The sequence below is a fragment of the Bos indicus x Bos taurus genome, chromosome 14 (assembly GCF_003369695.1).
Source record: "Bos indicus x Bos taurus breed Angus x Brahman F1 hybrid chromosome 14, Bos_hybrid_MaternalHap_v2.0, whole genome shotgun sequence".
Taxonomy (NCBI): domain Eukaryota; kingdom Metazoa; phylum Chordata; class Mammalia; order Artiodactyla; family Bovidae; genus Bos; species Bos indicus x Bos taurus.
In genome coordinates, this window is record NC_040089.1 from 16,146,500 (window position 1) to 16,397,162 (window position 250,663).

Consider the following 250,663-nt stretch of genomic DNA (forward strand, 5'->3'; position numbering starts at 1 on the left):
AACTTCAACTTAGATCTTAGTTTTTTATGGGTATAAGGAAATGTCTTTGTGGTCATTGATTTAGCCTAATTTCATTGTAACAGTGCTGTGAACACTGTGCGGGAACACTAAGTTCCTGAGAACAAACACTCCGTTGCTTTTTGCCATCAACAAGTAACTGCTATTAATGTCAAGTAGACGTTCGGTAGCAAAAATATTCAGGGACTTTTCTGTTGTATGCATTTTAAAAAAAGTTTTTTAGATGAAGATCATTTTTAAAGTCTTATTGAATTTGTTACAATATTGCTTCTGTTTAATGCTTTGGTTTTTTGGCACTGAGATATACGGGTCCCTGACCAGGGATCGAATTCTCGCCCTCTGCTTTGCAAAGCCAAGTCTTGACCACTGGATCGAAAAGGAAGTCCCAGCATGCATCTTTTGCAAGATTATTCAATCAGCATTCACTGAGTTGATGCCTTTGTCACACCTTATATTTTGTTTGTAATGGACACTTTCTAATAAGAGGAATGAGCACGGTGTTCAATTTCATTTCATTTCACTCTATTTTATTTGACCTAGTCATGTGGCTTATAGGATCTTAGTTCCCCGACTAGTGATTGAACCCAGGCCCTTGGCAGTGAAAGCTAGGAGTCTTAAACACTGGAACACCAGGGAATTCCAAGTGTTCCATTTTAGAGATGAGAACATTGAAGTTCAATGAAGACCTGAATATTCTCACCTGTAAGGGTCCTTTACTGTGTAATAAGCCCTGGAAATCAAACTGGGGGTATCCCAGCCCAGTCAGTCCAAGACCACTGAGACAACCCTATTGTCTGACAGTCAGTGTTAACTGGCCCATTGGGATGAGGCAGGTCACGCACCACAGGGCCCATGGCGTTTCTTGCCAAACAAAGAAAGGATAGAGATATTGTAGAATTGGAGGAAGTGTAGAGTGTAGGTAAAACTTACAGTTGACCCTTGAACAAAATGGGTTTAAACTTTGAGGGTTCACTTAAATGTGAGTTTCTTAAATAAACACACAACAGTTCTACAAGATCAAGTGGTTGACTGAATCCATGAATGTGGAACTGTGAATACAGAGGAGTGACTAAGGTTAGACCTACGTAGTCTTGACTGTGTGGGGTTGGCATCCTTAGCTCTGATGTGGTTCAAGGGTCAACTGTATGTGAAACAGAGCTCAAAGCAAACCAGCTCTGTGGATGTAGGGTCAACATCAGTTCTGGATGCAAAGTGGATGAGGACACCTTCACAACAAAGTGAGACTAGGCATGGACTGGTGTCTAGAAAACCTCATCAGATACTCTGTACCTGGGCTGGAAATGAAGTCTCTTTCTTGGGGTCAAAGTGATTTAGATTCTCCAGGCAAGGGTGGGGCATTTCATTCTTGCTAATATAACTTCAAACAACCAAGTTTCTGATAGTCAGTGATTTTGTAGTTCAGGGTAAGAAAGTAAGCCATCACACAGAAGGGGGATGTTATGACACTTTGAGGGTTATCTCAGCAGCAGCCTGTTCTGAGCAGAAATATTGTCACCTGGTCACTCAGCATGCATGTGTGTGTGCTAAGTCGCTTCAGTCATGTCTGACTCTTTGTGACCCCATGGACTGAAGCCTGCCAGGCTCCTCTCTCCATGGGATTCTCCAGGCAAGTAGAGTGGGTTGCCATTTCCTCCTCCAAGGGATATTCCTGACCCAGGGATCGAACCCACGCCTCTTCATCTGCACTGGCAGGCAGGTTCTTTACCACTAGCCCCACTGGTAAGCACAGTTACTCAGCAGTTGATTTCATCTGTGTCTGTTATCTTATTATCTGATCTGTATGATCTGCAGCTAGAGTTATTATCTGTCTTTTTTTTATCTTATTTGTGTCTAGTCTGATGAACAGCCAGGCAGATTTTTTACTTTCTTATTCTGGGCTAATTTTTATTTTCTCAGGGTTTGTGAGTGTATTAGCTTCCTGTGGCTGCTATAACAAGCACCACAGATTGGGTAGCTTAAAACAATAGATTTTTTTTCCTCTCACATTTCCAGAGGCTAGAAGTCCAGTATCAGGACTTTGGCAGGACTGGTTCCTTCTGAGGGTTCTGAGGGAGAACCTGTCCCCTACCTCTCTTGTGGCTGCTGGCAATCCTTAGCCTTCCTTGGCTTGTAGTTGCAATTACTGCAGTCTCTGCCCCCATCTTCACCCGGCCTCCTCCCTGTGTATCTGTCTTCACAGGGCTGTTTTCTGTGAAGGACACCGGTCATATTACATTAAGGGCCCAACCTGTTCCAGTGTGATTTCATCTCAGCTCATTCTGAGGTATTGTAGTTTTCGGATGTCAGTGTATCTTTTTTTTTTTTGGAAGACACAATTCAACTCATAACAAAGAACATAACACACTTGTTCTGAGTCAGGGCCTAATGAGAATTCGTGCTTAACCATGACTCAAGTGTGGCACGCATATCAGCAATTTCAGCATCACCTGGAGCTTGCTAGAAACGCAGAGTCTGGGACACCACTCTGGACAGAAGCACCAGAATCTGTTTCAACACTATCCCCACGTGATTGGTCTGCACATTAAAGTCTGAGAAGCAATGCAGCCAGAGATGGCACCTGAGAAATCCCGCAGACGTGCACAGTCATGTCAACATGGCCGGATCTGAATCTGCTTGTTGTTAGGAATTAAGATCCTCAACAGTAGCTCTCTCCCAAAGAAACTGCTCTAAACCAGCAACTCGAATGGTGGCAAGGAACTGAAGATGGGGAATGGAATGAGGGGAAGGCTTTCTGGGGTCTTAGAGCAGGCTGATGAAGAAAGAAGGGGAGGGAGCAGTATGGGGGCTGCCAGCACCACAGTTGCTTCCAAATAGTGTGCTGGGCTTCGTTGTGCTAAGTCGCTCAGTCGTGTCTGACTTTTTGTGATCCCATGGACTCCTGCCATGCTCCTTTGTCCGTGGGATTCTCCAGGCCGGCATACTGGAGTGGGTTGCCGTTCACTTCTTCAGGGGATCTTCCCGACCCAGGGATCAAACCCACCACGCATGGGCAGGCGTGTTCTTTACCACTAGCGCCACCTGGGAAGCCCCCAAACCACATGACCACCACCTAAACTTTACTCTAACTTTACTGTTCACAGGTGTAAAGTGGAGTGAATACCTCTTATCTAATGATTGGTGTGAGAATTAAGAGCAAAAATACACCTAGAGGGTCCAATACAGCATCTGCGGGGGAAAATGCAAAATGAAGAGTGACTGTGTCCACCTTTGGAGAAGAGGAAGCTTGAGAGGTGGGGCAAAGCTTGTTCAGTCATTTCTTCATTCATTCAGCATTTGGACACTATGATGTGCTGGGCCCTAGCCTAGGCACTGGGCATACAAATAGGAGTACATCCTCCAGTGCTTCCAGGTCAAAGGGAGGAGAAGATGAGGTAGCTGCTGAGGCATCAGCAATGCAGGCTGGATCAGGAACTTCTCCTGGTGTGGCCCACGAGGAGCAGGAGGGGCCCTCCCAACCCCAGCTTGCAGCAGGCAGGCTGCTCCAAACCCCCCACCCCTGACTTCCTGTGCTGTGTTGTTTCATGCTTCCCTACCTAATTCTTTCTCACCAGTTGGGTTCCAAAAATTGTTGGTCACGAGCCTTTAGCTGCCAGATCTTAGAGTCTAATTGATGAACAACAGCAACGAGAAGGCAGCTTTCTTAGAATGGAATAGGACTTAACCATTTACCAGATGTTACCATAAGCACAATGCATGGATTATCTCATTCAAAATTTGGGGCAGACTTTGGAGGGGTATACCAACTTCTGGCGTCAATAAACTTAGGTCTGAACTCTGGGTAACTTGGATAAGTTAACCTCTCTGAGTCTCCTCCTCGTTTTTAAGTGGGATAAAAATGGTACTGCCTGCAGTGCCTGGAACATGTCAATAAAAGTATTTCGTTGAACTGGACTGAACATTGTGAGTGTCAGTGGCAAGGGGACTCCCAGCCCCTTTCTCTTTGGAAGACACTGGTGATACTCTCCAGTTCTCAGCTGTCAGCTAGGTTTTCAGGAGCCCTCATGATGCTTTAGTTTTACTAGGTTACAGGAAAGAAAGTAGAAATTAAACTTTCTATTTGATTAACGAGCAAATTGACATTTCTCAGAATTATGTCTAAGCCATTATGAAGAACCCAAATGACCCGTACTGATGAAGAGACGTGAATATCACCTGAATGACTTTGGGCCTGAGCTTAAAACTCTTTCTAAATTTGGACCCTTGGAGTAATCCAACTGCCTGACAAAATTTGTCTCATTTTTTCTCTCTCTTCCACATACCTTTCAGTGGGAGGGCTAAGAAAGTCTGAAAAGGGACGAAGGAGAAGGCTAAAGTTGAGATAAACACAATTGAAAGACTTTCCATCATCCTGCTCTAGTTTTGTCCTGAAACTTCTCACTTTCTGATAATTACAGTTTTTCTGCTTTCCCTCCACACTGCAATCTAAGCTGCATGAGAGTAGTGACTGGCTCATGACTATCTCCAGTACCAAGCACATCTGGCATATAAAAGTCCAAGCTCAGGCACTTCCCCAGTGGTCTAGTGGTTAGTACTTTATGCTTCCACTGCAGACGGCATGGGTTTGATCCCTGGATGAGGAATCAAGGTCCCACATGCCAAACAGCACAACCAAAGGAAAAAGAAAAAAGCCCAACTCAATAAATATATGTTGAATGGATGAAGGAATGAATGATGAATGAATGAGTGACGTAGTAATGTATTTTTTTTAACCCCTGACTATAATTCAACGGTACTATGGGCTTTAAAATAAAATCCAAGTTTGTAGATTCTCAATCCTGGAAATTGTGCTACAGAAGGTCTAGGTGTGAGGTCCCAGAAAGAACACATCTTAAAAATCTACCCATATCTCTGGAAAGACCCAAGAGAAATTGATGACATTGTTTGCTTCCAGGAAAGAGAATTGGCTGGTCCAGGGCCACAGAAGGAGATTTTAAACTGAATATCCTTTTCCATTTTTTTTTTCTCCTTTTTGTGTGTGTGTCATTTATTTTCTACTCAGAAAGAAAGATTTAAATTAAAGATTAAAAAACTGCCCAGGTGATTCTGATGTGCAGCCAGCATTGAAAATAACCAACTGAAGACAAGTTGTTATGCCTACCCAGGAGCTGGTATTGGGCAGACGGTTGAAATATGGGTCTTACATGCTGTGTGAGTAATGGGCTGTCACTGAAGCAGGCTAGGAGGAGAATTTACTCCACTGACATATGAGGTCAGTTAATCAACTGGGAAAAAGAAGTGAGGGCTGTTGTCTGTTATGCCAGGTGCTCAGGGGCCTTGCAAGCCTGTGTTTGAGTAAAATAGGAAAGAAGTTTCCTGTGCTAAGTGATAGCCAAGCATTCAACAAGAAGCCACCATGTCCATCCTTATCAAAAGCTCACCAAAACATCAGATACATTTTCTTTTCTGGCTTATCAGGTTGGCAGAGATTAAAAGACTAATTTCTAGTATCAGAAGGCTAGAGAAACAGAGACTTATACGCTGCTTGTGGGAGAAGACAGTGCTACTGGCTTCTTGAAAAGTGATTTTGCTGTTAAAGACAAAACCTTAAAGGTATTTCATGGTGTTTTGACTCAGTAATCCTGAATGGTCCATCCTGTGGAAGTCTTCAGGCAAGTAAAAAAATTTGTATATGTAAAGTTGTTTCTATAGGGAGTTCCCAGGTGGTGCTAGTAGTAAAGCACCACTTTACCTGCCTGCCAATGAGATGTAAGAGACAGGGGTTCAGTTCCTGGGTTGGGAAGATTCCCTGGAGGAGGAAATGGCACCCCACTTCAGTATTCTTGCCTGGAAAATTCTATGGACAGAGGACCTTCACAGGCTATGGTCTATAGGGCCACAAAAAGTCGAACACGACTGAGCACAAAGTTGTTTATCATAGTATTTATAATAGTCATTATGTTGGTTAAAAGTTATAAATAATAGAAAAATCTACCAATGTAAGATCATTTTAATTATGTGTGGGGACATCCCTCGTGGTCCAGTGGTTGGGGTTCCACATGGATTCAGTCCCTGGTTCGGGAACTAGAATCCTGCATGTTGTACAGTGTGGCCAAAAAAGAAAAAATAGTTTAAAAGTAAAAGAGAAAATTGTAAAACACTCAGTAATTACCCTGGATAACAGCTATAAACTGGGACTGTCACAGACATGCCAGGACCTATGGTCTCCCAATTAAAACCAGAAGCTGTGAGACTGAGCAGATCACTCAACCTTTTGGAGCCCCACTGAATCATTTATAAGATGTGACTAATGGTATCAACCTCTTAGGAGTGTAATGAGGGTAAAAGAGATACCATATGTAATGTTCTTACCTAGCACGAGGCTGTTAATTTCTCCCAGACCCAACACTAGCATATTAGACTAAAATGATTACACAAAGGCAACTTTCCTCCCATGTCATCATTTCTGGTCTGTATGGATATAAACAACCATGAGACAATTTCATTCAAATTTTTAAAAAGTGTATATCAACTTAATTACCTTCAGAAATGAGCTGTATTACTGGCAGACCAAGGGGGTGTGTTTCAAATTTGCTTTGTTCTTTCAATTTAATTAATTTTTACTTTCTAAATAGCTTCTTTGCATTAGCTCGTGACTATAGTCTGGAGAAGACTCTTGAGAGTCCCTTGGACTGCAAGGAGATCAAACCATTCAATCCTAAAGGAAGTCAACCCTGACTATTCATTAGAAGGACTGATACTGAAGCTGAACCTCCAATACTTTGGCCACCTGATGCGAAGGGCTGAGTCATTGGGAAAGATCCTGATTCTGGGAAAGATTGAAGACAAAAGGAGAAGGGGGTGGGAGATGATGAGATGGTTAGATGGACATGAGTTTGAGCAAACTCCGGGAGATAGTGAAGAACAGAGGAGACTATCATGCTACAGTCCGTGAGGTCATGAAGAGTCACAACTTTAGCGACTGAACAACAGCAATAGTTTTGAAGACTCTGTTCTTAGGTGTTTGGAATAGTTGTTTCATGGAACTTTGTAGCTTTTTTTTTTTTTTTAAAGCTATGACTCTAAGTAATTGACAGAACCGTGCATCAACTCAGGAACTTTCAAATCATGTGACCACCCTGGGTGAGCAAAGGGGCGGATTGTGAAGCAGGTCAGTGTAAGTCACTTCTATCTTCCCCTATGAAAGGGTGTTGGAATCCTTTAAGTCTGGAGTCAAATCAGTCTTACCACTTTGGATCAACCACAAAACCTCTCTGACGCTTAGATTCTTAACCTGAGAAATAGAAAGCATAATAGTGCTAATCTCACAGGATGATAATGAAAGCCAAATAAGACAATGCATTTATTCTTTCTTAAGACTGGTCCCAGAATGTTGATGCTTCCAAAATAATGCAAGCACATCTTTCTAATCGCTTTTCAAATATCACCATTCCCAAAGTCCCACCCACGATGGTACCTCTCTCTTTGTAAAATTTTCGTTGGGGTTATAGTTTCTTTCCAATGCTGTGTTAGTTTCTGCCGTACAGCAAAGTGAATCAGCTATACACATACATATATCCCCTCTTTTTTTGTATTTCCTTCCCATTCAGGTCACCACAGAGTACTGAGTAGGGTTCCCTGAGCTATACAGTAGGTTCTCATTAGTTATCTATTTTATACATGCTGCTGCTGCTGCGTCGCTTCAGTCGTGTCCGACTCTGTACGACCCCAGAGACGGCAGCCCACCAGGCTTCCTGTCCCTGGGATTCTCCAGGCAAGAACACTGGAGTGGGTTGCCATTTCCTTCTCCAATGCATGAAAGTGAAAAGTGAAAGTGAAGTCGCTCAGTCATGTCCGACTCCTAGCAACCCCATGGACTGCAGCCTACCAGGCCGCTCCGTCCATGGGATTTTCACATAGTAGTGTATATATGTCCATCCCAATCTCCCAATTCATCCCATCCGCCTCCTTCCTGCCTTTATGTCCAATCGCTTGTTCTCTATCTCTGTGTCTCTATTTTTGCTTTGGAAATAGGTTTGTCTGTATCATTTTTCAGGGCTTCCCTTGTGATTCAGCTGGTAAAGAATCCACCTGCAATGTGGGAGACCTGGGTTCGATCCCTGGATTGGGAAGATCCCCTGGAGAAGGGAAAGGTTACCCACTCCAGTATTCTGGCCTGGAGAATTCCATGGACTGTATAGTCCAAGGGGTCTTAAAGAGTTGGACACAACTGAGCAATTCACACTTTCACTTTCAGGTACCATTTTTCTAGATTCCCACTAGAAAAATGCTTTATCCCATTCCTAGGCATATACCTGGAGAAAAACATAATTCCGAACTGTACCTCTCTCTTCCTGCCCCCCACTCTGCCATACTGACTGCCTGTAATCCCCTTTTCCCACTTCCATGTCTTTCTTCTCTGCATAAATCTGAGACATTCCTTTTGCTTATTCATTAATCTTATTCCCACATAAAGAAATCAGAAGCTAGCAAACTCAAAGAACCCTCCTTAGAAAGTAGGGAGATAAGAAATGCTGATAATACCTATCACAGGTACATTTTTGTTGCTGTGACTGCTGTGGTTTATAATGTGTCCGGGTACAAATTTATTGCTTGGTAAATGTGTATTCTCTTTTTCTTCTGGATTCTCTTTTAATCTCCTCCTCTCCTTCTTTCCCCTAGTAAGATCTTGTGCCTTCAATTTTCCTCTCTGTCACCCCACCCAGAGTCCAAAGTTCTTTTCACGGATGTTTCATATTCAGTTTCTTCTCTGGAGAAAGGAAGAGAGTCAATAAGGTGCCAGTTTAGAGCTAATACCTGACTGCGGGCCAAGGAAAAGTGCTCTGAGTTTGGGAATCAGAAATTCTGGGTTCCAGTTAACCATGGTCAGGTTTTCTGTTGCAAATAACAAAATAAACTGTTGCTATTTCAACCAAGAAAATAATCTATTTAAAGGTATTAGGTACCACAGTCTGGGAGGGTAGGGAAGATTTCCTGGAGAAGGGAATGGCAACCCACTCCAGTATTCTTACCTAGAGAATCCCGTGGACAGAGGAGCCTGGCAGGCTACAGTCCCTGGGGTCACAAAGGTCAGACACGACTAAGTGACTAACACACACACATACACAATTTGGGAAGACTCGGAGATCTCTGAAGCTACATGACCAGTTTCATCATCACAGGAACTGCTGTGGATCCGCACCCTCTCTGGACCCCAGCTGGGCTCAGGACTAGCCCCCAGCACATCTACCTTGCATCGCCCTTGACAGCAGACATCTCCATCAGCACATTTGCTTCCTCAGCAGGTGGACTCCTCCCTGGAATGTTCACGTTGGAACCCAGGCTTCGTGTGCATCTAATGGGTGGGACCCAAGTCACATGTGGACAATCAGCTGCAAAGGAATGTGAATGTGAGATGTTTCGGAATGGCAGGGCTCATGATGTGAGTAATTGCCAACAGGGAGACAAGGGTTCAGAGAGTTGGGGAGACACAGTGACAGGTGCCTACACCTGTCTCTCTTCCCTGACATTCATTGCTGATGCTACATGAGACAGATTCCTCTGAATTTCAGTTACATATCTGAAATATCTGTCAAATGATCAAAACCTGGTGAAGATGGAGGTCATAGGATGAATAACCCATTTCCCCTAATTCTGGGTTCTAACCATAAACACGCAGTCCAAGGAGCTGAGTAGGATCCAGTGCCAACTCTGGAAATAACAGCTGACCATTTCCCAGGTGGTGCGTGCTAGTAGTAAAGGACCTGCCTGCTGATGCAGGAGATGTAAGAGATGCAAGTTCGGTCCCTGAGTCCGGAAGATCCTCTGAAGAAGGAAATGGCAACTCACTCCAGTATTCTTGCCTGGAAAATCCCATGGACAAAGGAGCCTGGTAGGCTATGGTCCATGGGGTCGCAAAGAGTCGGACAGGACTGAAGTGACTTAGCAGTGATGGATAGCTTCCTTGGTGGCTCAGATGGTAAAGAATCTGCCTGCAATGCAGGAGACCTAGATTTGATCCCTGGGTCAGGTAGATCCTCTAGAGAACGGCATGGCTACCCCCTCCAAGATTCTTGCCTGGGAAATCCCACAGATGGAGAAGCCTGGCAGGCTACGGTCCATGGGGTTGCAAAGAGTCAGACACGACTGAGTGACTAACACACCCACACAGTGATGGATAACCCTCAGTGCAAAGCTCTCAGTGCAAAGTGTAATTCCTAGGTTGGAGAATGTGACAGGACTGCATGTCTCTCTTGCAGAAATGGATCTGCCAGGTCCCAGGGATGGACAATTTCAAGATGGTTTGGTCACAGATGGAACCTTGCTCAGGCAGGAATCAGGAAATGTGAGCTCCCGGTGCACCTGGGCACCAGATCTGAAGAGCAGGTTGTAATGCCCTTGGGAATCCTTCAGTCATCCACTGTGCCAGCTCCGAGGCAGTGACGCAGAGAGGAGGAGCTAAAGGTTGCAGGAACATGCCTTTCTGCGCTGGGCACTGGGAGGATGTGAGTGGTGGAGGAGAAACAAGGTTTGAAACAGAGCCAGAAGCTACCAGAAGCTACTCCGTCTGCAGTTATTTCAGTCGTCAAACGTACAAAATTGTACACGGCATGTTCAGTTTCCATTCATGCTGGGTCAAGATGAAAGTACTCTCCTGTCAGTCAGTGCAATGCTTGCAATTATAAACACATCTTTCCCTTTTATTGATGAGAATTGAAAAAAATTTATGAGTTTTGTGTTTGTAGGATCCACATCTATAGAGTGCAGTCTTTACATGACATTTCATGTATATGTACCTCAAGGTATCAGATTGCCCCTTCACGCATCTGATACTACATGTTCTGATGAAATCTAATGACTCCAGGTGAAAGAGCCTGAAAGAGCCCCTGTATTTTTTATTCCATATTTTAAACTTTTTAGTTTTGTATTGGGATATAGCCGATTAACAATGTTGTGGTAGTTTCAGGTGAACAGCAAGGGGATCCCAGAGTTCCCTGTTCTATACAGAAAGTCTTTGCTGATTATCCATTGTAAATAGAGCAGTGTGTATAGGTAGCCAGAAGTTTGTTCTTAAGTCTGTGAGTCTCTTTCTGTTCTGCAAGTTCACTTGTATCACTTCTTTTTACATTCCACCATATGAAGGATGTCATAGGCTATCTCACCTTCTCTGTCTGACTTCACTCAGTATGAAACTCTCTAGGTGCATCCATGTTGCTGCAAGTGGCATTATTTCATTCTTTTTAATGGCTGAGTAATATTGCATTGTATAAATACATCTTTATCCAGTCCTCTGCTGATGGACATATAGGTTGTGAAGAAGCCCACACATTTTCAAGGTATTGAGTACTAGTTATCTTGGGATTGGAGAAGGCAATGGCACCCCACTCCAGTATTTTTGCCTAGAAAATCCCATGGACAGAGGAGCCTGGTAGGCTGCAGTCCATGGAGTCGCTAGAGTCGGACACGACTGAGCGACTTCACTTTCACTTTTCACTTTCATGCATTGGAGAAGAAAATGGCAACCCACTCCAGTGTTCTTGCCTGGAGAATCCCAGGGACGGGAAGCCTGGTGGGCTGCTGTCTATGGGTCGCACAGAGTTGGACACGACTGAAGCGACTTAGCAGCAGTAGCAGTATCTTGGGATGCCCACCCCTTATTCCAAAGTTTAGACAAGCGACTTAATTCCATATAATTACTATAATGAATTCATTATAGTAATCCATGCTGAATGGATTCCAATTCAGCAAATTGAAATGGAGTAATTAGCAATTATATGAGGTGGCCACTAGCTCAGATTTGGGGAGTGGGGCAGCTGGAGAGTCCCAGCCTTAAAGGACTTGCGGGTTAAACATTTTTGGGGAACAAATGCAGCTTATTATTGTTAATTTTTGAGCAGCAGTATGGTCAGTGGAGAAATCTAAGAAGGAGCTGAGAACTGCTGGGAGGAAAGCCTCTCTTTCAGCCCCTATCATCTTACACTCACCCTACGTGACTGTCCCTGCTGGAACATAAGCTAATTATAGTCTGATAGAGAGTGACAGTGGCATGGAACAGAGACCAGGGTTAGAACAGGCCTGGGCTCCCCGTGTGAGTGTGTGTGTGTGTGTGTGTGTGTGTGTGCGCGCACACTTGTATTCATGTATGCTTCCCTGGTGGCTAAGATGATAAAGAATCTGCCTGCAATGCAGGAGACCGGGGTTCAATCACTGGGTCAGGAAATCCTCCAGAGAAGGGAATGGCAAGCCACTCCAGTATTCTTTCCTGAAGAATTCCATGGACAGAGGAGGCTGGCGGGCCACTGTCCATGGGATCGCAAAGAGTCAGACATGACTGAATGACTAACAGGCACACACATAAGGCCAGGAGTTACAGAACAAAATTAAATCATGCTTTCAATCCTTTCACTGTGATGACAGCTACTCATTTCTAATGGATAGCAGCTGCTTCTTGAGGAAACAGGCCCAAGAATTCCAGAGAAATTAAATGACCTTTGGAATGACAGAGGACACCTGGTGTCGCATAAGATGGGAGCTGTCCTCCCACTTTTCTGTCCCTGCCTCTCAGTCTGGCCTGGTACCCCAGGTCCCGCCCACCAGCTGCTGCCCTTCCATGGTAAGCTACAGCCTGCCACGTGGCTAGTCTACCTGGGGGACCCTGTCAAGCTACCGATCTCAGTTTCCCATCTCCCCTCTTACTGCCTAGAAATTCGGTAGCAATTGATTACCTAGATTTGCTTTCCAAGTGATGAGTCTCACAAATAACTAAGTAAAGGTAATCTTTGAAAAGAGACATGCCATTTTTAGCTTACTGGATTGTCAACTAAAAAAAATAACACTCAGTGATGTTGAAGGTACAGAGGCTGATGATGGTTGCATAATTTGCTACAATTTTTCTGGTCTCTGGAGAGCAACTGGCTACCTGTTTTAGAAGCCTTCACATGTGTGTATCTTTTAGGTTAGCTGTGCTATGTCCAGAAATTTAGGCCAAGAAAATAATCAAGAATATGACTAATATTTAGCTACTTATATGTTCACTCCAGTGTTATTCCTAGTAGAAGAAATTTGTTGGGGAGAAAAAACCTTGTCTGTCCAAACTACAGACAATTGATTTAATCAATTATAGCAATGTAAATCAATGAAGTGGAATAATATGCAGCCATTAAAATGATAATATGAGATAGATTTATTTGTATGAGGAGATGATCCATTGAAAGAAGGTTATAAAACAATAGAGCAGAGCTCTGCTTCTGGGAAGATGGAATAGACACACTTTTCTTATTTCTCTCACTAAGTACAATTACAACCCCTGAATGTGATGTATGGGCTTCTCTGATGGCTCAGTGGTAAACAATCTGCCTGTAATGCAGGAAACCTGGGTTCGATCCCTCGGTGGAGAAGATCCCCTGGAGGAGGAGATGGCAACCCACTCCAGTATTCTTGCCTGGAGAATCCTATGGACAGAGGCGCTTGACAGGCTGTAGTCCATAGGGTTGCAAAGAGTCAGACACGACTGAAGCAACTGACATATATATGATGTATAAACCCAGCAGATGAAGACTCTGAAAAGGGGATAGAAAAAGGCAGACTTGCAGGGACCTCAGGATCCAGCAGCGAATCTCCTGGGCTTTTATTTTGCCTCATATATCCTGGGCTTGAGCTGATGAAACCGGCAACCTGGGAACGTAATTGGGCACAAACATCAAAAGCCCTAAGAAAGACTCATATTCTCTAGTCACCAAAGCAGAGGCAGCCTAGCAAGACAGAAAACTTTTAAACAATAACTTGTCTACTCCAGCTAAACAGCATAGAGAAAACTGCTCACCCACCCCATCAGCAAGGCTTAGTGGGAGCTGTGACTTCCTCACTCACCCAGCTGTACTGAGGTACCCCGATACCCCCCAGGCTACCCAAACTCAGAAGCATCAAGGTTTGCCTGAGTCTCACAGCTGTTACAATCCCGTGCTGCTAAAACCACCCTTCTCTGTGTCCTATAGGAAAACCTATACTGTTTTACTGACCTTGGCTGGTTTAGCTCAGGGAGATAAGTGTGAATTCTTAAGAGAAGGCAGCAGGTAGGACTGGGGGATGCATGCGTGCTCAGTCATCCGACTCTTTGCGACCTCATGGAATGTAGGCCACCAGGCTCCTATGTCCATGGGATTTCCCAGGCAAGAATACTGGAATGGGTTGCCATTTCCTTCTCCAGAGGATCTTCCCAACCCAGGGACTGAACCCTCATCTCCTGCATTGTAGACAAATTCTTTACTGCTGAACCACAGACCTTTATTTCACCTGGGGGAGTTGCTTTTATTAGATTCCAGGCTCCTGTGCCTTCCTATTTCATTCACGCTGATGGTGGGTGGGGGGAGGGGAAGGAAGACTAAGAAACAGCTCAAGGACAATGCAATCACAGGATTCCACTATAGCAGGGTGGTACCGCTGAAAGAGATGCATGGGTGATTGAAGTTGAGCCCACAAAGGAAGGTGGACTTCCAGAACCAAATAACTTAAGGGGATTACCCAAGTCCTCAGTGGGTATGCAAAAGGGTCTTGCTCAGATGTTGCTATTCAGTCACTCAGTTGTGTCCGAATCTTTGTGACCCAGAAGACAATGGCACCCCACTCCAGTACTCTTGCCTGGAAAACCCCATGGACAGAGGAGCCTGGTGGGCTGCAGTCCATGGAGTCGCTAAGAGTCAGACACGACTGAGCGACTTCACTTTCACTTTTCACTTTCATGCATTGGAGAAGGAAATGGCAACCCACTCCAGTGTTCTTGCCTGGAGAATCCCAGGGATGGGGGACCCTGGTGGGCTGCCGCCTATGGGGTCGCACAGAGTCGGACATAACTGAAGCGACTTAGCAGCAGTAGCAGCAGAAGACTATAGCCCACCCGTTTCCTCTGTCCATGGGACTTCCCAGGCAAGAATACTTGCTCAGATGAGAAGAAGGTATTTGCATCTCTGTTCCCTCTGGCTTCGGAAGCTATCTCCAGATTCAGAAGAGGTGCTGTTTCTGTGGGAATCAGACACATTACGGGGAGATAGGGGGTGGTGAGAGCTGTTGCAATTCCATGAGGTTGCTGGGAGAAAAACAAACATTCAGCTTTCTCAGCAGGGGAACCTCAACGCCCACAGTGTCACAAAGGAGCAGGATGCAAATACAGCAGATTGAAGCACATATATGCGCAAGCCCAGGCTCTGGAAAATTAGTAGTCTTGGGTTTCCTGGAAGGTTCAAGCGTTCTGATTGAGTTGGTTGGCTGGAAAATAGTCCAACTCTTTCTTGGCCAAGCTCAGAGGTGGTAGAACCAGAATTAGCATGCTTCCTATACTTTCCAAAGAGCTGATCGAAGCAGATTTTCAGTGGGACTTCTGAACTATTATTTAAATTTGTATTTTAGCCTTTCATGTGGACCTTCAGAATAAATATGTTCACTCTTGAGAAAATGACACATTTTAAAAGGAACCTCAAACCCACATGGAGCCTTTTATTTTAATTCTTTTCTGAAACATTACCAACAACCACTGGATGTGCCAACTTTAGGATGTTTTTGAATAGTTTTTAACTCTAAACCATGTGGTTTTACTGGTGGCATGTCTTAACATGTAGAACAATTTAACAAGAAATTGACTTTGGGAAAGCTAAATGTGTTGACTAGAGAACAATTTTTAGAAAAGGATTCTGATGCATTTAAATAGCATCTGTGGGGATTTTCTCACAAAGTCCTCTCTCATCTGCCAGCTGGAAGAAGCAATTGATTAGTAAGGATTATACCATGTCAGTAATTTATCGAGCACCTACCATAAGCCAGCCACTTGAGATATATTCTTTCCAATCTTTATGTGACAAGCAGACTCTTTTGACCTGGTTTTCACGAACATATCAGGATGCTGGTTATGAGGATAGCCAATGTGTGCCAAACCTACTGTGTCTACCTACGCCCTCACCTGGTTGGAAATCATGATGAAAGACTGAGAGATTAATAAACAGAGTGGAGGCACCACCTTCTAGCCTCAAGCCCAGTGAAATGTGGAGTGTGTTCTCTGACACCCTACCCACATTCCTGGTCAGATTGTGCAGAATCACTTGCTTCATGAACCATCTTCTTCTCTCACCTTGGTCCCAGCTCCCCTCTGCATTCCTGGCCTGGGTGATCTGAAGGAGCAGGAGCAGATGTATGGGAAAGAGCGGAAAGTCAGCTTCCCCTTCCCCACTGTTCCCTGAAGCCATATAGTTACTTACAATATTATATTAAAGTACACAGCATAGTGACTTGGTATTTTTATAGATTATAGGGCTTCCCTGGTGGCTCAGATGGTAAAGAGTCTGCCTGCAGTGTGGGAGACCAGGGTTCAGTCCCTGGGTTGGGATGATCCCCTGGAAAAGGGAATGGCAACCCACTCCAGTATTCTTGCCTGGAAAATGGAGGATTCTGGCAAGCTACAGTCCATAGGGTCACACAGAGTTGGACATAACTGAGCGACTTCACTACTACTTACAAAGTCATTCTAAAATATTGGTTATATTCCCTGTGCTGTGCATTACACCCTTGTATCTTATTAATATTTTTTAAAATTTTATTTATTCAGCTATTTATTTATTTTTGCCTGTGCTGGCTCTTCACTGCTGCATGGGCTTTTCTCTAGTTTCGGAGAATGGGGGCTACTCTCTCATGGTGCTTGGGTTTTGCAAGTTGTGGAGCACGGGCTCTGAAGCCCAGGCTTAATAGTTGTGGCTTAGCTGCTCTGCGGCTTATGGGATATTCCTGGATCAGGGATTAACCCGGTGCCGGCAGGCAGATTCTCTACCACTGAGTCACCAGGGAAGCCCCTTGTATCCTACTTTAGACCTAGTGTTTTGTACCTCGTAATCCTCTTCCCGTATCTTGCCCCTCCCTCCACCCTTATTCCCACTGGTGACCACGAGTTCGTTCTGACAGTCTGTTTCTGTTTTATTATGTTCATTTTTGTTTTTTAGATTCCACCTCTAAGTGAAAACATGCAGTATCTTTCTCTGACTTACTTTGCTTAGCATAATACCTTCGGGTCCATCCATGTTGTTGCAAATTTCATTCTTTTTTATGTCTGAGTGGTAATATTCCATGTATATATGCCATATCTTCTTCAAGCTAAGTCACACATGTAGAGTTTAGGGTCATTACAAAGGGCTGGACTTTGTAATTGCTGAATTGCGGCTCTAAATGCAGCCTTTAGACTGTCAACTGACCAAATGTGAGTGGAACAGGCAGAAGCCTGCAGGATTTGTCATTCACAGGCGAGGGGAGACCATCCCCCCACCTCCAATGAAGTTTAAAGGTAAAAACACCAGCGGAAGTGTGTTTTGATTGCAGTGCACCATCTCGTTTATGTGGCACACCAGTTACACTCAGCACCACCAACCATGTGGGATTGTGTCCTTATAATAAAGGGAAAATAAAGGCCAGAGAGGTTAAATGACAGCTGGGAATCAGATTCTGATTTCTCTGTCTTTCAAGTCTTATGCCTTACTATTTTTGGTTATTGTGCCAAAAGGGGAAAAAGTTAACTAAAGATTAGAAATAAGGAAGAAATAGATTTCTAAGGAGAAAACGTGAGTTTCCTCTAATACCTGATTTTAGATATTGCTTATATTTTTAAAGCACTTTGACAAAGTCCACTATTAAAAAAGTAGAGGTGATTTTTTTTCTTTTTTAAAAAGCTAGGGGTATTTTGTTTCATTCCAATCTGCATGAACCACTGCTGCTGCTGCTGCTGCTGCTAAGTCACTTCAGTCGTGTCTGACTCTGTGCGACCCCATAGACGGCAGCCCACCAGGCTCCCCCGTCCCTGGGATTCTCCAGGCAAGAACACTGGAGTGGGTTGCCATTTCCTTCTCTAATGCATGAGAGTGAAAAGTGAAAGTGAAGTCACTCAGTTGTGTCCAACCCTTTGCGACCCTATGGTCTGCAGCCTACCAGGATTCTCCATCCATGGGATTTTCCAGGCAAGAGTACTGGAGTGGGGTGCCATCGCCTTCTCCGAACCACAGAAGGATATATTTTTTCCTCTGCTTCCATAGTCTCCCAGGACAGCATAGAACCCTGAGTCCCCTTTCCATCTTGAGGGTATATTGTTCTGTGTGAAAACTTGTGCTTATAAATCAGATTTGAAAAGCTGAGTCTTTGCTCTGTAAAATTATTCACTGTGGGTTTTATCTATTTACAAATAGCAAGGGTACCAATTGCATTTTGAATTTCATTTGATTTACAGAATTTATTTACAGGAAATAAGAAAGAATTCAGGAACATATCAACTTCAGGGTGTCCCTGTAATCTATTTCATACAACTTCCCATTGATGATAATCTCTGGATGGATGGATAATAGGGGTGATGAATGAGGCTCAGACACATTAACAGTAATAATTACCTGTGTAGGGAGGAACCTACAGTTATTCCTCCTGTGGATCCTTCTTTGTTACTAACACAAAACATTTCTGATGCTTCTGGTCACCAAATGGGTGAAGCTTCTTCCCCACATCAAGCAGTTCTCCTCAATGCCAGCTGGGTGTCCTACAATTTAACTCAATTTGGGCGTGGTTTACCCAGAGAAAGTGTCAGATCCCACAAGTTGAGGGCTGGGTCGCAGGAGACTACTGCACCTGACTTCAGATGCCAATGGCAAGTAGTAGATCCCCGAGTTACCCATGTCTTCTGTTCCACTTGGATAAAAATCAGAAGTTCCCACAACCTCCCCCTCTCTCAGATTCCATCTCTGTTGAGTTGATGTCTATCACCTTTCAGGTACGTGGATGTGTTCACCAACCTGGAAGGTCTTGAAATTTTTGTGATATTTATATATATATATATATAGAGAGAGAGAGAGAGACTTCATCACATAGACACAATCGATCATTAACTCCACTTTTCAGTCCTTTTCCCTTCTCAAGGGAATGGGGACAGGGCTAAAATTCCAAGTCTCTAATCATGGCTTGGTCTTTCTGGTGAGCAGCCCTCATCCAGGAGCCATAAGGGCCCACTCAGAGTCACCTCATTAGAACAAAAGATGCTCTTATTACCCAGGAAATTCCAAGGGTTTCAGAAGCTCTGTGCCAGCAACTGGGGACAGAGACCAGCATCTATTTTCTTTTATCTCATGTTTAATCGTATCCTGACTCATTGAAAAAGACCCTGATGCTGGGAATGATTGAAGGAAAAAGGAGAAGGGGGCAGCACAGGATGAGATGGTTAGATAGCATCACTGACTCAATGGACATGAATTTGCACTATCCAGGAGATAGTGGAGGACGGAGGAAGCCTGGTGTGCTGCAGTCCATGGGGTCACAAAGAGTCGAACACAACTTATCGACTGAACAACAACATGGTATCCTTCTTGAAAGTCAATTGTGTCAGGCACCTGGAATAGTTCTCATTCCACAGAAAAAAATCAGGAAGAAAGAGGCTGTGACTTGTCCCAGACAAGGAACTCACCTTCACTCTGTCTACCTGATCATGCTGCCTCTTGTGAGTCCTCAGTGCATTCAACTCAAAGGTTGGCTGGCCCAGGGAGGAGCAGATGACAATGAGGGATGAAGGTCAGGGGCAGGGAATGTCCTCTGTCTGCAAGCTGTGTGACCAAAGCCCATACCATCACACCCAATGTCAGCATCTGCAAGCCCAGCTCTGTCCTGCCTCCTTTTTTTTTTAATTTAATTTTATTTTTTTGGTAACACGGTCCAATCTATTATTTTTTGTCTTCACAGAACTTTTTTTTGCATACTATTTAAGAATCTTTGTTAGTGGCAAGATCATGAAGGTATCTACCAATGTCTTCTTTTTATACTTGTATTGCTTTACCTTTCACATTTAGAGCCACAGTCTATCTGGAGTTGATTTTCATGTCTGGTTAGCATTTTGTCTCTTACGGATATTTTGATGATGAAGCACCATTTGTTGAAAAGACCATTCTTCTGCTCATCACGCACGCAGTGCCACCACCTTCTTTTAAGATGTGTAATTGGGTCAGCCGATCTCCTCCCCCTCGGCACTCCAAATTGAAGTTGTTAATGCACTAGAAATGCAATTGAGCTAAAATTAGTCTAGATTCATTCTCCAAAGGCCATCTTTCCCCCTTCTTGCAGAGAAAGGATTTGCATAATTTTATCCTGAGAGGAAATCATCACTCAGCCTTTTAAAAAATGAACCTCTTTAAATATATAGTTTTGCCCTCTTCAGTTACCTTTCACAAGCTGCCTGGCAGTTCTGCTTTATGATCTTTGTTCTCATTTCAACATTGGTAATAATCCCAACAAAATGGGGAGGCAGGCAAAGCAGGAAAGGCAGGGAAGCTGAGAATGTAAGAGCAAAAGAAAAGCAATGGGAAGTTCGCTGGTGGTCCAGTGGCTAAGACTCCATCCTCCCAATGCAGGGAACCTGAGTTCCTTCAGGGAACTAGATGCCACACGCTGCAGCCAAGAATTCACATGCTGCAACTAAGATCCAGCTCAGCCAAATCAATCAATAAATATTAGAAAAAAGAAATGCAAGGGCCTCTCCCCGAAAGGCTGTACTCCACTGCTTCATCATCCAACTGAAATCCACAGGGGCCCCAAATTATCTTTTAAAGTGATAAAGCTATGCAGGCAGGACTCATGCAACATAAGATACCCCAGACCACTGTCAGATGGGGCAGGCCCCTTTGTTTCTTTCAATTGTGAACTTTTCCATGTGGAAAATGGGGGTTATAATTCAGAATCTGCTTGAGAGATTCCAGTGGATCATTGTTTTTGTTTTGGGGGGAGTTTGTTTTAGAAGCGCATGAGCTTAGGGAGTGGTTATGCAAACATGATGGTGGTTCCAAACACAGGTTCTCCTATCTTGGCGTGTACTCCCTGGCTTACTTGCTGGTTGAGTTTCTCAGTGTGTTACTAGATCATCATTTTCCCATCTGTTGTACCTTAAACCTCTCTTTAACTGGGACTGGATTTCCATGTGAGCCAGAGGACAGATTTCCATGTGGTCCTAGAATGAGAAGACCCCTGGAGAAGTTCCTCTGCCTGGAGTAGGAATGCAGATACAGTCTATATGTAGGGAGTTTGTATTCTAGTTTTTTGCCCCAGCCTGTGTGTGTCCAGTTGTAGGAGCTGAGTGTTTCTCAGGCCAGTAGGCCTCTCAGGTACTCTGGGGGTGATTGCCTGGGGTGAACCCCTCTTGTCCAGGCGCTTGCCCTGTGCTTAGGCTCCAGTCCCTGTGTCCTGGTCAGTACTATGTAACTGCTCGTGCACCTGACTGGCTATGGATGATTTAATTTTTCTAGAGGTGAACACCTGACCCTGCTGAGCTAATTAAATCTCTTCCCTAAAATTTGGAAGAAAGGGACCGAGACTGGGGTTCATGGTCTGGAAGCAAGGATGGTGAAGGCCAGGGACCTGCTGCTGAATCCTCAACCATATGATTCACACAACTGTTGTTCCTTCCTTAAATATTTGATGGGTTTTTACCAGTGACACCATCTGGTTGTGTGGGGACATTCTGTACTATGAATGCAATTTCTTTGATAGACATTACAGTATTTGAGTCATTCATTTTTCTCTTGTTAGTTTTGGTAAATTGTTTTTCAAAGAACTGGTTCAGGTACTGACATTATCAGCATAAAGATGTTAGTAATATTGCCTTAGTGGGTACATGCTCAGTCCTGTCCCACTCTTTGCAACTCCATGTTCTGTAGTCTGCCGGGTTCCTCCGTCCATGGAATTCTCCAGCCAAGAATACTGGAGTGGGTTGCCATTTCCTTCTCCAGGGGATCTTCCTGACCCAGGGATTGAAACTGCCTCTCCTGCACTGGCAGACGAATTCTTTACCACTTGTGCCATCTCAGAAGGGGATAATATTGTCTTATTGTCCTCCTAACATCTGGGGTTATATCTCCTCTTTAATTCCTAATATTAGCAATTTTGTTTTCTCTGTTTTTTCCTTATTATTTTGGGCTTTGTTAACATTTCTCGTGTTTGTTTTCCATTGTCTTTATTTCACAGATTTCTGATCTTTATTATTTTCCTTCCTTGATTGCTTTTCTTTTTCTGATTTTTTAAGATAATTTAAATCATTAAGAAACTGGTCTATTTTAAACTCTTCTCCTTTTACTTATTGAGATATAATTGTCACATAACATTATGGAAGTTGATTTGATGCCCTTTATATATTGCAATATAATTAGTGCTGTAGCATTAACTAAGCCTTCTATCACACCACATAATTATTATTTCTTTTCCTGGTGTGAACAATTAAGATCTAGTCTCTTAGCAACTTCAAAGTTTATAATAACTTTTGTTAGCTACAATAACTATGGCGTGCATTAGATCTCCATGACTTATTTATCCACTAATTGCAAGTTTGTGCTCTTGAACATCTCCCCAGTTTTCACCGCCCCACCCACCTGCAACCAGCCCCTGGTAACCATCATTCTACTCTGTTTTTACATGTTTAGCTTTTTATGTTTCACTTATAAACTATATCATACAGTGTTTGTCTTGTTCTGTCTGACATTTCACTCAGCATAATGCCCTCCAGGTCCATGCACGTCATCTCAAGTGGTAGGATTTTCTTCCTTCTCATGATTGCATAATATCCCATTGCATATATATATATATGTATATAAATACACACATACATCACATTTTCTTTATCCATTTATCTGTTGACAGACATGTCACTTGCATATCTTAGCTATTATATATAATTGCATATAATATTATATTATATTGCATGTAATAGTGCAGATGTCTTTCCAATACCCTGTTCTCGTTTTCTTTGGATATATACTAGAAGCCAGATTGCTGGATCCTATGGTTGATCTATTGTTAATTTTTTGAAGAACTTTCATGCTGTTCATTGATTCACTTTCATTAGTTCACAATGTCTGAACCAATGTACATCCCCACCAACAGTGGATTGGAGTTCCCTTTTCTCCACATCTTTGCCAACACTTGTCTCTTGTCTTTTATTTTAATGTTTTTTTTTTTTAATAAATGGGAACGTGCATTTTATTTATTTGTTGGCTGCACCATGTTGCATGTGGGATCTCAGTTCCCTGATCAGGGGTAGCACCTGTGCCCCCTGCATTGGGAGTGCAGATTCTTAAGCCCTGGCCACCAGGGGGCAGGTGTGAGGTGACACCTCATTGCGGTTTTGATTTGCATCTTCCTGGTGATTAGTGATGTCAATATGTTTTCATGTACCTGTTGCTCATTTGGATATCTACTTTGGGAAAATGTCTATGTAGGGCCATTTTAAAATCAGATTTTTAAAAATTAAATTTTATTTTGAGATAGCTGTCGATTCACCTACAGTTTTTATTGTTGTTGTTATTGAGTTGTATGAGATGTTTGTATATTTGGATATTAACCCTTATTAGATATTTTCAAATATTTTCTCCCATTCCATAGTTTGCCTTTTCACTTTGTTGATTTTTTTTTTTTTTTTGCTCTGCAAAAGTTTTTTAATTTGATGTAGTCCCACTTATTGATTTTTTATTTTGTTGCTTGTGCTTTTGTGTCATATCCAAAAACCACTGCCAAGACCAATGTCAAGGAACGTCTCTTGTTTTCTTCTAAGAGCTTTATGATATCAGGTCTTATGTTTAAGCCTTTAATTCATCTTGAGTCAATTTTCTTCTTTTTTCTACTATTAGTATCTAATATTGTGTATTTCTGTCTATATACTGTTTTAGCTACAGGTCACGTGTTTTGATGTATTATATTTTTATCATTCAGTTAAAAATAATTCCTAATTTTGCTATTGACAGGTGATTGTTTAGCAGTGTTTTTTTGTTTTGTTTTTGGCTGCACTGTTGAGCGTGTGGAACTTCTCTGACCAGAGACTGAACTCGTGACCCTGCAGTGGAAGCAAGGAGTCTTAACCACTGGGCCACCAGGGAAGTCCTAGCAGTGGGTTCTCATTGCCAAGTACTTGGATGAGTTTTTAGAAGACTTTTTAGTATTTTGTATTTAGTATTTTGTATTTAGTATTTAGTATTTTGACTTTTTCGATTTTGATTCCACTTTGGCCAAGAATATACCCTGTAAGATTTTAAACTTTCATGTACATTAAGACTTATTTTGTGGACATACATATGGTCTATCTTGGTAAATGTTCCTGGTACATTTGAAAAGAGTGTGTATTCTGCTGTCATCAGCAGGTTTTAAATTCTGTAACTGTTAGTTCAAGATGGTTGATAGAGCTAATAGTAGTTCATAGGTCTATCAACTATTGAAAGTTTAAAAAAAACATTAAAATTGTGTTAAAATATCCAACTATGATCATGGATTTCTCCCTTATTTTCTTTTAGTTGTGATCAGTTTTTAATTCAAGTATTTTAAACCTTCATGATTAGGTACATACTCATTCAGGATTGTCATGTCTTAATGAATTGATACTTTCATTATCTAGCAGTGTCCCCAGTCGGACACGACTGAGCGACTTCACTTTCCTTTTATCTCCGGCAATAATTCTTTATCTTGACATCTGTTTTGTTATCAGTATATCCACACCAGCTCTCTCATGCTTAGTTTTTTCATGGTGTATCTTTCTCTATCCTTTTGTTTTCAAATTACCAGTGCTCTTGTACTTAAAATACATATCTTATAAGATGGTATATAATTGGATCTTGCTTTTTAAATCCAGTTTGACAATTTTTGTTCGATTGCTCAGTTGTATCAACTCTTTGCAACCCCATGGACTGCAGCGCCCCAGGCTTCCCTGTCCTTCACCATCTCCTGGAGCTTGCTCAAACTCATGTCCTTTAAGTCGGTGATGTTATCCAAACATCTCATTCTCTGTCATCGTTCCCTTCTATTTCTGCCTTCAATCTTTCCCAGAATCAGGGTCTTTTCCAATGAGTCAGCTCTTCATATCAGGTGGCCAAAGTATTGGAGTTTCAGCTTCAGCATCAGTCCTTCCAATGTATTTTCAGGGTTGATTTCCTTTAGGATTGGCTGGTTGGATCTCCTTGTAGCCCAAGGGACTCTCAAGAGTTTTCACCAACACCATAGTTCAAAAGCATCAATTTTTTGATTCTCAGCCCTCTTTATGGTGCAACTCTCACACCTGTACATGACTACTGGAAAAACCATAGCTTAGACTATACAGACCTTTGTCAGCAAAGCAATGTCTCTGCTTTTTAATACTCTCTAGATTTGTCATAGCTTTTCTTCCAAGGAGCAAGCGTCTTTTAATTTCATGGCTGCAGTCGTCATCTGCAGTAATTTTGAAGTCCAAGAAAATAAAGTCTGTCACTTTTTCCATTGTTTCCCCATCTTTTTGCCATGAAGTGATGGGACTGGATACCATGATCTTAGCTTTTTGAATGTTGAATTTTAAGCCAGCTTTTTCATTCTCATCTTTCACCTTCATCAAGAGGCTCTTTAGTTCCTCTTCAGTTTCTGCCATAAGGGTGTTGCATGCATATCTGATGTTATTGATATTTCTGCATATCTGAGGTTATTTATATTTCTCTCAGAAATCTTGATTCCAGCTTGTGCTTAATCCAGCCTAGCATTTGTCATGAGGTACTGTGCATATAAGTTAAATAAGCAGAATGACAATATACAGCCTTGACATATATCAAAATATACAGTTTGACAATACCTGCCTTTTAATTGGAGTGTTGAACCCAGTTTAACTTATTTATATGACTGGACTTCAGTCTGACATTTTGCTATTTGCTTTTTCTTTCTTGTATTTGCTTTTGTCCCTCTGTTGGAACTATACTAAATTAAGGGCAGAAAGACAGTGAAAGTGTTAGTCGCTCCGTTGTGTCTGACTCTTTGAGACCCCATAGACTACAGCCCATCAGGCTCTTCTGACCCTGGAATTCTCCAGGCAAGAATACTGGAGTGGGTTGCCATTCCCTTCTCCAGGGGATCTTCCTGATCCAGGGATCAAACCCGGGTCTTCTACATTACAAGAGCCATTCAGGAAGATCACCTTATCAAATCAGGGATTGAAATTGTTGGAAGCCTCTGTCCTTGGGAGGGCTATTTCATTTCCCATTTACTGTTGCTTCTAGGATGCCTTCCTGTTTCCCAACCAAAATCTCTGCATAATTTTCAAAGCTCCTCCTCTCTGAAGGATGGTAAACCCATTATATTTCCCTCTAGTCCTATGAGAATTCCAAGAAGTTCTACTCTCATGCTCAGCTTTGTTGTTGCATTGTGCTTAGTCACTCAGTTGCGTCTGACTTTTTGTGATCCCATGGACTGTAGCCCACCAGGCTCCTCTGTCCATGGGGATTCGCCAGGCAAGAACACTGGAGTGGGTTGCCATGCCCTCCTCCAAGGGATCTTCCCAACCCAGAGACTGAGCCCAGATCTCCCTAATTGCAAGCATACTCTTTACCACGTGAGCCACCAGGGAAGCCCAAGAATACTGGAGAGGGTAGCTTATCTCTTTTCCAGGGTATCTTCCCAACCCAGGAACTGAACCAGGGTCTCCTGCATTGGAGGCAGATTCCTAACCAGCTGAGTCACCAGGGAAGCCTTGGAATCAACAGTTGAACTTAGTAGTAAAGGAGTTCCAGTGTCTGGTGTCACTTCCCCTGGTTTTGCTGGATCTTAATCTTGTAAATTATCTTTACCTTGGTAGCTCTTTGATTCCTTCAAATAACCACTGTTTTGTGTAGGTTTTCTTGTGGTCCTCAGTGGGATGGTTGGTCCTAGTCACTGATGATAGCAAAACTCACCATTAATATTTGTAGAAAAGCCAACTCAGAAATATCAAGGCCTTATCTGGAAATCTAAGCTATACAACTTACTGCTATAAGATTTGGGTGAGTCATTGCCCTGCCCTGAGATCTGGGTTCCACTACTGGCCAAACACTCAGAAACCTCTGTCCTTCATGTGTTTTGGGCGCCTGGCAGGAGTTCACCTTGAAAAGGAATTGTTGTTGTTTAATAATTTTTTCCTTTCTATGGAATGAAACTGCTTCATCAGTCATCATGTAATTAAGTTTCTGAGGCAATTAACAATTTTTATTATCTGGAAGGGTCAGTTCATTTGATTTAATCAAAGTGTGGAGGGACAGCAAAACTTAATTCTGTTCTGTACCTACATTGCTCCACAAATATTATTAGTTTCAATTTATTTTTGCATAATAAAGATTTACCCAAACCTCTAGTGACATTTTCAGGACATAATTTTAAGTGTCATCTGTTATCTTATCAATTTGTTATGTTTTTGTTGTTTTCTCATAGTTGATTGATTGATTTATAAGAGTTTGCTTTAAGGATACTTACACTGGAAATATACAAGTAATTAAGTAATTTTTGGTTTCAGTCATCCCACTTGAACTATTTATCACTTTATGGACGGAAACTTAGGTTCCTTTTTAATTGAAAGGGGGGAGGGATGCATTACATAAGAAATCAGTCAGTGAAAATGGAGCTCAGAAACAGAATGGGAGGGGAGCAGCTGGCTGGGAGGGTGAAGGAAGAGATTTTAAGAGACTTTGAGGTTCCCAACAGAATAAATCTTAAGAGGTCTCATCACAAGGAAAAAATATTCTGTACTTGTGTGAGGTGATGGATGTTAGCTAGATTTATTGTGTGATCACTCTGCAATATAATCAAGTATCAAATCATTATGTTGCATACCTGAAACTAACATACCTCAATTTTAATAAAAGAGAAAAAGAAAAAGGCAAAACAGGGCTTCTCTGGTAGTCCAGTGAGTGAAGAATTCACCTGCGAATGCAGGGAACACAAGTTTGATCCTTTGTCTGGGAAGATCCCACGTGCCCCAGGAAAACTAAGTCCGTGTGCTGGAACTACTGAAGCCCCCTGACGTAGAACGTGTGCTCTACAAGAGGAGTCGCCGCGATGCGAAGTCAGTGCGCTGAATGAAGAGAAACTCCGGCTCAACACAACTGGGGAAAGCCTGCATGCAGCAACAAAGACCCAGCGCAGCCAAAAAAAAAAAAAAAAAAACCAAACAAAGCAAAACAAAAAAGAGACTTTGGGGACAAAACCTGTCATGGAAAATGCAATGGGCTGGGGGTTAGGAGACCTGAGTTCTAGTCTCTGGGCTTCTCTTGAACATCTGTGAAGATTTGGGCAGGTCATTTCTGCCAATAGGAAGCTCAGGAGGGTGAGACTTGGGAGGAGAACGGTCTTATAAGGTGGAGTGTCTCTTTCCTCAGCTAACTCTGAGGAGGATGCCCAAACAGCTGGTATCCCATGCCTTCTGTGTGCGCACCCTAAAATCAATCTGCCAGTAACTCCCTATTCTCTGGTCTTTGGTTTCATATTTGTAGAAATAGGGAAATTGAAACCAGTCATCTTTAAAGCCCTTTCTAGACCCTAAAACTTAAAGATATTAGAAGAGGTTTTTCAGGTTTAACTCAGTTTTAGGAGCTCTGGGCACCTGATGCAACTGATGCACAATTTCATGAGCTTGTGTGCATTTGTATAGATGTGCATTTTTCTGGGGAGAGGGTTCTTTTTTTTTTTTTTAATTGTTATTTATTTTCATGAGAGGGGGAAAAAAGAACCTTTTATGATAGTGAAAATATATTTTATTTTTTAATACAATAGCTGCCAGCAATATACTGGTTCCAGAGAGAGAAAAGAAAATACAAGCATTCTACAATAAGCTTTCATTTTCCTTTTCAAGTAATTTAAAAAAATGCTTCAATTCTGTTCAAGTTTATGATTTGGGGGAGTTGAAATTTTTTTCCATAATAAAAGTATAATTTTGAAAGCCCCAACCTTGGTAATTTGTAAAGGATGGGATAAAAATGATGATACAGTATAATAATGAATGTTTCTCTCTCTCTGAATCAAATACTGATTATAACCAGTGTAAGAAATTGGTTAATCAATAAATTTGATGAAATGTGTATCAAAATGTTCATGAAAAAATACATTTCTATTTCTTCTCATTTTTACCATGTAGATATTTTCTAAATGGATTATTTTAAATGCACAGAAATAAAAGCTATCTACACGCAGCTCTAAAGAGATTCAAAACAACAGAAGTAAATGTGCCTAAATTCTAAAGTCAAACAAATAACTTCTCCCTTTAAAAAAAAATATAGATGTGGATTTTCTGTATAGTTCTGTTATTTCCTTTTACCAAGATTGTTGACTTTTGTGATAAAATTCATACAAGATTTTATTTCTTGGTAACTTTGGCTTATACAACTGTCTTTAAACCCTTGAGCAATCTGTATACAATGAAGAGGGAGAGGGTTCTTAATGCTGTTATTCAATTCTGAGATATTCCATGAGTGTGAAATATCAAGAAACAAATGGATAATAATTAATCATACTAATTCATTTAATTACAATAATCTAACAAGTTACTTACTATCTCTTATGTATTCACATGAATATGTATATGAATAATACAATTTAGTTACTAAATCATCAACAACACTGTATTGTTCCTCCTGGAATGTGTTGAATTGGGTCAATGTTAGAAATTCTGGCATCTAGTCCTGTCTGTGGTGCTTGGCTGTGACTCTGACCCTCAGTTTCCTCAAATGGGAAATAGACTTAAATATGCCTCACTTACTCCTTAGGGATGACAACTCAGTTGATATACAGGTTATATTAATACATAACACTATACATTAGGCACCTTGCTAAGTACAAGTGATATAGCCATGACACTGACAACCTGTTCCCATGGAACATAAAGACCATTTGAGCTATGGATTTGATTTTCCTGGGGTAAATATGCTACCATGTGGGACTGAGAAGTGGGAAATATCAATAATCCTGTCATCCACCTCAGATTAGAACCTGAACAGATGTCTTCATTTCTCCTCCTTTTCTTCTCTCTGTATTAAATTGAACCAAGAAAATAAAGAAGCATTTAGACAAACCATGGATATACCATGGGACTTCCCTTTTGTGGCTCAGCTAGTAAAGAATCTGCCTGCAATGCGGGAGACCTGGGTTCGATCCTTGAGTTGGGAAGATCCCCTGGAGAAGGGAAAGGCTACCCACTCCAGTATTCTGGCCTGGAGAATTCCACGGACTGCTTCCTGAATAAAGAAAGGTAACAGAAATGGTAACTGTGGGATTTCTCTAAAAGACAGCAAAGGGAGTTCTGCAAATTGATCTCTGGGCTTTTTGGAGATGGACTTCCTGGAGTCTTCTGGCAATAGAAAAGGGTTGAGAGCAAATGGTCGTACTTCTCACTCTAGATGATAGAATGAGCATTGGGAGAAAATGCCCTCATTTCAAAAACACATAGAAATAATAAAACTATTTTAAAATATTTACATATAATTAATGAAAATTAAAAAGTATAATTATATATATAATTGAATCAATTTACTGTACACCAGAAACTAACACATTGTAAATCAGCTGTACTTTGATTTTTAAAAACATAAATTTTTTAAAATGTGAAAAGGTAAAATTTTTAAAAAGAGTAAAACTATGTAATAGCATACTAAAATAAGGTAGAGAAATATTATACACATCAGATACCAGGAAACAATGGAGGATCAGCCTCTGAGTTTTGAGCATATGTACTTGGGTGTTTTTTTAATGATAAAATGATGTTATGACTTATATTATACAAATATGAAAACTAACAGGCTATTTCTTACATCAGATAATTGTGTAACAAGGATGATATATCATAAGAGTGTTAAGGTACATGACTTCAGAATATTCTTGGGAAATTTCCAAAATACCTTGGCTGTCTAACATAAAACCAAGCTCTTTATTGAAGACCTGTTGATATACTTGGTTGGCAGTGCCAAGGAATTCAGTGTATATTAAAAAGAAAGTAGTTAGAGGATCTGTACCTTTGAACCTGAAATTCTTTATCAGCAAGGGTGGAAGAGCACTGGATTTCCACAAGCCTTTCAGGTGATTCTCAGGCACATGAAATTTGAGAACCACCAGGCTTGAGCATTCTCCTGATAGACATCCTGGGAGGCCTTCTGATTTCCGACAACTCACTATTAACTTCTTCCTTCCTGCAAATACTTGGAATTTGACTCACCTAATTTTGCCCACTTTCTCCAGCACCTGAAGTGGGTTATATATCAGGGAAAATATTTTTTTAAGTAAATACATTTATTCTAGACTTTCTTGGAGTATGGGGACCATGAACTAGAATTCCATGTGTGTTTTTTTTTTTTTTTACAAAATCATACCCAAAATTCATGATCTGCACTCTCCAATTCTGTTTTGTTGTTTGTTTTTAATTTCCCTATTCTAAACTCTTTATTTGTACTACTTTTAAAATTTTTAACTGGAGGATAATTGCTTGACACTGTTGTGTTGGTTTGCGCCATAAAACAATATGAATCAGTCACCTCCCTCCTACCCACCCCCATCCCACCCCTCTAGGTCATCACAGAGCACCAAGCTGAGCTCCCCAGGAACAATGTCTTAATCTAGAAGAATGAAATTACAATGATACTGAGTTTCAGGCAGGTGTGAGTGGGACAGGAGGGGCTGAGTTAAGATGTGATGTCTGGGGAGCTAGGTGACTTCCAGCAGTCACCTTGTTCCATGAGAGTGTTCCCTGCTTGTGAAGCAGATCTGGTCCATGGGAACATGAGTCACCCTTGTCTTCCCTCAGCCTCCGTCCTCAAGGAGTGGAGGTTCCTCCGTCTGAGTGTGTCTTCCTATGTGTGTTAAACTATTTCTTTGCTCCAAGACAAGGCTTTAGAGGAAATATGTCATAAACGTACATGGAGGGAATGAGATCCATCTGCTCTGTTCTTAAGAGGGTTTATTTTCAGCCTCTTTAGTGCATGCCCCGCAGAAGCTCTTTAGAGAAGATCTTTTCTCCCTGCTAGCTTGAGTGTTTACTGTCTGGTTTTTCTAAGTCTGAGTCCAGTTTCCTGGCTGAAGGACTTTTGTCAGTTTTTAAGTGTTTATTTTTCTCTTTGGTAAAAGGAGAAAAAAATGTGAATTTCTCTCAGTCAGTAGTGGAGAAGTAGCTGGAAGCTTTGCTTTTCAATCCTAGCAGCCTTGTCTCATTACAGTCCCAGTTGTTCAGTTGCTAAGTCGTGTCTGACTCTTTGTGACCCCATGGACTGTGGCGCGCCAGGCTCCCCTGTCCTTCACATCAGGTGGCTTGAGTGTTGGAGCTTCAGCATCAGTCCTTCCAATGTATATTCAGGGTTGATTTCCTTAAGGATTGACTGGTTTGGTCTCCTTGCTGTCCAAGGAACTCTTGAGAGTCTTCTCCAGCACCACAATTTGAAAGCATCAGTTCTTTGGTGCTCAGCCTTCTCTATGGTCTCACATCTGTACATGACTACTGGAAAGACCTTGTGTGTGTGCGTTGTGTGTGTGCTGTGTCTCACTCTGAGACCCCATGGACTGTAGTGCACCAGGCTCTGCTGTCCATGGGATTTTCTAGGCAAGAACACTGGAGTGGGTTGCCATTCCCTTCTCCAGGGGATCTTCCTGACCCAGGAATTGAACCTGCGTCTCTTGCATCTCCATCATTAGCAAGCAAATTCTTTACCACTAGCGCCACCTGGGAAGCCCCATTTGACTATATGGACCTTTGGCTCAGTTCCAGAGCCCAGACCTAATAGGGGTGGGTAGAAGGTGGTCTGGGAGCCTGTAGCATCACTGCATACTCTACCTCTCAGACTCAGTCTCAGATTGTAAACTACCTTATTCATCAGGATCCAGCTCCAAGAACTGAGATGATGGTGGTGACCAGGAAATGCCTTTTGGATACTTGAATGGATAAATGAATGAACAAACACATTTTTAATTTTCTAGTTGAATTGGTTTCTATGTTTCCCGGCACCTGAGGCAAAAAGTCAATCCCGTGGTCACTAGTTGCAAATATGTAAACAGTGTCCTACAGTATATAGAGCTGTTCCGCATCCATCGTTTGTGATTGATGTCCCAGGGGGCACTCTGAAGCTTGGGGGAAATGTGCTTTCCAACTCCACTCATTGGATGAAAAGCCTGAGTCCTGGGAACATTTAAGAACATGCATTCAGATTGTACCTGAATTGAGACCAAAGATCCATCTCTTTAGAATCTTCCCCTCAGTTAGGTGGGCAATAGAGTAATTGTGTCTTCAGCCATACTTGCTCAAAAGGTGAGAAATGCTGCTGAAATGGAGAGGGTGACTTTGAATCCCGGTTTCGCCAGTGAATGTATTTGGTAACAGGACAGGGAAGGAATAAAATAATGTAGTCTGTGTTTTGGGAGAATCCAGATAAATACTTAGGTTGATTATCATTGAGAAGGGGAAAGTCACGGAACAGAAGCTCCTTGAAAATGGCAGCACCACCACTGGATAATCCAAAGGTCATCCAGGGTAAATTTGGAACATATTTTTCATTTTCCTTACTCATTGTTCTGTGTCAGTTGATAAATACAACTTTGCCTCCCAGAATATACACCCCATCTAGAGTACATGAGAAAATGAGCACATTTTAAATCATTTTAAAAATAGGTTTTATTATTTAAATTACTGGTCTTTTCTTATTCCTTTTGTTTAACTATAATTTAGGTTTTGTTTTTGTTTTTTTCCTGATTCCCATGTTACAGATGTTTATTGTAGAAAGTTGGGGAAAAAAACAGAAGCAGAAAGAACATACAAATCACCAGCAGTCCCAACACTGAGAGCAGTACTTTGAAACAGATGGTAAGCATCAGTTAGATCCATCAAACTTGTAACCTGTCCCACGGCCACCCTAGTCTCTGCCTTTGTCCACATATCTGTTCCTGCCCCCACAGCTGGAGATGAAATGAGGATGGGTGAACTGTCTTAGGTCTGGTTTAAAGTTTTATTTAAAAGCTTCTGGGGCTGAGTAAGTGAATATGACTTTTTTAGGAGACTGAGTTCCTATAAATCAAACTGGGTTAAAAGAGTCCTGACCTTGGGGTTGTTACTGTTACTGTCATTACATTTCTACACATCAGGGTGATAGGACCTGAAGAAACTCAGTGCACAGAGGCGCATAAGGCACATGACAAGTACTTATTGACCCCAGAGCCAGATAAAGTGTGTCTGGATCATAGGAGAGGTCCAAGCCAAGTGCACCGGGGCTTGGCAGAAGGAGAGGCAGCAGGACAAGAATGAGCAGAGCATGACGTACTTTGGAGGCCGCTTATTTTAAGAACTGGCATCAATGCAAATTGACTTCTTCGTGGCCTCTGTGGCTGCCTCTACACGCCTGGATCCTAACTGCTAAGACTGCAGCTGAGCTGCCTGAGTCAAAGGAAGTAAAGTGCCACTGGGCTGTTTCCTAAGAGCCCCAGGCGGACTCTTAGGAGCTGTAAGTAGTTCTGGTGAAGGAGCTCAGGAAAGCCGTAAAAATGATTCACCACCATCTGAATCATGGTGTTTTATTGAAAATCACTTGGCTTACACTTAGCAAGACATTTCATTAAATCATCATAAACATCACAAAGACTGATACAGGCAGAAAATTAGACAATTCTTTAGGGAGAACTTAGTCTATATCCAGTATACTAAAATGTAATTATGTCACCAGCAGAAATTCTCTTTACTATATATTAGAAGGTGTGAAAACAATGTCAAAAACGCCACCACATTCGTTGACCTTCTAATAGCTACTCGTGACACCGTCCACATTGTAGCTCTACTACTGTGGAAATCTGCTGAATTTCTAGACCATGGTTAGGATTTCCCTGATAAACTCCAGGTTTGGAATAAAATAGCACCAGACTCCCCAGCAAAGTCCCTATGTTCTACGTGTGTGGTGACACCTCTAATTGTAGGTTTAAAGAAGTGGGAATAAGGAGAGAAGATGCTTTAGAACCAAACAGAACTTCATTATAATTGACTTTGGAGCCTTAATTTTTTGACGTGTAAACTGGAAGTGATCATACCCCAATGCATAAAACATTGCTATTGTTCACCAACATCTAGTTCTCCTCTATTTCTGAGCACAGGATCCGTGTTGTTCAGTTGCTAAGTCACATCCGACTCTTTGCAACCCCATGGACTGCAGCACGCCAGACTCCTCTCTCCAATACCATCTGCTGGAGTTTGCTCAAATCCAGGTGCGTAAAGAACCAGCCTGCCAATGCAGGAGACATAAGACACCTGGGTTCAATCCCTGGATCAGGAAGATCCCCTGAAATTCCATGTTCAGGGAAGCCTGGTGGGCTACAGTCCCTGGATCGCCAAGGGTTGGATAAGACTCAATGATTGAGCCACACTGTACTGTCAGTGTTGACATGGAGAAGAAAGTATTTTATTTTATTTACCTTTTGGTCATGCCACGTGGCATGTGAGATCTTAGTTCCCAGACCAGGGATCAAACTCACATCCCCTGCATTGGAAGTGCCGTGCCTTAACCACTGAACCACCAGTGAAGTCCCAGTATACAGTATTTTAGACCCTTTATTATCCCCTTTATAAACCCATAGAGTCAGACACAACTTAGCAACTGAACAGCATAATCTTCTACTTCTGTCCCTGAAGAGGACCACTCCCCAAATGCCCAAACACAGACAATCCTATAAGATCTTACATATCGGAAAGATAAGATTCAGAGTTGCTGAATAACTCATTCAAGGTTGCACAGCTCCTGTCTATGCCCAAGTTTCATGTGCTCTTATCTGAGTCTCCAAAACCCATTTTTCTTTTCACTAGTAAAACAATTCAGTGAAAAATAGAGTGCTTTTTTCTCAGATTGCCCTTTATGAACTACAGAGAGCCAAGACACAGGTTTTCTCCAGATTTGGAAGAAACTACTGCTGTGTTAAAGGAAAGCTGAACGTAAGAGGCTTATTTGAAAACTCCTGAGGCAGAAATGTAAGAGGAAATGCAGAGTCCTTTCATAGCCAGCTGCAAACACACCTCATCTACTGTGCTTGAAAGGACTTTAATGAGTCAGGGAAGGATGGAATGGATCTTACCTTTTTCCCTGAGACAATTGTTGCTTGAGAGTCTGAACAACAAATGGAAACATCTTGTTCCAGAAAGATGTGGAGCCTCCTTCTTTCCATACACCCATGTAATCACCCCATCAGCTTTCAAATCTCTGTTGAAATGGTTTTCAAATTGAGCTGAATTAAAATACCAGGGTAATGCTCAGTGTGGCAGACAGAATAGTGCTTCTGTCTGCAAAAAAAAAAAAAAAGAAAGGAAGTCCAGTCATAATCCCTAGAACCCATGAATATGTTACTTTACTTGGCAGTAGGGTATTTCAATGGAGACGAACTTGGGCAAACTCCCAGAATAGTAGGAGATGGGGAGGCATGGCATGCTGCAGTCCATGGGGTCCCAAAGAGTATCAACAACAACAGGGTCTTTGCTGATGTGATTAACTGAAGGACCTTGGGGTAGGGAGATTATCTAGGATTATCTGGGTGGGTCCGATGTAGTTACACAGGTCCTTGAAAGCAAGACAATTTCTTTCTACCAAAGAAATGCACAGAGGGATGTAAACTTGCTGGCTTTGACGATGGAAGAAGGGGCCACAAATCAAGGAATGCAGGTAGCCTCTAGAACAGCAGTCCCCAACCTTTTTGACACTAAGGACCAGTTTCAGGAAAGACAGTTCTTCCACGGATGGGGTGGAGGGGGATGGCTCAGGTGGTAACACCAGCGATGGGGAGTGATGGGGAACAGCAGATGAAGCTTCCCTCCCTCGATCGCTATTGCTCATCTGCTGCTGTGCGACCTGGTTCCTAACAGTCACCTGACCCATACAGGTCCACAGCTTGGGGATTTGAAAACCCTTACTCTAGAAGGTGTAAAAGGCAAAAACCCAGATTCTTCCCTAGGCCCCCAGGAGGGAAAATGAGCACAATAAAGGACAGAAATGGTATGGATCTAACAGAAGCAGAAGATAATAAAAAGAGGTGGCAAGAATACACAGAAAACCCATACAAAAAATATCTTTATGACCCAGATAACCACGGTGGAGTGATCACTCACCTAGAGCCAGACATACTGGAATGCGAAGTCAACTGGGACTTAGGAAGCATCGCTACAAACAAAGCTAGTGGAGGTGACGGAATTCCAGTTAAGCTATTTCAAATCCTAAAAGATGATGCTGTGAAAGTGCTGCACTCAATGTGCCAGCAAGTTTGGAAAACTCAGCAGTGGCCACAGGACTGGAAAAGGTCAGTTTTCATTCCAATCCCAAAGAAAGGCAATGCCAAAGAATGTTCAAAGTACCGTAAAATTGCCATCATTACACACACGAGCAAAGTAATGCTTAAAATTCTCCAAGCCAGGCTTCAACAGTACGTGAACTGTGAGCTTCCAGATATTCAACTGGATTTAGAAAAGACAGAGAAACCAGAGATCAAATTGCCAACATCCATTGGATCATCAAAAAAACAGACAGTTCCAGAAAAAAACATCTATTTCTGCTTTATTGACTATGCCAAAGCCTTCGATTGTGTGGATCACAACACACTGTGAAAAATTCTGAAAGAGATGGAAATACAAGACCACCTGACCTGCCTCTTGAGAAATCTGTATGCAGGTAAAGAAGGAACAGTTAGAACTGGACATGGAACAAAAGACTGGTTCCAAATTGGGAAAGGAGTACATCAAGGCTGTATATTGTCACTCTACTTATTTAACTTGCAAGCAGAGTACATCATGTGAAATGCCGGGCTGGAGGAAGCACAAGCTGGAATCAAGACTGCTGGGAGAAATATCAATAACCTCAGATATGCACATGACGCCATCCTTATGGCAGAAAGTAAAGAAGAACTAAAAAGCCTCTTGATGAAAGTGAAAGAGGAGAGTGAAAAAGTTGGCTTAAAACTCAACATTCAGAAAGCTAAGATCATGGCATCCAGTCCCATCACTTCATGGCAAATAGATGTGGAAACAATGGAAACAGCGACAGATTTTATTTGAGGGGGGCTCCAAAATCACTGCAGATGGTGACTGCAGCCATGAAATTAAAAGACACTTTCTTCTTTTGTAGAAAAACTACGACCAATCTAGATAGCATGTTGAAAAGCAGAGACATTACTTTGCCAACAAAGGTCCATCTAGTCAAAGCTGTGGTTTTTCCAGTGGTCATTTATGGATGTGAGAGTTGGACTATAAAAAAAGCTGAGTGTCAGAGTTGATGCTTTTGAACTGTGGTGTTGGAGAAGACTCTTGAGAGTCCCTTGGACTGCAAGGAGATCCAACTAGTCCATCCTAAAGGAAATCAGTTCTGAATATTCATTGGAAGGACTGATGCTGAAACAAACTCCAATACTTTGGCCACCTGATGCAAAAAACAGACTCATTGGAAAAGACCCTGATGCTGGGAAAGATTGAAGGCGGGAGGAGAAGGGGATGACAGAGGATGAGATGGTTGGATGGCATCACCAACTCAATGGACATGAGTTTGAACAAGTTCCGGGAGTTGGTGATGGATAGGGAAGCCTGGCATGCTGCAGTCCATGGGTTCACAAAGAGTCGAACACGACTGAGTGACTGAACTGACCCCCTAGGCCTCCAAGAGGGAAGGTAGCTCTACTGACATCTTGATTTTAGCTCAGTGGGCTAAATCTGATGGACTTCTGACCTATAAAACTGTATGATAAATTTGTGCTGTTGTAATCCACTGGGTTTGTTGTAATTTATTACAGAATCAATACAAAAGAAATACACTTGGGAATATTATGGGCTGAAAGTTTTTCAGTCCATGTGCCAGAACATTTCTAAAACATAGGTCTGATCATCTTTCCTCACTTCCAGGTCCAGTTAGACCCCACATCCTGCTGGTTCCACCTGTAGAGATAATATTTATGACACTAGCTCCTATCCTTCAAGAACTGGCTTCATGCCAGGCATGTGCTAGACATGTGACATACCTTTTCTCCGATTTTCACAACTCTTGTCAAGTAGGTAGTCATTCCTTTATATCAGATGAGAGAACTCAATGAGACTCAGAGATCAAATGACCTGCCCAGATAGGATACAGTCAGGATTCAAACCTTCCTGTCCTCCTTTGCACTTATCTTGGGTGCCAGAGATAGGGGTGGTGGTTGGGGAACCTCACCAATGTTCCAGAATCTGGGTCCTCCTGTCCATCCCATGGCCATGGCCCTGACACTGGTCCTCTCACCAGGGTTTTGGCTCATGTCATGTGGCATGTGTCATGTGTTCAGGCATGTCTGACTCTTTGCTGCGACCCCACACACTGTAGCCTGCCAGCCTCCTCTGTCAATGTGATTTTCCAGGCAAGAATACTGGAATGAGTTGCCATTTCCTCCTCCAGGGGATCTTCCCCACCCAGGGCTCGAATCCGTGTGTGTCTCCTGCATCGCAGGCAAATTCCTTTCCCACTGAGCCATCAAGAAAGCCCAGAGTTTTGGTTACTGCTTCCTGAAAGGTCCCCTGGCCTCTGGATCTCATCTTCATCAGTCCATCATGCACTGCAGGGAGAGCAACTTCTCTAATACATTGACTGATTCTTGTCACTTTGTTTAAACTCTTCCAGGGGTCCCCACTTTCTGCTGCAAAAAGTCCAACCTTCTTGCTTGGCATTCAAAGCTTTTCACAGTCAGATTCTGAGTTCAATCTATCCTGCTCCATGATACAGACCCATCAACACCTGTTTTTCACCGAAATATGCCATGGTCTTTTCATCACCATATATGTGAACCTCCTTATAACACAGACAAGGAAAGTATAGATCAGAGATGTGAAGTTAGATGCCTTAGGTCACAAAGCCTGAGTGAAGCAGAGTTAATACCAGACCCCAACTCCCCATTAGACCACCCTGGAGCCATTGAGTGATCATCTCAGATCCCTTCTCTTTCCTTCTTGGCCACAACTGCTGAGTGAAAATAACCATTCTCTCTTGTGGGAAGGATGATCTCCAATCTGTTCTCCACATGAAATAAAAATCTAGTTATTCTTTTCCACTTCCTAAAAATGCTCAATTTCCACTGCCTTTAAAGTGAAGACTGAAGCCTTTAAGGATGTGGCCCCTACATAACTTTTCAGCTCCATCTCAGGACCCTCTGCTTCTCACTTGGTACCCACTGTCTTTTGCTTCCTCCTACCTCAGGGCCTTTGCACATGCTACTTTCCTCTGCTAGCATGTTCTTCCTCTCCATCTTTCTTCCTGACTGCCAGACTGGCTATGAGTCCTTGTTGAGATGCTCTTTCTGATCCCAGTACTTTGCTCCTATTAAATCTATCAGTCTGTATTTATCTGGTTTTATGTAATTATTTGATTAATATCTTCTCTCTAGCAAACCCTATGCTCCTTTAGAGCAAAGATTTACTTTATCTAGAAGATTGTGTACTTTTGACCCAGAGTTGATCATAGCAATTGGAATGAGGATGGAACTCAATAGTTATCTGTTGAATTGAATAAACACCAACTGGCCCCAGCTGTGACAAAGACAGTTTAGTTTTCCAATTTCTATTCATGTGTCTTTTGAGGGAAAAGAGCAAGAAAGGCACAGGCCATTTCTATTACTGGAGAATTGGACATCACATCCAGTGAGTTGTTTCATGATGTTGTTGCTGGTATTCCATTTTGCTTAGTTAGTTTGAGGGGAAAGATTTAAATGTTGTTTTGAAAAAAAAACATAAGCAAAACCACTCTGAACCAGATTTAAGCAGTAAGAACAACTCTAATCCATCAAATGAATACATTTAAATTAATTGACTCTGAGGGATGGGATGGGGAGGGAGGTGGGATGGGGGTTAAGGATGGGAAACACATGTACACCCATGGCTGATTCATGTCAATGTATGGCAGAAACCACTACAATATTGTAAATTAGCCTTCAATTAAAATAAATAATTTTTTTTAAATTAAAAAAAAATTAATCCCATTGAAGAATACAAGTAGGGACTCATGACAGTTTTTTGGGAAATGGGTATTCTGCTTTAATTTTTAAAATTGTTTTATTTTTTGGTTGTGCTGGGTCTTCATTGCTGTTTGTGGGCTTTCTCTAGTTGCGGTGATCAGGGGCTGCTCTTCACTGTGGTGTGTGGGCTTCTCGTTGCAGTGGCCTCTCTTGTTGCGGAGCACAGGCTCTAAGTGCATGGGCTTCAGTAGTTGTGGCTCGAGGGCTCCAAAGTGCAGGCTCAGAAGTGGTGCAGGGCTTTAACTGTTACCTGGCATCTAGCGTCTTCTCGGACTAGGGATCAAGCCCTTGTCTCCTGCGTTGGTGGGCAAATTCTTAACCAGTGTACCACCAGGGAAGTCCTAAATTTTTAAAATTCTTAAGCTGTAGTTCCTTTAAGGCTAGCTGTGCACAGTTGGCCTAGAACATTATTTTACTTATTTTCTACACAGGATAGGCCATGAATGATAATCTATGTGTAAGACACCAGACAGAGCTGATTCCAAAATTATCTTCATTTACCATCACTCCTCACACATTTCTTATAGCACCATCTGATCTGAAAGTGTTTCAAATACTTTTGCTTTTCAGCATTCAATATGACATCAAAGAAAATTTGAGCTGTATTTAACTTAGAAGAATTTTCCATTTTTATTGTTTTTATTGTGGATTGAACAATGTATATTGTTTTGTCAAGTGTTGACTTGGCATTTCACTGTCCAGAATCCAGCAGAAAGCATAATACCTTCCTCCCAAATCTGTGCTAAAAATAAAGTTGTTCTTTTGCTTTTCAACGTCACCGCAAACGTGTGTTGTGCTATTCCCTAAACTTCATCCATGAAAAACACATTCCTTACTTAGTGCTCTTCTTAGACAAACCATAATCTAGAGATAAACAATGTCTTGAGGAAGTTCTGGATGCAAAATCCATGGCGACAAGAGGCTGCGTTTATCTTACCTCTGCTGTATCCCACTGCTCAGCACATAAGGGACACTCAATAAATAGTTTTAAATGAAAACCTTTAAATTTATAATTGCTTATTAAACATTTGATATTAAAAATAATGCATATTTATTTTAGAAGTCTTAGGAAAAATAGAGAAACAAAAAGGGAAAGAAAAGATACTGCTACTTAAAGTGAAAGTGAAGTCACTCAGTCATGTCCAACTCTTTGCGACCCCATGGACTGTAGCCTACCAGGCTCCTCCGTCCATGGGATTTTCCAGGCAAGAGTACTGGAGTGGGTTGCCATTGCCTTCTCCAACTGCTATTTAAAGATGACCACTATTAACACTTTGGCATATTCCTCCAGACATTTAATTTATGCATATGTACATATTTTTCCTTTTAAATCACGCTATACATAGTTTTTTTTTTTTAATTTACAATGTACTCAGTGTATATATTCCATGACATCAAGTAATTTGAGCTGTATCATTACTGATGTCTGTTATTTCACAATAAGAATGATCCATAGTTTATGTAACTAATTACACTAGGAAACATCGTCAATGCTTTAAATGCTCTAGTTTTTAGCACTTCAGAAAAATAGGACTTATGTTTACTAAAGAGTGAGTGTCTAGGGCTAGAATTCAGGGTACAACACTAATACTTCAATCTTTGATGAATCAGGAACATTCTAAATGACTTCTCATGTGGAAGTAACATGCTTCATTTTACAGAACATATGTGTGAAGTGAAGTGAAAGTCGCTCAGTCGTGTCTGACTCTTTGCGATCCCAAGGACTATAGAGTCCATAGCATTCTCCAGGCCAGAATACTGGAGTGGGTAGCCTTTCCCTTCTCCAGGGGATCTTCCCAATCCAGGGATCAAAGCCAGGTCTCCTGCATTTCAGGCAGATCCTTTACCAGCTGAGCCATGTGTAACACTATCTAAAGGAAACAGTAGCCCCAGTGCTTCTGGTGTCGAGAGGGGAACCCCAATCCAGCTTCCTCCATACCACCAAATGGCCCCTCAAGAAATAAAGAAAAAAACAGTTGCCATACTTACTTGTGTTTAAGGCCAAACATTCCAATTCCTTTGTTTCCTATTTCGCCTGAGAACACTAGTCCCTCACTTCCGCTCCCTGCTTCAGATGGGATGGCAGATCTACACTGTGTTACTTTGAAGATCAAAGAGTTAATTTAAGAAAAACTGACCCCATCTGACAAGTGCATTGGGTATTGTTTCTAAGACTGCTTTTGAAATTAATCTGTGCTTAAGAGTCATGACAGAACCTACCATATATGGTGGTAAGATTGAATAACGCGGATGATGGTTATTCACATCATGGTGTAGGGCTAGGGGGGCACCATATTTGGTGGGGATTATATATCTGACTAAAGAGAATTCCTACTGGTCTCATGGAGCTTCCCGTCCTATTCACACATACCCAGAATCACATTTTAATTCCCACTTGGAAATTGCCATATGCTAAATAAATATGCATAAATACAAATGGATTTCTCCAGAACTCACTACTACTACTGAGCATGTTCAACAAGCATTTAATGGAAAACCAGCAACATCTTTTTAGATGGGACTTTCAACGATGAAGTATTTTAAGTAGTGTATATAAAGTTTATTCCAAGCCAGCTTCTCAGCCTGAATAAGTGAATGTGTCCTGTAAATTGTAAGGATTAAAACAAAGTTAAGATATATGGGACAGGTTAAACATCCAGTAATTTGCTAAAATGCTTTTAGTTTAATTTGCAGTAAAAAAATTTACTTAATACTTAAAAAGAAGTGTTTCCAATAATATCTGAGACCTAGAATTAAACTTCTCAGAATAAAACCAATTATGGAAAGAAAATATTCACCTAAGTCAATTTAAGGTCACCAGTGACTACAATAGGGTAAAGGAGCCATTATCTCATGCTGCCCGTGGGCAAAACCATGCCTTAAGGTTTTTCCGTTGGAAAGAGGGCTAGCAGGGGTTGGAGCAGGGAGGGACAGTTTCACTCCCATTTCCTCCAAGAAGAGCTGATGTGTCCTTAGTTATAGGGAGTGGCTCTTAGGTCTTTGGGTTTACCCAGTATGGTGCCTGCACAGAGCACACACTCCTATCTATTTACAGAGGAGGAAGAAGAGGGGATCAGCAGAAAGGGAGGGTCTGGATTCTCCATGACCCTCTACGAGCCCCCAACAATCCTTTGGCTGATGGCTCCCGGCAAGGTATAGATGAAGAGGACCAGGAAGATGATGAGGATGATCAGAATGAAACCGATGATGATGTACTTCTTGTAGTTCCTCCAGATGAGGTGGTACAGGCACTTGAAGGGGCTCACGAACCAAGAGAAGGAGGTGTTCGGGCGGCTGAGAAGGAAGCAAGAGAAGATCAGGGAAGGTGCCAGGTTGTCAACACATACGAATCTCAAGATCTCAGGAAGGATTTCTGACTCTCAGTTTTGTGAGGACCCACAACGAAAGGCCTGAAAATGGGAGAAGACCATGTTGTCTTCAAGCAGGAGCACGCTAACTTTTTATGTGATAATGATTCCTCATCATTTTAAAGAGTGGTCCTGAGGGGGGCAAGAGCCTAGTTAGAACCTAGCCAGAGAACTGAGAGCCCTCTGTCTGTCCTACCCTGACCAGTTCAAGCCTCACCTCTTCCATGAAGCCCTCCCTGACCACCCCAGTCCACAGTAATTCCTCTGGTTCTGAATTCCTGCCTCACTCATTGCTTGACCTACCCCCTTTTTGAACCTAACGTGTTTTCCACACTGATAACTATTTTATGAATCTGTGTGCTCTCCCTAAACAGACTGAAAGCTTCCAGAAGGCAGAGTTTATATCTTACATTTCTCTGGTGTTCTTCAAAGTGTTTCCAACCATTATGTTCCCAACACTATGACAGATTAAATATAGGTGCAAAGAAAGGAACACCTACTCATCAGGAGACACTTGGGGTCCAGGGAGGAACAAGACAGCTGTAATTTGAGAGAGTATTTTGTGTACATATTTCATATCTATTGATACATATGTTTACTTTTTTAACTTTTTTTTTTAGTTTTTCTGATTTGGACCATTTTTAAAGCCTTTATTGACTTTGCTTCAATATTGCTTTTATGTTCTGATTTTTTTACTACAAGCCATGTAGGGTCTTAGCTCCCCAACCAGGGATTAAACTCACACCCTCAACATTGGAAGGTGAAGTCTTAACCACTGGACCACCAGGGAAGCTCTGTATATTTACTTTTTAATTGATATATAACCATGGTTTAAATGGAATATGGTAATCCTTGCTTCTAGTAATTCTACTTCTGGAAATTTATTTTAAGTGATAATTTATAAAGGGGAAACATTTTTATCATATTACAATAATGGAAAAAGGTAGAAGTAAATTAAACATCCAACTATGGAATGGCAACCAACTTAAATATGGGTATTGAGTCTGTGAACAATTTCACAGGCATTAAAAAAAATTCCTCTGACAATTATGGCAACAAGGTAAAATTTTTAAGCCAAGGATAAGTGAAATATGAAGATAATTTTGTATGCATGATTAGAGAAACACAAGGAAAAAAATTCATGTGAAACTCACATTCCCATACAAAATTACTGAAAACATATATGAAATTATTCTGGAATTGCTTATTTGGTAGTATTATGAAAAAGTGTCCTTTCCATTTGCTGGATACTGTGTAAGATTTTTGGAATATTTTTCAGTTATAAAACCATGCCAATAAAGAATCAGCCTGCAATGCAGGGGACACAGGAGACCTGAGTTCGATCCCTGGGTTGGGAAGATCTCCTGGAAGAGAAAAATGGTAACCCACTCTAGTATTCTTGCCTGGAGAATCTCACAGACTGTAGCCTGGTGGGCTACAGTCCATGGGGCTGCAAAGAGTTTGACACAACTAAGTGACTAAGCACAAACAAAACACAAAGAACCAAACACTACACGAATCGGATAGTAGCTATTGACTCCTCCTCACTTCTCGCTTCTCCCAGAGGGATGTTTTGGAGAAATGCTTGCATCCTCTGATACGGGGCCCACAGAGGGCCCTTCCCATGTCTGATCCCCTCATCCCCGTGACTTCACTCACTTGGGCTTGTCCAAGGGCTCTGGCTCCTTTCGGGCTTTTCCAACAGGATTTTTCTCAGCTTCCTCTGCCGTCACGAGGTGGAACTCGGCTTCAACCTTGCCCTGCACAAAGACAAAATTCTCAGTTTCTAGTCACAAAGAACTGCGGGGTGTGGGTTGGTGGGGAGGGCAAGGCCAACTTTGGAGAAGAAGTGTTATCATGTGGGATAATGCCAGGAAGGATTTTGCCTATCCGCTGCTTTATTATCGAGGAAATATCTTTCTGGTCCTGGGAGAAGCCATTTTTACGATGGACAATAAAAGTCCTGAAATAATGTTACTCAAGTTTTGTGAGGCGAGGGGGTCCCACGTGTACACATAGAAACACAAATTTCACTTGTAATCATTTAATATCTGTAGAAGCAATGTGAATTACAGAAAACAGAAAGGGGACTAATTACTTGAGTAGCAAACCCTTTTGAATCTACTACCATCTTTCTTCTCTGTTGATGGCTCTCAAAAGGAAGGACTATTTCACTTGTAATCATTTAATATCTGCAGAAGTAATACGAATTATAGAAAACAGAAAAGGGGACTAATTACTTGAGTAGCAAACCCTTTTGAATCTGCTACCATCTTTCTTCCCTGTCGATGGCTCTCAAGCGGAGCTGGGTGTGTATGGACCTACATTTGCCAAATGGCTTTTTTGTCATCTTTATTTTTGCTGTGCCCTCTAAGTATTTTAGAATTATCCTTTTATTCTAGCACTCTCTTCCCTTCTCTCCCCTCAGTGAGAAACAGTCTCTTTGGTTTGAAAATTGTGAATCATATGCTTCTTCAGAGCACCGTGCCAAAGTTATTGGCAGGGATATAAGTCGGATTATCAAAGGATGAGACAGGACTTCTGTACAAGGTGAGAGTCATTCTTTCTTGTTCATTCACTACTTTTGGAGGCTCCCTGTATACCAGGCATTGTTCTAGGCCCTGGGGACTTAATGATTAAGAAAAATAGGAGAAAAATAGGATCACTGATCTAGTAGAGCTCCTGTTTTTGGTGGACGAGACCCTCTCTCTTGCTCCTTTGGTTTTGTGGATCAAGATTCAAGGTGAGGAACTTCCCTTGTGGTCTAGTGGTTAAGACTCCATGCTTTCAATGCAGGGGACACAGGTTTAATCCCTGGCCAGGGAATTAAAGTCCCACATGTTGTGTGGTGTGGCCAAAAAAACAAAATTAGAAAAGATTCAAGATGATAGGAGGGACACAGAAGTGGCAGGAGACTGGAGCAACATCAAAGAATTTCAGCACCTATGTTTGCTGTTAAGTTTGCCTTTCTGAATCTCGTGTGGATGGGGCATTACCTGACTTCTGAGGTTGATTTCCTACCCAGTAAAAAGGTCTAAGGTTCTAATGAACCAATGATCTAGTGTTAACTTATTTATTCTTACTGAAAAAGCCAGGATTTCTTCATATATATATCTATATATTTCATTTTTATTTGTTTATTATCTTTTTTGTCTGTGCTGGGTCTTCACTGTTGCACGGGCTTTTTCTCCAGGTGCAGTGAGTGGGGCTACTCTCCAGTGGTGGTAGGCAGGGGTCTCATTGCAGTGGCTTCTCTTGTTGTCAAGCCCCAGCTCTAGCTCACGTGGGCTTCAGTAGGTGTGGCACATGGGCTCTAGAGTGAACATGGGTTGTGGCTCCCAGGCTCTAGCGTGCAGGCTCCACAGCTGTGGCCCATGGGCTTCGTTGCTCCGCGGCACGTGGGCTCTTCCCAGATCTGGGATCAAACCTGTGTCTCCTACTTTGGCAGGTGGATTCTTTACCACTGAGCCACCAGGGAAGCCCAAGCCAGGGCTTCTTAACAAACAGATTTAGTTGCTGGTAGCCACGAAAATGTAATCATCGGAGAAATTAGAGAGAAGTAGAGTATTTGGGATGAGTTTGGATCCCTAGGTTGGGAAGAGCCCCTGGAGAAAAGAAAGGCTACCCACTTCAGTATTCTGGCCTGGAGAATTCCATGGACTGTATAGTCCATGGGGTCACAAAGACTCAGACACAACTGAGTGACTTTCACTTTTTTTTTTCCACTTTTTTGGAGCAGACTCAGAGAGGTAGTGTCATGGCTGTCTGAATTAGTAAAGAAGCACAGTGGGCTTTTATTACAAGTGAAGTCATGAGTTCAAATCTAGGTAATCTCATCCATTCTTTAGACTAGTACTGTGACCCAACTCAGAAGGGATTAAATTCATATGACCCAGAAATATTCCTTAAAAATATGTGTATATATACTCATTCCTATTGAGAAATTTTGGCTCCATCAGCAATGCCTTGCACATAAAGGGACTGAGGAAATGCTTGGAAAGAAAGAATATAAAGCTTTTATCCATTCTTGTCACTCCTCTACACATCTATCAACAGTACAATAATAGTAATATAACTCTAACTGTAATTGCAACACTTTATTGAATGCTTGTTTCGTCCCAGATTTGTTTTTTTTTTTTTTTTGTCTATAATCTATCATAGTGACTAGCAAAGTAGGTCTCCTTTATATTGATAGAGAAATAAAGCCATAAAAGTCAAATAACTTTCCCAAGGTCCCATAGGCAATTAGCTAACCAACTGCAATTTGAACCAAACTCTGTAAGATTCCAAAGTTCATGCTCTTTCCTTTATAGCAGGCTGCCTTCCGATTGCCAGATAATTGGACTAAAATTTTTACGGGACCCTTCCCAGCTCTAACACGAGATGATTCTGTGATTGTCTTCATCATTGCCACCTAAAGGCATTTGTCTTCTCGGGCCTTAGTTTCCTCTTCTATCAGATGGCCAGAGGCTCTTTAAAGCAACTTGGCTCTAACTGCTAGGTTTCATGAAAGGCGGAGTTAGAGCTTAGGATAACCGTGTAAGATTTCATGGCTGGAATAAACCCAAGAAGCCAGCTCCCCATGCATGGCAGAGAGGGCTTCCAATCTGCAAGATAAGACCCTCTGTCTGATTTCCAGAGGTTTTCCAGCAATGATCTGGGTTCCACTGTGCAATACTTTTATATGCTAGGAGCCTCATTCAACTCCTCTATACTTGACAGAGTTTAAGAGTCACTAACCAACCGCTGGGCTCCAGAATGTTTGGAAGAGAGGACAAAATCCAATGGAGAACAAGTGAGTATGAGAGTGAAGGGATCATAGGTGCCTTTTTTTCTTCATTGCTTAACAATAAGCTTAGCTAGAGTGCTGTATAACATGTATGGTGGTATATTATTCCATTTAAACCACTTGACAGCTTGGCAAGATAGATGACATTTTTATTCCCAGTTTATAGCCCAGGAAACGAAGGCTTGATGATGTTTGCTAACTTATGCCACAAAACTAGGATTTGTACCCAGGTCCTCTGACACCAAATCCCATCCTCCGCTATTTTGGAAGAAAAGCTACGGCAAACCTAGAGTATTAAAAGCAGAGACATCACTTTGCCAACAAAGGTGCATATAGTCAGGGCTGTGATTTTTCTAGTAGTCAAGTATGGATGTGAAAGTTGGGCCATAAAGAAGGCAGAGCCCCAGAGAATTGATGCTTTTGAACTGTGGCACTGGAGAAGACTCTTGAGAGTCCCTTGGACAGCAAGGAGCTCAAACCAGTCAATCCTAAAGGAAAGAAACCATGAAAATTCATGGGAAGAACTGATGCTGAAGCTCCAATACTTTGGTCACCTGATGTGAAGAGCCGACTCATTGGAAAAGATACTGATGCTGGAAAAGATTGAAGGCAAAAGAAGGGGGCAACAGAGGGTGAGATGGTTGGATGGCATCATTGACTCAATGGACATGAGTTTGAGCAAACTCCAAGAGACAGTGATGAATAGGGAAGCCTCGTGTGCTGCAGTCCATGGGGTTGCAAAGAGTTGGACACGACTGAGAAAACAACATCTGCTATTTTATGTGTCTAAGTGGTTTCATTCTGTGGAAGAAGTGAATCAGCCTATTTATTTAACAATCAATCAATATGCCTTTTCTGAAATGTTCAAGAAGAATCTCACAATCACTGCCATTCCCCAGCATTTTAATATATTTTTGATGTTAAATGTTGAAAACACATACTTGCTATAGAGAGAAAAAAATGTTGCACAGATGAGGCCAAATACAAAATAATACACTGTGTGATTTCATTTAGCTAAAGAAGGCAACGGATCAATTAATGAGGTTAGAGGTCAGGATAGCGGTCAGGACAGTGACATGAGGGGTCTGGGTCACTGGAGAGGTTCTGCTTCTTTGTCTAGGTACCGATGGGAGTGTTCAGTGTGTGAAAATTCATGGTTGGTACACTTTTCTAGAATGTATATTACTCTTTTCTGTATGTAAATATATTATGTATTAATAAAATTGGCTTTAAAAAGAAAAGAAAAACTTGTTTTTTACTTCCATCTAATGGCTGGCCTTCAGTAACAGGGAATAGTAGAGCAAGGCATAGCATAACACAGCACAGGAATTGAGTGAGTAGGATTTGGTGCAGACAAATTTATATCTGAAATCAGATTCTGCCACTTACTAGCTGTGTGACTTTGGGTGAATTACCTGCCCGTCTGAGTCTCACTCATCTGGGGATGTTAATAGCATGTACCCCATAAAGTTGCTTTGAAAAATAAATAACACTTATACAGTGCTCACTCCAGTGCTTGGTGAATATCAAACTTTTAAAAAATCATAGTTCTTACCTTCAACACTACCTTATGGACAGAAATGCATAATTTAATGAGAAATATATTCTGCTTATTCAAAAAACTCTCAAAGAAGTCCCAAGGACCCATATTCTCACCAATGAGCCACCAGGGAAGCCCACATACACATACATATGTACGTGCACACATATGCATGTGTGTGTGACTGTGTGCATTATAGTACATGATCACACCTCTGGACCTAGGAACTCCATTTCTCAATAGCTAATTTAAGGAAATAATTCAAAACTCAGAAAAAGCTTTAACACAAAACACATAGTCATATTCTTTTGGATATTCAAATTGTCCTATATGTTATAATAAGATGTCTCAGGGCCACATTGCATTTATCTGCCCCTGACCTGGAGTCAGCCATTTCCCCAAAGATATATGGATTCTTTTAGTAGGAATTGATATTTAGAAACAAGTGTCAGGGTGCTAGGAATCTTGTTTGCTACTGGGTTAGAAAAAAATATTTTTAAATTCATGAGTCAATGATGATACAAAAAAATAAAGTAAGAGAAAAAAATCTCACTTACCACCACTAAGTATGAGTCTTACACTAATTCTTGATTCAAAAACTTGGTAGTGAGTGGAGAGAATTAAACATTTATCTGATTTTTTTTTAGGGGATGTGGTGACTATAATATATATCCATTTGATGAGAGAAAGCTCTTCTTAACACATAAATGCCAACTAATAAATGAAAAACAATGATATAATTAGATAATATATAGATGGATAGATAGATGATAGATAAAAATGGCTGGGGGCCTATTTGAAAATAAAATAGATCAAAAAGATAAGTAATAGCAACATATCAACTATAACTGAATCTTATTTTTTTTTAAAAAAAAGCTATAAAATACATTTGAGGACAATAGGGTATCCTTTTTTACAGAAGGAGAAATGAATATGATATGGATTTCAAGTTATATATGGCAATATTATTAATTTATATGTGATGATGGCATTGTAGTTATGTAAGAGGATGTCCGTATTCTCAGCAGATGCACGTGGAAGTATTTAGGGGTAAAGTGTTAGAATGTCTAGAACTTACTCCTAAATGGTTCAGCCAATGTATGTGTGTGTGTATCTATACCTATACATATACACACACATATATATATTCACATATACAGGCAAAATAAATATGGCAAAATATCAACAAATGCTGAGTCTAGATGGTGAGTATGTGGCTGATCCTTGTCCTAGTCAACTTTTCTGCATGCTTAAATTTTTTTAAATGAACATATGTTGAGGAAAAACACATGATTTAACTGTGGCATTTCTATTTTGAGAATATAAAGAGTTAATCATATTCCTAATACTATGTAGAGGAATGCTTATTATAACACTGAATAAGCCAAAATGAACAAGGCATTATTTTTAACATAGAATGATCACGATTATATAAAATTAACCAAAATCTGTATATATCGGGAATAACAATATGTATTAGCAATTGTTTTTTTTGAGCAATTTGCATATGGGCACTATTTCTTCCTTTCTGCATTTTGGTGTCTTTTGAATTTTCTATAAATTTTCTAAAAATTTTCTATAAATTTTCTATAATATAGTTTGTCTTAAAAACGATCTTCAGGTGAAAAATATCTCCCCTCTCTGCTCCTGTGGAATCTGAATTTGCCACGTACTCTTCAGACAGTTTGTCTGTCTACAGGTCTCCTCAGCTAAACTGTGAATTTCTGGATGGCAGGAACGTGTCTTATTGATTGCTGAGCCTTTAGTGCCTAGCGTATGAGTATGGAGCCATCGTAAATGCTGACAACGGTTTTTTCATACTAAACTGAGAGCAAAGAAATGTCTCTTTTAATTTTAGTTATTATGCTCTTGGGACTTACCTGGGCTACCTACCTGTAGACTCACAATATTAAGCTATAAAAGAAACTTCCTGATCTTCATCTCCTGAAAGAGTGATTTCTTTGAAGGTTGCTTTTAGCAGGATAATAAGATGCATAATGTAATGTGTTTAACGAAAAGCATGTTCTATACATAGTCCTGTTCCTTCACCAAAGGATGCCTGTGCTTTTGCAATTCCATTTGGAGCTGTTTTTCACTCACTATCCTATATTCCACACTAGGAGCTGTGTGATCCAAGTCTCTCAATTACACAACTTGGGTGTACAGATAAGTGGCTTTAAAAATAAGCCTGGCAGGTGGCATAGCCCATAAACAAACCCCTCCTGGCTGCTGGTAATTGGAATAAGAGGACAGTGATGTTCTGACTGCTGGCTGCAAGGCACAGGAGGGGAGTTCACGCAGAGTTGGAAATAGAGTATGTCTTTGCTAGAAACACATCTTGGAGGCACCCAGTCTGAACTATTCATTTTACAGGCATGGAAACTGTAAAAATGAGTAGACAGAAATCTCAATTAAAATAGAGTGGAGATATCAGCAAAGGGGGCTCTCATGCCCTATGCAGACAGCAGAACCTAACAGGAAGAAAGACTTCCTCTTCTAGCCTGGCCACAGCTCATCCAATGAGAGACAGTCACGACTCAGCCAATAAAAAGCCATGGATTCTTTGTTAACTATAGCACTCCCAGCTTCCTTTTTCCCTCCATAAAAGAGTTCTGTCCATTTTTTTGCTGGGGACTTGCACATGGCTAGGACGGGGGAGCCTGGTGGGCTGCCGTCTAAGGGGTCGCACAGAGTTGGACACGACTGAAGCGACTTAGCAGCAGCAGCAGCAGCCATGGTTGCAGATCTCAAACTGCAATTCTTTGTTAATCCCAAATAACCTGTTTCTGCTGGAGAAATAGCTAGCAGTCTACTGTTGGAACATGTGTCAACACTTTATACTTTCTTGTGGTTAAATTTTATTCCATTGTATGGATATACCTGATGGTGACATATGTAAAGCCACTTAAAACTCAAAATGGAGTAACTATGGTTCATGCATCCAAAATGGAGCCAGGTGGTTTTGCAGATCCAAGTTCCTAAATCATTGAGAACTTCAATCTTCTGAACTGTATCAAATTCTAAGACACCACTGCTGCTGCTGCCGCTAAGTCACTTCAGTCATGTCCGACTCTGTGTGACCACATAGACGGCAGCCCACCAGGCTCCCCCGTCTCTGTGATTCTCCAGGCAAGAACACCAGAGTGGGTTGCCATTTCCATCTGCAATGCATGCAAGTGAAAAGTGAAAGTGAAGTCGCTCAGTCCTATCGGACTCTTAGCGACCCCATGGACTGCAGCCTACCAGGCTCCTCCGTCCATGGGATTTTCCAGGCAAGAGTACTGGAGTGGGGTGCCATTGCCTTCTCCAAAGACACCACTAGCCATCTTCAAAACAGTATCTGCCATCACCTGCTCCCTGCAACCTTGCAGTTTCAAAGATCCCCCCTCCTTTTGCAACAATGTAATCATTTCAAACCCCAACCAACCCTTGCTTAAAAAGCACCCTTCTTGCCAAACTGGATTTCTGATTGGTAACCAAAAAAATCTGCTTAACTTTGTGGTGTTTTGCCTTTACCAGGCTCCCTCATTTTGTAGTGGAACAGAACAGAACTCAAGTGCTTCTTGAATCTGCCTCTCTCTAGCTATAGTCCTAACAAACCTCAAATAAATGCCTCTTTACTTCAATCAGGTCTGTGTTTCTGAAATTTTTATTAACATATCAAATTTGTTTATCCATTCATCAGTTGATAGACATTTGGATGGCTCCAATTTGGGGTATTATGAATAACATTGCTATGAACCTTCATTTCTGAACTCATCCATTCATCAATCAGTTCACTAACTGAGCATCTATTATGTGCTAAGCCATGAAGCTTGGAAAGGAGTGCAGAGGCTGCCACATAGTAAAACCTCAGTGAAACCTCAGTGCATACTTGAGGGGACAGGAAAGAAGGCGTCTGCTTGAATTCTCATTCTTCCGATCCCATCTCACAGAGGGGACTGAACTTGAGAATGGAAGGAAGAGAAAGCCTCCAAGAAAACACGCTAGAACTAGACCCCATGGAGTCAGGTCAGCAGCTGCCATTTACCCAGTTAGGCTCAAAGAAATCCATGTCTTGCCCCCACTGAGTCCACAGAACAGAGAGAGACTGAGAACTCGGTCTATACCCAGACCTGTGACCTGAAGGGTCCTGACTTGGGTTTGCTCTGACTTCTGGGCACTAGGAGCAGAAGGGAGAACACGCTCCCCCGAAGACAAGCATAGAAGCGAAAGGGGGCCATCCATGCGGTCCTGGTCCCTTTTCTCAACTTCACTGAGCACTGGAGTCCTCCGTCCTCCCTTACACAGGTGATGAGGGAGCTCAAAGAAAGGGTAAGGGAAACTTTCTTCCCACTACTCATGAAATGTCTGAACTCCTACAGTATGTGTCACACAGGATGGAGCAAGTTGGCAAGTTGGGAAAGGGGTGAATGGCTCTCCTTTCTGCCAGCATCCTCTGGAGCAAGTTTTAAAAGGATAGATCACTTTTTAAACTGAGTTTTTCGTTTGAAGGTGAAGGGATGAAGCATTTGCATTAAAATTGCACATTCGTCAGGAATGTATGCATAATTTCAAGAGATGTTGAAAAAAAATTAATGCCAGGGGCATATGTTCAAGCCAAGAGGATGGAAATCCACCCTGACATAGATTGCTATTAAATCAAGCATGCTGAAATACGGAGGGCTTAATGCATTTATAAATTTTTCAGAATTCTTGCTTCTCAGAAGAATCTTTGCCCTAAAGGGCTCTCTGTCATTTCAAGTCATTTTTCTTTAAGTTTACAAAATGACTCATTTAAAGAGCATGGGTCCTCTGCCTGCCCCATCCCCACCCCATCTTCTACGGCTCTGACTTACCGTGAGTTCTTTGCTTTTAGCAAAAGGCCACCAGCCCCGCACACGCTTTTGCTGGAATATGGAAATCATGTTCTCCTCACTTGCATTTTCAAATTTGGTGAGATCACAGGCTTTGGCAGACTTCGCTGCTCGGGGGAAACTATTGAGGTTCATTTCCAGGGAGCCTGTGAAGAGATGCCCTTAACAGGTTAGGGAAGGGCTTTAAAATCCGTCATTATCCTCATTCACACACCCATTCATCTATCCTCTCACTGGTCATTCAATCAGGACCACAAGGGATCAATAGCTTGTGCTAGGTATCCAGGACACAAATATGACCAAGACATGTGTGTTGCGTTTAAGGCATTAATAATGTGGCAGCACACCAGGACTTCCCCGGCAGTCCAGTGGTTGGGACTTTGTCTTCCAGTGCAGAGGGTGTGGGTTCGATCCCTGGTCGGGGATCTTAAGATCCCACATGCCTCGCGGCCCAAAAGCCAAAACATAAAACAGAAGCAATATCATAGCAAATTCTATAAGGACTTTAAAAAGTGGTCCACGTTAAAAAAAAAAAAAAAAAAGTATTAAATAAAAGAAAGTGCTGTGGCAGCAGGTAGAAGACCAGGGCAGAGCTACCGTATGTAACTTTCAAGCCTCGGTTTCTGATATCATCTGCTGGGCCTCTTCTCTGTTCCCCGAGTATGATCTAGATTCTGTGTCTATCCTCTGAGCTTTTCCCTGCCTTAGCACTGATCAGCCTAGAAGAAGCTCCTCCCCCCATCACCCCTCCCTTTCTGAGCCCATTAAACTCCTCCAGGCTGGGGACTAAGTCTTACTGTCCTGGTAGCAACTCTTCCAGTACCTTCGTGGATTCTCAACAATGAATTTTCTCTTTCAAGAAAATTTGTGTACAATCTTTAAGGGGTTAGTTTTCACTCACAGTTGTTATAAAATACTCGCATATTTCCCTATGTTGTATAATCCACCCCGGAGCCTGTCTCACACTCAGTGGTTTTGCCTCCCACACCCCCACCCCTGGGTTGCCCCTCCTCCCTTCTCTCCCCATCGGTAACCACTAGTTTATTCTCTGTATCTGTGAGTCTGCTTCTTTTTGGTTGCCATTCACTAGTTTTCAACAAGTAAGTATAAGTCATAATAAGAGAATGCCATGAGAATACTATATTTCTCTCTTTAATAAACTTTCCTATTAAGTAGTATTTGTTAACTGTGGACACTTAAAATATATACATGAGTTAAAAAAAAATTTACATAATCCTACCTCCCAAAAGTTGACCACTGCCTTACTTATTAGTTCATATTCTCATGTCAGTCTTTCTGTCTCTTTGGCTGTCTCTGACTCTTTCTGCTACACAAATAAACACACTTTTTACCAAAAGGGGATTTTTTTTTACATACTTTTTTCATTTAATGCACCTTGCCTAACTATCCAACTGATTAAATATTCTAATATTTTAATGGCTGCAGGGTTATTACTTATTGAGCACTACTTTGTATGAAACTCTGTACTTCGCTTTTAGATTATCAAATATATACCTCCCAATGCCCTCTGAAGTATATAATTTTATTATTCCCATTTTACAACTGAGGAAAACTGAGGTACAAAAAAGACCAGTGATTAGCTCAAAATTTAACAGCTTCTTGGCATTGGAGCAAAGACCAATTTAAGGTTACTTGAATATGTATCTTCTACCATAGGGATGTACCATAACTTACTGAGTCAATTACCTTATATTAAGGGCTATTTGGAATGTTCCAATATTTTGCTATCAAAATTATTAAACAGCATCGAAATGATTATTTGTGGAGCAAAGTCAGACTAAACTCTTCAGAAGTTGAGATAAAACCCTCAACATTAATATGACTTTGATGAAGTCTCTACCTTACCCAGAAAATCATCTGAGGACAGTCTTTCAAAATCCCAAACCTGGAGCACCAACACAGCTGGTGTCTTACACTCCATCTTCTCTAATGAAAATATATGCTCCCTCTTGGAAATGACCATTTGCTTCTCTGCTGGGAGATACTGAAATGGAAATAGGAAGCGCCAGTTGAAGTTCCCCTCTCCGGTCAGGGAGTTGTAATGCACGTCTGTCTCCTGCTTGTCGTCTTCCAAACCCTTTAACCACCTGAATGAAGACAGAGAAAGAATTAAACCCTCTGAGCACATTATTCATGCATCAGCATCACCAAGAGTGATTGAAGTAGTTTCATTGTGGTCACGGATCATAGTTTTAAAATTATGACATAGTTAGATTCAGATGGAAATTTCCGTTGGATCTGAAAGCTATAAATAGGGATCAAAGGGTCTGAAGCAGAAAGAATACTCTCATTCTAAGTCAGTTTGGGGAATTGTCTTCAGTAGTTCTTGGGTAGATTTGAAGCCCCATGCAATAAAGAGGGAAAACTCAGGAACTGTGGAATGAAAGTTTAATATGAGTTTCTTCTCACCCTGGAAGACTTTTTTAGGGGGGAGGGGGCATTTCCGCACCCACTATATTACACTACATTTTATTACATTACTCCATTCAATAGACAAGTTGTCTAAACTCTCTGTGCCTTTGTTGCATCTGGAACATGGAAACAATCACAGAATCTAGTTCATGGGAATTCTGAGGAATTACATGAGATAGTATATGTCCAGAGCTTTGTGTATTCCAAATGATCTATTATGTTATTTCCTCTTTGTATTATCTGGTCTTTCTCCTCTGTGCTGAGTATAAAGTAAGCTATAATGAATACATTTGCCTCTAGTACTTTATCCATGGCTAATTAACTCTTGAGAAAATAGGTACTTTTAATTCAAACTAATTGATAATGCCATACCACTTACTTTCTGAAAGCAAATATCCCTTCCTCTACCTCAAACTACCCCAGAGCAGATAAAGATCCTTCTCTTCTGAGAAGAGTGGTACCACTCAAGGTAAAGGTACAATTATTTAGGTAAGGGTACCTTTATTTAGCTAAAGATGGTGCTTGGCCAGTCAAGGTACGTGTGGTATCTGTTATGAGGCAAGGGCTGAGCCAGATGCTAGGGGGTGATGGGGAGCAAGCAGAGGTGATCCTTGTCTTTGTGGAGCCACAGTCGTGGAGGGGAGAGGATAGAGGGAAATGGGTGGGGTGGAAGAAGTCACCAGTGAGGGATATGCAAAGGCCCTATGGAAGAAGTTAGGATACATCCTAAGACAGGAGAGAAGCTCAGTGTGACTAGAGAAGGCAAGGGGGGAACTGATCCAGTGAGATGATAGGTAGCAGCTCATTATATGTGATATTTTAGGACTTACGAGAGACTTTAGATCCTTGTCCAGAGAAAATAGGATGTCATTAAAAGATTTTGAGTACAGGACTGATGTGATCAGATTGAGTTTTTAAAAGGTCACTCATTTTTCAACGTGAAGAACAGATTATTGGAAGTGAGACTGAATATGGAGAGACCAATTCAGATAGTATTGACCCCCGCAAGAAATGATGGAGGGAAAGATGATGATGGTGGAGCTTTCCTGGTGGCTCAGTGGTAAAGAATCTGCCTGCCAAAGCAGGAGGTTTGGGTTTGATTCCTGGTCCAGGAAGATCTCACATGCCTTGGAGCAACCAAGCCTGTGCTCCAGAGCCCGGGAACTACATTTACTGCAGCCCACATGTCCTAGAGCCTGTGCTGTGCAACAAGAGAAGCCACAGCAATGAGAAGCCCACGCACTGCAACAAAGTAGCCCTGGCTTCCCTGGCTTGCCGCAACTAGAGAAAAACCCACACAGGGATGAAGACCCAGCACAGCCAAAAATAAATAAATATATAAAATTATTTTAAAAAAAAGATGATGATGACATGGTGATGATAAGGAGAATGGATACTGCTGACAGCTATTTGGGACCTAAAATGAATAAGACTTAGTGGCATACCAGAAATGAGAGTGTCCATGAAGAAGACGGGTTCTTGCTGGGGGAAGACAAAGAGACAAAACTGAAAAGAATTTACTGTTTCTGAGATGAGTTTTATCTGAGGACACATTTTGTTGTTGTTGTTAAAACATTGGTACACTTTATTACAATAATATTTATGCTTTATTGCTTGTATTTGAGAGTATACTGAATATTTTGTTTGAAAACAAGTAGTTTATTGAGAAGATTTTGGATAAGAAGCTATCTATAGTTATTATTATAGATAACTTCTATATGTTATTATGATTATTCTATTTTTATTTTTTAAATCATAGACTACCTTAGGTTATGCAATATTTATTTTGAAAACCTCTAAGTAATTTAACTTCCTCAGAGTTTGTGGAGAGAAAAATTATTGTTTCTTTGAAATTTTCCTGCTAAAAGAACTACAATTCTTTTATTTTTTAAATTGAAGTGTAATTGCTTTACAATGTTGTATTAGTTTCTGCTGTACAACAAAGTGAATCAGCTATATGTACACATATATCCCCTCCCTCTTGATTAGGGTACATGTTTAAGTCATATTGTTTCTGGTTCTCTACCACCTCCTCTCCCTCCCTGACTAGGGGCTAAAGGAAACCTACAAAGGCATTTGTGTCATAGCCAAGATGTAGCAGAGAGATACAAATTATTTAGTTTCCTAGGTCCTAGGCTGATAAATTTTTTTTATCAAAGTAGCAAATGAAAAGGTATAAATTTCAACTTTTGTGTTAGGCTGTGGCTCAGCTGGTGAAGAATCCACCTGCAATGTGGGAGACCTGGATTTGATCCCTGGGTTGGGAAGATCCTCTGGAGAAGGAAACAGCTACCACTCCAGCATCTGGCCTGGAGTATTTCTTGGACTGTGTAGCCCATGGGCGTTGCAAAGAATCAGACACAACTGAGCAATCTTCATGTCACCGTGGGCTTCCCAGCTGGTGCTAGTGGTAAAGAACCTGCCTGCCAGTGCAGGAGACATAAGAGACTCAGGTTCGATCCCTGAATTGGGAAAATCTCTGGAGGAGAGAATGGCAACCCATTCCAGTATTCTTGCCTAGAGAATCCCACAGAAAGAGGAGCCTGGTGGACCACAGTCCATAGGGTGCAAAGAGTCAGACATGCCTGATGCAATTTAGCATGCATGCTTATAATCTTAACACTTAATTTTTCATCAATAGCACTATAGTTCACTACTTTCTGCTGGTGTAAATATATTTTGAATGTCATTCAAAAAGTTTAGGCATTCAACATTTAACAGGAAGAGACATTCATATAAACAAACTTTTCTCACAAAAATATTTCATGAGATAATCATTCTTAGTAAAATGACCAAATATTTGGCAAAGAAAGTGACCTCTCTAACAAGGTGAGTAAGAAAGCCTCCTTTTGTGAGGTGTGGGTGGAATGCCTTCCATGAAGCATAGTTTGGTTGAGGGTTAAAGGGTGAACAGGAGAAGGAAAGGGTGGATGGAGTTTGCTGATGATCTTACCCTTTAACATAAATATCACTCGATTTTTGTCCTGTGAAGATATTCTCATCCTCCAAAATGACATCTTCTGTGTTCCAGATGGTTACTCTCAGTTCATACCTGGGATAAGGGAAGGGAGACGTAGGTTGAAGACCCTGGAGGTTGAGTCGATTGGTGTCTATGTGATTCTGGTATTGCTTTGAGTCTATAAGCTTCCTCGACTTTACCAAGTTCAAAATATTAAGACTTAAGGTCTTCGTTCCATCAAAACCAAGTGTCCCAGCTGGAATCATCATGAACATGAATTTCTCTGAGCAGATCCTCCTTCCATCAACCAACATTTTTTGGATGTGGAAGAATGTTGACACTCAGGGCTCTTACCATAAAACAGGGGCCACTATTTCCATCCCCATTGCTACTATTATTACCACCACTCCTGATGTAACTGACCAGGTAGAAAGTCAGGCATGATTGTCAGGTGTCAGCTGATTGGTGTAATGTGTCAGACACCAGGTCTTTTAGTCTGCACCATGGTTTCTTTCCTTGAAGATGAGGCTGCAACTACTTACCCTTTGGGTTTCCTTGGAGAAATGTCAACAGGAGGTCCAGGCTGAGGCATATCTTCAGGAAACATATCCACCCACATCTGCAGACGGCCCTTGTGAAGAAAAGAAGACTCTAGCTTTTTTGGGGAAAGTGTGGTTACCACATGGACACTGACCATTCACAGTTTTAACAGATGCCTTTACTAGGGTTGAGTCTCTGGTGGCTCAGACGGTAAAGAGTCCGCCTGCGATGCAGGAAACGTAAGAGACTCTGGTTCGATCCCTGGATGAGGAAGATCCCCTGGAGAAGGGAATGGCAGCCCACTCCAGTATCTGTGTCTGGAGAATTACATGAACAGAGGATCTTGGTGTGCTACAGTCCGTGGGGTCGCAAAGAGTCAGACATGACTGAGACACTAACACTTTCACTTTACTAGGAACAGTTATTAGGTAAATATAATATAATATAATAATATTATCCATACTGTATTTAGAATATTTGTTGACAAAGACAGAACTTACATTTTTATTAAAAATTGGAGCATATATCAAGAGAAGGGCAAACCTTATTGAGCACCTACTATGTGGTAGATGCAGCCCTGTGCAATTGAAAGCATTGTCTCATTAATTCCTCCAATATCTCCACTAGGTAGAAATTCCTACTTGGCAGATGAGAAATGTCTTGCATGTATTTACACAGGCAATATATAGCAGGGCCTGGATTCAAATCTTATCTGCTGACTCTATAGAGACCTGGCTTTTCTTACCAACCCCTAAGGATAACAGAGATTCTACTATCTGTCAGAAGTACCATGCTTTATTGCCTCCAAAGTATCTTCACACCCACTAGGTCCACCAATGCTTACCCCTAGCCATAAGAAAGTAAGGTTCAGAGAAACCAAAGAAATTATCCAAAGTCCTGTGGCTAATTAGTGATAGAACAGGACCTTCCATCCATTGCTCTGGACTCCATACACCAAAATTTACCCTGTTTCAAGGGATCTGAAAGTCCAGGTGGGAAGAAGGGCCAGTGGATTCTACGTTCAGCTCTGTTGTATGTACTCTAAGTGCTCTGTCAGCTCAGGCAAGAAGGTGAGTGATCAGCAAAGGCTGGGATGGTCAGGGAAGGTTTTATATGAAGTAAGTGGGGCTGTCAACAGAGGGGGGAGGATTCGTAGGATTTGGGTGAAGGAGGAGCTTTGGCTAGGGGGACAAAAGGAGGATTTCCAGAGGAAGGGACAATGTAAGCAAAGAGCTAGCATTTGGGAAGTGATGAACCAATTCTGGGCTTCCCTGATAGCTCGGTTGGTAAAGAATCCACCTGCAATGCTGGAGACCCCAGTTCGATTCCTGGGTCGGGAAGATACTCTGGAGAAGGGATAGGCTACCCACTCCAATTCAATGAAGGATTATATTCCTAGGGTCCCAAAAGAGACATTATGTGCTCAGTCGCTCAGTTGTGTCTGACTCTTCACAGCCCCTTGGACTGTAGCCCACCAGGCTCCTCTGTCCATGGACTTTTCCAGGCAACAGACATTAATGTTCATCTTTAACCAAGAAGCCACATCTGACAGGCAAAATGAGGGCTGCTGCTGCTGCTGCTCAGTCGCTTCAGTCGTGTCCAACTCTGTGCGACCCCAGAGACAGCAGCCCACCAGGCTCCCCCGTCCCTAGGATTCTCCAGGCAAGAACACTGGAGTGGGTTGCCATTTCCTTCTCCAATGCATGAAAGTGAAAAGTGAAAGTGAAGTCACTCAGTCATGTCCAACTCCTAGCAACCCCATGGACTGCAGCCCACCAGGCTCCTCTGTCCATGGGATTTTCCAGGCAAGAGTACTGGAGTGGGGTGCCATTGCCTTCTCTGAAAATGAGGGATACCAGTAACCAAAAGATTTCAAAGATCTTGGAGTAAATCTTAAGAAATAACCATAAGCTTCTACATTTGATAAAAGTGTATTCTTTTCAGACACCCATACACATGCAATCCCTAGGTTTATATTCCACCATGCCTGAGATAACAGTGTGGGTCTTCCTGCCCCATTATAGTCAAGCTCACTTGCTTTGCCCAGACTACACAGTGAGTGAATTCAGAGCTGGGACAGAACTAGGGACTCAAGCTGTCTGGGTTAAATCCCAGCTCTGTGTTGTGCTGTTCTTAGTTGCTCAGTCATGACCAACTCTTTGGAACTCCATGGACTGTAGCCCGCCAAGCTCCTCTGTCCAATGGGATTCTCCAAGCAAGAATACTGGAGTGGGTTGCCATGCCCTCCTCAAGGGGATCTTCCCAACCCAGGGATTGAACCTAGGTCTCATGCACTGTAGGTGGATTCCTTACCATCTGATCCGCCAGGGAAGCCCAAGAACACTGGAGTGGTAGCTTATCCCTTCTCCAGGGGATCTTCCCAACCCAGGAATTAAACGGGGGTCTCCTGCATTGCAGGCAGATTGTTTACCAGCTGAGTAACTTTGTGCAAGTTACTTAAACTCTCCTAACCACAATTTCTTAAAAGTAAGGATCATAATAATTTCATCATGAGGCAATATTAAGAAATAAGGCTTAGGTGACCCCTACACCTCTGTTTGTCTAGGAAAACCTTGGCGTGGGCCCTTTGTAGCAGCTTAATTGTTAATAATGACCTCTTTTACTCTCAAAATGGCCATAATATGGATAAATATATCCTTGGTTATCCTAAATGAGTGATATTATTTCCATAAGGAGTCTAGGACATTAAAAGTTTCTTAATAAAGTTTTCTTTTCCCTTCCAACTCATAACCCAGATCTCTAGTCATCTTCCACACAGCTTGTTTTTGCTAATTCTTCACGGTAAGCTTCCATCTATTGCCCCTCTGGGAAAACTACTGGGATGTGTGGTTACTGATAGATTTTGGACAAGTTCTTGGGTACATCAAATGGGTTTTGAACTTTCTTAAATGTCAATATTCTTCTGAAAGAATTTGATTACTCAAATCATAAAAAGGAAAGAGCAATAAATCCAACTCTGATTTTAGGGCAGAGTTTCTCAATCTTAACATTCACTTGGGGCTGAATAATTCTTTGTTGTGAGGGGCTGCCCAGTACAAAATAGGATGTTCAGCAGCATCTCTGGCCTCTTCCCACTAGAAGCCAGTAGCACCCTCACCCACTTGAGACAACCCAAAATACTGATATTTCAGACACTGCTAAATGTCCAGGCTAGGAGGGAGAAAAACTGTCCCTAGTTGGGAGCCATTACTATATGGCACAAACAAGATTAACTTTTAGGGCAAAAGTCTCATTTGTTGGGGATGAACATTTCTTGGCCACTACCTGCTCCATTCCGGGCTTATCCTTGTGGTACAGTGGCCGTGTTTCTATGTGCTCAGGAACCAGCCTACACCCAACCTCTGGAATATTCTCCCAAGAGTGTAAAACCCTGAGGGCCAAGTGCTCATACGACTCCACCGTCTCATCTGCATGGAAGAGAGAAAAATACAGAGACTTGTCAGATGCGTGTTCCTGTAAGGGGACATTGATGAACTGTCAGATACATTTTCAAACACTCCCTGAAAGTGTTTGAAAGGTTTATTTAAACATACAAGTAGAGAGAAAATATACAGGTAGAGAGAAGAGATAGCAAAAAAGAAATAGGACAAATAAAATGGAAAGAGGTGGGAGTAGAGTGGTGGGAGGGGAAGGAGAGTGGAAGTTGAGAGAGTGAATCTATCTATGAAACAGAAATAGACTCACAGACGTAAAGATCAGACTTGTGATCTTGCCAAGTGATCTTCCCCCTTGCCAAGGGGGAGGGGGCTAAGGGGGATGGACTGGGAGTTTGGGTTTGGTAGATGCAAGCCATTATGTTTAGAATAGGTCCTACTGTATAGCACAAGGGACTATAGCCAATCTTCCAGGATAAATTATAATGAAAAAGAATTTTTAAAATATATATATACGTGTATAACTGAGGAAAGACTTTGCTGTATAGCAGAGACCTGGCTTTTCTTACCAACTTTGCTATATAGCAGAGACTGGCACAATGCTGTAAATCGACTATACATCAATTTAAAAAATTAATTAAGAAAAAAAGTTAAGAGATTGGGAAATGAGACGGGTTGACCAGAGGACTCAGCACAGTCAGGGTCTTGGGAGTACAGGACTCCCTTCACCCCTTGAATCAGACTCCTTCAGTCTATGACTTACAAACTTGGCTTCAAGGGATAAGAGAGGGTACTTTTTCTGGAGACATAAAGCTATTTGCTAACACTATAGTGGGAGAGGGCCCGGGGGATCAGAGTGGTCCTAAACAAGGTGGTGAAATAGACATAACATGTGCTTATTGACGTCTTATGACTCTTCTCATTATTGCTTGAGATCTCTCACTCCTACCAGCACCTACTCAGGGAAAACATTCTCTGATCTATCACTTTATTTTTAAAAAAGGTAATTCATGATAAAAACTATTGGTAGAAAAAATACTTGCCAAATAAGACAAAAATTGTTGAAAGAATAAAATCTTCTTGACAAACCTTAGAATGGCCAAATTTGACATAGGAAAAGTTGAACCTGGTTTAACCAAAGAAATAAAAGGCTACCAAGAGAATCTTCCAACAACAATAATTATAGTCAGTAAAAGTCGATAGGGATGAACAAGTAATCGATGAATTAAATCTTTGTCATAAAGTTTAATCAGTCAAGAACTTATCTTGATGAACATAATTTCAGGTTTTTGGTGGGCAAATAAATTGTTTAATCATGAAATGTAGAACAGTGACCAAGGGACTAAATTGGCTTAATAGAGTCTATTGTGAAAAAGTATTTTTCTCACTGAAATTCATCTATATCGTTAATATACTAGACATCAATAACTCTGCATGAGGAAAACCTCTTAGAATTTCTTGGGACCAAAACAACAAGATAAAAAGAAATCTTGGCATTAAAGTGGTGGGATCGACAGAGTGTCGGAACACCCTGTAGCGTGTACGTAATTGGGCTTTTGCATCAGAAGCACTGCACCATATATGGGTAATCTTTAAGCATCAAATGGATAGGTGTGATAGTACAGGAATTGTTTTTTATCCTTAAAGGGGATTTTTTTTCTCATCCTAAATTTATGAAAGGCTTTCTGGAGTCCTCCTGATATGTTCTATGTTGCTCATATGGAAAAATCTATTTCTTGGTGTTGGAAAAGGAGAGTTGTTGGTGTAACACTTATGGGGATAATTTGAGTTGTGTCCAAGTATTTATTCTATATAATATTCATTTTAAGGTATTGTCTATCTTCTGACACAACAATTCTGCTTCTATGATATGTACTGTAGACTCATCAGAAATATGCAAAAATATGTGTAAGGAGGTTCATGGAAGCATTAAGTGACACCATAAAAATGGACACAATGGAAATGTCACAGCCATAAAATAGAAGATTATCGAAGATAGTTTCAAAGAACAGAGGAGAATTGTCATAATCTATTGGAAGTAGAAAAGGCAGAGTACAAAACTATATATATATATATGGCATATTAATGTACCATATATATAGCATATTTAAAATTATGTAAAAATGTGGCATATTGCATGCGCACACACACACCCACACACACTGTGAAGAAATATACCACCATGCACCATCATTATCTCTGAATTTGGGGATTACAAGTGATCTTCATCCTCCTCAGTACTTTTCCATGCATTAACTTTATAGTAGATGACCATTGCCTTCAGTCATCAACACCACTGAAAGCAGGCTTTTCAAAAGAAGAACCACTTCAGCAGGATACACTGTGGGGAGTTACCCGTGTCCTCCTTGGTAAAGGTTGTTTTTCCAGAAAAGACCTGGTTTCCTATCTGTATTTCCCCAGGGCGGAAGTAGGGGCCATCCAGCTTGTTGTCTTTGCAGAGCTTGGTGAGGATTTCGGTAGGTTTGGATGTGTCTCGCCAGGCATTGTATCCTTCTCTGAAAAGTGGACAAAGGACATAGGGTGAGGTCCGGGCTGCCTCAGGAGCCGCCCCCCAGGATGTCTGTGAAAGGACCACCTCAGTATGACCTGTGTGGTGTCCTTTAGCTTTAACTTGACATGCCACATGCTTGGGGCTAGCGGTTTTGTTTTTGTTTGTTTTCTCTCTTTTCTAGTCAATACCTCTGCATATGTGTGCTTGTATGAAAGGCAGAACTTCGGAATAGCTTGACAGAACATTTCTTTTAAGGTAGTTTCATATACATTTTTTTAAAACAAATGCATCCTTTAAAAAGCTGAAGTGAAGTTCACATAACAAAATTGGCTATTTTAAAGTTGACCAATTTGGTGGGATTTAGTATAATGGCAACCCACTCCAGTGTTCTTGCCTGGAGAATCCCAAGGGACGGGGGAGCCTGGTGGGCTGCCACCCATGGGGTTGCACAGAGTTGGACACGACTGAAGCGACTTAGCAGCAGCAGCAGTGTATTCATAATGTTGTGCAACCAGTACCTCTATCCAGTGCCAAAAAAAATTTTTTTTCATCACCACAAAAGAAAACTCGCTACCCCTTAAGCAGCTACTCCTCATTCCCTGTGCCCAGGCTAGCCTCTGGTAATCAGCAGTGTGCTCTATGTCTCTATGGATTTCTCTGCAGGTAGTTTTGGTTAGTTTGTCCTGTCACTAGCAGGATAGCTATTTGGCTGCTACTTCCAAGAAGAAAGCCAAGCTCATTCTTCTAGTTTCTCTGCATCTTTCCTCTCTTCTTCTCCTTTTCCAAAATCATACTGTAGACTCACATCCCAGGCAGGAAGTCTTGAGGTGCCATTTCTCTAATCAGTCATTTCTTAGTGGTGAGTTTACAGATCTTTCCAACCCCTTCCTTCCTTAAAAACAAGCTATTTGGTTAAAAAAAAAATCATTAACTTGTAATGAGACGCTCCCTAGGAACCATGACTGAGATAAGCTTGGATTTCTCTGCTCCCTGGGATGCGGGATTCATCAGAATTTAATCCATTTAAACACTGAAAGAAACAAAACACGGCTGTAAAACAGCTTTCCTACCTTGGTTCAGAAATATGAAGATCCTGAAGAAGATTCCAAGCCAGGCCCATACATAGACCTTCCCAGAAATAGGTGTTCTTGTCTATTTTTAAGACCTCAGTGAACAACTTACCTAACTAAACTATTTTGATACCTGGTAATTCCACTGTCAGGAAATTCTTTTGAACAAAAGATACACCACGTTTACATGTGGTCTCCTTTACTGACTTCACAGTGCACACAGCTAATCATTCTCTGAATGCTACCCTCTCAGGTACTTGAGAATGATATAAATACCCCAGAAGGCTTCTCCATTCACTGAAGTCCCCAGACTGAAATGGCATGCTCGGTTCAGAGAAGAACAGGCCAGCAGTAGAGACTTGTCTGAAAATCATTCCATGGAGGAAATAGATGTTTTGGACTATGTTAATGAGAGTGTAAATTGGTCCACCCCTTCTGGAGAGACATCTGGATGTTACTATTAAAAGTTTTTAAAGTGTGCATTCCTTTCAATGGAATAAATCCATGTCGATGGATGAACACTGAATGAATTATCAGAAAGGTTTGCAATGGCTTTTGTATGGTAATGCTCAAAGCAGCAATATTTCTAATAGAATAAGGAAGAAAAATGTAAATGCCCTGAAATTCAAGAAGGGAAACTGGTTATATAATTGTACAATAAATTTATATAAGGGAATACCAGAGAGCTGTTAAAATAATGATTTTGAAGAATATTTAATATCATAGAATGCTTATGATATAACGTATAAATGCAACAAGAAGCTTAGGAAATTGTATGGTTAGTATGAGTCCAATTCTGGGAGGAAATAACGTAGAAAAAGAGCTTCCTTGATGTCTCAACAGGTAAAGAACCTGCTCTCAAGGCAGGAGACAGGATACACAGGTTCGATCTCTGGGTTGGGAAGATACCCTGGAGGAGGAGGGCATGGCAACCCACTCCAGTATTCTTGCCTGGAGAATCCCATGGACTCAGGAGCCTGGTGGGCTACAGCCCAAAGGGTCGGAAAGAGTCAGACACAACTGAGCAACTATACATACATGCAGCATAGAAAAAATACTGAAAGGAAATACATACACACTCTTTAATGTAAGTTTTATCTATGAGTGAAATAATTTGAGCATAATTTTGTACTTCCTGTATTTCCTAAATTTTCTACAAGGAATATATATTACTTTATATTCAAAAATATTTCTAAAATTACACCATGGAAGCCTAATGGATGTTTTTATATTTTCCTTTTTTTAATATATTCTCATAGCTGATATTTATAAGAATTTTCTCTTAAGATATCAAATAAGCCATACTTAAAAAAGAGTAAATTCTGGGAGTTGGTGATGGACAGGGAGGCCGGGTGTGCTGCGGTTCATGGGGTCACAAAGAGTCGGACATGACCAAGCAACTGAACTGAACTGAACTGAAAAAAGAAATCTAGTATACATTCTAAAATTAAGCAGAGCTCAAAAACCTTTTTAAAGAGAGACTTGGACCCACTTCTCCCTCATGTGTAAGATGGGAATAACATCTCAATGGGTTTTGAGGAGAACTGAATTAGATATACCATATGAAGTACATGGTATATTTTAAGTACTTGTGAGTGTTGGTTGTAATTAACTAGGATATTGGCATTTGTATTATGTTAGTCATTCTTCTAGCATCATTCCCCACTGAGAACTCAGTCCACCAGGACCAGCTAATCAACTGAACAAATACAACTCTTGACTTGAAGAATCTGCCCTGGGTTCCAAATCAATATTGCCTCCCCAGCCCCAAATAGCTTCAGGTGCAATGAGCAGTTTCCATGTCAGCAGTGAGCCCTGCTGACATGGAGCCCATCTGAGATATTAAAACTGAGTCTTAGGTGGTCTTCCCAGTGCCTGGGCTGCAGCCTCAGGGCACCAACAGTGACTCCACAGGAAGAGGAACTTACATCTCATACTGACTCTGCAAGCCACAGATGGCTCGGTGCTTGCTGTAGAAGCGGTTCTCCAGGTCAATCCTGGTCTCACCAATGAGGTCATCCGTCCCAATCAAGTCATGGTCGTAGATCAGCACAGAGAGCAAGGACTCCTTTGGGAACGTAGCCTGGATCTCAAATGACCTGCCGTCCAAGCAGAGGCTTTAGGAATCAACAGCATTTGGTGCTGCAGAGAACTTTTTCCTGTTTCACTTTTAGCTCACCTACAGTCCATTGTTGCTGTTCACTCACTAAGTCATGTCCAGCTCTTTGTGACTCCATGGACTGCAGCACGCCAGGTTCCCCTGTCCCTCACTATCTCCTGGAGCCTGCTCAAACTCATATCCATTGAGTGGGTGATGCTATCCAACCATCTCATCCTCTGCTGCCCCCTTCTCCTCCTGCCTTCAATCTTTCCCAGCATCAGGGTCTTTTCCAATGCGTTGGCTCTTTGCACCAAGTGGTTAAGTATAGGCCTACGGTCCGTAGGAACTCACTAAACACTGAGAAACCCAATTACTACTTAACGGATATTTATGTAGTTTAATTTTTCATTGAGATGCAAACAATTTCCAATCCTTTTGTCAATTTCCAGTAGCCAATCATCTACTCTCTCATGGGTCACATCTTATAGTCTCAACTAGGGTGACAGCAAGAGGAAGAGCAAAGTCCTTAGATTTTGGTCTCAAACAGGACTGATTTCTAATCTTGATTTTGAATCAGCTACTTCCTGGTTGTAAAACATTGGGAAAGTTATTTCAACTCTTTTGGGCTCTTTACATGTACACGAGGATAAATAATACGTCTTCTTTATAATATAGCATAGTGGTTAAATGGGATCTTGTTTATACAAAACACAGATTTTACTTCCAGGCATTCAACTGGTGCCCAATAAACTGCCATTTCCTCTCCCCTCCATTGTGGATTCATCAGGGAATATCAGCTGCGTTTATTTGAGATGAAAATCCTATTGCCAATGGAAAACCATTAAAACATAGACGTGCAGGACTGGGATGTGTCTATACAAGATTCTGAGCCCCTTGTGAACAGAGAGACTTGCCCTCCTCATCTCTGCATTGTTGGAGCCTGTACTTCAGCTGCAGAAAGCAGACACAATAAATGTTTCTTTGAATTGTGCAGGATCTCAGAAATCATCATATCCAATCTCTTCCTTTTACAGCTATGGAAACTGAAGTCCAGAGAACACAGGGGACTGGCCTAAGATCACAGATCATGTCAAACTAAGATAAGTATCAGTTTCCTTCTAATTCCATGCTCCTTCCACAATCCCACCCCAATGCAGTGTTGAGAGGAATAGGCATGATGTCGGATTTCCTGTAACAATGTGTTATCTGTTCTACTGAGCATTAGAGAAGGTGATTAAGAATTAAACTGGGAATGTAGGCCTGCATTTTAGGCAAATGTGTTCTTAAAACACCAATGTTTCTCCAGCTGTTCCTGACTCTGCTCTGGGGCAACATGGGGAGGGCTGGTCTGGGAGCAAGGGACAGAGAGGAGGCAGGGAGGAGAGGAGACTAGAGGGCCCATTATTTCCCCAGTTGTCCTCAGGCCTGTCTGGGCTGTGGCCTTCAAGGTCAGGCCCACTTAACCCGACTCTCACTCTCCAGAGTGGTAGGGAGAGCAATCACAGCATAGCCCAGAGCCAATTAACCCTCCCCAGAGAGAAAAATGCAGAGATGCTGGACAGCTCCTTGCCTGTAACTGACTGAGGCAGCCCTAGCAGGCCAGGAATACAGCTGTGCAGAAAATGAGTTCATTTCCTCCACCTGAAGTCATAGTATTACCTCCCTGGGTTTCCAAGATTTGTATTTAAAGCTGTAATGGATATTCTAGAGGCATCTCACCAGAAAGCCCCCAGCCACCTCTGAGCTTGGCCATCACCAAGCTGCTGCCACCAAGGAAAGACTTATTAAGTGTTTAACTGCCCCTGGCAACCATGACAGAGGACAGAGGGCTCAAATGCTCTGATCCGTCTTTCAGGATGGTGTGCTGTGTGCTTACTGGTTCACCTCTCCTGAATTTTCATTAGTGCTGTCCTTAGGAAAACCACCAAAAGCAGCTTGCCATGACTGGATCTCCAGTCACTCAGGGGGAAAATTAGACTTATACGAACTTGGGTGTCAATGTGATATGACCTCTGGATACAACGTTGGTGTGAGAAAAGAGAATGCATCACGAAATGGGTAAAACCTGAGTCTTATAGAAACATTCAGTACTGTGAACCTTTGGAGAAAAGATGTCCCATTGTTTCTTTGTCCAATTATTACTTCTTTTTTGATTCATTTGTTCATTTGACATTTATGAGACATCATAATATGTGTCATGTGTATCAGGCACTGTGGTTACTAAGAAAATGAGGAACCTCCAACTCTTCAGATGTGTACACCCTCAGGATAATGGGGTTCCCTGAAATCCCACTGAAAAATTACCGAAGGATTGTTTCCCCATTGTACATTCATTCGTTTATTCTATAATTCTGCAGATACTCAAAGAGCATCTGCTCTGTGCTATGCCCTGTCTGAGGCACTAGGGTTACAGCAAGGTACAGGGTACAGGGCACTTGATCAAGTCCCCATTGGAATGGAGCTCACATTCTAGTGGGGAGATGGGAAACAACCATAAACACGAGAAACACACCAATTCATGCTAGAGGTTATGAAGAAAACTAAGGCAGGTCTGGGCCAGGGCATCAGGGGAGAAGCCTGTGACATCCTCTTATAAAGGTCTCAAAGAGGGGTTCCCCAGACCCCAGTCCAGGCACAAGAGCCCTCCATGGCCCCTGCTAGAATTTTTCAAGACTGAGCCAGCAGTATCTTTCCCTGAGTAACAATTAAATACACATCCACAAAGCATCCACACCTGGAAGGCTTCTGGAAGAGGCTCTGAAGTGCCAGAGGCAGGAAGGAATATCCCAGCAGCCTCTCTTTTGTTTACCATGGTCATAAGTGGAGGTTATAAAACCAGTCTAATTCATGGCATTATGGAGAGAGCAGCTCATAAAAAGTGACTACAAAGCGCTTGGCAAAAAGAAGTGCTGGTTACATAAACGGCAGGTAATGATAAAAGTCATCTCCGGATCAGGGAAGCAAGGGTACATTTCCCTAGAACATCCTTTTAATCATTCTCTTTAATCGGAACAAGCAAGATTGTTTATTGTCTTATTTCTTGGGGAGCAATAACATGTACAGGAGGCCTGGCATGCTGTAGTTCATGGGGTCGCAGAGTCAGACACAACTGAGTGACTGAACTGAACTGAATTAAATCACATGTAAGAGGCTGGTTCTGATCAAATGTCAGAAGTTCCAAAGCGACCACAATTCTGTAAATGAATTTAAATGAGGTGGATAGAGATTTCATTCCATGGTCCTTGGGACTCCGGGAAAAAAGCAATTAGATATACTTAAGATATGTACACTGCTAAAATGATTATCAAGGTGGAGAGGAAGGAAGCTAATGCGTTTTGAGTAGCTACTATGCAACGTCATAGACAAAGCTGGGTGCTTGTCATACTTAATCTTCTGAAGGCGTATGAGGGTCAAGTGTCACTGTTATTGCTACAGATCAGAGAGGTTAAGCCATCTGCATGATGTGGCAAAGTGAAACCCGGGTGTGCTTGACTCCAGAGTTAATGGCAGTCAGGCTCACAAACACAACCCTTTTAGAAGATAAATGGGGTGATAAGGTTGCTGAAGGGCTTCCCTGGTGGCTAAGCCAGTAAAGAATCCACCTGCAATGTGGGAGACCTGGGTTCGATCCATGGGTTGGGAAGATCCCCTGGAGAAAGCAAAGGCTACTCACTCCAGTATTCTGGGGGAGGGTTGCTGAGAACTGGAGAATCCCTGGCTCACCTAAAATATGCAAATGCAATGTCTTGTAAACACTTTGCAGGAACACTGGGGGTGCAATTCAACTTTTTGCCTGCAGTGTGCTACATGCTACATCACTTCAGTCCTGTCCGACTCTTTGCAACCCTATGGACCATAGCCCACCAGGCTCCTCTGTCCATGGGATTCTCCAGGCAAGAATACTGGGGCAGGTTGCCTTGCCCTCCTCCAGAGGATCTTCCCAACCTAGGGATTGAACCCACGTTTCTGACATGTATCTCATTTGCAGGCAGGTTCTTTACCACTAGTGCCACCTGGGAAGCCCTAATGAACTGCAAAATGATACGATGCAAAAATCCCTTTGGTAAAGACTAAACATCTGGCTCCTTCTCTTCTACTTATGAGTGGTGTGAACTAGAACAAATTTCTAAACCTCTCTGGGCCTCGATTATCTGGTCTGTAAAAATGGACTCTCTCTAAGGCAGGAGGGGGAACCTTATGACTGTTCAAGGGGCTTCTTACATTTGAGATCTGGGAAAATCATTATTGGAAAACCATGGGCATGAAGATCATGCACAACCAAACCGCTAAAGAGACCAAGGAAAGAATCCGGCCCTTCCCCATGAATATTGACTTGATTGGCTGTTATCATGAGCAGGAGCCAGCATTTAATCTGCACTGTGTACTCAGACCCACACAGCTCTACACACCAACCCCCTCCTCAAAGAAACACCACAGGAGCAAACACAGAGAGGACAGTGCAGTGAGACTCAGATGGCCACTGACCTTCCAAATACTGGGTTCAGCTGTTTAGGGATGTATTTGTCCCGGTCTTTGATTTCAGTTTTGCCAAGCTTGATCACAATGTAGGGATCCGATTTGCCATCTGGATCAGCTGGACTAAGATTAAATGCCTGGAGAAGAGGGAGAAAAAAAAAAATCCTTCAGTCCAGTGGTTCTCAACACTGGGCACAGGGACCATCTGGTAATTTCAAAGAATACTGATGTCTGAATTCTATCCTAAAGAATTGATGCTTTTGAACTGTGGTGTTGGAGAAGACTCTTGAGAGTCCCTTGGACTGCAAGGAGATCCAACCAGTTCATCCTAAAGGAAATCAGTCCTGAATATTCATTGGAAGGACTGATGCTGAAGCTGAAACTCCAATACTTTGGCCACCTGATGTGAAGAACTGACTCATTTGAAAAGACTCTGATGCTGGAAAAGATTGAGGGCAGGAGGAGAAGGGGACAACAGAGGATGAGATGATTGGATGGCATCACCGACTCAATGGACACGAATTTGAGTAAACTCCAGGAGTTGGTGATGGACAGGGAGGCCTGGCGTGCTGCAGTCCATGGGGTCGCAAAGAGTCGGACATGACTAAGTGACTGAACTGAACTGAACTGAGTTCTATCCCCAGGTATTTAATTGTTCCTGGACTTTGTGATTTTTTTAGATGCTTCCTAGATGATTCAGCCAAGTTTAAAAACCACTGTTTCAGCCTTTCCACTCGGCTGTTAAAAGTTACCAGCTTTGCTCAAGTCCTGCTTTCTCTGGAGTTGTCTCCCCAGTGGGAAGCACTGGTTGGGACAGAGTAAAGAGGAACCTGCTGGACGAGGAGGCAAAAGGCATGAATCTGAGTTCCAGTTCTAAGTAGTCATGTGATCTTGGACAAAACAAGTCATCTCTTTGAGATTCATCTGTAATATTATGGGCTACACATAAAAGCTTCTCCTAAAACCAGTTGGCTTTGAAATGCATGAGCCCATCAGTCTTGCATTGAGTGCTGGTCAGCTAAGTAACAACCCATTTCCATCAGGGAAGACCAGGGTAGGGAGATGGTGAGGAAAGATATGGAAAAGATGGAGAAAAGTGCCGAGTTGAGAGCTGGATAAGAAACAGTCTTATTTTTAGAACTCTATCCTACAGACACAAAGCTATATTTTCAAGGTTGTTCATTAGAATATCGTTTAATAACTAAAAATTGTGAACAACTTACATGTCAATTATTTTGGAAGAAACAATTCAAAATTGGCCCTTTCCCATTTACTCTCATCACATCGCCAAATTAATTTTTGTTGAAGTATAGTTGATTACATCACCAATTTTAATTCTTTATGTGGCAGTTATCTCTAACATTTATCTTGCTTATTTATCTGTCTGTGGTTATTTTTATACCCTCCTAATCCTCATATCATCTCCAACTAGTTATTATCTCCATGAGAGCAAGAGAGTACTATCTGTCTTGTTCATTACATTATCTCCAGGACTTAAGATAGGGTCTTCCCAATTTTGATGAGTGAATAAATGAATGGATACTATGTTAATTCAGTAAAACACTAGGTGGTTACTAAGAGGAATGAAAAAGACCTGTATGAAGCGATCTAGAAAAATGTCCAAGGTACATTACTAACAAAAGAAAGAAAATAGAAGATCAACATGTAATGCATGAAGTGGGACTCCATTAAATATATATCTGGATGTAGTTGTAGACAAGTGTAAATAGAGATGTGTTTGCATAAAAAGAGTATATATACATAAGAAGGGTAAGCTATTTCTGGGGATGGAATTGCAGAATTGAGGGGATTTGATTTCTTTCTCCATGCAACTTTTAAGTAGTATAATTTTTTACTTCTTTGGTATTTTTATCAAATTAAGAGATTTCAAGATTTCCATTATTTAGTTAATTAAATCAGTGTGAGAAAGCAAACCACACATAATCACTGTTACTAGAAATGTCAAGGAAAAACATTGGCTGTCCACAGTCTATCCTAAACCCTAAAACTCAGGGCTGATACTCTCTGACTCTTCATTTGTTCAAGACCTGCCTGTGTTCAAGTTTCAGTCCCAGTCCTCCTTCCTTCATGCTGTTTCCTGAGCAGGAACCTGATCTGCATTCTAGAGGGTGCTGCTGCTGCTGCTAAGTCGCTTCAGTCGTGTCCGACTCTGTGGGACCCCATAGACGGCAGCCCACCAGGCTCCCCTGTCCCTGGGATTCTCCAGGCAAGAACACTGGAGTGGGTTGCCATTTCCTTCTCCAATGCATGAAAGTGAAAAGTGAAAGGGAAGTCGCTCAGTCGTGTCCGACTCTAGCAACCCCATGGACTGCAGCCTACCAGGCTCCTCTGTCCATGGGATTTTCCAGGCAAAAGTACTGGAGTGGGGTGCCATTGCCTATTCTAGAGGATACCTGTATATAAATATAGATATATGCATACACATATACACATACGTATGTATAAATATAAAAGTGTGCTGCAGGTATTTGCTAAATGAATACACAAATCATAATCCTTCTCTAGTCTCTCCTTCCTCCTATACAGATCCTATGTTCTATTTGATTCATGAAAAAGATGGCAGGGTTTTCTGTAGGGAGGAAAAATAGGTGTGGTTTGAAAATGCTGTTAAAGAATCAAGCTGTTAAATCAGTTTCTTTGCTTCTGGAATTCTCAGAGCATTCAGCATGCTAATGAGCTTTATGTATCTCAGGGGTTGGACAAGGGAAAGAATTATTATACGCACAACATTTCCTCAAATTTATTTGAACACATGGTCTATTTCCTGAGGAATGCACATTAATTATCTGTCCCAAGACATGAGTGATCTCTTGAACAAAATTTTGAGATTTATCTAAATTCTCCTGTGGTTGAGTGTTTAATATAGACCACTGGCATTGCCAGTAACACTTTACAAGTACTTCTCATCTTTCCAACTAGATTGTGACTTCCTTGAAGGCAAGGACTGTTTTGGGTTTTTTTCCCATCACAACATCCTTAGTGATTAGAACATGCCTTGCACGTGGTGGTCATGGTGATGATGGCATTGCTACTAATAATGAGGGGAGCATGAGAACTGCATGCTGGAAAGGGGACATTTCATTCTACCTTAGCATTAAAGAATAATTCATCTTTGTTTTATGTTTCATTTCAGTTTCTTAAAAATATTTTATGCAATGTAATCAAAAAGTTAATACCCAATAATATGGCTATAAATCAACTTCAAGGTCAAAATACAAATACATGAACCATGAAAGTCGAGCACACGGTCACTTTGATCAAGCAGCAAATTTGGCCCCAAGCTTCCTGGCAATCGGGCTAAGAAGTTTCACAATGAAAGATCAGTGCCCTCACTGTCAGAAAGGAAGCCTAGGGCAGATAATAGTTTTCTTGGGAATATACTGGAAATGAAATGTCTGCCTGCAGCAGAGCAGAGGCATAGCTGGGTGGGAGCGGGAGGCTTGAGCAGTGGCGGCTACCCTGTTCTGCCTTGGCTCTTTTCACTGGCTGGCTTCTCTGGGAGCTGCCTGCTTCAGTGCTGCTTGGTTCTCTGCTCAGCTAGCAGCCAACCACAGAGAGCAAACAGAGCTACACACAGTGGTCCTGGCAGCTTGGGAATATTTTTGCTGAGTGAAAAGCCAGCAAATGTCCGTGTTACCAAGCAAACTCTATTGTTCTTTAGTCGCTAAGTCACATCCAACTCTAAGTCACATCCATGGACTGCAACCCACCAGGCTCCTCTGTCCGTGGGATTTCCCAGGCAAGAATACTGGAGTAGGTCGCCATTTCCTTCTCCAGGGGATTTTCCCAAACCATGGATTGAACCCGCGTCATCTGCATTGCAGGTAGATCCTTTACGTGTTGAGCTGTTAGGGAAGCCCAACCAAACTTTATACCCCTTATTAAGAACTGCGTTATGTTTTCTCAAAATTCCTGTGTCAAAGCTGTCACCCCCGATGTGGTTGTATTTGGAGACAGGGCTTTTAGGGAGCTAATTAAGGTTAAATGAGGTCCCAAGCCAGGCTTCAGCAATATGTGAACTGTGAACTTCCAGATGTTCAAGCCGGTTTTAAAAAAGGCAGAGGAACCAAAGATCAAATTGCCAACATCCGCTGGATCATCAAAAAAGCAAGAGAGTTCCAGAAAAACATCTATTTCTGCTTTATTGACTATGCCAAAGCTTTTGACTGTGTGGATCACAATAAACTGTGGAAAATTCTGAAAGAGATGGGAATACCAGACCACCTGACCTGCCTCTTGAGAAACTGGTATGCAGGTCAGGAAGCAACAGTTAGAGCTGGACATGGAACAACAGACTGGTTCCAAATAGGAACAGGAGTACGTCAAGGCTGTATATTGTCGCCCTGCTTATTTAACTTATATGCAGAGTACATCATGAGAAACGCTGGACTGGAAGAAGAACAAGCTGGAATCAAGATTGCTGGGAGAAATATCAATACCCTCAGATATGCAGATGACACCACCCTAATGGCAGAAAGTGAAGAGGAACTAAAAAGCCTCTTGATGAAAGTGAAAGTGGGGAGTGAAAAAGTTGGCTTAGAGCTCAACATTCAGAAAACGAAGATCATGGCATCCGGTCCCATCACTTCATGGGAAATAGATGGGGAAACAGTGGAAACAGTGTTAGACTTTATTTTGGGGGGCTCCAAAATCACTGCAGATGGTGATTGCAGCCATGAAATTAAAAGACGCTTACTCCTTGGAAGAAAAGTTATGACCAACCTAGACAGCATAATAAAAAGCAGAGACATTACTTTGCCAACAAAGGTTTGTCTAGTCAAGGCTATGGTTTTTCCCGTGGTCATGTATGGATGTGAGAGTTGGACTGTGAAGAAAGCTGAGTGCCGAAGAATTGATGCTTTTGAACTGTGGTGTTGGAGAAGACTCTTGAGAGTCCCTTGGACTGCAAGGAGATCCAACCAGTCCATTCTGAAGATCAGCCCTGGGATTTCTTTGGAGGGAATTATGCTAAAGCTGAAACTCCAGTACTTTGGCCACCTCATGCGAAGAGTTGACTCATTGGAAAAGACTCTGATGCTGGAAGGGATTGAGGGCAGGAGGAAAAGGGGATGACAGAGGATGAGATGGCTGGATGGCATCACTGACTCGATGGATGTGAGTCTGAGTGAACTCTGGGAGTTTGTGATGGACAGGGAGGCCTGGTGTGCTGCGGTTCATGGGGTCACAAAGAGTCAGACATAACTGAGCGACTGAACTGAACTGAACTAAGGGTGATGTCCTAAACTGATAGAACCAGTGACCTTACAAGAAGAGGAAGACAACATATCTCCTCTCCTCTCTCTGTCTCTCTCCTTCTGTGTGTGTGTGTGTCTCTTTCTCCCTCACAAACACATACACACACACACACACACACACACACAAAGGAAAGGCTTGTGAGGACACAGCCAGAGGGTAGCCATCTACAAGCCAGGAAGATGCATCTCACCAGAAACCAGCTCTGGTGGCACCTTGATCATGGACCTCCAGCTTCCAGAACTGGAGAAAAGGAACGCTGTTTATGTCACCCAGTCTATAATACTTTGTTGTGGCAGCTCTTGGTGATTCCGACAACCCCTCAGGGTAAACTAGGATGGCTCACCGCAACAATGTACACCCTGATCAGGACTTTGACGGGGTGGTTCGGTGGAATCCCTTGCTGGATTCTCAGCTGCCCACTGTCCTCGATGCTGGAATCCTCCAGGCTTTTGTAGATGCAGAAGGAGCCCTGGAACCACAAAGCACCACCCGTTGAAACAAGATGATGATATGCTCCACTGAAAACCGTATAGGGCATAGCTCTGGGAAGCAACCACAGCTTGGGACCCAACAGGACCTGAGGCAGCCCTACCCTTGCCCCTGGGTGTCCTTGGGCAGTTCATATAATCTGCCTGCAATCTGTACTTCTTCATGGTACCTCAGTGAATCAGTGTTGGTACGGCAACACCCTCCTCAGTGGGCTGTTACATGAGAAACATGAATAGGAGCATCAGATGGGATCCCGAGTGCCTTGTACATGTGAGGTGCTGAGCTAGCATTTTCTCCCATTATCTCATTCCATTCTGACTGCAGTATTTCTATTTTTAGATGCTGCAATCAAGGCTCAGGAAGGTCAAGTACTGCTCAAGATCATGAAGCTGGATGGTATCACAATGAGGATTTAAAATTCAGATTGGCAAGCTGCAATGCCCATGTGATATCCAACACGTCTCTTTCATATAAAGGGCCCAGGCGTGCAGTAGGTTCATAGCAACTGTCACCTATTACTTTGTGAGGCTGACACCATAAGTCTGCCAGATGAAGGGCTTGTGTTGTTTGATCAGTTTAATCATTCAGCTGGTAGGTTTGTGTCAATCAAATGTTTGGGAGGCCAGGGGTGGGGAAAGAAGAGTAAAACTCAGTGATCTTTTTAGGTAATGACTCTGGTTCCTCATGTTCCACAGATTGAGCTCCAATCTACTTTACTGGCCACAAATCAAATACTTTAAAAGACGAGGGCTTGGTCTTGTGGAATTCTAGAAAGGGAGGGTCTTGCATAGAGATCAAGGATTTTCCTTACCCACATTGCACACCACAGTCCCACAGAATTAAGTCATATCTGATATTTATAGACAGGAGAGCCAAATAAAAGAGTTAACTTTGGAACCTGCCTTAAACTTTCCTACGACTCGGTCTCCATCGAGGCCTTGGTCATCTTCCATAGACTTGCCTCTGAGCAGGTCAAAGGTTTTCACCCAGTCTTCAAAATTGTTGAATTCACTCTCGAGATCCCCATCGTATATCTTTAGGAAGAAGGGAGGAGAGAGTGCTTAGAGGAAGGAAAGCCCAGGATTGATTTAATGAAAAAATGCCAAGATTCCCCAAAACCAGTCTTCCTATACAACTCTTGGGAAAGTATAAGAGGGAGTATTAATTTATCTTTAGCAAAATAAGAAATATGGTTGACTTGACATTCCTAGAACTAGCTACCACTTTGAAATGTATAAAACATTTCTGATAAACTTTCAAATTCTAAGAAGCATAGCTAAACCAAAGTTTTTAAAAAATGTAATATATAAGTATAAATGTGGCTAACCTTTTTATAGCTAATTGATGTCACTGATTGTCAGATACAGACTGACATACTTTGAGGATATTCAAATTAAAAACTGTTCATTAAACATTAAATTCTTAATGTATATAAAGTGATGGAATATTTGCTTTTATTATAATGCATATAGCTGTGAATTTTCCAAGTAGAAAAGTACACGTATATTTTAGAAATGGAAAACTGAGTTTTTGGTTTAGTAATAGAATTAGATCACTTCTTCAAATTTCCCATCAAAATAACTTAGCTAAATTCAGTATCTAGGGACATAATTTTCATACTCCCAATTTTCGTATCCGTCAATTTGCCTCTAGCTAACAACCTCTGGCTAATGTTAGGATTGGTCTATGGAGCTGACTTTAGTAAGAGCTAAAACTCTTGCTATTTCGAGTCTGTGCACATCTGCATGATGATGTCAAGCCCCAAGAAGTGATCCCAGGGGAACTCACACACTAAATTACGTTGCTGCATCCAGGCTAGCCAATAGAAAGTATGCCCCTTCTCAATATGGGCATGCAGAAAATGGAAAAAGAACAAGCTCTACTGTCTTGGCTTGCATTCTTGTCAGTTTGTTGCTTTGAATCAGTGATGATAACAAAGACAAAGCAAGTTAGTTCAGACAAAGGCATTCTGAAGTTGACTGAAGGACTAAAAGAACCCCCTTCTGAGTTTCCCGCCCTAACCATGGCCAAGATGGCTGTGTCCACACACCTGCAAGACGGCCAGGTTGGGAATTTCATCTTCTTTGGGTTTCTTCTTCAGTATTTTGTCTTTCTTCTTCTTCGGGCTGTCTATATTTACCACTACCTCATCTGGTTTTGCCTCTGTGGATATTTAGTGGAAATGATTAGACTTCTTATGGCTGTTTAGATGAGAAGAGACAAGGTCAAGCTCCCTCTTTTCCTTTGCTCTGGCATGTGTCATGACCCTTCTTTTAAAAAAGGAGTAGAGAGACTCCCCTGGTGGCCCAGTGGTTAAGCAGGGGGCACAGGTTCCATCCCTGGTTGGGGAACTAAGATTTCCCCATGTTCTAAGGCATAGCAAAAAAAGAAGAAGAAATTGTAACATTTCATAGTAGGATTTCTGCCCTGAGTCCTACAGACCATGCACTGCAAGAGCGGAGGAGATTCCACTCAAGTAGCAGGGCAATGTCAGCAGATGCCTGGGGCTAGCAACGTGCAGGCCTTCCTGCGATATGCGAGAACTCATTATATATACTAGGCACAGAGAGAGTGAGTAATTTGCCCAGTCACCCAGCTGGTAAAGAACAGACCCAGGATAAAGTGACACTAAAGCTTGAGATCCATTCCCCCTCAGATCTCTTTAGGACCTTGAGAACTGTCTAGTTCAACAACCTCAGTCTTGGGACTTCTCTGGTGTACAGTGTCTAAGACTGCTCTCCAGTGCGGGCGGCTTGGGTTTGATCCCTGGTTGGGGAACTAGATCCTGAACGCTACAACTTAAAAAAATAGCCCACATGCCAGAACGAAGCCCAGAGATCCTGCATGCTGCAACTAAGACCTGGTGCAGCCTAATAAATAAATAAAAATCATAAATATTAAAAAAATATTTTCAAACTCAAATAGGTTAATAGTCTTAAAGTCACAAATGTACTTTGAGAGATTATTTGGTAATTTTTTAGGAGCAAGTTCTGGAGAAAAACCACCTGAGACAGACTTCTAGCTCTGATATTTTCTAGCCAGATAAACTTCCGCAAGTTACACAACCTCTTTGTACTTCCGTTTTACTATCTGCAAACCAAGATACTACTGTTTATGTCCTGGGGTTGGTCTTAGAATTAAATATGCTAATAGGAGTGGCCTGAGGAACTGAACTTGACTCTGGTCTTCTTTCTTTTGTGTTACCTGAAACAGCACTTGGTGTTCCCCTTGTTTTAAGCCAAGACCTACTGCTGGCTTACATCAAGTTTGCGGTCATTTCAAATCCCAGGGCTCTTTCGTTTGAGCTTCTGCCAAACCGGCTCTTTCCAATTCTTGTCAGCTGAGTTTTGGAACCTAAATCCAGGTCACCTGTATTAAAGTTTACCATGTTGGTTTCAGCCTGCCATCCCAGATTGTTCCTATTTTTACTCTGCTATTTCTACATTAAGACTTTAGGGTAGAGATGTGAGCCAATGGGTCGACTTCAGTACTGAACTGAGCTCAGGAGACCTGGGCTCCTGGGATCTGGTTCCTGTCCAGCTCAAATCAGCTACACAATCTCTTTAAGGTGCTGTCATCTTCCTAGGATTATTTCCTCACTTGGGAAATGAGGGCGTTGGGCTCCAAGGTTGCTCTCGTGGCTCCTGTTTTATCATTTTCTCACTCAAATGGCTTTATGCTGCATTTACAAGTCTCCAGAACAGCCACTTACCTGTGTTGCCTTTTTGTTCCTTGGAATTGCTCTCCTTTTCCTTTGAGAAAAGAGGGAAACAAGATGATGACACTCACATCTCATTTATTAACTCAGATTGCTAACAGTTCTCATTGAATTATCTCAGCCCTCAGCATTTTAAAAGAATATGCAAACAGTCCTTGCTGCTGCTGCTGCTAAATCGCTTCAGTCGTGCCCGACTCTGTGGGACCCCATAGATGGCAGCCCACCAGGCTCCCCCATCCCTGGGATTCTCCAGGCAAGAACACTGGAATGGGTTGCCATTTCCTTCTCCAATGCATGAAAGTGAAAAGTCAAAGTGAAGTCGCTCAGTCGTGTCCTACTCTAGCAACCCCATGGACTGCAGCCTACCAGGCTTCTCCGTCCATGGGATTTTCCAGGCAAGAGCACTGGAGTGGGGTGCCATTGCCTTCTCTGAAACAGTCCTTAGTAGCTCCCAAAGGAAGCCTTGCTGTAAAGTAGGACTTAAGTGGAGGGAGATGCCCTGCCTTAGAGAAGAGGTGCTCACACATCCAGGACCAGGGCCACCAAGCTTGTCGACGTCCTTGTCCTCTAGGTGCAGTCTCCTCTCAGCCGCTGGAAAAGCAACCCCTCTCCCTGCTGTTCCTCCACATCCCTAGAGCATCATCCCAATCTGCATCTGTGAGTTTCCCCGCTGACTTTTTGGGCTGCTGGGTTTGTGCTGGAATTGTGGAGCTTAACAGAGAAAGAGGAAGGGGCTGCACACTCACCCAAAGTGCTAGTGTCCACTCCAGCAGAGGAGGGAGCTTAGAGGCAGGGACTAACACTTGGTTGTTTATTTATTTAACTGTATATCAATATTCATGGATAGTCCTAGATGGAGAAACTATGGTCCATGTGTCTTTTTGACTTAAGTTGTTCTTAGAATATATGCCCCATAGTGGGACTTCTATGCAGTTTGCAGCTCTGGACCCTGATCATATGGTAGTTGTAGGCTTAGTTTTTTTAAGGACCCTCCATACCATTGCAGCTCTATTTACAATAGCCAGGACATGGCTAACTGTCCATCGACAGATGAATGGATAGAGAAGACGTGGTACATATATACAATGGGATATTACTCAGTCATAAAAAGGAATGAAATTGAGTCAGTTGAAGTGATGTGGATGAACCTAGAATCTGTCATACAGACTGAAGTAAGTCAGAAAGAGGAAAAAAAATCATATATTAACGTATATATATGGGCTTCCCTGGTGGCTCAGATGGGAAAGAATCCACCTGCAATGCAGGAGATCTGGGTTCCACCGCTGGATTAGGAAGATCCCCTGGAGAAGGGAATAACTACCGACTCCAGTGTTCTGGCCTAGAGATTTCCATGGGCTGTATAATCCAAGGGGTTGCAAAGAGTTAAACACGACTATATATATATATATATATATATATATATAAGTCTTCCCTGGTGTCTCAGATGGTAGTGTCTGCCTGCAATGCGGGAGACCCGGGTTTGATCCCTGGGTTGGGAAGATCTCCTGGAGAAGCAAACAGCAACCCACTCCAGTACTCTTGCCTGGAGAATCCCATGGATGGAGGAGCCTGGTAGGCTACAGTCCATGGGGTCGCAAAGAGTCGGACATGACTGGGGGACTTCACTTCACTTCACTTCACTTCATATATATATATAAGACTTCTCTGCAGGCTCAGCGGTAAAGAGCCCGCCTGCCAATGCAGGACATGCAGCTTTGGTCCCTGGGTCAGGAAGATCCCCTGAAGAAGGAAATGGCAACCCACTCCAGTATTCTTGCCTGGGAAAGCCCATGGACAGAGGTGTCTGGTGGGCTACAGTCCATAAAGTCGCAAGAGTCGGACATAACTTAGTGACAAAACAACATCAACCCACACAAATGGAATCTAGAAAAATGGTACTGATGAACCTATTTGGAGGGCAGGGATACAGGCTCAGACACAGAAAATGGACTTGTAGACACAGTGCAGGAAGTTGTGGGGGGACAAACTGAGAGAGTAGCATTAACATATGTACACTAGCAGGAAGCTGCTGCGTTACACAGGGAGCTCAGCTGGCTGCTTTGTGATAAACTACACACAAAGGGGGAGGGTGGCAGGAAGGTTCAGGAGGGAGGGAATATATGTATACATATAGCTGATTAAGCAAGTTTGAGCAAGCTCCAGGAGATGGTGAAGGACAGGGAAGGCTGGTGTGCTGCAGTCCATGGGGCTGCAAAGAGCTGGATGTGACTGAGCACTGAATGACAACAACATAGCTGATTGACGTTGTTGTATAGCAGAAACTAATACGAAGTTTAAAGCAATTATACTCTAATAAAAAAAAGTGGGAAAAAAAGAAATACAGTCTTTCCAAATAAAGAACAGAAGAGTTCCTATTCAATAGAATATGATAATAACATCAGAATTTCCTTTCCATTTTTACTCAAGGATGAGAAGTCTTACCGAACTCAGCCACTGAGCTTTTCCCTAAATCTCCAGACCCACTCCCCACTGGTTTTCTGACTTTATAACTCAATTCCTTTCTTGTTCCAGGAGCATGAGGATCTGCTGATTATTGCCATTTGCTAAGGCCAAGACCCCAGCCTTTAGTTTGATAGTTTCCCCTTTGAACTTAGAATCCAGCTGGAGAACACTTGAACTTGGGTGTCTCCAGGTGAACCTGAAGCCCCCTTCACTGATGCCCACCTGTCTAGAGACCCCATTTCTCCTGGCTGGACCTCCCTGAGGTGGGCAGATTCTCTGGATGCCGAGATAGACATCACATCCTGCCAGCATTTACAGCAGAGCCTGTGTCCTAGGGCCAGCTCCAGCCAGACAGTAAGGAGATTGCAGTTCTGGACCCTGGTCCTTCCAGGCTTGTAGCCTTCAGCAGTTAATGGAACCACACCCAGGTAGAGCCTACCTAGAGTGGAACCATAAAGAGGGACTAATGCAGCATTTTAGAGGGGGTGGTAAAGGGTGTTGTGTGTTTATCAAGGCACGTGACTGTCACAGCCAAGAAAGAACCTACCTTCTGTGCTTTCTTCAGGGAGGCATAATATTTTGACCACCAGTCAATGACGTTTTCAGCCGATTCATCAGCTATGGTCCTCTTTCTCCTTTTAGTAGACCTCCGGGAAGGTTTCCTGGAGTCCTGTCAAGGAATGAGGGATGGATTATTAGTTTGGCGGCAACAATCTGCGTGCTGGTGGCTGAGCAGTTTACTAAGGAAGAGGATACATGGGTACCCTCAGGAGATGGGTGGAGGCGTTGGCAGGTTTTGTTATTACAGCTCCCCATTCTCCTTAATAAATAAAGTTTAATAATGTGTCATCCATTCATTTGGCATTTATTGAGTAGTTATGACATATATATCATGGTTGATATGGGAATCTAAGGGTTAGACACAATCCCCACCTTTGAGAAGTTTTGACTTGAGTGGAAGAGACAAGCAATCTATATGATACAACGTGGTATAGTAGAAAGTGAATGAACTTCTAAACACAATATAAACAAAAATAGAAATTTTGTGATTCTCGGTCTCCTCAGCTAGGAACAATGATACCTGCTTGCCAGGGTCCAGCCCTGCTGATCCAGGGAGTTTGAAGAGGGCACAGCGTCGGCGAGGATCAGGATACAATAGCTTCAATTAGATATTAATTAGAGGTATAAAGAGTAATGGAATGAGGATAGCTCAGTAGGAAAATTCAGTGGAGAAAAGGGGCTGAGTAGCTTGGTTTACGCGGGAGACCAATAAAACTTCAAGACAAGAAGTTTGCACCACTTACGGAGGCCGCAGGCGTCCTTCCGTTCTCCCGAAGGAGAGGAAACACAGGCCTCCCCGGTCGGATCTTAGAAGCCCAGGCATAATTAGTAAGCATGGCGGGTTCCGTGCTCCAGAAGGAGACTCAGCCAGAATTTGAGAGAGAGAAAGACATGGGGAGACCAGTCTTTCGAGGAACTGATCCCAATTCTTTATTTCCCGTGGTCTACTTTTATACACTGAGATGTTATGCAAAAGTCACGCGGGGTCAGCAGTCCTGACTTTTATCAAAGTCAGGTGCTTCATACAAATGTATACAGAGGTCTTAGGGGTGTTACATCATCTTCTGGCCAGGGGGCCTGCTGACAATTTATGACCCTCTCCTTGTGACAGCGGTTGTCAACCAGGACCGCTTATTTCTCCAGGGGTGATTATTCTTAAAACAGACGCCGCCCAAATAAAGTTACATTCCTATAGGGTGAGGGTGTAGTGGGTTTTAGATAAGGAAAGAATTTACTTAGCCTAAGGTCTAATGTGATTAATATCAAAGGTTAATACTTATTTCTTCTTTATGTTAATTAATGTGTGTAAGGGCAGGGGATGTGGAGACTTAGCAACAAACACAGGCTCAACAAATGAAAAACCCTTCACCAATACAATTTCTAATCAGCCCATTATACTTATACTAATAGTTTTCTAACTTTTCTAAGGAACCTGTTTTTAGAAGGTTTAAAGCATCTCATGCCTCTCACGGTTGGGAGGCTGTGAGCAATCACATGTGGCCGGACAAGCCTGTCAGGCAGGCTAGAGGACCTTCAGAGAAGTTTGTAGGTTAAAACACTCTTGTCACGCCCAGGAATTATTATTAACTGGAGCTCTAAGTTAACTCATTCTCCAAAAGAGGTGGTGGGGGACAGCTCCCCGTAAAGTCAGAGGTGTAGGTGAGAGCACAAAGTAGCAAAGTAGGCAGGCTCTGGTTATGGGGGTAGACGCTCGAGGATTTCCAGGGGGACTCCTGAGGCTCGATCTCGCCTTTGCGTATGTCGAGCCTCCTTCCTCATGACCTTTGCCACGGGCGGAGTGCCTCACGCTGGCCCCCAACACCTGCTCACTTCACTGTCATGAGGATTAAGTGGCATAATGTAGAAAATCCCCCTTTAGCATCATATCTGATTGGAACTGGTGCAAATAAATGAGACTGACAACACCAAGTGACTGGGAGATGGGGAGGCAGTGTGATGTATATACGGCAGAAAGCAGGCATTTAGGGAGAAGACAGTTAGCTGTGTCCTGACAGATTCCTCATGACCTTGTGTGCATCATTTGTTTGTTCTCATCTCCTGGCTACCTACGATGTGGCAGGCATTCTATCTGGTACAGCGGATCCAAAGATATATATTTTTTTTAATTTATTTTTCATTGCAAGATAATTGCTTTAAAGAATTTTGTTGTTTTCTGTCAAACCTCAACATGATAGAGATCTTTTTTTAAATCATCTTTGAACTGGTGAAACCCACAGTTTTATGGTAGCAAAAACACTTCAACTGAGATTTGTAACACCAAGCCGCAGTTACATTGCTGGTGGGACAGAGAGAAACCTGTGGGTTGTCAGAGAGTCACAGTGAGCCTGGATGAGATGGGAAGAGCCCGAGAAAACATTTATTCATCTATCTCACTCTGCCTCTTATTTCAGCTTTTACCATTTGCTGGGCAGGTCCTCTCTTAGGACTTTCTCAAAACTGCTTTCTTCTTTGAGTCAATTGGTAGGTACACAAGGATTTTGCATTCAAAATTATGACTTAAAAGATTACTCCTGCCCCCGTTTTATGATCTTGTATACTTATCCATCTCCCCTTACAGAATCTCAGCCAAATCTTTTTGGTCCCACAAGATGTTATACAAAGTAGGTTGTAGGTTCAAAATATTTGTGGAATAAGCCTAGATGAGGAAATCATTTTTCCAAGCCAATGAGTAGAGAAGTATTTCTGTTCCATTAAATATGATGTCACATTTGACTAACACTTTAATTCCATTTACACTGACATCTGATTCTACGGCAATGCTGTGAAGTGGGTATCAGTGTCCCCATTTTACATATGAAGAAACCAGTGCTCAGAAATGTGAAGTTTCTTGCTGTGCTCACACAACTAATGGGAGGATTAGTATCAGAACCTTGTTGGCAAACTCTAATGTGCCTTGTAAATATGAAGATGGATGACATTCTAACCTTAGCTTTTCCATCTTTTGGTGGCTCCTGGGCTGCAGGTTTGTGTTCTGGCTCCAGCATCGGGGACGAGTCAGGGATGTCAATCAGGTTGGCTGCCTGAGCCTGGGCTGAGTCAGGTACCACTGTGGGAGGAGGCTCAATATCCACAAAGACATGATCTTTCGGTTCCTCCTGAACGGAGCTGAGGGTCTCAGAGGGCTCAGTGGCAACCGATGAATCTGAAATATCTGAAATGAAAGGACATTGGATCAGGCAACTGGGCTACAATCAATACAGGGCGATCATTTCGAGGACCCAGTACTGGAGATCAGACAGATCAGAATTCAAATATGACAAGTTCCTAACAACGCTGAGCCTCACTTTCCATATTTATAAAAGGACAGTAAAAATATCCATGTCTTTGGGAAATAAATGAGATCATGATGTAAGGTGTCTGGGGCATAACTGGTCATCAACAAATGATTGTACTTATTGATCCCTCAGAGTAATTTTAAATAACTGTGGTTGTAGGAGTCATGTTTATCAAGATTTAGTGAACAGATCCTCTGTGTTGATTGCCCTCCCTCACTGTGTTTACCAGGGGAAACCTTAGAAACTCCAGAGGTCTGTGAACTCCCAAAGTGTTGGCAGAACTCCGGCCACATGAGTCCATGTGCATAATAGGGAGCCTGAAATAGACTGCTGTATACTTGAATAGGTTGGCACAGACTAGTGTAGACTGATGTAAACCAGTACTGCTCTCTGCAGCACACTCTGGAAGTACTTAATAAAATTACATGTATTCATCTCCTGGGAGCCAGTAATCTCACCACTACCCAGGATTCTCCCTCAGTGAACACACACAGGATGTTCATCACAACATTGCAGAAGTGGGGAGCTGGAGGCACCCCAGTGGTCCAGTATGAGGGGATAATGAAACCAAGGTAGGGTAGATGCACCAGATCGGGGGAACGAGTGAAAGTAACCATAGCAACATGGACAGATCTTAAAACATAGCTTTGAGTGAGGAAAGTGGAAAACCAAGTGAATATTATAGTATCATATATGTTAATCAAATAGATTTAGATTTTACAAGCATCAGCAGTGGGAGGCATGCGGTGGGGAAACTAGGACTAAAGCATGGAGAGGCCGGTGAATATAATGAGACCGCAGTCTTGCAGAGACAAGTGATGACTGTGCAGCAAGAGCCACGTCACCCAATGAACTCGACCCTGCACCTGGATCCCAAGCAGAGAAATTCCAGTAACATCAAGCAAGGAGAATGTCAGGGGGTAGGGGCAGGAGGGGAGGAGGGCATGGCAATGCACTCTAGTCTTCCTGCCTGGAAAACCCCATGGACAGAGGAGCCTGGTGGGCTACAGTCCATGGGGTTGCAAAGAGTTGGACACTACTGAAGTGACTTAGCATTCACGCAAGCAGGGGCAGAATGGAGCTCCAGTCACAAAGAACCCTTCTTAGAAGAGTTGACCCTGATGTCAGGCTTCAGGTCAGAACCTGGCAGCTAAGAAGCAAAGGGGACCGCAGGAGCAAATTCTTCAGAAAGATCCATTTGACCTTGGGGCATTTGTTTTGTGCTGGGTCCCGAGTGGACACCTGCAGGTACCACAACTTCATAGCCCACAGCTCCAAGATCTAGAATCTTCCTACCTTTCCCAACTTGGGCTCCGCCCACCTGTGAGGTGAGGCTGAGGGGCTCCCTGGATTTACACAAAAACTGTTTCAAGCAGTTGATGGTGTAAGTGCCCACCAGGGTGCTCCTCCCGAAGGCTCTCCAGTCCACCACACAGATGCTCAGGGGTGGGTGCAGAAGCTCGTTCTCAGGCAGTTCCTGCAGGGAGAGATGAGGATGGAGTGGGGTATGACCTGAGCTGACCTGTCTGCGAGCAGGACCGAAGCCAACCAAGCATCCATCCTTCCTCTGAGCCTGCCTTGCCCTATCCCTCTGGGTCATGCCTGCAGCTGGCCAGAGTCTGGAGCACTGTCTTCTCAAGTCAGGGAGTCATCATGCAACATATGAGGGATGGCACTAACAATTCAACCCATAAATAAACTGCAAAAATCACACACTCCCCAAGTCGTCTTCAATCTTCTTATTTTGTCATTATCTATCCAAACCCTCATCTCAGAGAAACACAGATCCAGGATATAAAACAGATGAGAGTTGAGCCACTTAAGATGGAACTGAGGGCCAGCACCCCATCCATTTCTTTACCCTGGTGACCTCCCCCACCCAAAGCTCAACAAAGCCTGGTGTGGAAGCTTTGCAAACACAGTACATATTCTTTAATTCTAGTCGTGACTCAGACAGTAAAGAATCTGCCTGTAATGCAGGAGACCTGGGTTCGATCCCTGGGTCAGGAAGATCCCCAGGAGAAGGGGACAGCTACCTACTCCAGTATTCTTTCCTGGAGAATTCCATGGACAGAGGAGCCTGGGGGGTTACAGTCCATGGGGTTGCAAAGAGTTATATATGACTGAGAGACTAACACTTTGCTGATAGAAAATCTGTGTCTGTTGGAGCTGACTGGGTTGGACAAAGCACACTTTGATTTCACAGTTAGTTCCAAATCAGAGCATAAAACAGTACTGAAATAAAGAAAAAGCACAGGTATCAAACATCACTTTAGAAGCATAAGTTCAAATGCAAACTGCTGAGATGCTATGTACAAATAATTTTTAAAACATCTGACCATTAGTTTTTTGACAGTATCTTCCAGGCCAGTGGTTCTCAAATGTCAGTGTGTATCAGAGTCTCCTACAGAGCTTGTTAAACCAGAGGTGTCTGGGCCCCAGCTCACCCCTAACAGACTGATTCAGTAGTCCTGGGGCAGGACCTGAGAATCTGCATTTATAATAAGTTCCTGGGTGATGGTGATGAATTGGGGGCCACACTTCAGGAACCACTGTCAACCTGCTTTGATTTACTAAATGATCTTCACCTGGAAGCTTCAAAAACAAAACAAAAGTCTGTCTCATTCTGACATTCTGGCTCTTCACTGAATTAGACTGCTCTTTCTTGTGAGTAGTGGACACCTGAAACTCTAAAACATCCCCCCAAATTCATGAAGGAGTGAGTTACATCTTAGGGAATGAAGGGAATGAGCATGTAGGGCCTGAGGGTAGGAGGGGGGGACCCGCACCACTTCAAAAGCATCTGCCTGGACGTTGAAGTTTGGGTTGTTCTTGTAGCTCTGGATCACACAGGACTTGACGCCCCGTCCCGCACACTCGATGAGGACCTGGGGACGATCCACCGAGAGGAGCTGCACCTTCTTCATTTCTCGGACACCCCAGAAGAGAACCTGAAGAGAGAACAGGTAGGGCTATCGCTCAAAGGCCCTGGGGAGGAGGCAGCAGGTGTGGCTCAGGGGTGGGAACATCAGGTGCCCCAGCCTGGGAACTACGGTATGTTCTTCCAGGAAGGGATGGTGCGCTCCTCGAGGGCTACCTCTGAGCAACTGTGTCTCCCCCAGGACCCCACCAGTCCCCTCACACAACCCAGCTGCGATCGCAATGCACCAGTGCCCTTAGTCCGAAAGAACAGCCCAATCCTTCCCGGCCCCCTACCTCCACGCGGTATTTACTCAGCACTGGCCGGATGCTGGCAGGAACAGGGTAGATCTGGGTGACATCAGGTGGGTCGAAGGGAGGGAGCCCTTGCAGCCCAGACGCAGGGACCTACCACACAGATTGAAGCTGGTTAGAAATCAGAAGAGGCAAGGAAAATGAAGGCTGCCACACAATCTCACCTCATGGGAAAGACTGCCACTGTTTTAACCACAGGAATGTTTCCAGCTTAAAATGTAAATCAAGATGATGCATTTTTATCACAGTTTCTTAATCAACAAACACATTCATTCATGAGGGTAATCCAACATTAGTGAGCGCTTACAATGTGTCAGGAGTTAATAGGTTCATAAGCTTTCAGTGAGCTCACAGTAGAGAGGGGAGGGAAAAAAGACAAGTAGATGGAGCTTCACAACCTCATCAAATGGCATGGCAACTCCAGCTGTGGAATGGCAGAGGGACTCTGATAGGATTCCAACCTCTGAGACTTCACTATTCCCCTAGTATGCGCTACAGGAGATTCAGTCAACCACACAGACACTACATCATAATCAGTGAAACAGAAAATGAAGTCTTTTGAAGGCAGACCTCTGGGATGAAAGGTGTCATTTCCTGTGCCTTTGGAGTGAATGACACTGCAGGAAGGCAATCACTGTGCTTTACTGAACTCTCACACAAAGGAATTAGAAAGTCCCCTATGGAAAGGGCCTTCTCCCTGGGTGAACCACCGTGCATTACCTTCAAGACCCAGCTCAGCACGCACATCTTTTACGAAGCCGCCGCTGCCACGGGGACTTCCCAGGTGGCATTAGTGGTAAAGAACCTGCCTGCCAACGCAGGGGACCTAAGAGACGTGGGTTTGATCCCTGGGTCAGGGAGATCCCCTGGAGTAGGAAATGGCAACCCACTCCAGTATCCTTGCCTGGAGAATCCGATGGACAGAGGAGCCTGGTGGGCTACAGTCCATGGGGTCACCAAGAATCGGACACGACTGAAGGGACTTAGCACACGGCATACACACTGAGCCATTCTACTCTTCAGTCCTTGGCACAGTGTGTCTTCTCAGCAGGCTCAGTGCAGACTTTAGTAGACTGAGCCCAGAAACCAGGCTGTGCTGTGTGGCCCTGCATGAGTCCTTTTCCTTCTCTGGGCCTCAGATGTTGGACCAGCTGACCCTCGCTTTGGAGCTGGAAGTTTTCCTCATGGGGGAGTTTGTCAGACTTGGCCAAGAGGAAGCCTTTGTTTACTGCATTTCCTTCTCAGACCCTCAAGTGATGCTCCATCTCCAATGGATTCTTGATAAATGTTTATTGGCTGACTGACACATTAGCTCCGTATGCTCGAAAAAGTCTAATTGCTCATCAAAACCTGCAAAGTACAAACATATCATCGTTTCTTTTTTGCAGACATATTCTAGCTGGCAACAGCAGATGCGGTTCAGTTAATTAGAAAGAAGCCCGGAAAAAGAAGACAGCAGGCACTGGGAATGCCAAATAGACTCAAGATAATGAAGCTGCAGAATGAGCCAGACCAGAAAAAGAAGCTTGGAAAAGATGAGGTGAACACTGCCTGGTGATGAGCTATCCAGGCTGCAAAACATCACCTCTCTGAGAAAGCTAATTGCTCCTGTGGTTCCAAAGATAAAGCCACAGAACAGCTGTGATGGTGGCATAGGATGGTGCTGCTACATGCGCTTTAAAAAGTACCACGTGTCTGCTCATCTTGGGGCTGCTGAGATGTCAGCCTGGGAAAAGCCCTAAACAAGCTCATTCCAGAAGCGCCTCAAAGATGCCCTTAAGAGTTTAAGCTGCCCTGCTGGCTCAGATAGTAAAAAAACCGCCTGCAATGCAGGAGACACAGTTTCGATGCCTGGGTCGGGAAGATCCCCTGGAAAAGGGAATGGCAACCCACTCCAGTATTTTTGCCTGGAGAATCCCATGGACATAGGAGCCTGGTGGGCTACAGTCCATGGGGTCACAAAGAGTCAGACATGATTGAGCAACTAAAACTTTGAAGGATCCCACGGCATGGTGGAGGTTGAGTGATTTTGCTCCCAGCTTTTTCAGAGTGAAATGGGTTGGCTGCAGGCCTATAAAACCACATAGTGTATGGTTACTCAGTAGGGTATGATATGGAATTGTTATGAAGGCAAAGTGTGAAGGATCAGGATAAGTTGGTCCAAAAGCCTGACTGCTTTAATATCCCAGGACATATCTAACCTAACAGGACCTTGAAGGAGTTCCAGCGGCAGGACAGGACAGGGGACCCAGGCACAGACTTTAAGGGGGTGCCACACTTGGAGTCGTGTAGGACCCTAGTCTCAGTTCCTGCCCATCTGAAAAATCACTGATGCTCAGAAGCCTTGTTCCTTTCTCTGTCTCCCCCAGCCCATCATCCACACCTCCATTATCCCTCATTCAGTATAATAGGTGGATACCAGTTTTGCGCTTCATCACTTAGTAGCTGTGGAATTTGAAATAGTCACACAGTGTCACTGAGTCTCAGTTCTGTTATATGTAAAGATAATGATATCTGATTCATGAATTGCTGTGAAGAATGGATGAGGCAGCATGCAAAGCACTTGGCAACACTTCTTGGCACATAGTAAGTTCCCTAGGAATAAGAGTAAACTGGAAATTGACAGACCTGTGCAACGATTAAGGCTCAACTTTCACTCATCTTAGTCTCCAATGGGACACAGGTGCTCAAGGACTGCTAGTTCCTGAAACTATCCCAGAAGCATATTTAAATCCCCTTTCAGGTCTTGACTTAAATGCCACTTCCTCAGGGAGCCTTCCCTGGATGCCTAAAGTGTTAAGTCTGCCCCCTCCCACAACACCCACACCTGCTTCATATTTCACTTGCTTTCCCTTTCTCTTCAGCATTTACCACACTGCTGCTATGTTACAATTTACATAGTGCTGTCCATTATCTTCCCTTCCCTAGAATACAAGTCCCATGAGGTCAGGGAGTTTGTTTTATCACTGATGAATTCTTAGGAATATTCTGGGACAAAATAGACACGGGATAATATTTACTTAAGTGCATGAATGAGTGGGTGAAGTAGATCTTGCCTTCAAAAAACTACAGATTAAGGGAGACAAGCCTGCAAACAATGGACTTTATCAAAGCCTGGATTAAACCGAAAAAGAGGCAAAGTGACATCACCTGGAAGAGGAGAAAACATTTGATTGAGGTGGGGGAGGGGGAAAGCTTCCTGGAGGAGGCCGCTCTGGTCCTGAATGGTGGTGATGATCAGTTTCCTAAAGAGTAAGTAGAGTGCAGGGGTCGGGATGGGCAGAGTAGGGAAACATTTTGGAACAGGATGACAGTGCAGCTAGAAACAGAGGAGGATGTTTATGTGGTGAGGTCTGAGAATCCAGAATATCTGCTGTAAAGAGGCCACAGTATGTGCAGAGTGACTGTACTGACATGTGAGACTTAAAAAGCAGTCTGAAGATAAATGAATTTGGGGAGAGGTTAAATGCCAAGCTATGGACACCTGACGTTCTCCTAGGGGCTGCATTTTCTTTTCATGAAATACTAAGAGTTGTCATGCAAAAAAAAAAAAAATTGTACTCAAAAACATTGGGGAAATGTTGAATTTCAAAAAAGAATTTCAAAAGTTTCTTTGTAGTTGACTTCTCAGAATCTTTACTATGGTAACGGGCATTTCAAGGCTCCAAGAGGGATATATAAAACAATGAAGAATTTCTCAAACTTTATTTTAACCGTAGATCCCCTGGAGGAGGTTATGGCAACCCACTGCAGTATTCTTGCCTGGAGAATCCCATGGATAGAGGAGCCTGGCGGGCTAGGGTCCATAGGATCACAAAGAGTCAGACATGACTTAGCAGCAGCAGCAGAGGAACTCATGTTCCAAAAGTACAGTCTTCAGGAAAGTTTCTTGGAGGTGAGACGCAGACAGACACTGATCATTTCTCAAGAGGAGAGTAGTATAGAGAATTGTCTTCTGGGAGGAACTCGGAGAATTGAGTGAACAAGAAAAGAGGAGTAGGTTAGAGTAGGTTAGACCAGAAAAGAGGCAGGTGGAACAATCCTGATGAAACGAGGGTCTATGGGAACAAGGGACGATCATCTGGCTAGAACAATTGGCCTAGCCATGGATATAGACCCAGAGTGAAGAACTACATTTGAGTCTGAATTCTCAAGGCAGAGAGTGGGAGAATGGGGTGGGAGGCGGGAGTGGGCCAGGACTGGAAGGACAGGGGGCAGCTAGCTGGGTAGAGGAGGAAAATGGAGATAAGGAATTCAGCCTGGAGCATCGAAGAACCCAGGTACCAAACCCTTCTTCTGAGACAGGGCAGCATTTCAGTAATGGAGAAGGAGAGGTCGAAGGTAAACCACTCACAGACAGAAGCTTTGAGCCACAGGTGACAATGAAGGAATTTTCCAGCTCCTGCCTGCTCGACTTGTATGAGATCCACCCGCTGAGACAGTTGTGTTGATGATCAAATTACTTTTTGGACAAGGAATCAGCTGAGAGGAAGTCCTAATGAAACCCTAATGAATTGTGTCGCTTAGGTTGCTTGCCTCTGACAAGGCTGCCTCCATCCACCCTGCTGTTAGGAAGCAGGAGGATCTTGCGTTAGTCCACCCGGCTCATCGCAGAGGGATGGAAGGAGGATCAGAGGTGGGACCATGGCATTGGGAGAAAGCCCAGCCTTCAGAGAGCCTGTCGGGATCTGCTGGTCCAGCCCTCACTGATGGATTAGGGCAGCGGTCCCCAACATTTTTGGCACAAGGGACAATTTTACCATGGGTGGGGGGGGGGTGGTTTGGGGATGATTCAAGTGCATTACTTTCATTGTGCACTTTATTTCTAATCTAATGCCACCGCTGATCTGACAGGAGGTACTAGTCTATGGTCTGGAAGATTGGGGCCCCCTAGATTGGCAAAAGCCACTGGCCATCAATGGAAAGTAACTTGAAAAAGAAAACCAATGAAAAAAAAAACAATGTTATTAGAATAGGTCATGTGTAGCATTTCTTAAACTTTCTTTTCACTCTGTCTGGAGGGGCTGGTGTTCAAAAAAGTAGACTCAGAGAAATGTTCCTGTAGCTAATATTGATCTTTTTTTTTTTTTTTTTGAGGCATTGAAACTGAAGCCTGTGCTTCCTTAAAAAGGAAGGTTGCAAGTTGAAAGAGGGATTATACACAGATGGGCATGAGACTTTCTTCTAAAAGTAGCTAGAAGGATCAAAACAGGCAAAATTCCATTTGCAACAACATGGACAGACCCTGAGAGCACAATGGTAAGTGAGGTAAGTCAAAGACAAAGGCAGATACTGTACGACATCACTTATATGTGGAATCTGAAAAGTGAAAAGCCATATAAACAGAGAGTAGATTGGTACATTGACAGGGGTGGGGAGGTGGGGAAAGTGAGCAAGGGTGGCCTAAGGGCACAAACTTGCAGTTGGAAGATGAGTAATTTCTGGGGATCTAATGCACAGCATGGTGACTACGGTTACAATACTGTGCTGTACACTTGAAAATTGCTATGAGAGTAGATCTTAAAAGTTCTCTCTCTCTCGCTATCTCTTTCACACACACACAAGTTAAATGTGTGAAGTGATGGCTGTGTTCATTAACTTTATTGTGGTAATCATTTTGTAATACATACATATATCAAATTACCATATTGTCTACCTTAAAGCTCAACATTCAGAAAACTAAGATCATGGCATCCGGTCCCATCACTTCATGGCAAATAGATGGGGAAACAGTGGAAGAAGCACAAGCTGGAATCAAGATTGCCGGGAGAAATATCAATAACCTCAGATATGCAGATGACACCACCCTTATGGCAGAAAGTGAAGAGGAACTAAAAAGCCTCTTGATGAAAGTGAAAGTGGAGAGTGAAAAAGTTGGCTTAAAGCTCATCATTCAGAAAACGAAGATCATGGCATCCAGTCCCATCACTTCATGGGAAATAGATGGGGAAACAGTGGAAACAGTGTCAGACTTTATTTTTCTGGGCTCCAAAATCACTGCAGATGGTGCCTGCAGCCATGAAATTAAAAGACGCTTACTCCTTGGAAGGAAAGTTATGACCAACCTAGATAGCATATTCAAAAGCAGAGACATTACTTTGCCAACAAAGGTTTGTCTAGTCAAGGCTATGGTTTTTCCTGTGGTCATGTATGGATGTGAGAGTTGGACTGTGAAGAAAGCTGAGAGCTGAAGAATTGATGCTTTTGAACTGTGGTGTTGGGGAAGACCATTGAAAGTCCCTTGGACTGCAAGAAGATCCAACCAGTCTATCCTAAATGAGATCAGTCCTGGGTGTTCATTGGTAGGACTGATTTTAAAGCTGCAACTCCAGTACTTTGGCCACCTGATGCAAAGAGCTGACTCATTTGAAAAGACCCTGATGCTAGGAAAGATTGCAGGCAGGAGGAGAAGGGGACGACAGAGGATGAGATGGTTGGATGGCATCACTGACTCAATGGACATGGGTTTGGGTGGACTCCGAGAGTTGGTGATAGACAGGGAGGCCTGGCGTGCTGCAGTTCATGGGGTCACAAAGAGTTGGACATGACTGAGTGACTGAACTGAACTGAACTACCTTAAACTTACACAAAGTTATATGTCAATTATATCTTAAAAGACCTGGGTGGGCGGTGGGGAGGGGAAGCAAAACTCCACCAATATCAATTCAATATTACTTAATACTTTACCCAATTTTGACCTAAAATCACTCATGGACAGCCTAAAATCACCTGGACCCTCACTTGAGGAAAGACTGGACCAGCTGGTTTTGAAGGTCACTCTTTCAGTGCTAAGAGTTCACGTTTCTATGCAGCACACATCTATCTGCTGAGAGCTGGTTCTATTTAACTTTCACCTGATTGGGCATCCTGGAATCCTAGACCTTAAGATTTGTAAGACAAAGATTTCACCAGTTCTCTTCTCCCCTCCTAGACTACAGTCGCCACAGAACTGAAGCCGATGCCTGGGTTTCTGCTACTCTGACCCTTTAAGAGCTCATCCTGCTTCAGTTCCCCTGACAGATAGATTGTTCTTTCTCTAAGGCAGCCATTCCAGCATTAAAAAGTTCATCCTTAAATGGAGCAAAAACCAGACCACAATCAAAGTCTGATTAGCTGTACTTCAGAGCTCATCTCTCGGAGAAGGCAATGGCACCCCACTCCAGTACTCTTGCCTGGAAAATCCCATGGACAGAGGAGCCTGGTGGGCTGCCATCTACAGGGTCGCACAGAGTCAGACACGACTGAAGCGACTTAGCAGCAGCAGCAGCAGCAGCAGCAGAGCTCATCTCTAATAGTCTTAAGCAACTCCCAAGCTACACATGTGGGCAGTTTGGATTTGAGTACAAGTGTATCTAACTCAGTAGCTGTTCCCTTCCTCTTATACTCTCCAGTCTCTCCAGCTCTTGGGCGAATTGGTATACATGAATTCTAGGCTCCAAGCTGCCATATCAAGTAAGCCATTGCCTTTCTATCCAGCTCAGTTTCTTCACCTGAAATAGATGGGACTAGACTAGGTCCGTCTAGTCAAAGCTATGGTTTTTCCAGTGGTCATGTATGGATGTGAGAGTTGGACTATAAGGAAAGCTGAGCGCCGAAGAATTGATGCTTTTGAACTGTGGTGTTGGAGAAGACTCTTGAGAGTCCCTTGGACTGCAAGGAGATCCAACCAGTCCATCCTAAAGGAAATCAGTCCTGAATATTCATTGAAAGGACTGATACTGAAGCTGAATGTCTAATACTCGGCCACCTGTGATATGAAGAACTGACCCTTGGAAAAGACTCTGATGCTGGGAAGGATTGAAGGCGGGAGGATAAGGGGATGACAGAGGATAAGATGATTGGATGGCATCACTGACTCAATGAACATGAGTTTGAGTAAACTCTGGGAGCTGATGATGGGCAGGGGGGCCTGGTCTGCTGCAGTCCATGGGGCCGAAAAGAGTCGGACATGACTGAGTGACTGAACTGACTGAGATATCCTGCTTTAGTATTTCATGGTATAATACTACTAATAATAATAAGTAGCATTTGTTGCATGTTGATTTCATGCCAGGAACTTTAGGGAGATTAATTATCATCTCCAGTTTTGCAGGTTAAACAGAGAGAGACTAAGTGGCTAACCCAAGGTCGCACACTAGTAAGTGATGGGAACAAGATCCATACCCATGGGATCCACCTCTAACACCCTCCCTCTTACTCGCTTGCTGTGTCTTAGGATTGCTTGCTTCCTAGTTTCTGTACCAGGTGAGATTTTTCTAAAACTGGGATTTTTGGAAAACAGGCTTTCCTAGAGAGGATTGATCTGACCCAAAGGGCAGGTGCCCTCTGCCCCCAGTGAATGGGATGGTCAGGGAGAGAAACCTCTCTGATGCAGGCCCACCAGGTCATTTCTTCCCTCTGTCCCATTTGGTCCTTGATGATTCAACCAGACTCAGCTTCCCTCCTCAAGTATCCTGCCTTTGCTTTCTGAGAAGTTCTTCCTAGACGTATGTTCCTAAATTCCCCAAAGTCTTAGTAGGACAGATTAGGAACTCAAGGTCTTTGGGAAACTTTGTGATACAGTGTAAGGAGCAGAAGGTTTAAAGGTCTTAAGTTCAGCTCTCAGTTCAACCACCGACTAGCAGCCTGATGAGGGAAGTCAATCAATTACATTAATCCTCAGTTTACCATCCATAAAATGGGAATCATAATCCGTACCTCATCAGGATTGAGGGAGATTTCAGTGTGATGAGAGGGGATGTGAGGCAGCAACCACAACACGGGGCATGTGGGAGTGTCCACAAACGTTTTCTCCCTTCCCCTTTCATATCCTCTAATGGTTTGTATGGAGCATGCTATGCTAGGCTATGCTAAGTCGCTTCAGTCGTGTCCAACTCTGTGTGACCCCATAGACGGCAGCCCATCAGGCTCCTCTGTCCCTGGGATTCTCCAGGCAAGAATACTGGAGTGGGTTGTCATTTCCTTCTCCAATGCATGAAAGAGAAAAGTGAAAGTGAAGTTGCTCAGTCGTGTCCACTCTTAGCGACCCCATGGACTGCAGCCTACCAGGCTCCTCCATCCATGGGATTTTCCAGGCAAGAGTACTGGAGTGGGGTGCCATTGCCTTCTCCGTGTATGGAGCATAGCGCTGCTCAAGCTTTGCTGGCCAAATCCATAAGGACCTTTCATCCTGGGACTGTGACTTGCAGCACAGGGGCTCTGGGAATAGCTGGTCACCTGAGTTCTTAAATGGTATCTCCCAGGTCCCCAGAAGGAGCCATCTCCAGACACAGGACAGCGGTGAGGGACCAGGCACAGAGTGATGGATGTGCACCTCCTGTGAGGCTGCTTCTCTGGCCGGGTAGACTAGATGGACGGCTAGTGCAGCTATTGCTTCCAGTCCACTTACCTGCAGGAGTTCAAATACAGCAAGGAGGTCCCCTCCAGAGAGGTTCCCACAAAAGATGGGGTGATAGCACAGCCTGGGGGGCTCATAGTCCTGGTCAGCTAGTTTCACCACAGGAGCAGCCACAGTGGCACCCAAATATTCTGGCTTTCCCTAGGGCAGAAAAGATAAGAATTTTTGTTCCTTGTGGTCACCTACCTCGTGTCTCAGTGTGATTTTGTAATTAACCTTCACAAAACCATCAGCCTCATGTCTCCCTCCTATTACTGTCTACATGCCTCACTGTCTTCTTCTGCTAAGCCCCTCTAGTCCTTTTCCATAGGCTCGGGGAGCAATAGAATCTATCTGGGCTCCCAGGGAAAACTCTAAGGTCATCTCAGGGGCTTCCTGGCTGAAGACCACCTTAGGGGTTATCTCTTTTTTTCAGTGTATTGAGCTCAGTGGAATGAAGATAATCACCCCGGGTAGACTTGAAAGGGAAAAGGAAAATAAAGTGATAGCACACATTCTGAACGATCTCCAGGGCAGGGCACCACTGTGGCTGAGACACAAGTTTGGAGTCCAGGCAAGCATGAGTTGGAGACGCCAAATCTACTACTTTCTAGATCTCTGGTCTTGGACCATTTACTCAACCATTTTGATCCTCATGCTTAAAAAGGGGTTAAAAGTACATTGTTTTGAGAGCAAAAGTAGGGTACTGCGCATGTCCCCTGCACACAACATCACCTAAGGCGGGGCAAACCACCTAAGGACAGTGTTACCCTCTCCCCATATAAGGAACAAGTTTGCTCCTCCTTCTCAGGGAGCAAGTCAGCAAGGGAACCTGTCGATTCTCATTCCCCCACTGCTGCAGCAGGGGCCCCAGTAAAGCCTTGGGTGAATTTCTTTTTTAAAAAAAGGTACATTGTTTACAGGGCCATGATGATTAACGTAATAATGTATGTGCTTTGCACAACAGCTGGTAAACAGTAAGTGCTCAGTGGCAATCCACTCCAGTATTCTTGTCTGGAGAATCCCCATGGACAGAGGAGCCTGGTGGGGTACAGTCCATGGGGTCACAAAGAGCTGGACACGACTGAGTGACTAAGCACAGCACACGCATAGTAATATGATGGTGATTAAGATCAGCATGTTTAAGTAATAGAGCAATTTTGCCCAACTGTTCTTGGCAGTAAAAGAGTATTAGAATGGCTTTGTTTGTAAGTTTCTTGAAGAACTACTTGATGGTATATCTTCTGCCTTTTCCTAGTGCCTGCTCCCAGTTCTGGTTCCACCCCAAGCAGCCTGGGGCTGGAGCCTGGGGCTGCTTTGCTGTTTATCTCAAGAACAGCTGTGATGTAAGTCCCAGGCAGGCAGGCAGGATTACCTATTTTATTCACTGTTACGTCCTCTTGGCACAGGGCAGGCACTCATCCAAGCTCTTGTTGATCCAAGAGTAAAAGAGCTTTCACTTATCTGGATAAGTGACCTCCAAGTCCAAGGACAGGGCCCATACTCTCTTTGGCTGAGGCTGGGTTTTAACACCTGTGCTGCTTCATTGCCTTTGGACTCATGAACCAGCATTTGCATTCCCGGCTGTAAAAGGAAGCTTGGCGAGGGGGAAAACAAACAAACGAAGCTGCCTGCTGATATCCAGTGGCACCATCAGACCTGTTCTGGGGATGAGTGGAGTTAGGGCAGCTGGATATGAAATGAATGATCTGCTGCATAATTATTTTGTCCATAATCCTAGCTCAGAAAAATTAACTTAAAACGAGCCCTGGAAACAAAAGAGTAAACATAAACTGAAGCAACCTGCGTGCCAAATGTAAACTAATTTCTTACAGAGCCGGCAGACTTGAATGAGGGCACAGGCACCGTGTAACGAGAGAAAGCTAGAGACTGGAAGCTGGGTCCTGCAGAGTCAGAATCTAAAATTTGATCATCACCATGGGATTGTGATGGCGGCAGCCCACGGGTGTGAACAGAATCTTTTGCACATCAACACGTATCTCAAGGAAGAAAGTGCAAAAAAAAGTTCATATTTTCTTTCTCTCCTACATTTTCTTTTCCTTTAGATGTGAGAATGTAGGCTTTCTTTTCTGGACAGAGTTTGGCTTGGGGAGGGGCCCAGGAAGGCAATCAATGAATGGAGATCTAGAAGAGGGTCTGAAAAGCAAACAGACAAAGGGAAATCCACTGTAGTCCAGTGGGTGGGTCTCAGTTTTTAATGATGACTGATTGCTGTTGTGTATATTTGTGTGTGTGTGTGTGTGTGTGTGCGCGTGCGTGTGCGCGTGCTAAGTTGTGGCCAACTCTTTGCAACCCCATGGGCTGTAACCCGCCAGACTCCTCTCTTTGCCCACGGAAATTTTCCAGGCAAGAATACTGGAGTGGGTTGCCGTTTCCTCCTCCAGGGGAGCCTCCCGCCCCAGGGATTGAACCTGCACTTCCTGTGTCTCCTGCACTGCAGGCAGACTCTTCACTGATGAGCTACCTGGGCAGCCCTTGATTGTTGTTATTGGTTGTCAAATAAAAATACTTAAGATTGAAATCATATTGTTACGGACTCTATTAAAAAGGTGTTTATTTTGTGACCTTCTTTACAGAAAGTCTATATTCTAGGCACAGCAGTAGAACACACATCTACTGGAGTAGGTTGCCATACCCTCCTCCAGGGGATCTTCCTGACCTAGGGATTGAACCCACGTCTCCTGAGGCTCCTGAATTGTAGGAGGATTCTTTACCACTGACCCACTGGGGAAGCCCATAAATATACCACTTAGCCCAAATGGAGTCCAGAGAGTGACAAGGAGAAGCTGAATATGTATGTCTAAAGGGAGACAGTCACAATGGCCACTCCACTTGTGCAGGAAAAAGTGGACACAGGAGGCTAAATTCAAGTTCTGGCTGTGCCTCCAGCCAGCTGTGACCTTGAACAAGGCATTTGACCTTTCTGGGCTTCTGTTTCCTCTTCTCCAAAGCCAGAAGGGGCTTCATGCTCTCCAGTTCTCCCATCCAAATTTCCTCCTGACCTTGGCTGACGGTCAGAGCTGCCAGGCTGCTCTGAGGAGGTGAGGAGGCTTTAGGAAGTTTTCTTGCAACAACTCTTGTACTTAGTATTATTTGTGCTTCTACAATCTCCAAAGGAGGTAAAGACATTAAAGAAAACATTAAAACAAGCCTTTGCCTTTCCCTTTAGACTTCTTAGTTTAAAAAAGAAAAAGATTTGTTTCAGTGATTAAAAAAAAAAATCCTCCAGTAAGCTTTAGAATTGGCCCAGCATTTCAGAACACAGACATCTTTGGAGAGGAAGCAGTCTGGCTAACATCATAACAGAAATGAGATGGAGATAAATGCATTGTTTCAGGGCTTGGAAGCAACAACCAAAATAAGAAGATCCAGTTACAAGACTGAATCGGTGACAATACATCCATTTGCTTCCAGCCAGGGAGATCAGTAAAGACCTTCTGTTTACAAAAGGCATGGACTTTTTTTACTAGCAGCAATAGAATATAGAGCCCGCTGGGGACTGGGGACAACTATGGGTGGCCTTAATAATTATATTCCTAAAGAAGTGAATGTTGATTGAACTTTTGTGAATCAGATCCTATTTTAATTGCAATCTAAAGGGTAATCTAAGCAAAAAAAAAAAAACCAACCCATTAGTAAAACAAATGATCGTCACTGATTTCCCTAGTTCTGTAAAATCAGCATTTTTCCCAGGTGAGAACTGCGTCCAGGCACCGTCCCAGGCTGGATAAAGAAAGGAAGGTGGCTGAAAACAGAGTGTTTTTGGTGAAGCCCGGTCAGCGCAGCCCTGAGACACTCACCACCGCGTCACTGTCGTACAGCTCCACCACCACTAAGGGTGGGGATTCTGCCAGCTCCTTCTGGTCTCCGTGCAGCACCAGGTCATTGAACAGGAGCATCTGGTTCCAGGTGGGGGAGAGGGTCTCAGGAATGACCTGTAAGGTGGGGCCAAGAGAAAAGCCAACACTCACTCGATCAAGTTGGAGGGGGCTCTGGGAAGGGTAAAGAGGACACATCCTTAACATCATTGCTCACTTGATCAACATTCAAGCAACAAAGGAAATTAATATACTACTAAGTACCAGATGCTAGGCATGCAGACTCCCTGCCCTGGAGGAGCTTACCTAAGTTTCATGAGTAGTACCCCACCTGATTGCCACCCTATTTGCAAACACGAGTGTAAAAGTGAAAGTCACTCAGTTGTGTCTGACTCTTTTGTGACCCCATGGACTGGAGCCCGCCAGGCTCCTCTGTCCTTGGAATTCTCCAGGCAAGAATACTGGAGTGGGTTGCCATTTCCTTCTCCAGGGCATCTTCTCTACCCAGGGATTGAACCTGGGTCCCTGCTTTGCAGGAGGACTCTTTACCATCTGAGCCACCAGGGAAGGCATTTGCAAGCATAATTCCAGCTTAATCCTCGCAGTGGTGCTTCCATCATGACACCAGCTACCCTTCACTGAGCACGTACTGTGTGTTGGCTGCGGTGCGTCACATACACTGTCTCGCTCAAACTTCCCAACAATTCTGGGAGGTGGAAGCATAAGCCAATGCTCACTTGTCCAGAGTGAGCACGTGGCAGAACCAGGATTTAACCTGGATCCTTTGGCCCAAACTGCTAACTTCATCCATCCTCACCAAGTAGATGCTAATATTATCTCCATTTGGTTGTTCTTGTTGTGCTGTCATGTCCAACTCTTTGTAACCCCATGTCCGCCAGGCTCCTCTGTCCATGGAATTTTCCAAGCAATACAGAAGTGGGTTGCCATTTCCTCCTGCAGGGCATCTTCCCAACTCAGGGATCTCTTGCATCTCCTGCATTGGCAGGCAGATACTTTTACCTGGGAAGCCCAGTGAAAGGCTAAACTGAGGATGAGGGAGATTTAGTGATTCTTCATTTGTTAACAAATAAAATTGTGTCATCAAATACTCAAAAGCAGATTCTCAAGTTAATATTCCTGTGGAATTCTACTGCTGTTGGCTACTTAATCTGACTGTATTGAACTGACTAGGGTCTTCAAAATAATCCTTACCATTTTGCATGACATCATTCTTTCCTCCATAGCAAATTGTGACAGTGGAAATTAGCTGCACCCATTATGCAGATGGGAAACCAAAGGACAACCAAACTACATAATTTGTCCAGAACCATGAATGTCTCACCAGAAGTGGCTCAGCGCTCCCTGCCAGGCCATTCAAGCAGTACCTTTAGAAGCTAGGGTGTGATGGACTTGCATCCTCTATTTTACTGGATGTTTGGAAGCATGCCATTTTCACAGAGCTAGAAGCTAGGCCTGCTTGCAGGATGGGTGGACTTTGCAATTAGGCAAAAACTGTTGCATTCATACGTGAGTACTGGAAACAGGCCACAGTCACAGCCTCCCAGACAGTGCAGGCAAATGGACGATTTCACAGCATAATGCAGACCACACAGCAGCTGCTGGATCCTGAGGAAATTTCCACTGCACACCACTCTCTCTAGGAGGGATTAGAGAGAGCCTCTGGCCTGAACTAACTGCTTAGGCTCCAAGGTCCAAATAAAACTGTCATCTCAGAGTTTTACATCAAGAGCCATTTCAAGTCACGGCCTTAAATCATTTGCACTGTGATCACGAAATAATATTTTTATTGCTTTTTATGTGAGCCATAAAAATATCGCACATTCCACAACTTCCTTCCTTGCTTTTTTGCCTTTGGAGTATTTTATGCCTCTCACACAGTGAGGTTTTGAACATTACGTTCCAGGGAAAATCTTAATTCTTTGGACAGGAAAAGAATGGCTTCCACCAACTCACGAACAGAAGTTACAGCGTTGCAATGCTAAGTTCCCCTGTGAAGGTGACTGACATCACAATAAACATGTGTTTTCAGGTTGCTTTTGAAAATAAAAATGTGATCATTTTTGCAGGCTGCCCCCAAGAGTGTAATACCAAAGCAATTTATAATTCTCACAGCATCTTTCCTACAGAAATGTTCTGATGGCTTCCTTGGCACTTGGGGCTATAATTGCTGCTTGGTAAGATTCCAGAGGCTAGCATTCAATCTTTCGTTCATTATATATCTATTCCTTCAAAGTGCTGGCACAGTGTCCAGTATCGCATGGCATCCTGTGCTGAGTGGGTGTTCGATAGCTACTTGCATGAAGTAATGAGTGGGTATTGGCTTGTCCCAGGAGTGAAAGGACATGTGGCCACCTTTGAGAGGTACTGAAAGGCTCACCCGAGCAAAAGTACATTCTCCCACTTTGTAACCGGGAAGGGTTAAATTTAAATTTACACTGGATCTGCTTCTTTGACTTTAACCCTTTTTTGTTATTATAAACATACATAATGGCTTGCTTCAGGGACATAATCTGAGCCCTGCACCTGGCAAGGACTCTAAGGTAATGAAACTAACACATCCCCCTATCTGAGACTTGCCATTCTAGGGGATATTTGCAAGGACTGAATAGTCTTTTTACTTTGTTTCCTCGCCTCTCCCCATCTCTGATCCATAAAAGCACCTGGCAACCAGGCCCTGACAAGATGGTTATTTTGAGGTGATAGCTGCCATCTTCTCATCAGCTGGCTCATCGATTAAAGTCTCTTCCATTCCTCAACCCCTCGTCTCTAGGATTCACTGGCCTGTCATGCAGCGAGCAGAGCCAGCTTGGATTCCATAACAACTTCTTTGCCAAGGTGAGCACAACTCACCTCACTTTCTCAGAGCTTCCTTCAGAGGTTATGCTTGTAAAAACTGGTTCGATGACATTGCTGGAGAGATTCTAGTAACACTGAAGTTTAACGCAGAAGGAGAAGGGGACAACAGAGGATGAGATGGTTGGATGGCATCACTGACTCGATGGACATGAGTCTGAGCAAGCTCTGGGAGCTGGCGATGGACAGGGAAGCCTGGCGTGCTGCAGTCCACGGGGTCGCAAAGAGTCGGACATGACTGAGCGACTGAACTGAACTGAAGTTTAACTCTTTGAAGAAGGAGTGAGATGGCATGGATGGCGTGTGGCTTTAGTCTCAGAGACACCCCTGGAATAGAGCCCTGGTTTCACCATCCCCCTATGTCCTACTTGACCAGGTGATTCAGCCCCTCTGAACCTCAGTCTTACTCACTTCAATGGAGTTACTACCTACCTTGTAGAATCGTTATGACCGTGGTTTAAGACAAAGCACATTAAGTGTCTGGCATACAGTAGGTACTCAATAAGTGCTTACTGCCCACCCTAATCAACTGGCATACAGTAGGTACTCAATAAGTGCTTACTGCCCACCCTAATCAACCCCAGCCACACACATTTATAAATGAGTGAACATTTATTGACTACCTACTGCATGCCAGTCTTGGTCACTGGGTAACTCGTGTCTTAATAAGAGAACACCTGTTCCTCAGGACTCAGCATCCACCTGTTTGAAATCTCAGCTTCCACGCTCCCCACCTGCTAAGATCCCTGTCCTTCTCCTCGAAGCTCCATCTTAGCCACACAGTCTCCCTCCCCTTCTATCCCCAAAGTCTTTCTCTTCGGGAGCTGTCTCTCATTCCCTTTACTCTATCACCACAAGATTTCCAAGTTCCACGTCCTTGGTGGTGTCTGGAATAGCTGGATTTCCAGTCTGAATTATTTTGTACCATTAAGTCACATATAAGGGGCTTCCCATGTGGCGCAGTGGTAAAAAATCAGCCTCCCAATGCAGGAGATGTAAGAGATGTGAGTTTGATCCCTGGGTTGGGAAGGTCACTTATAAAGGACTTGCTGCAGAACCCACCCTTCAGAGTCAGTTTTCCTTGAGCAACACATTCAGACACGTGCTTACAGGTGAATGGTGGACCAGCTCAGCTATGACTGTAGAGCCCCCAGCTCAGCCTTCTCCACCTTGAAGAATGCATGAGCTGGGCATGTCACACAAAGACTAGTCCCACGGAGGCAGCACACACTGCAACAGGAGAGGGAATCTAGAACCCTTTCTTTTTTTTTTTTTTAGTTTTCTTTTTTAAAAATATGAATTTATTTATTTTAATTGGAGGCTAATTACTTTACAATATTGGATTGGTTTTGCCATACATTGACATGAATCCGCCACAGGTGTACAGATGTTCCCCATCCTGAACCTGCCTCCCACCTCCCTCCCCGTACCCGTACCCCACATCATCCCTCTGGGTCATCCCAGTGCACCAGCCCCAGGCATCTTGTCTCATGCATCGAACCTGGACTGGCGATTCATTTCACATATGATATTATATATGTTTCAATGCCATTCTCCCAAATCATCCCACCCTTGCCCTCTCCCACAGAGTCCAAAAGAGTGTTCTACACATCTCTGTCTCTTTTGCTGTCTCTCATACAGGGTTATCATTATCATCTTTTTAAATTCCATATATATGTTATTATACTGTATTGGTCCAAAATGGAAGCAGAGTGGTTAAGCAAAATGACTTTGGAATTAGACCAACATGGGTATCCATCCTAGCTCCACAGGTGTTAGTCACTCAGTCGTGTCCAACTCTGCAATCCCATGGACTGTAGCCCACCAGGCTCCTTTGTCCATGGGATTCTCCAGGTAAGAATACTGGAGTGGGTTGCCATGCCCTTCTCCAGGAGATCTTACCAACCCAGGGATCGAACCCAGGTCTACCGCATTTCGGGCACACACTTTACTGTCTGAACCACCTGGGAAGGCAACGTGAAAGCTGCTCAGTTGTGTCCGACTCTTTGTGACCCCATGGACTACCTTGACCCAGGGATCAAACCCAGGTCTCCCGCATTGCAGGCAAATTCTTTACCAGTTGAGTTCCCAGCATAATTTGGCTCTACCACCTTCTATTAATAATTAAAGCGTCTCCAAGCCTTACCTTCCCCATCTGCAGACTGAGGACACTAGTTCAGTTAGTCAGTCAGTTCAGTCGCTCAGTTGTGTCCGACTCTTTGCAACCCCATGAATTGCAGCACGCCAGGCCTCCCTGTCCATCACCAACTCCCAGAGTCCACTCAAACGTCCATCGAGTCTGTGATGCCATCCGGCCATCTCATCCTCTGTTGTCCCCTTTTCCTCCTGCCCCCAATCCTTCTCAGCATCAGAGTCTTTTCCAATGAGTCAACTCTTCGCATGAGATGGCCAAAGTACTGGAGTTTCAGCTTTAGCATCATTCCTTCCAAAGAACACCCAGGACTGATCTCCTTTAGAATGTACTGGTTGGATCTCCTTGCAGTCCAAGGGACTCTCAAGAGTCTTCTCCAACACCACAGTTCAAAAGCATCAAATCTCTGGTGCTCAGATTTCTTCACAGTCCAACTCTCACATCCATACATGACCACAGGAAAAACCATAGTCTTGACTAGACAGACCTTTGTTGGCAAAGTAATGTCTCTGCTTTTGAATATGCTATCTAGGTTGGTCATAACTTTCCTTCTAAGGAGTAAGCATCTTTTAATTTCATGGCTGCAATCACCATTTGCAGTGATTTTGGAGCCCAGAAAAATAAAGTCTGACACTGTTTCCACTGTTTCCCCATCTATTTCCCATGAAGTGATGGGACCAGATGCCATGATCTTCGTTTTCTTTCGTTTTCTGAATGTTGAGCTTTAAGTCAACTTTTCCACTCTCCTCCTTTACTCTCATCAAGAGGCTTTTTAGTTCCTCTTTACTTTCTGCCATAAGGGTGGTGTCATCTACATATCTGAGGCTATTGATATTTCTCCCAGCAATCTTGATTCCAGCTTGTGCTTCTTCCAGCCCAGTGTTTCTCATGATGTACTCTGCATAGAAGTTAAATAAACAGGGTAACAATATACAGCCTTGACATACTCCTTTTCCTATTCGGAACCAGTCTGTTATTCCATGTCCAGTTCTAACTGTTGCTTCCTGACCTGCATAACAGTTTCTCAAGAGGCAGGTCAGGTGGTCTGGTATTCCCATCTCTTTCAGAATTTTCCACAGTTTATTGTGATCCACACAGTCAAAGGCTTTGACATAGTCAATAAAGCAGAAATAGATGTTTTTCTGGAACTCTCTTGCTTTTTCCATGATCCAGCGGATGTTGGCAATTTGATATCTGGTTCCTCTGCCTTTTCTAAAACCAGCTTGAACATCTGGAAGTTCATGGTTCACATATTGCTGAAGCCTGGCTTAGAGAATTTTGAGCATTACTTTACTAGCATGTGAGATGAGTGCAATTGTGTGGTAGTTTGAGCATTCTTTGGCATTGCCTTTCTTTGGGATTGGAATGAAAACTGACCTTTTCCAGTCCTGTGGCCACTGCTGAGTTTTCCAAATTTGCTGGCATATTGAGTGCAGCATGTTCACAGCATCATCTTTCAGGATTTGAAATAGCTCCACTGGAATTCCATCACCTCCGCTAGCTTTGTTCGTAGTGATGCTTTCTAAGACCCACTTGACTTCACATTCCTGGATGTCTGGCTCTAGGTGAGTGATCATACCATCGTGATTATCTGGGTCATGAAGATCTTTTTTGTACAGTTCTTCTGTGTATTCTTGCCACCTCTTCTTAACATCTTCTGCTTCTGTTAGGTCCATACCATTTCTGTCCTTTATCGAGCCCATCTTTGCATGAAATGTTCCCTTGGTATCTCTAATTTTCTTGAAGAGATCTCTAGTCTTTCCCATTCTGTTGTTTTCCTCTATTTCTTTGCATTGATCGCTGAGGAAGGCTTTCTTATCTCTTCTTGCTATTCTTTGGAACTCTGCATTCAGATGCTTATATCTTTCCTTTTCTCCTTTGCTTTTCGCTTCTCTTCTTTTCACAGCTGTTTGTAAGACCTCCCCAGACAGCCATTTTGCTTTTTTGCATTTCTTTTCCATGGAGATGGTCTTGATCCCTGTTTCCTGTACAATGTCACGAACCTCCATTCATAGTTCATCAGGCACTCTATCAGATCTAGTCCCTTAAATCTATTTCTCACTTCCACTGTATAATCATAAGGGATTTGATTTAGGTCATACCTGAATGGTCTAGTGGTTTTCCCTACTTTCTTCAATTTAAGTCTGAATTTGGCAATAAGGAGTTCATGGTCTGAGCCACAGTCAACTCCTGGTCTTGTTTTTGCTGACTGTATAGAGCTTCTCCATCTTTGGCTGCAAAGAATATAATCAATCTGATTTCGGTGTTGACCATCTGGTGAGGTCCACGTATAGAGTCTTCTCTTGTGTTGTTGGAAGAGGGTGTTTGCTATGACCAGTGCGTTCTCTTGGCAAAACTCTATTAGCCTTTGCCCTGCTTCATTCCGTATTCTAAGGCCAAATGTGCCTGTTACTCCAGGTGTTTCTTGACTTCCTACTTTTGCATTCCAGTCCCCTGTAATGAAAAGGACATCTTTTTGGGGTGTTAGTTCTAAACGGTCTTCATAGAATCGTTCTACTTCAGCTTCTTCAGCGTTACTGCTGGGGCATAGGCTTGGATTACTGTGATATTGAATGGTTTGCCTTGGAAACGAACAGAGATCATTCTGTTTATCCTAAACCTTTGGGCTGCAGTTAGATATAGACAAAAATGCATATAAAAAGCTTAGCATTGTGCTTGGCACAGATGTAGTTTTCAATAAATGACAGCTAATATTATTATTAATAAAAATTGGGTACTTGGTTCAAAAGTATGAAGTATCCAGGATTCAACAGAACTTGTTTCCCTTTCAAATGATTATTTGATAAATAAATGTCATCTGTCCCTTTGGGAAAAGAAGTGAAAGTGTTAGTGACTCAGTCATATCCAACTCTTTGTGACCCCATGGACTGTAGCCTGCCAGGCTCCTCTGTCCGTGGGGATTCTCAGGCAAGAATACTGGAGTGGGTAGACACTTCCTACCCCAGGGGATCTTCCTGACCCAGGATTTGAACCTGTGTCTCCTGCATTGCAGGCAGATTCTTTACTATCTGAGCCACCAGGGAAGCTTTTTGAGATGTGAGTCTAAATCAAATGAAGAAACCATACAGAGATGAAAGATAGAAGGAGAATTACACATCAGCTGAGGGAACTCACTCAAACTCCCTGTCCCTCCTCCACCCTCCAGCCCTGAGATCACCTCTGAGGACCTGGAACTCCAAGCTGTGCAGGCAGAGAAGGCTTCCAGGGGTCCCCCTTTTGAGAATCTCCCTTGCTTCTGGTGGCAAGCCTCAATGGCAATATTAACAATCAGTTACCCAGGAGCTGTTATAAACAAGACACTGTCCTGGGTGATGCATCCTCTTGGAGGCAGATACAATACCACCATCCCTATTTTACAGAAGCAAATACGGAAATTAATAAACTGAGGACAAAGAGGATTTTGCTTAAGGTCACACAGCTCACAAATGGAAGGGCTCAGGCTTGAACCCAGGCACTAGGGCTCTCAGTTCAGTCGCTTGGTCGTGTCTGACTCTGTGACCCCATGGACTGCAGTATGTATGTCAGGCTTCCGCGTCCATCACCAACTCCTGGAGCTTGCTCAAACTCATGTCCATTGAGTCAGTGATGCCATCCAACCATCTCATCCTCTGTTGTCCCCTTCTCCTGCTTTTAATCAAGGGCTCTAGATTCTATACTCCTAATTGCTATACTATGTAATGCCTCTCAAAACACAGGGAAGAGAAAGGAGTCTGAAATCTTCAGGTTTTCATGATTATTCGCTAAATGAGGATGAAGTCACCTTCCTTCTGAGGTCTCTCCTGACTTTCCTCCCAGGCAGAGCCAACCCTTCTCTCCATGTGGCTCTTGGGGTCCAGTACCATGGGGTTTAGCATAGTGCAGCCAGCTCATCTGCCAAAGAACTGCCCAGCCCCACCCAGATCCTACACTGTGCAAGCTCAGAGTCTGGTGCCCCAGCTCCTCTGAGCCCAGCCTAGGAGCTGGCACAGAGCAAGCACTCCTCACTCCTCCTGAGCTGGTGAAATGGACAAGATGCTAGTTCAGAGGATGATCTCAATCTGTGTTGTAAATCAAAACACAGTCTCCCAGGTTATGGCCTCAATTTGGAGAGAAATGTCAGCCCTCTTAATATAAGCCAAGGGAATGGCCACTACTTATCAATCTCTTTGTACACTTAACTTTTTGATTCTTCTCAACAGTCCTATTTTAAGAGGATAAATGGAGGTTTAGTGAATAAAGGCAGCTGGAGAGTAGATGAAATAGAATGTAAGCTCAGGGCTCTCTGTGTCCTAATTCTGTCTTAACTCCCAGAGTTAGGCAAAGCCTTTACTGAGCTCCCCTCCCTCAAAACACTGAATCCTCAGAGAACAGAGTAAACCCTTACAGAACACGATTTCACAAGAAAGGCAGCCTGTTGGGCATGTGCTGATTAGGGCCTCTTTTCACATGTCAGCGCTCAGCGCACAGGAAAGGAGGAAACCAGAGGAAACAGGCATAGATCCATCTCCTTGAATCCTCATAGCATCCATCAGCAAGCAGTATGTTCTAGAGACACTGAATTGCAGAGGGGTTAAAAGTGTGCTAAGACCCCCAGCTGGAAATACAGAGTCTAGGGCTTCCTGACAACAAAGCAGGAAAGCTTTCCTCCCCACCGAGACCCCTCAGTAGAAACTACAGCACAAGCCTCCTGCCGATTGTGCTGTTTTCTTGTTCATTCGTTTTCCCACTGTGTGCCCATCACTGAAGGAGGAGCTGAGGATGCCAGCTTCCTTGCCTCCTCATCCCTCCTTCCTTCCGCAGTCTGCCTTTGCTTCGGGTACTTGACCTCTTGGCTTCAGGACAGCAGACCATATAGGATCAGTAGGCCTTCTCCACATCTGTCCTTCCTTGCATCCATGTTTTTGGGTCTAAAATACCTACACATCCAGAGACACAAGTATTTGCAATGTGCCCTGGTTTTTTTTTTTTTTTTTCTCCCTTTTCTTTCCTGGGGCCTGCTGTGGCTCAGCAGTGGGCTGCAAGGAGAAAGCAGGTGGGCTTCCCTGGTTACCTTTGTGGTCTGGCAGTGGGAAAGGAACGTGACCTTAGCAAAAGGGTCTGAGAGTCCATTGCTATCGGCTGCGATGAGGCCCCGGGCTTGGTACACGTGAGCTCTCAGCTGAAAGACGTGACGATCTGTGGACAAATAATGGGAAGGGGTGTGTATTAGAGGGCTTCTTAGGAATGGTGAGTGTGAGTGGGTGGGTGCCTGTGTGTGCTGTGTGTCTGTGGGTGCATCCAGAGACAGATGAGGGAGACCACGAGCACCGACAGCCGCTGAGACCAAAATGGTCACAGGGCAGATGGGGGAAGAGGTCGTGGTCATGGGTACTTTGGCGACGGGCATTCTCCTTGCTGCTTTCACCACATTTTGGGTTTTAATCTTCATAACAACTCGTGAAATATACATCAGTATCTTCATTTTCTACATGAGGGAAATGGCTCACAAAGAGGCTAAGATACATTTCCAAGATTGCACAGCTAATGCCAGAGCCCGGATTTCATTTCTCTCAGGTTACAAAGTCCAAATCTCTTTCTGAAATATCATGGTGTTTTGAATCTATATGCAAAATGGAAACAGATTCACAGATATATTAATAGAAAACAAACTTGTGGTTACCAAAGAGGAGAGGGACAGAGGGAGGGACAAATAAGGGCCATGGGATGAACCAATACAAGGTACTATGTATAAAATAGATAAGCAACAGGATATATTGTGCAGCACAAAGAATTATAGCCATGTTATTTTATAATAACATAATGGAATATAATTCCGCAAAAATACTGAATCATTATTCTGTACACCTAATGAGATAATATTGTAAATCAACTATACTTCAACTAAAAAATAAAGTACCATATTTTATCTCTTAGTAATTCTCCTGTTTCTGGTGTGTGTGTGTGTGTATGTGTGTGTGTATATAAGAAAGGGATGGTTCCACAAATTATCTTTGCTTCCATAAACTCAATAAGGGAGGGGAATTCGGGGGAGAATGGATACATATGTGTGGCTGAATCCCTTTGCTGTCCACCTGAAACTATCACAGCATTGTTAACTGGCTGTGTGTGAATGGCTGCTAAGCTGCCTTAGTCGTGTCCGACTCCTTGTGAACCTATAGACTGTAGCTCACCAGGCTCCTGTGTGCATGGGATTCTCCAGGTAAGAATACTGGAGTGGGTTGCCATGCCCTCTTCCAGGGCATCTTCCCGACCCAAGGACCGAACCCATGTCTCTTATGTCTCCCGCCACTGGCAGGCAGGTTCCTTACCACTAGTGCCACCTGGGAAGCCCAATAGTCCAATATAAAATAAAAAGCTGTTAAAAAATAAACTCAATGAAGTCTTGAGCCATCCATCCCCCATTCAGCCAGCCAACAGCATCTGGAGTGTCCACAGTGTACCAGGTGCAGCTCTGGCCTCTGAGGATTCTGAAGCAGCTAAAAGGGCCCCCACCCTTAAGGAGCTCCAGGGAGGAGACAGATGATAAGCCAAGCACATCAGTTCATGACAGGAGCTGGGGCTGAGTGTCCTGCAGGAGATATAGGCAGAGGACATGGGAGGTGAAAGGCAGGAGTGAGCACAGCTGCTCGATGGGCTGGGCAGCAGAGAGAGGGCTGTGGGCAGCAGCGGGCGGAGCAGGGGATGGTGGGGACCCTAAGGAGGAGGTGACTTAATTATATTCCTTGGTCCATGGACTTAGTGATCCTTGGCGCATGGCCTCTCTCGTTTTTTATATTCATTTGTTGCCTTTAACTCTCTTACACAACAGAACTCCTTAAAAGGGACGGTAAACAAAGAAATGTTCAGCGGATGGTTTAGGAATTTCCTGATTGGGGTATGTCAAGAGAGAGCCCATGTGTTCCTTAATAGGCTACATCAGTGGCACATCTCTCAGCTGGGAGGGAACTTGAGAATGGCTCATCCCCTGAGAACGCCCACCAGCTCCCCCCGAAGTGCCTAAACCCCAGAATGTTAGCAGAGCCCCCAGTGCAGCCATGTAGACAGGACCCTGCACAACTTCAGGAGGCGACATGGATTTAGGCTAGGTTTTTGTTTTCCTGAAACCTTGAGTCTTACCAGCTCTGTTCTTTGACTAGTAAAGTGGCTTCCTCTTAGCTTTCATGCTTAGTCCACCTCTGGGCTATGGCTCATTTTCCACGTGTGGTTATTAAAGACACGTCTGATGGCCCCCTCAGAGGGCCAGGATCAGCTCTCACTAGGCTCTACAAGCCCTCACTAGTTTTCCCGCCGTGCCTTCCATATGCAGGGGCAAACTAATTATTGGTATTATTGGTTGAATGGATATGTTCTGAAGCATTAAATGAATGAAGAGACCAAATTCTCCAGGAGGTGTGGAAGGTGGCCAAAGCCATCAATGTCAAGGCACAGCAGAAAGAGTTTATTAGGTCACCCTGTGAAAAGAACATGCTTCAGAGGATCAGAAAGCTTTGGGGAAAATCTCTCCTCTCCTCTGAATTTTGAATAGCTGGGACAGCAAATATGTCCAGGTACTTTGGGTCTCTAGAGATAGTGTCTATAAAAATAAAAAGATAACTTGATGTGGATGTTTTCACCCAAAGATGAAAACTCTCTAAAGACAAGATGGGAAGCAATGGAAAGAAAGAAGAGTTTGGAGATAGTTTACTAGCTGGGTAAAGTGAAAATGTTACTCACTCAGTCATGTCCAACTCTTTGCAACCCCATGAACTACAGCCCGCCATGCTCCTCTGTCCACGGGATTTTCCAGGCAAGAATACTGGAGTGGGTTGCTATTTCCTCCTCCAGGGGATCTTACCAACCCACGGGTTGAACCCCTGTCTCCTGTGTCTCCTACGTTGGTGGCAGATTCCTTACTCCTGAGCTACCTGGGAAGCCCTTGCCACTGAACTGTACAGTTAAATATGATAAAAAGAGTGTGTTTTATATTATGTGACTTTCACCACAATAAAAAAATAGAAGAATTATGTGAAAATGTAAACATGATGGCACTCATTGAAAATATCTGTATAGAAAAAGGGGTTACATAGACCATGCTGAATTTCTAAAAGTAGCCAAGTAAAGAATCAAAGAAACACGAGTGACCCCAGTGATATCAGTTCCTATTGGGTCATTACTGGAAAACATAAACGCCTGCTCTTTTTGGGTCAAAACCCCAATGCCATGTAAAAGAAAATCTGCTTCAATTCCACAGATCCTATGAGCACAAGAACTTACTGATGTTTCTTTAAAAGACATCTTTTGCTTAAAATACAAACTCAATCTATATCATCCACCTACAAAGAGACTCATTACACTCTATTAACAGAAAAGTGTGTACTCTAGATATGCTTAATGACTTCATTCTTTTTAAATGGACATCGGAAGGTCAGAAGGAAAATTTAGATATTGTATTAAGAGAGGCAAATAAGTTGATCCTGTGCAAGTAACTCACGCATTTTACCTCTCCTTACTGTCTTCTCAGAAGCCCACCAGAGACAGCTCATGACCCTCTTGGCCCAGTGGGCATCATACCTTGGTAGAGCAGGTTGGCTGGTGGGTGATGGGTGCCAGCCGCTTTGGAGGACATTTCTGCTTCATAGCCTGCTGGCAAGTTGCTCAAAATGGTGCTAGAGTGTTTGGTGGAGCCCAGCCACAGGTACACGTCGATTTTTGCTTGTACTGACCAACCAGCCGGCCGTTTTCCAGGAAGCTGGGGAAAGGTTACAAGGAAGATTGTCTCATTAGTAGGAACCATATGGGCCTCACTCTGAGCTCCTTACCTGGGGCTTGTATAAAAATGAGACCAATGACCCTAGTTGGCACAACACATGATTTTAGAGAAGGACCCAGGTTTAATGGGCCCTGAAGCTTAAACAGGCCTTGCATGAAGCACTTCCAAGCCCTAGATCATTTAAACCTAACAGGCAATGGCACCCCCCTCCAGTACTCTTGCCTGGAAAATCCCATGGATGGAGGAGCCTGGTAGGCTGCAGTCCATGGGGTCGCTAAGAGTCAGACACGACTGAGTGACTTCACTTTCACTTTTCACTTTCATGCATTGGAGAAGGAAATGGCAACCCACTCCAGTGTTCTTGCCTGGAGAATCCCAGGGACGGGGGAGCCTGGTGAGATGCCGTCTATGGCGTCGCACCGAGTCGGACACGACTGAAGCGACTTAGCAGCAGCAGCAGCAGCAACAAGTAAGTGTGGTTATTGCCTTTATTTTAGAGAGAAGAAAACTCGGGCTCAGAAAGGCTAACTATAATAAGTTCCTAAGATAATATAGCTCTTTTTTTTTTTAACTGAAAGTGTTCATTTTACTGAAAATCTTCAATGTCTTATACACCAAATATCAACAGGCTTAGCAAAGCTTTTTTTATCCATCATTGGCTTATGCATCATTCATGAAGAAAGTGTCCTGGATCCAATTAACTGACTAGCTGATCCGAATCTTTTGGGTTACTCAGGTAAGCCATTTCTAGTGGCTGAGATCACTCAACTTTTCAGGGACAGAGCCAGGACTTGAATCAGGCAAGATGAAATCAGATCTGGGCTCTGGACCGTGAACCCACACAGCCTGCCTCTCCCCACACTGAGCTGAAATCTCCCTTCCCAGAGCTTCCAATAGCCTAGAGTTTCAGCCATAGCCTCTGCCTCTTGCTTCAATCAGAAAAACTCAGACGCTCCTCCCATAGGTCAGGCCCCTGTGGGCTTGTAGGAACCTACCTTATCACATCCTTTCTACCTGGCTGGACACCTCTCCTTCCTTCATCCTTTCTTCACACAGTGTGATTTCAAATTCCCTCACTGCCCTGTTTTCCCTCTTTGAATGCACTCAGATTTGAATTTGTATGTTTATGTGTGTGCCAGTTTGAGTGCTGTGTATACACAACATACATGTTGTGCATGGGTGCATGCGTGCTCAACATGTGAAGGACACAGCTCAATGTAGAGTGGCTCCTTTATTTCCACCAGGATTGGGGGATTCCTTGGGTCAGGGACCCCCTTGAGAAAGAAATGGCAACCCCCCTCTAGCATTCCTGCCTGTAGAATCCCATGGACAGAGGAGCCTGGTGGGCTACAGTCCATGAGGCGGCAAAGAGTCAGCCAAGGCTGACTAAACCATCACCAACATACCATCTAGGGAGTCCCAGGCCCCAGACTCGGCCATCTTCAGTACTTCCAGCCAGGCTTGCATTCTGAAAGTGGCCACCTCTCCAGGCTGTTGACTCTTCTAAAGTGCCTCTTCTGTTTCTCAGGCGTTCCCATCAATACACAATTCCCCTTTCTTCTGCACCACTTCTTTCCCCTCAAGAGTCACAAAATCCCGCTAGGAGAGGCTACCACTTGCTCTGACAATTTCGCAGGCACTTGTGGAAAGCCCCAGAACCCAAATCGCACCTGGTTGTTTGCCTGCCTTCCTATCTTTCTCTGTGAGTTCCCCAGGAAGATTCTAAGCAACCCAATTCAGCAACTGCCACCAGGTGTCACCAGACCTTGCAGAGGGAACAGGGCCAGAAGGGCGTCTCAAGGACTAGAGACAGTCCTGGGTCTCTTCCAAGAGCTCACATCTAGACAAGGAGGCTGACCTGCATTCACTTACTCAAAGTCAAGTGTAAGAGAGAAGATGCCATTGGACCAGAGAAGAAGCAGTAGGCATTTCCACCCTTTCTTTGACTCTCATATTCCATATCTTTGTACGGTGACATATCATAACTAGGCTTAGCATAGTGACCATTTTGAAATGTACAGAAATATCAAATCATTACATTGTATAACAGAGGCGAGCACAGTATAGTAGGTCAATTATACTTCAAAAACAGAGAAAAAGAGATTAGGACTTCCCTGGTGGCACAGTGGATAAGAATCTGCCTGCCAATGCAGGGGACACAGGTTCGATCCCTGGTCTGGGAGGATTCCACATGCCTCAGAGCAACTGAGTGCATGAGCCACAACCACTGAGCCCGCGTGCTGTAACTCCTGAAGCCCAGGTGCCTAGAGCCGGTGCTCCACAGCACGAGACACCACTTCACTGAGAAGCCTGTGCAAAGCAACAAAGACCCTGCACAGTCAAATAAATACATATGTACATAATAAAAAAGAAAAGAGAGACCAGATTTATGGTTACCAGAGGTAGGGGGTATGCAAGGGGGATTGGATGAAGGTGAAAGGGTACAAACTTCCAGTTAAAGATAAATAAATACTACGGATGTAATGTACAACATGATAAATACAATGAACACTGATGTTACATATGAAAAAGTTAGAATAAATCATAAGAATTCTCATTACAGAAATAAATTTTTTTATTTCTTTAACTCTGTATCTATATGAGGTGATGGATGTTCACTAAGTTTATTGTGATAGTCATTTCAAGATATATGTAAGCCAAATCATTATGCTGTATGCCTTAAACTTGTACAGTGCTCTATGTCAATTATAGCTCAATAAAACTGGAAGGAAAAAAAAGACTCACATATTCCAGTGGGTTTTAATAAGTACTTTGGGGTTGGATAATAGAGAAGGCATCCCAGGAAGAGGAAAGTGCCTGAACAAAGCTACAAGAGCAGGAACTAAGAGTGGTGCTAAGGGCTGACGTTTACTGAATGCTACTCTAAGCCAGGGATAGATCTGCTGAAAGCTTTCAGCAAAGAAAGAGCTGAAACAGAGAAAGACACAGACGAGGCTGTAGAATCCTGCTGAGTATATGGAGGAGTTTAGATTTTATTCTTGAGGGAGTAGGACGTCATTGTTTATTCAGCTTTAAAAAGACAAATAAGGTCATTTTGCTGTTAGTAAGAGAACCATAACTGCAACTCAGGATTTTTAAAACTATAAGATAAATAACTCTCCATTCATCACTTCTACAATAATAATTGTTATTGTTGTTTGACTCTTTGCGACCCCATGGTCTGTAGCCCGCCAGGCTCCTCTATCCATGGAATTTCCCAGGCAAGAATACTGGAGTGGGCTGTCATTTCCTTCTCCAGGGGATCTTCCTGACCCAGGGATCAAACCTGCATCTCTTACAGAGCAGGCGGATTCTTTACCACTGAGCCACCAGGGAAGCCCACGGTAATAACGGTAATAGTTAAAATGTGCTAAGCACTTGTTCAATTTAACAAATAGCTATTGAGAGCCTATGGTTATTTTGTTGTGATAAAAAAAAAAAAAATCTGCCATTTGGATCCATCACAGGCCTTCAGTTCACAACAGTAGGATTTTTGTCATATCACAGTGATGTCCTCAATGCCTAAAAGAGTACTTCGTACCCGGGAAGCACTCAGTAAATATTTGTTGAATTTTCTGTTTCTTGGTCTAATGATAATATTTTACATGTGCTGAGCACTTACATTGTCCCAGGCCCTGGTCGAATGTCCCTACACACAGAAGGTCCTATTCAGTTCAGTTCAGTTGCTCAGTCGTGTTCGATTCTTTGTGACCCCATGAATCGCAGCACGCCAGGCCTCCCTGTCCATCACCAACTCCCAGAGTTCACCCAAACTCATGTCCATCGAGTTGGTGATGCCATCCAGCTGTCTCATCCTCTGTCGTCCCCTTCTCGTCCTGCCCCCAATCCCTCCCAGCATCAGAGTCTTTTCCAATGAGTCAACTCTTTGCATGAGGTGGCCAAAGTACTGGAGTTTCAGCTTCAGCATCAGTCCTTCCAATGAACACCCAGGACTGATCTCCTTCAGAATGGACTGGTTGGATCTCCTTGCAGTCCAGAAGGTCCTATCACTTGCATACTATTAACAAGCCATAGGCTATCATTCATCTTCATGATAACTATAAAACAAATTCTTTCATGCTGTGTATTTTAAAGATGAGGAAGTGGAGGTTCAGAGAGGTTAAGACAATTGTCCAACATCACAGAGCAAGGCAGGAATAGAGCCAAGACTTAACCCTGCTCCACCTGGCTCCAGAGCCCATCCTCTTAGGCCTCCTCACATACTGATATGTGTATCCATGCATGTGAGTTGCCTGGAGATCTGGTAGAATGCAAATTCTGACTCTGAAGGTGTGGGGTAGGATTTGAGATTCTGCATTCTCCCTATTAGTGCTGATCCTGCTGACCTAAGGACCACTATTTCAATGAGTGGCAAGACTCTTCATTTACTGTATTGCATTGCCTCAAGCCAGACTGATATCCCTTGCTTAAAACAAAACCACAAAACATCCTACATCTCTGCTGCTCTGAAAACAACCTGTATGTGTGAATCATGGTTAAAACCTAACACTAGGCTAATATCTTGTGCTGTTATACAAGGACCATGGCCGCGTGCCTAAACTTTGTAGGTTACACATCTTTTTAAAAATTCCCCGGTGGCTCAGTGGTAAAGAATCCGCCTGCCAATCCAGGAGACAAGGGTTTAGTCCCTGGTCTGGGAAGATCCCACATGTCATGGAGCAACTGTGCCTGCGCTCCACAACTACTGAGCCAGTGCTCTGGAGCCCAAGAGCCACAATTACCAGAACTACGGAAGGCCATTGGTAATGCCCTAGAGCCTGTGCCCTGCACCAAGAGAAGCCACCATGATGAGAAGGTGGCACACCATAACTAGAGAGAAGCCCTGTTCTCTGCAACTAGAGAAAAGCTCATGCAGCAACAAAGACTTCTCTGGTGGCTCAGATGGTCAAGAATTCACCTGCAGTGCAGGAGACCTGGGTCCGATTCCTGGGTTGGGAAGATCCTCTGGAGAAAGAAATGGCAACCCACTCCAGTATTCTTGCTTGTATGACCCCAAGGACAAAGGGGCCTGGCAGGCTACAGTTCATGGAGTTGCAAAGAGTCAGACACAACTTAGCACAAAATGACCCAGCGAAGCCAAAAACTAACTAAATAAATTTTTAAAAATACACACATTGAACTTGCTTGCAAGACAGTGCAGTCTCTCACTTAGGAATCCAAGCTGTAACTCACGCAACATCATTGAACGCCTTCTGAGGTACTCATAGAAGCAACACCCCACGTTTAATTTCATGTTCATTTCCAGCCTGGGCTGTGTCTTCCCTGCTCCCCCTTCCCCAATCTCTTTTCTCTCATGTGCTCCCGAAGCCTGACCAACCAGAGCAACTTCTTTCCTTTTATGAATAGCATGGCAAGGCAGGGAGGGAAAGAAAAAAAAAAAAACCGAAAAATATTAAAGAATGCAAATCTGCATCAAAAAACTATGATCACCAATGTGTACAAGTTATGCAAGACAGAATGCTAAAGTCTGAGCTTCTCCCATAACCCACCCACCTCCCTCCACGGTCCTGGTGAAATGCCAACTGGCTTACAAAGAAAGGTAATCATGGCCAGTCAGAAAAAGGAAAGAAAGATGGTCATTCACACAAACTGTGTTGAAGTTAGCCCATCAGTATTAGGAAGAGAAAGAAGTGTTTGCTTTGTAGAGACTTCACTCTGTGGCAGGACCTGGAAGGATGTCTGCAGCTACCACTTTCTGCTGCATCCTGGGAAAAGCATCACCAGGAGATGGTGAAGGACAGGGAATCCTGGCATGCTGCAGTCCATGGGGTCACAAACAGTCTGACACAACTGAGAGGCTGAACAACAATAAAGGAAAAGCTAAATGGAAAGCTAAAGGCCTGAAAAGAAGAGATGAGACTCAGGGCTGTGGAGCAGAAGCCAGGATAGAGGTGGAAACGAGACTGAGAAGGGGTGGACTCAGCATTGACACGTGTCCCAGGGAGAAAAGAAAAAGAAGATTGGGCGCCCCCCTCTGGCAAGTGCAGCCAGCTCCTCTCAGGAAGAGCTTGCTTTGGGTAATGGGTGTCCTTTTCTGAGACTGAAGCTGGAGAACTCTGCTTCAGAACACAACTCTGGGTGGTGGATTGGGCTGAGCTCTGCAAATTCTGTTCCAGCATTTTTAATAGTGTTGTGAATATTAAATTAGGGATAAAGAAAAATCTTGGAACAGGAACCATGGAACCCTGACTGCCTTTCCAGATTTACTATTCCCTAGCCATGTCTTCAGATGATGTAGTTTTGTTTCCTCTAGATTAATATTCCCCTAATCTGGGATCAGGGCTTCCCAGGTGGCTCAGTGGTAAAGAACCCGCTTGCCAAAGCAATAGATGCAAGAAATGCAGGTTTGATCCCTGGGTCGGGAAGATCCCCTGGAGAAGCAGGTGACAACCCACTATGGTATTCTTGCCTAGAAAATCCCATGGACAGAAGAGCCTGGAGGGCTACGTCCATGGGGTTGCAAAGAGTTGAACACAACTAAAGCGACTTGGCATGCATGCACACAAGCTTTTGGGACCACTCCTTCTCCATGTTTGCTCAAGGCCACTTCTGGGATAGAAATTTCTTTGTAGTAGAACTAAAATACCCAAGATCTCCAGGAAAGGCTTAAATCTTGATTTAAAGACAGTAGATTCTATCCAGAGATTGTGCCTATAACCCACAAAGGGTGCAGGGAGCCAAGATGAAAAGACTATCATATACCTACAATGTAAAGTCATCAGGACTCCTGAACTAGTTCTGTGGAATATCAGCCTCTCCTCTTGTAATTTTCTTTGCAATCTAGTTTAAAGATATAGATGAACTTGTGAGATGATGCCATGATACATTACCCAAGAGAAAAGGTAGAGAGGAAACTAATAGAAAAATGTTCGTCCTCCCCAATAATCAAAGAAGTAAAATTTAAAATAACCTTAGGGTACATCCACTAGATTTTAAAAAAAAGGAAAAATGGAAAATATTAGGATGGTCTACTTAAACATAACTTGAATCAAGAGCGGGCAAGATGTTCTAGTTGTCCCCGGATTTTTGACAGTCTTGGGGCTGAGTCATAAATCTGGACACATACTAGGAATTCTGTGTAACCCAGGAAAAACAGAGATTTCCTGTCTTTGAGTCAAAAATAGCACCGACTTACTTTGAGGAAATGAGTTTTGATCTTCCCGCAGTGTTGACCCATCTGGTCCCTGACGGGGGAGTAGAGCAGGTCCTTGGCGGCGATGCGGGCATATGCCACCCTCTTGTTGTTGCTCAGCATCCAGATGAAGACGTCAGGGATGGTGTGCTGTGGCTGTCGGGGCAGAACGGGTGGATGTGATAGGTGGGCATTTACACAGGCATTTCCAGGGTTCTCCTATCCCGAAACAACCCCCTTCTGCAAAAGTTCTGTGACTTAAACCGTCTGGGTACTGAGACAGCTGTGCAACCAAGCAAGTTAAGTACAGCTTCTTTAAGAAAGTCTTAGGTCATGGAAACCCCATATACCAAACTCTCATCACACTTTGACGATACACAAGTCAGACCCATGACTTGGCATCTTTGCTCGCCTACTTTTCTCCATCTGCAGAACAAACATTTTCTACACTTTCCAATGCAATTTTTTTCTTTGCACTCTTGCAAGCACAATTTAGTTTCAAGCAGTAGACCTCCTAGGAGCCTGGTAACATTTCCAGAACGTTTAGATGAAAAAACAAAAGTCCATTAATGTCCTTGGATGTCTTTCCATCTTCAGGAAGGAAAAACAATTTTACAAGGGACTTTATACCTAAAATATGATTGTTAAGTATTTTCACTCCATTTTAGGTGTTCGTTCAGGAGAAACTGCATTAAATTGCGTGGAAAATTAGACTTTAAAATTGAGCTAATCAAGATAAGAATTGCAGAATTCCCTGCCAAGAGACCCATTACACAGTGAGTATTTGAAATGCACATTTCTGAGCCAACATAGCTTCCAAAACTAAAGGGAGGTGTATTGGCATAAACTAGCTTTTGACATCCTTGGACTGTAAGCAGATGCTCTTTCTAACCCCATAACCCTTGAGTGTAACTAGTACCCTTCCTCTCTTGACACGGAAACAGGGACACTCATGGGAAGGGTTTCCAGCCACAGGGTTGGTTAGTCACAGCCCTGTTTCAAACGTTCTGGGTGCTTATTAAAATTCCTGCATTCCAAAATGACTGTCTCAGGGTTTTTTATGCTTCCAGGGAATGACTGATTTGCAACAAGAAAAACAACTTTCAAGAACAACAGAAGCCATAGACCTGTACCTCTCCCCGAAACCTTCCCACAGGAAACCTGGTTTTTATAACAGAAGTAAATATGAGGACTTTATAAAGCTCATTCTGGTTGTCACCAGAAGATATTACTTACAACTAATTTTTTTCCCCCCTTTTCCTGCTCTTCTTATTTTTTTCTTTTTTTAAGCTTAAACTTTTTTTGGTATTGGGGTACAGACGATTAACAATGGCTTACAACTTTAAAATGAGAAGATTTGTTTTAACTTTTACTGAACATGAGCTTCAATTTCAGTTTTCTTAGTTAAAAATCTATCAAAGTTCTTGTGCTTATTTTGACTTTTCTTGAGCCTACTAAGAAGTGTGGTTTTTTTCTGTTTGTTTTTGTTTTAGGAATGTGCTTTTTATTTCTGCTGACTACTCAGGCTTCGTTAAAAAAAAAAATCCATAAAGTCATACATGTGTGACTTAATTTAAAAACGTCCCTTCTCACCCTTCAAATGAATACTGCCTCCTCAGCTCAGCAGAACTTGAGAGAAAACACAGCTCCATCTTTCATCCTTAGCAAACATTCAAACCCCCCAGGAAGACATATTCAGGTTAATCTTTCAAATGAGCTTTACCCATGGAGTTGATTACCTCATCCACAAGAAAGCGGATTTTTTCCACAAAGTTTTGGGCTGTCTGGATCATTTCTTCAAGAGATAACTTTTTCTTCTGCTGCTGAGTGAGCCCCTTGGCTTCCTTGGCTATTGCCTCCTAAAACAAAACAAGAGTCAGTGTAGATCTTTCTAGAAATCTGGTTAAGAAGCACAGTCAAAGTGCTTGTAAGCTCCACACTGAGCCATCATGAGGGCAGTTTCAGGGTCTGCACGCTGCCTGTTAAAAGAAGGTGGCTCAGATGGTAAAGAATCTGCCTACAATGCAAGAGACCTGGTTTTGATCTCTGGGTTGGGAAGACCCCGTGGAGGAGGGCATGGCAACCCACTCCAGTATTCTTGCCTGGAGAACCCATGGACAGAGTCTGGCAGGCTACAGTCCATGGGGTTGCAGAGTCAGACTTGACTGAGCACTTTCACTTTCACTTCAGGAGGATGGAAAGAGTGAATATTATTTCACCTTCATTTGACAGTTGAGAAGCTGAGGCCAAGAGAAGTCAGTGTCTGGTGGGGTTCCTGGCACGTGGCAGGTGTTAAATACATGTTTATGGAGTGAACAGATGAGTCAATATACTGGGGACAAGCACCAAGTACCTACAGCCTCGTGCTCCCTGCACCCAGGGCCTGGCGCCTGGGAAGCCCCTGATCAGAGGACCTGAATGCCTGCTGTGGACCAGGCGCTCCCAGGAGCCAAGGCCTCGGGCAGGGGAAGGACACAGTTTTCCCTTCCCTGAGGCTTTGACAGTCGGTGAGGTGAAAGCAATACATGCAAATAACTAAACTGTGTAAAACACCAGGAGACTAGAGGGGCCAAAGCCAGGTTTTATGAATAATGCTAAATATGATATTTTAGCTGAATCTTTAAAAATACATTCAATTCATCAGAGGATAAGAAAAAGGACAGTCCAGATGGAAGGAACAACTACCTATGAAGATACCAGTAGGGGTTCAAATCATTGCTGCTTAGATATATAGGAAGGGAGAAATGGGAGCTAAGATTGGGAGACTAGGCTGGGCCCAGATGCTGAGCAGCTCTGTATGTCATGCACAAAGGAATTTGGCCTTTATCTTTTGAACAATTGCACTGTTTTTGTTGTTCAGTCCCTGAGTCACGTCTGACTCTTTGTGACCCCATGGACCGTAACCCACCCCAGGCTCCTCTGTCCTCCACTATCTCCCAGAGTTCGCTCAAATTCATGTTCATCAACATGGTGATGCTATCTAACCATCTCCTCCTCTGCTGCCCCCTTCTCCTTTTGCCCTCAGTCTTTCCCAGCATCAGGGTCTTTTCCAGTGAGTCAGCTCTTCACATCAAGTGGCCAAAGTATTGGAGCAATTGAGAGATCCCAGTGATATTTTCATGAAGACCGATCTAAGCAGGTTAGTGTTTTGGAGACCATTCTGGAAGGTGGACTGGAGGAAGATGACTGCAATAGTCCAGGCCAGAGATGCTAAGGCACTCAGGTTAGGCAGCGGTTCAGGGGATAAAGAATAGAGTAAGGGCCAGAGTCTTTAAAGGCCAGGTCGTGTGCCTGGCCTGGGGTCAAAGTGACCATTTAGGGTGAGGTATAGGGTTCAACTACTGTTGCCTGGAAAATCCCATGGATGGAGGAGCCTGGTAGGCTGCAGTCCATGGGGTCGCTAAGAGTCGGACATGACTGAGCGACTTCACTTTCACTTTCCACTTTCATGCATTGGAGAAGGAAATGGCAACCCACTCCAGTGTTCTTGCCTGGAGAATCCCATGGACGGAGAAGCCTGGTAGGCTGCAGTCCATGGGGTCGCACAGAGTTGGACACAACTGAAGCGACTTAGCAGCAGCAGCAGCAGCATAGGGTTCAAACTTGATTCTTAGGCTTCTGACTAGAGCAACAGGGAAGGCTGGTGATACCAATACAGGACGGGGAATAAGCTTAGGTGGGAAGATAATGGGCTGAGTTGGGTATGTTGGGTCAGAGGGGCAATGAGGCAGCAGTTGACGTGTCCACTCAGAGGCTGGAAACACAGGCCTGGAGGTGGGGAAAGAGCTGAGCCACCAAAAGGTACTGACATGGTGGGCTTGTTCAGGACAAGGACTGCTGGACACAGAAAACAAGAGAGCTCGGCGGGTGATACATAGGGGATGGCTATTCCAGAGGCAGGGAGGGGCAGTCACAGGTGCTGAGGAAGAAATGAGTAGGAAGAAGATTTTATATATGGTGGGAGTCTGGTCTCCCCAGGAGTAGGGGAGAACACAAACCATTTATTATTCTGGAAAGATGGATGAGTCAAGTGTTCAGAGACTCAAGCTTTAGTCTCTGGAGTATACTTAACTAGCTATGACCTTAAAAAAAAAGTGGTTCATCTCTCCAGGCCCCATTCACATCTTTAAAATGTCCCTGGCCAAACAGAGTCGGGTTTTTTTGTAAACTGGAGGATAACTGCTTTGCAATGTTGTATTAGTTTCTGCTATACAACAGTGAGAATCATCCGTATGTATACATGTATCTCTTGCCTCTTGAAGCTCTCTCCCACCCCATTCCACCCCTCTAGGTCATCATAAAGCACCAAACTGAGCTCCCTGACACTGAGGAATTTCATTTTGCAGAATTATCATGACTTCATACAAGACACTCCTTGCTGCCACAGCTGGAGCTGAAGTTTCAAGCAGAAATAATCAGGGTCTGACTTGGCCTGGCAGTTCCCAGTTGTCACTCATTCAACAGGGACCGAGTGACTCCCAGGCACCCAGCACTGTGCAGGGTTCACAGGACGCAGAGAGGGACCAGCCACCGCCCAACCCTGCCCTCAGGCAGGGCTCACAGCTTTTCATACGTAGTAAAGGGAGGACATGGAGGGGAGGAAGCCTAGTTATTTCTTTTTGTCTCTCAGCTCAGGAGGCAGAAGGTTAGGTGCAAGAGTCCACAGCCTCTGACAAGATACAAATGCCAAAAAATGAACAAGCCCTACATCAGAATAGAATGTAGCGCTGGTGGGCTTCTAGCTCAATCTTACAAACATTCAATACATGCTAGCTCTTCTCCAGCGCATTCATCTGCTTATTCCCTATCCACTCATTCCTCTATATCACACAAACATATAACCCTTAGAACCTTATCCTCATGTGGTCTATGACCTATGCTTCATCTACGACGCTTATTTTTAAAGCACATGTTTTAGTGCTTCCCAAGTATAAATAGATTTTCACATACCAGCTCCTGCCAACAGAGCGTAAGTCGTTTCTTATCTAAATTGGTTTGGTTCAACATCTTAGGCTTCTTTTCTGCTTCAGAGATACAGGCACTAGAAGAGAAGAAAAACAATTTTCAAACCTAGTGAAAATTCATTTCTAAAATTCCAGAGATTTGCAAGTATACTTTCTACAATGCAGTGGGAAAGCTGATGAAGCCACGGAGCCAAGGTTTTTTTTACTAGGATTAAGCAATGATGCACTAACGTTTCTTTTCTTTATTTAAAAGAGTTAGTTATTTATTTGGCTGTGCTGGGTCTTAGTTGTGGCATATGGGATCTAGTTCCCTGACCAAGGATCAAACTTGGGTGCCCTACATTGGGAGTTTGGAGTCTTAACCACTGGACCACCAGGGAAGTCCCTGTACTGTTTCTGAGAGACAAATGAGAATGGGAATTGATGTCCAGGTCCCATAATGATTTGGGGAATGCTTGTTTTTCCACTTTCTTTTGGTATATGCCTAATGTGATGGCTAAAACTCAGCAGTGGCCACAGGACTGCAAAAGGTCAGTTTTCATTCCAATCCCAAAGGCGATGCCAAAGAATGCTCAAACTACCACACAATTGCACTCATCTCACAGGCTAATAAAGTAATGCTTAAAATTCTCTAAGCCAGGCTTCAGCAATACATGAACCGTGAACTTCCAGATGTTCAAGCTGGTTTTAGAAAAGGCAGAGGAACCAGAGATCAAATTGCCAACATCCACTGGATCATCAAAAAAGCGAGAGAGTTCCAGAAAAATATCTATTTCTGCTTTATTGACTATGCCAAAGCCTTTGACTGTGTGGATCACAAGAAACTGTGGAAAATTCTGAAAGAGATGGCAATACCAGACCACCTGACCTGCCTCTTGAGAAACCTATATGCAGGTCAGGAAGCAACAGTTAGAACTAGACGTGGAACAACAGACTGGTTCCAAATAGGAAAAGGAATACATCAAAGCTGTATATTGTCACCCTGCTTATTTAACTTCTATGCAGAGTACATCATGAGAAATGCTGGACTGGAAGAAACACAAGCTGGAATCAAGATTGCTGGGAGAAGTGTCAATACCCTCAGATATGCAGATGACACCACCCTTATGGCAGAAAGTGAAGAGGAACTAAAAAGCCTCTTGATGAAAGTGAAAGAGGAGAGTGAAAAAGTTGGCTTAAAGCTCAACATTAGGAAAACGAAGATCATGGCATCTGGTCCCATCACTTCATGACAAATAGATGGGGAAACAGTGGAAACTGTCAGACTTTATTTTTGGGGGCTCCAAAATCACTGCAGATGGTGACTGCAGCCATGAAATTAAAAGACGCTTACTCCTTGGAAGAAAAGTTATGACCAACCTAGACAGCATAATAAAAAGCAGAGACATTACTTTGCCAACAAAGGTCCGTCTAGTCAAGGCTATGGTTTTTCCAGTGGTCATGTATGGATGTGAGAGTTGGACTATAAAGAAGGCTGAGCGTTGAAGAATTGATGCTTTTGAACTGTGGTGTTGGAGAAGACTCTTGAGAGTCCCTCGGACTGCAAGAAGATCCAACCAGTCCATCGTAAAGGAGATCAGTCCTGGGTGTTCATTGGAGGGACTGATGTTGAAGCTGAAACTCCAATATTTTGGCCATCTGATGAGAAGAGCTGACTCATTTGCAAAGACCCTGATGCTGGAAGGGATTGAAGGCAGGAGGAGAAGGGGATGACAGAGGATGAGATGGTTGGATTCCATCACCGACTCAATGGACATGGGTTTGGGTGGACTCTGGGAGTTGGTGATGGACAGGGAGGCCTGCCGTGCTGCGGTTCATGGGATCGCACAGAGTCGGACATGACTGAGAGACTGAACTGAACTGAACTGATACAAGTTCATAAGAGCAAACCCAAAATAATGCAGTTATTTTGCAATTCCTTTATTTTACAAATTTAACACACACCAAAAGGTTCCTAAAAAGTGGTATGTCAAGCAAATATTTTAGTTTCAAAACTGAGCTATGTCCTTATATATTTTTTCATTTTATTTTATTTTTAAACTTTACATAATTGTATTAGTTTTGCCAAATATCAAAATGAATCCATCACAGGTATACATGTGCTCCCCATCCTGAACCCTCCTCCCTCCCCATACCATCCCTCTGGGTTGTCCCAGTGCACTAGCCCCAAGCATCCAGTATCGTGCATTGAACCTGGACTGGCATCTCGTTTCATACATGATATTTTACATGTTTCAATGCCATTCTCCCAAATCTTCCCACCCTCTCCCTCTCCCACAGATTCCATAAGACTGTTCCATACATCAGCGTCACTTTTGCTGTCTCGTACACAGGGTTATTGTTAGCATCTTTCTAAATTCCATATATATGCGTTAGTATACTGTATTGGTGTTTTTCCTTCTGGCTTACTTCACTCTGTATAATAGGCTCCAGTTTCATCCATCTCATTAGAACTGATTCAAATGTATTCTTTTTAATGGCTGAGTAATACTCCATTGTGTATATGTACAGCTTTCTTATCCATTCATCTGCTGATGGACATCTAGGTTGCTTCCATGTCCTGGCTATTATAAACAGTGCTGCGATGAACATTGGGGTACACGTGTCTCTTTCCCTTCTGGTTTCCTCAGTGTTTATGCCCAGCAGTGGGATTGCTGGATCATAAGGCAGGTCTATTTCCAGTTTTTTAAGGAATCTCCACACTGTTCTCCATAGTGGCTGTACTAGTTTGCATTCCCACCAACAGTGTAAGAGGGCTCCCTTTTCTCCACACCCTCTCCAACATTTATTATTTGTAGACTTTTGGATCGCAGCCATTCTGACTGGTGTGAAATGGTACCTCATAGTGGTCTTGATTTGCATTTCTCTGATAATGAGTGATGTTGAGCATCTTTTCTGGAACTTTCTTGCTTTTTCCATGATCCAGTGGATGTTGGCAATTTGATCTCTGGTTCCTCTGCCTTTTCTAAAACCAGCTTGAACATCTGGAAGTTCACGGTTCATGTATTGCTGAAGCCTGGCTTAGAGAATTTTAAGCATTACTTTATTAGCCTGTGAGATGAGTGCAATTGTGTGGTAGTTTGAGCATTCTTTGGCATCGCCTTTGGGATTGGAATGAAAACTGACCTTTTGCAGTCCTGTGGCCACTGCTGAGTTTTAGCCATCACATTAGGCATATACCAAAAGAAAGTGGAAAAACAAGCATTCCCCAAATCATTATGGGACCTGGACATCAATTCCCATTCTCATTTGTCTCTCAGAAACAGTACAGGGACTTCCCTGGTGGTCCAGTGGTTAAGACTCCAAACTCCCAATGTAGGGCACCCAAGTTTGATCCTTGGTCAGGGAACTAGATCCCATATGCCACAACTAAGACCCAGCACAGCCAAATAAATAACTAACTCTTTTAAATAAAGAAAAGAAACGTTAGTGCATCATTGCTTAATCCTAGTAAAAAAAACCTTGGCTCCGTGGCTTCATCAGCTTTCCCACTGCATTGTAGAAAGTATACTTGCAAATCTCTGGAATTTTAGAAATGAATTTTCACTAGGTTTGAAAATTGTTTTTCTTATATTTTTTAAAATATACAAAGGACTGAACAGTAACACTTTGAGAGATGAAGTTTAAAATGTGCTCAGTAGAAAAAGGTTATGAGTGCGATGAACTAGAAATGGCTTTAAACGTGGGAAAATAAGATATTGCCTTCATCAGCAATAATTTAAATGCAAATTAAAATTGATGCCATTTTCACTTATTAAAAACTGGATAGTATTCAAGATTGAAAATATTCGAGAGGGAAAAGTCACTCTCTTCTATTACGATAGAAGAGTGTTAATTATTATAATGTTTAGGAGGTAATTTGACAGCACTTATCAATATATAAATGTCCATATAATTTGATCCAAAAATTATACTAGAATTCTATCCTTTAAAAATAACTGAAAGTTCTTGCAAAAAAAGATGTTTATACAGTAATGCTTATTGTAGCACCATTTATAGTAGCAAAATAAATCAGAACAAAAATATCAGGGGCTAGTTAAATATTACATGATACATATCACATAACTAAACAGTGGGGTCAACCATTAGTTACCACTGTAGAAAGATGCTGGTGATACATTGTTGAGTGAAAAAGCAAGCTGCTGAACAAAGTGCAATATTTGTAAAGAAATAGAGCATTCTTATGAATGTGTATGTTTGCAAATGCACAGGAAAAAACCCAGAAAGACCAATCAAACTCTGCTCTCTGAGTGGGATTGAAGAGAGAACTGAGAACATTTTTACCCTACCCATCCTGCGTTTTGTTGTCGTTGTGAGATGAGCCTGTAGTACTTTTGTGATGAAAAGAATCAGTTACAAAGGAACAAAACGGGGGTAAGATGCCAAACCTCCCAGCTCGGGGTCCCACACAGAAGCTCTGCCTGGTGGCAGTTGAAGCTTCGCCAGAGATTCTCTTTGGGCCTACTAGTCATTGCATTTTCTCTTAGTTTTTAAGAAGAATAAAAGGATTCTATTTTGAGGAAGGCGTCTTGTCACATGTCTACCTTTCTTTCCTAGAGGCAGAAGGAATCTGTTCCACTCCCAGGATGGATCAGCTCTAAGAAACATGATGAACGCTTCTAATCTCTCTCCCTTCCGCACAGGGGGAGAAATAGCTTATTTCCCCCTCAGAATGGGGGTAGATAGATGACTTTGGCTCCTGACTCTGATCATTCTTCATCTTTTAGACCCGCCAACTGTGGGCTGTGGGCAGGCTCCTCACTTCCACATGGCAGGTGGTCTGGTCCTTCTAGGGGGAAGCCCCAAAGTCAAGTTGCTCAACTGCCAACAGGTTGGGGGAACCACAAAGTGTCCTCGACCTCAGGTCCAAACTGCTTTCTTAAATCCCTATTTACCAAATAGAAAACAAATGTCTGATCCCTGTCTGACCCTCATGTATATTTTTCAGTTGGTTTAAAACTTGCAGAAAAGAAAGGAATGATTATCACATCAAGCAACCTCCTAGTAAAGAAAAATTTTCCAGCTATTAATTTGCCCACAATTTCTAAAAATGATCATGAAGCTTTTAAAAGATACTTCAAGGGAATTGCAGGTGGCACTTAACTCACAGCAGGAGTAGCACTGATTCATATTGCTTCTGTGAAAAACAGAAGAGAAATCAAGATAGAAAAAACACATATTTATCTCTCCGCTTTCTTCCTTTTTTTAAAAAAAGTAAAAATACTCGGGTAGTTGAGAGATTAGAAAAGACAAAACTTGCAAGACAAAACTTGCAAAGCAGAACACAGGAATTTAGCTATCTGCTGTCTATTTGTTTTTTTCTTTCCATCAAATGAAATGCCACTCCTTTTCCATTCATTCTATCATGACAAATTCTCACTGTTTGCTCGAGTATTGACTGATTCATTTCAAGAGTTAATCCAAGGTGTTTCCTTTAAGGGAGGCAGCCTCTAAGATGGCCCCCACGATCCCCGCCTCCTGCTGTTCTTGCCATCATATGATTCCTCCCCTTTGAATATACATTAGTCCCAGGGATTGGTTTCTGACAGAACCCATCAAGACTGATGGGCTGTCACGTCCAAGATTAGATAATAAAAGACCATGATGTCCAGCTTACTGGCATGTCCTCTCTGACTCTTCTGTCTCACACACTCTGATGAAGTCAGTTGCCACGTTGTGAGAGGTGGCGTGGAGAGGCCCATATGGCAAGGAAGTGAGGATGACCTCCAAACAACAGCTGGCAGGGAGCTGCAGTTCTCAATCCTCCTCAATCCAACAGTTTATAAAGAACTGAATTCTGCAAATGACCATGTGAGTGATCTGGGAAGTGAGTCCTTCCCAGATGAGCCCCAAGGTAACTCTAGACTTAGACAATGCCTTGAGTGCAGCCTGGGATAGGTTCTGAGCAGAGGACCCAACTAAGCCACATCTACATTCTTGACCCAAGAAACTGTGAAATAATAAATATGTTTTAGTCACTTAAATTTGAGGGTTATTTGTTACTCTGCAATTGGTAACTGACATACCCTACTCATTTTTTTATTATATTGTCTACCTCCTGGAGTAAGAGTCATTAATTGGTGCTTATTAATGTAGTGTACAAAAACTTCTGTTAAGTAGCATTTGATACAATTTATCCATCTAACTGGGAATCCCTGGTTGGTCAGCAGTAAAGAATCCATCTGTAGTGCAGGAGATGCAGGTTCAATCTCTGGGTCAGGAAGATCCCCTGGAGAAGGAAATGGCAACCCACTCCAGGATTCTTGCCTGAGAAATCCCATGGACAGAGGAGCCTGATGGGCTGCCGTCTATAGGGTCACAAAATTCAAGTACAACTTAACAACTAAATCCCCACCACCAGCAGCCAATTGCCAAATAGTTGTTGCATGTGTGCTAAAATTGCTTCAGTCGTGTCCAACTCTCCGGACTAGCCCACCAGGCCCCTCTGTCCATGGGATTTTCCAGGCAAGCATACTGAAGTGAGTTGCCATGCCCTCCTCTAAGGAACCTTCCTGAGCCAGGTTATGAATCCACATCTCTTAAGTCTCCTGCATTGGCAGGTGGATTCTTTCTTACTAGTGCCACCTGGGAAGCCCAAATAGTTGCTGCTGCTGCTGCTACTGCTGCTGCTAAGTCGCTTCAGTCGTGTCCGACTCTGTGGGACCCCAGACGGCAGCCCACCAGGCTCCCCTGTCCCTGGGATTCTCCAGGCAAGAACACTGGAGTGGGTTGCCATTTCCTTCTCCAATGCACGAAAGTGAAAAGTGAAAGTGAAGTCGCTCAGTCATGTCCGACCCTCAGCGACCCCATGGACTGCAGCCTTCCAAACTCCTCCGTCCGTGGGATTTTCCAGGCAAGAGTACTGGAGTGGGGTGCTGTTGCCTTCTCCGAAATAGTTGCTGAGTACCTACCAAATGCAAAGAAGCATGCCAGACACTAACACTGCTAGCAATTTTCTTGTTTCAAAAAGAATCTCTGCAGTAAGTCTTTCTTTTCTTCCCTTTTCCTTTTTTTTTTCCTTTGCTTTATGTTTTAGTAAAGTATCAGAAAGCAATAGTGAGCCCACAGCAGCTAAATTACTGAACAAAAGAAGATGGATGTAACACTACTCAATGTTCATTTGACTGCATGTGAAATTGACTATTTTCTAAGGTAAGTAAAAGCTGATTCTATACAGCTCAGCTCCCCAGATGCCAGCTGTCCCTCCAGTACCTGCTTTGACTGATAAAGTCACTGAGCACCATCTTCATCTTCTCTTCTGGGGCTTCCTCTGAAATCTTAATCAGTTCTTTTACTTCCTCTATACCTTCTTCCTGAAAACAAACCACGGAGGTGGAGGGATGAGAGATGGGAATGAAACTGTCATGGAGACACTGATTCTAACATTCACAGAAATTATATTCAGCTCATATTTTGTTTTGAAAAGGAAAGAGGCAAGAGATGACACTGTCCGTGAGTTATGTGAGCTGGAAAGGGATATGTGAGAGGAATCACAAAGGGAAGGTGCAAGATGCCAAAGCAGCATGTTCCCTGGTTTTCTTTACCCCCGGGGGCTTGGGTGGGACAGCGTACATTTATTGCACGTAGGTACTATTTTAAATGGGCTTCCCAGGTGGCTCAGTGGTAAAGAATCTGCCTGCCAATGTAGGAGACAGGAGTTCAATCCCTGGGCCAGGAAGATATCTGGAGGAGGAAATGGCAACCCATTTCAGTATTCTTGCCTGGAGAATCCCACGGACAGAGGGGTCTGGTGGGCTACCATGGGGTCACAAAGAGCTGGACACAACTTAGCAACTGAGCACGCATGCACACTGTTTTGAATACTTTCACACATTCAATTCCTCAAAGAATTCTGAAGGAAAAGAACAAGATATGATAGGAGAGGGTAAGAGGAAACATCAAAAAGCTTCTCTGAGGAAGTGCTCGAACCTGAGCTATGGAGGCTGACTGGGCTTCCTTGGAGAAACAAGATGAGGAAAAGCAGCCCAGGCAGAGGGAAGAGCATGGAGGTGGCTAGCTTGGTTTCTTTGAGACACTTGAAAGGAGACCACTGTGCTTGGAATAAAGTAAGGAAGAGGAGCCTGTGAGAGACAGGACCAGAGAGGTAGCAGGGCTTGACTTTGGAGGGAATTATCTACTGTTCGGAGAAGGCAATGGCAACCCACTCCAATATTCTTGCCTGGAGAATCCCATGGACAGAGGAGCCTGGTAGGCTGCAGTTCATGAGATCAGTAAGAGTCGGACACGACTGAGCGACTTCCCTTTCACTTTTCACTTTCATGCATTGGTAGACTTAGGATTTTATACTAGTTGAAGTTAAGATCTGTCAACTTTGTGAGAATGCTGTCCATCCCCTGACCTTTGGAGATGAGGAAAATGGTCTATCCTTAGGTTCTATGGGCCTTCCAGGTGGTACTCACGGTAAAGAGCCCACCTGACAATGCAGGAGACTTAAGAGAGGCGAGTTCTATCCCTGGGTTGGGAAGATCCCCTGGAGGAAGGCATGGCAACCCACTCCAGTATTCTTGCCTGGAGAATCCCATGGACAGAGGCGCCTGGTGGGTTTCAGTCCACAGGGTCACAAAGAGTCGAACACGACTGAAATGACTTAGCATGGATCATACTAGGTGCTATAACAGGTAGAAGCAGAGCAGGGATTTGAATTTGGAGAGCTTGATTTAAAGGTGAGGAATTTTGCAAAATGTATTCTCATTTCCCTGGGTTCACATGGCAGGAGCCATGCGTCATCCAAATGCAGAGGCCTCAATTCTTTGGTATTTGAACTGAGGCCAAGACCCTCTTCTGAGTGGGAAAAGATCCCCTTTGCCTCCAGCTTCCCAATATTTGAATCCATCACCCATCAGAGTCACCTACCAGGAGGTCTGCCATCTTCTCCAGCATGTTGGACCAATGCAGCCTAAACGTCTGGTCTCCCCAAGAACTGACAAAGTAGACACAGGGCTTCTTGGCCTCAAATGGCAAATAGTTGTAATTCCTGGGAAAACACATTAGGTCTGGAAGTTAGTTGGCAATCAGTGTTTTTCAGGCAATTCCGGTCACATGTTCATGTTTCATACATCCTGGGTGGACTGGGGAAAGGATGGTGATAAAATAGTCACATTAGTAATGCCACCCTTAGCCTCTATCTGGGGACCTATGAACACTAAGCAATGAACAGCCATATGGCTACAATGAAGAGGTAGTAATGGCTACCACTCTGACCCAGGGCAAAGCTTAGAATGAGCACCAGAAGGCAGGGTTCAATTGGCAAGCCCTCTTCAAGGAAAAATTCTCTTTCTAATTGAGAGAAGGGAGAAAAACTAACATTTTCCTTTCCCTTTAAATCTATATGCTAAGAACTGACTATGTAAGGATCAACTGAGATAACAGAGGTGAATGTATTTTATAAACTGAAATCACTAGAGAATTGTAAGAAGGTAAAATAATATTAATGAGGATGAAGTCATGTGCTTCAAACTCAACTCTAACATTCCATGGCTGCCATCCATCCATCCATCCATCCAATGTTGGTTGTTGCTGGGCATTAGTGCCAATAATATATTGATCGGTGACCCACTTGACTAAGAAAGGACCGGAGAGATAGCAAAGTAGCTGGAAGGGGAGACATGGAGCCAAAGAGAATGGTTGATGGTGATGGTTGGATATGCTTAAATGATGGTGAGAAAAAGATAGTTCAGAGGATGAGACTGAAGACAGAAAAGAAGGGACTAACTGGGAGAATTCAGTTCCCAAGAATGTGGATGTGGAAGCAGGTAAGATGGGAGAGATGTAGCCTAAGGTTGAAGTTCCCTGCCTAATGACAGCTATATTCTTACCTAGCTCTGCCCCCAGCCCCCTGAAATTTTCCCACAAACATCTGGGTGTGAAGAGAAACATGTAATGCAGGCAAGAGCACATTTCTTGTCATGGGCATTGCTTGGACAGGGGCCCTAATAAATGTGGACAGTGTTAGGAGTCATGAGCTTCTAGAGGTTGGGGTGGGGGGAAAGTGAAAGAGAGAGCTTTGTTTCCATTCCAAAAGCTACAGAGGACTTCAGCCTGAAAGAACGCATGGTTGTTCTTTTTAGCTCTCCAACCTAAGTCTCTTCTAGAGGCCATAAAGTTAGCAAAGATGCTCTGTGGTCTGTTCTGCAGAAAACAAACCAGCAGGCAACCATTCAGAAGAGAAGCCAAATAAGTCCTTGGCAGAAACTGAGGTTATGATTACAGCACGGGAACAAAATAAAACTTAACAAATAAGGAAGGTCAGAAACTGCTCTTTCCTTTATCTTGTTAAAAATGATGGCACTGAGAAAAACAAATGTCGTATAATAGGGCTCATATGTGGAGTCTAGAATTGAGAGAGATGAACGTATTTGCAAAGCAGAAATAGACACAAACGTAGAGAACAAACTCCTGGATACTGATGAGGGAAGCAGGGGTGGGATGAACCGGGAGACTGGGACCGACATATATACACTATTTTGTACAAAATAGGTAATTGATCACAACTTACCGAATAGCACAGGGAACTCTACTCAGTGCTCTGTGATGACACAAGTAGGAAAGAAATCTTTATTTTTCCTTTTGAACTTTTTATTTTGTATTGGCGGCACTAGTGGTAGAGAACCCGCCTGCCAATGCAGGAGACGTAAGAGACAAGGGTTCGATCCCTGGGTCGGGAAGACCCCTGGGGGAGGGCATGGCAACCCACTCCAGTATTCTTGCCCGGAGAGTTGCACGGACAGAGGAGCCTGGAGGCCACAGTCCACAGAGCTGCAAGGAGTTGGACACAACTGAAATAACTTAGCACAAAGCAATTAACAAAGTTGTGATGGTTTCAGGTGAACAGTGAAGGGACTCAGTCACACATATACATGGATCCATTCTCCCCCCAACCCCTGTCTCATCCAGCCTGCCACATCACATTGAGCAGAGTGGGAGGAAATCTTAAAAGGAGAAGATATATGTATACGTATAACTAATTTACTTTTCTACATGGAAGAAACTAACCCAACATTGTAAAGCAACTACGTGTGTGTGAAGTCGCTTCTGCTAAGTCGCTTCAGTTGTGTCCAACTCTGTGCGACTCCATAGATGGCAGCCCACGAGGCCCCGCCGTCCCTGGGATTCTCCAGGCAAGGACACTGGAGTGGGTTGCCATTTCCTCCTCCAATGCATGAAAGTGAAAAGTGAAAGTGAAGTTGCTCAGTCGTGTCCAACTCTTAGCAATCCCATGGACTGCAGCCCACCAGGCTCCTCCGTCCATGGGATTTTCCAGGCAAGAGTACTGGAGTGGGGTGCCATTGCCTTCTCATGTCCAACTCTCTGTGACCCTTGGACTGTAGCCCACCAGGCTTCTCTGTCCATGGGAGTCTCCAGGCAAAGTAATTATACTCAAATAAAAATTAAAAACAGATTATGGCACTGAGAATCCTGCAACTAAATAAATTCCTACTCGATGTTGTGCTCTGTCCCAAGGTTTCTTTGCTCTGGATGATTCTGTGCTAACGGTGTTCAAAGCCTCTGTGTCTTTGGCTCCCAGGTCCTCCAGATCTTACTGGATCTACAGGGCTCAGGATGCAGTATTTTTCTCAGGCAAATGACCATGCAGATGGAGAGCAGCAGATGGGAGGGTACCACGTTGCCAGCAGGAAGAGACGTCTAACAGTTTGAATGGCTGCACTGATGTGCCATCAGCCTTGTGACTCGGGGCAAGGGTAGGCCTGGAACCCTGAGAATCAAATGGTAATCTGACTCTGGGCTTGTGCTCCAGTCTCATTCTTGCACTCCAGCCCCATAAGTAAATTATATGTAAATGCACATGCTTTAGAAAACTGGAAAGCCCAGAGCAAATCCAAGGTGATGTTTCAAGAGTCAGGCTAAACCACTCCTTATAAGGTGGTATTTCAATGGAGGCAACAGACAAATAAGTTGTATGTGTGTGTTTGTACATGTGTGTATGTGTGCTCATGGGTGTGGACACTGTGAGTGCATAGGCATATGTGTGTATGGGCATGCCCAAGTGTGTTGGGGTATATTCTATTATAAAACCTTCTAATTCAGATGCTGCCATTCTTGGCTTACCACTATGTGGACAGAGCTTCAATATAGTGACAGGAATATACAGAAAACCCCCAAACATCAGCATGACTTAATTTGGTCTCTTTGAGTGAGCCAGTTAGTACTGATGTGTGGCCCGCTGAAGGATTCTGTAGCACTCTCATCTCCTTTAAACCCTTCCCATACTACATCTCCTGATATTACCATCACTATCAGCAATGGGCTAGTCTAACAAGGTGGGGATGTTTTCACTGCCTGGTCCCAGAGAAGGATGCAGAGTACCACTGAGAGCCTCAGAAAAGCCTCCCAGAGCTGCAGATCCTGCTCAGTGATGTCCTCAGGTTTGACACTGGACAGAAAAACCATTAAAGGATGGGGAAGTTTGGGGTCCTTTTTGGTGCATGTAAGGGAGGATGGGCCATCAAGCATGGCTGCCAGGGGGCCAAAAAGACCCCAAAGAAGGTGGTCCATGGGAGAGACAGGATTTAGAAAATGTGCAGCCATGCCCAGAAATGAGAGGACATGCATCCAGGGTTATTTTCACTTACTCCTTCCTACTTTGTCCCAGACAATCGCTTTCCATCCTTAAACTCATCCTCGCTCTTTAGGGTGTCACCCTTTTGTGACCTTTGCCAACTCTTCACCTCCTCCCCCTCCCACTCTCTTCCCCCATGGTATCTGGTACCCAACTCGGTTATAGCACTTCCTTAGCTCATTCAAAAACAGGTACGAGTATCTACTACATGCCCGGTGCAGAGATGAGCAGATACAAAGGTGAGCAAGACACAGTCCTTTGCCCTCTGACTGCTCACCATCTGATAGAGAGACAGACGAATAAAAACAGGTGAATGCAGCGTGAACAGTGTTTGATGGAGCTCAGTGGAGAAGTCCAAATCAGCCTTGGGATTCAGGGAAGGGAACTTGAATTTACTCTTGAAAGGTAATGGGAGCTAGCCACTCTGAGGATGATGCTTATTGCCTGGCAGAGGCAAGAGCGTGTTCCAAGGTCCACATGGAGCAAACAGCAGGATTCGTCTGGGGAATGGCACTGGAGAACTGGTGGAATTTGGGGAATGGCTGGAGTTTATTGTAAAGAAGTGGATGGGGATCAAATCAACAAAATATGGCCCCTGAGATTAAGCCTGAAAGGCATAGGCAGGACTTCCCTGGTGGTCCAATGGTTAGGAATCTGCCTGCCAATGAAGGGGGCACAGGTTTGATGCCTGGTCTGGGAAGATTTCACATGCCACCAGGCAACCCAGCCCACGTGCGACAACTACTGAGTCCACACTCTAGAAGCTTCGAGTCACAACTAATGAAGCCCACACGCCCTAGAGCCTATACTCCGCAACAAGAGAAGCCACTGCAACCAGAAGCCCTCGAACCTCAACTAGAGAGCAACGCCTGCTTGTTGCAACTAGAGAAAGCCTGTGTACAGCAACAAAAGACCCAGCAATGCCAAAAATTAATTATTTATTTATTTTTTAAAAACCACAAGCAGCCAATGGATAATGTCAAACTGGGGAGTGGGGAGTTCAGATGGATAGTTCGGTGATTTCCTTGATGCAGGTCCAAGCCAAGTAAGAGGTGTTTAAAATAACTTCGCCAAAGATACCAATTGACTAAATTAAAGAAATGGCAGTAGGGAACACACTTGAGAACTAGAATTAACCAGACTTCATCACTGACTGGATGTGTGTAGGAAGGGAAAAGAGAACAATTGACAGATTTCCAATTTGTGGCTGAGAATGCAGTGAGTGGCAGGACCAGTCTCTGAGATGGGAAAGACAGGAAAAGGGGAAAAGTTGCCTGTGAAGACAATGAGTCTGATGACTAGCTTGGGGACCCCCAAGTAGAGGTGTTTGGATCTGCTGCTCAGGAAGGCCATCTGGGAAAATAGATGTGAGAGTTCTTGTGATTCTAACAGTGGTCACTAAGCCATGGGTTCACGCCCAGAGACACTGTCTAGATTGAGAAGAGTAGACTAATGAGAACTAGCAATGTGATTTCAATCCCTTGACATGTAATGAGCAATCTTCTCTTACGACAATCCCGTGAGATCATATTTTTTTTACTCCTAGCACAAAGCTCAGAACACAGAAGACTCTCACTGCATGCGGCTTTCCTTTCTCATAAGCCACTTGGTTGACATCACTGTCTTAAGACAAAGTTCTATAATTTCACTTCTCTTTGCATGTTGAAATGTCATGTGGGTTAAAGATCGGTAAGGGTGCATGTAGGAGCCCCAGTTGTTTTCTGAAATGGTCTTTTTTCATGGCTAAGAATCATTTCTGAGTTCTTCAGTTTGCGCCCAAAATAAGATAAGAAATGATGTAATTAATAATTCCACCAAGTTGAATTTACATTGTGTTCAAATGACTATAAAAACTGTTGATAGGATTTTGGGTGGAAATTTAACTTCTGACCTTCCTATATTGTTATGCTTCAAAGTTATAGGATAAAGGGAGCTTCAGATATGGTCATAAGAACCATCGTCATCACTCTGTCCTTGAATGAATTAACTGGATGTGTCATTTGGAGAGTTGTCAACACGAGAATTCAGGAGAGTGGCAGTTATCCTGTCAGTCTAGCCTGTACCTTGCACCCATAACTAAGATACAGAATATTTCTAGTTTTAGGGAAGAACTGAATCAAACGGTCATGGAAATGGGTCACATTTCCACAGTCAGAAATCCTGGCTACTCTCGCCTCCTGGGGCTCCTGTGCGTGTGTGCTCAGTCACTTCAGTCGTGTCCAACTCTCTGCGACCCCCTGGACTGTAACCCAGCAAGCTCCTCTGTCCATGAAATTCTCTAGGCAAGAATATTGGAGTGGGTTGCCATTCCCTTCTGCAGGGGATCTTCCCAACCCAGGGATCAAACCTACATCTCCTGCATTGCATTTACTTCCTGAGCCATCAGGGAAGCTGCGTCTCCTACCTGTTCCCTTCTGTCACTAGTGGCTTCTCTGGGTGAGTGGTGGAGACCAGGGGAATGGCGGCATCATGGGCTGCGTCCACTTCTCCTTCGTGCAGCAGTGGCAGAGTGTCTTCTTCAGCTGAGTCCGCTGACTTCTTCCTACTCCTGTGATGCAACCCTCCATCAATCAGGTTCCCAAAATTACCTGTAGAGCCAGTAGCAAGGGGAGAAGGGCCAGATGTCAATAAGTAGAATCAGGCTGCTTGGCAGAAAGGATCCAAGCTTATGTCTTCCCAGGGCAGAGTAATAAGCTCTCAGTATGAAGGCAGGATGATGGTCAGATCAAAGAAATAAGATTAGCAAAGATACGAAGCCATCATCAGCTTCCATCTTAAGGTCTTTTTTTTTTTTTTTTTTTTAATGACTTAAGTTACAGATTAACTGGATTCCTTCTCCATTTTTTTCTGCTCCAAAACTTCCCAAATGTAAATCAAGACCTTCTCTGATGGAATGCTCTTTCTTGGAGTGGTTTTCCCAGGTGCACATCAGTCCAGGAAGACTGCTGGAAGTTACAACAACAGCATCTATTATACGCACAGCATGCCATGTGCATTAATTCATTAAACTCTTGCCATAGCTTCGTAAGGAATTATCACTATTCCCATTTTATAGATGAAGAAACCAAGACCAAGAGAAATTAAGTGATCCTAGGGTCAGGGAACCAGGATTAGTAGTCCAAGTCTGTCTGAATGCAAACTATACTCTCAATCTTTTTATTTTAACTTTTTTTAATTGGAAGATAATTGCTTTACAATATTGGGTTAATTTCTGCCATACGTCAACAAGAATCAGCCATAGGTATGCATTTAAAAATTTTTTATTATTTTTAATTTATATATATATTTTTAATTAAAACTACAAAAACAAATCTATCCCTTACATATTGAGTCTAGAGTGGACAAGGAGTTATTCATTTCTTCCTGAGGTGCAAACCTCCAACAGAATGCTACCATCTGCATGTAAGGCATTGATTCATTCAAGAAAGAGGTATAAAGTTCACGCCATGTGCCAGACACTGTGCTTGTCTGCACTTACCAATAGAAACTTCAAAGCTAATGGGTTTATCTCCGATCCTCCGGTCTATCATGGTAGCTTCGAAAAATGCTCCAAAGAGTAAAAATTCCTCATGTTTTTCTGGTACAATCTATAGAAAGAAAAAAAAAAAAATACATTAGACGGCCCTGGATCTTTTTATAGTAGGAGGAAACTGAATCAGTGAGGCCAACCTGGTCCAGGGTGATTTATAGAAACCTGAGTCTTGGTGTCAGCCTGATAGGGTACATCACTTCCACTCTAATCAGACTGGCAGGAACCAGGACCTACGCACTGCAAATCCCAGTTCAGCCATTCGCAATGATGTAGTCTCAACCTTACAATCAAATCTCCTTTCATTTTAAAGGTAAGCTTGGTATATGTATCTTGTTAAGAGAGTGATGGTTCCAGAAACCAGGTGACACATTACATTTCTGAGTGAGGAGGCTGAATGAGCTGGAGCTTTCATGCTGTGCTTTCCGGCTTTACTCTTGGATTTATTGAGCCCAACGGAAACAGCAGTAAGGTTCATTGAAGGAAATACAGCAGCTGTAGTTTCAGAGGCTAAGAGCCCCATTCAATCAAGAGCTCTTAACTCTGTCTCTTTCTCTCTCTCTCTCTTTTTTTCTGGCCACGAGGGATCTTGGTCCCCCCAATCAGGGATCGAAGCCATGCGTCCTGCATTGGGAGCACAGAGTCTTAAGCACTGGACTACCAGGGAAGTCCCCTTCTCTCTTTTTGAGACTCTTTCTTCACACACAAGCCCCCTGTGCTGCTGGCATCAGCAGGAAATGTTTCTATTGACCAGAAAGTGTGGGACAGGGTGGGGCCAGATGCTGACTCTTAGTCACAGCACGTGCCGCTCCTGCCTGCCACCACTGTGTCCCTTGGCTGTAAGCCAGCCCCTTATCACGCCTTCCTGAGGCCAAGTTTACTCTCTGGGAGGAGGTTAAAAATCACTCAGAGACCCAAAGGGAATGGAGGCCACGGAGCCTGGAAGAGGGACTGCAGGTTCCAAGGCCAGGTGATCCCCTCTTTAAATCCCAACTCTGCTGCTTCCTAGCCGTTGACTGGGCAAGCCGTGTCTGCTATCCAGGTATCATGTTCCTTGTCTGTGAAATGAGCATCATAGCAGGACCTACATGGGGAAGGAATGAGATCACCCATGTGCAGTACCTAGGATAAAGCCTACACACGCCAATGCCATAAGTGAAGTCACCATAAGTATTTCAACAGGTTATAATTCATGTCTTAATCCCATCCACCCTTCAAAGTCCAATCCAGAAGAAGCCTCTTCTTCTGGAAGCCTCCCCTGATGCCCTGAGCTAGAAAAATGATGATGGTAGTGTTTACAGAACTCTTATTGTGTGTCAGATATGGAGAGAGTAGCAGATATGGAGAGAGCTAGAAAAACGATGATGGTAGTGTTTACAGAACTCTTATTGTGTGTCAGATATGGAGAGAGTAGCATATTTTATACTCCCATATGTAAAATAGATAGCCAGCGGGACATGGGGAGCTCAACTGGTGCTCTCGACAACCTAGAGGGGTGGGATGGAGTGGGAGGTGGGAGAAGGTTCAAGAGGACGGGGACACATGTATACCTGTGGCTGATTCATGTTGATGTATGGAAGAGACCAACATAACATTGTAAAGCAATTATCTTTCATTCAAAATTTCTGGATCACTATGCTATACAACTGAAAATAACATGGTATTGTAAATCAACTATACCTCAATAATTGTTTTCACTTTAAATAAACAAGTTTTAAAAAAAGAATTTTACCTGTATTATCTCATGTAATTCTTGTAACTATCCTATGAGAGGGATCTTTCTATTCTATCCATTTAAAGGTGAGAAGCTGTAGTTTCATGAAAGAGTAAGATATCTGTTCATAGTTACTAAACATGATTAATAGTAATTGAGCACTTACTATGTGTCAGGCTCTTTTCTAATAAGCACTTTGTTGTATTAATTCATTAAATCATCATTATAAGCCTATGAAGTAGAGGTTATTATTGGAAATAAACCTAGGAGCTTAAATCACTTGCCCAAAGACTCAAACAGATACTTGTCCAGAGACCAGACAGTAACCATTGCACAATACTGCCACATCTTAAACCCAACTCTCTTATTTGGGAGCCCAATATTTTAATCCTTACACTGCACTCACCCCAGGAGATAATATCTTTATCTTTATAAAGACTTTATCTTTACCTGCTTAAGGCACTTTATCACATTCTACTTCCTATACATTTATTTTGTAGGTCTTATCTCCCCTTCTTTACCATAAATTTCATGCAGTCAGACTCTATTTTTATTCCTACCAATGCTGAGGATTTAAAAAGGAACACAGGGCAGGAATAGAGATGCGGATATAGAGAATGGACTTCTGGACATGGGAGAAGAGGAGGATGAGACAAAGTGAGAGAGTAGCACTGACACATATATATACTACCATGTGCAGAATAGCTAGCAAGCAGGAAGCAGTTGTAGAGCACAGGGGGCTCAGCTCTGCGCTCTGTGATGACCTAGAGGGGTGGGATGGGCAAGAATGGGAGGGAGGCTCGAGAGGGAGGAGATATATGTATCCTTACAGCTGATTCATAATGTTGTACAGCAGAAACTAACACACTGTAAAGCAGTTATATACCAAGAAAAAATAAAAATAAATTTGAAAAATAATAAAGATGAACACAAGGTTTGACAGAAGGGAGATAAGCTCTGATGGTGATGATGACAATGAGTTTAAAAAGCCAGCATTATAGGACCTCATTTGTCCAGATTCACAATGAGAGCAAGGCTGCAGCAAGGGAAATTAGAGCTGCGGGAACCTGGAGAGCTGAACAAGAAGATGCTACAAAAAAATAGATATTATCATGTTAGTAAGGGCAAGCTCTGAGCTACTGAGGCTCTGGGGAAGGCAGAAGCTGTAGTGTGGTAGTTTTAAGTTATGTCCACAAATTCTTGGAAAAGCCTCCCCTTAAAAGGTGAAGCCTCATTCATTCCCCAACCCTATTTCAATGTGGGCTGGACATGTGGCTCATTTCTAACAGTTAGAATGTGGCATAAATATCTGTGTGATTTCCATGGATTTGGGCAAAAAAGACATTGCAGTCTCTGCCTTGCTCTCTTTTGGATCATCCACTCTGGCAGAAGCCAGATTTATTAAATCCCAGCAGTAAAATTAAGTGGCTCTTCCAAGGCTAAGTTGACCCACATACTAAAAATCCTTCTGTGTGTTCTAGTCTCTACCCGGAATGGACAGCTCTGGGAGACCAGGCACCCCATCCCTTCCCCATCTGAAATTAGAGTCTGGCTGACCTGAGAAACACCCTCCCAGAGGCAGAATCAAGCTATAATCTACCCACCAAAATATAAAATGCCTTCATTTGCAGTCACAAAGCACTATTACTGAACTTAAAGACTGAGAGCTTAGTCACGGTTTATGTTCCTCTTGGGGTCCTAAACCTCTCACCCCTAACACAGAACTGGGCCAGAAGACGCTACTCTGCTGTTTGCTGAGTCACAAGCAATGATAACCATTCCCTCCAGTGGTGACTTCCCCACATGCGTGGGGCCGGGGAACAGGTGTCTCGGTTCCTTGTGTCCCTGCTTGTCACCCACTCTTCCTCCTCTTCATCCCTCATCCCACATTATCTCATCCAGAATGCATGCTGAGCTAACAAAGCTAAACACAATTAGGCCCCACACAGATTTTCAGTCCATCACCCGGCCACCCACTCCCAACAGCTCCTCCAGAGTGCTTTAATTTTATTTTACTTTGGTGTCCATGGGAATCTGTGTTTGGTGGGGGATGCAGACAGAATGCAACATGAGCAGATGGCTATGTTGTGAGCAGGAAAAGGCAGAGGATCAGCCCCGAAATATAGGGCTGAGTCAACACACATTTTGCAGGGGGCGCAACACCTCTGTGGGTCTCTGGGGACCCATGGCAGATGCTGTCTCTGCGCTGGGCTCAGGGCACAGTCTCAGCGGAAGCGTGCTCAGACCTACCTCTGGGGGCACGTCGAAAGGCTCCACCTCGACCTCTGTTGAGTTGGTTTTGTCTGAAGCCTGCTGGGGTTTGCCATCATCAGTTTTGTCGCCCTTGTCTTTACTTGCGCCTTTGGAAGATTTGCCATCTTTGTCCTTCGGAGACAACTTGAACTCCTTGAGCGCCTTGGAGAATTTAGACTCCTGTGCCCCTCCCGAGAGGATCTCCACAGCAATCTCCACCAAGATCCTGCCCCGGTATGACACGCCTTCTCCGAAGCCTTCATTCAGTTCCTGGTAGTCATCCATCAGACTGTGGTTCCTGGGTGAGCCATACAGGTTAATCCAGGCAGGTCCAAACGTGGGCAGGAAGCCTAGAAAGAGCCCAAGCTTTAGTTGCCTGGTTATGCTTTCAAGCTGGTTACTGCTTGATGAGAGCTGTGCACATTTGTTTAGAAATGTAAAGTATAAAGAAAAGACAAGAGAAAATATTTACAGACTATCCCATCATGGGGAGTTCCCTGGTGGCCTCCTGGTTGGGATTCTGGGCTTTTGCTGCCATGGTCCAGGTTCAATCCCTGGTTGGGAAACTGAGATCCCACAAGTCATGAGGCTCGGTCAAAAAACAAAACAAAACAGGACATCCCGGACTTACCTGGTGATACGGTGGATAGGAATCCACCTTGCAATGCAGGGGACACTTGTTCGATCCCTGGTCTGGGAAGATTCCACATGCCACAGAACAACTGAGCCCGTGCACCACAACCTTTGAGCCCACGCGCTATAGCTACTGAAGACAATGTGCCTAGAGCCTGTGCTCAGCCAAGAGAAGCCACTGCAATGAGAAGCCCATGCACCGCAACTACAGAATAGCCCCTGCTCTCCAAAACTAGAGAAAAGCCCATGCATGGTAACCAAAAATAGAATAAAATTAAAGAAAGAAAGACATGCTACCACAATTGGCATTTTGCTATGTTTCTTTCTAGTCATTCTTCCATGTATATGTTTAGACTTGTCCATAATTTCAGCAAGACTATGCTGACATGCATTTTCATTCATCAAACTTTTATGGACTCCTAACACGTGCCAGGCATCATTTTAGAGACGAAACATAGAGCCCAATGGAGATTAAATCAGATACAAACACGAAACAAATACTCACATTAAAAATGCTATGAAGGAGCTATATCTTGTGCTTCAAGGACAAAAAACAGGCTGCTGTGGCATGAAGAGGAATCAGGCAGAGAGAGGAGGGTTCTGGGCAGAGGAGAGAGCATATGGCATTGCAAAGGAGCTTGGAGGCAGAAGGAACTGGAAGAGAAAGCCAGTGCGGCTGGAGTCCAGAGAGGGAGCAGGTGAGAAGAATGTGGAGAGGCGAGTGGGTCTGTCTTTATCCTAGAGATTATGGGACTATTCTAGAGGAGTTTGAGGAAGGATGTGACCTACTCAGATGTGTGTTTTTAAATTCACTCTGGCTGCCATGTGAAGGGTTCTAAGAATGGATGTGAGCACACTGGTTCAAGGACTCCTTCAACATTAAAATTCAAGACATGGATAGCGGGGACCAGTGTGATGGTAGTGGAGATTGAGAGAAGTAAATGTTCTGAAATGTGCTCTAAACGTAGAACTGAAAAGACCTGGTGATTTTAACTTACTCTTGGCATAAATTGTTTCCTTTCTTGATCCATAGCATCTGGGAAAATGTAAGTGTCTATGCAAACATCTCTTTGGCAACTGACTGTTCCTTTTGTTTTCTTTTCTGCAGCATGTAGGATCTTCATTCCTGGACCAGGGATCGAACCTGGGACCCCTGCAGTGGAAGCTCGGAGTCTTAATCGCTGGACCTCCAGGGAAATTCCCAGAATGTTCCATTTTGACTGGCAGTACAGGATGGTGGCCCTGAGCTTGACTTCCTGGGTTCAGATCTCAAGTCTCAGCTCTGCCATTTTCAAGCTGTGTGACCTTGGAGAAGTCTTTCTGATGCCTCAGTATCCTCAAATGTAAAATGGGGATGCTAATAGTACCTATCTCAGGATTATCTATTGGGATAATCTAATCTATCAGGATTAAGAGAGATAATATTAAGTGCTTCACTGAAGTCTTTAGGAAATGCTCTAAAATATTAGCTGTTACTCTTAATAAGTGATTGTGTGCTAAATCTCTTCAGTCGTGTCCAACTTTTTGTGGCCCTATGGACTGTAGCCCTCCAGGCTCCTCTGTCCAAGAGATTTTCCAGGCAAGAATACTGGAGTGGGTTGCCAAAACCTCCTCCAGGAGATCTTCCTGACCTAGGAATCAATATGTATCATAATTTGCTTAACAATTCTTGTTGACAAAAAGTTGCCATATGCTTTATTGTTATCAATAATTCTAATACCTGAAAGCTTCCTCTCTCCATCCCCTCACCCACTGCCCTATTCCTCCATGGACTAGATTCTATCCTGCCTTTAATAAATTCTATGAAGTAGTGCTATTGTTTTAAAAGAGGTAGGAAGATTCTATAACCCATGATATCTACTTTTTACTATCGCTATACATCTCCCCAAACCCAACAGAGTGACTCTGAAAAGTTGTGGGTAAAACACGTCTTTGCCTGGTTGAGAAATCCTATAGATGGGCAGAATGTGCTTTCTCCATAAAGCAACCTGGGGCAAACATTTCCATAACATGGAAAGTTAAATGGTATATATTTATTAAGGCCTTTCTATGATGACACTCTTGTGCAGGGAATAAAAATGTGTAAAAGTTGTTCTCTGCATAAGCCAAGCCTTTTACAGTATAATGTGTATACACACATATCCACAAATACATACATTAATTAACATAAATTTGTAGTGCAGAGAAAGATTCTCTTGAGATTTAAATAAAGGGAAGGTGGGTTGGGATATGTAGAGAATTATCAGCTATTAATTTAGATTTTGCTAATAGAGTAAGTCCCCTACATATGAACATGTAAGTTGCAAACTTTCAAAAAGTTGCAAATGTGTGCCAACCCTTGTATGCCAGCTGTTGTACTGTACTACTGTACTTTTCAAGGCACTGTACAGTAAGATTAAAAATGTTTTATTTTTTGTGTTTGTTTTTTATGTATGTATGATGTGCAGGAAAAGTATTATAAACCTATTATAGTACAGTACTGTATAGTTGATTGTGTTAGCTAGGTACTTAGGCTAGCTTTTTGGACTTACCAACAAATTGGACTTATGAACACACACTTGGAATGGAACTCATTTGTATGTAGGGGAATTACTATAAAGAGCTTTATCCAGGGTGAAAATTCTTTGGACTGACTCAATGAATTAGCTGGGACTCTCCATTCTTGCCCTGGCTCTCTGCAGTCAGCTCATGCTCATCAGTAGTTGAGGGAACCATATTTTTTGAACCATTTAAACACAGTAAAACCATTCTAAGCTTGTGAGCCATACATAGATACATGGTAGTTCAGCTGTGGTCCATGAACCACAGTTTGCCAACCTCTGATCCAATCTAAAGTCTTCATTTTCCAGTTAGGAAGCATAAAGCCCAGAGAAAGCGAGTGACTTCCTCAAGAACACACAGCAGTGTTCCTGGAAGACCTGGGCCAGGGAACAAGCCTCATGGTTCCTAGAGTCTGGCTCTGTCCACTACCCTAAACCAACCCAAGCCACAGACCACGCAGAGATGGAAAGTGCCTAACACATCGCCTGCTCCTCTGGCTTTGAAGATGAGGCTCTAAATGAATCATTTCGAGACCCCACCTTGAAGTCAGACATGTGAGGCCTTACCTTTATCTCCATCCTGTTCATTGGAGATCTTCTTCAAGTCAATGAAGTGGGTTGCCAGCACTATATCATTCATGCTGCCTTCATCCCACACCTGGATTTTTACCCTCCGACACAACGGAGGGAACATTTCCTTGAAGACCACCTGTTCATGCCACACGGGATCGGCACAGTTCTTCTGCACCGTGGTTCGCCCCTAAACACAAAGCCAGGAGGATGTGAACCACTGAAGGAAATGAAAGAGGCCTTTGACCAACTAAAGAAAACTCTTCACACCAGCTGGAGATATAAAGTAAGTTGCCAAATTAATGAACCTGTTTCCACGAGGCACCCATGAAAATCAGTTACATCCCATGAACATAACCAGTGTCCTGCTCTGTGCCAGACACCGTGCTGGGCATCTGGGACAAAAGGAGGGTTGTCACAGGTCCTCCCCCAGAAAGTTCTCATCATCACACTGGGTTGAGGTGAAACTGACACCTGTGTTATTAAGGCATTCCATGCATTTCCGGGAAGACAGCAGATACAATTAGACCCTGAGTTTGCGTCGTAAAAGTAGGACCAGGGATTTCCCTGGTGGTCCAGTGGCTAAAACTCCATGCTCCTGATGCAGGGAGTCTGGGTTTGATCCCTGGTCAGGGAACTAGATCCCACATGCTGCAACTGAAAGAGCCTGTGTGCCATAATGAAGATGAACGATCTCACGTGCCTCAATGACGATCCAGTGCAACCAAATAAATAAATATCTTTTAAAATTAGGACCTGGTACAAATCCCTTCCCCAGTCTAGACCTCAGTTTCCTCATCATACAATGGAGGTGATATCCTATTTGGAGGTTATATATGTCCCATATATGCCAATGGGACCCAAGACAAAAGTAGTCCAAGGTCCACCCTGCCAAAGGGAGGAGCTGGGTAGACACACGTGTGTTGGCTGAAGCTTCCGAGTCCAATTAATCAGGATTAAGCTCTGACCATGTGCCCAGGCCCTGGCACTTCCAATGGCTCTTGAGCGGGGAACAGCTGGACACAAGGATGTCCAGGCTTACATACGATTAAGGACAAGCTGGGTAGATTGTGGAGCAGATTGAAGGGGAGGTGGTAATTCTCTGGGAATTGAGGACTGGCCAATAGCTCAGAGAAGGAGCCAGAGGTGAGGAAGGAGGCCTGCCTGCCTGGGTCCTGAATGGTGGTTCCCCCCGCCAGTTTTTCTCTATGAATCTTCCAGGAAGGTGAAGGTGAGAGGAAGTAGTGACTCTCCCCCACTTTCTTGCCACGTGCAAGGCCTTCTGGTGACAAGCCTTCTCTCTCCAGGCATGTCTTGATTTTGATTTTAATGTCCTTTACCCAGCGATGTCCTGGGGTAAAGAGCAGAATTCCGGCCCAGGTCTGCCGGGATCGCAACAATGGACACTCACCGTCTGCCCAGCGAAGGAGACCTCCACGAAGGGATCCACGAGGTCCTTACTGTCACCCACAAATGCTTTGGTGACATTCGCCATGATGCTGGAGTTCACCTTGGGCAACCCTTCAGCTTTGTAGAGTCTCACGTAGAACCTGGCCCAGGGCCTCTCTGATGGAAACCCTTGAGGGATCAAGAGGTTCCTTGAGGGGGACAAAAATGAAACATAAAAGAACTGTTTCACTTGAAAGAATAGAAAGAAGAGGAAGAGGCAATTTGGAGGCAGAAAGGAGCATCCTGATACAGGAGAAAATATCAGGATGCATCACTAAAATAAGTTTTCTTCCTGGCGTGAATGACAGCGCAGGGCATGAATAGAATGAATGTGATAAACTGGTTCAGGTTCCAGAATTACAGAATAAACACCTAAAAGAGGTGCATTAAACCTTTCCATTTCATAAGCCAGTGGCTGAAATTATTCTCCCTTCAAAGAAAAATCAGCTCAATTCAGATCCATAGGATAAGCTTGGGAATAGCTTACCCATTGTGGGTTGGTATAGGAAGACAGGCTGTTCTTGTTCTAGAAGCTGCCCTCCCAAAGGATAGTGGTGCCTTTGGTAGGACATCTCATGGCGCCCCTGACAGAGCAGAGTCTGGGGGGACAGGCCTCTTTAACTTGGCAGTTCTCAAGAACCCGTAAGGAAGGGGAGAGGGGAAAGACACGGAAATGGGACATGTCATTTCTCTTGCACGGTCCTCCATGGGCCTGTCTCACTTTTCTATTTGCTCCTCGGCATCGGAGGTTTTGGGGTTGGGCTTTAAGACATCTCCTTTTCCAGTCACGCTGATGTCACACTTCAGGTACCCCTTCGTGCCAGTCCTGATGTCGCCAGGATCCGTGAGCAGGGCCCACTTGTCACAGAACTGATGACCTGCAAGACATCCCGACAGCTCAGATACCCTGCACAGATGCACCCAGATGCTCCACCCACTTCCTTCCAACACAAACCTCCCCACCCTCTGCTCCCCAGGAGGGGCTCGCTCATCACAGTTAATTCCAAGTCTCATGCTGCCCCTCTCTCCTCCTTCCCCTCCTCTCCTCTCTCCTCAACCACTTCTCCATCTTTTTCCCCAACCTGCCACAGGGATTTGGGAAGCCCTTAACCAAGTGGAAAATGCCTGGACTAGAGTCCAGCTTTGACCGGAGAGAAGGACACGAATGCAGTGTAGAAGCCATGCCTGAGGGCCTTCCCTGGGGGTCCAGTGGCTAAGACTCTGTGCTTGCACTGCAGGGACCACTGGGTGGGAAACTAGCATCCCATATGCTGCACAGTGTAGCCAAAACAGAAGAAGCCACACATAATTCCACAGGCCACAAGTGCCACTCATGGATCTTTTTTCTTGGCCTACACAGTGAGTCCAAACTTCAAAGGCTCTCACAAAATCTAGACTTTAAGCTTATCTTTAAAAAAAAAGACACCTGTTAGATCTGGCAGTACATAGTCCACATTGCCACACGGTGGCAGGTAGGAAAGGAGCTGAGTAGATGCTATTCCTTCCATGGCGCTATGTGCCCCGCCTCCATCCCCCCAGCCTCCCTCATTTCCCACGGCGTTAAACCCAGTCCACTGCACTCAGTGATGCCCACTGCCTGGCCCCGGTGGTCATGTGAGTTGGAATCACTGTTGAAGAGAAAGAACCTTTGATTATAAGATTTATGTTTGCTATTGGTTCTGTTACTGATTAACTCTTGACCTTGGACAATCTGCCTAGCACCTCTGAAAAATCAGGGATAATAGTAATAATTACAGTAAACCCATGTGTGACTTATCATAGTCATTATTTTGTGCTAGATTCTATGAAGTGCTTATGCATATATGCTTATGTATATATTCACTTACATATATATTTACTTAATCCTCCAACAACTCTATAGGAGTTGCTATCATATCCCAATTTTTACAAATAAGGAAATTGTAGCACAGACAAGTCAAGTTATTAACAAAAGGTTGCACAGCTAAGAAAGAACAGAGTAGAATTTGAAACCAGGCAAATCTGGCCCCAGAGTCCACATTCTTAACTTCCACATTTCCTTCTTGTGTCTCACAGCAATAAATTGGACAGACTTTGGGAAAATATTTTTAAAAACTGCTCAGAAGTATTCCTGGATTGGGAAGATCCCCTGGAGGAGGGCATGGCAACCCACTCCAGTATTCTTGCCTGGAGAATCTCCATGGACAGAGGAGCCTGGCAGACAACAGTCTATGGGGTTGCAAAGAGCTGGATATGACTGAGCGACTAAGCACACAGCCTATGGACACATAAGACAGCTTTATCATCAGATTGAAAACTTGGAAGAAGAGATCCAAGAGTTACACACAGTTATACCACTTTGCTTAACTGATGCTCAATGTATTGAATGAATGGATAAGTGGATAAAGGGATAAATGAATTGACTCCTAGGTGTCAGAAGAAGAGAAGAAGAGCAAGGGAGACTGGGAGGCAAATTTTTCTCACCAGGTTGGTTGTACACGGTCCCCAGGTCCACTTTGAAGGAGCCGATCAGTACACTTCCTATCAGCTTGTGGTGAAAGACCTGGGAGAGACGGAGCAGTGAGTCTGGCAACATTAGATTTCTCTTTGAGGCTAAATCTGCGAAAAGGGCTCAAGACAAACCCATCAAAGAGGATTCTAGGCCTTGAACCTTGTCTGGCCTTCACTCTTATCTGGGGCACACTGACATTTGGTTATCGAACCTCAGGGATGGCTGTAAGGGTGGGCAAAGAATCACAGCTTTACCTCACCCTCTAGCAGGATTTTAGCTAAATGTCGTTTCAGGGACACCCGTCAAATCTTACCACCTAAAAGGTTTTTGTTTTTTGTTTGTTTGTAGCCAAAATGAACTCTAGAGTAGCCCAATATTCAAATCTACCTCTGCGTTTAGAAACTCTACCCAACCTTTTTTTTTTTTGGCTTTGTCATGGGGTCTTAGCTGTGGCATGCAGGATCTTCCTTGCACCATGAGGGATCTTCTGTTGTAGCACATGGGCTCTACAGTTGTGGCACATAGGCTCAGTAATTGCAGCACTCAGACTTAGTAGCTCCACAGCATATGGGATCTTAGTTCCCTGACCAGGCATCAAACCCATGTCCCCTGTATTGCAAGGTAGATTCTTAACCACTAGGCCACCAGGGAAGTCCCAACTCTACCCATCTTTAAATGCCGAGAGCAAACGTTGCCTCCTTCCAACAGCCCTGCCTGATCCGTCACAACTGAACATGTTCCCTTTCTCTCCTAAAATCTCACAATGCTTTGCTCACAACTTTCCCATCCCTACTGTCTTGAGAAGTTTTAGACATGTACAGTAGGCAGGACAAAAGAGCTTGTCATCTTCAATATTTTGTCTGATAAGTCAGTAGACTGCTGGCTGTTTACAGCAGAACATCTTTCATTCTAAATGCAATTAAGATAAAAAAGTTCTACAGGAAGCTGGCAGAGCTGGGCCTGGGTCCAGAAGCCACAAAACTCCTGAAGAATCAGGACTAGTTTAACCTTTAACCCAGAAAAGAGAAAACTGAGGGTGTGGATGAAGGGTGATAGTAACTCAGGTGTCTCCCACTCTTGAAAATACTGCCATCTAAAAGCAGGTAAGGGTACCTTTGCAGTTCTTAAGCTGCAGGAAGAGAGATTTCAGGTTACTATAAGGATAATTGTTATAACAGAACTCTCCAGCAATGGAATGGGCCTCTCTAGAAGTACTGACCTCCCCATCACTGGATATAATCAAGTAGTGCCTAAGAACCCCATGTCATATGTCATGGAAGTGGTGGAGAAGTATTCTTGTACTGGCTGGAAGTTGAACTACATGGCCTCTGAGCTTCCTTCTAACAATAAAATTCTATGAGATCCTTGATTCAAGGACAGTTTTCTACCTTCTTCTTCCAAGTTAGAGAAACAGAGATAGGCAATACCAGCTTTGATCCTCTGCTAAAAATCCACTTGCCCCACAGAGAGTCATGACCCTTGTCTATGATGCTGCATAAAACCTAACTATTAACTGTTCCTCTGAACTCTACACAGTCCCCTCAGAGCCTGCAATAAAGCTGATCCCACAAACAGGTGGTTGTCTGAGTGATGCAATGAGACAACATCTGGGCAATGTCCCAGGTCCCGAAATATCTTCTCATCACCTGTCAGCATGCCTGAAATTCACATGTAAAGAATGTTTGGCACCTGGTGACTTCTCATTCTTCAAGAGTCACATTCTTTAAGTACCCCCAAGCAAGATTCCACTATTACCTAAACCTTAATGCAGAACTTATGTATAATATAATATAATATAATATAATATAATATAATATAGATTGAGTGGGTGAAGAAGATAGGCAAGGAAGTCTTCAAGACTTCCCAAAGCCTAGAATCTCTCCCACCTCCATCACCATCACCACCAATGATATACTTACTGAGATTTTGATGATCTTGTCAAAAAGATGCAATTGGGGCCCAATGAAGTCGAAGACAAAGTACTGTAAAACAAAGTTCATTCTGCATGTAAGAACTTTCATGTAAGAACTCTGTTCTTCAATACTTCTAATTCTGCATTGTTCTAATGAATTGCTGCAAGGTTCCCAATGGCATAACTCTATCATCAATTAATTGACTTGTTTAATTTGTTTGATTTGTTTTCACTGAAACTTGTTTAATGTTTTCTTTTTTTTCAAATAGGAAAAAAAAAAAAACACCAATTACATCTTTTCACAATATATACGTAAGCTTTCCTCTAAAATGGACATGAGAATTGGAATTATTGGATCATAGCTTGTGTGCATGTAAGTTTTTAGTAGCTAGCATAATTTTTTTCCAAAGGTGCTAAAACATTTTACATTCCCACTGGCAGCATATGAAAATAGCCATTTCTCCATTCCCTTGCTAACCCCTGAATTGTCGGTTTTCTTATATATTCATTTTTATTGCTTATATATAATGATGACTGAAAATATATCTCATTGTGGTTTTAATTTAGAGTAAACTTGATTAAAATTTCATTTTCTTGGGATTTTTCAGCTTCAAACATCCTTGTGAAATTCCCAAGACTGACCAGGAAAATAATAAAAAGAAATTATGGGGAAGGAAGATTTCTAATTTGAAAAAAGTGATTGAATTTTAGAGTTGAAGAAAATATATAGAGTAGTTTCCATATTCTACATATAAAGATTGAAGGTGAGAAAATTTAAAAGACACGCCTGGAGTCATACAGCTAGTTCTTGCTGAGCCAGGGACCAAAGTTAAGTTCCCCTAAAGTTATCATAAAAGGAATTCAAGTGCTAGATGTTTCACCATCTGAATTTTGTCAAGTTCCCGAAGTGAGGTAGGATGCTCCTCATGCAGAAAGCTGGAGTAGTGCTTTGTTACAGCCTGTGTGTTTTAAGGACTGAAGGTGGAAGCCGAGTCAGAACTAGGAAGTTGTTTCTTGGATTGTTTGGTATTTGAGCTGCAAGACGGAGGAATGACACCAAGACATTAGAGCTGAACAGGACAGCAGTGGGAAAGGGAGAAGGGGTCACCAACAGCTTGCTTTTAAAGGCAGAACAGAAAAGCCAAAACATGGAAGGAAAACCAAAGATGTCATCAAACACTAGAATAAGAGACCTTCAAAATGGCAGTCCTGCAGTATCAATGAAAAGCTACATTAAGGTTATATTATGTTCAGTGTCTCCTGGTTAAGAGAACAGGAAGCTATGTATAACATTTCAGGAAATTTTTCATATATATGTTCAAACTTTTCAAGAGTTTTGGTGTTCAGAAAATCTTTTCTGTGCAAAACTCATTTGCATGAAGTTCTTCATTCTCTGGTATATGAGCTGCTGTGGGTTCCTTTGGACCAGTAAATTAGTTCTAAAATGTATTGCCTTCCACTGAGTTTCACATGTTTCAGACTCAACTGTCTCACAGAGGGTCCCTGGACCTCTGAAGCCACACACATTTTTCTAGCTGGGAAAGATTCCCCAGCCTCTACTAACTGATTCCTTCAACATCTGATGAACTTCAGGCTTGAAAATTAGAGTCCAAGTCTGTAACAAAGATTTTTAATTCAGCTTTCGTTTTCACTTGATTTCCCAATGATTACGTTTAGCCCAATGGAATGTCACTTAGATGCAAGACTTGTTTGCATAAAGCAAATACTTATTCTCATTAACAAGTCTGTAGAGTTTTGCAGTTTTAAAGCACTTCCACACACGTTATTTCATATCACATTCACGCTGAAAGATGTTATGGAGGTGGGGAGAAGAACAGGAAGGAGAAGACTGCCACTTTAACTCATGGTAAAAGGCTGTAAGGCAGGAGTGATAAAGAGGAAAGGAGTTAACAGCTCAAAGGTTCTGGAGGCGGGGAGTAGAACAGGAAGGAGACATTGCCACTCTAATAGTTTTAGTTAACAGCTCAAATGGGATTTGGGAATTTTCTGTTGATTTTATTATGCATACTCCCCTGACTTCCTTTTCAATTTCCACTCTCAATAAAAAATTAATTAAGAGTTGACTGCACTTTTTGACAATTCATGGTGTTGAAGTGTATGGGAGGAACAAGCACTCTTGCACATAGTTGGAATGTAAATCATTACCTCTTTGGAGGGCAATGTGGTGATATCAAAATTTAAATACATACACTCTTCACCCCAATTATGCCATTTAAATATCATTATAAGTAGTATCCAAAGGCTGAAAAAAATTTTAATATCCATCAATGAGAGACTGACTGGTTTAGTAAATTATAATAAGTACATGCAATGGAAAACTCTACAGCAAAGAAGGGAAAATAAGGTTGAACTAGATGTCTTGATACAGACTAATCTCCAGGATACATCATTTTGTGAAAAGCCCAAGGTCCAGGACAGTCTGTGTAGAACACTACCATTTGGCTACAATATTTGTTCACATTCTTATGCACACCTGGAATATTTCTGGAAAGATACACAAAAGCCTGGTGAGAAAGTCTGCCTCCAGGGAGGAGGACTTAGAGATCAAAGATCAGGGGAAACACATATACTGTATATATTTTCTCATAAATCATTTTATACTTTTTGCATCTTTGACAGTTTTTAAAAACTGTGTAATCTTTTTATTTAGAAATGAGAAATTAGTGTGTATAAACTTAGAAGATCTATGTCTCTCTTTGATGTTTTCCTTTACAATTTTTATGCTGCTTAGAAAAATACCACTGCTTTACTTTCCAAATCAGTATGACTATGTCAAAATTAATAATTAAATTTTCAGTGTTTCTGCTCTGCAAATGAATGTTTATCTTCTTACTAGCCAACACATTTATTGAATATATACTCAGAACTTATGATGGATGAAGATGAGTTTATAAGAAATTGGTACAACCAATATGGAAAACAGTATGAAGGTTCCTCAAAAAATTAAAAACAGAACTACTATACGATCCAGCAATTCTATTTCTGAGTGTTTATCTGAATAAAACACAAATTCGAAAGGATATGTGCCTCCCTGTGTTCAGTACTATTTATAATAGCCAAGATATGGAAGAAACTTTGTCCATCAACAGATGTATGTATAAAGAAGATGTGATATATATACACAACGGAATATTTCTCAACCATAAAAAAACAACAATGAAATACTGCCATTTGCGACAGCATGGACAGAGCTGGAGGGTAACATTCTGAGCAAAATAAGTCAGACAGAGAAAGATAAATACCAGATGATTTCACTTACATGTGGAATCTAAAAAAGAAAACAAATCAGCTAACTTAACTAAACTCCTGGATACAGAGAACAAACTGATGGTTGCTAGAGGGGAGGGGTGTTGAGGGGATGAGTGAAAGGGAGCAAGAGGTGTGAACTACCAGTTATAAAGTAAATAAGCCATGGAGATGTAAATTAGAGCACAGAAAATATAGTCAAGAGTATTATAATAACTTTGTGTGGTGGCAGATGGTAACCAGATTTACCACGGTGATCATTTCATAATACATTAAAAAACTTCATTACTAAGTTGTAAGACAACTAAGACTATCTAAGACTAATATAATATTGTAAGTCAGTTATACTCTAATGATATTTTTTAAGTAATAAGAAAATGGGTCTATTGAAAACAGCAATGAATTTAAAATCAGGAGGAATTCCTTGCCTCGGGCTGCCCATTGTCTGTTAAGTTCTGTTGGTAAGGAGGCTCAGGGAGTTTGCTTCGGGCTTAGATGAGGGATGGGAAGCAGTCAGGAGGAGCACAGATTTTCTGTTTGGCTTAAGAATGCTGCCATGTGGTGAAGAGCATGTTGGTGGAGGGGAAGCTGGTGACCCCCATGACTTACTTCGTTGTAAAATGGGCTGTTGGTTCCTTCCTTCACTGTGCTTTGCTTCTTCTCATCCCCGACCTCGATGATCACAACCGGATCTATGTTCTCACCCACCAGCTGGCGGGCCTCCGTGATGGTTATGGCGATCTATAACACAAAGCAGCGTGCACACACTCGGCCTGGCTGCTCAGTTACACAGGATGAGCTGGGGGAGGGCTCCCCTGGTGACTCAGTGATAAAGAATCCGCCTGCCGATGCAGGAGACACACGTTCGATCGATCCCTGGTCTGGGGAGATTCCTACCGAGGAGCAACTAAGCCCATGCACCGCAACTACTGAGCCTGTGCTCTAGAGCCTGAGAGCCACAACTACTGAAGCCCGTGGGACGCAAGTACTGAAGCCCTTACACCCTAGAGCCCATGCTCCGCAGCAAGAGAAGTCACTACAGTGAAAGGCTCCTGCACCTCGCCTAGAGAGTAGCCCCCGCTCACCACAACTAGAGAAAAGCCTGTACAGCAGCGAAGACCTAGCACAGCCAACAATAAATGAATAAATAAAACTATTTTTTAAAAAAAGAAGAAGAGCTGGCAGAGGCTGGGTAGGAAGGACTCATCACTTACTTGGTAATTTTGGGATCTGACCTCCCCATCGTGGATCTTAGTCAACAGTTTTGATCTATTGAAAAAAGTTTAACACATATGTTTCATTAAGTAAAAACCTACCTGTGGAATCTAGAAAAATGAACCTATTTCCAGGGCAGGAATAGAGATACAGATGTAGAGAATGGACAAATTGACTGAGCAACTTCACTTTCTTTAGAGTTACCTGGTGGCTCAGATGGTAAAGAGTTTGCCTGCAACTCAGGAGACCTGAGTTCGATCCCTGGGTCGGGAAGATTCCCTGGAGAAGGAAATGGCAACCCACTCCAGTATTCTTGCCTGGAGAATCCCATGGATGGAGGAACCTGGTGGGCTACAGTCCATAGGGTCGCAAAGAGTCAGACAGGACTGAGCGACTTCACCTTCACTCTCACAGGGATGGGGTAGGGAGGGTGGGACAAACTGAGAGTAGCACTGACATAGGTACCATGTGCGCAAGAGCTAGTGGGAGCTGCTGCATAGCACAGGGCGCTCCGGGCCGTGCTCCGCGGTGACCTAGAGGGGTGGGGGAGGGGGGCCCAAAGGGAAGGACATATGCATACACAGGGCTGATTCACTTCATTGCACAGCAGAAACTAATACACAGTTGTAAAACAATTATACTGCAAAAAAACACACATAAATGTTTCTTCAAAACTATTCTCTAAAAAAATAAATAAAAGAACCTACCTTAAATCCATAAGCCACGCTAATATTTTCCCAGGTATTTCTAAGTGCTTTTATTTATACTAGATATCCTCTCCCCATCTCTGGAGTAGATAAATGTAAATGGACACGTAACTTAACCTCTCTAGGACTCAGTTTTCCCGTCTTAAAAAATGGAGCTAATAATAACCCATATACATGGAGTGTATACAATTAAAAGATGTAACATATATAAAGATTTAAATTAGCATATGGCAAGATTAAATGTCAACTCTTATTGTGAGTATGATTATCAGTAGCATTTATTTCTTATTTTACAGAACGAGAACCTGAGATGCCCCAGCAAATCAGTGGCAGACCTGAGTCTAAATAAGAATCTTCTTTCTCTGCTGTCTGGTCCTAGCCAGATGACCACTTTGCCATTTCTCACCTATACAGCAATTCTGGGTTTCATGATTGCTTTTAGGAGAAAAAAAAAAAAAAACAAGCGGTTAAAAAAAAATAAAAAAGAAAGAAAATTGGAAGGAACAACCAGCCATCTTAGTGAGATTTCACTTTCAGGGGACTTCATTTGTCTGGACTGTCATGAGTAATTGAAAACAGATGTGCAATACCTGGGCATTTAGAGATTGGATAATAATAGAAAGATATGAGGAATCCCTGTTATCACAGAAGCACAATGGGTGGGGAAAAATACAGCTCGAGTTTCTATAGAATTTTATTCTCTTGCCTTCTGGCAACACTGCATCTGATTTCATTCTATTTCTGCTGATTGTAACTGACTTTAGTAGAGAATAAACTAGTAAGAATCTCAAGGTGTCAGACTGATCTGAATTAGAATATCTGTTTTCCCCAGTTTTGTGACATTAACCTTAATTTCTTCATCTAAAAATAGAAATAATTTCTACTGCATAGGGTTGCTCTATGGATTAAAAGAAATATTGCATGTAGGAAAAGATAGATATTAAAGGGTATCTGTTCTTTAATAAAATGGCAAACCTGTACCGAGCATTTACTATGTGAAAACTCTGTGTTAGTCTCAGGGAGAAAACATGAAGAAGTCATCATTTTGGTCCTTGCAGAGCTAGCAATCTATCCAAGGGAGAGAGGACCAGAATATATAAAGAGAACGATTAAGTACAAAATGTGTCATAGGGAAAGAGCGTAACAGAAGTTCAGAGAAGAGAAATATTCGTGAGAGCCAAACTAAGCAATAAAGATGTCACTACAGAGGTCAAGTTTGAATTGAGCACTGGTGGATGGGTAGAATTTTAATTGATGGAAAATCCACTGACCAAGGAGAAAGGAAAAGGCTAGTTACTTCTCTTTCACCTGCCTTTCTCCACCAATGCAGTACTATTATCCTAGTGAAATAAATGTCAAAGGACCCATTAAAGGATATTAAAAATAATTGAAATCCTGATTCTGGAGTTTGATGGGGGTAGGTGTCAAGGTGCAGTGTAGGGGGGAAGGAGATATTACAGTGAGTATGAGCATACAAATGTCATGCCTTCTGTTAAGAGTCAATCTGAGCTATCACCTTTTCTGATTTCCATCTCTCTCTGCCCCCCTACCCGACCCTTACACACATATACTGTGCATCCTGTCACAGTCCAGTAATAACAACTCAGGATCTTCCTGCCACCCAGGGAAGCACTAATTTGCTCTACTGATAGTAATAATCCTGAGTGGAAAAGGAAAGGATGGCATGAGGAATTATCATAAATAAGAAATGGACACAAATCAAAGGGCATCTAGCCCCAATTATTGGCTTCCCCATATCCAGACTGTTTACTCTGAAAACTGTAGTCTGCTCTTGCTGTGACATGGGTTGGACTTGTGACTTGCACTGGCCAACAGAATGCAGCAGAAGTGACTTTTGCCAATTTCAAGCCTAGGTTCAAGAGATCTTGTGTACACTTCCACTCTTTCTTTCAGAACTCTGACATTAGCCCCACTGGAAAAAGTTTGGGAGGAATTCCCTGGTGGTCCAGTGGTTAGGACTCCCCACTTTCCCTGCAGGGGGTGTGGGTTCAGTACCTGGTCAGGGAATTAATATCCCACAAACTGTGTTGCAAAAAAAAAAAAAAAGCCTAGCTTGCTAGAGGATGCAATACTATAGTGAGAAAAGCCCCATAGCCCCAGATAAAGAAATCCTAGGCCAGCGCACAACGGACCAACCCTCAAACTAAAATCAACAGAGCTGCGAAACGATGAGAAAAACATGAGTGATGTACTTGTGACAATCCGGAACCAGTAAAGACTAACCAACTAACCCGTAGACTCATGAGCAATAATGAATTCTTACATTAAGCCTTGGGATTATTTGTTACACACCGATAGCTAACTGAAAGAGCAGATTGCGTGCAGAAGGTCAGTTTGTTCTGACTTTTTGTTGGGTAGTAAAAGAACCACTTTCTCATTTGGGACAAACACAAAGCTAAGACATCTAGCGTCTCGATGACTTACAGAACAGGTGAGGGACAGCTCCTGATTCTGTCTCCTGCTGCTGTTGTCATTCCTGAACAATGAGGGACATGAAGATTGAAAACTAGAAGCTGGTAGAGCCGGGGCCCTGGCCAGCACTGCCATAGAGAAAGTGAAGGGGACACAGCACGCTGGCTTCCTGCCTCCGACCTTCAGCTCCTTGTACACAGGGACTGGTGTTACTCTCCCAGAGCCTGCAGGGTACCTGGCACAAGGGAGGTGCTCAGTAGGTGTAGGCTGCTTGCCTGTGCAACACTGTACCTTCTCTTTGGAGGAGATGAGGGGACAGGAGTGATGGAAGTATTGTCGGAAATCAAATCTCCTCCCAGGCCTTCCTGGTGAGATGGTCCCTCCTGTGGTGTTTCTGCTTCAGCTTGATCATCTAGAGAAGCAAACAAAGAGAACAGTCTGTTAAATACGCCACACCGTGGCGATCTGAGTCTCGACTCTGTCCAGCGCTATGCCAGTCACCACAAACACACAAGGAGACCAGAAGACAGTCCTTGACCTCATGGACCTTAACATTTTAGTGGCAGAAAGGCCAGACACATGCTATGCATCTTCTGTTTCCAAAAAAAGGGTAGATTTGTATGCTGGTGTTGTGGGGTGATGGCTTATGAATTTAAAGATGCACTTTCAAGTCACAACCTTGCCACATTTAGACTTTAGACAACTAACTTATTACCTCTGCGTCTCATTAGCAAAATGTCATGTGCATAAAAATTACCTGTGAAGCTGTTAAAATGCAGATTCTGATTCAGTAGGTCCAGGGTAGGGCCCAAGACTCTGCATTTCTAAAAGCAAGGTCCCTGGTGAGGTCATTCCTGCTGTCTGAGGGCTAGTTTTGAGTAACAAGGTGCAATAGCTTGAATAACGTTCCCCAAAGAGATCAGATCTCGGTCCATTTTCATATATGTAATTTTGTACAGAACCTCAATATACAACACAAGTCTGTTGACACCAAGCTGTTCTGTGTGTCATGAGGTGGAATGTAGGGCAGTGACCTTCTTCCAGCTTCACCATCACCCTCTTCAGCAACCCCTGAAGCCATTTCTTAGAACCCTGGGCTCTCTGGGAAACTGGTAAGCTTCTAAACCCCTTCCAGCTTTGATATATATTGATTCTCTGATTTGAATTAGTGAACCAACAAAACAGAACCGAGTCAGAAGACAGAATAACGCAGCCCATGCTGCCATAGGGGCTCATGGACACAGACCTCATAGGTGTCCAGTAGTTATAGAAAGGATGACTGAGCCCATCTGCTCTGACTCTTCTGTCACTTAGGAAACAAAAGTCCAGCCTGCAGAGACCCTAGAGTAATGCCAGTACCCAACTGTGCGACACGAAGTGTGAAGTTAAACTTTATTGCTCCCCGTCTTGACCACAGGGCCTCAGGAATGAGGAGCAACTGTTACAGAGTCAGGTTTCCAGTGAATATTCTTAGGAACCTTACACATGCCAGAATCTGGGCTATGTTAGATGTGCAAGATGGAGAAATTAGCAAAACATGGACCCTTCTCTGTAGGGGTTTATATGCAGGAGGGTGAGACCGACCTGGAGGTGGGAAGGCAGTCAGCTGAAGCTTCGTCCATAGCCAACATTCATTCACTCACTCATTCATTCACTCACTCAGTCATCCATTCATTCACTCCCTCATTCATTCATTCACTCCCTCATTCATTCAGTCACTGAAATACTGTGTCCTACCAATCAAGTAACCAAGCAGCATCCACTGTAACCTTCTTTAAAAAAAAAAAAAAAAAGATTATGTTTCTCTTTTGAAAACCCCTCTTTTGGAAAATTGCACTTAGAATATGTCTGAAGTCCGCTGCTGCTGCTGCTGCTGCTGCTAAGTCGCTTCAGTCGTGTCCGACTCTGTGTGACCCCACAGACGGCAGCCCACCAGGCTCCCATGTCCCTGGGATTCTCCAGGCAAGAACACTGGAGTGGGTTGCCATTTCTTTCTCCAATGCGTGAAAGTGAAAAGTTAAAGTGAAGTCGCTCAGTTGTGTCCAACTCTTTGCGACCCCATGGACTGCAGCCTACCAGGCTCCTCCACCCATGGGATTTTCCAGGCAAGAGTACTGGAGTTGGGTGCCATTGACTCTAATTCCCTACCTACCTGACTGCCATCTCCTCCTGGCCCACCTGCTCCTCTGCTCCTGCCCTCATTGCTTTCTAGTTACTCACTCCCATCCCTTCTAACAAGCCACCTCCTGCTTGGAGTTTTTCTTCACAGGCTGCTCCACCTGAGTTGCTCTCACTGCCCTGGCGGGCTCCCACTCATCCTCGATGTTGTAACTTAAATATTTCCCCCGCCGATGGAGCCCCTCTCGAACCACACTAAAAGAAATCCTCCAATAGACTCCCCTTAAGCACATGGTCTGTTTTCTTTCCAGCACTTTTCTCCACTTGTAATACAGTTTTCTCCTCAGGGCCCCCATGGATAACAGATGGCCCAACCAGGACAGGATGTTCTGAGGACTTTTTACAAAGGTGTGGGTGTAGAAAAACCACAAAGGGTTGTAGAGTTATCTGGAGCTCATGGCGGCCAAGCTGATGCCACTCGGAGACCCTCCAGATGAGGAGAGAGAATAGTTACTAGGACCTGAGGAGAGAGGAGGTCGGGTCCCATGGGCTGCCCTAGAAGGGGGTCGACCATCATCCAGTTGGGGACACGTCCTGACCTCCCTCTCCCAGACCTCGTGCTGGGGTGCACCACTGGGAAAGCGACCTGGGTGGTGCATCCAGGGGGCTCAGCCTCCTAGGACAGAGAACAGACGAACAAGGGTGGAGAATAGATCTGGAGGGACAAACGGAAGAGTCCCCCACAGGACTGTCCTCCCTCTAACCTATCCAGTGTCACCATCGTATACCCAGAATCTGGCACAACACCCAGCACTTAGAAGATATGCCATTAATATTTGTTAAATGAATGATGATCGTGGAAGGTACCCAACAACTACTCATTGGGTAACTAATTAATGGGTACGTGCTTATGTTACAAGCTCAGTTGTGTCCCAGCTCTTTGAGACCCCATGGATTGCAGCCTTCCAGGCTCCTCTCTCCATGGGATTTCGCAGGCAAGAGTACTGGAGAGGGTAGTCATTTCCTCTTCCAGGGGATCTTCTGACCCGGGGATCAGATCCACGTCTCTTATGTCTCCTCCATTGGCAGGCAGGTTCTTTACCACTGAGCCACCTGGGAAGCCCAGGTAACTGGTATTTTACAAAATTAAGGCATAGCCATTAGGTCTCAAAATACACAGATGTAAGAGCCACAGACTGAGAATCTCTAAACGTTTCACCCAGAGAAGCCCTAACTTCCCCAGTCATGCCAAGAAAGAAAGACCAACTTGTACTCAGTTCCGTAGACTCTGTTTTGTCAATCTGCAGGGTGAGGCCCTGGTCAGCGGGATGGACACTATTTACTTTCCAGGAGAGGCCTGATTCCTCTTTGCCCTGTTTGCTTTGTGGGTTGAAGACTCTAATTAGAATGAGCCGTGGGAGCCAGGTCCTCTGAAATGCCTGTGGTCAGCTGCCCTAAATCTCCACCAGCTTATTCTTTCCCTGCTGCACAGTCAGTGAGGGCTCCTCACTGGAGGCTGACCCGGGGGGTAGGAAAGCCTGGGCTCTGGTGTAAGACGAACCCAGCCTCAGAAGCCAGTTTCTCCATCTATTGGTTGTGTAACCTTGAGCAAGCACTTACCCTCTCTGAACCTCTTCTAAAACAGGGGCAAAAGAACCTACATTTCAGAGTCATGAATAATGTATGTCAAATCAAAAGCAGAAGGGGCTTATTCAATGTGTCAGAGATATTATTTTTCATAAGGTCCTTGAAGAAAGGAACTATTTGTTTTTCAACCTTGTACCTCCAGGACTACTGCAGGGTCCTACTTAGGATTGTAATTTCAAGGATATCAAGAAGGACCCTAGAGTCTTTTCTACCCACTCCCTGATACCTTCTATTTCACCCAATAGGCAAGTACTTCTCTTGAGCTTTAAACCTTGTCTTCAATTAAAATGTGATGCCTCTCCTGTCCCATCCAAGGATGACTTAATCATTATTATTATTAGCACTTCAGTATGATGAATTCCCATATTTTTCTTTAGTAAGATTGGGTTTTACATGGGAGTGAGGAGTGGAGTTGGGGTTGGGGAGGGCAGAGATAAGGCCACAGGACACCTACAGGACACAGCAGTGAAGGGTAAATGGTGGATCCCTCCAAGGAGACAAGGAGGGTGAAAATAAAACAGACCCATTTTGGTTTAGAAACGGTCCAGAAAGCTGGCTTTGGACTGGCTGTTGTCAGGGCCACCCAGCAAAAGTCTCCAGGCATCACCCTAGACCTGTCCACTGGAAGCAGTTGATCCTCTTTGATTTAATACACTTGACTGTCTCCCTGATTGGGGCCTGGCCTCCACCACCACGGGTCACCTTGTAACTTGGGATTTTCTGCTTTTGGAAAAGGAAGTAGCCCATTCTAAGTGTAGAATATCTGAGAGTCTGGATTTGTATCCCAATGCCATTGCTTCCTGGCTCTGTGCCGCTCCACCCCCCGCCCCCCTCAAGGCCGGCTTCAAGGGTCTGTGCAGCCCGCTGAGCCCTGTGATTAGAAGGATTTCGCTGTCCTTGGCTTAGTGCTCTGCAGTCACCATCCAGCTATTCTTAATGAGTTCTTGACAATGGCTTTGCATTTTGGTTTTTCCACTGAGCCCTGCAATCCTGCAGCTGGTCTTTTCCACACTTCAAGTCCTCTCACTGCATCTCTGTGACCTCATTTGTGAAACTGGGATGACTGCGCCTTCTGGCAGGATGATGGAGGGGTTAAATGAGTCCGTGGATGGAAAGCCTCCCCCAGAGCAGCTGCTGCCCTCCCACTGATTTTCATCATCTCACTTGCTTTCCCCATGCCCCCCATGGTCAGCTGAGCCCACACTCCAAACACTTAACAAAGGGAGAAGCTGGGACTTGGAGGTGCTGAGTGGTTTATCCTGGGGCACAGAGCAAATCAGAACAGAGCCGGGAGCCTGAGCTCTTCTGTCACTGCCTCCTTGTGGGGGCCTTTCATGGCCCAGCAGGTGTCCACCCACCCACCTGGCTCAGCGACCAGATGACCCAGCACCGGTGGGGATCTCCATGGGTGCACACTTGGGGTTGGCAGGGTTTGAAGACCCAGACACAGTTCCCACCTCACTCCCACGGAGAGTGAACTCCCTTCTCAGCCAAGTAGGGGTCAGTCAACTCTGGAGACCCGCAGGCCCCAGGGTAGTAGTCCCTCCCCAAATCCCAAAAGCCTCACCTTGGGCACCTTTGTTGGCTAGGATTAACCCCTTCTCTGCTTTGTTCTTCTTCTTCTTCAGCTTTAGCCCAAACATCCCTTTTCTGGGGGGAAAAAAAAAGAAGAAGAAAAACTAAAAAATACAATAATAGCAACTTTGGTTCATTCAGACACGTTAAGAGAAAATAAACACACACACACACACACTGAGTTTTTCTGGAAGCTGACCATCCTCCTCATCCACACTGGAAGGGCATCAAAAGACAAGTGTCAAGGGAATTCCCAGTGGTTCAGTGGTTAAGACTCAGCACTGTCACTACTGGGGCCCAGGTCCAATCCTTGGTTGGGGAACTAAGATCCAACAAGCTGGGCAGCACAACCAAAAAAATAAAACCCACAAGTGTCAGGATGACCCAACACATTCTCCAGATAGGTCTGCTTTTGCAGAAACCACGAAATACCACCTGAACAGAAATCATGAGATCCACCCAGAACCATAGTTAAAAGATAGCACTAGCTGTTTTTACCTCCATTTCTCTTTTCTCACCTATGCCAGGCACTCAAAACAAATGATATCATTTAATCAACACAGCAACCCTCTCCTACCCATCTTACAGATGAACAACCAAGGCTCAGAGAGAGTAGATAATGTTTCCAAGGTCACACAGCCCCTAAGTATCAGAGCTACCCCTGGAGCCGGGTCTGCTTGATTTCACAGCCCAGACTCTAACCACTGAGAAGCCTGAGCCTGCTGATTCCCCTGAGCAGAATAAATCACCCTCTCCACAGCCAAGCTCTCAGACCATCTCCAAGGGCGAGCAGCCCTGGAATTTATTGAGGTCACAGCACAAGTACACAGCTCAGCTGACATATGGTATATGCCCAAAATGTCAGCCACTATCATCATTATTATTAGCCAAGAGCAGGAATCCATTTGGGGGCCTCCTTCTCAACTCAGGGCTTCCCTGGTGGCTCAGCCAGTAAAGAATCTTCCTGCAATGAGGGAGACTCGGGTTCAATCACTGGGTCAGGAAGATCCCCTGGAGAAGTGAATGGCTACCCACTCAAGTATCCTTGCCTAAGAATTCCATGGAGAGAGGAGTCTGACAGGCTGCTACAGTCCATGGGGTTACAAAGAGTCAGACATGACTAAGTGACTAACACTTACACTTTTCTCAGCCCAGGAAAGGGCCCAGTCTGCTGTCTACGGCTGATATCAGGAGCATCGCTGGCCTCCTGAGAGAACCCCTCTCTGGAGCTGCATGGAAGGGTGGCAAGTCAGAAAAAGTCCTGGTCTTGCGTCGGGCAGCCTGATGGGGTGGCCCATAGAAGAGGGAAGAAGAAGAGCAGGGACAGAAGGGAGGAGAGAGCAGCAAAGCTCAGACCCTTTCAGGGAGCATCCTGCAGTCCTGGAGCAACACAAGGACAGTGAAGGAACCAAGGAAGCTTTCCCTTTCGCTGACATATTTAGGACTCACGAGGGGGTGAACTGCAGTAGCTAACTTTAGGGCCTCCACAGCCAGACTCCCTGGGTTCTAAACCCATCTCTGCCTCCTTGAACAGGTCACTTAACCTCTCTATACTCCTGAGTCCTCATGTGTAAATGAGATAACAAACGTAAAGCATTTAGCCCAGTACCTGGAACATACTAGTTGCTCAATAAATATTAGTTATTCTCATGATTTGAAATGATAAAGTTAAGACCAATGAGAAGAAGCAACTAGGAGACAGATGTCCCCTCCATTCACTTATTTGCTTATTTATTCTTTTACATCCTGCTTTGATCCAGATGAGGATTTAAGGAGCCTTCCTTGTTGGTGCTTGTCTGAACAGTGAATGAACTGCACTGGGTGGGAGTGAGTTCCCTGTTCCTGGATGTGTGCAAGCAGATACCTGAGAGCCACTAGTAAAGGGTGCTGTAGAGAGGGCAAACACTGAAATTCAATGAGGGGGGACTGGCCTAAGGGACCTGGGGGTGGGGACGGTAAGCCTTCGAGACCCTGAAATACAGTAAAATGGAAATAATAGGCTCCAGAACCACCCAGACATGGGTGGATTGGACAAGTCACGGCAATTCTTGGAGCCAGTTTCCCCCAGGGTACAATGGAGATAAATAACAAGGTACATTCTTCACAGGACTGTTCTAAGAATAAAAAGGAGCAAGTAAGCAAAATACCTAGGACAGTGTCCAGGATATAGAGAGTATTAAAGCATACCCTTTTGGGAGGTAGTATTTTTCCCACTTTGATTTGCCATCAGCTGTGACAAGAATACCCGTTTACGTCTCCCAGGAATCTTAGCTACACCAGGGAAATCCCTCTTTCCTGAAAGTCTTGAAGAAAATGTCCAATAATAGTTTTTCCTTTCCTGTTTTCAAAGGAGAGTTACCCAGCAGAGGTACCACGGCCAGTGCCTTCCAAACCCTGAATTGCCACTGTGGTCCCCAAGGGCTCACTGCCTGTGATCATTTCACGGAGGCAGAAGCAATGTTCCTGGGAACCTGGCCAGCGAGCTCTCAGATGACTTGAGAAGACTGAGCTATTTCCATTCAGTAACAGGAAGTTGCTACCAATACATAAGAGTACCTACCAGAGGGAGACTGAATACACCTTTAGGGAGCAGAAGTGTTCATCACAGATGGCCTTAGCATTCTGAACTCTCCCATGGGGCAGCTGGGAACTGAGGCATCTGGGCATGCCTTAGGCTGCTGTCGTGGGCATGGGAGGAGGGAGAGGTGTCCTACCTCTTAGAAGAGGCAATCCATGTGGCAGACTTCACTGTTGTCTTATATTAAAGAAATTGCCAGTCTCCCCAACCCTGAGCAACCGCCAACCTGACAGAGCAGTCAGCAGCCATCAACATCGAGACAAGACTCTCCACCAGAAAAAAAAGATTACCACTCACTGAATGCTCAGCATCTTTTTACAGCAATAAACTATTATTTTTAGCAATAAAGTGTTTTTAAATTAAGGTACATACATTCTTTAAGACATAATGCTTTTGCACACTACTGGTATAAACACTCCCCAACCCCACTTTGGTTTTTGGCTGCACCACGCAGCTTGCTGGATTTTATTTGCTTGACCAGGGATTGAACACAGACCCTTGGCAATGAGAGTCATGAGCCCTAACCACCGGACCACCAGAGAATTCCTTGAATACCTTTTAGATGCATCAGAAAACTGAAAAATCCATGCAATCCATTTAATTATAATATCCAATTTAGGGCTCTCCTGATGGCTCAGTGGTAAAGAATCTGCCTGAGACAGGCACCCCTACCCCTTAAAACCAAGAGCTCTTAACTCTGCTGTCTATTAGACACACCTAGGAGGTTTGAAATATGCCAACATCCGGAACCACCCTCAGAGATTTTTAATTGATTTGGGGAAAGAATCAGTTTTGAGAAGATCACAGCTCAGACCCCGTGCAGAGGAAGCCAGAACCCTTCTAGTAATGCCCAAGGAATTGACAATCCACTCTGCTCTCTGGAAGGGGGCTGATGTTTGTTTCACAAACACACAACGTTGTTTGCCTGGAACCCTGAGTCAGTCCTCAAGGATACTCCCAGCATGATACCCAGTGTGAAAAGGCTTCTTGATGAAAGTTGATTTCTGCTCCTCAGCCACATGACATCCACAGTAGAGAGAGGACACAGCTCACCAACCCAGAAAGATCAAGTCACTGGCAAATCAGGCATCAGAGGGTAAATTGGAGACACAGAACCCAGCTCAGGACCCAGCTTGACCCCACCTGTTAGCTCCAGAATCTGGGCCTGGATGCTTAACTCAGATGAGCTCATTTCATTCACATATAGCACAATATTTCTTATCTAACCACAGGGTGATGTTTAAAAAGGACACAATGCTTAGACAATGCAAAATGTGCCATGAAATGAAGTGAAAGGTGCTCAGTCATGTCCAACTCTGAGACCCCATGGACTATAGAGTCCATGGAATTCTCCAGGCCAGAATATTGGAGTGAGTAGCCTTTCCCTTTTCCAAGGGATCATCCCAATCCAGGGATTGAACCCAGGTCTCCAGCATTGCAGGCAGATTCTTTACCAGCTTAGCCACAAGGGATGCCCAAGAATAAGGAAGTGCGTAGCCTATCCCTTCTCCAGTGGATCTTCCCGATCCAGGAATCGAACCAGGGTCTCCCGCATTGCAGGTGGATTCTTTACCAACTGAGCTATCAGGGAAGCCCTAAACGTGCTATAGATTATTATTATTTTCTTGATGACAAGAAAACATGCTACAATATTCCCCTGAGTTTAAAATTTTTTAAACGTACTTTGACACTCACCATGTTCCATGAAATACCAGGTTATACACATTAGTTCTTTGGATCCTCGAAATATACTATGCATGAGACAGATGCTATTATTACCCATTTTTACAAACAAGAGGTTGTCAGGGCCTCGGGGGTGGGATTCAGGGAGGGAGACTCAAGAGGAAGGGGAAATATGTATACATACAGTTGATGCATGTTGTAGTAGAGCGGAAACTAACACAACATTGTAAAGCAAGTATACTTCAAGTTAAGAGATATATTTATAACACAAATAAAATTAAATTTTAAAAAAGAGGATGCCAGTGGTTTCCAGTCAATATATTGGGATCAGCCAGTAACTCAGGAAGAATTGCCTGGTAAGTCTTCAAGGCAGCTGCCATCACCCACCCACCTCCAGTGTGCCAAGGTTTCCATCACGGGAACCCCACCACATACACTTCTAAAAAAGGATGAGGGCCTCTGGCTTAGGGTCTATTGAATCTCCCACCAGGGCCACCCAAAGATAAGTCAAGAGACACACAGAAATGTCTGTACCCACCTGGTCTCCTCAGGGTGAAAGCTACCATGGCTCCGATATCTGAGTCCAAACAACGAGAGCATTAAACAGTGTGTGTGTTTTACACGCTTCTGCTCATCTGTTCAAGGTGATGTCGCTCCACGTAGACCCCAGGGCTCACGCAGGCAGGGAGGCAGCCAGCCCAGCACACAGAAAGAGGAGCCGGGCTACTGGAATTTGGGTCTCATCTATGTCACTTTCTGACTATGTCTCCAGGGCCGGCCATGGGACTTTGAGCTCTAGGCTCCTCTTCTGCAGGAAGTGGTGATAAAGTTCACTTTGCTTTTCTCATGGGGGTGCTGTGTGTGTGACCTCCTTGAACCCTCAGGCTGCACTGTTAAAAGTTCTACAAATAACTACTTTACGGTCATGTCCACAGCTCAGGGGAGCTGGGCTTAGGAAATGGCTCACAACCATGGTCTCTATGTGGTTTTCCATTCATGTCACCAGATTCCTCTTCTAGAATCATCTTTTCTACCTTCAGTGCAGAATAGAAGCTCAGGCCAAGAGGCCAAACACTAAGTTAATTGCATCAATGGGTGTGACCAGTCCAGGCCCCTCCCGCTCTCCTTCCCATCTAAGAGGACTCAGGTCACCTCTGCACCTCACCCTCCAAACACAATCATAACATCCAGTGTAGAAAAAAATTTTTTTTGATTTGTGAGTTTCTATATATGATAACTCTTAAAAGTATTTTAAAATATATATTTGAAAAATATATTACATTTAATATATTAATGTTTAATAAAATTCCTTTATCAAAAGAATGGATTTGCAGGTAATCAGGTCTATCTTAAAAAACAAAACAAAACCAAGCTTCATCACCATTTTGAGGTTATCATAGAGCCTTGAGTAAGTTTCTAGCTGACTGTTGGAAATACCTTCTTGGGTAAATGCTCTCTGTATACTCATCTTACTTCTAAGACTGGCATAGATTTATTAAAGGCAAGCCAGCAAATACAGAAATAGCTATAATGGGGGTTTTGACAGAAGACTGTGAAAATATAAAATCACATGATGTCCTGCCTTGTCGAGACTGAAATGTTTCTTTCCCTCTCCCTATGATCTGCCCATTACTGTTCTCCTGATCATATCCTATTTGTTCAGAGCAATGATGATCAACTTTGGTTGTACATCGGGTTCTTGTTGAAGAGCCTTCTAAAACTCTTTCACACACTGTGGCCAGATCCCATCCCAGAGAGCCTGATTTCATTGGTCAGAGTGGGGCCAAGGCACAGTAGTTTTTTAAGTTCCCCAGGTGATTCTGAAGTGCAGCAGGGTTTCAAACTTCTATGGCTAAGTTATCAGTGCTGATGAGCTGTGTTCTCAGAGACAAGGTTTGTATGTTTTAAGGAAGTTCAAAGATAATTTTTTAACCAGCAGGAACAATACCATTTAGGAAATTCAGAGTACTTAGTGAATTTATTTGGATAGGCTGGGTGAATTTTATTGTCCAATCTCAACTCCTCTTCCACTCAACCTTCATCCCAACAATTAGCCCATAGAATTGGTTGTCCTCTCTAATTCTGCATGGGATTAGCTCAGTCTTGATGGAACTGAGTCCTTCAGTTTGAGAGAAGGGTCAGTCCTCTATTGGGTCTGAGGTGTCCCAGGCAATGAACTGAGTAGATGTAGTGTGTTCATGCCTGCTAAGTTGCTACAGTTCAGCTCAGTTCAGATCAGATCAGTCACTCAGTCGTGTCCGACTCTTTGCGACCCCATGAATCGCAGCACGCCAGGCCTCCCTGTCCATCACCAACTCCCGGAGTTCACTCAGACTCACGTCCATCAAGTCAGTGATGCCATCTAGCCATCTCATCCTCTGTCGTCCCCTTCTCCTCTTGCCCTCAATCCCTCCCAGCATAAGAGTCTTTTCCAATGAGTCAACTCTTCACATGAGGTGGCCAAAGTACTGGAGTTTCAGCTTTAGCATCATTCCTTCCAAAGAAATCCCAGGGCTGATCTCCTTCAGAATGGACTGGTTGGATCTCCTTGCAGTCCAAGGGACTCTCAAGAGTCTTCTCTAACACCACAGTTCAAAAGCATCAAGTCGCTTCAGTTGTGTCCAACTCTTTGCAACCCCATGGACTATAGCCCAGCAGGCTCCTTTGTCCATGGGATTCTCCAGGCAAGAATTCTGGAATGGGTTGCCATGCCCTCTTTCAGGGGATCTTCCTGAGCCATGGATCGAATTCCATGTCTCATGTCTCCTGCATTGGAAGGCAGGTTCTTTACCACTAGCGCCACCTGGGAAGCCTGAGTAGATGGAGAACTGATTCCCAGTCTGGTGGGAAACACTCCATTTTTGCCTACTGTAATATAGAATCTCCCACCTTGTTGAGGTAAACGGATGTTTCTCTGGTGGGTCCTCATTTTGTATATTCCAGCCCCATCAGCCATCACAGTGAGATTCAGATATCACCAGCTCAGCAGATTGTCACTGAAAACCTTGCTATTTCACTTGCCAGAGTCTAGGAAATGCACCTCCAAGGATGCTAATGAATCCTCCCTCCTGTGGTTTCTCTGAGCCAAGGGTGACTCTGGAATAATCTGGCGTCACATTGGGTAGAACCATCCTGGGTTAAGCCAGTCTCTGACAGTCCTTCAGAAACCCTTGCCAAAAACTCAAGGGCATAGTGGTAGGAGGTGTTGTTGTAGGTCTGTTTCGGGAAAATGGAGACTTTTTCCTCGCATGCCTCTCACCCACCCTGCAGCACACCAAGAGCACCCACTACTGAGGCCATCTTCCAAGGGTAGGAGGAATCTTTTTAACCCATGGCCACTAGCCTCCATCCTCTCCTGTTCCTCCTCCTCTCTAGCTAAGATCAGTGTATGACCGGGTTGGCTGGAGAGCAAGGAAAATAGAGAAACAAATTTGGCAGGTCATGTCATTGACTCAGTATACTTAGGGCTGCTGGACTCCCCTGGCCCCAAGCTTTCTCTTTCCTGGGTCCCTAAGAAAATGTTCATTTTTATTTCATCCTCTTTATATGCTGGCTAATCAGAGCCCTGATCTCTGTTCTAAAGATAAAAGGATCAATCTCTACATCCCAAATAGACTTATTTAGAACAAGCATCTCTCTCTCCCTATGTTCCAGCATAAATCAGTCTTCAAGTTTCCACCCTTTTGAGAATTCCATCTTTTCTTTACTCCCCCAAATTTCTTTTTCACATCTATTCCCTGAGTATCTTTTGGCACAATGATAACATTATGACATCCACTGGTTGGCATGTTTCTCTCAGGTCATGTTAAAGGTTTCTATTCCCATGTGGTCTTCCCCTCTTTGAGTCAGCTTTCCTGCAGAACATTTGTATTCTGCTTTCTGCTCCTACTACAGGTCACTGTCGTGACTACAAGTCACTGAGGCAGAGATTTTTATCCCCGCGTGCAGCTGGGTGGGTGAGTCCCCCAGAGTCACAGTGAAGTATATGAAAATTGATCTGGACTCCAATCCATTCAGCTTCCTCCAATCTACCTTTGCCAGCAATAAAGGTGATATGTTGATCCCAATTTTCCACATGGGTCTATTTCTCAATGGTTTTGAACAGAACAGGGAAAGAGAAAGATACAGTTATAACCTTAAGAAAACCAACAGACTGACATATAAAGATTTTGTTATAGATGAGTATCAGTCAACTCAATAAAGGGTAAAGAGAGGATCTCTAAAATTCCTTTTGAGTCTCATTTTATTGGTGTAATGGACATCAAAGACAGAAGGATGGGTGCTATATTAAATTAAATAATTAAATTAAATCCTCCCTTTGTAGGATTCTCCGAGCCTTTAATATGCTGACCTTCATCATGACTTTCCAAAGAGAGTGATAGAGTATTCAGATTTTTCTAAATGAATTGGACCACATCTTTATCACAAAACATCTAATAATAAACAGCACCATTTGGGACACCCAGAGAAAGGAACTCTGGCAATTTGTAGTGTTCTTTTCTCTTTTGAAATTTTTATGAGATGAGCAGTTACCACATAATGAGCCTTTGAGGAGGAAGAGAACCCAGAGCATCCCTCTCTCACATTCCCTCCTTGCAGCCACCCTGCTCCAACTCTCATACAGACCTCACTCTAACTTGGCCTTTCTGGATCCATTCTTTCTCCTTCCTGCAAACTAGTCTCCATTTGCAAAGCAGAAGAGCATAGAACTTCCTTAATATAATAAAGAATATCTACCTAAATCCTAGAGTTAATATCACATCAATGATAAATACTAAAAGACTTTCTCTAAGATTTTTAAAAAAGGATGCAAAGATATTTGCTATCAAGACACAGAGAACAGACTTGTGAACACAGCAGTGGAGGAAGAGGGTGGGAAGATTGAGACAGTAGTGCTTAAACATACACTACCATATACAAAATAGCCAGCTAGTAGGAAGTTTCTGTACAACACAGGGAGCTCATGACAACCTAGACAGGTGGGGTGGGGCAGGGTGGGAGGGAGGGAGGTTCAACAGGGAGGGGACATATGTATGCTGCTGCTACTGCTGCTAAGACACTTCAGTCGTGTCCAACTCTGTGCGACCCCATAGACGGCAGCCCACCAGGCTCCCCCGTCCCTGGGATTCTCCAGGCAAGAACACTGGAGTGGGTTGCCATTTCCTTCTCCAATGCATGCAAGTGAAAAGTGAGAGTGAAGTCGCTCAGTCGTGTCCGACTCTTAGCGACCCCATGGACTGCAGCCCACCAGGCCCCTCCATCCATGGGATTTTCCAGGCAAGAGGACTGGAGTGGGGTGCCATTGCCTTCTCCGGGACATATGTATACTTATGGCTGATTCACATTGTTGTAAGGCAGAAACCAACACACCTTTTAAGGCAATTATCCTCCAATTAAAAAAAAGATGTTTGCTATCAGCCCTTCTATCCAACACTGTACTTGAAGCCCTCTCTTAACAGTTCAATAAAGTTTGATTAGTTGAATTAATAAGTGAAGGATTTCCTTGAAGTCCAGTGGTTAGGACTCCTTGCTTTCAAGGCTGAGGGCCTGGTCAGGGAACTAAGATCCCACAAACCACGTAGCCAGTCAAAAAATAAATAAATAAAGTTTGATTTGTTGAATTAGTAAGTGAGTTCAGTAGGTCATCTAGAAACAAGGTCAATTTTTAAAAAATCTATTATACATTTCTATATCAACAACAAGGAGATTCTCTCGTAGCTCAGTTGGTAAAGAATCTGCCTGCAGTGCAGGAGACCTGGGTTCGATTCCTACATGCGAAAGATCCCCTGGAGAAGGAAACAGCAACCCACTCCAGTATTCTTGCCTAGAAAATCCCATGGACAGAGGAGTCTGGAGGGTTACAGTTCTTGGGGTCGCAAGAGTTGGACACGACTTAGCAAGTAAACCACCACCACCACACCAATAATAAACTATTAAGTAAAATTATAAATAAAAGATATCATAAGAGCATCAAAAAATGTAAAAACCTGGGAATAAACCTAAGAAATATGAGCAAGATTTCTATACCAGAAATTTCAAAATAAGATCAGTGAAGGGATACTCCATGCTCTTAGATGTAAAAATGCAATATTGGAAAGATGTAAAACCTCCCTAACTTAATAGAGATTACTATTTACTCTATCCACTTGTGAAATTTTTCAAGTCTTATATTTATAATTTGTGTGTGTATTTTATGTGTATATGTCAAGCGTCAGGAAGATCAGCTGGTGAAGAAAATGAAAACCCACTCCAGTACTCTCGCCTGGAAAATCCCATGGACAGAGGATCCTGGTGGGCTCCAGTTCATAGGACTGCATAACTGGACACAACTTAGCAGCTAAAGAACAATAATATGCTTCAACAAAATGCTTCATTTTTTAGAAACATAGATTTTGGGATCCAAAGTCTTGGATTTGATTATCAGTTCAGCCACCTGCTAATTATGGAAACTTGAACAAATCTTTAAGCTTTTTGCACCTCAGTTTCTTTTTCTTTTTAGATCCTGTTGTTGGTTTTTTTTTTTTTTTTTTTTTGATGTGGACCATTTTTAAAGTCTTTATTGAATTTATTACAACATTGCTTCTATGTTTAGTTTGTTTGTCTGTCTTGGCTTTTGGGCCCTGAGGCAGGTGGGGTCTCAGCTCCCCAGCCAGGGATCAGACACACACCCCTTGCACTGGAAGGTGAGGTGTAACCCCTGGACTGCCAGGGAAGTCTCTGCACCTGTTTCTTCATCTATAAATTAGAGGATAAGTTATGCCTCTCTTAGATAGCTGTCATGAAGATCAAATGATATAAAACATACAACATTCTATTTGTAAACACTGAAGTGCTATATTGTATGGCTATGGCTGTTTAGTGGCTAAGTTGTGTCCGACTCTTTGCAATCCTATGGACCGTAGCCCACCAGGCTCCTTTGTCCCTGAGATTTCCCAGACAAGAATGCTGGAGTGGGTTGCCATCTCCTTCTCCAGGGGATCTTCCCGACCCAGGGATAGAACCCACATCTCCTGCATTGGCAGGCAAATTCATTACCACTGAACCACTAGGGAAGCCCACCATATCCTAAACATGTTAATTAAAAGAAAAAACTGGATCGACATTCTACGAATGTCCCTTAGGGCTCTCCACATTATATGCTCAGCTCAATAATCCGGTATTTGACTTCCCATACTCTGTTCTCCAGTCCAGTGGACAGCTCCTCCTAAACTCATCACACGCTTCTGTCCATGAACCTGATCTCACTCCAGGGCCTCCACTGAAGGTAACATCTCCCGTCTCTACTGTCAACACCCACATCTTTCTTCTAGGAAAGTTCGGCTACCTCCTTTTATGTGAACACTTCTTAGTTTCGTAAGGAGGAATCAAGTCACTCTTTCCTCTGGATTCCACTGGCCCTTTGTCCTTATTTCTATAATATGAAATCATTTGTTATAGGGATCATAAGAGTTCCTTGAAAATATCATTCTCTTTTGTTAGATGCTGAACTTTTGAAGGCAGTAACCATTACTATTGTTATGTCTGTACCTCCATAATGCCTGGCATAGGCTCAGTGACTGTAGGACACACAGACAGATAGATGGGCAGATAGAGCACACACAGAGAAAGAGCCACAAGAATTCATTGGAAGCTGTCTGTCTCTATTTAAAAATGTAAAGTATCAGGGGCTTCCGTGGTGGTCCAGTGGTTAAGAATCCACCTTGCAATGCAAGGGACACTAGCTCTTCCCTGATCCGGGAAGATCCCACACGCCACAGGGCAGCTAGGCCCATGCATCATAAGTACTGAGTCCACACCCTAGAGCCCATGCTCCACAAGAGAAGTCACCATGATGAGAAGCCCTTGTACCGCAATGAAGAATAGCCCCTGCTCGTCACAACTAGAGACAGCCTGCGTGCAGCAACAAAGACCCTTCCCAGGCGAAAAATTAAAACATGTATTTTAAAAAATCTATCATATCAGACAGAAAAGAGTTAAGACCATAATCAGAGCAGAGCATAATCAGAGAAGAGAACAATCTCAAAAGTCAGTGGCTAAGCCTTACCCTAATACTCACCTTGGAGCTGGGGAGTTCTCTGTTAAATGGTGCATTTGTTCTCTGTTAAATGGTGCATCACCCCTGGCTGTCACCCAGCCTCGGTCTTCATCCATTTCTTAAAATCATTCCCTTTTTCAATGCATCTCTTTTTTTCTCTCTCTTTATCATGCCTGAACATCTTTTGTCGGTTGGTTCTTTCTCTACTACTTGGGGATGATTGAAGGTGATTGAACAAAAGGTCATGGATTTTGTTTGTGGCCCAGGCCCTGTGGTAGGCGCTGCTGTACAAAGATAAATCCAACAGGGTTCTTAGCCTTAGAGGCACTGAAGCGTGGCTGGAACTGCAGATGCCTGGGGCGTTCATGATGAGGATGACTGAATCTAGATTGTTGACCAATGCCCAACATCAAGACTAGAAAGTCATGAGGAAGGCCAGTGCTGGCCCAGGACGTGGCTGAAGCTGGAAGCCCGTCCCAGTTCAGTGGCCGTGATCTGAAATGGGTAAGCATCCACATACACCCCAGAGTGTTACTGTCTCAGGAAGTCCTGGGACATCTTTTATCACAGAAGGATTCCTTTTCAGTAGAAATACAGTTGAGAGTGATGGGAGCAAAATCTATGACTGTAAGTAAAATTATCTCTTTGCTTAATATTTAAAAACAGCCTTCCTTGGTGGCAGTGGATAAGAATCCTCCTGCCAACACAGGAGACATGGGTTCGATCCCAGGTCCGGGAGGATTCCACATGCCGTGGAGCCACTGAGCCTGAGCATCACAGCTACTGAGCCTGTGCTCTAAAGCCCTTGAGCTGCAACTGCTGAGCCTCTGTGCCACAAGTACTGAAGCCCACATGCCTAAAACCTGTGCTCTGCAACAAGAGAAGCCACTGCAGTGAGAACCCTGTGCACTGCAACTAGAGGGTAGGCCCTGATCTCTGCAACTAGAGACAGTCTGCATGCAGCAATGAAGAACTGTTTTAGCCATAAATAAGTAAATAAAGCAGTGTGTACATGTCAAAAACATTTTTTTAAAGGTACAAAATATTTAAAAGCAAACCTGTGCTTTATGCTCCCAGGGAAACAAGAGTAGGAAGGCTTGTCTTTACCAAAGACAAATTGACCACTCTTCAAACCTATTAAAGCGATGACTTTGAACGATAAAAGACAGTGTGACTTATTTGTAACCTATAAAGAAAGCTGAGCACAGAAGAATTGATGCTTTTGAACTGTGGTATTGGAGAAGACTCTTGAAAGTCCCTTGGGCTGCAAGGAGGTCCAACCAGTCCATCCTAAAGGAGATCAGTCCTGGGTGTTCATTGGAAGGACTGATGATGAAGCTGAAACTCCAATATTTTGGCCACGTGATACAAAGAGTTGACTCATTTGAAAAGACCCTGATGTTGGAAAATAATGAAGGCAGGAGGAGAAGGGGACAACAGAGGATGAGATGGTTAGATGGCATCACTGACTCAATGGACATGAGTTTGGGTAAACTCTGGAGTTGGTGATGGACAGGGAGGTCTGGCGTGCTGCGGTTCATGGGGTCGCAAAGAGTCAGACACGACTGAGCAACTGAGCTGAACTGAACTGAAGCTGGTAAAGCCAGTCATTCCCTTACGAATTGTTTATATGTATGTCCATCCTCCCCATTAGGCAAGGTTGGGGCACACCTGTGTGCTTTGCATATACTAGGTCCTCAAGAGGTATTTGTTTGATAAAATAATTAATAAATAAGACTTTCAGCTGACAAGCCAACCCTAGCCTCAAAGACTACAGTGATGAGGAGTTTACTACTTCACAAATTGATGACTACAAATACTTCCAAAACATACAAGGGGGAGATGGAAATTTACATGCATTCTTCCAAGACAGAATAGTTCAGAGTGATTTATAACAGGACTATCCAGTTTCAGTCAGGAAGAGATGAAATAATAAAGTCATTTTCACTTCTATCTTTGGGCAGAATGACTACAGTAAAGATGCTGAGTGAAAGGAGGGATTGGAAAAAGAATTCTAGATATTTGGTGGGAGGGGTTATCAATGATCTCAAGCCAGGGTGTCTACCCAGGGGGTCGAGGCAGGAGGAAGTAAGGAAAGATCAAGATGGCCCAGTCTGCCCTCTTCCCTCCACCCCTTCGATCTGAGGGGCTTCATCATCACCTGTTTTCTGTGTTAAGGAGTTCAAGGAATACATAAATAAACTTTTGAAGTTTGAAAACTGCTCTTCAAGACCAGCCTACTTATTCGACAGATAGGAAAACTAAGACCCAGGAAAAAGATCTAAGACCTAGGAACCAGACCAAGGTCATATTTGCTTATGGAAATTGCTGGGGCTTCTGGGTCCCCATTTATTCACATATTTACCCCCCAGGAATGCTAAGACTTCAGCAGGTGTGGACTTCCATAGCCCTTACTCTCCAAACACAGGTGGGGCAGAGAGCTGATAACAGACCACACCTGCATTAAGTAGGTGACTAAGGAGAACCTACCGCACAGCACGGGGAGTTCTACTCAGTGCTCCGTGGTGACCTGAACAGGAAGGAAACCCAATAAAGAGGGGATGTATGTGTACGGAGAGCTGATTCACTCTGCTGCACAGCAGAAACGAACACAACATGGTAAAGCAACTATACTCCAATAAAAATTAACTTAAAATAAATAAATGGAAAAAGTGGCCTTTATTCTTCCACAGAGCTCTCCTTCAGAACTCCTGTGCATTACAGAAAATATTCCAGGGGGTCAACTACGATAACCTAACCACTTTCTTCTGTCTACTTAAAAAGTCAAATGAAAAGAATTTCACAACTGATGAAAGAAAAAGCAAATCAAGGCTGAAAATGAAAGGCTACAGTACTTCAGATACAACCTCCATAGGATCCCATCTCCTTCACACACTTGAATTCTTTAATGGCATCTGCAACCATGAGGAGGGAAAATCTACTTCACTCAAGCTGATGCGTTCCCAAAGTAGGGACTTTAATTAGAGCAGTCGAGTGAAGCTCTCTTGTCAGTTAAAACTTGAAATATAGTGAGGCAAGTCAATGCATTGACTCACAAACAGCTTCCAGTCAGCCAGACCCCGAACAGATCACAGAGGAAAAAAAAATCCCCACCAGAAATTCATTGCTTTTCTTTTCACTGATATCCTGCATAAAAGGAAATGAATCTGAAGGGTCATCTATCAACTCATGCAACCAGACATAACATTGAAGGCATTTTGGAGAGGTTTTGTAGAACAGCTTGTCTCGAGGGAGTCTTGTGTGTGAGATTTACAGGGTCTCAGGAACAACAGAATGCCATCAACTGTCTCTCCGGCACTCAGCCAAGACGTTCTTGAAGGCTCTGCTGGGTTTCCTTTGAAATTACTTTTGCAAAAGCTGAAGTTTGAGCTTTTTGGCTGGGAAGAAAAAAAACCCTCCCCAGGACTAACTGTCCTTGGGGTTTCAGCCTCAGTTCAGGGTCCCAAACTGGCAGGGGCATCCCAGTCCTGTCCCTCCCAGGCTCCACCTAGAAACACTAATAGTAGAGGTCTAAACACTAATAGAAGAGGTATAAAGTTATATTGAGTCCTTGAGACTCTTAGTAAAGATTTTTCCATATAAACAATGATGAAAACCTCATTTACTTCCAATCCTCTCTAGGAGCAATATCAGAAGTGGAGAAGATTATGTTGAACTCATATGCGCTTGCTCAGTTGCTAAGTGTCTGTTTTTGACCCCATGGACTGTAACCCACCAGGCTCTTCTGTCCGTGGGATTTCCCAGGCAAGAATACTGGAGTGGGTTACCATTTCCTTCTCCAAGGGATCTTCCCAATGCAGGGATCATTGCACTGGCAGGTGAGTTCTTTACCACTGAGCTACCAGGGAAGCCTCTACTTACTCCTGTTTAACTCCTGCTTAAAATCCTAGTTTACACAGTAATGAATATCACACACATAAAACAAAGATGCAGTGGAGCCCAGACCTGAGGAGGTACATGGGGACTCTGGGTCCTACCTGGACCACACTCTTCCCTCCCCCCAAGCACTTTGTCACATGTGGGACCCTGACAGAAGCTCTGTGAGAGGACACAGCATGGCAGTCTTTCCATGGCATCCTGGGAAGAACACAGGCTCATATCTAACCTTGGCCTCTTCTTTATAATCCGTGCAACTGAAGCAAATGACATAACTCCTCTATGCCTCCATTTCCTCATCTGTAAAACAGGTATTAACAAATATCTACTTCACAAAGTAACAAGGATTGAGTTTATATATGAAAAGCCCTTAGATCAGCTCCTGGCAAATAAAAGAAAATAGCTACTATGATTCTTATTTCAAGTCAAGAAAATTGAGGCTCAGAGAGGTTAGGCAACTTGCTCAGTCACCCAGCTACAAACTGGCCAAGCTGGGGACAGAGTTGAGTCTCCCATGGCCAGCTGAATGCTTTTCCTTCTAGACCATGCTGGGATTAAACAGTTTCCATTGTACAGTGTTTAATTTACTCAATAGAGTCATCCATTTCATTATTGACTGTCATTATTCGAAGTGCTCCGGGGAAATCTTAATAGCTGCTGTTCATTAAGCTTGTGAAAGACTGAAGGCAGGAGAAGGGGACAACTGAGGATGAGATGTTGGATAACATCACCAACTCGATGGTCATGAGTTTCAGCAAGTTCCAGAAGCTGGTGATGAACTGGGAAGCCTAGCATGCTGCAGTCCACGGGGTCACAAAGAGTCAGACATGACTGAGCAACTGAACTGAGCTGATTAAGCATGTAGGATAAGTCAGGCATTGGCTTAAGGTCCTGCATACAGTTTTTTCATTTAGTTGTCCCAGTAACCATCTGACAGCAGTGTTCAATCCCTTTTACAAATGTGAAAACAAAAGTGTAAGAGGTTAAGTAACCTGCCTAAGATCCCACAGCTCTAAGCTGCAACCAAGCTCCATCAAACCTCCGCTCTATACCTCCTCCCAAATACCAATTAGAGCCACAGGTTTAACAAGAGTGCAATCCTCCCCAGAGGCTAAACCCCACAGCTCAGAGAGATGTGGAAACTTGCCTACAGCCACACAGTATCCATTGCTGAAGCACAGCCCCTTTGCACTTTGAGACCTCACCCATCATGACTCAGGTCTCTAAGCACAAACAGAGGAGCCACATCCCAAAGGGCTCCCAACAGCCCAGTCTTTTTCTATGACTGAGTCCTGCTCAGTCATAAGAAAAAGAGCAACCGGTCTCACCTTGGCCACGGAGAGCTTCTGACCGTGCCTGGAAGTACTCGTGCTCACTATCTTCTTGGATTCAAAGCAGGGCCAGAGGCACAGTGTCCAGAACTGGTCTTGGGAGGAGAAAGGCTCCCCTCTAGCATGGAGTGGGTCACTAGACTGCCTCTGGAGGGGCGGGTGTCTCCCCGGAAATGCCCTTTCTGCTGTGTCCACCTGGTAGCTTCCTATCTGAAACCCAGTGCCTGCTGCTTGGCTTGGCTGCCAGAGCCCAGGACGCTGATCCGCAAACACAGCAGCTCAGAGCAGATCCTGAGGGGAGTGGCCACTGGTGTGCTTTATTCCAAGTCAGGTAGCCACAGGTGGATTGAGGCTCAAAGAAACCCCAGCTCCAGACAGTGCCAAAGCCCTGGATACTTTCTAGCCACCATCTAGCCATCCAAGTTAGTCGTTTCCACCATCCTCTACTGCTTTGTAATACGTTTTTTCACTTTCAGTTCAGTTCAGTTGCTCAGTCTTGTCCAACTCTTTGTGACCCCATGGACTGCAGCACGCCAGGCCTCCCTGTCCATCACCAACTCCTAGAGCTTGCTCAAACTCATGTCCATTGAGTCAGTGATGACATCCAAACCATCTCATCCTCTGTCGCCCCCTTCTCCCACATACTACCACACATACTCCCACATACTACCACACATACTCCCACAAGTAAAGTGTTTTCACTTTTCTTGAGGCCAGTTCTAGATACTTTAACAAGTATTATCCTATTTAAGTCCCACAACAGCCCTCAGAGGTAGGTACTGTTATTGTACCCAATTTATGAATGGTGAAACTGAGTCACAGAGGGGCTGGTAAGTGCTGGGGTTTGAACCAAGGCCACCTGTCCTGATTATTCATCAGAAGGACTGACGCTGAAGCTGAAGCTCCAGTACTTTGGCCACCTGAAGCGAAGAGACGACTCATTGGAAAAGACCCTGATGCTGGGTAAGATTGAGGACAGGAAGAGAAGGGGGCGACACAGGATGAGATGGTTGGATGGCATCACTGACACTGACTCAATGGACTTGAGTTTGAGCAAACTCCAGGAGACGGTGAAGGACAGGGAGGCCTGGCAGGCTACAGCCCATGGGGTCACAAAGATTCAGACACGACTTAGTGACTGAACACCACCACCACCTACCCTCAGAGCCTGTGCGCTCAGGCTCTCCAGCCTGCTGTCTCCTCTCTGGCATTTCATTGGAACTTATAGTATAATGTTATTTCAAGAAGTCAAGTGTAGAAAGGAGAAAAATCAATAAAACGAAGGCATTTTGGTGGGTCAAATGTCTCAGAAGTCATGGCCTGTAGTGGAGTGAATGGTGGCGCCCCAAAAGATATTCTGAAAAATTCTGCACATTCTGAAAACTGTGAATGTGCCCTCATTTGCAAAAAAAGAGAGGAATCTTTGAAGATGTAATTAAGTTCTAGATTACCCCCATGTTGTGTTGTGCTAAGTCTCTTGAGTTGTGTCTGACTCTTTGGGACCATATGGACCATAGCCCACCAAGCTCCTCTGTCCATGGGATTCTCCAGGCAAGAATATTGGAGTTGGTTACCATGCCCTTCTCCAGGGGATCTTCCCGACCCAGGGATTGAACCCACGTCTCTTGCATCTCCTGCACTGGCAGGCGGGTTCTTTACCACTAGTGGCACCTGAGAGTGGGGACTAAATCCAATGACAGGTGTCCTCACAAGAAACAGAAAAGGAGAAGACACACAGAGAAGGCCATGTGAAGACGGAGAGATTGGAGCGATGTGGCCACAAGCCAAGGAACACCTAGAGATACCAGAAGCTGGAAGACGAAGGATTCTCCCAGAGCCTTCAGAGGGAGCATGGTCCTCTCAGCACCTTGAATTCAGCCTTCTGGCCTCCAGACCTGGGAGAGGATACTTTTCTGTTGTTCTAAGCCTCCCAGTCTGTGGTCATTTGTATGACAACCTCAAGGAACTGACCCACTACCCTTTGTTACTTTCTCTGGCACTTTCAGAAAAAATATTTATTTATTTGGGTTGTACTGGGTCTTAGTTGTAGTATGTGGGATCTAGTTTCCTGATCAGAGATGGAACCCAGGCCCCCTGTGTTGGGAGCTCAGAGTCTTACCTACTGGGAAGTCCCCTCTTGCACTTCTTGATGGCGCCACAGGAAAGGAGAAAAAAGTTGGGTTCTTTCTACTGATCCCTCATGGGGAAGGCTAGGAGGTTGATGCCTATGGACTAGGCAGTGATGTAAGAGTCTCGAAGAGACAGAACAGGAAGACAAGGGATAGGGAGAAGGTTTTGCAAGTGAGGACTGAGCCGGTTACATAGTAACTCACAAGGCAACCTCATTCAAGAGCCCCAGCTGAGCCTTCACTGTCCCCAAAGAAATGGTCTGTGGCTCAGGGGTTCACAGATGGGGAACATGTTTCCTGATGCATGCCTTCTTCCCTTTTTGGTCATTGTGAATTTGACCCCAGTCAGAAGCAAATATGTCAGAGATCCCTGAGCCCCAACCTCAGGTGTTATGGATGGGGAAAGCAATGACTAAAAAGGTGAGGTGGTCTGAGGTCACACAGCCAATCATGGAACCATCAGAGCTGGAATCTCGCCTCCAGATCCCTGATCTTTTCAAGGGAGCAAAACCTCCTCCCTTTGTCTGATCTGTTCTTCACAAAAGATCTGTAGCAGCTCTTATCTGAACTCAATAGTCCCAGGGGCCTCAACGGTTCTCTAGCTAAAACTCACATTTCTCCTCCTAGAATTTAAGTTTATTCCTCTTTATCTGCAGAATGAGTCTTGCTGTGCAGCTGTTATGTCTGACTCAGATATAAGTACACATCATAACAACAGAAGTCAGCTAGCTGCACGGTAGACAGCCATAAAGGTTTGTTGGTTGTTCATCACAGGGAAAACCCAGAGCTGTATTTCTCTGCTTTATCTCCGCTGCTTTCTCTCTCTGCTCTGACCACCTTCCTTCGGCAACTTGACTGGCACAGGCCCCTCCCTCGGGGTCTCTGCACGTGGCCTTCTCTGTGCCTGGAATCCATATTCCCGCACACACCTCTTCACCCTGTTGACTCCATCCTGCCCCTCAGAAGGATGCCACTTAACATCCCAGATACTACCCACCTCCTCCTCCTCAGCAGGTCCTCATGTTTCTCATGCTTTTTCTTTTCAACACTTATCATAGTTTGTCATTTTATTTTTACATAATTTTTTTTTCACCAGCATCCCTTAAACCAAAAGTTCCATTAAAGTAGAAACTCTCTCTAGTTGATTCCTGCACCCAGCACATCTAATTCATTCATTAGTTCATTCAACAAACATTTGAATGCTGAAAATGCTGAGCTGGTACAAAGCAGTGTAGAAAGAAGGAACAGATAAAACTGTGAGTTCTCAGGAAATAGAACCAAACAGATGAGCTATAGTCAGCTCCTTAAGAAATTACCCAGTCACACTTCACCCCCCCATCCACTTCCCTCATTCCTGTGCTTGCCCCTTAAACATTTTAGCCCCAACAGATTTTTCTTCAAAAGGAGGGAAGGATGAGTTGGTAAAACTCAAAGGGCTCAATAATGTAAATGATAGACAACTCTAGGAAATGAACTTCAGAGGAGTGATGCTGTAAAGTTATCTAAAAAGAAGATTGGGAATTGTCTTAATTCAGTTGGCTTCAGAATTATTTTAGAAATTCTCAAAAGAAAGGCTATATTGCAAAACAAGAAGGTTACAAAACTCTCTTTCAGCCTTCCCCGCTCTGGGAAGAATAATGCCCTTTGCACGAAGTTGCTACGTCAATTCCAAATCCAAGTGCAGACCATATCAACAAAAATCCTCCTCCACCCTCCCCCATGCTTTGCCTCCTGCCATGTGGCCTTCTGCCAGAGGGAATAAATTTCAGTGTCTACAATCATTATCCCACATACCGTCTCAGTCATGGAGTGTTTCCTTGCAGAACTCTCAAAAGTTGCTATCATGATTCAACAAACATTTACTTATTACCTATTAGACGCCCAGCACTGCAGTGGGCCTATGGGAAACACAGAGCAATCCGGGAAAGACAATGCATTGTGGTCAAGGAGCACAATGGCTTTTTAACAGCTACTACATTTGAAAGGCTTCGGTCACTCCATCGTAACATTATTTTCTATTTCCAGAGTGCTTCATAGATTACAAAGAACTTTACCATACAAAGCTAGTGGAGGTGATGGAATTCCAGTTGAGCTATTCCAAATCCTGAAAGATGATGCCGTGAAAGTGCTGCACTCAATATGCCAGCAAATTTGGAAAACTCAGCAGTGGCCACAGGACTGGAAAAGGTCAGTTTTAATTCAGTGCTAAGGAATGCTCAAACTACCGCACAATTTCACTCATCTCACATGCTAGTAAAGTAATGCTCAAAATTCTCCAAGCCAGGCTTCAGCAATATGTGAACTGTGAACTTCCTGACGTTCAAGTTGGTTTTAGAAAAGGCAGAGGAACCAGAGATCAAATTGCCAACATCTGCTGGATCATGGAAAAAGCAAGAGAGTTCCAGAAAAACATCTATTTCTGCTTTATTGACTATGCCAAAGCCTTTGACTGTGTGGATCACAATAAACTGTGGAAAATTCTGAAAGACATGGGAATACCAGACCACCTGACCTGCCTCTTGAGAAATCTGTATGCAGGTCAGGAAGCAACAGTTAGAACTGGACATGGAACAACATACTGGTTCCAAATAGGAAAAGGAGTTCCTCAAGGCTGTATATTGTCACCCTGTTTATTTAACTTATATGCAGAGTACATCATGAGAAACGCTGGACTGGAAGAAGCACAAGCTGGAATTAAGATTGCTGGGAGAAATGTCAATAACCTCAGATATGCAGATGACACCACCCTTATGGCAGAAAGTGAAGAGGAACTAAAAAGCCTCTTGATGAAAGTGAAAGTGGAGAGTGAAAAAGTTGGCTTAAAGCTCATCATTCAGAAAACGAAGATCATGGCATCCGGTCCCATCACTTCATGGGAAATAGATGGGGAAACAGTGGGAACAGTGTCAGACTTTATTTTTCTGGGCTCCAAAATCACTGCAGATGGTGCCTGCAGCCATGAAATTAAAAGACGCTTACTCCTTGGAAGGAAAGTTATGATCAACCTAGATAGCATATTCAAAAGCAGAGACATTACTTTGCCAACAAAGGTTCATCTAGTCAAGGCTATGGTTTTTCCTGTGGTCATGTATGGATGTGAGGGTTGGACTGTGAAGAAGGCTGAGCGCCAAAGAATTGATGCTTTTGAACTGTGGTGTTGGAGAAGATTCTTGAGAGTCCCTTGGACTGCAAGGAGATCCAACCAGTCCATTCTGAAGGAGATCAGCCCTGGGATTTCTTTGAAAGCAATGATGCTAAAGCTGAAACTCCAGTACTTTGGCCACCTCATGCGAAGAGTTGACTCATTGGAAAAGACTCTGATGCTGGGAGGGATTGGGAGCAGGAGGAAAAGGGGACGACAGAGGATGAGATGGCTGGATGACATCACTGACTCGATGGACGTGAGTCTGAGTGAATTCTGGGAGTTGGTGATGGACAGGGAGGCCTGGTGTGCTGCGATTCATGGGGTCACAAAGAGTCGGACACGACTGAGTGACTGATCTGATCTGATCTGATGTGTCACAGCAGTTGTGTGACATAGAACGGTTTCCCTCTTCATTGATAGATTAACCATTTAGTTTCTGAGCCTGGAATGACTTACTCAAGTTTGCACAGTTAAAAATGGCCAAAACTGGAAACCATGGTAGTCATGAAAAAGTGCCACTCAGGTCTCTGGCTGCACGAAGCATAGTTCACTGACAGCCACTCAGGTCTCTGGCTGCACGAAGCATAGTTCACTGACAGCCCTAGTTCCTGTACCTCTGATTCACTGCTGTGTCACACTGAGATCATGCTACCCAGCAAATGACTAAGCACTGCAAGTGAGCTAGTCCTATAAAACATGGTACTCTTCTAATGGATGACTTGAGTCACAAGAGTCCCTGTTGGCCTGGAGGAAAATTTTTGGGGAAGATTCTTCCTATCCAATTCCCCTTCCTTCCTGCTCTTCATCACAGGAGTCAGGTTTGCATCATAGTCTGAAAACTCTCGCCTTCTGGTACTCCTTCCTCTTTATCCCTCCCTCGCATCAGTGCTAAGTTGCTTCCAGTCGTGTCCAACTCTTTGCAACCCAGGGACTGTAGCCTGACAGGCTCCTCTGTCCATGGGATTCTCCAGGCAAGAATACTGGAGTGGGTTGCCATGCCCTCCTCCAGGGGATCTTCTTGATCAGGGATGAAACCTGTGTCTCTTACGACTCCTGCATTGGCAGGCATGTTCTTTGCCACTAGCGCCACCTGGGAAGCTCTATCTTTGCCATAAGTTTCCCAAATAAATGGGTTTTTTGGACACACCAAGTGACATGCAAGATCTTAGTTCCCTGACCAGGGCTTGAACACCAGCCCCCTGCAGTGGAAACTCAGAGTCCTAACCACTGGACCACCAGAGAATTCCCTTTCCAAATAAATCTTGATCACACAAATGCCATCTTGGAATCGACTCTTTGGAGGACCCACTCTCGGTTCAGTTCAGTTCAGTCGCTCAGTCATGTCTGACTCTTTGTGACTCCATGAACCACAGCATGCCAGGCCTCCCTGTCCATCACCAACTCCCGGAGTCTACCCAAACCCAAGCTCATTCAGTTGGCGATGCCATCCAACCATCTCATCCTCTGTCATCCCCTTCTCCTCCTGCCCTCAATCTTTCCCAGCATCAGGGTCTTTTCCAATGAGTCAGCTCTTCACATCAGGTGGCCAAAGTATTGGAGTTTCAGCTTCATCATCAGTCCTTCCAATGAACACCCAGGACTGCTCTCCTTTAGGATGGACTGGTTGGATCTCCTTGAAGTCCAAGGGACTCTCAAGAGTCTTCTCCAACACCACAGTTCAAAAGCATCAATTCTTCAGTGCTCAGATTTCTTTACAGTCCAACTCTCACATCCATACATGACCATTGGAAAAACCATAGCCTTGACTAGACAGACCTTTGTTGGCAAAGTAATGTCTCTGCTTTTGAATATGCTGTCTAGGTTGGTCATAACTTTCCTTCCAAGGAGTAAGCATTTTTTCATTTCATGGCTGCAGTCAGCATTATTAAAAAGCCTCAAAATGATGGTTTGATATTCGCTTCTTTTGCTGTCCCCAAATGGATGACAAAAAGTGGGAGGAAAAAGCAAGGTACCCAGGAAAACCTCAAGCAATGCAATCTTCCCTGGAAGAGTAGGAAATTCATTATCCTTTATATTAAAGCTTTGCTCCTATTTTTAGCAAATGGTGTGATTTTGATCTCTTAAAATAGGTGTCTTCTTTAAGAGATGGGTGAACTGAGTAAAATAAGAAACATAAGCAGTGGATTCTTTTTTTATAACTTTCTTTTTTAAATTAGAATATAATTGCTTTACAATGTTGCGTTAGTTTCTGCGTACAAAGAAGTGAATCATCTATATGTGTACATATATCTCCTCCCTGTTGAGCCTCCTTCCCACCCCACCCTCCGGCATCCCACCCCTCTAGGTCATCACAGAGCACAGCGGTGAGCTCCCTGTGCTGGCGGCAGCTTCCCACTAGCTTTTTACACACAGCAGTGTAAATACGTCAGTGCCACTCTCCGATTCGTCCCACCCTCCCCTTCCCCACACATGGTTCTGCACATGCGTGTCTCTGTTTCTGCCCTGGAAAGCAATTCATTTGTACCATTTTTCTAGTTTCCACATATATGTGTTAATATGCAATTCTAAACTATCTATAGATCTTAATACTGGACCTATTATTGTGGATATTACCCTGTTGTTTTAATTGATATCAAATGTTTCCACTCAAGGTTGAACGTTGGTAATTGTACCTCAGCTCCCTTGTGGCTCAGCTGGGAAAGAATCTGCCTGCAGTGTGGGAGACCTGGGTTTGATCCCTGGGTTGGGAAGATCCCCTGGAGAAGGGAAAGGCTACCCACTCCAGTATTCTGGCCTGGAGAATTCCAAGGACTGTATAGCCCATGGGGTCGCAAAGAGTCTGACACAACTGAGCGACTTTCACTTCACCCCTTCATGATTCCACAACTGAATGAAAAGGAAATAAATCCCCTGTTACAAATTGTGCTATAGTTCTGTAAACTTGCGGGCGATGCAGCCTCTCAGTACACTGGAAGCTTAGTAGGAAAAGATACTGATTTCTATGTACCAAGCAGGTGTTCCCTGTGTAAACAGTTAGGCGACAGTCATCTAAAAGGCACATTAGAGTCACCGAGGGACAAGAGGCCTGACGTGAGTCTATGTGGGATTCAGCCTTCTTGAATTTTATGAGTGTTCCTTCTTCTCCCTTCTTGAGATGTACAGTAATGAAAAGAAAATGTTCTTGGCAAGACAGATAGGGGAAACCAACTAACTGCTTTTGATTACCTGTCATTGAAATAGGAAACAGAAACACGATTTTGAAACCTATGAGTCAACAGAAGGTGGAGGAATACAGGGAAATTAGCTCAGCGTAGCAGGAATTAGTTGAAGCAGAAAGGGAGTAGATGAGTCTACAAAGTGAAGGAGCCAGAAAGAGCCAGAGGAAACCTCCTAATGTCCAGGGGCTGATGGGAACCCTGAACAGCGCAACAGTTCCTGAGCAATGTTTGCATCCCTAAAGGGGTGGTGGCTGGGGAGGCGCTCTGTCAACATTTCTGCTCATCCACAAGGCTGCTTGCTGGAATCGACGCCACATGTAATAATAGTGATAAGAATAAGAATAAAAATAATGGCAGGACTTCTCTGGTAGTCCAGGGGTTAAGAAACCACCTGCCAATGCAGGTTACATGGGTTCAATCCCTGGTCCGGGAAGATCCCAAATGCCTCAGGGCAACTACTGAGCCTGTGCCTCTAGAACCTGTGCTCCGCAACAAGAGAAGCCATCACAATGAGAAGCCCGTGCACCGCAACTAAACAAAGGCCATGCACAACCAAAAATAACGAGCTTAATTTCAAAAGTAATAATGGCTAGGACTTCCCTGGTGGGCCAGAGGTTAAGAATCTGGCTTGCAGTGCAGGGGACGCTTGTTCAATACTTGGTCAGGGAACTAAGATCCCACATGCCATGAAGCAAGTAAGCCCCCGGGGCCCAACTAGAGATCATGTGGTGCAATGAAAGATCCCACGTGACACAATGAATGCAGATCCTGTGGGCCAGTGCAGCAGGAAAAATAAATATTTAAGAGAAAAAAATTTTAAATAATAATGGCAATTATGAATTTGAGCATTTTGATATGCCAGGAACTGTGGTAAACATCTTTATACTCTTATCTCATTTCATCCTCAGAACAACTCTGTAAAGGACCTACCACTGTCTCTATTTTACAGATAAAGAAACAGATATCAGAGAGCTTAAGCTGATGTGCCCAGGATCCACCATCCTGAAGATAGCCAAGACTTGACTGTGAACTTCCACCCTTAAGGTCCACACTTCACTGCTTCCCTATCCCATATTCAATATATCCATAAGACACGTTCCACCACTGGGGGTAACCTGCATGTTATTGTGTTTTGTGCAATTAAAAAAACCCAAATCACAGTTAGACTGCACAGCACAGGGGAATCATAACCAAAACTGGCTAGAGGACAAGTGTCTTTCTGGAAAATACTATTACATTTGAAGAGACCCAGGGGAAACATACCATCCTCGTTCTACTACTGCCGTACCGTAAAAACTGGATGGCTCTGACTCCATGTAACTGTAAAATTCTCATAGGTTGAAAGTGCATTTGAGAACAGTTGCTGTCACCCTTGATTTCTTCCCAAGCATACTGAAAAGCTCTTAGAGGAGAGACAAGATACATTTCACTCTTCTTGCCCCCATCATCCCATCCATTGTAGGCATCCAACTAATATTATATAGAAAGTTATGAAACCCTGATAGATTATCTGTGTCTGCAAGAGGCAAGACAAAGGAGAACAGTAGTGTGTGTATTTGCTGACTCAACTCCTGAATATCCCCAGGAAGCTGACTTTCTAAAGCTTGAACACTACACATGTGTTTTAGTAATAGTCACTGTCTTCTCCTAACAATGGGAAGACCAGAAAATGCGAGGCGGTTGGGTGCAAGTGAATGGATGTCACAGCACCCTCATTTTGCTTAGAAAATTCACCACTGTTTATTGAAAAGATCAGGCTGCAATCAGCTTTTATTTAAAAATATCAATGCACTTTCCAGACTCAAAGGGCAACATCATAATTAACTAAGTCGATAATACTAAAGGGCTTTGAGCCTCTATGGTGAAAAAGTAGGGCACCATATTATGGGCTCAAAACTAGCTGGGCTTCTTCTCTTCCTCAGGACCTGGCCTTCTCATCGAACTTGAGGAGTGTGGGTCCACTTCTGAGCTTCTGTCTTTGAAACAACTGGTAGGGTTCAGAGCAATTTTGAAGCATGTGGGCAGTTGGCTTGGGACATCCCAACTGGCATGCATCCTAGTGTAACATCAGGCCACTGGTGACACGGCCACTGGCTCCTTCCAACCAAGCGGCTAGTCTTCTTCCCATCCTCATACACAGGTCTATCGCTTTCTTTCCACACATTCAACTGGCATTGCAAAGTTCTTTAAGGGATGCTTGCCAAGTAACACACAAACTGTCTAGAAGTCTCTGACCCAAAATGTCTCTGCTTTGATGAAACATTTTGACATTTGACTTTTTTTTTTTTGCATCAGCTGGTTTGGGAGACTTTTTTCACCTCATCATCTTCTCTAGTATCCTTTTACTGTCTCCCTTTACTGATGATCATCATCTCTACAGATATGAGAGTAGAAGACATTTGTGTGATGAGTCCGTTCAGTTGTGTCCGACTCTTTGAGACCCTGTAGACTGTAGCCCGTCAGGCTCCTCTGTCCATGGGATCCTCCAGGCAAAAATACTGGAGTGAGTTGTCATGCCCTCCTCCAGGGGACCTTCCTGACCCAGGGATTGAATCCATATCTCATTATGTTTCCTGCATTGGCAGGCAGCTTCTTTACCATAGCACCTGTTTAAACTGGTGCAAAGCAAAGAGATAATTTTATAACTGGTTTGCTGCTCTCCTGGTGTCATCTGGGAAACAAGAGTTCAAATCCCTGAATGAACTTGTTTTCCTTGTGGGTTTAATTACCATATGCTTCCCATCTCCCATCACCATGGATACGTGCCAGGGGCCGTGTTGACCAGATGTCCATGAATCTGCACTTGCCTAAGCCCACAGGTCTGCCTATCACCAGCAGCATCTACACTCAGCTGCCTCTCACAGAAAACAGTGACTTTCCTAGGACCCATTTCTGGAGCTTCAGTGATCAATAGGACCAGTCCAGAACCTGCTAGGTCTTTGCCAAAGTTCTAGGATACGTTTGCCAGTGTTAAAGCTGGGAAATGATTTTTACCTTCCTGCTTTTCTAACATAATTACAAGAGGTTAGATAGGAACCTGGAAAGTCTCATTTCAGAAAGAAAGAAACTGCTAAAAAAAAAACTGATGGGGGCATGTGGAAAGGACACAGGAGCCAACCTGAAGGAGCTTTCTCTGGAAAAATAGGAGACAATTTGAGTATCAAAATCAATAACAGGAATGGATTATAACACATTAGATAACAATCTGAAAACCCATATTAATACTGAAAAGGGGAAGGGCTAGATGAAGAAGAGAGAGGGGAAATCTCTTTTTATACTCAGAGTAATAATAGAAAATAAGATTTTCATCCCTAGTACGCATGCTCAGTTGCTCAGTCATGTCCAACTCTTTGAGACCCCATGGGCTATAGCTTGCCAGGCTCCTCTGTTCATAGACTTCTCCAGGCAAGAATACTGGAGTAGGTTACCATTCCCTTCTCCAGGGGGCCTTCCTGACCCAGGGATCAAGCCCATGTCTCCGCCTTGCAGGTAGTTTCTTTACAGTATGAGCCACCAGAGAAGTCTTTTCATCCTTAGAGTGAGCACTAGCTAAGAATCATCAGTGAGGGCTAAAACCTCTTCCCACGTCCCCTAAATTTATGCTTATCCCACCAGCCTACTGAATGTGCCCGTGTCTGTAATTAAGAAACAGTTCGATACTCTCCTCTCCATAACTGCCCACACTTAATGGGTGAAGTCCCTGCTCTATTAAGATGGCAAGAATCTCTAAGGGGAGAAAAAGACAGTAATATTTCACAGCACACAATGAATTGTTGAGGACGCCATGTGAAATTTGTGGGTGGAAAGTGCTGGCCAAGGTGCTCTTCAAATTCATCCTTAAAAAAAATTGTCTCTGTGGCTCCTCAGACAGGCCTTTTCCTGTGGTGGCCTCTGGAAGTGGATTTGACAGTTGGCAAAGGGATTTGCCAAGGGTTTTTAACCCAAATCCTGCTCTACTAACTGCCTTTTGTCTTTGGAACACAAGATTTATTTTCTCACAGCAGGTGTGTACACAACAAAGGAATGTCAGTGGAACCAGGAGAGGTCTAGACACACTACCCACAGATCAGACCCGCAGTAAACACCTCTCTCAATCACATGAAGAGGAAGTGGATGAAAAGGGAGCTGATTCTCGGGAATAATTTCCTACAAGCCTCTTTGTTAGGAAGGAGGTCAGCCTGGGGTCAAACTCGTCCACTGACCGTGTGTGCAAAGTGTAGGTGGGGCTTTTGCTACACAAAGCTCTGCTTATTCAGGAGAGCAGTGACTCAGGAAGTTCACAAATTCCCAGATTAAATGCTCATTAACAAATCGTTTTCTGGAACTTCGCTGGTGGTCAGGGGTTAGGAATCCTGCCTGCCAGTGCAGCGGGTCTCAGTTCAATCCTTGGCGGGAGAATTAAGGTTCCACATGCCAACTAAGTGCCTCAACTAGAGAGCCTGTGCATCACAACTAGAGACCAGCCCAGGCACCACAACAGAAGATCTGCACGCCGCAACTGAGCCCCGAAAAAGTCAAAACTAAAATTGAAAAAATTTAAAAATAAAAACAACCTTTAAAAAAACAACCTCCTCATAGAATGCATTTAAGAAGAGATGGGGAAAATGCCAGCAAGGCCTCAGGATCCTCAATGAGAGTGACCACCAGGGCAAGAACCAAGAACCACTGTCGGGGTGTTAAGGGTGGGTGTCGTCTGAGAATTGTCTCCCACATCAGCCTCGAGGAGGAAGCTCAGTCCATACCTCTTCACAAAGGCAGAATGAGACAGGACTTCAGTCCGGGTCACTGAAGGACCCTCTCAGATTGCTAAGTGAGACTAGTAAGAATGGCATCTGTTTGCTGAGGTGAGTCTCACCGCTTTCCTGGCACTCTTACACGTGCACCATTGCAGCTTGTTCCAAGTGACCTCTGAAGTGGGTACAATGTCCTTTCTGTTTTAAAGATGAGAAAACTGAGGGGGCCTAGAGATCTGCCTGGTGGGGATCACTCAGACAATAAGTGGTGGAAAGGGAATTCAAACCCAGGCAGCCAGGCCTTCGTGGAGTCCACGTGCTTAGTCACCACGCCCTCCAGTCCAAGTCATGGGTGTCCCTCACTCACTGTGAAGCTCTGCCTCCTTCTCTGACTTCAAGGCCCTGCTCAAATGAATGGCTTCTTCCTCTCCTTCAGAGGACACATATAAATACAAACACAAATATAAATATAAACGTAATACAATCTCTTATGGCATTGTTAGTTCATTTATTCTTTTTTAAAAAATACTTTATTTTAGGAGTTGTTCAAATGTCCTTTTTTATGTTACTTTGTGTTGTGAGTTTTTTTTTAATTATTAGTTATTTATTTGGCTGCACCAGGTCTTGGCTGCGGCACACAGGAGTTTTGATCTTTAGCTGTGGCATGCAAACCCTTAGCTGCAGCATGTGAGACCTAGTTCCCTGACTAGGGATTGAACTCAAACCCTCTGCATTAGGAGTTCAGAGCCTTAGCCTCTGGATCACCAGGGAAGTCCCTTCATTGATTCTTTATAGATACCAAGGGTACACAAGACACAAAATATAAAACCAGGGAGGGCGGGAAATATGGTTATAAAAATATAAAAGGTCAGTACATGGGATCCTCATAGTGATGGATAGTTCTGTATCTTAACTGTGGTGTTAGATCCCAACCCAACACAGGTGATACAACTGTATAGAGTCAAACACACACTTCTACACACACACACACACACAAATGAGTACAAGTAAAACTTAGGAATGAGTACAATCAGTGGATTGTTTCAAAGTCGATGTATTAGTTGTGATATTGTACTATAGTTTTGCAAGATGTTACCTTTGGAGAAACCGGGTAAAGGGTGCATGAGATCTCTCTGTATTATTTCCCATAATCGCATGTTATCTTCACTTCTCAACAGCCTACAATTGTCTCAATAAAAATTTCAATTTAAAAAAAAAGAAGGAAAATAATGCCACCTAGTAGGATACACATATGCACAGGCTTGAGGATAGAAATGACTCAGTGTGTACATGTTTTATCTTGCCCACTAGACTGTGGTATCAGGGAGGGTGGGACCACGTCTTCTATAAAGTCACAGCCCTAGGAAGAAATGGCTAAGTAGGTAGAGTTCCCTTTCTTGCCCTCCCTCTTTCTCTAGTTCTCACATTTGACTACATTTGAAGCTACCTGACCCTCATCCCAAAGATGTCTAATGTTTTCCCTTCCCTGAATATCACCCATCAAGGGCATCTCTCAATACTATGTTTATAATCAAGATATAAATGAGAGAGGCATCCTGGGGTAGTACAATTGCAGAGTGGAAGTAAGACCACAAGCCCTAGAAAGCAAGGTCCTGCCTCTATATTTACCAATTTAACCCTTCTCTGATTCAGACTTTCTTCCAAGAAAAGTATTATTTTCACACCTGTCTCTCACTGTTGATATGAACTCTAGCAGGTAAGGCGGGCTGGCATCCTGGAAAGAATGTAAGATTCTGGAACCAGAAGAATTGAATTTGATTCTCAGTTCTACTACTTACTGGCTATGTGTTGGTGGATAATTCATGTGACATCTCCAGTGTTCATCATCTTCAGTTATACTAAAGCTCATTGTCCTTCCCTCATGTGTATATGGAAACACTCTGAAACCCTGGAGCATCAAAATAAAGGCTTGTGTAGCTCTGCCTAGCTCACCACCATCTCCTTAACATTGATATTTTTGCATGTGCATGGTACAGAATGGATGCTTAATAAATATAGCTGGATGAATGGGTGGAAGAATTAAATCATGGGCCTCCAGTGAAACTATTCTTTATTTCAACCAACTCCTAATACCTCACAAGCTAAGAACCTGGAGCCTTTCCAGAAGATCTCTATCCTTAATTTCTTCATAGTTCATCTTTTAAAGACATTTCCTAAGGCCACTGGACATGACCTAGTGACTAAACAACAACAAAAAGGCCACTGTTGAGTCCCAAACTCACAGCCATTCATTGGTATTAAAACACCCTCTGTTTCCCTTAGAAACACCCAGTCTGGGTGTGCATCACTGTCTCTAGATTGCTGTTTTAAAACATTAATCAGTTGAAATAAATGAAGGCTACTATAAGAAAACCTGACAAAGAGTCTTGTTCTACTGATGTCTTTCAACAGCTGATATGAATCAGCTGTTGAAAGACATCAGCTGTTGAAACACATGTATATGAATACATGTGAAAGAATCCTATTTCCTTTTCTTTTTCCTCATATTGCAGTTGTATCAGTTGGATTTCTTAGTGGCAAGTTACAGAAACACTCCCTTGCTAGATTAACTAGAAAAGGAATGTGTTAAAGGATATGAGACAGTTTCAAATTCTCAAAAGTGAGACGCGAAAGTGAAGTCACTCAGTCGTGTCCAACTCTTTGCGACCCCATGGACTGTAGCCCATCAGGCTCCTTCATCCATGGGATCTTCCAGGCAATAATACTTGAGTGGGTTGCCATTTCCTTCTCCAAAGGATCTTCCTGGAGATCGAACCCAGGGATCGAACCCAGTCTCCCAGATTGCAGGCAGACTCTTTACCATCTGAGTCACAAGGGAAGCCCCAGATTCTCAGGGAAACTGGGAAGACCTTGAAGACTACAAAGCCAGGAGCAATGCCTCACACATCACAGACAGCCCCTGGGTAGACCCCACCTCTGGGTACAGATACTTCAGTTTATCCACCACACTGGAAACCAGAGGTACTGCCAGAACCTCTGGTACTGCTCTCTCTGAGAAAATGGATATTTGGGGACTTCCCTGGTGGTCCAGTGGCTAAGACTCTGCACTCTCAATGCAAGGGACCAGGTTCAATCTCTGGTCTGAAAATAAAATCTCACATACTACAGTGAAGACCTGGTGCAGCCAAAAACAAATAAATAAGAAAATAGGCTATTTGCCCTTCCCCTCACCAAAATCATTCTATGCTCCACCTATTTATTTGTGTCACTAGCTTTCAATTCAAAATCTCAAGTGCACGCATCTGACTGGTGCAGCTGGAGTCTAATGTCAGCATCCTAACTGCAAGGGAAGCAGGTTTATTATGGGTTTTACCTTGGGAAGAATTTACAGATGGGAAAAGAAGATTAAAGGTGTAGAGCAGTTGAAAAGAAAAACTGTCTCATTCCACCAACAATAAATAACTTCAATAAATCACCACCAGGCTGCAGTGATATTGGTTAATCCAAATATGATTTTTTGCTCTAAAAAATTGAACATGTTGAAATAATCATCAGTGAATTCATCTGTATCCTTTGTATGCAAAGGTGAGCATTTAATGAGAATTTATGGAGAAATTTTGATGAGAAGACTTTTTTCAAATTCCATTAGAAGGTAATTTACAAATCAATGAAACTTTGATTCATATTCAAGTATTAATAGAGAAATTAATATTCCTCTCTAACCCTTATCATCATTTGTAGCATAAGTAGAGCCTTGCATTATTCACAACATGAACTTTGCATACCTTTCCAGAAAGGGAAAAAGAAGCAGTGAGAAGAAATCTCATCAGACAACAACTTTAGAAACAGGGATATATAGAGGTGTAAGACAGCAGTCAGTAAAGCTTCATAAAGAACAAATCCTGTCAAACTGAAGTAACTCAGCTCTCTTGCCAAGCTAAGCTAAGCTAAGTCACGTCAGTCATGTCTGACTCTGTGTGACCCCATAGACGGCAGCCCACCAGGCTCCCCCGTCCCTGGGATTCTCCAGGCAAGAACACTGGAGTGGGTTGCCATTTCCTTCTCCAAGGTAACTGCAGAACGTGGAGAAGAAGCGATAAATGTGATCTACGTTTATTTTGTCAGCCTTTGGGATTCTGCCTTGAATAAAGCAGGCATTAGTAAAGTAAGATAGTATCAGCCAGCCCACCCATTTACCAGCCAGAAGTACAACTTGTGAAGAAGCATTAAAATAAGATCGCTTCAGAAATGAATGCTTCCACAAAAGCCGGTGTGAAGATTTTCAAAACATAGGATGCTTATTATAGTCAAAGCCAAAAATTCAGTTTCACAAATAAAAACTAGGTTGCCCTTCAGATATTTGAATAAAGAAATGTGACTTCTATCATTGAATCCTTACCACTCAGAGTTCACTTGGTTTTCCCAAAGGATTAATACAGATTTTATTTCCACTAACCAGTTCCAGTAGAGACCTAGAAAATTTTTTTTCATCAATCCTCTTATCTCATGAATAACTAGACTCATTATTATGATGACTAGCCCAATCTTTCAGCCAAGCCATGAGTTGAATCTTTTATTTTCCCCAAAATGAGATTGGTTGTTAAAGTCTCATTATTGACGTCTGACTCACTTCTGTGATATAAAACTAAGCTCCCAAGAAGCTTGTCTTTTTCACTGCCTGCCATTTACTGATTATCCATGACTCTAGGCAAATGGCAAAACTTCTCCAGACTCTTGCTTTCTTACCAGACATTTCCTCACCAGCTTTGGAATAAATCTTGGGGGCAAATCTCTCCATCACCATGTTGGAGTGATGATGGCCAAGAGCCACAACTCTTGGCTCAGAGAGTAGAAACTCATTGTGCAGCAGCCCCTCCCCAGGACAGGAAAAGACACAGCCGGAGGAGAACAAAGAGGGCAAGACAGGGTGCGGGGGCAAGAGATCATAGCTGCTGTATTTTTGGAAACCAGAGCCAGGACACATGATTCAGAGGAAAAGAAGAGCTTTGGATGAGTCAGTCTGAGTTCAAGCTGACTCTACCAACATTTTTTTTTTTTAATATGGACCATTTTTCAAATCTGTATTGATTTAATTATAATATTGTGCTTCCATGTTTTGTTTTGGTTTTTTGACCACAAGGCATGTGGGATCTTAGCTTCCCAAGCAGGGATCAAACCCACATCCCCCTGCATTGGAACATACTAAGTTGCTTCAGTTGTATCTGACTCTTTGTGATCCTATGGGCTGTAGCCCTCCAGGCTCCTCTGTCCATGGAATTCTCCAGGCAAGAATACTGGAGTGGGTATCCATGCCCTCCTCCAGGGGATCTTCCCAGCCCAGAGATCAAACTTGTCTCTTTTATCTCCTGCATTGGCAGGCAGGTTCTTTTCCATAGTGCCACCTGCGAAGTACTAATCCCTGGTCCTCCAGGGAAGTCCCTCTGCCCTTCTTAGCTACAGAGTCTTCACCAGCATCTCTTAATATTTACCTCCCTGGGCTGCTGTAAGAGTCAGTGGGATTAAGTAGAATATAGAAAGATAATCACCATTGTATGAATGGTTTTTGGGGGGCTGGAGGAATTGTAGGGGGACACTAACATATAAATCATATACATCAATTATAAGATACAATGGAAGTTCAACATGTAGATCCAAAGTGACCCTTGGAATCTACAAGCATGGCAATTTCTTTTTGAAGTCGGGAGTAGGGTAGGGAAAGGGCATAGGGAGAAGGATTCCAGGCTCTCTTGAGTCCAGGCTCTGTGTCTCTTATGTCTCCTGCATTGGCAGGTGGGTTCTTTACTGATAGAGCCACCTGGTTACTCAGCCTTAGAAAAGAATGAAATCCTGTCACATCCTACAACATAGGTGAACCTTGAGGACATTATACTGAATGAAATAAACCAGTCACAAAAAGACAAATCCTATGTGATTCCACTCACATGAGGCATCAAAAGTAGTCAACATGTTGATGTATGGCAAACACAATAACAATATTGTAAAGTACCCTCCCATTAAAATAAATAAATAAAAAATTATTAAAGTAGTCAAACTCAGAATAGTGATTATCAGGGCAGGGGAGGAGGAAATTGGGAGCTGGTGTTTAGTGGGTTCAGAGTTTGTTTCAAAAGATGAAAAAGTTCTGGAGATTGTTTGCTCAACAATGTGCATATATTTAACACCCCTGAATACTCTTAAAAATGGTTAAGATGGTAAATATTATAGCATGCCTTTTCTATTTTAAATTCTATTTTAATTTTTAAGAAAACAGTCCCTCAGTGGCAGACACCTAACCTGATCTGTCTTTTGTCTCCAGTACCTAGAAGAGTACCTGGCATTTGAATTTGTTGAATGAGTAAACAAATGTATACTACATTGCTTAAAACTTTATTATGAAATCACGAAGTCCCAGAGTAGGAAGAAACCCCAAAGGTCAAATCAGCGTGTCTTCCTGTATAAAGCATGAATTCCCTACCCAACAGAAGCTATGTGGTCATTCAGACTCACCACGAGTGCTCCTTGCTCAATCCTGTCTCCCAGACAGAGCCGCCATGCCACCATCTCTCCTCCCAGCTCTGGGGGCCACGGAACTAGTCTAGTCTTGGTTCTTCATGACAACCCAGCGTTAACCTCCGAATCCTCGATTTTGAAGTGGATTACAACCCTCGGGGGCCAGACAGTGTGCCCATCCGTTTAAAGGAAGCCATAGAGTCACAGAAGGATCCAAGAACTGGCCGGAGCGCACCCACTCTGAGCTGCAGTTCACACTGGCCACGCTGTGTCCCCCATGGACTGACCGCCCCTGCTGCCCTGGCTTTGCCCCATGCCGCACACTGAAGGGGCACTCATGAAGTATTTGTTGAACAAAAAGAATCTATTCATCCAACTGCCTTTAAACAGAGCTCTCTAAGAGGTAACCTCAGTGATGAAGGTCCAGCTATTTTTAAGGACTCCAAAGCAAGATCATTTCACTCACTTTCTCTGAAACTGCTTCCAACATTCAGTGACCATTTCACGTAAAAGCATTCACTCCTCGGCTGTCTGCTTTCTGGACTGTTCTACGATTGTGCCATGAGTTTGAAGTCCCATCAACCCAGCTAAGCCTCGAGTTTCCACAACTTCTCTTGCCCCATAATAGCCCCTGATACAAATACAGGTTAAATTTTAAAAACCTTTGACCTCAGCCAGATTCTCATTTCTAGAAATTTATCCTGAGGATGAGATCATAAAACTTTACCAAGGAACAAAGTTGAATACACAAGGATGTTTATTATGGAATGATTACGTTAGCCGAATATGGGAAATAACTCAAATATTCATCAGCTGGAGGCTAATTAAATAAATGTATTTTGTATATACAGTGGAGTACCAGGTATTCATTAACAACGACAGGGCAATATGTACTCATTGAATTGAAAAAGAACCATACAAGACACAAGCACAGACTTGATTAGTTCAAGAAGAAAATGCAAGAAAAGGATTTAACTCTCACAGAATCTTGGTACGATATGGGAAAAGAAACCATAAAAGTCACAGTGCTTTTCAATATTAAACACTTCTTTTCAATCACCTACTGGATAATGGAATTTTCAGTGCATGTTGATAACATTCAGAGGAAAAGTAGGTTACAGAATGGCATGTATAACACAATTCAGTCTATGTTTTTAAAAATGCATATCAGCATAGAAAGATGCCTGAAGGGATTTTTCATCAAAAAGATGAGTATTAATCTCTGGGAAGCAGGATTGGGGTAATTTTACTTTCATCTTTATACCTTTTAGGAGAAGGCAATGGCACCCCACTCCAGCACTCTTGCCTGGAAAATCCCATGGATGGAGGAGCCTGGTGGGCTGCAGTCCATGGGGTCGCAAAGAGTCGGACATGACTGAGCAATTTCACTTTCATGTGTTGGAGAAGGAAATGGCAACCCACTCCAGTATTCTTGCCTGGAGAATCCCAGGGACTGGGGAGCCTGGTGGGCTGCTGTCTAAGGGGTCGCACAGAGTTGAACACGACTGAAACAACTTAGCAGCAGTTATACCTTTTACTGTGTGGTTTTACATTTTTATAAAAGTTGTGCATTATGTTTACAATCAGCAAAAATTGTAAGGTTCTTTTCATTTGGGGAAAAAAAACTGTATCTGGAACAAGAAGGCTCTTATCAAATACTAGTTAAATGGAAACTGACTCATAGTCTTTTGGTAGAGGCAGGATTCTACAAATGACATGAATAGGTGAAGACCTAAAAGGCCTTCCTGGCTGCTAAATTGCACCAAAATGCCCTAGTCTGCCGCCTGAGTCAACACCACAGAAGTAACGTTCCTACTGATGTGGTGAGGGCTCACCATAAGTGAAATCCTCCACTGTTTTGAAAGGCTTGTGCTTTCGACATCTCATTCAACCTTCAAAACTAGATTTGTGACCAGTTTCCCAAACTGAACTCCCTAAATATCTGTCTGGCCAGCATTAGGCAACATTTCCGGGTTGGGGATGCACAGTTGCTTGCTGGATGGATGAGCAGGTTGTTGGATGGATGGGTGGACGGATGGATAACAGGAAGGAATTCTTTTCCCTCTTTTGCAGACAAGAAAACAGAGAAGCAGAGGTGAAGCAACATCCCTAGGGTGATACTGTTAGTCCATTATTAACTCGAGGGTTGGACTCATTCCTGTATAGGGTTTCCTAATCAGCTCTCTTTTATCAAAAGCCATTCCCACCCCAAATCTTTCTTTAGGAGGAAAGTCTTCACTATCACTGACAGACATATATCTGATAATCAGGGCTGATATTCAAAGCGGCGTGGGTACTGACCTGTCGAAATGGCACCGGTGCAGGACCCCGGAGACCCCCTGCCTTGATCAGCATTAACCCATTAATTGCCAGATGCCAGTGGATCCTGGGTATCAGGACATTCATTGGGTTCAAGATAGGAGCCCACTCAGCCACTGGTTTAGAACTATTTCATTATTTTACCAATAAATGCAGCCAAACACATGCATAATGGTTGGATATGAACTCTGCCAAAAACCCTCCATGACACACTGCAGTGTCACTCCCCAAGTGAGAAGCTCTACTCTCTCTCCACGCACAGCACGGCCCTTGCTCTGAGCACTATTTATAACTCCACTTGAAACCTTCATCCTGACACATCCAATTTGCATGCACAAATGAAATCAAATGTCATTATCCTCTTCTGAAAATTTTCCTGAGCCTGGCCATAGCAGAGGATCAGGGCAGGTCTATAGAGGGAAAGAATGATTATAAAGGGAGAGAGGATGTGATAAAATCTCAAAAAAAGAACTTCCCAGTCCAGTGGTTAAGACTCCACTTAAGGGCTGCACAGCTTCAGTCCTTGCTTGAGGAACTAAGATCCCACATGCCATGCAGCATGGCCAAAAAAATAAAATAAAATCTCAAGAAGTACAAGACAGCCCCATAGAAGGCCAGTCCTTGCTTGAGCACAGCTCTCCCTGGACACACATATGCTGTGTATGTGCAATTTTGTTCCAGGCACCAGGTAAAATTCTGGAAGACAGACTGTCCCTGACCTCAGTCTGCTCAGACTTCCAGAAAGTAGCAAGAGAGACATTGGACGTAGCTGTTGTAAAATGGAAAGTGAGAGCGGACAAGAGCACTGTGGGAATTCAGAGGAGAGAGAGTTTCTTTCCCCCAGAGGAAATCTAGCAGGGCTGCCTGAGGAAGGCAACCCCCACCTGGGTCTTCTTGAGAAACTGTGACAGTAACCCTTGAGGAGGAAGGGAAATGTGCCATCAGAGATCAACTCAGGCCAGTCTGGAAGCAAACATTACCGTGTAAGGCATTTACCAGGAAAATATGCAGACAGACATGGCATGTGCCCTACTGAACTTGTCCTCTCAGAGCGATCATGCTTTCTCACCTCCCAGCTTTTACCCCTGCTGTGTCTTCTACCTGGAACATTCTCTCACCTTCTCCACATTCAGGAATGTTTTTTTCCATTCACCCTCCACTTCTCAGCTTAGATGCACTTTTTCTGAAAAGCCTTCCTTGATCCTTCAAAATGGATGAAATTTCTCTTCCCACCCAGGTTCCTACTCCTATCATAATTTCACAGCACCCGCATCATAGTCATCTACTTTGCTATTCATCGATACCACTTCTCTGCAAGCGCTGAGAGAAGATCTGGGTGATCCGTGTGTGTGGACCCAGAACCTAGTAAAGAGCTGTACTCGTAACAGATATATTTAATAAATGATTGAGTTTTCAAAGATGATTCAGCAGCCCATTTGTATACCATTACCCCAATCCTGTCCCCAGGCAGAGCTGACGATGTGCCCAGCTAATTCTACCAAGTTGCTTTGTAGATGAAACAATCAAATGTGCTTAGACCGCTTTTCATCATCCCACCCCTTTTCACCAGCCCCAAGCCAAATGAAGAGCGAAGGCTTGTTCTGGACACACGACTAACTTCCCCAAGGCCCTTGTGGCCATAGGGGTGCAGACTGAGCCCCAGCAAAACTCCCCAGGCAGGTCCAAGAATGAGACCATAGGACTAAAAAGACCCCACTTCTTATTTACAAAATGAGAGAAGAGACTTTGAAGCAAGAGATGGCCAGAGCAAGAAAAGAAACCACAAGTTTAAGCTGGCCTTATAGGTTAGTGCAATTACATCAGAAAAGGGCCTGGTTTCTGAAAATACAAAGCATTTAATGTTAACCCTTTATAACTCCCCAGTGGCTCAGACTGTAAAGAATCTGCCTGCAGTGTGGGAGATCCTGGTTCGATCCCTGGGTCAGGAAGATGCCCTGGCGAAGGAAATGGCAACCCACTCCAATATTCTTGCCTGGAGAATTCCATGGATAGAGGAGCCATGGGATCACAAAGAATCGAACAGGACTGAGCAGCTAACACTTTTGCTTTCATTTTTCACCTTATGGCTCAGTTGGGAGAGCTAAAGGAATTTTTTTAATGTTCAGAATATTAACAGTGGTTATCTCCAGTGATACTGTGAGTGATTTTTAAAGTCCTCATAGCTTCTATATTTTCCAAGTTTTCTACAATGAATATGATATATTTTCTCATCAGAAGGGGAAAATTCTGTCTCTTAGGTGCATATATGTACTCAGTCATGTCCAACCCTTTGTGACCCCATGGACTGTCGCTTGCCAGGCTCCTCTGTCCATGGAATTCTCCAGGCAAGAATACTGGAGTGGGTTGCCATTCCCTTCTCCAGGAGATCTTCCTGACCCAGGGATCAAACCCACGTCTCCTGCATTGGCAGGTGGATTCTTTACCACTTGAGCTGCCTGGGAAGCCCTTTAAGTGCATGGTCAGACCCAGCCATCCTTTCTGGCCCATGAACTTTCCCTCCTAAGCTTTAAGTCTCAGTTAATCTTTAAGGATTTTTTGAAGGGAGGCCCTCCTTTCCCAGCTCCCGGCCCTTTGGCTCTGGCCACACCCAGAAACCTTGCTAGCAAAAGGAAATATATTACTTGGCTTTGGATGGCTTCTCCATTCTTCCTCTTCTTGGTGGCTCCTCTGGGCTAGTAACTGGCAAAATCCTGATGTCTGGCTTTCTCCAGATCCTGGGCACAGGCTTCTGAGTTTCACAGTCATCTGGTGGGTGAGGCTGTTTGGGGTGTGGCTGAATCAACACTCGCTGGCGTGCACGGCTATTCTCGAGCATCATGTTACCCAGTGTAATCAAAGGTGCAAAAAGAAACTCTCCCATGAAGAGTGGACCCATCCATCAGACACGCCTAGCAGCATGTGTCTTAATTCCCTTCAATGACAGAACCAAAGGCTAAGTGCCTTCAAGCCTCAAACTCATATTCTTCTAAGAATTATGTTTTAAGACCATGGTGGCTCAAGTGCTAAAGAATCCACCTGCCAACCCTGGAGATGCAGGTTCGATCCCTGACTTGGGAAGATCCACTGGGAGAGGAGATGGAACCCACTCCAGTATTCTTGCCTGGAGAATCCCATGGACAGAGGAGCCTGCTGCCGCTGCTGCTGCTAAGTCGCCTCAGTCGTGTCCGACTCTGTGCAACCCCATAGAGAGCAGCCTACCAGGCTCCCCTGTCCCTGGGATTCTCCAGGCAAGAACACTGGAGTGGGTTGCCATTTCCTTCTCCAATGCATGAAAGTGAAAAGTGAAAGTGAAGGCGCTCAGTCGTGTCCGACTCTGTGCGACCCCATAGATAGCAGCCCACCAGGCTCCCCCCTCCATGGGATTTTCCAGGCAAGAGTACTGGAGTGGGGTGCCATTGCCTTCTCCACAGAGGAGCCTAGTGGGCTGTAATCCATGGGGTTGCAAAGAGTTGGACACGGCTGAGTGTACACACGCACATATACCATCTCATTGCAAGGACAACATGTTATTACGATCACTCAGGGAATTCCCCAGTGGTCCAGTGTTTAGGACTTATCACTCTCACTGCTGAGATCCCTGGTTAGGGGACTAAAATCCCATAAGCTGCTCAGTAAGGCAAAAAAATAAACAAACCACTCAGTTCTCCAAGAAAAGGCTGTTTCTTCAACAATGAAATGTTTTATTACCAACACTGACCACTAACCCATGTGACTACTGAGAATTTGAAATGTGGCAAGTGCAACTGTGTACACTTTTTAAAATTAATTTAAATTTAAATGGCTACATGTGGCTTAATGGCCACTGTTTTGGCCACTGCGGTTTAGGATCCCAAAATGTTAGGCCTGGAAAGAACCCAATAAATCATCTGGACCTGTGATTCCCAACCTTTGCATTTGGGAGACCCATTCCTAATATTAAAGATGCATTCAGACCTTCCTCATATTAACAGAATGTGTAGTATCTTTTGTTAAAAATATTGTAATAACCCAAATGAACAAAAGTTCAAGAACATTTTAAATTACATTTTAATTAAGAAAATCATGATGATCAAAATCAGTAAATATTCAATAACAAGTTTTAATGGCATTTTAATTAAGAAAAGCATAGTGGCCAAAATTAGTAAAATTACAGTAATACTTTAAATTGCATTTCATAATTTACAACAGCATCCTTATACACATATAATAGATATATGTAAGGCATGGTTTTGTTCAGCCTTCAAACTTGTCTAATGTACAGATTTCCAGATCTTATCCAATAAATCCATAGCTCGTGATGACCATTTCTGAGAGTGCACAATTCAATGTGCAAACCAGTGATTTTATGTAGCCTTAGTTTGAGAGAGAGAGAGAAGATTGAGCCCAAAAAAGAAGACCTGCCCAAATCACATAGCTAATAACCAATGGCATTGGCCAGACAACTGTTATTTTCATTGTCACAAAGTCAGAAGAAAGGAAACTCACCAGGAAAATTGTTGCTGTTGTTAAGTCACTTCAGTCATGTCTGACTCTTTTGCGACGCCATGGACTGTAGCCCACCAGGTTCTTCTGTCCATGGAATTTTCCAGGCAAGAATGCTGGAGTGGGTTGCCATTTCCTTCTCCAGGGGATCTTCCCAATCCAGGGATTGAATCACATCTCCTACACTGGCAGGTGGATTCTTTACCACTGAGCTACCAAGGAAGCCCTACTGGGGAAATATAGCTGGCCAAATTGAAAACAACTCTCTTCTTTTCCTTCTTTGAAGATTTTGAGGAATTAAAGAAGCAGACATTTGTAATACCAAAGAGAAATCAATTGATGAATAATTACCTAAGTATGCCTAAGAAAGGAATATGAGAAAAAATAGAACTAGCCCTATAACTTCGAGATTTCTATAAAGCTTTTACAAATTCTCCAGTCTTTGTGGGGCTTGTTAGTGCCTATGGGTATCTTCCCAGACACAAGCAATAAAACAAAAAATATCTTAAAAATAAACCAGGTTTATGAACTCCTTACATGGCATCTGGTCCCATCACTTGATGGCAAATAGATGGAGAAACAGTGGAAACTGGTAGACTTTGTTTTTTTGGGCTCCAAAATCACTGAAGATGGTGACTGCAGCCATGAAATTAAAAGACACTTACACCTTGGAAGAAAAGTTATGACTAACCTAGACAGCATGTTAAAAAGCAGAGACATTACTTTGCCAAAACGTCTGTCTAGTCAAGGCTGTGTTTTTTTTCAGTTGTCATGCATGGATGTGAGAGTTGGACTATAAAGAAAGCTGAGCACCAAAAAATTGATGCTTTTGAACTGTGGTGTTGGAGAAGACTCTTGAGAGTTCCTTGGACTGCAAGGAGATCCAACCAGTCCATCCTAAAGGAAATCAGTCCTGAATGTTCATTGGAAGGACTGATGTTGAAGCTGAAACTCCAATACTTTGGCCACCTGATGCGAAGAACTGACTCACTGGAAAAGACCTGATGCTGAGGAAGATTGAAGGCAGGAGGAGAAGGGGACGACAGAGGATGAGATGGTTGGATGGCATCACCGATTCAATGAACATGAGTTTGAGTGAACTCTGAGAGTTGGTGATGGACAGGGAGCCCTGGCATGCTGCAAAGAGTTGCAAAGAGTCGGACACGACTGAACGACTGAACTGACTGACTGATGAGCTCCTTTCAGTGACAGCAAGCAGGACACAGAAGAAAGAGCCAATGTATTCTTGGCTTACAACAGCCAAGTTACAATGGCTGCACAGTTCACCAGGAGGAAGAGAAGGGTCTCAAATTCAGAGCTCTGGCATCCATTCTCTTCCTGTTTTGATTACAACATGCTACCTCCAACACCATGCAATCCACTGCTCTTCAAGATCACTGAGGTTGGCAGGAAAAGCTATCAAAGTCATATAGATTCAAAGCATTTAGTGTAATCAAGTTTTCAAACCCACAGACTTCTCCTTTCAGATTCGCATTGCATTTCCTTTTTTTAACTTGACCATAGTAACTCTGACCTTGGACTGAATCAAGACTCTAACACTTATAAACTATAAAGTTTGGTCATCTGCTTTACCTCTCTCACTCATCTGTAAAATGCAGATAAAAATTCACTGAATAGTCATGTTAAAAAAAAATTAAAGGTGATTCTCATAAATCTCCTAGAAGAGGGCCTGGTAGAAAAAGTCAGCGCTCCCTCTGAGATAGCAAGTGCTTTAATTAATCATGCTTGTGCACTTGTGCATCCCATGTGAGACTATCAGTTTCATGAAGGCAAAACTTTGCCTTATTTCCCGACCACCCAGCATTCCCATGGGTACAAGTCCAGCACAGGTGTGCGCAGTGATTACAAATCTCAACTTTGGCATCAAACATACCAGAGAATGAAGGCTATAACCTGGCTCAAGTACTCATGAGGCTTTTTTTTTTTTTTCAACACTGACAAGTTTCTTAATGTCCTTGGTTCTCGGTTTCCTCATCTGTTAAATGGGTTTAATCGACTAACTGGTAGCCTATGACAATTAAAGGACCTTGATACCTGATGAGAACTCCGCCCAAACTGGCTATTGTGAGCATATTAATGTGTCATTTCTGCTCCCTTCCAGGTGCAGCACCATGTAACATTCATGCTAGAAGTGGCTGATCCACAAGAATTGAGGTGTTGATTTTCAGTGAACTCCCTTATTTGTTTAATCTGGGCCACAGCTACCCACTGCCAGGAGAAGCCAGAGGCAAAACACCATAAACCCAGGGTGTGGGGCTGTTCCAGACAGCACAGAACGCATGCCAGCTGTTCCCTCAGGAAGGGTAAGTTTTCCCTGTAATTCTCAACAGCCTATCTGTGGAAGCACATGGAAATGCAGAATAGCTGCACACCAGAGATGTCACCTAGTACTGCTGTGAGAGTCAGAGGCCCAAGTCTGAGAATTTGATCTCGCCAATAATTAGCTGTATGCCCTTGGGCAGGTCACTTCACTGCCCTGGACCTCAGATTCCTTTTCTCCAAAAAGAAAGGCCTAGAGTGGGCAATCTGCAAGGATCATGGCAGCCCATCCATTTCAGCATCCTAGGATGAGCCAATCACCCATACAATGCAGAGCCCAAAAGACCTGGGTTTGAACCCCAAGCTCTTCAACTTTGATCAAGCCTCTTAATCCTTTTTCCCAACTTTCCTGCTGGGTCAGATGGTAACAAATCTGCCTGCTGTGTGGGAGACCCACTTTGGATCCCTGAGTCAGGAAGATCCCCTAAAGGAGGGCATGGCAACCCACTCCGGTATTCTTGCCTAGAGAATCCCATGGACAGAGGAGCCTAGCGGTACAGCAGTCTTAGCCACTTGACCACCAAGGAAGTCTCTAATTTCTTAATTTCACAATACTGATTAGTTTTATTTATAAGGAACTTTGCATAATTTATCTCATGGACTCCTATGACACCATCATTATCATCATTGTTGTTATAGAAGGGCCAACACCATCACATCTCCATTTTTCAACACCTGGGGTCCTGCATGACTGTGTGACTTACCTGCAACCTCAATGCCCACCCAACCAGGAAGTCATAGGACCTGGACTTCAAGTTAAGGCTTCTGACTGAAGCCCAGGATTATTCCACTCCACCATCAATTTCATGAGTTAATTCAGCCTTGTTTTCATCATCATTGACATGACTAGTCTTAAGACATCTTCCTTTTTTAAAGCAATGGCCCTTCTATAAAAGAGGAATTTGAAATAACAGCATTTTTCTAATGTTTAACCTAAACTTCTGAGTCTATCCAGTCACATACCATCTAACTTTACCATTTAAGAAAATTGTAGATGACCTCTGTTTTAAATTCAAACACCCCAAAAAAGATTGTTCTCAGTTCAGATGAATAGGCACAGTGTTTTTATATAGCCTTTTGGTTTCAGGAGGCTTGGCTAACTCAAGTGAATGGTGAAGATTATTTTAAGGACTCCCACTGAATGGAATTATACAGAACAAAATAATGAAAGTTGACATGGCCTCGTGGAAAATACAGCAGAAGAGTGATTCTTGACCTAAAGTAACTCCAGAAATGCTGGAAGTAAAAGACCTTGGACCATCTCCCTAGTGTTCTACCATCTTCCTTCTACCATCACCCCCCTTCTGCCATGTTACCCATCTACCGCATGGTCCTTATGCCACAGATGGGATGCTTTACTTTCTCATCCAAATTTCCTGTAGAAATTACCCTCCTGGCCCAGTTAATTACCATTGTTTCCATTTGGAAGAGTCTCTTTGACACAAGGCACATCTTAGACCACTGATGTATCTGCTGCTGCTGGGTCAGATGTAGCTTGAGGTATCAAATGCAGCTGCCTTGAATTGAGCCCTCAACTCAAGATAGTGGGTGGGTCCATTTTGCTTAGAAGTGGCTGTAAATGGACTTCCCTAGTGGTCCAGGGGCCAAAACTCCGTGTTCCCAATGCAAGGTGCCCAGGTTTGATCCCTGGTCAGGAAACTAGATCCCATATTCTGCAACTAAAAGAGCCCACACACGTCAATGAAGATCCCACCTGCTGCAAGAAAGATCAAGTACGAAGAAAAATGTTTTTAAAACAAGAAGCAGCTGTGAGACTCAGCATGTTCTGTGATTGTCACTACTCACAGCAACAGAGGAAGTTTCTCCTCTCCGGATGCTGCTATTGTTTCACATAAATTAAAAAAAAAATCATCATTCTTTTAAATAATGATTTTTCATGTTTCCTTATGTTTTTAAAATCCTAACTGATGTGGAATCCCAGAACTGGCTAAGATTATACCAATAAAAACCACTTCCATGATAATCTTGTCCTTTCCTACACAGCCCGTGCTTATAAATAAATTAGCATGTGCATCCCCATACCCCCAGATCACTTCCACCACTTCCTCTTTCAGGCTCTCTGCTTCTCTGGATTGCTGCAGCATCCTGAGTTGACAGGACAGTTATCATTGTCACCATGTGGCAGAAGAAAAGCTAAAGTTTAAAAGGAATGATTGGCCCTAAGCCACAAAACTAGTTAGTGGTCTGTCTGTGACTTAGACCTCAGTATCCTAAATCAACTTTTCAACAAATGGGAAGAAACCTTTATTTTTAGCCAAACATGAATATTTTTTGACTGTTCATATATCTCTCTAGCCCTGTTTTAGTCCAGGTTCAGACCCTCATCAGTTTTCACCCTGAATCCCTGTAGCATCCTCATGTCACTGAGTTCAGGTTCGCCCTACTTGCTGCATGACAGGCCAATTAACTGAGAGATGAGGTGTTGAGACAGGGCCTCCCAGGGGGCACTAGGGATAAAGGACCCACCTGCTAATGCAAGAGACGTAAGAGACACAGATCTCTGGGAAGATCCCCTGGAAGACAGCATGGCAACCCACTTCAGTATCCTTGCCTAGAGAATCCCATGAACAGAGGAGCCTGGCAGTCTACAGGAATACGACTTTGGAAAGTCTCAAAATAATCATCTTATTAGGGTCTGGAGGCCAAGTTCTTTTATAGAACACAGATGGGGGAAGTGAGGAAGCAAAGTAAAAAGCCCATTAATAGATGGGGAAACAATGGAAACAGTGACAAACTATTTTCTTGGGCTCCAAAAGCACTGCAGATGGTGACTGCAATCATGAATTTAGAAGACTCTTGCTTCTTGGAAGAAGAGCTATGGCAAACCTAGACAGCATAATAAAAATCAGAGACATTATTTTGCCAACAAAGGTTTATATAGTCAAAGCTATGGTTTTTTTCAGTAGTCATGTACGGATGTGAGAGTTGGACCATAAAGAAGGCTGAGCACCGAAGAATTGATATTTTTGAACTGTGGTGTTGGAGAAGACTCTTGAGAGTCCCTTGGACTGCAAGGAGATCAAACCAGTCAATCCTAAAGGAAATCAATCCTGAATATTCATTGGAAGAACTGATGCTGAAGCTGAAGCTCCAAAATTTTGGCCTCCTGATGTGAAGAGCCAACTGATTAAAAACAAAAAAAACAAAAAACAAAAAAAAAACCCTGCTGCTGGGAAAGATTGAAGGCAGGAGAAGGGGATGACTGAGGATGAGATGGTTGGATGGCATCACCGACTCAATGGACATGAGTTTGAGCAAGCTCCGGGAGATGGTGAAGGACAGGGAAGCCTGGCGTGCTCCAGTCCACGGGGTCACAAAGAGTCAGACATGACTGAGTGACTAAACAACAACAACCAGTTTTGCAAATATCCTCTGGAATGGCAAGTCTGAGGAGGGGGTGTGTTAATTTCTTTCTTCCTGTAGATATCCACAGTGGACAGGGTCCTGAACAAAGGCACTTTGGTTTTCATATTCAGCCAGCGGGGCTGGTTCCCTGAGGCAAGTCATTATGTATGATTATAACAACAAAAGCAACAAAAAGCAAATCAAAGAACACATGCAACTTGGAGTGAGAATTGGATCTTCCCTGCAACACTCTTAACTCATTCTCTATCCTCAACTCAACAACCTTTTCCATTCCTTCCTCTAGGGGATCTTGTTGCTTTATAGAACAGAGTTTTCAACAAATCATCTCCATAATCACAGACTCCCCACAGTACACAGAATGGGGTCTGAACTCCTACAAGTAGATTCAGTTCTCAGGCTGTACAGCCCTATCCAGTTCTGTGTCTTATTGCCCCGGACTTGGAACCACTCATACCCACATACATTCCAGCAGTGTTCCTTCCCCAAGCACGGCTTGTATCCTTCTCCCTCTCCGTCTCTATGTCAGTCACCCTCTGCAGACAGATTTAGATAGGTTTGGATCCCATAATGTTACTGTGGTTGTTGTTTTATCTAATTCATTGGCAACATTTAAGAATGCAGGGACTCCCCTGGTGGTCCAGTGGTTAAGAATCTGCCTTGCAATGCAGGGGACGCAGGTTCGATCCCTGGTCAGGGAACTAAGATCCCGCACGCTGCAGAGCAACTAAGCCCACGAGCCGCAACTAGAGTCTGTGCCACAACGAAAGACACCGTGCACCACAACTAAGACCGAGGGCAGCCAAATAAATGAATAAATAGATGTTGGTGTTGGTGTTCAGTCACCGAGTTGTGTCTGACTCACTGCCACCCCATTGACTGCAGTCAACCAGGCTCCTCTGTCCGTGGGATCCTCCAGGCAAGAATACTGGAGTGGGTTGCCATTTCCTCCTCCAGGGGATCTTCCCAACCCAGGACTCTAACTCATGTCTTTTCCAAATAAATAAACAAAATATTTTTTAAAAAAGAGAAAGATTTCCAGATTTCCTTGAACCCAGAGCTTAGGAAACAGGTGGGATTAGAGACATAAACTTGAAAATCATCAGTACATAGACGGTGTTGAAAGCTGGTATTTTCTACCTAATACGGGTACTATTGTTACACAGTGAGAACCACAAATATAACTTAGGTTTTTAAAAAGGTAAAGCAAATCAGGGTAATATTCAAAAGCAAAGTGGGGAAGGGGGAAAGACATCAAGATAAAAGAAAAAAGATAGAAATTTTAAAATGAGAAACTCATGACCTTTCAGGCAAAAAAGTTACAAATCCCTAGCAAGAAAACATCCTTCCCAAATATTTCCAGATTCAAAGCACAAAGACAGATTCCTTGCAGGAGAGTCAAATCAGCACAGTTTCAGAGCTCTTGTGAATCACACAACATGTAACCACAATAACAAACAAACAAAAATTCCATGTGTTCTGCCTGATTTTACCTTTCTGCAGAGCAGAAGTAAGGAAGAAGCTAGGCTTTCTCAGGCTTTCTCAGATGTGCCAATTAGCAGCACATATTGGATTGGACAAAAGATTCATTTAGGTTTCTGCATAAGTTGTTAACGAGCTTTTCAGCCAACACAGTAAAATACCTCAGTATCTTTGCTCTGAAAGGGACTTAAAATCCTACTTGGAAGGAATAGCACATGAGGGTGAGTGTGTTGTTAGAACAGGAATCTGGAGGCCTTTGAGCTGAGCACGCTCCCCTCTTTTACCCAACAGCCCCTCAGCTCACTGTGGTACCCCTGGCTGGCTTCCCTCGTTTGCCACCTCCCAGGACGATGCCTTGTACCACCACCCCTTGCATCCCCCCTCCCAGGACAGTACTTGCTTCTTCTAGTGTGGTTGCTTCCAGAACAAGCCCTCTTTTTATTTGGCCCCCTAGAATCCTGATTATGTTTTTTCCAGTCATATACAGATATGAAAGTTGGACTATAAAGAAGGCTGAGCACCAAACAATTGATGCTTTTGAACTGTGGTGTTGGAGAAGACTCTTGAGAGTCCATCCTAAAGGAGATCAACCCTGAATATTCATTGGAAGGACTGATACTGAAGCTAAAACTCCAACACTTTGGCCACCTGATGCAAAGAGCTGACTCACTGGAAAAGACCCTGATGCTGGGAAAGATTGAGGGCAGAAGAAGAAGGGGACAACATAGGATGAGACGGTTGGATGGCATCATTGACACAATAGAGATAAGTTTGAGCACACTCCGGGAGCTAGTGGAGGACAGAGGAGCCTGGCGTGCTGTAGTCCGTGGGGTCTCAAAGAGTCAGACACGACTGAGCGACTGAGCAGCCCCCACTCTGTGGACTGCACCCCCAGGAGCCTGTGCTGTGTGTTCTCTAATCCTGCCCTCACTTTGAACCAGGCATGGAGAAGACTAAGAATCCTTCCTTATTCTCAGCTGTTTGTTTTGGTCTTCTCCTCTCTGTTTTCCAGCACCTAACAATAATAATGTGTTTCTTAAATTTGATCCTGCATATCTTATTACGTTGAGCTGAGCAGTGGGCAAGATCAGAGGTAGTATATCCTTAAGATTGATTTCATGGGTGAAATGAATGATTTTTCAAGGTTCCTCCCCTTCAATCCCATCAGGCCTCTGCTCAAATCCTTCGTTGCTCAGAGACATCATCTCTGACTACTCACTTCGGTGAAAACCTGGCCCCCTGCACGCCCTCCTTTGGTATTCTCCATTAGCATAGGTCACTCTCTGATCCACAATATACTTATCTCATTTGTTTGTTTATTATTTGTTTGTTGAGAGGAAGTACAGTGCAGTGGCAAAATCCCAGACTCCAGAACCTAGAGGATCCTGGCTCTTACTACCTACTAGCTGTGTGATCTTGGGCAAGCTACTTAACCTGTCTGAGCCTCAGCTGCCTCATCTGTAAATTAAGTTACTAACTCATGGGGCTGTTGTGAAGAGAAGATGAGTTCACGTGTGTAAGACATACAGAAACCGTGATCTAATCCTTAGACCAATATTGAACTTTGACCAGTTGTGTCAGGGCTGCCCTTCACAGCCAAAGGACCCAGGTCAGACTTACATATATTTCAGGAGAGTCTAATCCACACCTGGTCTTGGTGGCAATGTAATGATGGGAAGAAGGACAACACAATAAGAGTACAGCCTGTCGCACAGAAGCTGTTAACTGACACTGGTGTCCACAGAGAAGCATCATGCAATGAGGGAGAGGGTCTGGGGAACCCAAGTGTCAACCAACAGTACATGCTTCCCACAGAGCTGGGAATGGTGAAGAAATTTACAAGTGCCCAAGGCAGGAGAGGTGTGAGGGTAAACCTCCATTTTTCCAAATGCATTTTTATTTTTTTGAAAATCGGGGCTGCACGAAGCTCTGTACTTGCTTATTTTTATACTTATTTAGTTTGGCTGCACTGGGTCTTCGTTGCCCTGCTCCGGCTTTCTCTAGTTGCAGTGAGCAGGGTCTACTCTCTAATTGTGCTGTTAGGGCTTGTCATTGCCGTGACTTCTCTTGTGGAGCACAGGCTGTAGAGCATGGGCTTCAAAAGTCACAGCTCACAGGCTTAGCTGCTCCGTGGCTTGCGGGATCTTCCCAGACCAGGGATTGAACCCATGTCCCCTGCATTGGCAGGTGATTCTTAACCTCTGCACCACCAAGGAAGCCCCAAATACATATCTGAGTGTGTGAGTGAACTGCGTGTTTCCCTGGTGGTCCTGAAATTATTTTAGATGAGATTATATATTATATTGTATATAGCAACAATATTATATACATTGTACAGGAGGCAGGGATCAAGACCATCCCTAAGAAAAAGAAATGCAAAAAGGCAAAACGGTTGTCTGAGGAGGCCCTACAAACAGCTGTGAGAAGAGAAGTGAAAGGCAAAGGAGAAAAGGAAAGATATACCCATTTGAACGCAGAGTTCCAAAGAATAAAAAGGAGAGATTAAAAAAAAAAGCCTTCCTTAGTGATCAATGCAAAGAAATAGAGGAAAACAATAGAATGGGAAAGACTAGAAATGTTTTCAAGAAAATTAGAGTTACCAAGGGAACATTTCATGCAAAGATGGGCACAATAAAGGATAGAAATGGTATGGACCTAACAGAAGCAGAAGATATTAAGAAGAGATGGCAAGAATACACAGAAGAACTGTACAAAAAAGATCTTAATGACCCAGATAACCATAATGGTGTGACAACTCACCTAGAGCCAGACATCCTGGAATGTGAAGTCAAGTGGGCCTTAGGAAGCATCACTATGAACAAAGCTAGTGGACGTGATAGAATTCCAGTTGAGCTATTTCAAATCCTAAAAGATGATGCTATGAAAGTGCTGCACTCTATATGTCAGCAAACTGGGAAGACTCAGCAGTGGCCACAGGACTGGAAAAGTCAGTTTTCATTCCAATCCCAAAGAAAGGCAATGCCAAAGAATGCTCAAACTACCACACAATTGCACTCATCTCACATGCTAGCAAAGTAATGCTCAAAATTCTCCGAGCCAGGCTTCAGCAGTACGTGAACTATGAATTTCCAGATGTTCAAGCTGGATTTAGAAAAGGCAGAGGAACCAGAGATCAAATTGCCAAAATCCTTTGGATCATCAAAATAGCAAAAGAGTTCCAGAAAAACATCTACTTCTGTTCTATTGACTATGCCAAAGCCTTTGACTGTGTGGATCACAACAAACTGTGGAAAATTCTGAAAGAGATGGGAATACTAGACCACCTGACCTGCCTCTTGAGAAACCTGTATGCAGGTCAGGAGGCAACAGTTAGAACTGGACATGGAACAACAGACTGGTTCCAAATAGGAAAAGGAGTCCGTCAAGGCTGTATATTGTCACCCTGCTTATTTAACTTATATGCAGAGTACATCATGAGAAATGCTGGGCTGGATGAAGCATAAGCTGGAATCTAGATTGCCGGGAGAAAAATCAATAACCTTATATATGCAGATGACACCACCCTTATGGCAGAAAGCAAAGAACTAAAAAGCCTCTTGATGAAAGTGAAAGAGGAGAGTGAAAAATTTGCTTAAAACTAAACATTCAGAAAACTAAGATCATGGCATCTGGTCCCATCACTTCATGGCAAATAGATGGGGAAACAGTGGAAACAGTGACAGACTTTATTTTTGGGGGCTCCAAAATTGCTGCAGATGGTGACTGCAGCCATGAAATTAAAAGATGCTTGCTCCCTGGAAGAAAAGTTATGACCAACCTAGACAGCATATTCAAAAGCAGAGACATTACTTTGTCAACAAAAGTCCATCTAGTCAAAGCTATGGTTTTTCCAGTAGTCATGTATGGATGTGAGAGTTGGACTATAAAGAAAGCTGAGCGCTGAAGAATTGATGCTTTTAAACTGTGGTGTTTGAGAAGACTCTTGAGAGTCCCTTGGACTACAAGGAGATCCAACCAGTCCATCCTAAATGAGATCAGTCCTGAATATTCATTCGAAGGACTGATGCTGAAGCTGAAACTCCAATACTTTGGCTACCTGATGCCAAGAACTGACTCATTTGAAAAGACCCTGATGTTGGGAAAGATTGAAGGCAGGACGAGAAGGGGACGACAGAGGATGAGATGGTTAGATGGCATCACCATCTCAAGACGTGAGTTTGAGTAAGTTCCGGGAGTTGGTGATGCATAGGGAGGCTTGGTGTGCTGCGGTTCAGGGGGTCGCAAAGAGTCAGACACGACTGAGCAACTGAACTGACTGATATATAATGTATAGTAAAATGTATTATACATTATATAATAAAATTGTATATATAATGAAATATATACACAATAAATCTATATAATAATATAGTTTTTTTATATAATGAAATATACAATAAAATTATTACAACTCTTTCTCCCTTGATCCTTGTGATTACAACAAAGGGTAAATTTCATTTTGGTGCTACTGTATGTTTTATACCCAAGGCTTGGCAAATCTCACTTTTTAACATAGAGAGAGAGGCCTCAAGCTCAGAGCCTGACACAGGGCACAGAATATAACTAGAGTTTAATAACATTGTTTTGTTTTCCTCGTTTTTATTTTTAGTTACCTTCTTTTTATAACATGGCCATCCATTTTTATTAGTAACAAAGTTTCCTTTTAAAACAGATATTAAATATTCAATCAGAACATTAAATAAAATACTTTTTTTTGGCTTTGTCCAAATACTTTTTCCTATTCATTTTCTATAAAACTTGTACATGTAACTAACTATATAAAACAGATATAGTTACATGTACAAGTTTTATAGAAAATGAATAGGAAAAAGTATTTGCACAAAGCCAAAAAAAAAGTATTTTATTTACTGTTCCAATTGTTCTTGCTACGTGCCAAGCACTATGCCAAATGTTTCACAAACATTAACTCGTTTATCTCTAGGATGAACCTAATGGGTGAAGTAACTTGCAGTCACGCAGCTAGTGCAGGCGAGGCTTGAAATGAAGAGCTCAGGGTGGGGTCCTGAGGCGTGGCTCCCACCCCCTGCCTCTCCCAGGAGCTCTGTCCCTGGGACAGAGGTCAGTAAACATTGCAGGGGAGGGTAGTGGCTCTCTGGGAGGTCGTAGGTTAAGGCTTGGGCAGTAATGATGAAAACCATGTCTTGATCAACTCTCCTGTATTTAACTTGGTTGTTTAGTCACTCAGTCGTGTCCGACTCTTTGCGACCCCATGGACTATATAACCTGCCAGGCTCCTCTGTCCATGAAATTCTCCAGACAAGAATACTGGAGTGGGTTGCCATGTCCTCCTCCAGGGGATCTTTCTGACGCAGGGATTGAAACTGGGTCTCTGCTTTGAAGGCAGATTCTTTAACATTTGAGCCACAAGTGCTGAAATTCAGGTCTTGATCAACAGCCCTGTATTTAACTTACTCCCATCCAAAGACTGCTCCAGGCTCTCCTTATGACTTTGACTCCAGGAACTCAGCATACCCTTGACCATGTAAGGGTTAAAAAGTGGATTTGGGAGTACCGGTGAGTCTCCTGACTTCCCCTGCAGTCTTGACACAGTTAGCTTCTTCTTCTCTCTCATCTTTCCTGTTCTGGAACATATCATGTTATTCTATTTCACCCCAACCCCTTCTCCCAGCTGCTTTTAATTTTCTCTAAGACTTGTTCTCTGGGAAAGTGACGCGGGATAGCTCAGAAATCTTAAACCTGATTTCTTAAAGACGATGCTCCATTTTATTTAAAAAATAAATAAATAAAACAATTAGATAACTTTCCTAGTGGTATAGTGAGTAGGAATCCACCTTCCAAAGCAAGGGACACGGGTTCAATCCCTGGATCAGGAAGATTCCGCATGCCACTGAGTACCACAACTACTGAGCCTGTGCTCTGCAATGGAAGCCCACACAGCCTAGAGCCTGGCTCCATAACAAGAGAAGCCACTGCAGTGATAAGCCTGTGCACCATCACACCCCGCTCATTGCAACTAGAGAAAGCCCACATCAGAACAAAGACCCAGTGCAGCCAAAGATTAAATTAATTAATTAAAATATTAAAAATAAAATTAAAAAATTTAAAAGGTAGAAAAAATGTGTTCATAAAAAAAACAATTGGACCATCAAATTCTTTACAATACCAAAAAGATTTATGAAGAGCTAGCTTACTCTCTCTCCTGTACTTATAATGAAAAATGTGCTTAAGCAAAATAACAATAATTTGTTGGCCTCTATTACAGCTGGTAATTCTTTTTCGTGATGGTAACAACTTTTTTAGGGAAGAAATCTCACCAGAGATAATAATTTCATTTTTCTTTGCAGGGGCAGGTAAAGAAAACAAAATTACAGGAGGCTCTTTTTTCACATGCATATGCTAGAGGATTTTTTGCATAATATATGATGGTGCTTCCTGTCATTGGAACAACCTGATGAAAATACTAATTCAAAGCCTGAGCGACGTAGGCTGAACAACACGAGGCCAGCAGGGAGAACACTCACAGAACAGGACCAGAAACTGCCTGTCACAGCGGCAGGATGACAACGGCCCTTATCGTGCCTGCCATTCTACAGGACTTTGCTGTTTCTCCCCACTTCATCTCATTTGATGCCAAACACGTCCAGCTGCTGGTGGCTGAACTCCCAAGCGTCCTGCTGAAACCCACATGAGCCAGAGAACTCAGGTGTGTGAACCCAGGATCCTCGCCAGTTTATACAAACAGCATCAATCAGTGAAAATTATAGTGCTATTTTGGGAGCTCAGAGGAAATGAGACATGGGAAAATATGCTAAATAGACAGAGGTTGGATAAAATCATGGCAGTGAACAAAAAGAAGGCTAGCAATTGCAGACAAGTCCAATACATCAACTGTAATTAAAAATTATATGAAAGAATGACTCTTGGGTGAGGGGATGCCCAGTTGCTTTCACATACATTTATATCATTCTGTCCCTCACTAAGCATTTTTATGTGCCAAGTGTTGTGGTAGGTGTCAGGGCTATGAAGCAGAGAAGGAAGAATTGGTCCATACCTAAGAAGAAAGTCTTACAATGATAAGAAACTCTATCACACATTATGCACAAAATCCCCTAGCATCTGTGTATAATATATAAAAGATTATATATGTGCATATATAAGATTATATATTAATATAAAAGATTATATATATATATATGCATCGGAATATAAAATCTTTTATATATATATTCCCTTTGAATGAAGAGAGAGCCACTGGAGGGCTTTGAGAAGCAGAGAGACCAGATTTGAGCTACAATTTTCATGGACAGTTCTGGATTCTGAATGGAGACCAGACTATAGAGAACATGGGGGGAAAGCAGTGAGACTTCGTAAAACAGACAGGAGACAATACTAGCTTGGGTCAGTATGGGAGTGACAGAGGTGGGGCACAGGAGCACGCATCACTCGGGCTCACCTGGCAGGTGACAGCAAACAACTCTCCTTCCCTGTCTGAGTCATTGATTAACCCACCGATGGCGCTTTCTGAAGAGCTATGCTCCTGACGTCTTCCTATCACACCTCTCTTGACATGTCTGACAACTCTTTGGTGACTTCCTGCCTTGTGAGACCGATAGCTCAGAATTTGTTTTGTAGCTCTGCTGGGTGAAAGAGAAAAATGATTACCTCTATCTCCCGAAATTAAGCAGACAATGACTCCTACTAGAGTATAGAAATAAAGATGAATATCAATTCAAGTCAACAGACTTACTTCTTTATTGCACAAACACGCCAGCAAGTCCACAGAGCAGTGCTTAGGGAAAGAAGCAGTGTGCTGACGGGGGCCACCTCCCCAAACGTATGTAGGAAGCAGAGATCACTTCTGGGAATGAAAAACATGCGGTACTTAGAGTGTGTTTTCATTATATAAAGAAATGAACCTCAGTTATGATATATAAAATCCCTTGGAAAAATTCCAGAAAGAGTGCCACTGAACAGATGTCTCATCTAGCAACTGGCCTGCGTTGAGTCATTGCCCCAGAACACATGCTTCATAAGTTTTTATTTCTCATTACTCTTCTTTTTTGATCCCTTCCTCAAAGCCCAAATCACTAATTGGCTCTTCTGACCACACTTGGGACTCTTAAGTGCCGGGATTTTAACAAGGCAGCAAAGTTCACACAATCCCTTTAACTAATCTAAGCAGCAAGTTTTCCTCTTTAAAAATTTCCATTAAGTCACCCTCTCATATATTTTCCCTCTGTGCTGGCACTTTATTCTTTTCCAATAAACAGAGAGAGGGGGACAAGGGGGAGGTGGGGGAGAATGGAACTTACAGATACAATGTTGAGAGAATGAAGCCAGCACACACAAAAAGTACATGTGATAGGATTCCATTATACAAAGTATGAAAATAGACATGAAAGAATCGAAGCTGTTAGAATTTAGACTCACAGTTTGCTCTTTGTGGGGAGTAGTGACAGGTAGGGAATAAAAGGGGTTATATGAGTACCAGTGATATGTCCTGTGTATTAATCATGATGCTAGTTATGAGGATCAGTCCAGTTGGAAGAAATTCATTAATCTGCACACTTGTGATATGTGAGCTTTTTATTTGTTTGACTGTTTCATTGTGGCACACAGCATCTTTGTTTCCACTTGCAGGATCTTCATCGCAGCATGTGGGCTCTTAGCTGTGACTTGTGAACTCATGTGGGATCTAGTTCCTTGCTGCTAAATCACTTCAGTCGTGTCCGACTCTATGTGACCCCATAGATGGCAGCCCACCAGGCTCCCCCGTCCCTGGGATTCTCCAGGCAAGAACACTGGAATGGGTTGCCATGACCAGGGATCAAACCTTCACCCCTGCACTGGGAGCACTCAGTCTTAACTGCTGGGCCACCTGGGAAGTCCCAGCTTGATAATAAACACTTTATACTTCATTAAAACTTTTTTTAAAAAGGAAAATACTAGCCATCTTCACGAGTATGAACCCCACTGGGGCTTCCCCAGTGGCTCAGACAGTAAGGAATCTGCCTGCAACTTTCCCTGTGTGCAGGTTCAATCCCTGGGTCAGGAAGATCCCCTGGACAAGGGATTGACAACCCACTCCAATAATCTTGCCTGGAGAAATCCATGGACAGAGGAGCCTGGCAGACTACAGTCCATGGGGTTGCAAAAAGTTGGACACTACTGAGTGACTAACATACAGCCATCTTCACAACAACAACCGCATCCAAATACTGTGAGAAAGAGCTGGCACTCAACGTACAAAGTGCATCCCCATAGACCAGGCAGTTCTGAGCACACTGTGGGTAAATTAGCTCATTTTTATCCTCAGAAAACTACTCTGCAAGGCAAATACTAAGGTTATTCCCATTTTACAGATAAAGAAACTGAAGCTTGGATAAGTAACTTGCCCAGCATCACACAACTTGCCCAGAACACACTGGACTTTGGATTTGAACCCAGGTTATCGGAACTCCAGAGCTCATCCTCTTAAGAGCTGCACCTTATGTCAGAGAAGCGAGGGCACTGAAGCTAGAATGGGGCACTGGGATTCCTAGCTCATGTTGCCCCACATGACCCCAGACTAGCATCCTTTGCCTGGGCTTTAACGCCCTTGTAAAGTAAACAGGTGGAGCTAATCATTCTCTTGTGGGGCCGCACAGCGCAGTCCAGGATGTTTATCATTCCTGTCCCCTGCCCACTGCAGGGTGGTAGTGAGCCGGTGATTGTCACAGTTAAGGCAGCACCACACTTGTCCACCTGTGTGGTTCCTAAGAAGATGGTGCCCTGCCCTGGTTGAAAACCACTGTGCCACATCGCGATTGTAACAAAACACCAGCCTTGTGTGGACATGGATAATGGGAGAAGTTACACTTGTGTGGATGGCAGGAGGTATATAGGACATCTCTGTACCAGCGACTCAATTTTGCTGTGAGCCTAAAACTACTAATAAATTCTATTAAAAAAAAAAAAAAACTAGAGACTTCTCTGGAGGTCCAGTAGTTAAGAATTTGCACTTCCACTGAAGGGGGAATGGGTTCGATCCCTGATTGGGGAACTAAGATCCGCATGCTGCATGGCACAATCAAAAAAATAAAACCAAAAACTAAGGCTACAAGCAAAAATATGGATCATGCAACAAATACATTGATGAGCAAAAGAAGCCAAATACAAAAGGGTACAAACTTCATGATTTCATGTATGTGAAGTTCAAGGTCACAGAAAAGTAAGGTGATAGAGGTCAGAATATTGGTTACCTCTGTGGGGCAGGTAATTAGCTTGGAAGGAGCAAGAGAATTTCCTACGGCTTTGGGAATGTTTATTTTGGATCACACACACACACTATATTTGAGTCTTCGGATTTCACAAAGAGGGCAGAGATGGAGAAGGGTCAAGGGGCTATTCCATAAAGACAGCCTAGCTGGAGCAATGATTTAGGGCTGGTAGAATCTAGACTGAGTCACTAGCCAAGGTTCTTTTAGTCTATCTTCTCTGTAACTTCTCAGTAGAAGCATATTTTATATTGATTCTAGGAAGACAATTTATTTTGTCAATTTCCTTAGCCTTTGAAATGGATTGAGCGAGCTCAGTTGGTACAAGTTAATTTGGAGGACTGTAACAGAGGGTATGTAATTATCTGCTCAGGTTTCAAGTTACTCAAATCCCAAACATGGGCTTTCAGAGAGTCTCATAGATTTTCCTGTTCATATTCAAACCAGAGATGCTGGTGAGGCATCAGAACTGACTGGAGGATCTGTTTGAGCTGTGACCCATTCATGCCCCTGCAGTTCACACGAGGTCTGGAAATTTGATTACTGCTCAGTTTCTAAAGAGAAATGATGTGTGATGGAAAGGCTGAATTCAAGAATCTTTTTTTATGAAGGAGAACAGTTTGGCAGGTGACACTGCAGCTGCAGAGGTAACGACAGTAACAGAATGTTGAGCGGTGTGTGTTTGGCAGGACTCCCTGAAGGTGATGATGCTCTGTTCAACTTCTAGATATCAGGAGCTTTCACTTTTTACCTCGTGTGGTCCTGGCATCAATCTTTGAAGTTAAGTCTTATTATTTCCATTTTTCAGATAAGGAAAGTAAAGCTCAGAATGATTAAGCAACCTTTACAAGTTCACTTAGCCAGTATCCTGAAAACCAGTGTCCCAGCCTCTGTTTTTAGAAAGCATGGTTCTAACATGTTTAGAAAGCCTCTGTTTTTAGAAAGCATCGGGAGAAACACAGAAGGGAAGTTCGCAGGAAGATGGAGGACTGGAGTGATGCAGTTACAAGCCAAGAAATTTCCCAGAGCCACCAGAAATAGGAAAAGACAAGAATGGATCCTGCCCTGGAACCTTGGGAGGGAGCATGGTCCTACTGATACCTCAATTTAGAACTTCTGGCTTCCAGATCCATAAGAGAATTTTTTTTTAAAGTATGGTTCTGAGAACCATTACATTTTGGCTCCTAGTGGGGGCTGTTCCCCGCTGTGTCATCCACAGCATGAAAACTCAAGATGAGTGACGGCTGGAATGGAAAACTATAACAAAATGGAAAGAAATGCTCCAGCATGTAGACACAATCGTGAGTGATCCCCAGAGTCTGAAGAGCTCATTGAGGTTATGGGCTTCATTCAGTCCAATGAACAGTGAGACCCAAGAGTCTAAGTACTTTCATGGAATGGGAAACTTTACTTATCTAACTCCTTATAGTATACCCGCCCTTTTCAAGGGAAAGGACTATTCATCTGCTCACACAGTAAGGAGCAAAGGACTATTCCTAAGAATAAAAACATAAATTGGGCAAGGAAGGAGGAAACGTATTAGGTATCTTCATGTTGACCTTTCTGTTCACACTGTTTATTTAAATCTTTAACGCATCACGGTGGCTCAGAGGTAGAGACTCTGCCTGCAATGCAGGCGACTGGGGTTCCATCCCTGGGTGGGGAAGATCCCCTGGAGAAGAGAATGGTAACCCACTCCAGTATTCTTGTCTGGAGAATTCCACGGACAGAGGAGCCTGGTGGGCTACAGTCCATGGGGTCACAAAAGAATCGCACACAACTTAATGACGAAACAACAAAAAAAGGGAAAAGGTACATCTCTATTTTACAGAGAAGGAAGTCAAAGTTCAGAGAAGTGGTAGAATTTGCCCAAAGCCACACTTCAGGGAAATGATTGAACTGGTATAACGGAGAGAAGTTTAGACAGCTCTGTGTGCAAATTCAACCCCAGTAATTCCTTGATCAGTGACATTGGATAACTTATCTCACTTATTTGCGCTTTGGTTTTCCAGTCTAATAAATAATTTATTATTTAGGATGTTTTGGTTTACATGGAATAGAAAACTCAAATCAAAATACCTTATAAGGTAAAGAAATTTTGGGACCTTCCTGGTGGTCACACAGTAAAGAATCCACCTTGCAATGCAGGGATTTGGATTCCATCCCTGGTTGGGGAACTAAGATCCCATAAGATTTATGGTGTGGCCAAAACAACTAATTAATTAATTTTTTAAAAGATAAGGAAACTTAATTATTTCATCTAAGAAGTTCCAAAGTGAGATATCAGGCTTAACTAATTCAGGGAATCAGTGACATCATTAGAGATTCAGGTTCTTCCCAATTCCCTGCTCTGCCACCTTCCAAAAGTTAGCTTTGTCCTCCAGTCTAGTCTGCCCTTGTGATGGTCTCGAGATTGCTGCCATTGCTCCAGGTGTCACATTTACACAGAACAACATCCAGAGAAATGAAAGAGGTCAGTTCTTTTCATATGTTTCTTTCAATTAGCAAAGAAGCCTTTCCCAGAATCCCTACCCTAGTAGTGAAGTTGCCGTCCGACTCTTTGCGACCCCATGGACTGTAGCCTATCAGGCTCCTCCGTCCATGGGATTTTCCAGGCAAGAGTGCTGGAGTGGATTGCCATTTCCTTCTCCAGGGGATCTTCCCGACCCAGGAATCAAGCCTGGGTCTCCCGCATTGCAGGCAGACGTTTTACCATCTGAACCACCATTGTCAAGAATTGAACCATATACCACATCTAAACCAATCACTCTCAAGGAGAATGGAACTACTATGGCTCACTTAGACCAATCAGGATTAACTTCTGAAGTAAATCCACCTAAGAAGGAGTAGATTCCCAAACAAAATCAGGTCATTCAATGCCAGCAAAGAAAAAGTTTATTGGATAGGGTAACATGAAGTCTTCTAAATAGGCTCGCCAGGTAAAACACAAGATACCCAGTTAAATTTGAGTTTTTGGGTAAATGGAACATATACTTTTACCAACAATTTATTATTTATTTAAAATCAAACTTAACCAGACATTTTGTATTTTCATTTGCTAAATCTGGCAAACCTACTTCTATAATTACCAAGATTAAGAGGAGAGAAATGTATGGGGTATAAAATTTAATCTTCTGGTAGAAGTGGCCCTGGGTCTTGGTTTAAATTTGGTGAAAAGAATAACAGGGCTTTTGGACTTCCTTGGTGGCCCAGTGGTTAAGACTCCACATTGCAGGGGACACAGTTTCAATCCCTAATGGGGGAACTAAGATCCCATATGCCATGCTTTGAGACCAAAAAAAAGAATAAGAGGGCTTTTATAAAACCCCAAAAATGTGAAGCAGGAACACTTATGCACAACTGGTGTGTCTTATAGATTGTTATCTCTGTTCTTTCCTCATTCTGATCTTAATTCAAAGAAATACTTTCACTTACAGTAATAGTTTTTCTTTGGAAGGAATCAGATCTTTCACTTGAGTCATTTTCTGGGGCTAAGGCACTTCGGCTGTGTCCGACTCTTTGGGCGCCTACGGACTGTGGGCCCCCAGGCTGCTCTGCCTGTGGACTGGGTAGCCAATCCCTTCTGCAGGGCATCCTCCCAACTACAGGCAGATTCTTTACCATCTGAGCCACCAGGGGAGCCCAGTCTGACCTGGTGTTCAGCTGGGTTCTTTACCACTAGTGCCACTTGGGAAGCTCTGTGTAATGAAACCTCCATAACAAAACCAAAGGACTGGTTTTGGGTGGCAAACATGGGGAGATGCAGAGACAGTGGTACAGAGAGAAACCAGGCTTGTCTCGCCTGAATCAAAATTCCTAAACATAAATTTTACTGCCTTAGAGAGCCTGGAGTCCTTGGATCACGTGCCTTGTGAAGCATTTCTTTGGGCTTCTATACATTTAAGATTTGAAGGATCATCACCATGACAAGAGTCAGTACTGGTATTTCTGCTTTGTTTTCTTGATGAGCCTTAGTGAGAGTGAGAGTCACTCCGTGGTGTTCGACTCTTTGAGACCCATGGACGATATAGTCCATGGAATCCTCCAGGCCAGAATACTGGAGTGGGTAGCCTTTCCCTTCTCCAGGGGATCTTCCCAGCCCAGGGATCAAGCTCAGGTCTCCTGCATTGCAGGCAGATTCTTTACCAGCTGAGGCACAGGGAAGCCCAAGAATACTGGAGTGGGTAGCCTATCCCTTCTCCAGCGGATCTTCCTGACCCAGAAACCAAACTGGGGTCTCCTGCATTACAGGCGGATTCTTTACCAGCTGAGCTACCAGGGAAGCCTTAATGAGCCTTAGACAAACACTAAATGCCTGATTTTCTTTTTCATTGGCTATTTTATATTCTTCTGGTCAGCCTCTTCTATGGTTGAGCCACAAATATCAAGTTTTTAAATTTTCTTTCTTGTAGCTCCTGTGATTAAATTCAGACAAATAAAAATTCGGCAAGACTGTTTGGACTACTGTAGATGAACGACAATTGGCAAGATGTTTAAACTTAGAAAGTGTCCAAAACACTTTTATATAATTTAAATTTGTTGAAAGCCTCTGCAGGATGAAGCAGCAATTATAAATATAAATCTCTCTCTTAAAGACCAGAGGTTTTATTAAGCACACAAAGCAAATGATTTACCTCTAAACAGATTAAAAAAAAAAAAAAAAGAAAATTAGTTTCTTGTTTTACCAAATGTCCAATGTCCAGTTTCATTATTTAGATGTAACTGAAGAGATTGACAATGGGTAGAATATAGTCACGATCGTTATCCCTTACACTAGGCTTGTTTTATGATTTTAACATCTGAATTCTTCTCCACAGACCTAGATTATCCATCAAGCAGAGAAGTTTACATTTCAGGGGGATAAGAGATGGACTCTGAAAGGAAACAATTTGATGAGAGAATTGTTATCTCTTTAGAGAAAATGTCAGGGAAAATACAGAAGAAAATGATTTTTTTTTTTTAAAGACCATGGTTGAGCTTAATTATAAGAACTTTGTCTTAAGTTGATTAATTCATAAAGTAGGTTTTTTGTGTAGCCTGCCTGGGTCCTTGCAGGAATCATGCAAGTCCAAAGAAAGAATATAGAACATAGAATCTCAAGACACAAAATACTTCTCTATCCAAGCCTTTTCATTTTGCCTGTAATTAAAGAGGATTCCTGGGACCTCTGTGTCAGTCCAGTGGTTAAGACTCTGCTTCCAAATTAGGGGGTGCGAGTTTAATCCCTGGTTGGGGAACTAAGATCCCACATGCCAAAACTAAGATCCCATTTGGCCAAAAAAAAAAAAAAAGATATGATTCTCTTCTCCAAGAGACTCATACTTCCGATGTCATACTTTCCCTTTTCAGAGACAGGACTTACCATCTTTTTTGCTTTCACAGTCATCTACAGCATTTGAATCAAGTCAACACCTGTATTTTGACCAGCAGTCATGTGTCATACCCACCATGAGCCCACACAACCTTAGAATGAGTAAGATTCATTTCAGGCTTACCTTCCAAGAGCTCCAAGAGCCATCTACCCACACTGTTTCCAGCTACCCGTGGGATGTCAAGATTTAAAGGCACAAGCCTCACCCAAAAACTTTGCCCTTAATCGGGTAATGTGAACAGAAAAACAACAAAGATTCTACTGACATTCAGAATACTTAGGTGACTCAGCTTATTTCCAGATGACCAGAGGCATTTAGCTTTCTCCTGATTGCAGAAAGCAATGTTCTCTTTATCCTTTTGTTATAGCACCGACCATGGTCATGCTCTACAAACGCAGAGAACTTACCATTACTTTAAAATGCTTAACACTGTCTTGCTCCCGTGTGTCCATTCATGCTAACCCCTCTGCATAGGATATACACTCCTGCAATCCCCGTCTAGCAAACTCCTATTCTTTTTTTTTCTTTTTTATTGGCCTTGAGGCATGTGAGATCTTAGTTTCTGAACCAGGGATCCAACTCACGTCCCCTGCATTGGAAGCACAGAGTCTTATCCACTGGACCGCCAGGGAAGCCCCACTCCAATTAAATTTTCACAGCAGCCTGTCATAAACCCCACCCTGACTCTCTTCTCCTTTCCTCTCAGCACAACACCCTCTTCTGTGCTCTGCACCTCTTTCTAAGTAGCCGTAGGATACCACCCTTCCTCGTTGTACTATGGTCAGCTCTGTGTGTACTTTCTCTGCTTGGCTGAACTCCTTTGGGAGCCCCATTCATCTCAGGGTCCTCTGCACATGTCATGGATAATGACCTTGTTTTTTATTAGTGGTCTTGCATTTATGTAATTCTCTACCTCTGGAAATTTAAGAAGTGTGTCTTGTCCAATTATTGCACACATAAATGAAGGATAATTGCTCCATTTCTGGAAAAACCAAACCTGTATTTCTATCTATCCTCAGAAAAAAGACCTTGGTTTTCCCGGGCTAATAAGAGAATAATTCATTTATAAGAATTCTTTGAATGCCTTCACTGTGCCTAATGAGAGGAATCAAGAAAATTAGAAACCCTTCCTGCACAATACGAATAGTCATTGGTATGCCTGATACTTAACAATACAGTCATTAGTATTGTGTCAGATGTCCCCTGGCTCCAATCTAATCTGCTCACATTTGCCTACTAGAAGCTCACGGCTCATCCTCACCTTCCCCGCTTATACAGTCTTTGCAGGAGCACGGGCTTTTCTGGGGCTGTCTCACCATTTCCTCCCTTGCTCCCAGCTATGTGGTTTTGAAACGGAGCAGGGCTCTATGGTCCTTGCCCCCGACCGTGTCCTTGGCCTGCTTCTTGTCTGCGGAAAATTCTAGTCAAAGAAGTTTAACCAGAGAAATGAGAAATACAGAAATAAAGGAAAACAGTCAAAGGAGAATAAATAATAATACTTAGGACCTTTAGTTCTTTCTCAAGGACTATAGATAATATTCTGAGCCATATCCTGTGAGCTGTCTTACCGACACTAAAACACCAGGGGGGGAAGTTAACTACATGATGACCAGACTGCACCCAGGACATGAGCTGCCACAGTTCAGAGAACTGGCCTCAAAGAAATGGGAACAAATGGACCCTGGAACTGAAGAGTAACTGTACCTTAAGCAAGATGATGCTGGTCAGACCACTGATGACCAATGTGAAGATGACTGTTTGAGATGACTGCTGTTTCTGCATGTAGCCCCCCTCACTCTGTCTGTAAGAGCTCTCACCTTCTGCTTGTCAGTGGGGAGAGGGGGGCGGGAATCAGCCTTTGGACAAGATGTCTGCCACCCTCCCCATCCCTAGTTGCCAGCATCTGAAATAAAGCACTTGAGAACTGGCCACAAAGAAATGGGAACATATGCACCCTGGAACTGAAGATTAACTATACCTGAGATCAAATCGAAAAAGCAAGAGAGTTCCAGAAAAACATCTATTTCTGCTTTATTTACTACGCCAAAGCCTTTGACTGTGTGGATCACAATAAACTGTGGAAAATTCTGAAAGAGATGGGAATACCAGACCACCTGACCTGCCTCTTGAGAAATTTGTATGCAGGTCAGGAAGCAACAGTTAGAACTGGACATGGAACAACAGACTGGTTCCAAATAGGAAAAGGAGTACATCAAGGCTGTATATTGTCACCCTGCTTATTTAACTTCTATGTAGAGTACATCATGAGAAACGCTGGGCTGGAAGAAGCACAAGCTGGAATCAAGATTGCCAGGAGAAATATCAATAACCTCAGATATGCAGATGACACCACCCTTATGGCAGAAAGTGGAGAAGAACTAAAGAGCCTCTTGATGAAAGTGAAAGAGGAGAGTGAAAAAGTTGGCTTAAAGCTCATCATTCAGAAAACTAAGATCATGGCATCTGGTCCCATCACTTCATGGGAAATAGATGGGGAAACAGTGGAAACAGTGTCAGACTTTATTTTTTTGGGCTCCAAAATCACTGCAGATGGTGACTGCAGCCATGAAATTAAAAGACGCTTACTCCTTGGAAGGAAAGTTATGACCAACCTGGATAACATATTAAAAAGCAGAGACATTACTTTGCCAACAAAGTCCGTCTAGTCAAGGCTATGGTTTTTCCTGTGGTCATGTATGGATGTGAGAGTTGGACTATGAAGAAAGCTGAGCACCGAAGAATTGATGCTTTTGAACTGTGGTGTTGGAGAAGACTCTTGAGAGTCCCTTGGACTGCAAGGACATCCAACCGGTCCATTCTAAATGAGGTCAGTCCTGGGTGTTCATTGAAAGGACTGATGCTTAAGCTGAAAGTCCAGTGCTTTGCCACCTCATGTGAAGAGTTGACTCACAGGAAAAGACCCTGATGCTGGGAGGGATTGGGGGCAGGAGGAGAAGGGGATGACAGAGGATGAGATGGCTGGATGGCATCACCGACTCGATGCATATGAGTCTGAGTGAACTCCGGGAGTTGGTGATGGACAGGGAGGCCTGGCGTGCTGCAATTCATGGGGTTGCAAAGGGTCAGACACGACTAAGCGACTGAACTGAACTGAACTGAAACCACCAAGATGATGATGGTCAGACCACTGATGACCAATCTGAAGATGACTGTTAGAGATGACTGCTTTTTCTGCATGTTGGTCCTTTCCACCAACCTGGCCTGTTTATTGGCTTTCTAGGGGCGAGCAGCTGGAACTGCCCCCCGCCCCACCCCACACTCTTTTGGTAACAGATCTCCCACATTATCTTCCAAGCTTCACTAAATTCTTATTGCTCTCTTCTGACACTCTTATGAGGTCTCATGTTTATCAACCAAAATGACCTAACTTAAGGATGTAAACATGCCACCATTACACAATCACTAAGTATTAGACCTAGAAGGTCTCAGAAAAGCAATGAGACAGGATCCAAAGACCATGGATGGAGTTTCATTTCTCCTCATTGTTCAGTATTTTTTTCATATTTTCCCTTTGGGAGGGGTGCCCTCCCCAACAGACCTCCCATGCTGTTTCATCAGCCAGAATTAGGTCACACAGCCACTTAAGGACCAGTTACAGGACAATCAACCGGGAGGAGTAAGTCCTGATGTTTTCCAAGCAGTCATCCAAGCGAACTCAGTCCTTTAACAGGGCTGGAAGCAGTGGGTGACAAGGGGGGCTGTAAATGAATTCCCCTTTCTTTGTTGTCCTCACGCAAGTTAAGTCCCCCAGAGAAAGGAGGATTAAAAAGTGAGACACTGCCACCCACTGGAAGAGAGAAGCCTGTACGCAAAGAAAGAAGCTACTGAAACCACTCCAGCCCTCAGAGGCCTGGACCCTGAGCTTTAAACACAACTCCCACTCTTTGCCCACAGGGACCTGGACAGTGACTTTTGAAATACCAGCAATAAAAACACTGAGAGATGAAGTTAAGCAAAGTTTAACTGGGCAGCTGCTCCCTTTGGGCATTCTCAATTTTCAGTGGCGTTCAAAAGATAGCAGGACAGGCCTAAACGTGGGTTTCAACTTGACTGTCCTGCCTGGCATTCAGCAGACGCCTGCCCGGAAAATGAAGGCCATGCATATATTTTTTTTCCTCATGAGCAAAACATATGAAAGCAGACTGCTGCCGTTCTCGCTCATGGTCCCCAACCTTCCTGGCACCGTGTACTGGTTTCGTGGAGGACAGTTTTTCCAAGGACCAGGAAGTGAGTTGTGCTTGGTAGGGGAGGCGGGGGGAGGCAGGGGGAGGGATGGTTTCAGGATGATTCCAGCACATTCTATTTATTGCGCACTTTATTGCTATTATTATTACATCAGCTCTACCTCAGATCATCAGGTATTAGAATGTAGAGGCTGGGGGCCTCTGATATATCTAACACAATTTACCCTAGCTCCATTTACCCCAGTCCCATCATTTTTTTTTTGTTTGTTTTTTGACATGCATGCTAGGCATGCCTCTACCAGTTAGCCTTTGCACAGACTATTTCTTCTCCCTGAACACTCTTCCCTACATGTTTGGCCCACATTCTAAATCTTTGCTTAAATATCACCCTCTCATTAAGGTCTTCTCTGATCAGGTACTGATAAATAGTAATTCCAATTCCTAATATTTCCCATCCTTTTTACTATTTTTTTCCTACAGCAATTACCACCTTCTAACCTGCTATGCCTAGTCAAGGCTATGGTTTTTCCAATGGTCATGTATGGATGTGAGAGTTGGACTGTGAAGAAGGCTGAGTGCTGAAGAATTGATGCTTTTGAACTGTGGTGTTGGAGAAGATTCTTGAGAGTCCCTTGGACTACAAGGAGATCCGACCAGTACATTCTAAAGGATAGCAGTCCTGAGTGTTCTTTGGAAGGAATGATGCTAAAGCTGAAACTCCAGTACTTTGGCCTCCTCATGCGAAGAGTTGACTCATTGGAAAAGACTCTGATGCTGGGAGGGATTGGGGACAGGAGGAGAAGGGGATGACAGAGGATGAGATGGCTGCATGGCATCACCGACTCGATGCATATGAGTTTGAGTGAACTCTGGGAGTTGGTGATGGACAGGGAGGCCTGGCATGCTGCAATTCATGGGGTTGCAAAGAGTCGGACACGACTGAGCGACTGAACTGAACTGAACCTGCTATGCAATTTATTTTTACTGTCTCCACTAAAATGTAAACTCCACAAAGACCAGAATTTCTTATTCACTAGTATCATGTCTGCCATTTAGTAAATCTACAGGAAGTGATGAATGTGCACATGAAAGAGTATTATTTACCCTCTAAACAATAGTGGGCTAAGAGTGCTTCACTCCGTGTAATCATAACTCTCATACGGATTTTAGTCCTATTTTTTTTACTCTTCCAAATCTATTATTTTCATTCAGAAAAGAAATTTAAGGTTAATCAGCATCTTTACTTAGCATTCCTCTCATAAAAGACATTCCTTACGAAAAATTTTTCCTTTATTTTTTTAAGATTGATCTAATGATAAACTTGGTCTTTTTATATTTGAAAATGTCTTTTCCACACTTGTTTTTGAAAGATAGTTTTGCTGGATTCACAATAGTTAGGTCAACAGTCATTTTCTCTAAGTACTTTGACGATGTAATTGAATTGTTTTCTGAGTTCATTACTGATTAACACTATGGATAAATACTATGCACCAGATTCCTGTATCTCTGGATTCCCATTTTTCATCTGTTGTGGATCATTCCTGGCCATTTTCTCTTTGGAACTGATCCCACTTCATCTTTTCCATATTACCTCACAAGATAAAAGGACAGCAAGAGTACACTATGAAAAATAAATACCATCAAATTCAGTAACACAGAGGAAACAGACCGATTTTGTGAATGATACAAACCACCAAAACTCACTCAAGAAGACACAGATAACCTGAATACATCGATTACAGAAATTTAATTTGGAGCTCAAAACATTTCCAAAATAAAAAAGAAAGAAAGAAAATCTACAAAACAGTGACCCAACAAAAATCAGCGAAGTTATAGAGATTTGTTAGGAGGTCAGTTCTCTTCCATTTCATCTACAGAGTCAATATAATTTTGATTAAAATCTTTGCAGGCTTGTGTGTAGATGTTGAAAAGCTGATTCTAAAATTTATATGGAAAGGCAAAGGAACTGTAAGAGCCAAAATCAATTCAAAAAAAAAAAAAAACCCTGAAAATTTGGATGACTCACAGTATCCAATTTCAGCATGGTATTGAGAGGACAGACACAATGATCAATGAAACAGACTTGAGTGCTCAGAAATAGACCCAGACAAAAAAATGTCAATTGATTTCTTAAAACCACTTTACTGAAGTATAACTTACATGATAAAATTTAATTAAGTGTACAGTGCATTTTTTGAAAACTTGAGTTGAACCACCATCAATCGCCACAATCCACTTTATGGAATTTCCAGCACTCCAAGAAGATGCTTCGTGCCCATTTGCAGTCATTCATTTCCCCCGCAGGCAACTACTGATCTACTTTTGTCTCTATAGGTCTATCAACTAATTTTTTTGTTTCAATATTTATTTGGCTGAGCTTAGTTGTGGCATGTGGGATCTAGTTCCCTGATGAGGGATTAAACCCAGGGCCTCTGCTTTGGGAGCATGGAGTCTTAGCCACTGAACTACCAGAGGAATCCCCATCAACTGATTTTTGACAAAGGTGTTATGGTGATGCAGCAAAGAAAAGGATAAACATGTACCTCATACATTAAAATCAGCTCAAATGGGTCAAAGACCTAAACATAAAACTATACAACTTTGAGAAGAAAATGAAAATGCTGCATCTTGGGTTTGGTGATGAATTTTTAGATAACAGCATCAACAGCACAATCCATTAAAAAAAAACAAAACACTAACAAATCAGACACAGTCAAAATTTAAAACTTTTGTTCTTTACCTTAATAGACACTATTAAGAGAATGAATAGACAAGACAGAGTGGGAGAAAACACCTGCAAAGCATGTATCTGATAAAAGACTCGTACTCAAATATTTACTGAACTCATAAAACTCAGTACACCTAATTTTTAAAATATGAGGAACAGATCTGAACAGATACTTCACCAGAGAAGACACATGTATGGCAAATAAGCATATGAAAAGACACCCAACATAATTTTTCACTGGGAAAACGAATTATTTCAACTACTGTAAGATACCATTGCAATGGGAACCTTCATTCATCGCTGGCAGTAATGTAAAATGTCATAGTCGCTTTGGTGAGTTTGGCAGTTTCTTATAAAGTTAAATACACACTTACCAACAACTCAGCAATCCCATTCCTAGGTATTTACCCAAGCAAAATGAATTGTTTATATTAAAATTTGCACATGAATTTTAAATGACAAACATTGATATGTCCATACAACGAAGTATTCAGCAATAGAAACAGAGCTATTGACTCACACAACACATATGAATTTAAAACGCATTTTGTTATGCACAAGTGGCTAGGCTTAAAAGGTTACAAACTGTACAATTCCACCATTTATATGACATTCTGGGAAAAGCAAAATTATAGGAACAGGTAAGTGGTTGTGAGGTGTAGGGTGAGGGGTTGAGTACAAAGGGGAATTTTTAGGGTGACAGAACCATTCTGGATAGTACAGGGATGGTGGGTGAACACATGCCATGCATTTGTCAGAGACCTGGCAGAGGGAATTTTATTATGTGAAAAAAATATAAAACTTTCTGAAGAAAATGAAAACTGCACTTTGGGTTTGTGATGTTAAGGGATCCCAGAAGGAAAGCAGAGTGTGACAAACGAATCTGTTTTGCAAATGTATCTTATAACTTCAATGAAGGGAACAATGAGCTGTACTAAGTTACTTTGGAAAATGTTTTGAGTGGATACTATTTAAGGTTAATGGAGAAGGCAATGGCACCCCACTCCAGTGCTCTTGCCTGGAAAATCCCATGGATGGAGGAGCCTGGTGGGCTGCAGTCCATGCGGTCGCTAAGAGTCGGACACGACTGAGCGACTTCACTTTCACTTTTCACTTTCATGCATTGGAGAAGGAAATGGCAACCCACTCCAGTGTTCTTGCCTGGAGAATCCCAGGGACGGGGGAGCCTGGTGGGCTGCTGTCTATGGGACCGCACAGAGCCGGACGCTACTGAAGTGACTCAGCAGCAGCATTTAAGGTTAAAGACAAAAAAAGGCACTTAAAGGAACACTATACCCTAGTTGGTCAATCTGTTTCTCTA

The 250,663-nt window shown here is 43.3% G+C and overlaps 1 protein-coding gene and 1 long non-coding RNA gene across 3 annotated transcripts; one reads left to right on the forward strand and one right to left on the reverse strand.

The window, feature by feature from the left end:
• Window positions 1-43,242: 43,242 nt before the first annotated feature.
• Window positions 43,243-180,646, reverse strand: FER1L6 (fer-1 like family member 6). The gene is made up of 41 exons (XM_027560901.1): window positions 180,411-180,646; window positions 175,604-175,686; window positions 170,563-170,683; window positions 167,131-167,185; window positions 166,526-166,657; window positions 162,657-162,719; window positions 160,710-160,788; window positions 158,968-159,124; window positions 158,209-158,395; window positions 156,795-156,987; window positions 153,052-153,404; window positions 149,037-149,145; window positions 147,963-148,146; window positions 141,835-141,955; window positions 140,173-140,273; window positions 132,947-133,037; window positions 129,736-129,855; window positions 128,000-128,152; window positions 120,645-120,822; window positions 117,145-117,269; window positions 107,051-107,185; window positions 103,242-103,391; window positions 93,836-93,946; window positions 93,409-93,570; window positions 91,916-92,096; window positions 90,269-90,495; window positions 87,310-87,432; window positions 84,294-84,333; window positions 82,632-82,744; window positions 81,484-81,615; window positions 80,436-80,561; window positions 74,825-74,952; window positions 70,167-70,337; window positions 67,012-67,172; window positions 64,547-64,689; window positions 61,264-61,352; window positions 60,716-60,814; window positions 57,196-57,437; window positions 55,312-55,475; window positions 45,804-45,904; window positions 43,243-44,070 (listed from the first exon to the last, which is right to left on the reverse strand). Exons 1-41 carry the CDS (start codon window positions 180,470-180,472, stop codon window positions 43,887-43,889), a joined length of 5,649 nt encoding a protein of 1,882 aa, XP_027416702.1. The 5' UTR covers window positions 180,473-180,646; the 3' UTR covers window positions 43,243-43,886.
• LOC113904126 lies at window positions 93,469-99,556 on the forward strand. Of its 2 annotated transcripts, none has more exons than XR_003514415.1 (4): window positions 93,469-93,585; window positions 95,242-95,393; window positions 98,951-99,121; window positions 99,517-99,556. It is a non-coding gene; the product is annotated as an uncharacterized LOC113904126 (long non-coding RNA). The 2 variants fall into 2 exon arrangements; XR_003514416.1 differs by having other exon boundaries at window positions 98,951-99,112.
• Window positions 180,647-250,663: the final 70,017 nt, after the last annotated feature.

Excerpts from the sequence above, each read along its gene's own strand:
- FER1L6 (XM_027560901.1), bottom strand. The coding sequence starts at position 180,472 with ATGCTCTCGTTGTTTGGACTCAGATATCGGAGCCATGGTAGCTTTCAC. Across the intron at positions 93,947-103,241 it reads CTGTATTTGAACTCCTGCAG|GTCCCTGCGTCTGGGCTGCA; the intron begins GTAAGTGGACTG and ends TCTGTGTGGTAG. Across the intron at positions 84,334-87,309 it reads CCCTGAAGAAAGCACAGAAG|GAAAAGGAGAGCAATTCCAA; the intron begins GTAGGTTCTTTC and ends CTTTTCTCAAAG.